General features: G+C 39.6%; 3 protein-coding genes and 1 pseudogene across 4 annotated transcripts; 3 read left to right on the plus strand and 1 right to left on the minus strand.

Moving 5' to 3' along the window:
- Positions 1 to 13,881: 13,881 nt before the first annotated feature.
- On the plus strand, positions 13,882 to 25,305 carry MYL4 (myosin light chain 4). The gene is made up of 7 exons (XM_055332414.1): positions 13,882 to 13,998; positions 16,817 to 16,844; positions 21,912 to 22,061; positions 23,392 to 23,565; positions 24,051 to 24,128; positions 24,671 to 24,715; positions 25,172 to 25,305. The coding sequence occupies exons 1-6, from the start codon at positions 13,882 to 13,884 to the stop codon at positions 24,697 to 24,699; spliced, it is 576 nt and encodes a 191-aa protein (XP_055188389.1). The 3' UTR covers positions 24,700 to 24,715; positions 25,172 to 25,305.
- A 20,167-nt stretch (positions 25,306 to 45,472) lies between these two features.
- On the plus strand, positions 45,473 to 96,986 carry ITGB3 (integrin subunit beta 3). Of its 2 annotated transcripts, XM_055334666.1 has the most exons (16): positions 45,511 to 45,563; positions 52,341 to 52,545; positions 61,812 to 61,897; positions 69,560 to 69,755; positions 71,106 to 71,358; positions 72,675 to 72,837; positions 73,468 to 73,629; positions 75,507 to 75,602; positions 76,020 to 76,109; positions 76,820 to 76,954; positions 78,315 to 78,744; positions 83,308 to 83,530; positions 84,645 to 84,745; positions 86,843 to 86,962; positions 92,188 to 92,354; positions 94,044 to 96,986. In XM_055334666.1, the coding sequence occupies exons 2-16, from the start codon at positions 52,491 to 52,493 to the stop codon at positions 94,107 to 94,109; spliced, it is 2,343 nt and encodes a 780-aa protein (XP_055190641.1). In that variant the 5' UTR covers positions 45,511 to 45,563; positions 52,341 to 52,490; the 3' UTR covers positions 94,110 to 96,986. The 2 variants fall into 2 exon arrangements, with proteins under 2 accessions (XP_055190634.1, XP_055190641.1); XM_055334659.1 differs by lacking the exon at positions 52,341 to 52,545 and having other exon boundaries at positions 45,473 to 45,563.
- A 17,337-nt stretch (positions 96,987 to 114,323) lies between these two features.
- On the plus strand, positions 114,324 to 189,694 carry EFCAB13 (EF-hand calcium binding domain 13). The gene is given in 25 exon segments (XM_055311552.1): positions 114,324 to 114,473; positions 120,352 to 120,396; positions 120,398 to 120,466; positions 122,606 to 122,733; positions 123,504 to 123,586; positions 125,583 to 125,726; positions 137,956 to 138,116; positions 142,078 to 142,573; positions 144,834 to 144,899; positions 144,902 to 144,970; positions 146,330 to 146,401; positions 152,335 to 152,418; positions 152,682 to 152,744; positions 156,641 to 156,715; positions 158,917 to 159,066; positions 161,461 to 161,532; positions 165,015 to 165,158; positions 171,526 to 171,567; positions 171,570 to 171,596; positions 176,868 to 176,918; positions 180,388 to 180,531; positions 182,839 to 182,916; positions 185,659 to 185,802; positions 189,412 to 189,555; positions 189,558 to 189,694. Coding segments are annotated over 25 exon segments (2,838 nt in total).
- A 70,420-nt stretch (positions 189,695 to 260,114) lies between these two features.
- On the minus strand, positions 260,115 to 261,170 carry LOC129500815 (cell division control protein 42 homolog; annotated as a pseudogene).
- Positions 261,171 to 288,358: the final 27,188 nt, after the last annotated feature.

Genomic DNA, 288,358 nt, shown 5'->3' on the forward strand with positions numbered 1-288,358 from the left:
TCTAGAAGGGAGGAGTAGCAAAGTGACACTGCAGAAGGCTTGTGCCACCTGAGGAATTGATTCCTGGACCTCTTCGGAAACAATCTACCAGATATGAGATGAGAGAAGCTAGGTAGTGATGGAAAGAAAGAGATGGATAAGAGAGATCACCCTTAAAATTTGATGCTTTGAACTGAACACAGAACTCTACATTTATTCTAATTAATGAAGGGAATGCTGAGACTGTTGCTTTATCTGGATGACTTCTATTAAAGTAGACTAAAGTTGTATTTGCATTTTAAACTGTCACATGACATTGTTCATGCTAAGCTTGTGGTCATTTTACACACACAGCTCTTTGTCACACAACATGCTGCTAACCCAAGTCTTATGCAATGAATTCTTGTAAACTTGAATGTAGGAACTTACAATACAGCATACATAATGATGATATTTTTTGTTTGAAAATGTGTATCATTTTCAGCATTTAAAGAGTCCGTGATGCTTGGCATTCTGATGCTGAAGCTTAGAATTTCCTTAGGGTACCCCTCTTTTTTCTCCCCCCAAAAGGCATCTCTTTTCTAACTGTTCTTCACTGGTCTAATACATCTGTTGTGGTTTTCTGCTTATCCACATTGTTTGAAGTTGTGCTTTGATGGGATCTTTTAAAGCATTTTTCTTCCTTCTGTGTTCCTGATTGACCTACTTAAACTTGACATCCAGCAACCACTTGAGCATCCTGCTGTCATCCATTATCCACATATGTTTAGCTGGTGAGCAGATCTGGGTTACAATAAGCATTATTTCAAACATGGTGAATTTCCTCTTCTCCTTTAGCCTGCCTCTTGGTCTGTTTCATGTTCAATCAGATTCGGAGGCCGGCTTTCAGGGAACTATTGAAGAACGAGATTTGGCATTATTGCCAAGATGCAGGTCCTACTAAGACATAGCCCCCGGCAAGTTTTCTCTTCTGAAATCCTTCAGTCCCTTTTGTCTGTACCCTTCCTTTGTCCCTGTTGCTGCTGCTTCTCTTATCCTCCTTCTATTACTTGACCTTGAGGCTTTTACTCCCATGTTTCCTCCTCCCTCTTGGTCAAATTATCCCCTTCCTTTGGCATCTCTGATCACACAGTCTTGTGGTTTTCCTCATACTGCTCTATTTTTATCAGTTTCCTTTGTACCCCCCTAACATTAGAATGCTTCAGGGGCCTATTCTAGGCCTTCTTTTCACCCTGTGCTTTCTCCCTTTGAAAACCCATCCATCCTCTTGGTCTCCACTATCATCTAAAATTGTTCCAGGGGGGTGTGCGTGGCTCAGTCGGTTAAGCATCCAACTCTTGATTTCAGCTCAGGTCATGATCTCAGGGTTGTGAGATCCAGTCCTGCACTGGGCTCTGAACTGGACTTGAAGCCTGCTTAAGATTCTCTCTCTCCTTCTCCCTCAGCTCCTATTCCATCTCCCTCTCTCTCTCTCTCTAAAATAAAATAAAATAAAATAAAATAAAATAAAATAAAATAAAATAAAAATAATAAATAAAATAAACCTCCCAAAATGTAAAATTGTTCCAAAATCTCTATCTCTAGCCATACTGCTTCTTAGAACTCCAGACCTGAATGCCTAGCTGTCAACTGGACATCTCACAGATGCTTGTTCAGAATGGCATCCTCAGTCCTCATACTTGAAGTATTTCCTACCCCAGTTTATGGTACTGCCATGCACCCTCTTCATTGCCCAGACCTGAAACCACTCTCTCTTTGACCCTAATATCTATTTGCAAAAGCCCTACTAATTTTACCCTGGATATACCTTTCATGTCTCTTCCTGTGCTAGACTTACATACCCTTAAAACCAAGTCTGATTATGTCCCTCCCAAACCTTCCCACCCAACTCAAGATTTCCCATTGCTCTAGGGTATCACTCAAACCTGTTCACTTCTCTCTCTCTCTTTTTTTTTTTTTTAGAGAGGATGAGTGAACATACAGGAGGTAGGAGCAGAGGAAGGAGAGAGAATCTTAAGCAAGCTACAATCTAGCACGGAGTCCCAAGCCAGTGAAAGTATAACCCGAGCTGAAATCAAGAGACACTTAACTGACTGAGCCACCCAGGCGCCCCTAACTTCTCTTATAGGGCCCTCCAAGGTCTAGTCCCTGCCTCCTTATTCAGCCTTGTCTCACCTCCCTGTTAGACTCTACATTCCCGAGAAGGGACCAGAATATGTCACTTTGGCATGAGGATTATTTTGATCTGAAAGCAATTGGAAGCAGCAAACACAGAAAGAGCTCTTTGCTTTTCCACTATCTGCCTGAAAGCAGGACATAAATTTCCCTCTGTGATGGTGCTTTCTCTTCTTTCTCCTGTACCAGGAGGAAGAAAACAACCATTATCACTAGAGACAAGGAGTTGACACTGATTTGGGTCTGCACAAACAGACCTCACTGAAATAACCGTTGCCTTCCATTAGTTTCCCTAGATGTTTACCTTTCCGCAGCTTACCACCCCAGAAGCCCAAACCTTTTCCCCACTCTGTTTTGCCACTTCTCCACAAATTTATTGCTGTTTGCTAAAATGGTAGGTAAGCCCCAAATTCTAACCACATTTTGTTGTTAAAATTCTGTTAATCTGTCTTTTGTCAGTGTAATTTGCAAGGCCCATGATATAAACCTAAGAGAGTAGCGGGCAGGTCACAAGAGGCATATAGCAAGAAAATGGCCATCTGCAAGCCAGTAAGACAATAATCACCAGAAACCAAATTTCTAGCATCTTGATCATGGACTTCTACCTTCCAACTGTGAGAAAATACATTTCTGTTGTTTAATACATCCAGTCTGGGGTAATTTTGTTTTAGCTTCCTGAGCAGACTAATAAAATCAAGATTATTTATGTGGTATTCTTCCTAAGGGAAGATATAAGATATCTTATATATAGATATCTTATATTTCTCTATATTGTTCTTTGAAGATTTTTTCTTTTTTCATGATAGACATAGAGAGAGAGAGAGGCAGAGACACAGGCAGAGGGAGAAGCAGGCTGACATGGGAGCGTGACGTGGGACTTGATCCCAGGTCTCTAGGATCAGGCCCTGGGCTGAAGGCAGCACTAAACTGCTGAGCCACCCGGGCTGCCCCCATATTTAGTATATTCGTTAAAAATATTGACTGATTAAAGTGGAAACCTTTACACGTATTACTTCTTCCTGAAATACTTAATCTTACTTACTTATTCTTTAGCTAAATTCAACTCATCCTTCAGGCCTCAGCCTTGGTATTATGTCCTCAGAATATTCCCTGTCCCCTAACCAAAATTGTTAGCTCCACCCAGGATTCTCTCACATCTTTGTTTTCTTTTCCTTCATAGTATGTATGTTAATTTTAATTGTATTTGTTTATAATATAAATTCCACGAAGGCAGGGACTTTGGCTCACCCTGATGTCCCCATTATCTGGTATTGTGCCCTATACAAATATAAAGTTATTAAAATATTATATCTGATGATTAAAAGAAATGACCACTCAGTATTATTTCTTATTGGTCATAACTTGACACTCTTTTGACTCTCTCTTTCTGGACTCAGAGAACATGCTGGTTTTGTACATAAATCCCTAACAGATTTCATATCAAAGCAGTCTGAAGTGTTGAGGCTAATCAGAAATACATCCTGGTTGAGGTAAACTCTGAGATGGGCTACGTGGTCTATGGCAGGGAGGGGTAGGGAGACTTGAAAAGCACAGGGAAGAAGAGAAACTGTAAACAAATTATCTTGCCTGGAGTGGAGCCTGTGTATGCTTGGTTGAAATGGCGATGTACCGGACAGTTGATAAGCTTTGGGTTCCAAACTGATGACTTTAGGTTGATAAAATAGACCTAGGGAGCTGCTGGTGGTGATTGAGCAGGGGGAGTGACTTCATAAGAACGGAATTTGAGAAAGATTATGCTAACAGCTGAGGATTATGTGAATTGGTGGAGAGAGAGAGAGAGCGAGAGTGAGTGAGTAGGAGCCAGGAGTGCAGCAAAGAGGCTGCTTAGGGAGTCAGGGCAACTCTAAATTTCCATTATTCCTGGAGCCTAGCTGGTTGTGATGTGGGATCGTTGAGCCCAATGGTCAAGACAGAATTCTTGAGACTTTTTATGGTGCAAAAAGGTGTTTTACTATGGCACAGGGACGGGACCTATGTGCAGAAAGAGCTGCTTCGTGATTGTGAGGAGTGACTGATCATGTAGGGTTTTCTATCCTATGGCAGTGAAGATGATGCTAGGGCTCCAGGAAATTGAGTCTACAGGTTCCTGAAGGTCTGTTATTAAGATTGTTTTTTTCTTAAAATCATGAAGACACTTAAAAACTATAGTGGAGTTTCATGTTCTACATGACTGTGATCTTTATCAACTGACCATTTCTTTTTCCCCTGTCTTTGTTCTTAGGCAGTCACTACTGCCTGAGGAATGTTATATATATATCCCACTTTGGGATGGGGGGTTGCAGTGTGTCAGCTTGTGTTTTGCCCTCACCTTGCTCTCTCATCAGTTGAGTCTGAAAAAGAGGTGCAAAATGAAAATCTTTCCAAGTTTCTCATTTACAGTGAGAGATATTCTCCAATTCCTTCTCTTTTGGGCATTCAGATTCCAACCAGAGGCTGCTTATTGAATGCAGACAGACCAAAAGAGTCAATTGAATGATCTTATAGGCTATTACCTCCTTTTCCTCAGAAAGGACCTATATGCCTGGCTGCTAGATAAGAAATATTATTATGTGGAGAGGACATTCACCAAATAGTAGGTTCTCTGCTATTTCTCTCCCTTTTAGGTTCTAGGCAAACTTTCATTTTTCTCTGAATAAATTGCACAGCAATGAATTAAATACAAACTTGGTTATGTTCCCAATTCTTGGGACGCCTGGGTGACTCAGTCGGTTAAGCATCTGCTTTCAGCTCAGGTCATAGTCTTGGAGTTCTGAGATTGAGCCCCATGTGGGGGCTCTCTGCTCAGTGGGGGGCCTGCTTCTTCCTCTCCTCCCTGCTTGTGCTCTCTGTTGCTATCTTGGTCTCTCTCTCTCTCAAATCAATAAATAAAATCTTTAAAAAAAAGATTTTTCAGGTAGAACTAAATGCATTCTATTTTAGAATACCTTATAAAACTTTTGTGAGTGTACTTATCATTACATTAAAATTGTTTATATACCTGTGTCCTCCATACCAGATAGGAAGCTCCTTGGATGGCCTTTATTGATTTTAGTAAAAGTATGTGCATACTGTAGGTATAATAAATATTAGTTGAATGGATGAATCAATGAATGAATGAGAGTCATCTGGATAAAGGAGCAGGGTGAGTCACAGAACTTTGGTATGATAAGTACAGCAGAGGGACGCCTGAGTGGCTCAGTCTGTTAAGTCTGTACCTTCAGCTCAGGTCCCTATCCCAGGGTTCTGGGATGGAGCCCTGTATCAGGTTCCCTGCTCAGCGAAGAATCTAGTTGTCCCTCTCCCTCTGCTCCTTCCCCCTTGCTTCTTTCTCTCTCTCACTTGTACTGTCTCTCTCTTGAATAAATAAATAAAATCTTAAAAAAAAAAAAAGTATAGCAGAGAAGGCCCAGAGACAAGAGCACTAGATCTAGCCACAGAGAAGTCACTGGTGGAGTGCTAGGAAGGAAGTCAGAATTTGAGAAGTAAAAGAAGAAGTTGGTGGAAATGGAAACCAAGAAAAGAGAATCATTTTTAGCATTAAAAGCATGTCCTCAAATGCTGAAAAAAAGTGCTTGCTAAGGGGTTAAGTCTCTTTTTCCTTAGTGAGAGCCACCCGTGGTGTGGGTGACAGGGCCAGCTGTCATTGATGCTTTCTTATTTCCTTGCCCCCTTGGGGTCCAGGACTCTCCATGAGGGAATCCCATCAGCTCCACCAGCTCCTATTATTGCCTTAGAGTGGCATCTTGGGTTCTAGTCTCAGGTCTGCCATGACTCATATTGTGTGACCTTGGGCAAGTCACCCCCTTCTGTCTGTGCCTCTAAAGTCCCTTGCAGCTGACAGGATGTCTGGTGGAATGCAGTTTGGATGACTGGTGAGGATTCTGACTTGCTCTCTGTTGCTTTTCAACTATAAATCACTTTGCCAGACACCAGCTGTCCTGCCCTCTGCTTTAGATTCTTAGGCGGGCTCCAACCCACCTGTTGTTGGGGCCCTCCCTATGTCTTCTTCCCACGGTTCAGCTCACAGATACATCACTAGGCTGCACTGCCTTGATCGCAGCACAGAAATGAGCTTCAACCATTTAGACAGACTGTTGAGTGATTGCACCAAACGTGTAGCGTGCTCTACCTATGTTAAATAGCTGAGGAAATGAAGTTGGATGGGATGATTTAAAGTGCTCTGAGGACCTGTGCTATCATGGCCCATAAATTTTTATTTTAAACCCTTCCATTCCTTCTTGGCCTTTACCTTTGGTGCTCTGGGTTTTCAGGCTCACTAAGACTTCAGGTTTTCATTGCTTTTTTCCTTCTTCCTTGGTCATAAAGAATCTTAGCTACAGGGGATTGGGTTAATCATTCTCCTTGAGTTATATAGCCTTCTTTCATCACTAGTCCATACAAGGCCACTCGTTTAATTAGTTATTTATTCCTTTTTTATCTCATTGCTCCATCCCATCCAAACAATAGTCATAATAAGCAACCCTCAGAAATTTTTAATGTGTATTTTTTGTTTGTATGTGTTCTTGAATAATGGGTAATGCTTCTAGTACGTGGGTACTTAATACAATTTAATAATGTCTTATTCTCTCGGTATAGCCAAAATGTTATTTCAACATGTAAACAATATAATAATTATTGATGAGATAATATATTACATTTTTTGTACTAAGTTTTCAAAACCTTTCATTGTGTATTTTATCTCAGTTTGGATGCTAAATTTTCATCACAAATACTTGATCTGTATTTAGATTTTATAATTGCACGGTTGAAAAAGTAGATTTACTACCTAAGTTGTTCCAAGTATACTTTAAAATTTTCCAGTAACTGAACCAAGTACCAAATAAATCATTTTCCTTTAATATTTGCACCCAAATAGTCAAAATTGCTCTATTTTAAAGGAACTATATCAGTATCAAAATTATGTCTAAGTCAAGTAAATTCACTAACTCTTGTGTCAACTCAGTATTACTAACGTGAAATTCAAGGAGTTACTGCATAAATTGAAAAGCAACTCTAAATTCATTAATATCAACAAAACATTTAAACTGTTCTTGTCATTTTTGCAGCCAGTTTATATAATGCTGTTGATTAAAATCTGCATATTTATGTTAGAGAAATGTGTATTAATTTGTATTGTGAGAGGCTTCAATTTTAGCATAAGTTCTTGTACCTACATTGCTAAGTTGCAAATAAGTGTTTTCTTGGAGCTTCAGTTTTAGCTCATTCATGTGCAGTATGCTATCAGTGAGATTATATGCAGGTATTTTAAATTTATAGAAATGTATTTGTGGTTTGTATTTTATTCAGCTTCTTACTCATCACTATCTTCTTCTGGGTGTATATCTAATATTTTCCTTCTAACTGGTATGTACTCTTTCATGGCATTGTTTCAGTACTGGAGACTCGCACTGTTTCCACCTCCTGCCACCACATGTCATGCTGCAGCAGAGAACCACCTTCCTCATGTCTTTTCTGAACTTGAGCGAGATTTCTTTTAGATGTATACTCAGCTTGATTGCCCATCTAAACCACAAAGCACTTCTACTTCTATCTCCCATATTTCTTAGCTTTTCTATTTATTTGCATTTTTTTCTTTCCTTCTTTCTTTTTTAAAGATTTTATTAATTTATTTGACAGAGAGAGAGACAGCACAAGCAGGGGGAGCAGCAGAGGCAGAGAGAGAATCAGGTTCCCTGCTGAGCAAGGAACTCAATGTGGGTCTCAATCCCAGGACCCTGGGATCATGACCTGAGCCTAAAACAGATGCTTAGCCAACTAAGCCACCAGGCATCCCGCGATATTCTTTCTTTTGCCTTTCAATACCCTAATATGTTTCCTAACTGTGTCCATCATGCTACTTTTCAAATCTGTTATAATTATTCTATTTTAATTATTTTTTATACCTATATACCTATATTGCTTGTTTTATGAAAGTTTTTTTTTCTTATTTCAACGATTATACTTTTCATATCTGAAATTTGTTTGGTTTTTCTTTATGTCTTCTTGTTCTGCATCATATCGGTCATATTTCCTTTTATCTCTTTTAGCATGTTTACTAAATTCCTTTTAAAATCTTGGCCTGTTATCATTTTTCTACTTAAAGTGCCATCTTTAATCAAGTGGGCTGTGTCCTTTTGGATTAGGTGCTCCTCATCTGTCTTGTTATTTTGCCTAAAGGCACATAGGTTGCTGATCCAACAGTGCATGCCAGCACCACTGAGCTCAAGGGGTAAGGGTTGGAGGTGAATGAGCCCTAGTACTGAGAATAGTTCTACCACCCGCCAGAACGAAGCAGCCTTGGTAGGGGGAGATACTTTTAAATTGAAATTTACCTGCCCTGAGAGTTTAGGGAACTCTCAGGGCAGGTAAGAGAGAAGAGAGAACACAACTGTCCACAGTTCAGTTGTCCCCTACCTGTTCTTTACTAGCTCTTCACAAGCATGGTGCATCTTCAGTGCCCCGATGTTACCCTAGCCATCACAGGTTTGAGTCACACAGTTGATGGGGGCATTGCTATATGTTTGAAGCTAGTAGTGGAGGAAAAGAGAGATCAGAACCCTAGAGCTCCTTTTTTTTTTTTTTGGTCATTCCACAGCCATGCCTGGCCACATCTCTCCCCAAACCAAAGCCACCCTTCTAACACACACATGCACAGACACACATGGATACCCACCCACACATACACACCCCAGTTCTAAACAGGGATCCCCTTCATCCAAGGGATTTCTCACAGTGAGAAATTTATCTTTATTTCTTGTATTTCCTCTATATAATTCTTCCACTGTTGATCTTGGGAGAGGGAGCAGCAGCCACACTATTTCAATCAGGACCCAGGCTTGGGTATTTTGATTACTTGCTCTGTCCTGGACACTGTGTGAACACCATATTAACTCATATAATCCTCGTGACCAATCTATAAAGTTGTATTAGCAGCTCCATATTACAGATAGGAAAACTGAGACATAAAGAGGTTAACTTGTGGGATAACTGGGTGGTTCAGTTGTTTAAGTTGCAGACTTGATTTCATCTCAGGTCAAGATCTCAGGGTCATGAGATGGAGGCTCTGAGCTCAGTGAGGAGTCTGCTTCAGATTCTTTCCCTCTACACCACCCAATCCCAGCTCGCGTTGCATGCATACTCATGCTCTTTTTCTCTCTCAAATCAATAAAATCTTTTTTTTTTAATTTTAAAAATATTTTATTTATTCATAGAGACACAGAGAGAGAGAGGCAGAGACACAGACAGAGGGAGAAGCAGGCTCCATGCAGGGAGCCCGACATGGGACTTGATCCTGGGTCTCTAGGATCACATCCTGGGCTGCAGGCAGCGCTAAACCGCTGTGCAACCGGGGCTGCCCAAATCAATAAAATCTTAAAAAAGAAAAAAGTTAACGAGTTTGCCTAACCCCCTGAGTCAAGACTCTAACCCGGGCAGTCCGGCTCCTGAGTGGGCTTTCTTACCCCTGCCTTGCAGCAGAGCCCAATTTACCCAGTGCCCTCTATGGGGACAGATTAGTGTTGGCCAGGGCATTGCTGCATGATGTCTAGCTTGTGAGATGTTGGCCAGAAGAGAGGAGGGAGGGTGACAAGGACAAGGCATTAAGAGCCAGGCCTCCTGTCAGCAGCATTTGATCCCAGGCAGGAGACTCTGATGGATCTCTTTCAGGGACACAGGGTGTGTGTGGTTAGAGAGGAAGGGGGAAGAACAAGTGAGTGTATGTAGTAAGCTCAGCCCAGTTGAGGGCTGATGTCAGTTCTCTAAGCTAAGTGTCTGTCTCCGAGTTTGACATGGGGTGTAAATGGGTTGGTGTGAAATTCTGTCCGGAGTTTTCCATCTACCAAGTTTGAAGTCCTTCCAGTGGGAGCATCTGAGTGGGCATTAGAGGCCTCTCAGGGGCACTTGGCAGGCTGCCAATACCTACTTCTAATTTGCCTCTACAGTCTCTGCTTTCTTTCTCTTTCTTTCCTTTGCTCTACTTGGTCAGCATGTATTGGAGGGGGAAGCTATGCTGTAGGCCTGGTGCAGGATACTCTAGACAGACAAGAAGGGAAAAGCCAGTGACCATGAAGTAGAATGAGGGCCGCAAAAGTGACACCTCTGGCTCCAGTTATTGAGCTCTTCTGAACTGTGGGCATCATGAGTTATGGTAATAATAACAAGGCCAGGGGCGGGTATCTTGACTCTTGATGCATAGCTCTTTCTGGAAAACCACACTCTCCTCCAGTTGCTTCTGAAGTGCCAGACACTCTTTTAGCTGGTGTTGCTTAAAGAGCATCAGAAACTGATTTGAGGAGTGTCTCCTCCCACGCTGGGGCGCCTGTGGCCTAAAGTTTCAGGCAGGCTGGCTCCTCATCTGAGTGTGGCTGACAGGCAGGCTGCTTGGCCCCAGGGACCTGCAACATGCTTTCTGAGCCACAAATATGTCACACCATGGGTACCAGTGACCGCCCTCCTCGAACCCCCATTTCTCTCCACCTCTTCCTCATTCCTAAACCCCCACCTCATAATCCCAGTAGCCACTGCCACCTTACCTGTGCTGCTCCTCCCCCACATGCCCCTCTTTCCTAGAGTTCCTTCCAAGGAGTCTGAGAAACCCAGACGCACGTCTAGCTTCATCTAGGAAAACAAATGAACAGCTGTGAGTGTTTCCAATGTGCCAGGGGTGGCTTGTGGTGCTTTGCTCATGTTGTTTCATACAGATCTCACAACAACTTGAGAAGGAAATGTTTACTGCTGAAGGTCCTTAGGGTACTGGACCGGAGATTAGGAAATGGCAAATCTAGCATTCAGCCTTATGTTCGTCTATCTCTAAGGCCCACATCCTTTCATGTCTGTAGTTGCTCAGCTAGCCTCATTCAGTCTTCCCAGCTCTCTAACCTCATAGCTCTGTCTCCAAGCAGACTGGATATTTTGCTCATTACAAAAAGAAAGAAAGAAAAAGGAAAAAAGAAAAAGATAAATGAAATGAAAGGAAACCCCTTTCTGTCTTTTGAGGATCAAGCTTCTTACTAGAATGGTTCGAATAACTTGTTTCTTGACTGGAAAGGATATATGAAAGCATCTCACTCAGTGGTTATTTTTACTTTTAAACCATGGAATCATTTCTTTGACAATGATCGTGGGACCCCCATGTAGAAAACACGCAGGAGTGGTGCTGACTGAAATGGCAGGGGAAGCTCCAAACCTGGCCTCTCTGCATCCCTTACAGCCGGAAGCAATTTAAGGGAGGCTTGGGTCTTGGGTGTCTGTTGAACACTGTTTGAAAGCTCCTGATTATCTCTCATTTTAGAGATAAGCAAGCTCAGGCCCAGAGAAGGGGAGTGGCTGGCAAAGTCAGGTCTAGTGCCTGGATCTTCCAGCTTCTGGCTTGCAGCTTTTCCACCAAACTCCACAGCACACCTAGTCTGGGAAGAGGTTGCAGTGGGAGGAGAGAAGGGGAGAGGCTGGGCTTTTGTTTCCTCCCTTCTCACCTCCCACAACCTGAGCTCCCAACGTCTGGGGAGTGAGGAAGTCAGGGAAGGGTCAGACAGGGAGAGTGCAAGAGTGCAAGCAGAGGCCCCTGGAAGCAGATGACAGGAACTCAGAAGGAAGACAGAAGGTGAGGCCCAGGAGGGGTGAGGTGAGGTGAAAGAGTGAACAGCTGCTATCCCAGCCAGGACCAGTACTGACCTGGGTTTGGGTCTTGTTCTTGTATCACCTTGGGCAAGTCCTGGCTCCTTTTCCTGCCTCAGTTTCCTCTGAAGGCTTCTCCGCTTACCAGTGGTGAGGGCACATCTAGGTTTGTAAGAGCAGCAGGGTGGGGTCAGAGCTCCACACACCACATGGGGAGCCAGAATTAGCTGGCTCGGCTCTATGAGTGGCTGAATGTCTCTGGGCAGCTTAAAAGACTGGCGTTAGGCATTAGGTTCCTCACAAAAGCAGGTAGGATGAGACCAACTCCAAGGGCCCTTGGGCTGGGAAAGATCTGGGAAATGGAGCCTAGGGAATGAGTGGGTGTGAGCCCCCAGGCACCTGGAACTGCACGCAGACTTAGGAGCTAGCAGGGACCAGGTGGTATGTAGTCTAGTAATCCTGTTTATAGGTAAGAAGTCCAGGCCTAGAGAGGCAGAGGTAACTTTTTGGCTTTTCTTGACTTGAGTTTTCATCCTCTCAACTGGAGAGTCTTAAAGTTCAGCTCAAAGCAATTCTGTGTGGTGGGTAAGCTTTTTGGTTGTTGTTTTCTGAACATTGTATAGCCTTTAAGTGTTTTTTTTTTTTTAAACAGTACATGCTAGTTCTAAAAATTTCCATTAATGCAGGAAGTGAAAAAAGTACAAAATTCTGAACTGCTGTCATCTCCCTTCCTCACTGCCCCCAGGTCCCAGGGGTGTGTCTCCCTAACACTTTAGTGTGTATACGTCCTGGCCTTTCAGATGAACACACAGACATATGTGCACACCCCCCACCATAAATCCCATAAATGGGATTATTATTATTTTTTAAGACTATTTATTTATTCATGAAAGACACAGAGGCAGAGGGAGAAGCAGGCACCCTGCAGGGGGCCTGATGCGGGACTCAATCCTAGGACCCCCGGATCAAGCCCTGAGCCAAAGGCAGATGCTCAACCACTGAGCCACCCAGGTGTCCCCATAAATGGGATTATGATCTCAATGATATAAGCATACACTTTAGAATCAGATACACCTGGGTCCTGATCCAGCTCATAGCTAATTAGCTGAGTGACCTTGTTACCTGACCACTTTTAGTTTCAATCTCCCTAAGTGTAAAATGGGAATAATATCTAGTTTGTAGGATTGGGGTGAAGAGGTAATGAGATTTTATACAATAGCATTGAACAGTGCCTGGTACACGGTAAGCACTTCACAGACACACACACACACAGACACGCACACCTGCACATGCACACCTAGCGTCCAGAGTTAAAGGTATAGTGACAAGGAGACCCAAGTTGTCTGACCTCCAGTCACCTTGACTTTTAGCCACACCCCTCTGCCTCTCAGGACTCCCTGAATGAATGATGGAGGTGGCTGGTGGTGAGGGTAAGCCGGGGGATTTGAGGTCTGTGGAGTTCCTGGGATGCCTGCTCTGGAGGATGGAGGGCTTTTAGCCTGTGAATAGGGAGGGTGAGGGGCGGGGGGGGGGGGGGGGGGGGGTTGGCCAGACCAGCTGTTGCTTCAGGGCTCCAGGCCTAGAGCTGAGCCTCAGGGCAGAGCTGAGGCCCCAGAGTGGCTCTCAGCTTAAAGGAGCCGGCTTAAAAGGAATGTGCAGTGGGCTGCCTCTGCTCTGGAGGGGCTAAAAAAAGCCTTACCCTCCCCTGGGCTTTGTGTGAGGGTTATCAACTGCTCCAGTCAGCTCATCTCTCTGGCTGGACTCTGGCGTTTTTGGAGGGTCTGTCTTCCTGGCCCCTCTGGGCTTCCACCAATTGGCAGGAAGGGTCAGCCTGTCCCAGAGGTGGAGGCCGGGAGGAGTGTGAGGTGTGGAGGGAGGGGAGGCTCGTGGCCCCAAACCTGGTGACAATACACAGTTGTCAGCTGTACCCTGCTGGTGTTTCTTCCTTTTATAGTCAGGGCGGTTGCTCTTGCTCTCACCCAGCCCCTCTGTGGGGGCTCCTGCCCAGGATAAAAGGGGAGGGAGGCAGCCCAGTCTCCTGTCTCCTCTCCTAGGCGCCACATCTCTTGATTCTGTCCTAGCTCCCACCTCCACCGGAGATCCCAGCAAGACAACATGCCTCCCAAGAAGCCCGAGCCTAAGAAGGAAGCAGCCAAGGCTGCCCCAGCCCCTGCCCCTGCCCCAGCTCCTGAACCCCCCAAGGAACCTGCCTTTGATCCCAAGAGTGTAAAGGTGAGTGAGCCTTAACCACTGGAATGGAGGTGGGGATGACCTTCAGGATCCTGTCTGTCTTGGACCTTAGAGATCTATTTCCTGGAGGCTGGACCGGGATGGGAACTGTGGTGCCTATGCCCCGCATCATGGGGCACGGGATGGTGGAGCTGGCACTGGGGCTGGTGAGGGGGATTTGGGGTCGTAGGCCTTGCCCCTCAGGAATGGGTTTCTGCTCTGAGGAAGCCCTGCTCTGTCAGAGTCAGGAATGGCAGGGAGGCATTACCAACCAACTATTCAGCCTTAAATTTTAATGCACTGTGGGAGCCATAATAGTAAAGAAAAAGAGACTGACCCTTCCCTCAGAGGTGGTACCTTATCTTTCTGGAGAAAAGACACGTACCAATAATGGCCAACGTACCTTGGAATGAGTTATATAAATGGCAAGGGAGGAGGGAGTCTGGGAAAGGCTTTGTTCACCAAGACCCTTGCAGTAGGAGGGTGGTGGGGACAGAGAGGAGCCTGCTTCCCTCTCTCCTCCCCTGCCGAGGTGGTTCCCTCCTCCTTCTGTGGCCTCAGCCTAGGCTCCTGTCTGGAGTCTGCAGGGGACTGGCCCATCTTAGGACGAGGCCCACCCTCTAACCCGGTGAGGGAGGGGGGCCTGCTTCCCTCTCTGCCCACCCTGCTCCCCTCACCCTGGAAGGTTCCTCTCCCTGCGGCTGGCCTGGGCCCTGCCTGCTGACTCAGTCACTTCAGGCCTCCCAGCTATCTGGCCCAGCTGCTGAAGGAATGGAACTGGGAGGGGCCGGGCTGGGGAAGGAGGGGTCAGAGACCTCTGGAGAGTGAAGCAGTTCTAAGCCTTGGCACCAGAATGTGAGAGGTCAAGTGCTTCTGGTATGAAGAGCTATTAATAACAGGTTGGGAGTGGTGGGCCCCTGGGGATACCCATGAGGGCAGGGCCAGGGGTGGTGAGGAATCAGATCAAAATAAGGGCTCAGGACCCGGTGCTGCAACAAGAAGATAGGGAAACTGACCCTCCCTAGTCTCTCAGGATTCCTCCTGGTGCCCACAGCCCCCCTGCAGCTGTGCCAAGGGCCCTGGGGTTGATCTGTGGTAATTCCTACAAGGGTGAGGGGTCAAGCACAACTGGTTTGGCCAAGAGATGGAAGTAGTTGCATGTCCCTGGGTTTGGTTGTGGTACACATGGAGGTGATAGTGTAAGACCTTGAAAGTACGTGGGTCATACATTAATTACTCCCACTATGGGCAGAACCTAGTGAGAAAAGCTGACTCTCCCCATACCCCTCAGGATGATTTTATTTCTGATTTGTTCTGATAATGGGCTACTCCTATGGGATAGCCTGGCCCCCGGCATCCGGGTGACAGCTACCTCGTGGTATCAGATCAGAGCCTTCTCTTTGACCCATTGCCTCTCCATCCACCCCCCACTCATTCCGCCCCCCCACTGCAGTCCTCTTTCCCATGCCTGGATCTTCCAAACCTGACCATAGTTGAAATTGCTTTAAAGTGAAAAAAAAAAATGTAATGTAACCCCTTCATTATTGTGGTTATTTGGTTCCTTTGCTTTGAAGTCTGTGCTCAAAGACTAGAACAAAAGTAAACTTAACCCCAATATGTATGGTTATGACCATAGATTCTGATTTTATGTTTTTACATTAATTTCTCTTACACATTTACTCCTGGGACTTAGCACGTTACAAAGCAAAGCAACTGCACCTTTTCCTCAGAGTTCATGCAAAGCATCCTTTACCCTAGTTCAGGGGTATTTATACCTTGCTGACCAACCCCTCCTGCGGCCATTCCATTCCTGGTCACAGCTAGTTTCCTACCCAACCCAGTGTAACCCCTCCTCCCCTCTCCTAGCTTATTCCAGCCACCCCCAGAGGTCCTCATTAACAGGGGTCTGCCTGGGAGGCACAGCACAAGCAGCAGAGTTAGGACTAGAAATGGTGGTCCATGAAGGAGATGTGCCTGCAGTGGTTACCACCACCCCTGGAAAGGGGATTAGGTGGGGAGGGTGGTGGCAGATAAGGCTGGTGAAGTAACGCCAAAATCCCAAATGACGATGATGACTCATGCTTGTTCCTTGTCATTCATTTTCAGAGCCTCCCACCTGACTCTTTATTCACCATTGAATTATTATGCATTGTGGGAGTGTATCCAAATTTATTCCTTTGCTCAACAAATATTTTTTGAGTGTCTACCCTGTGCCAGGCATTTCTGTGAACAGTAACAAAAATCCCTGACCCAGGAGAGCCCTGGCATCAGGGGGCCTGGGCACACCTGGAGGCAGGACTGTAGAATAGTTCAGGAATGCTAGGCTTGCTGTCCCAGTGCCTAAGAGGAGGGGTGGGGGTGGAAGGGGCAGGGAAGGGAAGGTGGGATTGCAGGAGGTGGATGGTCATCATCAAGTAGGACAGAGAGATCGAAGGTGAGGAATGGTGGCTGCCCAAAGGGAGAGGATGTATGATTGTGGGTGGATTATGGAGTAGGGTGGAAATTGAGGGCAGTTTATGGTCAGCTAGGATTGGCAATTTATATTTGACCTGAAGAAATCACCACAGAGAGCATATCTTCTAGAGTTATCTGGAACATTTCTTTCTCTCTTTCATTTTGAGCCATCACTTCATTTGCAGTATTGAGGGAGCACTTGTGGCTGCATTATTTGATATTGTAGTTCATTCATCTGGGGCTCTGCCCTGAGTCTCTGCCCCTCACTGGTGGCCTGTGGGAGTTGCCCCCTGACTGTGGTGGAAGCCACTTCTGCTTCCCTCCGGGAGCCTTCGGCAGTCTCATTCCTGTGTTTCCCTCCCCACAGATAGACTTCACTGCTGACCAGATCGAAGGTGAGTACTGACAACCCCACCTTCCCTAGCACGCCTGCTGTTGTACTTTCCAGGAGGAGGAGGACTGAGAGGAGTGGTTGCTATCTCCAGGTTAATAGTAATCACCGTTCTCATCATTACTAACTTGTGTTTGCCAAAGGTTTTCTGTTTGCTTCTTTTCACCTAACATATGTTATCACATAAGCGCTTTATGTGGATTAACTCAATTCTCACCACACCCCCAGGAGGTAGGGACTATTACCACCCCCATTGACTGATAAAACTGAGGCACAGGTTCAGTAGTTTGCCCAGTCTCACGCAGGCAGTTAGTAGAGCAGAACTCTAACTCAGGAAATCTGATTGCAGACATGAATTCTCAACTATCCTGTCAGACTGCCTGAGACATAATAGATGCACAACAAAAATTTCTTTTCCCCCCCTCTACCCACAAAATCTACTATTCAAGATATCTAGAACACTCATTTCTGTTCCTGTTATTGGAAAGCCCTCCTTAAGTCACTGGCATCCTCTCCTCTCATCCTATAGCTCACTGAGATGCTCACCTGCTAATGACGACAGGGCCAGTGACTTGGGGGTGCCTAGTCCATCTGTGATCCCCATCACCAACCCTTCTCCATCTTGGATGAAGACAGTTTGTTTTCTCAGTGTTCTAGGAAGTGCTCTTAAGTGCGGCTTCAAGACAAGCCTCCAATCTCCAACTCCCCAACCTGATTGTTACCCTCCTCCTGTGGGAGTCTGCTGTTTTGAGGATGGAATGTTTCATCATGTGCTATCTGCTTTATAGCTGGGGCTTATTGCCACTGCAACTTATCCCTCTGTTTTCCTCACTAAATGCTTCTAGGACATGAAGTCATTGGAGTTAGAAGGGACCTTGAAAGGTCATCTGATCCACCCCCTTGATTTTAAGCACATAGTATATTTTAAAAAGTAAACTAATACCCGCACGTGGTAAAACAAAAACAAAAATTCATATACTACTTAAAGGTAAATAATGAAAAATAAAAATAGTTTCCTCTTGCTTTCCTGTCATGTTGATTCCTGTCCCAAAGGTAACTACTGTTAATAAGCCTCTGTGTCCTTCAAGAAAAATTTATAGTGACTTACCGATATGTATGTATAAAATTTACACAAATTGAGTCGTGTGATATATACTATCCTGCATCTTTTATTTAATACATATTTGGCTTTACTAATGTATATTATTTAATAATAAACCTATTATACCTTGGTATCTTTTTATAGTTAACAGTTCTGCTTCATTTTTTTCAAGCATTACAGAGTCTCATACACAGATGTACCTTTTAATTGAATCAGGCTAATTGGGATGGAGCTTTAGATTGTTGCCGGTGGGGAGTTATCAGCATGCTTCCCCCAGGGGAACTTCCTAGGAGTGGGTCAAAGGATACATACAGGGGATCCCTGGGTGGCTCAGTGGTTTAGTGCTTGCCTTTGGCCCAGGGTGTGATCCTGGAGACCTGGGATCAAGTCCCGCATCAGGCTCCCTGCATGGAGCCTGCTTCTCCCTCTCTTTCTCTCTCCCTCTCTCTCTGTGTCTCATGAATAAATAAGTAAAATCTTAAAAAAAAAAAAGGATACATACATTTTAAACTATAAGAGTTATTGTGAAATTGCCTTCCCAAAAAGTGATGCCAATTTACCCACAAATAGGGCATTAGAACCAGCAGATGTATTTTGAAACTAGTAAATTGAATCTGACTCACTTTTGCAATACCCCATGGACATTCACTTTTAGTCAATAGTTTGGTGTGCTACAAAATACTTAAAATTAATTTAAATGCATCTTAGTTAAATATATACTTGTGCATAGATATAAGCATGGGGGTACCCATGAGGATTTGAGAGAATCAACTAACAATAAAAATTTTTCATTTCCCAAATGAGAGTCCCCATCAAAGCTAACTGGGACAGCTGGTTGCCTCTTTGGTCCAGGAAGATTTTCAGGGCTATGATCTAACTCCTTTCAGTCTGTCATCCCTCCGACCTTGAAGACATTGTCCCTTACTTTGGATCGGAATTGTTTCTGTTTGAATTTTACTCCTGCTGTCTCTTCATTTGCTCTTTGATGAAGCTGAAGATGGCTTTCTTGTATTATGCTAGAAAGAGTATTTGGACTCAGGAGATATTCATTCATTCATTCATTTATGAGAGAGACAGAGAGGCAGAGACACAGGCAGAGGGAGAAGCAGGCTCCCTGTGGGGTAGCCCAACATGGGATTCAATCCCAGGATCCTGGGATCATGACCTGAGCCAAAGGCAGACGTTCAACCACTGAGCCACCGAGGCAACCCTGGAATTAGATTTTAGTGTTGGCCCTAATTCTGCCACTATAGCCATGAGACTTTGGGCAAGGTCACTTTTTTGAACCTTAATTTTCTTATCTGCAAAGTAAGAATATTTGGTTCTTTTCAACTCAGAAAGTCTGTGACTCTATTCAGCATCCTTCAGATATCCTCCATTCATTTGAAGATAGTTATCAAATCCTGTCTTAGCTTTATATTCTCCTGGTGGTATGGCCCCATTTAATTATAATGCTTTTTTTTTTCTTGTAGAAAACTAACTTCTAACTCTTGGTCCCTTTCCAGATTTCCATATTCTTTTTCTTTTTTTAAAGATTATTTATTTGAGAGAGGGCATGTGAGGTGGATGGCAAAAGGAAAAGGGAGAAAAGCAGACTCCCCAGTGAGCACAGAGCCATGAGGCAGGGCTTGATCTCATGACATTGAGATCATGACATAAATGGACATCAAGAATTGGATGCTCAACCAACTGAGCGATCCAGGCGCCCAGATTTCCATATTCTTATAGGAAGGGATTACCACCTTTGCTCATTGCTCTAGCAAGCACCCAACTCCTACAGACTATCAAGAAAAGGTTTCTTCTGGGCCCATGAACATCACCTCATCACCTCTCATACACCCCAAGATCATACTGGCTTTGTCTTCTATGTAGTAGCAGCCCTAAACTTCAGTGTTTTGGCTTATGTGTATTACCACGGTTTGCAGCGGGCTGGGGTGTTAACAGGTACAGCAGGTCCTTTCCTTCTCCTCCTTCTTCCTCACTATTTTCTTGGTGTCCTGAATAATTGGTCAGAAGTCACATGTGCATTGGGCTACAAATGAAGACAATAATACCCATAGCATAGAGTTTTTGAAAGATTAATTAGCTTAGAACTTGGTCCATTGTCAGTGATCATATCATAAGTCATTGTTCTTTTACTCCCCCATCCTGTCGCGTTCCACCTCATTTTTTAAAATTTATTTATTTTTGTTCCACCTCCTTATTAAGTATCATTATATTCTTTTTTTCATGAGGACTTTTATTAAATCTGACTTCAGTCTTCTGAATGAACTGGGAGATCCAAAACTCTGAGTTCAGGTTCAACTAACATATTTATTGAGTACTGAATTTGTGCCAGAAGCCATGCTAATCGCTTTAAAAGTTTAAAAAAACAATTTAGATCCTTCTAACAAAACGGTGAGGTAGGCGTTATTTCCTTTTGACAGAGGAGGAAACTAAGGTCAGTGAGGTTAAGTGACCTGGCCAGAATCACATAGTTAAGTGGTAAAATTAAGATTAAACCATTAAGAAAAGACTAGCAGCATTGTTTGAGCATTTACTATATGCAGGACATTTTATTAAGATTTGTAACCTACGTTATTGTATATAACATAAGTGTAATTTAAGAATACTCTGAGGTAGGTGCCATTTATAAAGGAGAAGAGGTTTATAGAGGTTAAATATTTATTTGCTCAACGTCACGCAGCTAATAAGCAATGGCAATGGAATTTGAACTTAATTATTCAGTAATTGAAAGACATGTGGTTTTGTATCTTTTAAATTCTTACAAAGCCTAATAAAGACTTGCAAATAAATGTCTTTGGGGGAGGGACTGCTTTGATATGTGGAATGGTTTATAAATAATCCGTGGGTAACCTCTAAGGAATAAACGTTTCTAGAGTATTTGATGAGGATTAAAAGGAGCTTTTTTCCTAAGTGGTTCATACATATTGTTAATCTGCCCAGTAAACCATTTCTTTGCCATTCCCAGTCCAAATTATCCACAGTAATGAACTGGTTGTATCCAAATTAATGAGGAATTGAGGTTCTTTGCAAAGGGCCAGGAGTGCCTTAATTTGGTCTTGCTCCTTGGACAGCACCCTGGTACCTTCAGGAGTCTAGTCCCTAGAGCTCTGGGCTGGCTCCAGAGCCAGGGAATACAGTAATAACCACCCTTTGTTGTTTCCCATACCATGTGCTAGACAGCAGGCTTGGCACTCTTGATAATCCAGCCTTCTCCCCTCCGGTAACCCACTCAGGTGGACATTGCATCCCTGCTTAGAGCTAAAAAAAAAAAAAAAAAAAAAAAGGAGGGTCCACGAGGTTGAATAGTTTGCTCAAGGCCACATGCAGGTCAGCGGTGAAGCTGGGGCGGTCTTCATCATGTCAGTTGGCCTGGCCTGGAACAGGCAGCCCTGTTAGCCAACTTTTGAACAGGTCTTATCACTTTGCAAAGTGCCCCCACATGCTACCATCTCCTTTGATTCTCACGGTAACTGGGAAGGGAGGCGAGGGTGAAGCCTTATTCCTTGGTTTGCACAAGGAAACTGAGTCCTAGCTGGTCTTATTCTAAGCTACTCAGCAGAGCCAAGATGAGAACCCAGGAATCCTGACTACTGAGCCAGCGCTAGTTTCACTTCCCTCCCAGTTTTGATAGTCAGGCACCACCCCTATAGGAGGGCAGGGTGGGGGGATTGGAGGGGGTAGCAGGGGAGATATTCAGATTATACGACAATAACTGGTAGAAGAGCTCCCAGGCCCAGCGCCGGAGCAGGTCATGGAGGCTCCAGGATGCTCTTTGGTTGTCAGAAGACGGCATGGGCATGGGGGGCTTCCAGGGAGGGGCTGCTGGTCTGATGGCCAAGGGCAAATACCAAAATGTTTTATTGACCACATTGACCTGCTCTTCAGGCAGGGTGGAGGCTGATCAGCTCCCAGTCACTGTCTTTGCTTGGCCCAGGGGGCTGCAGTCAGGTCTTCTCTCTGCAGAGTTCAAAGAGGCTTTCTCGTTGTTTGACCGGACACCGACTGGAGAGATGAAGATCACCTATGGGCAGTGTGGAGACGTACTGCGGGCACTGGGCCAGAACCCCACCAATGCCGAGGTGCTGCGCGTCCTGGGCAAGCCCAAGCCTGAAGGTCAGCATGGGTCTTGTGGCTCGGCCTCCTGGTGTCTGCCCTGAGGCCCCTGGGGCTCTTCCTCTTCCCCTGCTTTAGCCCTTCAAGACCAGACCCCATCCCCAGCTTACCCCTTCTCTCCTTGCTAGAATTATTTGGAAGTCTCTGACAGTTGGCTCTTGAAGAACGTGGTCAGGCCTTGCTCTTGTTTTCCCTGTGAGGTTGAAGCCCCAGTTGAGCAGGAGCGACATTCTGTTGCTTCAGTGTCTTCCTCTGACATCCTGGGTTGTAGGGATGTGAGGTGGGGATCTGCCCGCACCCCCACGCCCAGTATCTCAGTTGATGTGTTAGCACACTGAAGTGCCCTGTGACCACTGTGACTTGTATCATGAATACTTTCTTTCTAAGGATGGTTAGAGCACTGAAGATCACAAATTATTTGTTCAAGTTTAAAGCAAATTCAAGATGAGCTCTGTAATGGTGCCTCTTTCATTCATCTGCATTTGGCAGGTTTTGGTAAGTTTCAAAAGTGGTGCAAGGGAACGTGTCCCATTTGTGAATGTCATCTGTCACATGTGGTAGTACAGTTAACAGCTGCTCTAACACACATGTCCTTCTGAGAGGTGTAGGCAGGGATAGGCAGACAGGGCAGGAGCCCCCTGGCCAGGGGAGGCCATCTCTTGAGGCTTCCTGGGCCCCCATATTGATCCCCTGCCCTTTCCTTGGTTCTGGCCCCTTCTCCTCCTCCTCTTGCTGGTGAAGACACCAGTGTGGGGTGAAGGACGTGGGCAGGAGAGGGCCCGAGGACCAGCAGGCCTTCTTAGAGGTAAAGGATGTCCGAGCACTTCCATTTTTGGAGATTCTTGTGTTGTTATATAAGAAAGAATTTCCAACATTTGTGGTTTTTAAAAATTAAACCTTTTTTAACATACTATAATATGGGAAAAGTGGGCTTGTCCCAAAAGAATTGCAAATTTATAACAATTATTGATTCATTGTTGCTCCAAGCAATGTGGTCTAGTCCTGAGACCCAGAAGAGGAATTATGCCAAATTCTCTTTTTGTAGTCCTATCAGTTTACCTCTGTGACATGTGTGTCACATGTCAGAAGTCTAAATGGTGCATGTGGGGCCCGATTCTGTGATCCTTTGGGCCCCTCCAGGCCTGCTGCTGCCACCCCAGCTCCCCCACCTCACCCACCACCTGGAGCTTAGGGGTCCAGGTGGAGTCCTGATGGTTTTTCCCCTCTGCCCTGGTCCTGGCCTGGCAGAGCTCGGGTGAGGCCTCTTGCTGACGCCCTGTTCCCCTTGAGCTTCTGCTCATATCACATTTTCTTTCCTTCCTACCTAAAGAGATGAATGCCAAGATGCTGGACTTTGAGACGTTCCTGCCAATCTTGCAGCACATCTCCCGCAACAAGGAGCAGGGCACCTATGAGGACTTTGTGGAGGGGCTGCGTGTGTTTGACAAGGAGAGCAATGGGACAGTCATGGGTGCTGAGCTTCGCCATGTCCTTGCCACCCTGGGTATGCAGGCTGGTGGTGCCCAGGGGGGAGGAATGGAGGGGTAGGAATTGCCCGGGCGGCATATGTAGGGGGTAGATGGGAGTCTCTGCATCCTGAGGATCACATCCTGATCCAGGCTATGTCTCTCCAGGCTCTGCAGGAACAACCTTCCCTAACTGGGTTTGCTCAGTTGGGCTTGGATAGAGATGAGAGCAGGTTGGCAGAGCAAGGCTAAGGCCTGAGATGTGGGACCCAGAGCTTCCATCTTTGTCATTGCCTCAATCACTGGGGCCCTGGTCTGTCTGCTTGCCTAGTGCTGGCTGTAGGGTGGAGGGAGAGGCCTTGGGGAGTAGGAAAGATCTAAGACCCTTAGCTCCCTCTTTAAAACTTGGATGTCCACTTCTCAGATTTGGGGAGCCTTGGGCCCTGAGACTCAAGGGGGTGCTTGGTTTGGGCCTGTGTCTCCTTTGCCACCTATAATTCAGAGCCTACTGTTCCCACCCCAGGAGAGAAGATGACTGAGGCCGAAGTGGAGCAGCTGTTGGCTGGGCAAGAGGATGCCAATGGCTGTATCAATTACGAAGGTATCGGGTCATGCCTCACTTCCTGGAACACCCAGGGATGTGGGAACAGTTTGGGCTGGGCGGGTCTGCAGAACAGAACAGAACAGAAATATCCAGGAGCTAGAGGCTGTGTGCACCAGATGGGCGGTGGTGAGCTCCCGATGGATGTTCTTTTCCATCCCTGGAGTGGACAGGATAGTGTAATAGAAGGAGCATGGGTTTTGGAGATAGCTCTCTGATAGACCGGCTGTGTCACCTGAATCGAGTCACTGACCTTCTCTAAGCCTCAGTTTTCTCATCTGAGCAATGGGGCAATGCTGGCACCTTTCTCAAGGTTGAGGGGATTAGCAGAGACAACGTAGCTTCTTTCGTCTATGTCCGAGGGTCAGCTGAGAAGACACAGAGCAGAGGTTAGGAGAGTCCTCCAGCTTTTCCAAATAAGAGAATCCTAGTCTGGAGAAAGGGTGGTGGGAAGGTTGGAAGTCAGGCAGCATGAGGGAGGGGAAGAGGTCTCAGGGGCCGAGAGGAGTCAAGTACAATGACTGATTTGTCTCCCTTCCCAGCCTTTGTCAAACACATCATGTCTGGGTGAAGCAGACTCGTCCAGGGTGAGTGCAGCCTCTCCCTCCTGCTCCCTTCTGGGGTCTGCCAGGGGCTCCCAAACCCTACCACCTGCCCTAGAGCTTTTCTGTCCCAACCTGACCCTGTTAGGGGGCTATCAGAGGAGGTCATGGTGGAAGAGCAGCCTGGCCTGCCTACCATTCTCTGCACCCTCTGTGCTCCTGCCTCCTGGCCTCGGTCCCTTCCAGCCCAGCCTGGTGCTCGCCGGCTCTTTGAACCCTGCCTTGACCTCCTCAGTTCCCCCTGACAGCCTCTCCAGTAGGTCTCTCAGCCTGGGGTCTCCTGTTCAGGCCCTTGCCTGTGCGAAAGCCAGGTCCTGGGTGGAAGAATGGCCTGTGTCCTTGACTCTTCCCATTTACTCCCTTCTATGAGCTTAGGGCCATCCTGATTGGGGTGTGTGGTTTGTGATAAGGGGCTGGGATCCATCTAGCACTTTCTTTCAGGTGCCTGGCCCTTGGCCTCAGCCTTTCTGGGGCAAGTGAAGCAAGAAGCCCAGAGTAACTGAGCTGGAGCTAAGGTTCTGGACTCATCATTGCATGCAGCCCTGAGGGCATCCCAGGCCCATAGCCCTCCCTGTAAATAAACAGTCCTGGCAAGGTTCTGGGCCAAATTCTGAGTCCAGCCTGTCTTTGAATTGTTTTTTAAATCTAATTAATTGAGGTGTGCGTGCATGCATGTGTGTGTGTGTGTGTGTGTGTGTGTGTGTGTGTGTGTTTGAGATATGAGGCTTCACACATATTCCTTGGAGAAATGAGTAGTATCTGGGAGCTAGGTGACAAGGCTGAAGCCCAGGGATCCAGAAATATTAAGGTTGGATGAGCAGAAAGCTCTAGGGGGTGGGGTGGGTGGGGCTGCATGTTTAAGGAGCTGAAATCCAGAGTTTAGTTTCCTTCCAAGGCTCACTCCCCACCTGATCTCACCTCCAGGTGGTGAACAGGAAGAGAGGTGTAGGAGTCCTGGGGCTGCCAAGGATGCTTCAAATGATCCTTCATTTTTATAAAAACTGTAGCAAAATACATATAAAATGTCCATCTTAACAATTTTTAGTGTACAGTCTATAGCATTGAGTACATTGACATTGTTGTAAAAGCCAACCTCCAGAACCTTTCATCTTACAAAACTAAATTCTATATCCATTAGATACTAACTCCCCACTACCTCTCCCCCCAGCCCCTGGCAACCATCATTCTCCTTCTGTCTTTATGAATCCAACTCTTGTAGGTATCTCATAAAAGTGGAACCATGTAATATTTGGTTTTTTGCATCTGGCTTATTCCACTTAGCATAACGTCCTCCAGGTTCACCCATGTTGTAGCCTGTGTCAAAATTTCCTTGTTTTCTTAATGATGGATAGTATTCCGCTGTCTGTATGTACTACATTTTGTTTATGGTCCTTGTTGCTTGCCGTGAGCCCTTCAGGTGCCTCTTTCCCTGGGTATAAAACCCTTGGTTTCTGATTCAGCTGCTCAAACCCTGGGCTCCATACTCAGGACTCCAAATCAGCGCCCTAGAAAGTGTCAGGGTCAGGGAGCACAGACCTCGGATGGCAGGGGAGCAGGGAGAGGCAAGCAGGAAAAGGAGAGAGATGAGAAAACCAGGATTGGGAAGAAGGTGATAGAAATGTGGTGGAGTTAAAGACACCCATGAGTATGAGTAGAAACACTTACATCGGAGTTCAGGGGCCCAGTTACCACTATATTGGGATCCCGAGATCCCTGAGAGCTCTCCAGGGTGGATTGGATTCTCCGTCTCATAGCTTTCCTGCTGCCCCATTGGGGCAACCAGCCGCAGAATTTTGTGGAACATCTATAAATCCAGCCATTGTTGAGATTCCATGAGCCCAAGTAGGAAGCTTGTTGCGGGAAGCTGAGAACCACCAACCTAAATTCACCCTTCTCAGAATTTAGTCTGGCTGCGAAGATGAGACCAAGGTCCATGGGTAGCCTTTCTTCTTTGAAGAGAGCTCCAACTTTGCGAGTAAGCTGGTTGAATCATAAAACCAGAGATCTTTATGTAGTTATGAAAGGGGTCATTGACTCTAGTGGTTTTTAAATTGTTTTAGCTCCAAAGACTTTTGCTCAACCTAAATTCTATGGGGGAAGCCAATATGCAAAGTTGAAGGGAATAGAGCTCTGGCTGAGGCGGTGGGCTGGATTCCAGCTTCTTGAGAGTCTCTAACTTGTGCTTCTTGGAGCACAACCAGAAGACCACTGCTGGAGCCAGACCTAATTGTAAAAATAAAGAGACAGATTCTTAGAAGTGAAGTGACCTATCCAAGGTCACAGCTAATGGAACCCCAGAATCCCATCTTTTCCCCATGGTCAACATACCAATGTGCCGTTCAAATTTTTTCCAAGTTAGGCTCTTGGGAGTCTGACTGCTCTTTTTTGGCCTTCCTTATTTCCCCTTCTCGAAATCATTCTTTCCAACTTTAAATCCAATATTCTTCTTCAGTGTCGGGGCCTCATCAAGCTTCCCTCTTCCCTGCCTTTCTTCACAAAGTATTTGCTGTCCGCTCTACACATTTGTGAGGAATTGGGGTTAAGGCCTCCAACAATCAAAACACTGCAAGTGTGGGACACCTGAGTGGCTCAGTGGTTGAGCATCTGTCTTTGGCTCAGGGTGTGATCTTGGGGTGCTGGGATCAAGTCCCTACCAGGCTCCCCACAGGGAGCCTCTTTCTCCTTCAGCCTATGTATCTGCCTCTCTCTGTGTCTCTCATGAATAAATAAGTAAAATCTCTAAAAACAAAAAACCCCAAAGAACCAAAAAACTGTGAGTGTTTTCCCTACCAAAGTAGCTTACGGTCCAGTTAAGCAAGGACGTAAGCCTCCAAGGACTAACCAGAGAATGATTGCCAAGTAGCCTCACAGCAGCAGCACTGCTTTATCTTTGTAACTCACAAAGTATGAGCTCCCAGGGACCTGCAAGAAGAGGAACTAGGAGATGAGGTGTGACAGGGAAGATTTTCCCTGGGAGATGGGCTTTAAGTGAGACGTCACAGGGAAAGATCCCCCAAGGCTGGTGCTCAGGCCAAAAGAAAGGACTGTCATGCATGGAGATGACCACCTCATTCAATAGACACTTACCCAGTGCCTGCTGTGTGTGAGGCCCCGGCTTGGCCCTTGGGGACAGCCACGGTCCCTGTCCTCATGAAACTTACAATCTAGTGGGCAGATAGGCATTACATAGTTGTAATCATGTGACAGATAACAGCCAGCTTTTTTTGAAACCAGTATCAGTTATGGTCCTATGTGGCTGTGACTTATGAAGACCAAAAACAGCGGCTCAAAAGAAACACAAGTGCATTTTTCTCCTCCTGTTGAAGTTCAGAGGTTGGCAGTGTCATTCTGCACAAAGTGCTCAGGCCCCCAGGCTCCTTTTATCTGGTGGCATTGTGGTGTATGACCTCTGTTCATGGTCTAAGATGGTGGCGCAGGCTCAATCACCACTTCTATTGAAGGAATGGTTCTGGAAGTGTCTCCTACTTGGTAAGCCTCCTCAGGAAGCAACAGGACCTCTGTGGTATTGGGCTTGTTCATCTGAAGACAGAAGAAAAAGAAACTCTGATCCTCTTAACTTCTTCAGCCTCCTCAACCTCCCTCCTGCCTGGTCCCTCAGTCAGGCCCAGTACTTGCCCCACCTAGGAAGAAGTATGGGTAAAAGGTAACCTATTTCCGAGTTTTTCTTTGACTGGACTGACTTCCAGTATTTCAAACCATGACTCAAGCCATCTGTCCGTCTGTTCTAGTTGATAGGACAAAATGTCATAGACTGGGTGGCCTAAACAATTGACATTTATTTCTCACGGTTCTGGAGACTGGAAGTCTGAGATCAGGGTGCCAGCATGATTGGGTTCTGATGAGAGCTCCCTTCCTATCTTCCTGCTGTGCCCTCACAGAGGAGAAAAAGTGGGAAGAGAAGGAGAGGGAGAGAGAGGCTGATCCCATTACGAGGGCTCCACAAACATGACTTTGCCAAAACATAATTGTCAAGGGCCCCTCCTCCAAATGCCTTTACATGTTAGGGGTGGGAGGCTGAGGCTTCAACATATGAATCTGGGGGTGGGAGTGGGGGGACACAATTCAGTCTCTTAGCAGACTGTATAATTTATAGGAATAGGGTTGAGCCCACTGAGGACCCTTCCACCACCCTGAGGGGTAGCTGACTGTGGACCTGAGAGGGTGGCACCTCAGTAGGTCAAATGAGGGTTGGGAGGAAGGGGTACCCCAGATCCTGAGCAAATGGAAAGAGGATTCCAATCTGAAGCTGGCAATGGTACCGTCCTGATGGGGTGATGGCAAGTGAAGGACATGGGACAGCTGTCTTGCATAAGGAAGGTGCCTGAATATGCCCACCAGCCAGGCTTCCTATCTCCCAGAGATTGGAACAGCAAATACAGATCCTGGTGCAGCTTCCGCACCACCCCAAGACCTGTGGCCAGCTGCTGCAGAGGAAGCTTCCTGCTCCAGGTCAGAGAGGATGAGGAGCCTCACTGAAAACTTCCACCATTAGGATGCCTGGGTGACTCAATGGTTGAGCAGCTGCCTTCAGCTGAAGGCATGGTCCTGGGATCAAGTCTCTCTGTCTATGTCCCTGCCTCTCTCTCTCTGTGACTCTCATGATTACATAAATAAAACATCTTTAAAAAGAAAGAAGTTCCCACCATCAGAGAAGATGAACCAAGGCCAGGAACAGGGAGGAGATTTGGGGAAAGTTCCTGCTTGCACTCTCCTGGCTCTGCCCATTCCCCGCCTCCCATCTAATGGTCAGTGTGTGTGTCCTGGCTCCTGATTACCTGAGCAAGCTGGGAGAGGAAATGGGTAAGGCAGTCACTAGAGCTAAGGTGACTATGACATGGGGTCTGCTGACATCACAGGCAAATTTCAGAGAGATGATAATAACGAGCATTACCAACTTAGTGAACACCTACTATGGGCCAGGCGCCGTGCTAAGCACTTCACGTCACATTTTCTCATAGCAGCCAGGAGATGAGAGTTGACATCCCCATTTAAGGTTTTTAAAACATGACATAGAAACAATAACAACAACAAACTTGATTCTTACTTCTTTTAGTTTCCCCCACCTCCAGCAGAAGGCTGTAGCCTGGTACGATATTAATATTCCTGGGACGCCGTTTTCATCAAATTGCTTCCTCAATTAGAACTTTAAAAGCCTCCCTAAATGCTACTGGCCATTTCCAAACCTTTCTGTGGGTTTCTAAGGCCTTCCTTTATCTGGCCCTACTGTCCTAGGACTCACAGTAGCCGGCTGCCCTCTTTCCCCTCTGTTAGCTCCCTTACTCTTCCTCCTCCTCCTCCTTTTCTGCCCGCCCCCCACCCCCGTGACCTCTGATCCACCTTATTCCTCCCTCCTGATGTGTGTTCTTTCTGCCCAAATGGTTCCCCTGCTTCAAGACTCAAGTCAGGTTGCCTTCTCCCCCCGCCCCCCAGCTTTCTCCTCGGCCAGAGGTCTCTGTGCTAGTTACCGATGGCCACAGTTTAGTGTCCTTAAATAGTTGCCAAATTGGAACCTAAGATATCAGAGCTAGAGGAGAGCCTGGAGACTTCTAGTGGAGTGTAGTCACCTGGGAGCAGCACTGGGGCACAGGGCTGTCACGCGTTCGGTTGGCATCCTCTAAAACCTCTTGGTGGGGCTATAAGCGAGACCGCGCGGCCGAGGTCGCTGGCGGTGCAATGTCCGCCTGCTACCGCTAGATGGCAGGATTGCAGCGGCCTGCCCCCGCCGCACGGCCGGGCGTGGGACCGCACCGCGGGACCCCAGAGGAAGAGGGATGCCCAGCGCGGGCTGGAAGGACCCTTCAGAAGGCACTTAGTCCCTCTCTATGCCAGCAGGAAAGCGGAGGTTTTAGTCACTTTCAAAGACTCGCAACTCGTAGCGTGCTTCAGTAAGCCCACAAGGTTTTGCAACTGAGGGGTCAAGGAGAGGACACTGTTCTGGCCCCGTGCGGTCAGCTCCTAAGTCACATCTGCGCTCAGCTTCAGCCCCACAGGTTGCAAAATGAAGAGGATGATTAGCTCATTCTTAATCCCCTCTGGCTCTCTGCTACTGCTCATCTAGAGCTCGAAGAATCTCTTGCTATATTCAGCTTTTGTCCATTTGCTCTTTGTTCACCGCTATTGTGCATAAACATTTAGAATCCTTGGTGGTAGAAAGCATTCGGTCAATGGAGTGCACGGTAGCAGGTGCTTTGGGAGATTAAACAAAAATCAAAATTGCTATAGTCTCCCACTCCGTGAGTTTACACTCTACTGGAGGACAAATGATCTACATGCGAAAAAGGTAAACCACATCAAAAAACAAGATGGGGGGGCACTTGGGTGGCTCTGTGGATGAGCATCCACTTTTGGTTCAGGTGGTGATCCTGGGGTCCTGGGATCGAGTCCTGCATCAGGCTCCCTGCATGGAGCCTGCTTCTCCCTCTGCCTATGTCTCTGCCTCTCTGTGTCTCTCATGAATTAAAAAAAAAAAATTAAAAATAAAAAAGACAAGATAGAAGAAAAGACACCAGGCAATGTAAGTCTGCATCAAGGGAGAGGCCTGGGACCAGAGTGCTAGGAGCTCTGAAAAGTGGTCAGGGAAGGTTTCATAGAAGAGATGTGGCAAAGTTGGATGGGCTATAAATAGATAAGCACCCAGAGAGAGGATTCCAGACAAGAGGTGCAAGGTGTCCTCTTCATCGACTAGAGCCACAGTCTCTGTCTTTTAGGGCTTGGTAAAAAGAAATAAAGAAGAATAAAAGGAGAGAGAGAGTTTCGCAGGGGCGGAGGCTGGGTGACTCGGTTCCATGTCTGTTTTCAGCTCAGGTCATAGTCTCCGGGTCCTGGAGTCCTGCATTGTGCTTTTTGCTTGGCAGAGAGTCTGCTTCTCCCTCTCCCTCTGTACTTGCTCTCTTTCTCTCTCTCTCTCTCTCGAATAAATAAAAATATAAAAAATATTTGTAAAAAAATAAAAGGAGAGTGAGATAAAAGAACTGGAGAGAATGGCATGAGAGGCCAGGAGAAGGTAGAGAGATAGAGGATGGAAGGGTGAGCAGGGACCACACTCTGGAGTGATATGCACCAATTTAGAGGTGAAGAAGAGGGACATCCTTAGGGATGTCTGGTGGCTCAGTGGTTGAGCATCTGCCTTTGGCTCAGGGCGTGATCTTGGGGTCCTGGGATCAAGTCCTGCTTCGGGCTCCCTGTAGGGAACTGCTTCTCCCTCTGTCTATGCTCCTGCATCTCTCTCTGTGTCTTTCATGAATAAATAAATAAAATCTTAAAAAAAAAAAAGGAGAGACCTTAAAACAATCTAAGGGTAAGCTGGGAAAGTACTTTCTTTTTTCCCCTAATCTTGTAGAACCACAGAATTATAGACTTTTTGGGTGAAAAGAGACCTCTAGTTCAAACTCTTCCATAAAACCCTTATAAAATGATCACTCGGGCTGCCTGGTTGGCTCAGTTGGTTAAGTGTTGGACTTTTGATTTTGGCTCAGGTCATGATCTCAGGATTGTGAGATTGAGCCCTGAGTTGGGCTCTGTGCTGGGCTTAAGATTCTCTTTCTCCCTCTCCCTGTGCCCCACTGCCCCCCAAAAATGAAAATGAAAATGAAAAGAATAAAAAAAATAAAATGACTGCCGATTGTTGACTTGAATACCTACCATGACAGGGGACTCACTATCTTCCAAAGTAATCCACTCCATTTAAGAAAAACTCTAGCTGATATTCTTCATAGTAGGAATCTGATATTTACATTCCTGATTTCCATTGAATGGTCTTGGATTTGTCTTCCAAAGTAACCCAGGAAAGTTGTAAGAAATTCCCTATAATAGAAGTTGGCATTTCTTCTTTCCTCAGCGGAATACCTGCCAGCAGGTGCTCGTTCCAGCCCAAGATTCTTATATCCATTTAACATGACCAGTTGCTATCTAACTTGTTCTACCTGGGGCTCAGTTCTCTCATAGCAATGTACTTTCACACTTTAGAGTCTGGAAGTTAATCTTTTTTGTTGTTGTTGTTAAAGATTTTATTTATTTATTTGACAGAGAGAGAGTGCACAAGCAGAAAAAGCAGCAGAGGCAGAGGGAGAAGCAGACTCCTCGCTGAGCAGGGAGCCTGATTTGGGGTTCCATCCAGGACACTGGAATCACCTGATCCAAAGGCAGATGCTTAACTGACTGAGCCACCCAGTTGCCCCAGGAAGTTAATCTTCATAGGAAAGATGGAACTAAGGTCAAAATTGCCAGCACAAAGGACTGTGCCTTTTTTGTTCTTCTTGCTCAGAACATAAACAGCATATTTTCATTAATCCTAACATTAAAAAATTTCACTTCCTTCCAGACTTACGTCTTCTTGGCCTTTGTCTCACAGCCCCATGCCACAACTTTGCGTTGTTCCCAATCAGCCCTCTGCTCCTTCTACTTTATGGATAAGAACCCCACAGAGGACTTGCTTTCCTCAGCTCCCTCAGCCTCTTTGGAGCCCCTTCCCCCTGTTTCCTTAGTTGTTTGCAATTTGCTGTTGAACACCATCCCTTCCTCTGGCAATAGGAACAGAGATTCTGATCCATAAAGACTCCTGTGGGCACATTCATGCTCTTTTTCCCAGAAGAAGATTTGTACTTTTCATCCTATTGTCAAAGGGGTCAGAGACCCAAAAAAGGTTAAGAACCGCTGTTTCAGAGCCTTTGTGGGATTCTGTTTATCTTTCTCCTGAATGTTTTGACATTGCATCTGGTGTGGCCACAGTTCCTTCCGGGCTTCCATGACCTCTAAGATAGCTCATCCTCTCTTTTCTTAGGACTCTCTTCACTTCTGCCTCTCTCCCAGACATCCCTGAATCACACTTAGGTTTAGAGAGGCAATACCATCTATTCTTTCTCTGCGGCCCCAGTGAGCTGAATAAATGTTCCTACCAAGTGAGAGCTGCATAGGCATGCCACCCACCCCACCCCCTAGCTGGAGCTCATTGAATTTCTGCAGTCATTTCTCCCTTCCTTTATCACAGGGTCCATTGTCAAATGAAGATGAATCCCAGCTCATAAATTGTTGGTAATCCCCAAGAGAGTGTGTGCATTTTCTACAAAAACTTAGTCATTTTGCATTTATGTAAATCTTCCTTGGTGCATCTGGCAACCAAGGGTAACAGTCTGTATAGGGACAGGGAGTTGGGGGTGTCGTGTCTCCGTTTTCTCTGTGGCGCAGGAGACTCTGATCCCAGCCCATGAGGACTGCAACAATGCATCTGGCTGTGCTGGTTTCAGAGCTCCCTCAGTCTGCCAGCACAATGACCACCTGGGCCCTCCCCCTTCTCCCATTCCTTCTCCACCCATGCTCAGCTCTTCACTCAGCTCTTCTATACCCAACATGTTGTGGAGAAGCCAGGGTCAAACATCCAGTGTTAAAAGCATGGTTACCAGTTGGAATGTGAAGAGTTTCACAAACATTTACTTAAAGCATTTTATTGCTGGTACTGCAACTTTCCATTTGACTTAGAATTTCTTCTTCACTTTAGTTTGCCAGTGCCTCGTTTCTTATAATGGCAGCTGGCATTTGGCCAGGCCTTTGGGGTTTCTGAAATGGAAGAGAAACTGGTCTTTGCCCTTGAGGAATATCAAGCCTGATAGGTAAGCTAAGACGTCTGTTGTGCACAAATACAAAAATATCAAGCAGAAGACAAAGGCTTATAAGATAGATACTAGCAAGGAAGTGAGGGAATTGTTTTTTTGTTTTAATTTAATTTAATTTTTAAAAATTTTTATTTAAATTCAATTAACTACCATATAATGTATTATAGATTTCAGAGGTAGAGGTCAGTTATTCATCAGTCTTATACCCAGTGCTTATATTCAGTCTTATATCATGTGCCCTCCTTAATTTCCATCACCCAGTTACCCCATCCCCACACCTCCCTCCCCTCCAGCAACCCTCAGTTTGTTTCCTATGATTAAGAGTCTCCTATGGTTTGTCTATCTGATTTTGTCTTGTTTTACATTTTCCTCTCATCCCCTATGACCCTTCGTTTTGTTTCTTAAATTCCACATGAGTGAGATCATATGATAACTGTCTTTCCTTGACTTATTTCACTTAGCACAATACCATCTAGTTCCATCATTACAAATGGCAAGATTTCGTATTTTTGATGGCTGACTAGTATTCCATTGTGCATGTATACATATATACATGGTATACATATATACCATACCTTCTTTATCCATTCATCTGCTGTTGGACATCTGGGCTCTTTCCATAGTTTGGATATTTTCAACACTGCAGCTATGAACATTGGGGTGCAGGTGCCCTTTTGGATCACATCATTTGTATCTTTGAGGGTAAATACCCAGTAGTGTAATTGCTAGGTCTTAGGATAGCTCTATTTTCAACTTCTTGACCTCCATACTGTTTTCCAGAGTGGCTGCACCAGCTTGAATTCCCATCAGTAGTGTAAGATGGTTCTCCTTCTCTGCATCCTCATCAACATCTGTTGTTTCCTGACTTATTAATTATTGGTGTGAGGTAATATCTCATCGTGGTTTTGATTTATATTTCCCTGATGCTGAGGGATGTTGAACATTTTTTTGTGTGTCTGTAGGCCATTTGTATGTCTTCTTTGGAGAAATGTCTGTCCATGCAGAAGTGAGGGAACTTGAAAAGGAGAAGCAGGCTGATTTCTACTTCAGAGGTCAGAGAAGTCTCTTTGGAGGAGGAGGAGCTGTCATGGAAACCGTAGCGGCTGGGGGTGATTTTGATCTACACTCACAGCAGTGGTAGAGCAGTGGTTAGAATACTGTTTCAGGGTCACAGTGGGTCTACGCTCTGGAGCTGTGTGGCCTCTGGCAAGTTTCTCAACCTCTCTGAGCCTCAATTTCTCAATCTACAAAATGGAGATAATAGTAGTAATGATAATAGTATTACTGTTTGATTATTAGATGAATTAATGAATACATGTAAAGCACTTAAAACAGTGTCTGTCACATAGTAAGGACTCAATAACTATTAGCTTTGTAGGGGAGAAGGATAATCTCAGCAGAAGGAAGAGCTCTAGCAAAAGAAGGAAAATGAAAGAACTTTTTAAAAATTTTAATTCCAGTATAGTTAATATACGGTGTTATATTAGTTTCAGATGTACAATAGAGTGATGCAACACTTCCATACATCAACCAGTGTTCATCACAGCAAATTCACTCAAGAACTCTTATTCTTTTGGGAAACCATCAAATAATAGAAATACCTGACAAACAAATGGAGAGAGAAATACTGTTTATTGTAAAAGCAACTGCCTTTACTACATATCCTAATGCTCTTCTGTGCTTCACATGTAATGTTCATTTACTCTTTCTAGCACTTTTCCTGGGACAGTTGTGATTATTCTCACTCTATAAACAAGGAAACTGAGGCTGACAGAGACTAAGTCTCATGAGGGCACTTAGTGAGCAAACAGAAGCTTCAGGAATCAGACCCATATCCACTTGCTGCCTAAGCCTGGGTTGAGTTTCCAGCTATAGCACCCTTGCCTTCCTTGAATGCCTCCTCCCCCACTCCTGAGTCTCACACCCCATGGCATATATACAAACCTGCCAGCGGGTTAAAACAAACAAACCAGCATGCAACAAAATCCAACATACCAAGGTGATTTGTAGTAAAGAAGGGACCAGAGACCCATCCCAGGGAGCAGACCTTGGGGGGAGTAGGGTATGTTACTGGAGGGTCCAACTGGGAAAGTGGAATGAGGAGATGCCTTCCTGGTGACCCTGTCCTTCTGGTCCTTTCTTTGTGGCATCTGGGGCATCTGCTTGAGATGAGTCTTGAGGGTTACTGGGGGAGATATGGAACACAAGGAGAGAATTCCAGGGTTGGTGGGGTACGGGGAGGCAGTGAGTCACTTGTGTGATAAGATTTGCTGCTTCAGTGGATAGGTTACTAAATGTCTTTTTTTTCCTGCACATTTGGACTTAGACTTTTTGGGAGTGGTCTTAATACATAATCACTGTGACATTTTTAAAAAAGATTTTATTTATTTATTCATGACAGACACACACAGAGAGAGAGAGAGAGAGAGGCAGAGATACAGGCAGAGGGAGATGTAGGCTCCAGGCAGGGAGTTCTACGTGGGACTCGATCCCGGTTCCCCAGGATCACACCTCAGGCTGAAGGCGGCAGTAAACCTCTGGGCCACCGGGGCTGCCCATCACTCTGACATTTTTAAATTACTTTTTATCCTATCTTAATAATAAATACAATTAAAAGTTGCACAGTTAAATTAAGACTGGGACTTATGTCTTATAACCCATGTGGCTTATTTCATGTACCTTTGGCAATTTTATTGTGTGCTCCTCTTCCATTTTCTGCATTGCTACAATTAGTTTTTGAGGGACTTTGAGAATTCTGTCCCCTTGCCTCAAAGGGCACCCATGGTCCCCTACCAGAGTGTCCCAATGTCTATCAATTACCTTTTTAGGGGGCAGGCATTGAAGGCTCCTGGGTATGGCTTGTTAATTGAATATTTGGGCTCCGAAAGTCAGAATGGCAGCTCTTGGAGCTGAGGACTATGGTTTGTTGATGAGTAACCTTAGGCAAATGACTGTCCCTTTCCATACCTCAGTATCCTCATCTGAAAAATGAGGATTAGAAGAGATACCCATCTCATTAAGGGGTTCTGTGAGGAGTTTACAAGGTCATATGTATGAAGCACTTAGTATAATGGCTGTCACATAATAAGCCCCTCAATGGGTGTTAGCTATGAGGTTGTCACCACTCTGTCATCTTCACTTATCCAATGGATTACCCAGTAAGAACTCTGAGGCAATAGGAAACATATTTCATTTTGTGATCTGGGCAAAGGAAAGCTACAGAAAAACAGGGCATTCATTCAGTAGGATGGTCCCAGGTGAAGGTTTTACCACATACAAAATCCTCTGCACATTTAGAGGATGGGGCTGAGGGTGCAAAGTTCTCAGGGAAGGACCAATGAAACAGGATCGGGAGGACAGGTGATGGCAGTTGGGAGAAACTAGCTAAGGATGGGGAGATTCAGCCAGTGGAGTGCTCACAGGTGTGAGCCCCTGAGCGGAGGAAAATGTGGCGAGGAGGGTGGGGGGAAAGGGGGTCATAGAGGTCATGGAGTTCTCCTGCCAGGGGTCCTTGTGTGAGTGAAGGAGAAATGGGCTCTCCTCTTCTACACCTTCCTTAGGCCTCCTGGCTTCCAGGACAGGGCTGAGGACTGCAGGTTTTCCTGGACTGGAAACAGCCAGAGCCACAGGGAAGTGAGCCATACTGCTGATCACACTCCCAGCTCACAGTCATCCCACTCTTTGTCATCCTTTCAGGGAAAAGCTGAATCCCAGGGGCCCTCTGGCCCAGACCTTGGTCTAGTGCCCAGGTTTTTCCGGTGTGGCTGCCATATCTCAGAAGTCAGCTGGGCATGGCTGAGAACTTCTTATAATCTTATAATAGTCAAGACAGGAAGTGGTCAGGACCTGGAAATAGAGCAGCCCAAGGGGGTGGGAGGGTAGGGGAAAGGCTTTTTTTTTCGGGGGAAGGTGGGAGTCGGGGTGCGGGAAAGGCCTTGTGTGCCTTCTGGGACCATAATTCCCTTGCATAGACTTCCTGAATGTGATCTGGACTGCAGGGACCCCATGGATAACTTTATCTTTGTGGACTTCCCAATTTTATTTCAGAAATGGGCAATTTGAGAATGATTTATTCCAATAGGAGTCTCTCCTGTTAACATTATCAATGCCCACTTGAAACATTTGGGGGTGACTGACTTCCTATATCCACACTTATAGTAAGGGAGACAATGGGTTGTAGAATAAGATCAACCTGTTTTTCCTTCTAGCTTTCCCACGCACTACCTGGGTGCTCTTGAGCTAATTCCTCCATCTCTCTGAGCCTCCATTTTTATCACTGGTAAAATCAGGTTTTCCATGCCTATCTCGTGCTGACTAAAGTATGAAAAATTCTTAGCACAATATTTTACATAGAATAACCACAAAATAAATGGCAGCTAAAATAATAACAATAATAATACCTGCTTCTTTATCTAAGTCTTAGTTTCTGCCTCTGATAAAGGAGTTATTACGAGGATTAAGGAAAATGATCCATATTTGTAAAGAAGGAGGTATATAGAAGGGAAGGGTATATATGTTATATACCACACATTATATATATATTGCAAAGGTCCACCATGGATGGAAACATGGTAGGGGACCTACCCCAGGAGCTGTCAGGGGATGGTTAGTTTGACCAGCAAGGGCCCTGCTCAAACCCTATAATGTCCTCTCATCTCACTTTGGCCAGCATTGCTCAGGGGTCTAGTGATAGGCAGCAATAAAGGAGCCATGGGTATCTTGACTTGTAGGCAGAATCTGGGGATTGACTGGGGATTCAACAGAGGTGAGTTGATTCTAAGGTAGAAAAACAAGCTCACATCTACTGGATACTTACTACATGCTAGTGACTGCTAAATGACTTACATTAATATTTTCCCATCTAACCCTCATTTTACAGATGGAGAAATTGAGGCTTAGGGAAGTTAAGTAAGTTGCCCAAGGTTACCAACAAATAATGAAGCCAGGATTCTAATCCTGACTGCTCTACTGTTGAGAGTTTGATCCTTACATGACTCTGTCTCTCAAGAAGGTGAGCAAGGAGAGCATTGAGAGGGCTAAGAAATGTGTCTGGAGCCCAGCCACGAGCTTGCACCCACTGTAGCAGAGCCCCAGTGAGGCTGACTGGGGATTTAGAAAGATACCAAAACAGGAATTTGGTATCCTGAAGCTAAGCAGCAGCTCTGTTACTGGATTAAGGCATTACCCTGGCTTCAGGGGTGGATAGGGAAAGGGCCTGGACTGGTCTGAGATGGAGCGTAAGCAGCTATATCATGCCTTCTGTGGGCATAGAGCTTGAATCCAGGCTTGGTTAAGGTGGCACCTGGTGTGCTGAGCTGGGACGGAAAGTCCTTGAGCTCTCACTTTTTTTTTTTTCTCAGCAGAGACAGTTCTGGATCTTGTGAGGATGCACTCCAATTGATCTTCTTGGCCCAGCTGGCCTTGAGCCCTGGGAGGCAAGGCCTGGTGTTCTTTGCCACTGCATCATGAGAAGCACCTGGAACATAGTATGCAATTGACTTGTGCTAGTGAATGAATATAAAATACCAAGGCTGAGCTCCTCTCTCCCCAATTTACCTTGATAAAAGCTAGGAGTACTTTCTCAGATAGCTCCCCCAGAGCCTAGAAATTGCAATCTATACCATTTTTAGACACTGTGGACTCTGAAAAGCCCATTTTTCCTCAAGTCAAAGGAACAGCTGGGTCATCCCTTTCTCAACGGACAGAAGATCCTCTGCCAGATGTGTAGGAGGAGAAGATTCTGAGCCAATATGCTACTCCACACTTAGTCTCCTTAACTAGAAGAATGGATTTGCATCAAGGGATCTACAGTCTCTCCACAAATAGTAACAATAACAACAATATATTTTTCCTCTGTGCTTTTCAGATTCCAAAGGTCTTTCATATCCATGGTCTCATAGAACCTCATAACCAGGCATGTTTTGGGAGAGGGTAGAGTGGGATTGGCAGTGAAGCAAAGGGCAGGGAACAGATAGTTATTTTTTGCAGATACGGGAAATGAGTACAGAGAGGATTTGGAGTTTTTCAAAATCAAGTAATTAGAAACATATAGGACAAAGACCTGAATCCAAAGACCTTCTGATCCTTAGCACAAAGGAGAATTAAGCATGACTCTTACAGCATGAGGTACAGGAAATGGCCACAAACTTGGTTCCTCCAATTTATAGTGGTGACAATGAGGAACAGAACAGGAGTAGGGCTTCCCCAGGGGAGCAGATAATGGAAGAGAGCATGGGGAAATGATCCCTATTTTGGTGTCAGCCTGGCCATGGTCAGACAAGAGGCCAGATAGCATGATTTTTGCCTCTTCAATGGGTCTTGGAGAAAATCTACATGTTATGCATTGAATAGCCCTCCCCTCTATCCTGAGGAGCATGGCACTTGGGAAAATTACAGAATAGACACTCTGTTCACGTTTGCTTGGTTACTATTTTATAAAATTTATTTAAGAAATTTGTGGAAATTCATTAGTAGTTAAAATTAGTTGCTAAGCAAGTAAAAGAAAAAAACAGAAGAGATTCTTTTATTTACTGAGGGCCTATGGGGGATGCAAAGATAACAGAGTACAGTCCCTGCTTTCAAGGATCTCATTGTTCAGTAGTGGTGGAAAAGATGATAAAGAAATTCATAATTCAGAAGTTCTGCTTCTTACTAAGACAGAGTGGTATGGGATTTCCTCTCCCACATTAAACAATAAATGTAGACAAAATATTTGAGGAGCTGCTTTTAGGACCTGAACATAGTAGGCAACAGAACCAAAATCATTGAGGGAAGGGAAATACATGAGGTGAGCCTTATGTCTGCCCTGATTTCTGCTTGGGGGGATTTTCTGGATTGCACTGCAAAGAAGTGGAGTCTAAGAAATACATGGTGATCTCAGCAAGCCCAAGAGCATGGCTTGAAGTTGAAGGCTGCTGAGGGAGCTGTAATTTTGTGGGGAAGGCTGTTAAAGCAGAAGGAGCTGCCCAGAGAGGTGCCCCTAGAAGTCTGCATGGGGGTTCCCTGGGTCTTTGGATGAGGGATGAGTTGCACAGGCACATGGTAAGAGTCCATAAGCCTTAGTGGAGAGCAGCTGGGAGCCAAGCAGAACACTACAAGTTGCACATGCTTAGAGATGTTAGAGTTTGAGTTCAACTGGAATGCAGAACCTCACTGAACAACTTGGGTACTTAGATGATCCAGGAAGTCCACATACTCTAGGAGTAAGGACCATGTTCTAGAGGTGCCTGGGTAGCTCAGTTGGTTAAGCATCTGACTTCTGCTCAGATCATGATCTCAGGGCCCTGGGATCAAGCCCTGTGAGGGGCTCTGTGCTCAGTGGGGAGTCTGCTTGACCCTCTCCCTTTGCCCCTCCTCCTATTCATTCTCTCTCTTTCCTTCTCTCTCAAATAAATAAATAAAATCTTTTTTTTTTGAAAGATGGGAGACACAGAGAAAGAAGCAGAGATGTAGGCAGAGGGAGAAGCAGACTCCCTATGGGGAGCCTGATGTGGAACTTGATCCCAGGACTCCGGGATCATGACCTGAGCCAAAGGCAAGACGGTCAACCACTGAGCCACCAAGGTGTCCCAATAAATAAAGTCTTAAAAAACTAGTGCCTCAGTGGTCTATGGGATAATATCTAAATACTTATAATAGTAACTTATATAATACTTAAAAAATATATAAATGTATATATACTATATATACTTACGTATACACTATATATTCTTATATGTACTATATATACTTATATAATACTTATAGTAACCTGTATAATTATAGGTATTTAGATAATATCTAAAATATGTGTGATTGGAGTTTCAGAAGGTAAAGTGAAAGAGAATGGGCAGAAAAATATTTGAAGAAATAATGGCTTAAAAATCCCTATATTTTGTGAAAAATAGGCCCCTTATATATTCAAGACACTCATCAAACCTAGGCGGGATAAATACCAAGAGAACAACACCTCTTTACCTTACAGTCAAGCTGGTAAAAAAAACAAAAAACAAAAAACAAAGATAAAGGGAAAACTTCAAAGCAGGTAGAGACAAATCTGAGACAGTTTGAGCAACTGAAAATGGTTGCATTATAATTGATGGAATAAAATAAATATCCATGAATACTGCTATAAATAGATAATTGAAGTTTTAAAATGAGAGAGAAAGGGCAGCTTTTCTTTATTGTGGAACACCAACTAGTAGTGGCAGAAGAAAGAAAGGAAGGTAGAAATCACTATTGATCAAACACCATGTAACTGACTGCAGTTAAGAACCATTAATAGGTGCTAAAATTAGTGAAAGTCTGAAGAAAAACAGGATTTTTGTATAGAAGTGAAGTGTCTTCCATAAAATATTTATTAATTACAAAGAGAAAAATAGTAACTTTATAGTGAAGAAGTCTAATTGACACCACCTTTCCATGTGACCAAGGTCCTGGGATGGAGTCCCATATTGGGCTCCCTGCAGGGAGTCTCCCTCTCCTCTTGCTCCTGCCCCCCTGCTCATGTCTTCTCTCTCTCTTTCAAATAAATAAATAAAACCTTAAAAAAATAGAATCGTTCAATATGATCATGAGAAAACCTCAGGCAAACCCAAACTGGGGGACATACAAAATAACTGGCCTAATAATTGACACAAAAGTGTCAAGGTGAGGAGAAAAATAGACTGAGAAAGTGTCACAGATTGAAGATGACTAACGAGACATGATGACAACACAATATGGCATCCTCGGAGGAACCACTCAATTCTATGCCAGAAACCAGTTTTACCCTATATGCTAACTAGAATTTAAATAAAAAATTGAAATAATAAAACCAAACAAAAAGCCAACTAGAATTTAAATAAAAACTTGAAATTAAAAAAAAGTAAAAGAAAATCACTTGCCAAAAAAAAAAAAAAGACAGTACAAGATCCTTGATTGGCTCCTGGACTGGTAAGAGGACACTAGTAGGAAGATTGGCAAAAATCCAAATATTGTATCTAGATTAGTTAATAATACTGTATCAATATTAGTTTCCTGTGTCTGATAATTATGATTTGGTAATATAAGATGTTAACATTAGGGGAAACTGGGTGAAGGATAAAAGAGAAGTCTTTAAAAGAATATTCTGCAACTTCTCTGTAAGTATAAACGATTTTTTTATTTATACATATAAAGCAAACATACAGGGCAGCCCCGGTGGCGCAGCGCTTTAGTTCCGCCTTCAGCCTAACGCGTGATCCTGGAGACCTGGGATCGAGTCCCACGTTGGGCTCCCTGCATGGAGCCTGCTTTCCCCCCTGCCTATGTCTCTGCCTGCCTCTCTCTCTGTGTCTCTCATTAATAAATAAATAAAATCTTAAAAAAAAAAAACATACAAGCAAACAACAAAACCAGAGGGAAAAGCCAAGGGAACAAGAGTGTAAACAATGGCTGACTTCTCATCAGAAACAGTGGAGGCCAGAAAGTTGGAATGACATCTTTCAAGTCCAAGAAGAGGCACCTCCCACCTCCCAGAAATCTATATCTAAGGAATATTACAAACAAGGGGGAAACGAAAGTTGCGCATATTTGTCGTCAGGGGACCTTCGCTGCAGGGTTTATTAATGGAAGCTCTTTAAGGTGAAAGGGCTGGGGACGTGGACAGCAGGTTTATTGAGTCAGTACTGGTGTCAGTAGAGCGAGGCTGAGGAAACACCTAGGTGACCAGGAGCTGGGTTATTAATTGTGAGAATTAAGCAAATACGTAAATATCTAGGCAGAGATGTGACCATGCTGTGTGATCTGGATTTTGTGCCAGGGCAACGACAATACTGTTGACATGGCTTCTGATCCACCCTTCCCCAGCCAGGGGAGGTATGTGGAGCTGGAGTCTCAAAACTGGGGACAGGAAGCCAATCTACCCTTTGTGCGTTGGCTCCTCCTCTGTCCCCTTGCAACTTGCTAGCAACACTTCTGCTTCTGGGTGCTGCTCTTTTGGTGTATCTAGTGTTAGGTGGGTTTGAGGAAGAAGTGCCCACCTCTGCAGAGGGTGGGTCTGGAGGAATGGGCTGCCAGACAAGATTACACGGAATAGATTCCATCTGGGGTGTTTTGAAAGATATGTGTAATTTTCCAGGTGGAAAATTCAGGAAAATCAGTCAGACAGAAAACATGGAGTGTTTGGGAATGTGAAGCATCTCCCTGGGCAAGGGTGGGAGATGCAAAAGCGAGTGAGGGCCAGTTTTCAGGGATCCTGGGCGTCTCAAGAGAAGGCTCAGGGAAGCCCAAGGGCAGCTTTAAAGCTGTTGGGGAAGCCCAGGAGCTGGAGAGACTTCCATGCGCCTTGATGCATCAGGTCTTGTTTTTAGGGTTATTTGAGCCACCCATCGCTTCAAGGGTACCAGCCCCAACCACTGGCGGTCTCCCGCTCACAGCGCTGGTTTTTGCCTCTTGGAGCCGCCTGAGGTTTCTGGTCTGGAGAAGACCCAGAGACCCAGAGGAAGGACGGGACGATCGGCGGAGTGGGAAGGAGACCTCTGAGGAAGACAGGATAAAGCTGCAAAGCCAGTGACTTCGCGTTTGGAGGCAGCACACTGGAACTACTGTCAACTACTAGGTGCGAGCATTTGCAGACAGAGGCCCTTTACGGACATCACCGCTTGCACAAGCTTCAGAGGTCTCAAGAGGCTTTCCGGAAAACCAAACTATCCCAAGGGGGGAAATAATCAGGAATAATAAAGGACTGAACCAGTGCTCGGCACCAGAGTAAGCAATCACACGGTTTGTCAAACAAACAAATCAAATGTGCATGAATCAGACTCAAGGTCCAGAGGGAAAGTGCCGAGAAGTTCAGGTGCAAGAGAAAGCCGCGCGGGTGTCTCGGGGAAGCGGGACTGGCTCAGGAGAGGGGCCGCAGGCTCCCCGCTTTCCTAAGCGCACCCCGGGGGACCCCGGGGGACCCCGGGGGCAGGATGCCGGCGACCCCGGCGGGCGGAGGCGAGGCGGGGAAAGGGGCTGCGCTTGCCCACCGCCCGGTGCCGGCGCAGGGTCGGGGAAGCGGCGGGGGGAGGAAGCGCGAGTCGGGGCCCGCCCCGTGACGTCCCGCCCACCGCGTCCCCTCCCCCCTCCCGCTGCGGGAAAAGTGGCCGCGGGCGCCGCCGCTCCCTGTGGCCGGTCGGGCGCGGCGGCGGGCGAGATGCGGGCGCGGCAGCTCTGGGCCGCGGTGCTGCTGCTGGGGGCGCTGGCGGGCACCGGCGTCGGAGGTGAGTGGGGCTCCCGCACGGCGGGGACGCGGCTCCCCGAAGCTCCCGCGCCGCGCATCCTGCGGCCGCCGAGGTGGCGGCCTGGGAGCCTGGCGTCGGGGGCGGCGCCGAGTGCGCGGGGCCAGGCCGGCGTCGCCGGGGCCCGCAGCCGGGACCTCCCCGCCCCGCGGTGCCGGCTGGAAGGCCGCCTCGGGCGGGTGCTCCGGGACCCCGGAGCCCTTGGCCGAGCCAGGCGCCTGCCCGGGCGTGGGGGCGCCGGTCCGGGGCCGCGCGCCCCGCAGGGGGTCTGGGGCTTGCGGAGGCGGGCGGGCACCGCGGGCACCGTGGGCACCGCGAGCCGCGGCTCCCGGGCTGTTCCCGCGCGCGGCCGGGGGGATGGGCCGCAGCTGCTCGCATGCGGGCGTGCGCGCGCGCGGGGTGCCAGCTCCTCGACGTTACTCGCCCTTTGCGTTGCACTTTCTCCCAAGTTTTTCTCTTCTTAGTCTTTTTCCTTGGTGGCTCCCCTGGGGAGCGGTTCGCAGGAGGGTGAGGGCTCTGACTCCTACAGTGTCCCCCGGTGGCAGCGGTGCCCTTACATCTGAAAAACCTCCCGTGTGTGCGAGGAGCCACACGAAGGGTCCCAGGAACTGGCTTGGATCCCTGGCTTTGTCTCTCCTGCTGCTGCACACACTATGCCGAGGCAGTTGGCATTCAGCCCCATTGGTGCCGGGGAGGGGCAGAGGAGATTACAGCCCCGGGACGCTGCCCCTGGTCCTTCCGGAGCCCCGGTGACCTTCCCAGAGAGAGCTCTGGCTCCCGTTCCTCGGGGGCGTTCCTCTGCAGATGGTGCACAACTCTACATATATACACTTCTTTTTTTAATTTTTATTTTATTTTATTTATTTTTTGATAGAGAGAGAGAGAGAGAGAGAGAGAGAGAGAGGCAGAGACACAGGCAGAGGAGGAAGCAGGATCCATGCACCGGGAGCCCGATGTGGGATTCGATCCGGGGTCTCCAGGATCGCGCCCTGGGCCAAAGGCAGGCGCCAAACCGCTGCGCCACCCACGGATCCCCATATATACACTTCCAATGAAAAAGAGTAGTACTCATTGTAAGGCAATTTAAATCCTGCAGGAGGTATTAAAAAATTAAGATTTACTGATAAATCCATATCAAAGGTAGCTATTAAGAAATACTTTGACGACGGCCTTCAAGATCTTGTGTGTATGTGTGTAAGACATTATACAGGACAAGGCAACAATATCTTTTAAAAATCGCTTTATTCAGTATGACTGACATACAAAAAGCTGTGTGTATTTAATGTATGTGATTTGATGAGTTTGGATTCATATATACCCATGAAGCCATCACCACAATCTATGAATGATGTCTTGGTGGAGGAGTTACGGGTAATATATGGGGGGCTAAGTTGTTTTTGCTGAAGCTTCCCATGTGATAGATGCTCAATCAGGTCAGCGATGTCTTCATCCTATAGTCAGCAGCTTGATGACACAGTACTGAAATACAAATCTCCAGCATTGTGCCCTAAGGAGGTGTTAGAGACTCAGTTCAGATGCTATCTGATGTGGATGGGGCAGTGGAGCCGTCTCCTCCAAATGCCTGCTTCTGTGAACTCAAAACAATTGTTGCTTTAAAGAAAGCACATCTACAGCTTTCTGAGTCCAATCATTGTATTTTCTTATAGACTTAGAAGAAAGTAAAGTAACATAAGATAGAGCCTTGCATTATGGATTTCAATATTAGTGAGGATGAAGAATGTACTTGTTATTTTGGTGTATCTCTCCCCCACCTCTCACTTGTAGTATTTTTGCTGCTCTGGATACAGAGTTGTGATGATCCATATAGGGTTCCACTGCATTAAAAAAAAAAAAAAGGATTCCACTGCATTGACATACCTTAGTTTGCAGTATCCTTTGGGAGATCTGTTCACAGATTCATCATTATGATTGGGATGATTCCAGCTGTCGTGATGGGTTATACTGAGCTAGCCCTGGATGAGAAGTAGGTTGGAATAGTATTTAAGAGCATGAGCTTTAGAGTTAGACCTCCAGAGTAAGAAAGAGCGGTTTTGATTATATTTGGATCCTACTTGGGGTTGGGGGCTGGGTTGCAGATGTCAGATTCCTGGGGGAGCAGGTGGTAGGATGAGAGTAGAAGAGGGGTGTTGGTACACAGAGTGTTGAAGGGACACAGAAGGAGCTGGGTGGTGGCACAGAGAGGCTGTCCCAGAATAGGAGAGTCTGGTATGGGTGGAAGAGAGGTTGTTTGAGAGTAGAGTTTTGGAATTTGTATACAAAGACGATCTTTTGGCTTCACCCAAGAGGTATTGGGTTTTGTGGCTTTCACGTATATAAGCCTGTATTCTAACTTGATACCTAAGGGGTAACAAGTTTTATTTGCTGTCACCATCTAAACTGATTAGTTCTGAGCTGAAGTGCTAATTTCTTCTCCTGAGTTTATATCCTGGAAACTCTCTGAATGAAGCCCTCTGCCTGGAGAGACATGGCAGGAAGGCTTGTTGGCTGGGGAAGGGGACAGTTATGGTTTAAGCCAGCCAGATGTGGGTTTAATTCTTGATTTTGTCTCTAATTGGTTGTGTGACCTTAGGCAAGTTACTTAATCTCTTGAAACCTCAGTTTCCTCATCTGTAAAGTATTCAATGATTGTGCTACTTAAATGAGATAAAGGCACAAAAAAGCATTCGATAAATGGCATTTATTTTTGCCATTATTCTTGGTATCTACATATAGTGGAGATGAGCTATTACTGCTTAGTGCATGAGTGCAACTCAGGCTCCCAGAATGAGACCGATGGGGTCCCTTTTCCCACACCTATATGGCATTCCCCCATTGGTGTTTTGGTATACCTCAGCCACTCTGACCCAACAAGAACCCACAGAAGAGACCAAGGATGAAGAGGCTCATACATTTGCTTTATCCACTAGAAAATCTGAAGTTCTGTCTCTGAGGAAAGAGGAAAGTAAAAGACGTTCACAAGATTTCAGGTTCTATGAGGAGAAGAACATGTCTATTTTGTTTGGTGTGCTAGGCCCAGTGCCTTGCTACACTGACAGCCAATGGGAACGCTTTGAGAGGGCATCTAGAGGTGATGTGCCTCATTGTAAGAAACTCAATATTTGAATATCTGCATTCATTCGCAGAGGATCCTCAAGGGTTTCATCTGAGCATTCTGGGGGAATTTTAGAATATAGCTGAGACCATGAATTCTTTGGGTATTTGGATCTCTGTGCTATGGTGCCTTAGACCTCTGTTCTCAGGGGACCCTCTATGGACTGTCTGCTTTTTTCTTCCTTTCCTGGGAGAAGACATACAGGGGAGAAGCATTCTCCTTTAACCTGCCTCTAAACTGTGCGTGGTAGAGGTCTCCTGGGGACAGCAGCATCAGATGGGGCCAGGAGGCAATAGTGAGGAGGGGGAGAATGCATATGACTCTGGAGTTTCCTAATAGAAACTCCCCACCCCACTCAGGATCTCTGGTTATCATCTCCTTCCAGCCCTACCAATCCTTCTTGCCTCTGTTGGCAGAAATAGCCAGGAAGCATGCCCACAGGAACCACAACTCATGAATCAGCAGACAGATAATTAACTGGGGGAGTGACAGAGCAGCTTCAGGGATAAACCACTTAGCCTGCCCCAGCCCCCTCTGCTGCCCACGGAGCTGGCCTGCTGCTTCACCCCATTGCCTTCCTTCCTTCCCTGAGCCCTGACCCTTCTGGAATGGAGCGATCATTGTGCCTGAAGGAACTCAGGTCCTGAGTGGCATCGCAGATAGGAGCAGGAAAGTCACACTGCCTGTCTCCCTGTGTAGACTGCAGACATTTATTTAAATGTGAAACTAACAACAACAAAAAAATCTGCCTTTTTCCCCCATGTGCACAGTATCTCCAGGAACACTCTTTAAAATAAGGTTTATTGAGGCGTAATTAGCATGGAATAAAATCCATCCTTATTAGGTGTACAGTTTTTTGAATTTTGACACATTTAGTCAAGTAGCCATCACCACAATCAAGATACAGAATATTTCCATCATCTCAAAAGTTTCCCTTAAGCTCCTCTGCTATCAGTATCCTATCCCCACCTTGAGTTCCCGGCAGCCTCTGATCTGTTTCCTGTCCCTACAATTCTACCTTTTGTGGAATGTCATATAAAAGAAGTCATAGGACATGTAGTCTTTTAAGTCTGGCTTCTTTCACATAGCATGACACATTTGAGATTCACCCCTGTTGTGTGTGTATCTGGTAGCTAAGGCTACTCCATCTTCCTCGGGTGCTGAGACAGTTACCCTGAAAGCAGGTGGACTATGTCAGTTAAACCCAGATGCAACTTTCAATTTCTAAATTTTCTAATTGGATGAATGCATTTGGGCCATGTTATAAGCCATTAGACTTCCCAAATGCTAAGTAGTGATATCTTCAGGATATTGGGGAGGATTTTGCAGCAACCAGCACTTTTATTATTGGTCTGGAAAGCAGTGCATATTTTGTGGCCAAATACGGTATGTCACAATCCTTAGAGCCAGAAGCTGTTAAGTAAACCTGGGGCTATTCTATCTTTAAAAAAATTTGGTAGCATCTCTGAAAATACAAGTCTTCCTTCTGGTTTTCAGTCATGTTGCCACAAAAAGACTAGTCTCACTCTTGCCAGCATTTCTTAGTTCAGTTGGCGAAGACATTCAACATTCAAGGAGAGATTGAGGTGAACTTTTTTTTTTTTTAAGACGGTCAAAAGCTGGAGAATAAAATGGCTGGTTCCCCCCCTTTTTTTTCTGGTTACCCTTTAATTTTATTCTTCCATAATGTCCATTTTTTTTATCAGATGGTGTGTTCAATTTAGATTTTCCTCCTTGTATATATATAATAATCGTAATGTGTGTCTGTATTCCTTTACCTAAACTTGTTATTGTTTTTGTTTTGTTTTTAACTTACAAAACCTACTTCCTTTCATGCAGAGAAAAAACAGACCTCGGGTGTGAAAGAGCTATGGGTCGGGAACTGAGAAATCTATTTTTGATTCCCACCTGTGCAGCCTTTTTCATCAGCTTGCTGGGTAACTTTGCACAAGCCATCTTCCCATTGGGCCTCAGGCACTAGGTGTCTCAGGGGCTGCAAAGTGGAAGGAGATGGAGGGGGAGTCTTTGGTTTGCACCTGCGCCTCCGTACCTTCAGGTGGAGAAGTTTTTCCTTTAACTAATTCATAACATGGAACTCCATGTAAAGATTTCTTTGGGGGTGGAGGGTGAGGAAAGGGAGGTCTTCAGCTAAAAACAGGCTCAAAAAACTTCTCAACTGAAGAATGCTCCAGAAGTTTAGCAAAAGGCACATCCAGTAGCCACTTTAAAAGTCCCTGTAGCCAACCTTAATCTCTTTGCTAAATAGGATTCTTAGATAGAGAAACCTGGGCCAATGAGATCCACCCATGGCTCCAAACCCTTGTTTTAGTGACAGCACGAGATAAACTCCTCTAGGTTAAACCTCTGCTGCCTTTGCTGGGGGCGGCCAGGCTTGACCACCTCTTCGAGATGGAGGGGAACATGGTGTCTCCGTTCTGGAACTTCTATAGGTTGAGAACAGACTGTCTCTCTCCTGGGAGGTTCCTGAAGGGAGTGGGCCAATGTTTATTCTGGAGTTCCCACCGAACTGCAGAGTCAAAGAGTATCTATAGGGTTTTTTTTTTTTTAATTTTTATTTATTTACGATAGTCACAGAGAGAGAGAGAGAGGCGAGGCACAGGCAGAGGGAGAAGCAGGCTCCATGCCGGGAGCCCGACGTGGGATTCGATCCCGGGTCTCCAGGATCGCACCCTGGGCCAAAGGCAGGCGCCAAACCGCTGCGCCACCCAGGGATCCCTATCTATAGGGTTTTGATGCCACAGGTGCTCCATGTTATAAGAAGCCAGGCATGCTCTGGGGAGTCTGCAGTTATGTATGTATGTATGTATGTATGTATGTATGTATGTATGTTAATTAATTTAAAGGTTTTATTTATTTATTTGAGAGACAGAGAGCACAAGCAGGAGGAGCTGCAGAGGGAAAGGGAGAAAGAGAAGCAGCCTCCCTGCTGAGCACGGAACCTAATGCAGGACTCCATCCCAGCACCCTGGGGTTATGATCTGAGCCAAAGGCAGATGCTTAACTGGCTGAGCCAGCCAGGCACCCCTGGGGAGTCTGCACTTAGATGAATGCCAGTGTAGAAAGTGAGAGAGGACAGAGAACATTTAAAATCAGCTTTAATTTCCTTTTAGCTTATAAATGTAATTCAGCCTGTTGTATTAAAAAAAAAAAAAGCCAAGCAGTGTAGAAACAGAATAATGCAGAAAGCGCCAAGTCCCTTGTAGTTTTGTCCTTAGAGATAACTGCTGTTAAGTTACTCCAGTTTTTTTCCCCTATGTATATGTCACCATAAACAGTTACTTATCCTTACTGTTATTTCTCAAGTAGGATCACCCACAGTAGGATCAATGTTACTCAATAATATATCTTAAGCATATCTTTATGTGAGTTTATATCTTTCCATTATTTATCGTAAGAATTCTAGCCAGCAGGCATACTGTCATATAGATGTAGCAGAATTTACTTAACTGGTTCCCTGTTGGCAGACAGTGGGATCATTCTCAATTATTTGCTACTACAGATAAAGCTGTGGGGGATGGCCTTGCTCATTGTTGGCACCTTTGTTCAAGTGTTTTTACAGGCTCAATTTCTTGAACTAAAGCTTCTAGGTCAAAGGAAGTGAATATTTTACATTTAAATTTTAATAGGTTTTGCCAAATTGTCTTCTGGAATGGTGGGAGCAGTTTGCCTTCCTACTAGGATGGGGACGACAAAGACTTGCAGCAGCACCGTTACCTGCTGTCCATACCCACCAGACATGAACTGGAGGAGGAGAAGTAGCAGAACTAGAGTGCTGGATGCCAAGGAGGTCACCAACAGGGCACTGCTGGGCTGAGCCTCAAACAGAGCTTGGTACGGGCTTGCTTTTTCTCTCTACTGAGTGAGTCAGATGGGAGGTGGGGCCAGTGCTGATAAAATTTTCCAGAGCTTGAGATGCATTTGCATCAAATCTCCACTAAGCTATTGGGAAGAAATGGACATTTGTGCATTGTGTGAGGGGTCTTGGCCTCTGCGATGCTGGACCTCCTAGAGCGTTAGTCACTGGTGATGGTTTCTGGCTGGAATATATACTTCCAGGGCTGGCAGCACTTCTAATCCAACACTACTTTACAGAGAAGCAAAAAGGAGAGGCCCTGAGAGTCAAAATGACTTGCCCAAGATCATACAGCTAGTTTTGGGGCGTTGGTAGAGTCTAGCCCAGGGAGCTCTTATCTCCTGGCCTGTGATTTCTTCAGCATATCCTATTAGAGGCAGGAGGCCCAGTGAATCTGATCCTGAGGCGGGGCTGTGGTGGGGATGTAGATGGGCATTCCTAATGCAGGAAGGAGTTAGAGTGAAGGTACACAGGAAGGAATCTAACACTTACATTTACTGAGCATGCACTGTAGGTAGATAAAATTGTCTCATTTAATCCTAGCACTGCATGAAGTATGTCCATATTTGGGAGCATGGGGAAAAGGAAGCAGTGATTTGGGGTCTCCCATACTTGGCTGATGTGGCTGCATTAGGCCTGTTAAATACTAGGGAGCAATTATGAGTCCTTGAATAAAGAATGAAAGAGTCATTGGACCTTAGAGCCCCAGGGAGATGAAAGGACCTGGCCAAGGTTACACAGCCAGCGGATGGCAAAAGTGCCTTTGGATCTGAAGTCTCTTGCCTATGGCTCTGCATGTCTTCCCCATGTCCACTGTTACACAATAATAATGTTCATTGTTTTACCACTGCTGCCCTATGATGTTGCTCAGGGACTGAATGTTAATTTTATATGACGACCATATGGAAGATAGGACTCTGTCTGAGAATGGGCTTTCTGCAGTGTTCTGCACACGGCTCCCTAATTAACCCAGTTGGAGATGCTAACCAGGCATGATCCTGCTTCACTTACAAGGGCAGGGCCTACTGGCTGAAGAGTCAGTGAAAGGGTATGGCCAGTGGTCAAAACATCTGAGCTTTGTCCAAGGGGATCCACTTGCTAGGGGGCAAAATCCGTCCTGTCTTTCTGCCATGCCCCACATGCCATCCATCAGTAAGGCCCTGGAACATATCTAGGTCTGACCACACTGTAAACCCTGCTACTCTCCCAATCCAAATCCCTGCCATCTGTTATCTGGATTATTGTAATAGCTTCCTAATTGGTCTCTTTCCATCTTGTTTCCCTAATGTCTGCCTTCCTTTGAGTGGCCAGGATATTTTCTATGCTCACCTCTGCTCAGACTCCTCTAGGGGCTTTCCATCACATAGAGAATGAAAGCCACATTCCCTATCGTGGTTATAGCTTCCTAGCATTCTGCTCCCTGACTGCTTCTCTAGCTGCTTCTCTGCCTCTTTCCTCCTCTCTCTCTCTTCCTGCTATTGCTTTAACAGACTGAGGTCCATCTAGAACTTGTCATGGATTCTTTCTAGAATGCTCATCCCCTAGATTTTCCCAAGACACACTCCTTCATATCATTTTGGAATATCAACTCAGAGAGGCCTTTCTTTTTCATTTTTTCCTCTTTTAAAAAAATTTTTTTTTTTAAAAATTGAGTACAGTGATACATGTCATATTAGTTTCATGTGTACTACATAGTGATTCAGCATCTCTATACATTATGCTACGTTTACAAGTGTATCTATGGCCTGTCACCATGCAGCGCTGTTACAATATCATCGACTATACTTCCTATGCTGTACCTTTTATTCCTATGACTTATTCATTGCATAACTGGAAGCCTGTATCTCCCACTCCCCTTCACGCATTTTGCCCATCCACCTACCCCCCTTCCCTCTGACAAACATCAGTTTGTTCTCTGTATTTATAGGTCTGTTTCTGCTTTTTATTTGTTCATTAATTTGTTTTGTTTTTTTAGAGCCCATATATGAATGCAATCATATGGTATTTGTTTTTCTTAGCCTATCTTACTTCACTTAGCATAATACTCTCTGGGTCCGTCCATGTTGTCATAAAAAATGGCAAGATCTCATCCTTTCTTATGGCTGTGCAATATTCCAGTGAGTGTGCGCGTGTGTATTACATCTTTATCCACTGATCTATTGATGGATGCTTAGGATGCTTCCATATCTTGGCTATTGTAAATAACACTGCAATAAGCATACAGGTGCATATATCTTTTTTGAATTAGTGTTTTTGTTTTGTTTGAGTAAATAGTAGTAGAATTATTGGGTCATATGGTGTTTCTATTTTTAATTTTTTTGGGAACCCTCTTATGTTTTCCACAGTGGCTGCACCAGTTAACATCAACACCAACACGCAGGAGGGTTCCTTTTCTTCCACATCCTGTTCAATAACTATTATTCCTTGTCTTTTTAATTTTAGCCATTCTGAAAGGTGTGAGATGATATTTCATTGTGGTTTTGATTTGCATTTCCCTCATAATGAGGGAAATTGTGATGTTGAGTATCTTTTCCTGTGTCTGATGGCCATATGTATGTCTTTTTTGGAAAAATGTCTATTCAGGTCCAGAGAGCCCTTTTTTATATTTTAAAGATTTTATTTATTTATTCATGAGAGACACACACACACACACACAAAGAGAGAGAGAGAGAGAGAGAGAGAGAGAGAGAGACAGGAGAGAAGTGGGCTCCACACAGGGAGCCCGACGTGGGACTCAATCCCAGGTCTCAGGATCGGGCCCTGGGCTGAAGGTGGTGCTAAACCGCTGAGCCACCCGGGCTGCCCCCAGAGAGGCCTTTCTTGACTACTTTCTTTATAAGGGACTACTTCCTCTAATTGATGCTATTCTTTTATGGTTTTCTTTTCTTTTTAATTTGAGAGAGAGAACAGATACAGAGGGAGAGGGAGATGCAGACACCCTGCTGAGTAGAGAGCCCAATGCAGGACTCAATCCCAGGACCCTGCAATCATAACCCCAGCCAAAGGCAGATGCTTAACTGACTTTGACACCCAGACCGCCCACTCTGTTTTTTTTTTTTAAAAACCATTTGCCTGTGTTTGAAATTATACTTTGTTGTGTATGTTTTGTATGTTTTTGTTTCCATTTTCTCACTATAATTTAAGCTCAGTATGAATAGGGGGCTTGTTTTGTTTGACAATGTCTTCAGTGCCTAGGAGAGTGCCAGGCACAGTAGGTGCTCAATGAATATTGGTTGAATAAATGAATGACGGAATGCCAACATCACTGATGTATGTTAGTAGAAAAGTATAAAGCCAAAGTACCCACTTTCCCATTATCTACAGATGGATTAACCATGGCAGTTTTCATTCCAGGATGGCTGTTTCTCTATTATGCAAAGTATTTCAGGGCAGTGTTCCTCAAAATGGTGTCATATATGCTATGGAAATGCAAGTCCATTTTGTATTAGCTTCCTAGGGCTGCAACAACTGTGTGGCTTATGGCAATGGAAATTTATTTTCTCTGAAGGCTAGAAATCTGAAGTCAAGGTGTCAGTAGGACCATGCTTTCTCTGAGGCTCTGTGTAGACTCTTCCTCTGCCACTTCCTATCTCCTAGTGGAGGTCTGGTACTCTGGCATTCTTTGCCTTCCAGTTGGGTTACTCTGATCTCTGCCTTTGTCATCACATGACATTTTCTTTGTGTCTGTTTTCACATGGTATTTTCCCCTTACAAGGACATCAGTCATATTGGATTAGGGCCTCCCCTAATGACTTTATCTTGATTATATATGCAAAGACCTTTATTTCCAAATAAGGTAATAGTCATCAGTACTAAGGGTGAGGACTTTAGTGCATCTTTTTTGGGGGCACAGAATTCAATCCATAATGCATTTTAATATTGGTAGAGGCAAATTATACACAAATGTCTTCTGATGTTACATATCATGCACTTAAAACAACTTAAGAAAATCTTTGAAATTAGGATGCGTTCTACATCCATGATCTTAGATATGGTGAAATGTAGTTTGGATTGCTTGCCATTTTGAGTAATGCTTACTGGAGCTTTATACTTAGAGGTTATGTATTAGCTTGGACACCACTTTTCCTGTCTGTTTCCCCTTCTTTAGATTACTGAGCTGCTCTACATGTGATGAAAGAAGAACAAAAATAAAATAAATTTTCTCAGCAGCTTGCTCTGGAGAAACCAGTTGTGAATCCATATGGCAGTTAGCATGAGATGTTTTGTTCTTGGATGACTCACTCAGCCAGGTGACTGCAATGGAGGCTCAGGCATTGCCTGAGTCACCCAGTATCCCCATGGGCCTAATTGGGAAGTGACCAGCCAAAGTGGCAGGGCTGGGGACCTAGGCCAGAACTCCTCTCTGGCAGATAGTAAGATAGTCCATAGCATATGCAGCATGGATCATCCTTTCTCCCCACTAAACACCTCTCCATTTGACTTAACCCTCTCCTGAAGTTCCCTGGCCTCACTAGGGTGGCCTGTTCCTGCAGTCTAACATCCTGTCTCATTGGACAGCATGTCCTCAAAATAGCTCTCATTGACGCATTGTGACTTCCACTTGTTCCAGCTTTCTTCCTTGTTCCCCTTTTTTTCTCCATTTTTTTCCCTATCCTTTGTCTCTCTTCTGGTTCTGTGAATTAGGCTGATGTGCCAAACCACAGCCTTTCCTTCTACTGCTTTCCAGGCAACTGTGTTGGCGGTCTTGTCTTTTTGAATTGGTCTCCTCTTCTCAGTCAGCCCTCCCAGATTGGATTTTTTTTTCTAAGATTTTATTTATTTTTCATGAGAGAGACAGAGAGAGGCAGAGACATAGGCAGAGGGAGAAGCAGGCTCCCTACTGGGAGCGCAATGTGGGACTCCATCCCAGGACCCTAGGATAATGACCTGAGCCAAAGGGAGACACTCCACCACTGAGTCACCCAGGTGCCCCCAGATTGGATTTTTGAACACTAATATTCCTGGCTCCATTTAGAGAAGTGAGATCTGACAACTGATCATTTTATCCTAGTCTAGCGCTTCCTGGCTTCACTGCCCCATTCAGGGCATGCTCAACTATATGTATTATGTCCTGACAAAGTAGTGAGTTCCGAGAAAAAAGAAGAAAGTAAAACATTCACCTGCCTTAAACAGCTCGGGACTCAGGATAAAAACAGGGAGGACAAAACCAATAGCATCTAGAGCAGCAGCCGCCTACAGTGAGCCCTTCCTGTATACTAGCCTGTGGTGCTCAGAGTTTGACAGGGATTGATTCATTGAATCCTTACAGCCACCCATGAGAACAAGGGACAATCCACCTTGTTTCCTGGCTTTAGCTAAACTGTCAGAGGAAATGGGTGTTGGGGGTTGCTGATTCTTTTCAATGATAAAGTTCTGAAGGGGATCGCCACTTGTCTAGCAGGGCTGAGTCTGGGCCTTTGAGACTAAGCAGGAACGGAGCCTTATAAATGACTGGAAGGGATCCCTGGGTGGCGCAGCGGTTTGGTACCTGCCTTTGGCCCGGGGCGCAATCCTGGAGACCCAGGATCGAATCCCACGTCGGGCTCCCTGCATGGAGCCTGCTTCTCCCTCTGCCTGTGTCTCTGCCTCTCTGTCTCTCTCTGTGTGACTAACATGAATAAATAAATAAAATCTTAAAAAAAAAAAAAAAGACTGGAAAAGGAGGCCCAAACTCCTTCCACATGTTCAGGAGGGAGGGGTGGCCTTAGAGCCGCAGCTCATTGAATCGGTATGGCCCAGGCACAGAGACTTCTGATGAGTCAGTCACTTTTAGCCACTGCAATCCAGGGAACCTGCCCTTGGTGGCAGGTCTTGGTGGGGGGTATATCGTTGGGGGATCATTGGTTCTCACGAAATCAACCTGTGATTCACTGACAGAGGCGGTAAAGGGAACTGGCTGACATGACTCCCCAGGCATGACTTCCTAAAGAACAAATCCCAGCAGCTTGTCTCATCCTCTGGGGTCAGGGGCCGCCCATTCACTGGGAGGGGGCCTGCTGTTATTTATTTCCCATCTGGCAAGGCTTTCTATTGTGGCTACAAGTCAAGGACTCATAGACAAATAAATGCTAATTTGAGAATGAATGGATGGAAAAATGGACAGGCTGGGAAAAAAGTTGGCAAAAATAATTTGATGTGCCCATACCTCCCATGATCCTCTCTTCTCACTCTTCCCCGAGGTTTCCTCATGCTTCTGCTCCCTCCCCACCCTAGTGAAAATCGAACTACCCCCTGGATGCCAATTCCCATGGAAACCTCAAGGAGGGAGGCAGAGACCTAAAATAGTTCAGGCTATGCTCCTCTCAGAGCTCTTCCAGTAAGGCAGTAAGAGGGGCTGTGCTCACATCTGGTTGGGAAAAGAGCCACTGTGTGCTGAGACGTGGCCAGGCAGCCCTTGTGGAGGGAGGCCTCCTGGTTGCATCGTGGGATCTGAACCATGAGGCCTTCTGAAGCCCAGAGCTCTGGGAAGACCAGCTACCTTTCTTCCATTATAGATAGACAGGGCATGGCTGAAGGTTGCCCCAGCTCAGAGGTGGCCTTGGAACCTTAGGGCCAGGCCAGGAACCACTGCCATAATTCCTACTTCACAGACCTTGTGCTTGATGGGTAAGAGGCAGTCACGTCAGAGGCTGGGGCCCAGGGATTATTCTTGGGCTGGTAGCAGCACGCCATTTACAGAATTACAGAACCGTGGAGTTGGGAAGGGCCTTTGAAGTTAGAGTCAAGCTTTGAGGAAGTCTGGGGCTTCCAGGATTCCACAGAAAATTCTCGTGTTTTTAGGAAAACAATGAAAGTTTAAATTGTCAGAGGAACTGTTTCAACCAATTTGCATGTTCTATATCGGAATTCCTTGCATAATTTGGAGCTCAGTTGTTTAAAAAACAAAACAAAACAGACCTAGTCCAATACTTCTCCATTTGCTCCAGTATACGTTTATGGAGCATTTGCTTTGAGCAAGGCCTGGGGCTGGGCTGGGCCGGGCAGACTTGAGGGGCTTAAAATCTATTGGATGGCAGTGTTGTTAAGACAGATGAGTAATTGTAATATGTTAGGGATAGTCTGTGAAGAAACAGGCTGAGAGGAGTTAAATGACTGCCTAAGGCCACCTTAGTAATGGTGACTCAGATCTGCAGTCTATACCCTTCTGATGGATCTCTCTGCCCTCCAGTGAGACCCTAGAGGAGATGGATATCGTTAAAATGTAATGTTTAAAGAGTTTAAAGTATGTTTACCATACAAACATAACATGAATATGTGTCAAAAATTTTGTTCAACTAAATTAATGAGGGAAGCAGTAAGTTATTAAGATTAGTTTCAAAGAAAATTCAGGGAAGGGAGGGGTGCCTGGCTGGTTCAATCAGTAGAGTGTGCGACTCTTGATTTTGGGGTTTGAAGTTCAAACTCCACATTGGGTGGAGAGATTATTTTTAAAAATCTTTAGAAAACTCAGGGAAGGGAAATTTATAGTTGGTCAGTCAGAGGAATGTTTAAATCAATTATCTGACAGTTTTGAAATTAGTTAATGTTCTACAAGGCAATAAACCCTAACCTTCAGAGGGTTACCTTTGATACCAGACAGATTATTTGCAGTGCTGTTGGAGAGGAATCATATATACTGTTCTCATCAAGAATTATTTCCATTGTAACTGGTTTTCTACAAGTTAACCTCTATCCTTATGGAGTTTTAAAATATCCTAATCACTAGAAGTCAAACAAAGGTATATTCCTCAAGAAAATCAGGTAATCCCTAAGTATGGTGGGTCTACTTGTCAACACCCTGCATTGAAAGGACATCCAGTATTTCCTTGCCTATTTCCAAATCTCGGATAATTTTTTTTTGACAATACTGTGTTGTGTGTGTGTGTGTGTGTGTGTGTGTGTGCGCACATTTTCTGGGTATGTTTTGTCTGGATGTTGGAAGGGAGTTTAGTCACACTGTAATAAAATGGACTGAGACATTCAGCTTGATGAGAGGTTTTAGGGGCACTGGAAAAATACCCCACTGATCAGGTTGATTTCCCTAAAAATGGCTTTGCTGGTCTTCCCAGATGCAGGCAAGGGACCACTTTAGAAAATTGGATGGAGGACCTGGGTCACGGAGGGGAATGTATCTTTCTCAGGCTGAGAGACCTTTATATTGGAAAAGACCCTCCTGGGGGCATTGCAGAAAGCAGAGGTTTACCTGGCTAAGCCCAAGAAGGCTGAGCTAGGGGAAGCAGGGAGGGGGAGAACTTCTAAGTAAATGCTTGAAGTTTGCTTCTTGGCTAGGCTTCCCTGGTTTATTTTGGTCCTTCTGCTTGTCTCTGCTTTTCCCTCTAGTTTTTTCTCTGTCTTTTGACAGTGTGAAGACTGTTTACATTTGAATGACATTTTGTAGGGCACCACATGCTTCTCTCTTACCTCACTGAATACTTTGCACAAATCCTGTGAGATAGATATTACCATTTCATAAAGGTTAGCTGAGTTGCTCAAAGTCATGACATGGCTAGTAAAAAAGAGCACTCAGGATTCAAATATCTTCCAGGACTTTCAACTCTGATCCATGTTACACCCTCCAGCTTATCTCACTAAGCCTTTTCTGACATTTCTGGAGCTTTTCCTGGACCAGTCTACACCTTGACCCAAAGCTATACGTATTGGGACGCTTGAGAAGGTTTCGGAAGCTTTGCTTTGTCCTGGCAGGCCAGTGGAACGTTCTCATGGCCATCCGCACTCCCGCCCCCCACCATACATAGGCTATGTGTTAATGTTAGCGCATCAGGGCTTTGGATTCCATAGTAGGGACTGTGAATCGATCACTAGAATAATTGGAGAGAGGGCACATTACATTGCCCTGGGCCTCAGATTTAGCTATGCACCATGTAGGTGTCAAACCAGGTATTAATTAAAGCCTCTCCATCAGTTATGATCTGATAGTTTGGCCCAGGTTTCAGTATTGATCCAGCACTTGTCATCACTGGGGCCTCATCAATGCGGGTGGTGATGTGTTTCCTCTGACCTTTCTCTTTTTTTTTTTTTAAATTTTATTTATTTATTCATGAGAGACACACAGAGAGAACGACCTTTCTCATTCTTCCCTCCTTACTGCACAGCCTGTGGTTGGTGAATGTCTATGGTATGGTCAGACCTGCTGTGTGCATCTGAGAGCTATAAATCTGGGTGACTGGGGAAGTTGGAAAGGTTGTAGGAGGTCAGCTACACTGTCAGGCCAGGTTGGGTGCTAATGCCTTTGTCTCTGTTGCAGTGTCCAACATCTGTACTACACGAGGTGTCCGCTCCTGCCAGCAATGTCTAGCTGTGAGTCCTGTGTGTGCCTGGTGCTCAGATGAGGTAAGGAGAAGACATGTGACCTTAGTTCTTCCCCAGGCTTGGCTGCTTTCATGCAGGAATGGATCCAGAGGGGCATCTCCTCCCTGCTAAATACACAAGCCCCTTGTTCCTCCAGAGCAAAGCCAGGGTGAAGCCTTCCTATTGATGGAAGTCGAAGTGAGCTGTCATGGGGTTGTTGCCTGGAGTGCCACCCGTATTGGGCTCTGTGACACTTACTTAGCGTGAACCAGTTTGGTTAGATCCCTGGTCTCATTGTAGCCACTGTCCCTCTTTACCACACTTTGCTTGCTTGCTTGCTTTTTGTTGGGGGTTGAGCACCCCAGGGTGTCAGGTATCAGAGAGGCAGAAGAAGGTTGTTGGTATAGAAGGGATGCTGGCTTAAAACATCTCAGAGTTTTAAAAAGGCAAATGAAAGAGAAATCTTGTACTTCCATGGGGGATGGGTGCTGTTCTGTCAGAGGATCTTTTCTCTCATGAAGTCCAGACCCCCAAAGCCTTTACCTTTTCCTCTCTCTTTCTCTTATTTTCTTCCTTCCTTCCCTCCCTTAGGTGTCAATGAGACAAGGTGCTGGGCCAATTTGGTGAGGATAGGAGGGTGACAGGAAAGGTTTAGCTGTGTCTAGGCAGAGGGTTTGTTGTGTCTGGGGCCCTAGGGAATGAGTGTGTCTGAGGGAATTGCTGTGTTTGTGGCTGGGACAGGAATTTGGAGCTATGAGGGCTGGGGGTGGTGAGTGTAGCTGGAGTGATTCCAGTGATTACAGAGTCTGAGGCTGAGTCATTGGTCTGCCCTCCCCCCCCCCCCAGGTGGTTACCTGAACTTCCAGCCACCTGAGGCCACCTCTCTGTCATAAAAGCACGTCTCTGCCCTCTGCAGTTTTATGACTGCTCAACTACTCAACTGCTTGAATCAGGCCTCCTCATTCTCTTTGCTTCTCTTCCCAATCTGCTGAGTTTCCTAAAAAGGCAACCTTCCTGGTAGGCTGGTGGGGTGTGAGGAGGGGGGAGGGAGTGGGAGCTGGGAGGCTGTGTTTACCCCTAGACAGGAGGATTGCCAGAGCTGCAGAGGCCAGCCCAACACACTGCTTTGCCTCTGTACAGTTCAGCACGGGAACTCCTTCCAGAGGCAGCTGCCCAACATCTGGGCCACATTGACTTCATTTAGCAAATGAAACATTCCCTGGGGCTGGGAGTGAGGGGTGGGGAGGGGGTGGGTGAATCCATCCCCTCCACCCCCACAGGTTCTCCACCCCTCTGGGCTGAGCTGGCCACTCAAGTGTGATGTGGCCTCCTCCCTTCTCATTTGCCATATCTTCCTTCCCTTGGTTGCCATCATAATATTATTAAGCTGATTTTGTAAGGAAGTTGGCATTCTGCAACTACATCCTGGAAGAAGGGAGAGCTTCTTGGATTCAATGGCCTGAAGCTGGCTAGAGCAGATGGGTTAGCCAGGGGAGAAGCCCTAGGGCCACTCAGAGGATGCTCCCCATTCCTTTTCTCTCCTTTTCCACCCAAAGTGAACAGAAAGTGCAGGCAAATGTGACTAAGAGGAGTCTGGGGAAAAAGAAAACTTATACTTGGAGTGTCTGTCCCCCTTTTTGATCTGTGTAGGGACAAGCCCTGTAGCTGAGGTATGCTGAGGCCTAACCAGACAAAGCCCATAGGTCATGTGACCAGATTTTGGAGAGTCAAGTGCAGAATATTTGTGGATGACTATGGTGAATGGTGTCCCCTGGGGCAGACCAGGGGAGGACATGGGGAGAAGGTGCAGGGTAGGATCAAAGCATAAGTTAGGGATGGTGGTAGTGGTGGGGGAGTCAGAGAGGAAATGAGTGCATCATGAACCAAAAAATACTGATGAGTGGAAGTAGAAGGTCCAATAATATATTCTCTGGAAGAATGGAATATAAACAGGAAAGTGGGTGAAGCCAAGGGTTTAGTGAATGACTACAACTATCTCTGGGAAAGGAGGAGGAGGGGAAGAGAGATAGCAGAGGAGCCCAGTGTGAGGCGAAGTGTGTCAGCCAGCCTCCTCCAGGGAGGAGTGGGAGATGGGAATCCCAGGCTCTAACCTGAACTTGACTGCTGGTGTTTTTTTTTTTTTTTCCCTGAGGGTTTCCCCTGCACAGGCCAAGTTTAACCACTGAAAGTATCTTGGCTATTGACTTAAAAAACCAGAAGTGAACCGTCTGGGCCATTTTGTATATGACTTGTTGAATAATTGACCCTAGAGGGCCCTTTACTTCTGCCTCTCTTACCTTGGCAGTTGCAGGCAGGGTTGGCAGTGCCTGGAAAAACAACTGGTTGGGCTCAGCTTTCCCGTGGTCCTAGAGGACAGCAGCTCTGGGTGTGTATAGCAAGTGCTTGGCCGGGTCATAGGAAAACATAGCCAAAGTGGATGAGTGCAGAGTTTGGGGCCATCTGCATAGGGTGTGTTCTTGGGGGGGTTGCATACTGATATGGGTGGGGGTGGTGTGCTGCCTCTTGGCTGTGAATATCGCCAAGAGGCCAACATCACACAGAGATTCAACTCATGGTCTCAGCTTCACTGGTGCCATGTTGGAATCTAGAACCTTTCAAACTTGCTTGGTTGTAAGAGTCACTTGGGATTGTTTGTTCAATATAAAGGTTCCCAGGTCAGATTCTGGACCTTTTGCATTGGAATGGGTTGTTATGATAGCAGGTTTGGCAAACCTTACTAATCAAAGGGGCTGATCTGGAATCATGGTAGGCAGAGGTGGAGTTAAGGCAGCCAGATAAAATATAGGACGTCCGGTTAAATTTGAATTAAACAACAAATAGTTTTTAATATAAGTATGTCTCAAATATTTGCTAAATTTGGCAATTCTAAGATGGAGGGAAATACTAGGAATTCTTACATAGTCCTGAGTACACATCAGAAGGTGGATCAGCTCACACTCAGCCTGACAGCCAAGGATGAATAAAGAAGAATGAGTTTGGGTCTAGCCAAATAGACTCTAGTAGGAGTACATATTTTCTTCTCTGCATCTGTAGGGGACACGTATGGGGCCATTATTTAATTCCTTTTTAGTCACAGCATAATTTTGTTCTTACTTGTCTGCAGCTTTGTCTTTCTAATTTTTTTCAACATCCAGAGTTTAAATATTCATCTTGAGAGTTTTGCTCAACTTGTTGTAAAAATAAAAGTATAATATTAAAAGTGCTCCCCCCAAACAGTGGGGTATGGATACCAATAGCTAGCTATAAATCAAAGTGCTTTTCTTTTCCTCTGCTTCTCTATATGCTCAAGTGATTTCTTGTTCTCACTGAAACAACCAAGAAAACAACGTTAATTTATTTCAGTTGGAGGCATTTGGTAGTTCTCTGGGAGAAAAAATAAGTAGCAGGGCCTATTGTCCCTTGTCTTCCAAGAAAAGAGTATACAATAATAGTAATTTTAATGGTAATAGTAGAAAAAGCCACTTTCTATCTGTATTTATCATATAAATGCAATGATATGATATATGCCATCATATCATATCATATCAAAAGGATTTGAATATGTTTGACTTATATTGAGATTTTTCATATTTTGAAAGCATTTCATGTTCACAGCCTTATTTGATCCCCTGCCAAAGTCTGTGAGATAGGTAGGTAGGATAATGACAGTTTTTCATGCTTTATTTTCCCAATTTCCAAAATGGGATGAATGGAGAATGGGATTAATAGTGTGCATCACCCTCCCAGGAGAGGGAGAGGGTTCAGCTCACGCCACGCGTGGGCTGGAACCTCCCACCTCTGTGCTCAGGATCCTCCCCTGGGTCTTGGTTATTTCTGCCCTTTGTGTCACATCCGGTTTCACTGGGAACTAGAACTTTAACATTCCTCCTCCCTCCTTCCAGTTATTTCTCTGAGTAACCTAGAGACATACCTTTACTTTCCCAGTCTGGGTTAGTAAGAAAGGGAATGTTGCCCAAGTGTGTTGAGGTCACCACTTTTGTATCCTTCTGGGACAGGAGGCTCTCAGGGAGAGCATGGTGAAGAGCAGGCTGTTGTCTTCCTGACCTCTGATGTCAGCGACCACAGAGGGAGGGAGGGAAACAGTTTTTGTTTCTCAGTGTTTATATTTCTAAGGAAATTCATAACAAACCATAAGGACAGTCAGCAGGGCTTAGCACTTCAGACCTTCTTGTAATAAGCACTGTTGCGTTGGCAAAAACAGGGAGTCAGAAAACCCCCTCCAGAACATTCTCTCCCTTCTTGGATGCAGCTTAAAGATACACAGTGGCCTCCATACTGCTCTCATTTCATTTCCCAGTCTCCCCTTCCCCCAGTCCTTCGGCATCTGCGTGAGTCCTGGAAAGGATCAGCTCCTCCTTGCATCTGAGTCTATACAGTCATTGCCTTTTTGGGAAGATTTTCTCTGTGGGGTTTTGTGGGCAGCTGGAATCAGAGATAAGGTGGGAGTGCTCTGAACAGGAGACTCCTTCCTCAGGGAGAAGAATTGGGAGAGCCTGCAGGGGCAGCAAGAAGAGTTTGGGCACTGGAACTCCAAATGCTCCCAAGTTCTCCCCTCTGCCATCCTGTCCTATGCCAGGCTGGGAGCAGGGAGGGCATTTTTGACTCTTTTGGAGACTTGGAGGATCCATGATGTCCCTGCTGGAATCTTTGGAACCAAGAAGGTTAAGGCTTAGGCACTGTTTCCCATTCCCATTTATCCAAATCACACTTGTGAGGCTGAGTGGGAAAGAAGGAAGCTGCTGGCTTCCATTTTTTTTTTCTACTTCATGCCTGGGCCAAGGTAGTTTATCTTAGTCTATTCAGGCTGCTATAACAAAAATACCATAGCCCTGGTGGCTTGAGAACAAACATATTTTGCACAGTTCTAGAGGCTGAGAAGTCCAAGATGAAGGTCTCACCAAATTTTGTGTTGTAGTGGCTGTCTTTTTGCTGTGACACAGCAGAAGAGGCCAGGGGACTCTCTGAGACCTCTTTTCTAAGGGCACAAATCCCATCATGAGGGCTCTACCTCAAGACCTAATCACCTCCCAATGCTCTATCTCTTAATACTTTGGGGGTTAGGGTTTAACATATGAATCCTGGGGGGATACAGACATTCAGTCTACATCCCTGCTGATGTTCACACTCCCATCCACCTGGGGAGGCCTTTCAGCCTATCAGACAAGAGCTGGGCATGAGAGGGAGAGAGACTTTAAGCATCAGGAGGGGCTTTAGGCTATGGAGTTCTGATTTGTTGAGTATAGATGGTTACTTGTGGCCAAATTCCTCCCCTGGAAATAAGGCTACCAGTCACCTGCAGGGGCCAAGGAGGCAGAATGTTACCTCTCCTTCCCACACCTTCCACATCCCCTTCATACCTTCTGTTCCCTACTAGGGCATTCTCAGGTGTGGTCTTTCTGGGACCATTGCTTGCATACTTCTACTTCTCTGCCTCGATTCTCACTCTATATGGCATTGAACACAAACTCTCCTTTTATGAGGATCATGTCAGTCAGACAATCTAGGAAGCACCTCACTTCTGCCATTCTTAGCTCTGGAACTTTGGGCAGGTGGCTGACTTCTCCAAGCCTTAGATTTCTTTCTTGGAAGATTGGCTTCCTCATTTGTGAATTCCTCAAGCCCCAGGTTTATCACTTGTGAAATAATAATAATAATAATAATAATAATAATAAATTCCAGCCTGAAAGAGCTGTACACAGGAGAGTTGCACATGTGGAGGAATCCACATTAAGTGCATATTGCCATGCCTCACATGTGTTGAGTTCTCAATATGGTAACACCAGTTTTCTGGGATAATGGTATGGGTTGTTTGGCTGACTTCTGGAAACAGTTGTGAGAGGTAGTGATGGAGGTGAGGATTGAGGGCCCAAAGTTCTAAATATTGTGATACAGGCCCAGGGAAGAGTTTTCCAGCTCTCTGGCCAGTCCTCCCCACCCCAGACTTGAAAGGAAGGAGCCCTCATAGACTGGCACCCACACAGTGCTGGCTAACTGTGTTAGCTGGGCACAGAGCAGGAAGGGACCGAAATTGCCATGTCACCTACCCCCTTATCCAGCAGGTGAGAAGACCAGGGCTCAGAGGGGTGCAATGAGTAATCTGAGGGCACAGGGCCAGCTAGTGGTAGAGCCAGGATTGAGCCTGATTCCTGATTTCTTTCCGTTGCAGCACACCCTCCACTCAGTACTCAGGTGTAGACACACAGAGATTCAGAGAGCCAAGGGATACACACCAGGGTGTTTGGAAGGGTACTCAGTTTACTTTTGTCCAGGGTGAGAGAGGAAGTTTAAAGTGAAGTGATAGGATAGGCCCTCGTCAGTGGCTGGCATCATGGGATCTGCCCAAGCTTGTGGAGTTTATTCATAACTCACTTATCCAGGAGCTATTTATAGAGCATCTCATAACAACAGCTAATATTTATTGAGCACTTATTCCATGGCAGGCACTATACTGTGGATTTTATATGCATTGCCTTGGGGTGCCTGGGTGTCCCAGTCAGTCAGGTGAACGGCCAATTCTTGATTTTGGCTCAGGTCATGATCTCAGGATCATGGGATCGAGACCTGCATTAGGCTCTGTGCTGAACTTAGAGTCTGCTTGAGATTCTCTCTCTTGCCATCTCCTTCTGCCCCTTCTCCCTCCCTCTCTCTCTCTCTTTCAAATAATAAATAAATCTTTATAAGCATTGTCTTATTTAGTCCTGCATAACATCTCTGTAAGTGTGGTCTTTTATTATCTTCTTGTTATAGCTGGAGAAGCGAGGCATGGAGAGCTTCAGTGACTTACCCAAGGAACCAGCTAGCAAGAGGCAATGCTGAGATGTAGTCTCTGTCAGTCTACTACAATCTTAGCCCCAGCTCTGCTGCCTCCCCATCCTTGTTCCCCCTACGACCTTTGTGGTGACTCCTGGGTTGGGTGCTGGGAAGAGAGAGGGAATAGCCCCTGCTCTCCGGGATCTCACACCCTAGCCAGTGTCTTGACATAGTGGCTTCCAAACTGTTTGACCCTGACCTAGAGAAAGAAATACATTGCATATTGTCATTTATTTTATCCAACTCCCAATATATAAACATTTCATAAAACAGTATTTAGTTTTACTATGTATGTATATATGTTGATACTTTCTATTCTATTCAGTTGAATTTTATTGAATAAATTGGAAGCTGAGTCGCCTACATTGATTTTTGGGACCCATGTGTGGGTCACATTTCAGTTTGAAAACTGCTGGCCTTTTTTTTTTTAAGATTTTATTTTTATTTATTCATGAGAGACACAGAGAGAGGGGCAGAGCCATAGGCAGAAGGAGAAGCAGGCTCCTTGCAGGGAGCCCGATGCAGGACTCCATCCCAGGATCCTGGGATCATGACCTGAACTGAAGGCAGAGGCTCAACCACTGAGCCACCCAGGTGTCCCTGAAAACCACTGGTCTAACAGGCATTTTACAATACCAGCCTTCTTCCTAGCTACCAATCTGTGAATAGGTACTCACCTAACCTTTCTGGTACCTCAGTTTCCCCCTTCTGTATGATGGGCTTTCTTAGGAGGGACCACCCAAATTCATTTTTGCTGGTTTAGCTCCAGAGGGCTGGGTGAGCTCTAGGCTGTTGGGAGTTGGCCTAGCCTATGGGAGACAGAGAGCCACATAGCTCCAATCACAGGCTTCACCTTGGGCTCCTGTCTTACAGGCCCTGCCTCTGGGCTCTCCCCGCTGTAACCTGAAGGAAAATCTGCTGAAGGATAACTGTGCCCTGGAATCCATTGAGTTCCCCATCAGTGAGGTCCGCATCCTGGAGGCCAGGCCCCTTAGCAACAAGGGCTCTGGAGACAGCTCCCAGATTACTCAAGTCAGCCCTCAGAGGATTGCACTGCGGCTCCGGCCAGGTAGGTTGAGGCCTCTTTTCAGGGAGAGACCCTGGACAGATGGGCACAGGGCATTTCGCAATGGAAATGGGGTGGGAAGAGAAGGATGTTGGGGGCAGTGTTGGGCTGGAAAATGCAGGATAATGGAAGGTATTGGAACCTGTGGTCAGAAGATCTGAGTTTGAATTTTGACTCTCCTGTATATTAGCTCTTTGACCTTGGGCAAGTTACTTAAATCTTCTAACAGAGAAGGAACTTGACAAAATGCTTATTTCTTCTTTTCCCTAATGCCTGTTTTACCTGACAACCTTGTGTTGAGGCTCAAATGAGAAGATGAGAAGGCAATTTATAATTGTTAAGCCCCCTTTCCAGGTGAGATTAGATCAGGGGCACAGGGACAGAGAATATAGGGGCAGGAGACCTACAGGGAAGGAAAGATTAGGCTATGAGACAGGCTTTTCGAAGCATTGATTTAGACTTTCCAATTATATTCAGAAGATTTGGGGGATCCCTGGGTGGCTCAGCAGTTTAGTGCCTGCCTCCAGTCCAGGGCATGATCCTGGAGTCCCAGGATCAAGTCCCGCATCGGGCTCCCTGCATGGAGCCTGCTTCTCCCTCTGCTTGTATCTCTGCCTGTGCCTCTCCCTGTGTCTCTGCCCGTCCCCCTCCCCCTCCTCCTCCCTCTCCCCCCCCCTCTCGTGCGTGTGCTCTCTCTCTCTCTGATGAATAAATAAAATCTTTAAAAAAAAAGATTTAACCAAGTACCTTTTTTTTAAAGATTTTATTTATTTATTTATTTATTTATTTATTTATTTATTTATTTATTTATTTATTTATTTATTTATTCATGAGAGACACACACAGAGAGAAGCAGAGACACAGGCAGAGGGAGAAGCAGGCTCCATGCAGGGAGCCTGATGTGGGACTCGATCCTGGGTCTCCAGGATCAGGCCCTGGGCTGAAGGCAGCACTAAACCACTGAGCCACCCGGGCTGCCCGCCAAGTACCTTCTTTGTGCAAGGCATCTGTTGGGTGCTATGGGATTCAGAGAAGGGCAGGACATAGTTCCTGTCTTTTACAGAGTCTGAAGTGTAGTGACAGCCAAAACCTCTGTGACCCTTGGGACCCAGAGGGTTAGGCAGGGGGGCATTTGGAAAGGGTAGAGAATTTTAGAATGGGGGAAAAAAAGAGGTTAATCATAAGAGGATCAAGAGATTGGAAGAGGAAAAGAATTGCAAGGGAAGAGGAGAAGAAGGGACCAGGGCTTTCAAGTTTGATTTGATCAAGAAGTTACTTAATTTCAAGTGTGTCCAAATCCACTTATGAAATCTTGGAGAAAAGGAGAAAAACTAACATCCTCTTGCCTTTCAGATGATTCAAAGAATTTCTCCATCCAAGTTCGGCAAGTAGAGGATTACCCTGTGGACATCTACTACTTGATGGACCTGTCTTATTCCATGAAGGATGATCTGTCGAGCATCCAGAACCTAGGCACCAAGCTGGCCTCCCAGATGCACAAGCTCACCAGTAACTTGCGGATTGGCTTCGGGGCTTTTGTGGACAAGCCTGTGTCTCCATACATGTACATCTCCCCACCAGAGGCCCTCAAAAACCCCTGCTATGAGTAAGTACCTCCCTGTGGAAGCCAGGGCAGCATTCCTCCCCTTTGTCTCAGGCAGGTCCAAGTCCTGCTTCCTGTTTCTGGCTCTAGGATTGCTTTATTGCTGGCCAGATCATATCTCCTTTCTACCTTGGTCTTCCTGTCTGGCAAGTGAGCTGGCCTGTTAATGTGGAGTGATGTGTCAATAGAATCCAAGGCTGTTTGGAGGGTAGTAACTGCCAAAACCTCTATGACCCTTGGGACCCAGAGGATTAGACAGATGGGCATTTAGAATCCACAGGGTAGACAATTTCCAGAAAGAAAACTAAACACCTTCTTGGTTTTGGTCACAAATAAGTAGGACACCAGAGAGAATGGGAGGAAAATGAGATAAAAAGTTGAGAGAAATTTATGAATAAGTAAATAGAGGAATTATGCTTTCAGAAGAATTGATTCCATTGTCCTCCTCATCATCAGGAGTATTAACTCATAGTCCTACAGAGTTAAAATGCAAGGGATTAGGTCCTAGTGGAGTATAAATAGAGTAGAAATGATATTTATTGAACCTTCTGATAAATCCAAATGTTGATGTGTGCCTCTGTTCACACTTTGGCTTACAGCTGAATGGCTTATTTATTTAATTGGTGGAGAGTTTAAAAATCCATGGAGTGTAATAACTTAAAATGATGGTTACTGAGCCTGACAACATATGAATTTACTTTTTAGTTTTTGAATTTATATGATGTACCCTTTTAGCCTATCTGGGTTGTAAGTTTCACCAGCAAAGATGTCAGCCATCAATTAAACAAGCCACTGGGCTGAGGACAGAAATGTTCTTGTCTAGCACAGATCTGTCAGTGTGTCAATAGTTCATGGACATTAAGTTATTTTGCTTTAAGAACTTTTGCTTTATCGTTGTGTTAATGTTACTTCAGAGAAACGTTAAGCCTAAAGTGATAGCAACAGCCATAGCCTCACTCTAATATAAGTGCTTTACATGAATTAACTCATTTAAGCCTCACAACAACTCTTAGGAGATATAACCTATCATGTCTTCATTTTTATAGAGAAGCTTGTCCCATGAGGAAGTGCTGGGACCTGAACCCAGGCAGTCTGGTTCCACAGCTCACTGTCTTATCTTCCACCCTCGCTAGAAGGGAAGGCCATTGTGATGGCTCGGGCGATGTGAGGGGTTTGGAGTCTGAACGGTCTGAGTAATTGTGGTTGTAGAGAATTGGCCTGGAGATTGTGCTCTCTCTGTCTCCCCCTCTCTCACTCTCACTTCCCATACAGCCTTTCCCATCAGGGTGTCTGCTTAAATTATCCCCCTCCATCCCCAGTATGAAGACCACCTGTTTGCCTATGTTTGGCTACAAACATGTGCTGACGCTAACTGACCAGGTGACCCGCTTCAATGAGGAAGTGAAAAAGCAGAGTGTGTCACGGAACCGAGATGCCCCAGAGGGCGGCTTTGATGCTATCATGCAGGCTACAGTCTGTGATGTGAGTTTGGAGGGCATGGAATGTCTGGTGTGGTTGTCATATATTAAAATGGGGGAAGTAAATGGTTCAGCTGTGGGAATTAGTGTGAAAAAGAGATAGGAAGTAAGCCGAGTTTTGTATGGTGTGAGCAGTAAGTTTCTCCTGAGAGGCAGTCTTTGTGTCACTCCCTGGCCAGAGCTGACATGTTTTGAACCTCATTGACCCCAGATGTTTTCTGGGGAGAGTATCTTCTTGCCTTCTCTGGAAGTGTATCAGAGTCAAGCCTGGTTGACTTAACCTTAGCAAAGTGGGCAGATGTTCAGATGGGATTTCTGTAGCCCAGCCCAGTTCCACCTGTGCAGGTAGGTTTCTAGACAGGCTACATGATTATTGTGGAAAAGCTATATTTAGAGTTGAAGTATGTGTCTTTCAACTGCTTGAACTAATCAGCTGAGGCTCCTTTCCTAAGAGAACAGAAACCCTTGAATTGGAAAAGCTCCAGATTGTGTTCTAAGAACTGGGACTGAAGCCTTTCTTCAAGATGACTTATTCAGCTCTTCAGCGTGGAAGTCCTTGGGTCTTTGTCTTGTACCAATGACATGGCTAAAGCTGCCTTCTCCCTTTTGCTTATTTATTTATTTTTTAAAACAGGAGAAGATTGGCTGGAGGAATGATGCATCCCACTTGCTGGTATTTACCACTGATGCCAAGACCCATATAGCGCTGGATGGAAGGCTGGCAGGCATTGTCCAACCTAACGATGGGCAGTGTCACGTTGGCAGTGACAACCATTATTCTGCCTCCACTACCATGGTGAGATTCTTGGTACCGCCTGTGGTCCCCATTTGCTATGGCCAGGGCTACGCTTACCCAGGCAGAGTTTCTGTGTGAGTATGAAGATGGCAGCTCTTTCCCTGTGCAGGGTGTAGGACTTGTGTCAGCCTTTCCTCTCACTGCTTCCCCCCGCCCCGTACCAACTGGACACTTTCATCCAGGGGACAGACTGCACAGCCATTATAAGTAGTCCTGGCTGTGGTTGCTCCTGCCACCACTGTCTCCACTGCCTCCAGCACCAGCAGCAGTATCATGGCCTCCAGAATGGACCCAAAGGACTTCTGCAGGTCTAGTTGGAAAGCAGGTCTACTGTGTACAGATTAGCCTCTTCTTAGAATGCCATGCTCACTTGTGGTTATTGGAAGAAGATAGGGGATAAAGAGACAAAGATCATCAAAAGAGTGGATATCTGTTCCTGTGGGGAAAGATTGAAGGGGTCCAAGTCACTTAGCTTGAAAGAAAGTTTAACTGATATATGAGAAGACTTCTTATAAGTTGTTTTCTATGGCCTTTGAGTGTCAATTAAGAGGAATGGAGTTATTACTGTAAGCCATAAAGAAATGTAAGACCCTCAGAATACTGATACTCTGGGTATCTGGGGGGTAGGTATGAACTCTTCATCTCTTAAAGACAATACAACAAAACAACTTGTCTAGGTGGCTTAACAGAATACCTGTGTAAAGGCAGGAGTCCGAGCTGGATGATCTCATGAGCTCCCTGCAAGGTCTAGGATCCCAGGGACGTGTTCATAATTCACCAGCATCCCTGTTATGGCTTGAGTTCCTTGGTGTCAGCCATGTCTAAGTTGGGCACTGCAAGGCATTGGGCGAGTCAGTTATCCCTGACACCTAATCTAGTGCCTTGCCTAGTGCCTCCCTCAGGGGCTGAGGGAAATAAAGGGACTATCTAAGATACCTTTTTGGTTTATTTGAGGAGATGGGCTACTAGTAAAGAAGATGATTAGTGCTAAATAGATAGTGCAGTCAATAAAGGCTTTGGGGATCCAAAGGAGGAGAGCTCATCATGAACTGGGATGGTCAAGAAAGGCCTCCTATAGAAGGCAGGACCTAGGCTGGGTCTAAGGAAGGTGGAGGATTACCAAAAAGAAGGCCACTCCATGGGGGAGAAAGAGTATGCTAGCTCAGTGGTAAATGGAAGGGGAAGAGATGTGGATGCTGATTGGAAAGGAAGGCTGAGACCACCACAGGGTGGTGTGCCACTAGGATGCACACACTGGGCCAAGGCATTTATCAGTAGCTACAAAATGAGGAAACTTCAAAATGAGGCCTGACACGTATGGGAGAGCAAAGGATAGGAAGACTCCAAGTTCTGCTTTGCAGCCCCCTCCTTCCTTCCTGCTCCTCACCCACCCCTCTCTCCTCTGAGCCCCAACATCACCTTGTGATGCCACTCTTTGGATCTTCACTTTGTTTTGTAGTTGTATGTACCTGTCTTCAGTACCAGCCTATGAGCTCCTTGGCAGCAGAGACTATGATATATTTGTCATTCAATAAGTGTTTGTTAAATGAGTTAATGGAAAACAAAATGAGGCCTGGCAGTACCTGGCTCATGGAAGCTGCTCCTTGGTATGAATGCATTAAAGTCTAGTGGGAAGAAAGAGATGCTTGGTTTTGATACCACCAACCTCTGCCTCTTCATCTATCCCTGGAGTTCACAATTGGGTTTGTGTTGCTACTTACTCCCTTGCCTCATATTGATCATGGGGTAGAAAGGTTCAAGCACCACGATCGTCTGGGCCACAGCCCAAATCAGCTGAGTCCTAAGGCTTAGAATTCAGGGATGTATGTGAATAGAGGTGAATTCTTAACCGAACTCCATGTTCTCTCTTTTTACAGGATTATCCCTCTCTGGGACTGATGACAGAGAAGCTATCCCAGAAAAACATCAATTTGATCTTTGCAGTAACAGAAAATGTGGTCAATCTCTACCAGGTGACTACATCTTCAGGGCTTCCCGGAGTGGGGCCCGTGATGGGTGGAACTGTGTCAGGAAACCAGCGCACATAAGCATTGGCCAGTGTCCCCAACCAGGAGAGCCCCTCCCCCAACCTCTTCCCAGGAGATAATGAGTTCTTTTTATAGTCTCTCCTCCAGCCTTGAACCTAGCAGGATGGGTGTGTTGGTGTTTGCAGAGCCAGAGGGGAATCATTTAGTGAGGGATGGGAGAGGTTCTTTATAATTTTATACTCAAGGCTGAAAAACTGCTAGATTTATTACTGGCAGTGACAGGTAAAATATCCCATCATTCCCTCCATCTTCGCTTCAAGACCCTTGGTCTGATTTGGGAGGGCTTTTGGAGATGACTGTCTTCATTCAGTCAGCCTTGCCCATCTTTGTCTTCCTTCCTAGAACTACAGTGAGCTCATCCCAGGGACCACAGTGGGGATTCTGTCTACGGATTCCAGCAATGTCCTTCAGCTCATTGTTGATGCTTATGGAGTAAGTGTCCTGCCTGGGGATGGGCCTGCTAAGAATCCACCTCACTTGGCATTACGCAGCAGGGCTAGATTTGGGAGTCCTGGATGTTAATCCACCATGCAGCCTTCACTGCCTTCCTCTTATTCTTCTAGACACTGGCAGATGGCCAGCACCAGGAGGAATGCAGCTTTCAGAGAGAGAAATGGCTCATAAAGGAACGCCAAGGAGTATTAGAAGCAATGGGTGAAGAGCTTAGAGAAGGTGGGAAGGAAAAAGAGGCTGGAGATGGTGATGAGGAAGGAGCAAATTGGAGGAAGGATAGGGTGAGGAATAGGGCTCCAACATGAGAGAGTAGAGGGGGGCTGAACCATGGGGAAGGTGAAGTTGGTTAAAAATTAGAAAAAAATGCTACTCTCCAAGGTGAGCAGGACTAGCATTCCCTTTTTGCACGTCATGAGGCTTGCAGGAGGGTGTAGATGGTTTAGATTCTACTCAGACTCACCCATGCAGTCCCCACTGGAGAGAGAGAGGAGCAGGTCTTGGGCTGGAAATATAGTAAGAAACAGGCTCCTGGGGATGCTCTCCTCTGGCGGCTTCTAGGTGAACCTCAGCATCTGGCCCTGCCAGTGTGAATCCAGGGCCACCTGATAGATTTTGCTTGGAATGGAATTGGTTCCTATCCCCTTCCTCTCAGCTCATCTCCTTACCTTCTTCTGCCTGTTTCTGCTTAGAAAATCCGCTCTAAAGTGGAGCTGGAAGTGCGTGACCTCCCCGAGGAGTTGTCTCTATCGTTCAACGCCACCTGTCTCAACAATGAGGTCATCCCAGGCCTCAAGTCTTGTGTCGGCCTCAAGATTGGAGACACGGTGAGGTGGGCTGAGCTGAGCAGGGGATGAAGCTGCACCACTTGCCCCAGCCTAAACCCCCCCACCCCCAGCATCTGGGATCACCCCTCCCCTTCTTTCCCTACAACTTCTTCCTGAAGGTCATAACAAGTTAGATATAATGGAGCTGCCAACCTTTTCCTCCAAGGCTCCTGTTGTCTAAACTTCTCTGTTATGTAAACTTCACCATCAGGATTTTAAAAAAACTTGCATTTAAGTTACCTCTGTTTGTGTATGCCTAGTTGATTGCAAATGCAGATATCTCTTACCTTAAGCCCCTAACCAAGGTAACACCTTTCTTTCCTCTACAATGTAAAGTGACAGTGTTATCTGTACGTATTTATTGAGCACTGACTTTGTGCCAGGCATCATTCTAGGTGCTGAAGATTCACCAGCAAATGGAACCGTCAAAAATACCAAACACCTACTGTCATTGACTTTCAGAATGCAAATGTTCATTTTGCTCCTCCAGTCCCTCTATGGTCTCTATGGCTTTCTTTCCTTAGTGGTTTCTTCTCCTCTGCTTCTGCCTAAAGGGGAGGGGTTGGTGAAGAGGGAAAGAAGCAGAAGGGGGGTAGCTATATCCATATCATCTGTATATCTGTCTCTATCCATCTGTCTGTATATCTATCTATATTCTAGAACATGTACATATACCCTATCTAAGAAATATTGGCCAGAAAGGTGTACGATTGCTCCAGTGATGAAATAACATATGGAAATTAAACAGATCCTGACCCTCTGGTTGGTGACTGTGTGGTGTTGTGTGGTGCAAAATAGTGCTGTGTATGTCTTGCTACAAAGACATATGACATTGTGTCATCAGTCCAGCTAGCTTAGTTGGCTAGAGCAGAATGTTTATAAGATCACAGGTTCTGTTCTGCTTGAGCTGGCTTATTTTGTGTGTGGAATTAAGAAAACCCTAGCCTCTCTTATGACTGTAAATCATATCTGTGCACCCAGATATAACTGGACAACTGTCCCCAGGCTCTTTTTTTTAAAATTTTTATTTATTTATTCATGAGAGATAGAGAGAGAGGCAGAGACACAGGCAGTGGGAGAGGCAGGCTCCATGCAGGGAGCCTGACGTGGGACTCGATTCTGGGTCTCCAGGATCAGGCCCTGGGCTGAAGGCGGCGCTAAACCACTGAGCCACCCGGACTGCCCTGTCCCCAGGCGCTTCTTTTTGCTTTGCAGACCTGGGTAGTGGGGAAACTGAGGAACTCCAGATTTCTGGGGGTTGGACATTCCCTGGACAGGACAGGGCACAGCTTCTCTCCCCTGGGGCCAGAGTGTAAACAGGGTCCACCCATGTCTGAATGTGATCTTCCTTTCCTCCCAGGTGAGCTTTAGCATTGAGGCCAAGGTGCGAGGCTGCCCCCAGGAGAAGGAGAAGTCCTTCACCATCAAGCCCGTGGGCTTCAAAGACAGCCTCACCGTCCAGGTCACCTTTGACTGTGACTGTGCCTGCCAGGCCCAGGCTGAGCCTTCCAGTCACCGCTGCAACAATGGCAATGGGACCTTTGAGTGTGGGGTGTGCCTCTGTGGGCCTGGCTGGCTGGGGTCCCAGTGTGAATGCTCAGAAGAGGACTATCATCCCTCCCAGCAGGACGAGTGCAGCCCCCGGGAGGGCCAGCCCGCCTGCAGCCAGCGGGGCGAGTGCCTGTGTGGCCAATGTGTCTGCCACAGCAGTGACTTTGGCAAGATCACGGGCAAGTACTGCGAGTGTGATGACTTCTCCTGTGTCCGCTACAAGGGGGAGATGTGCTCAGGTGAGTACAACTGCCTGCCCTCCTATCCCTGGATGCACTCTCGCTCACACATTGGCAGCCTCTGGAAACTTTAGGCCAGGGCTTAGGTAGGCACAGGAAGGCCCGGCAGACAGAGCCGAGTGGATGGTGTTCCACTCCCACAACGGAAAACAGAAGGAGGCTCTCTTTAATTCCTCTCAGCTCCCTGAGTCCTTGTTCCTGGGGCACACACAGAAGTGGAAGTGAACTTCTGCTCCAGGGGACTTCTCTCCTAGAATAGCATGGGGAGGAGTGGGGAAGCTTGAAGGTGAAGACAGCTTTTTTTTTTTTTCTTTTCTTTCGTCTGCCCTTTTGGTAATACTTTAAGTCATTGACTCCTAATCGTTTGAAGGATATGGACCAACCCCCTTTTTTTAGGTAAAAAAAAAAAAAAAAAAATCACTGACTGATAGTAATTGGATTTTTAGTAGTTACAGATTTCGAAATTTCATGCTATCAGAATATATAGTAAAATTAGTAATAATTATTTTACATGAATTTGTCTTTTCATCATAAGACTTGGAAAATAGTAAAAAAGGAAGACAATTGAGCACATTTAGTGAGGCAATATGCTTGGAACAAAGGCTGGAAAATTATATATGTACTATATGTTGGCACTATTTTGTTATCATTATTGGCAGTGCTATTGCTTTTTGGATTCTAGGCCTGTGCTGTCAAATATAGTAGCTACATGTGGCTATTTACACTTAAATTAAGCAAATTGAATTATAACTTAAGTAAAATTTAAACATTTAAATTCAATGAAAAATGAAAAATTCAGTTCCCCTTTTGCTCAGGAACTATTTGTGGCCAGTGGCTGGTGTGCTGGACAACACATAAATTGGAAATCATTGCCATTGAGAGGTCCAGCCTACAGATGGAGGACTATGATTTTGAGTCCTTCTACCTCAGGATACTGAGTTTTTGTCCTTCTCATTACAAAATTAAGTAAGATCTTGAGGACCATGGAAAATCTCAAGCTGGTTTTTTTCTTGCTCCAAAGACCATTTCTAGGATACTTCCCCAGCTAGAAGAAGTCAAACTGATATGAGCGTAGTCTTTATCTGCAGACACGCTGACAGTACTCTCAGAGGCAAATAGGCAGTTCTGAGTAGTTCTTGGGGCACTGGGGATAGGTTTTTGCTGGGTTATGATCACTGAGGCTTGATGCCTCTTGTGACAGAGAGATTGAAGACATTTGCAAATTGGTTGGGATTGGTTTATGGGTATATTTTGTAGCCAATCAACAGAGATTATAATTGGCTTTTATGGTGATCAGATCTATGACTCAGATTGACTTCCTTTGCATTCTGAATGCAAAGGAAGCTTGATTAGAGGGGCATCTGGGTGGCTTGGTTGGTTAAGCGTCTGTCTTCTGCTCAGGTCATGATCCTGGAGTCCTGGGATGGAGCCCCTGCATAGGGTTCCCTGCGCAGTGGGGAGTCTGCTTCTCCCCCTGCCACTCCCTCTCCCCCTCCCTCTGCTATGTGTGCTCTCTCTCTCTCTCTCTCTCAAATAAATAAATAAAATCTTAAAAAAGAAAGCTTTATTTGAAAGGTAAATCTGTCATTCTAAAGCATGGCCAAGTAACATAAGAATGGCTTATTTTTAAAATTTATTAAAAGATTTTATTTATTCATGAGAGACATAGAGAGGGAGGCAGAGACATAGGCAGAGGAAGAAGGCAGCTCCATGCGGGGGTGCCCATTGTGGGACTCATCCGATCCCAGGACCACGGGATAATGACCTGAGCCGAAGGCAGACATTCAACCACAGCCACGCAGGTGCTCTGCTTATTTTTATTATCTGCCACATTATTTCCTTTACTCATGTCAACAAAATTTGAGAGAGAGCTTGCAGAGAAATAACATCAGGGAGATGAGGGGAGAGAGAATGAGAGCAGGTACAGACACGCATACACATACAAACAGCAGTTTGAATTAGGGGCTGAGGCAGGAATTTCAGCTCATTTTAATATTTAATAGTACTTACATCATATTCAAAGCACCAAAGGGAATGAGTAAGTTTGATGTGGGAGACCATGTGGAGAAGCTTGGGACTCAGGGGGAGAGGGTGGTCCTAGGAGAGGCCTACAGACAGCCCCTTGGGGGCACCAGGGACAGAGGGAGGTCTACTATTCCTTTGCCTCATGGTTCCTGGTCTGGTGTGATGCAGGGTGGGAGGGATCCTATCCAGCAGATCCTTCTGCTGCTGGCTGCACTGAAGCCATAAAACAAAGCTGCCTGGGTCAGCAGCCTGCTTCCTGCCTCCTACTGGTGCAAGAACAGCTCGTCCCCAGTGTGCGCTCCAGCTTAACTCATGAGGGAACCCCGGCCAGCCGCAGTCGTCTCTGAGAGGCCTTCCTTACCCTGCTTCCAGACAGAGTGTTATGTGCTTCCTGGTTTCAGGTCTGGATCCTGTGGTGCCACCATCATACTCTCCAGTAACAGATACTCAGGGACACACACTTATTGAGCACCTGTTCTGTGCCAGGCACTTGGTCCCTATGGGTGAACAGGGGTCATGTGTGATTCCTGACCTGTCAGCTTGTAGACTGGTTCACCATTGTCTCTCCCCAGAGCAGCTGGCCTGTGGTCTGTTTTTTGCTGCAAGCTGGCTCAGGAGGGTGGCACGCTATGACTTAGCTATTTCCCCAGCTCTGGCCTTCTCCCTCCCCGCCCCTTCCCCCCCTCCCCACTGGGGCATGGTCTTTGTGGTTACATGTTCTCAGCACTCCTGCCCCAAACATCAGGGAGTGCATCCTTGTCCTTAAGGGACTCTCATTCCTGCCACATCCATGAGCATAGATTGACTAGGTACCCTGAGCCACCCCTGAGTTCTGTGCTGTAGTGTTGTGGGATAGAGAGACACAAATAAGAGTTTTGCCCTTAATTAACTTACCTAAAGATAATTCACAACATGAGGCAGAACCTGCCAAATCTTGGAAGTGAGGTGTCCTTGGGGAATAGTCCTAGGAGTTCTGGGAGTTCTAGGAGTCCACTGGAGAGAGACTCTGTAGACAGAGGAAGCCTGGGTGGCTTCATGGAGGAAGTGGAGGGCTGTCTCATAAAGCTGAAGAGTGGAGCTAAGCGTCAGCCCAGAGGGTCAAGCTGCATAGGGAGAGTAGTTGCATTCCCTGGGACCTGAAATGCCTGCTCCTGCCTTTCCCCTCCCCTTCTCTAAGCTCTACCCCTCCCCTGCTGCCTTCTTTTCTATTTCCTTCCTCTCTCTTACACTTTCTTTTCATTCCTTGCTCCCTGCTCTGACTTTCCTGTGAACCCAGGCTCAGCCACCCTTTTGCTGGAGGGGTGCCAGTCCTGTGGCATTACCACACTGTGGCTTCTTTCAAGGGCTGACCCTCCCAGGGCTTGGGATCCGCCTGCTGAGTCTAGCCTGCCACAGCCTTACCCACTGGCTTGCCTGGCACATCATCTTCTCAAAGATTACTTTGTTTGGTCCCACAGAGGAAACACTATGGGACAGGGGTTTCTGAGGAGGCTGAGGCCTCTCAGTGTTGCCAATGCTCTGTGGGGTTGCCTTTCCCTGTCCAGGACCTATGGTTAAAAGCTGGTTGTAGTGGACACTGGGGCCCCCCGCTCTCCTGGCTATCACTGGGGAGCAGAAGGTGCCAGCTAGTGGCTGATTGAGCCTGCCTATGCACCTCTCTCTCTCCTCCACCATCTTGGGACCCATTGGCTCACACAAGTGGCATGGTTTTCAGACCCAATTGAAGTTACTTCCGCCTTGCTCCCTGCCTTTCCTCTGATTAACAATCAGATTTTTATTATTCATCCACTTCTTCCTGATTCAGAATCCTTGAGAATGAGTCACCTTTTCTTCCAAGTTTGGGAGCCAAGTTTTCAAGCCTTGTTAAATGCTTAGGGGGAATGTAGCACTGGATGTTAACACCTGCATTTAACCAACCTAACCCCCGCCCCAGCCCTCTCTCTCCCATTCCTACACTCATGCAGTAGAGTGAATAGGTCTTCCCTTCTAGGGCTGATGGCTCTTGGCAATGATCATGCAGCTTGGGGTACATGCTGGTGAATGTGTGTATGTTTTCCAGGAACTGGGGAGATTAACTCCATGGAAATAGAGACCTTGTGCGTCTTGTTCACTGCCGAATCTCCAGTGCCCCAGCATGAACTCAATAAATATTTGTTGAGTAAAGGAATATATAAGTAAACAAACATTGACTGCATGCCTACTCTGTTTCAGATGTTATGCTAATCACTACTGATGACAAATTGATATGGGTCCTCTCCCGTTGGGGAGGTCATGATCTAGAAAGAGAAACAGATAGGGAAACAAATGGGCTGACTGTAAGGGTTAAAATAAAGGTATACGCAAGTGCCAGGAGAACACATGACAGTTGATTTGCCCTGGGGAGGATGGAAGGAAAGTGTGGAAGGTGGTGAACCACTTGGTGTGGTGCTAATGAGTGGTGGCAGGAGGACAGTAGAGGAAGGTAGAGCAGGGAGCAGGCTGAGCCACGGGGTGGGGACCCTCACCTGCCACCTGCCCCCTTGGGCTGTGTGCTTCCAGGCCATGGCCAGTGCAGCTGTGGGGACTGCCTGTGTGACTCCGACTGGACCGGCTACTACTGCAACTGTACCACGCGCACTGACACGTGCATGTCCAGCAACGGGCTGCTTTGCGGCGGTCGGGGCAAGTGTGAGTGTGGCAGCTGCGTGTGCATCCAACCTGGCTCCTACGGGGACACCTGCGAGAAGTGCCCCACCTGCCCTGACGCCTGCACCTTTAAGAAGTGAGTAGGCAGAGAAGTGAATAGGAGAGAGCTGGGTGCTGGAAAGATGGAGAGGGTACCTCAGACTGGAATCTAGCCCCCACCCCCCATCCCTCCAGGGCCTGTCTCTTACTCACCAAAGCTTTAGGAAGAGGAATCTGCTGGGGAGGAGTCTACTTTCCTCTTTCCACTGAAAAGTTTGGGCAAAGTTGGAGGGAGAGCCAACCCTGCAGGGTCCAGGGTAGTTCCCATGGGACTCTAGTTGGAGAAACAGTTCCCTGGGCTGCCATTCCTGAATCCCTGAGTTGGGAGGAAGGCTAAACCAGGGAGCTTCTGGAGAATGTTCCACTGCTAATGTACTGATTCTGGGGGAGATGTGGGCTGGAGTTATGAAGGACGCTGTGAGATGGGAGAAGGTCACCAGCACAAACTGCACTCATCTGGGGGTCAAGGATGCCCTGCCATTTCTTTTGCTACTTTATTTATTTTTTTTAATTTTTATTTATTTATGATAGTCACACAGACAGAGAGAGAGAGAGAGGCAGAGACATAGGCAGAGGGAGAAGCAGGCCCCATGCACTGGGAGCCCAACGTGGGATTCGATCCCGGGTCTCCAGGATTGCGCCCTGGGCCAAAGGCAGGCGCTAACTGCTGTGCCACCCAGGGATCCCTCTCTTGCTACTTTAAACAGGGCTAGACTCATGGGTGCACAGTCTGTGCATTTGTACAGTGCTCTGTGCTTAGAAGGGGCCTACACTTGGTATACCACTCTGCTAGCACTGTCTTATAATTCTTAGTAATTTTTGAACAAGGGACCTGACATTTCCTTTTGCACTGGGCCCCCAGACTATGTGACTGGGTCTACCTTTAAGGCTTCCCAAACTGGCGTAGGCTTCATTTCCTTTCATACTCTCTCAAATGGGACATGAAGAAGTTTAATGAGAGTGCTGAGGTCCTCTGTCTGCCAGGCCTCTCACTCTGAAATCCAGAGTTGACCCTCTGGGCTCCCAGGATTGTTTTACAGGTGTTTATTTTCTGCGGCGGAGCAGCTTTTTGGTGTGTGGGGGTCAGAGCCAGACAGACTGTGTAGGCTTGCTTCTCCCTTGTCTTACTCTTGGTGTCCTCTCTCTTTTAGGGAGTGTGTGGAGTGTAAGAAATTTGACCGAGGAGCTCTCCATGATGATAATACCTGCAACCGTTACTGTCGTGATGAGATTGAGTCTGTGAAGGAGCTTAGTAAGTTCAACATGTCTTAGAGTTGCGTGCATGCACACACACACACACACACACACACACACAGCTTCTAGAGTTTTTCAGTTAATCCCAGCATCTGTCCAACACTCATCAGTAACATGGAAGAGTAATTCCCACCTCAGAGGCATGTTGTGCAGACCTGATGCACAGTAGGCACTTCATAAAAGCTGGCTTCCCTGAATCCTCTTGCACCTCTACTAATTTATTTGTTTCATGGTCCCTCCCCATTCTGCTTCCCAGCACCCACAGATGCAGCAAGATCCTACAAATAGCTTTTTTTTCCCCTACAAATAACTTTTAAATAACTGATTTCAGGCAACCCTAACTTTACCTCCCCAAGAAAGAGAAGACAGTGCATTCTATTTGACAGATGGAGAAACTGAGGCACAGAGTGACAGTCATCCTTTTAGTAAGCTAGTAAGCATTTACCAAGTTTAATTAACTAAGAGTGTTAAATGATATCCAGGTATGCAGCTTTGCTGGTTTGGAGGGAAACCTTCACCCTTATGGATTTATAGCTAAAATAATTATGCTGGGGCCCTTCTTGGAATAAGACAGATAAAAATACAGTGAGGAGGAAGACTCTTGCTTGCAGTTATTCTGATTTGCACTTTACCTTGACTTAAAAGGAGATAATCTTTCCTGCTGTCAGCAAATCTGGTAAGATTTCTGGGTCAGCTAGGCATTGGCTGGTTCCAGGGAGATAGATGGTAATCTCTCCTGAGATAGCCATCTCCTATGAAGGCAGAAAACATGTTTTTTAGTGACAGCCACAGTAAGACACAGCCAGCTTCTGGCTGTGGCTGTTACAGAAAATGGTCAGATCTCTGAACCCTTTGGCTAATATCATAAGTGGGGCTGGGAGTGGGGGTAGGGATTTGGGGATTGAATTTGAAGAGACAGCCTTTTCTCTGGAGGAGATAGGGTATATGCTATGATTAGTTTAGGGGGCAGAGACTGCTGAGAGAGATGTGAGATGTTTTTATTACCTAGACTAGTTGTATATCACGGGTTAGCTTTTACCCCCTCCCCCATGCCATGATAATAATCAAAATGAATGCTTGTTTATGGATTGTATAACTTATACAAGTTATGAAGGTGTCCTTTCATAATACAGTCTTACCCTTTCCTCAACCACCTAGTAAAGTAGAACTGTAGTATTGTTGTTACCTTCATTTTGCAGATGAGGAAATGGAATCTCAGGAAAGTTACACAACTTGCCCGAACAAGTTAAGCTTAGAACTAAATCTGGAAATCCTTACCCTTTCTGTTGTTTTCTTATACCACTGGTTTTCTGAAGGCTTGTGGAGTTCAAGTCTGTAGTATGTGCTCTGAGACTCATGTTTGCATTCTGCTCTGTCAGGTACTTGTGATGTGACCTTGGGACATTTGCTTAACCTCATCTTGTGTCAGTTTTACTCATCTGGCTTCATCACTGTAGGGCATAGTGCAGCTGATGGAGGGGTACATATAGTTTCCCTGTCAGGATAAGAGGTTTTAGAATCAGAAGGGGTGAAGCCTACAAAATGTGATGGGAGGCAGAGAAGAGGGGGTGGCTCTAGAGGGGAATGTTGGATCAGAAGTAACAATGGAAGAAATATAAATGCTGAGTCAACAAACTATTAAGAATTGTTGGACAAGCAGAGAAAGGAAAGAGAGGGAAGAGATCACCCACTGTGTGTTAGGTACTGTTTACTTTAAGCCACTTAGTTCTCTACCAACCTTTTGAGGTAGAGTATCATTTTCTTTTTTTAGATCAAGGAGATAGCTGATGAGGTCAAGTTACTTTTCCAGCATTACACAGCCAGCAGGTGGTAGAGCTTTGAATCAGACCATGTAACATGTTATGTCCTTTTTGAAGGAAGGAATAAGAACCTAAAAGCGTCAGGGAGGAACAAAATACAGAAGTGAGAGTCATCTAGAGGCAATTTCCAGGCCATCTCAAATCTAGGCATCTTGCCTAATGTTAGACATAGTGTTTATATACTTTCTCAGAAGTTTCATGACTGGGGTTTGGGAATGATTCCATCTTCCAGGAATTGACTCGCTTTTCATTCTCCCATCTTTTCCCTTCCTTAGAGGATACTGGCAAGGACGCAGTGAATTGTACATACAAGAATGAGGATGACTGTGTCGTCAGATTTCAGTACTATGAAGACTCCAGTGGAAAGTCCATTCTCTATGTGGTAGAAGAGCCAGGTAAGTGAACCCTGAGGGCCATGTTAGGCAGTAGTTTCCCCCTATTCCTCTACTTATACAACAGCTAGGTTAAAACTGACCTTACAAGTGATAAGTTAGGGCCTGTCATTTGGGTATGGATAATATTTAAATACAAATGTTAGTGACAAAGTGACTTTGCTAATTGAGATAGAAAAATAAGAAGGTGGGTAAGGAAAAGAAGAAGGTAGAGGGGCACCTGGGTCATTCAGTTGTTTAAGTGTCCGACTTGATTTTGGCTCAGGTCATGATCTCAGGGTTGTGGGATTGAGCCCCACATCAGACTATGCACTTAGCATGGAGTCTGTTTGAAATTCTCTCCCTCTGCCCCTCCACCCGTTCATGCTCTCTAAATAAATAAATAAATAAATAAATAAATAAAATTTTTTTTTAAAGGAAGGTAGATATAGATCCCATGAAGGGACAAAATGTATCATGGCATTTTTTGAGGTGGCAGTGTTAAGAAGTAAGGAATTTAAAGTCTAGTGCTTTTCAGCATCTGCTCTATTAAAAGTTAGGTGGTTGCCAAGAGCAACCAGCCTGCAGCTTCAGAGGAAGGCCTCATGTTGACCTTACCAGGTTGACCATGAGACATGGTACTGGATTTGAGGCACCAAGCTAAGGTGCCCTGAACACTGAAAAGATAGGCCTCTGGAAGCAGGAGGAGCTCATCTATCATACACAGACCAACTGCAGGTTTGTCACCATCTAATACAATAAATTTGCTTGCTTCCCCTTACTACCTCTGTCTCCTTCCTTTCTCTTAAACCACAGACTAAACTATGAATCATTAGAAAATATATTCGAGTACTTATTATATATCAGGCAGTGGACTAGGTTCTGGGAATGTAACAATAAATAAAGCAGATGTGGCACTCACAGGTCAGGGGAAAGGAGCACATAAATTGATTATGACACCTGCTGAGGGGCAAGGGCTATGGTATGGCAGAGGGTAGATAAGAATTTATGGAAGTGAAGGATCAGTGTCTGAAGGCAGAGACTAAATCTCAGTTGATTGCTTGACATTCTTAACAGCTGTAGGAATTTCTTCAAATCTTCCTTCAGACCAGTGTCCAGCAAACTCTTTCTGCCAAGGACCATGTAAGTATATTAGGCTTTGTGGTCTCTGCCATGACTACTCTGCCATTGTACCTGGAAAGCAGCAATACGTTTAATGCATGAGCCTAAGTATATTTACAAAAACAGGTAGTAAGCCACATTTGGCTCCCAGACCATAGTTGGCTGGCCCCTGCCTTAGAAAAATGGGTCTCAAACTTTTGTATTGTTGTTAAAATCCAAAGTCCTGGGACACCTGGGTGGCCTAGTGGTTGAGCACCTGCCTTTTTAGCTCAGATCGTGATCTTGGAGTCCTAGGATCAAGTCCCACATCTGGTTCCCTGTGGGGGTTCCCTGCTTCTCCCTCTGCCTATGTCTCTGCCTCTCTTTCTGTGTCTCTCATAAATAAATAAATAAAATCTTAAAAAAAAAATCCAGAGTCCTGAGCCCTGTCCTACTTCCATGAGCTTCTGTGTTCTTGGTTAGTGCTCCTGGCAGATGTGATACACCCAATATTTGAGTGCTTCTGTTTTGGACACATCACTTCCCCTAGTGAGCCTTTTCAGACTGCCTCCAGCATCCATTTTGCTGATTTGGTTGGGTGCTCCTATTTGCTTCTCAAAGCAGCTATGCTTCCCTTAGAAGGGCCTTCATCAGACCATTAAATTGCATCTTTAGTCACCCATCTCCCTCAGTAAATCACAAGTTCCTGGAACACAGGAACTGTCTTTCTTATCTATTGTTATATCCATATTTGGCTCAGTCATCTACAGAGAAGATATTTAACGGTTTTTGAATGAATTAATAGGACTTACTATTTCTAGGAGACAGGCAGACTTGTATACATCTTGATATCTGCTGGGAGAATTTTCGCTGCTTGGAGAAGGAAAGGGGTGAGAGTGGGAAGAAACTCTGCCTCATCTGTGTCAGCCAGGGTGTTGCTGGCCCCATGGGTAGAGAAGAGCATGGTGCCCCCCTCTGTGATATTGTTCACCAGCCTTTCCCAGGGCTCTCACCCTTTAGAAGGGAGAAGGAAGGTAAAGAAAGGGAATGGCCTTAGCTTTATTTACTGATGCAAGGTGAAGCTGACATGGGAAGGGGAGAGGGAAGAGTCTGGATATGTATCTGTGGGGGAGCAGATGTGGATTACTTGGTCATGACTCCTCACACTTTCCCATCCACCTCTGTTAACATATTTCATGGATTTTTCCATACCCACCCTATCTGCACCTTTGTCCTTTCTCATTTCAGAAGAGTGGTAGGTTCTTGTTTTGGGGTTTAACATCACTTTATCTCTTTCCTTTATGTTTTATTTTTATTTTTTTTAAAGATTCTATTTATTTATTGACAAGAAACACACACACACACACACACACACAGAATGGCAGAGATGCAGGCAGAGAGATAAGCAGGTTCCATGCAGGGAGCCTGATGTGGGACTCAATCCTGCATCTCCAGGATCACGCCCTGGGCCAAAGGCAGATGCTCAACCACTGAGCCACACAGGAATCCCACTTTATCTCTTTTCTACAATAATCCTTGCTGGTACTTCTGCTATATCACTTACCAAAATCTTTTGACCTGATGTTCTTAGACTGGAGCCCATTACTGGGAGTTGTGGGAAACAAAGATAGTGATAACCTGAGCTGGTACAAGTAACCCTTGGTGGGGTGGTAACTTTTCTGATATAGTTCCTTTTCTCCACATTAGGAGATGGGATCCCAGACCTACATTTCCTTTCTTGTTGCCCTGGAATTCCAAGTTCTGCCTCCCCTCTCACCTACTACCTCCTACCATTTTCAGGGGTTCTGGCTTCAAGCAGAATGTAGTACTTCATATCCTGGAGTATAGAAGGAGATTATTCTCATTCTCTTCCATAACTCATGATCATGCCCATGCAGATGCTCTCCCTGAAGGGCTGGGCCACTTCAGGGCAATAGAGCACTGGCAGAGGGCTTGGCATTGGCTGGGTGGTGTTCGACCTCCATGGAGTGGGATCCCCTGAGGTGAGCCCTCTCACTTCCAGATAGGGTTGCCTGGTAAATACAGTATATCATATGCAATATTTAGTACATATTTAGGCTAAAAAGTCATTCATTGCTTATCTGAAGTTCACATTTAACTGGATTCCTTATACTTTTGTCAAATCTGCTCGTTCTACCCAGCCTTTCTTGACCTCAGGTCCCTCACCATGGGTCCTCATCACTGTGGCTAGGAGAGCTCTCTAAAGACCACCTGATCTTGTCTTCTGCTTCCAGGAAGCCTGCCATCCACCCCTTTCAGGACAGATGCTTAAAAGATGTTTTTCCCCCGAAGACCTCTTGACATTCTACCTGTCCTGCCCATACTGATATGCAGAATTAAAGAGATTTCACTTTGAGGTTTGAGGGTCAGCCCTATCTTCTAGAGAATTCTTAATTATTTTTCACAGAACTGAGGCCCTTCACTCTTGGGAACTCAGACACTGAGACCTCAGCCTCTCTCCAGATGCCCCTTTAATTATAGACAGGTTATAATTTGGTGGCTTGGGAAATAGCCAGCTTGGGTTTGTGTTGGTGGTTGTTTTTGGATTGTTTGTGGTGAGCACAGTATACATGTTTAGAGAAGAAGGTGGGAGACAGTGTGGAAAGTGGGTGTGACCACCTCTCCAGACCCATCCATATTCACATATCCAAACACCTAATTACATAACACCTGAGAAGTCACTGAAGTGAGGTCACCCATCACACACCCGTGGTTAATGGGAAACAGAGCTCTGTGTAGCACACTCAGCTTGGCCCTCAGAGGGGTGACGCACCTCTGTCTGTTTTGGTTGTTGGCTGGGGTTGAAAAGGAAGTCAGCTCTCAATAGGGTTAGGATTTTAGATGATGAAATATTTTGGAAAGGAGCCCAAAATATTGTCTTGGTTGGCAGGCCTCCTGATCTCTAAGTGTGCTAATAAGGTCAATAGGTTCCCCGCCCTCAGGGATGTGCATATCTGAGTCAAGGTAACAAACACAAATACCTCCAGGAACTAGGCAAATAAATTAGTGAAAACTGTCGGATTTAGCAAGAACAGTAATAACAGTACAGTAATAACAGTAATAACAGTAGCTGAAATTTATTGAGCACTGAGTCTCTGTCAGCAGTGTTCTAAATTCTTTAAATATATTTAACTTAATTATTTTTCTAAGTTTTGGAGATCAGTGCTATTAATTTCTATATTTTAAACATGGAGAAATAGGAAACAGACACCCAGAAAGGTTAAATAACAAAGCAAAGGAAGTGGTAAGCCAAGATTCAAACCCAGGCAGTCTATCTCCAGAGCCCAAGGTAGCATGGCCTCAATGACAAGTTACATGTTGCTTCTGTTTAGTGGAGAAAGAGAATGATGAGCTCTGGCCAACCAGAAAATGTATCCCATTTACATTTACATGTATCTAAAGGGGACAGCTGCTCCTCACATCCAATCAGGGCTGCCCTGTGGGTTCCATGTTTCCAGACCTTTTGCTTTATTTTTTATACTTTGATTGATTATTGTTTTTTAAAGCAAAGAAGAAGAATCTGAAATTTTAGGGGGAGAATCTCCTGATTATTCAATGTTGCCAACAAAATCAAATTTTTTATTTTTTAATTTTCTTTGATATTTTATTTATTTATTTATTTATTTATTTATTTATTTATTTATGAGAGAAAGAGAGAGAGAGAGAGAGAGAGAGAGTCAGAGACACAGGCAGAGGGAGAAGCAGGGTCCATGCAGGGAGCCTGATGCGGGACTTGATCCCGGGTCTCCAGGATCACGCCCTGGGCTGAAGGCGGCGCTAAACCGCTGAGCCATCCGGGCTGCCCAAAATCAAATTTTTTAAATTAAGTTTTCATGTTAATTCCAGTGTAGTTAACATAAAATCAGATTTTTAATAAACACTTGCATAGGTTGGGTTCTGCCATGGGTGACCTGCTTATGACCTCTGATGTAAACCACTCAGGAGAGACTATTGCTGTCTTAAAGATTGACACTCCTTCCTTTAAAAAATTAGTTGATGCATTTTATAAGTCTTGTTTCCTTCAGAGAATCTTCTAATAATTTCTTAGTTTGTCAAGAAATTCACAGCCAGTTCAAGTGACTTCTGCTGCATTCATAACATCTCTGCTCTATGCTTTCCTCTCACAGAGTGTCCCAAGGGTCCTGACATCCTGGTGGTCCTGCTTTCAGTGATGGGGGCCATTTTGCTCATTGGCCTTGCTACTCTGCTCATCTGGAAGCTCCTCATCACCATCCATGATCGGAAGGAGTTTGCTAAATTTGAGGAAGAGCGAGCCAGAGCAAAATGGGACACAGTAAGAGGCTGGGCTGGGCATTTTCTTCAGTCATTGGTTTGAGAGCCTCAAGTAGAAACAGTAGATGTGTAGGGTGGCCAGGCTCAGCTAGCCCATAATTTTCCAGTTAGCCTCTGTTCTGGAAATTGGGAGATGGTCCCATTGTCCTTATTATTCCTGGAAACCACCCAATTCCCTCTCTACCCCATAGTGACCACGGGCCACATCGGTGAGTACTGACGGAACATACATAGGGCCCAGCTCTGCTCTGGACACTGATGCAATGAAATGCAGTGACTTATTCTCCAATTGAGGAAGACAGGACAAACTTGTGAATCCTACACTGAGAACATATAATGCATTATATACCGATGAAGTCCAAAGCATTAAATACAAACAGGAAAAAAAAAAGCTAGCTAACTTTTGCTGAGGATTCACTTCTTCCATCCCTATAACAGCCCAGGATAGGAAGCAGTGTTATTATTCCCATTTTATAGATAAGGAAATTGAGCACAGAAAGTTTAAACACCTTGCCCTATTGTGGGAGGGAATTAAGTTATGATAGGAATTACTTTTTGGGCCAGCCTCTTAATAAATATTCTCCCTGCAGTTTATTCTGATAGAATTAAATGAAAGAAGCATCTACTGAGAACTTTCTGTATACTTAATTTTTCTCTGTTCTCCTTTGGCTCATCTTCCACATTTTAACTTTTTCCTGGGCCTTCCAAATGGCTTTTGACTCCATCAATGTCCAGGGGGAGGCTGAAAGTTTGTTCCCATTTGATAGTGACTTCAGGCCTTTGTACCCAAGAGCCTCAAGAAACTTGAGATGCTTCTGTTAGTGCAGTGTAGAAATCTGGAACCTCTGAGGAATATGAGAATATGTTGTATTTCTTGAAATGACTCCTAAAGGCTACCAGATCCTATGGGATTTGTCACTTTTTGTTAGAAAATAATTTGGGTCGTGGTGCCTTAGTGGTGCCGTTGGTTTGACATGTGACTCTTGGTTTCAACTCAGGTCATGATCTCAGGGTTGTAAGACAGCCCTTGTGTCAGGCTCTGTGCTTAACACAGAGTCTGCTTTAGAGTCTCTCCCTCTTCCCTCCCCCCAAATAAATGAATAAATATTAAAAGAAAAGAATTTGGGAAACCCAGTGAGGGTTTATTTTTAACTGCCAACATGACAATATGTGGACAGTGCATGGAGGGATGAGATGAGAAAATTTAATTTTAAATTCAAATTAAATTAAAATTGTAACAAATTATATTATTCTGGGCAAATGCTGTCTTCTCGATTTCAAATATCAGCTATCAGCTGCTACATTTCCGATCTCTGCCCACATCCCCAGCACTGTCAAACCAAAAAATGGGGAGAAGAGCAAAAGAGAGAGTTCAGGAGAGAGGCAAGAGATCAATACTGGTGAAAAGAGATCCTGAAATGTTTGGTGATCATCAAAAAGTAATGGGCTGGATTCAACCTCTTAGACATAGCCCCAGAATGGCATTCCCCCTTCTCTCTGCTCTTCTTTTCTATCCCCTCCCATCTTCAGAGTGAATATGGGGGTACAATGAACATTAAGTGGTTCGTCAGTGGTATATCCCACTCAGAGAAGGGTGTCTTGGGTAAACTTTTCACATGAAATGTAACCCTTGGAGGGTAGGGAAGAGTCAAGGAATTTGCTGTAAGACACTTCTCTGTTCTTTCCACAGGCCAACAACCCATTGTATAAAGAGGCCACATCCACTTTTACCAACATCACCTACCGGGGCACTTAACACCAAGGAGCCATCCTCAGATCACTATCAGTCTGTCCCAGAATTGTGGACATCTCTGCTGTCATGTTTACAGGGAACAGTATCTGTGGGGCGGGATTGGGGGCTGGTTGTGGGGTGGGTTGGAGGAACGGCAGCATGTGGAGGTATGGCTCTCTGTGTGTGTGTGTGTTTGTGTGAGTGTGCTGTGTGTGGGGGAATGTGTAATTTAAAGCTTGTGGTGTGTCCCAGGTCAGCGGAACTCCTCAGCCTTTATCCACAGAATGCCTCCTTCAGGGATCTTTCCTGCTTAACCTGAGGGTGACATAGCTGAGCAGGTGTTCATTACCTCAGTGAGAAGCCAGCTTTCCTTTCCAGGCCATTTTTTCTGAAGAGAAGGGCAGGGCTGAGTCTCTCATTCCAGAGGAAGCGGCCTTGATTCTACTTTGAGTTTATGGTTCTCAGGCCTGACTCTCAGTGGCTCTGATAGCAACTGCTGCTGGGCTTGGCAGTCTTGTGTCAGCTGGGCCTTTATCTCCTTTCCCTTCCCTCAGGCTGAAGAAGAAATCAGAGGCAAGCTGAACCATCAGAGTTGCCTGTGCCTTTTGCCATCACCTCAATCCAGTATGGTTCCCTCATAAAGGGAGTCCTTGCTAGCAATTGTGTTGGGAGTGAGGATGGTAGGGCTACTCAGGGGTCGTGCATGGCCTGGATGAATGTGCCAGGGTCCCCAGTTCATAATCATAACTCTTAATATTTGTCTCATTGGCAGCTCCACCCTAGAAGTTCGTTTAGAAGAAGTGCGTCACCCTTAGACCAGCATCACTTCTTTACCTTCCACTTCCACACTCTCACTACTGTAAACATACTGGGAATTTCTTTCATGACCAAATGCTTTTCCTCCCAGGGTGAGTGCTACGATTAGAGCCTGAGGTCTGGCCCCACTCTTCAGGCCCTCCCCGCCTTGTCCAAGGCACCTCCACGCCTTGTCCAAGGCACCTCCACACACCCAACCTGGTGCTAACGTGCGCTACATTCATCCATGCGGCTGATTACACTTATCTACCTCTTGGCTGTCTTGTGAATGAATAGTTCCCATGGGTCTCTGAGTCTGCTGGGCATAAGTGCCACATTTGGAATGATGGGCCAGTTGTATCAGCATGTGTGGCCTATTCTCCTATGGGCTGGGCAACCTCATTTTAACTCAGTCTTTAATTTGGGAAGCTGTGAGTGCAATTTTATTTTATTTTTTCATTGGGTCACCTGAAACCATGATGAGGCTTGTTTAATCTAAAGGAATATGTATATAAACACACTTGCATATACTTGTAATTTTATTTGATGGTGAGGAGGGAGAATGTTAAAAAAAAAAAAACCTACACAGACTTGGACTGGATTCAAACCCTCCCACTTGGCATCATTCATAGCAAGTTGCTGCCCAGTTGCTAGGTCTGTAAGGGCCCTCTCATTCTGGAAGCCTTTGGGGATGGACCCATGGGCATGTTGGGCTCTTTCTAAGGAGATGGAATACAGGCTGTTCTTTTTTCCTAGCCATACAGTAGCTCCATTGGTGTTTACCTTAGTCTAACATTAACAACTATCTTCACTGCCATTCATCAAGAAAAAGGGAAGGACCTATACACAGTGGTCTGATGATCCAAGAAATCTAAGCCCTAGCCTCAGTATTGCAGCTAAGGAATTTTTAACTTCGATTAAGGCAAGTCTCCCTGGGGCTCAATTTTCTATTTTGAAAAATGGTAGGCTTGGACCAGCCACTCTAGAAGGTCTCTTACAGTATTGATATTCTAAGATGCTGGGACTTCCTGAGACATCAAATGTACAGTCAAGATTCTGTGAGATGTTGTTACTATTTGTTGTTATAGTTGGGAGATCTGAGAGACCTGGCTTTGGCAAGCTCAGATATCATTCCATATCACCTTACCCAATGAAAGAGCCTCATTTTTTTAATAATAAATTTATTTTTTATTGGTGTTCAATTTGCCAACATACAGAAAAACACCCAGTGCCCTTCCTCAACATTTGTTAGCAGTTACTCTCCTGATGTAGCACTCAAGCTCCACTTAGTTTATTATTTCCTAGTTCACTTCGCACACATTTGCATCCATGCATATGGAAGAGGCATCCGTAAGAAGTAGCTGAAATATATATTCTGTATTCGTGTGTTAACATTGAGAATAAGCCTTGGAATTAGAAATGGGGCAAATGACTGAGCCTTGTCTCACCCATGGATTACCCTTTAGTGAAGGGGATGGAAGTGCAGTAGAGGGATGGTAGTACAATAGAGGGTTGAGTCCAAGAAGTTTCAAACCTAACTATACCCTTTGGCTACTGAGACAAGAGTCTATTAGAGTAGTAGTTGGACATTTTATTTAGATAAGATGGTTTATATAAAGAAACTATATCAAAAGAGGAAGAACATATATTTATAAGATTAAAAAAATCAGTAGGACTCTTGTCTGAGCTTCTGGAACGAGGCTTCTAGGTTTTAAAAGACCAATACTCTTTGTATATGGGGAGAACCTGTTCACGAGATAGCAAAGAAAAGTCAGTTTTGGCATCACATGGGGTGAACATCTAAATAGTATTTTGGCATCAGCACAGCCCCAAAAGGTTATTATTCATGCTCAGCTCCTCTGGAAATAATTTATGTTCAATCTCAGGGTCTGTGGACAGTAATGGGAAGCTCTGAACGTTCCTGACAAGTTGTCCCATAAGGAGTCAGTTCTTTACCTCTCAGATATTCTTAGACCATCCATGACTTCAAGATACTTTTCTTTGTTAAGTATTCCTGGTTGAAATGACTTAAGTGCCTTCCTGACTTCCCAGCCACCCCCCTGTTTGAGTTGTGCAACAGTGAATTAAATGTGTTTTCCAAATTGACCTAAGCTTGCCCAGTTCTTCCTGTGTTGTTCTTTCTGTTTTCTTTGGGTGAAAAGAGTAAGTGTAGTTGCCTCAAAAATGATTATTTTAGAACAAGCATGTTTCCAAATGTAACCAAATGATGACTGCTACAGGAACTGAAGTTTGCTCAGAGCCCAGAGTTTTTCTTAGACTTTAAAACATTTTCAAAATAAATACGTTATTACAGTTCTAAGAGTTAGAGTTGTTTTGCTTTTTAATTGGGGATATTTTTTGGAACTTGTGCGATCTCAATAGAACAGACTGTCAATTCAGCCTAGGTTTTGTTTGCAGGAGGCATACATTGGTACAGTAAAGGCTTAAGGGCAGATGATTTACACTCAACTTTTATATAAGGAATTGGGTCTCAGACCGTCGGTCTCAAGGACCAGCAGCCTCTGTATCATCTGGGAAGTTGTTAGTAATATAAATGCACAGGCCACACCCCAGAACTACTAACCCAGAAAATCTGGGAGTGGGGCTCAGTGTTCTCTCTCAGTAAGCCCTTCCAGTGATTCTGTTGCATACATAAGGAGTCACATACCCATACTTCTGGCTTAATAAGTTTTCAGTAAGTCAGTTCAGTTATTAAAAGATCATGAACATAGCTTGACTGATAGATTAAGAAAACCAAGTATCTACCCGCATAACATGAAGATTTACTTTTGACCCATTTTCCAGGTTAAGTGATCAAAGGCTCCTTGGGTTCACGCACAGCCACAAATTCCCATGAAAAACTAAAAGAAGTAATAGATCAAAATCAGAGGAATAAAAAAAAAAAAAAAACAACCAACAGGATCCTTGGCAGGCATCTAAGAAGACTTTTATTCACAGGGGATGGGATCAATACCTTCATTTTTAGTGTTATCATTCTATAGGATAAGACTTTAGAATTTGTAACTTTGGGCCACCTGGGTGGCTCAGTGGTTGAGTGGCTGTCTTTGGCTCAGGTTGTGATCCCAGGGTCCTGGGATCAAGTCCCGCATAAGGCTTCTTGCAGGAAGCCTGTTTCTCCCTTTGCCTGTGTTTCTGCCCCTCTTTGCCTCTCTCTGTGTCTCTCATGAATAAACAGGTAAAATCTTAAAAAAAAAAAAGAATTTTTAACTTGACTTTGCTATTTAAAATGTATTGAGCATCAACAGTACAGGATTGAAGTACACTCAAAATCTTTGCCTTTGAATCTTGCATTCCTTATGTAACATACATTTTAAAAAACACATTACATGACATCATAAAAAAGATTATGTGAACATACACTGAGTCCTTTTATGGTGAAATTTTGTAAGACTCACTATATTTACATTATGGTAACTGATGACTAAATGTCTGGATGAAAATGGAGGACTTTCTGTGAAAATGAAATGAAAAGCTACATGTCAAATCACATTGGTAATCCCCCAACTCTTGACCTCTGCAGTCTGAACTACTACTACTATAGTAGTAGCCATCTAATGACCACTGGGACAAATTATAAGCAGATTGTCTTGGAATTATACGGCACTCATTTTTCACATTGATGTAAAGAAACAATAATATGCACTTTTCAAGGAAGCCATTTAATACTTATTGAAAAATAATTTCTATTTGGTTTTGTAATTTATTTCTGGAAATGCATTTCTAATTTTTTGTAGTTTGATTAAATTATACAAGGAGGTAGTCTTAAATGCTTGTGGTTGGGGTTAACTATATTGTTAAATAAAATTTTAAAAGTCCACTTACCATTACTCCTAACATTTACTTAGCATGTGAGAAGAAAATTGTCTGTCAGGAACATGATTGTGTTCCTTACAACTGCTGTCATAGTGAGGTCTCTCCAGTATCTTGCAGAGAGGAAACATTTTCCATCAGCTGTGTATCTTCTGACAATACATCAAAGAATGCTCACAGAATATAAGTATCTAGAAATTAACATATAGGAAGTTTAAGAGTCTTTAAGCAAAAATCTCCATAGTAAATTATTCTTCATCAGTACCCCTGAAACGAACTTTGTAAGAAAAAAAAATTCACCATTCATTGTGTTTTATATAACGTATTAGTTGGGTTTTCCTATGACTCATACACAATTGGCATGATTCTTTGGAGAGATCAGAGTGCTGGGTGTGTAAACATCATTCGGTGGCCAATGAAAATACCTCATTAAGAAAAAGGACGTTGATGGACATATGCTAGACTTTGCTTTTCCCGACCTTTATAATCACCCATTGTGACAGAGGTTGCTAATTGTGCCCCCATATCTGTTTTCACTTCTCACATATTATTAGAACTTCTAATTTTCAGTTAGACATATGGCTGCCCAGAATAAATACTGTTTCTCAGCTTCTCTTGCAGCTAGGTGTGCCATGTCTATCTCATAGACAGTGAGATGTAAATGGAAGAGGTGCATACAACTTCCAGTAAGTGCCACTTAAGGGAAGGAGCATGCCTTTCTCCTCCCTTTCCTTTTTCAGGAAGGCTGGAATGTAGAGATAATAGCTAGAATTTAAGCAGACATTATGGATCAAGATGTGACCTAAGGAATTGTAGTAGTTTTTTTTTTTTTTTTTTTTTTTTTTGCTACATAACAAATTACCCGACAGTTTAGCAGCTTAAAACAATAAACACCATCTCACAGTTTCTGTGGCATGTCATCTGGCTTCTCCCCAAGTGAGTAATCCAACAGACAGCAAGGAGGAAGCTGTAATGTCTTTTATGACTTAATTTTAAGTTTAATAAATTATAATAATTATTTATTTATTATTTTTAAAGATTTTATTTATTCAGGGAGAGAGAGAGAGAGGCAGAGTCACAGGCAGAGGGAGAAGCAGGCTCCATGCAGGGAGCCCGATGTGGGACTTAATCCCGGGTCTCCAGGATCACACCCTGGGCTGCAGGCCGCTCTAAACTGCTGTGCCACCGGGGCTTCCCTATAACTTAATTTTTAAAAAAGATATATTTGTTTGAGAGAGATCAGGGGAGAGGGGCAGGAGAAAGGGGTAAAGAGAGTCTTAAGCAGACTCCAGGCAGAGGGCAGAACCCAATATGGAGCTTGATCTCATGACCCTGAGATCATAACCTAAGCTGAAACCAAGAGGCGGGCATTTAACCAACTACACCACCCAGGCACCCCTATGACTTAATTTTTGTTTTGTTTTAAAGATTTATTTATTTGAGAGAGAGAAAGAGTATGAGCAGAGGGAAGAGCAGAAGGAGACAGAGAATCTCAAACAGACTTCCCACTGAGCATGGGAGCCAGATACAGGGCTTGGTCTCAGAACTCTGAGATCATGACCTGATCTGAAATTGACAGTTGGACACCCAGCCGGCTGAGCCACCCAGGTGCCCCATGACTTAGTTTTGTAAATTATCACAATCCTGAAGTGTCATATCATCACTTGTGCCATACTCTATTCATTATAAGTAGCTCACTACATCTAGCCCATATTCCACATTCAAGAAGAGTGGACTAGATGCCACTTCTTGAAGAGATGAGCATTGTGGTAGATAGAATCATTGCCCAAGGTATCCATGTTCTGGTCCCTAGAACCAGTGAATATGTTACCTTGCATGGAATAAAGGATTTTGTTGATATAATTAAGAATAGAAACAGGGGAATTTCATAGATTATTTGGGTAGTCTTAATATCATAAGAGTTTTTATAAGAGGAAGGTAAGAGGGTCAGAGTGAGAGTAGGAAATGTAATGATGGGAACAGGTCGGAGTGAGGTGGCCATGAGTAAAGGAATGCAGATAGCCCCTAGAAGCTGGGAAAAGTAAGAATACGTTTTCCTTTAGAGTCTTCAGGAATGCAGCCTTTATTTTTAGCTCTGCAAGACCAATTTTGGACTTCAGACCTCCAGAAATGTAAGATAGTAAATTTTTTAAGCCACTAAGCTTGTGATAATTTGTTATAGTGACAGGAATAAACTAATACATGAAAGAATTTGCGGACATATTTTAAAACTGCCACAGTCCACCCTCTGGTCACAAATTATAGTCCTCCCACATGCAAAATGCACTTATCTCTCCCAAGGCCCCAGAGTCGTATGCCATTCTAGCATTCATTCAAAGTTCAGTCTTGTCCACTACATTAGGTCCTGGGGCAGATGAAACTTCTTGGATATAGATCCTTTTTTTTTTTTTTTAGTTCCTTATATTCATCCATGTGAATATGTACCTCTCTATTTGAAGCCCTACAGAAAAAAAAGCTATATGCTTCCTTCCTACAACAACCAATGTAAAAGATAAGGTAACTGCTACAGACACTCCCATTCTAACAGGCAGAAAACAGGAGGTTCGCAGAAGCCCCCAGACCATAGCAATTCTTAAATTCACTGGGTATAGATTCACAGTTCCATATTCAAGGCCTGGGAATAATTCTCCACGGATTTTCGTTCTACTCTCTAGGCTCTTGGTTTTACCCTGTAAGTCATCTTTTTCCCATTAAAGGTAGCATATGTTTACATGTAAATGGTTTTCTCAACCTGCTGCCTGCTAATAGAATTGAGGGTCCAAAGGAAAACTTTTTGTACTCTGACTCAGCCCAAGCTGGCAGTGTTTCTTTTTTTTTTTTTTTTAAGATTTATTTATTTATTTATGATAGACATAGAGAGAAAAAGAGAGGCAGAGACACAGGAGGAGGGAGAAGCAGGCTCCATGCCAGGAGCCCGACACGGAACTCGATCCCTGGACTCCAGGATCACGCCCTGGGCCAAAGGCAGGCGCTAAACCCCTGAGCCACCCAGGGATCCCTGCTGGCAGTGTTTCTGATAATACAGTAGTCTTTAAAAAAAAATTGTGAATCTCCTGTGAATCTTTTTGAGTTTCAGACCATGAGATAAAAGCCCTATTGATAAATATCTGTGAGCTAAATCTTTTTGTACCTTCTGCAAAAGCCTTAAGATTCTTAGAGGTCATATTATTTGAATGAGACTATCCAAGACTCATAACCTTTTCTTTTTTTAAGATTTATTTATTTATTCATGAGAGAGAGGCAGAGACATAGGCTGAGGGAGAGCAGGCTCCCCACAGGGAGCCCAAGGGGGGACTTGATCTGGATTCTGGGATCACACCCTGAGCTGAAGGCAGATGCTCAACCTCTGAGCCACCCAGGCGTCCCCCAAGAGTCGTAACCTTAAAATCTTTACAGAGGCTGTTGCCTGATTAAAGGGTACTTGCACTACCCCGCTTAAGCCGTCGCTGCAATGAAAGGCAGTGGAGCAATAAGATAGAAGACGGTGCCTACAACTATGGTAAACAATTATCTGCTCCCCTGAGTGACTATCTCTGAACCTCCGGAATGTGAGAAATAAAATTCTATCTTGCTTAGGCCACCATGTTTAGGAATTTTCTGTTACTGGTAAAAGAATCTAATCCTAATTAATACACTCTTGGTGCTATTTTAGTGGGGAGGTGGTCTGTGAAACTAATACAGAAACTAACTCAGCAGATTCAGTACTAAAAACTACAAATGTTCAAGATTTGTGAAGCATTCACAACCTTTTGATCAACACACAGACTGAAACCATTTATAATCCTTACACATTAGAAGTTCATGCTTTATGAATAGGTGGAAAATGGGCTGAGTTCATCAATAGAGGTGACTAAACAGTGGAAGGGGGGAAAGTGAGGAAGTAGGGAGTGGTGGGTGGGGTGTTGACAGAAAAGACATGGTCTCAGAACTCAGATTCTTTATAGACTGTTTAGGGAGATAAATCAGATACATGTTAAAAGTACTAAAGAATACCTACAGAGCAAGATTTAAGATGCAAACAGGCATAGTATATATACAAACAGGCACAGTAGATCTCTGGAGGAATTAACTATTTTAGCATTTATTGAGCACACTACCTATACATTTTTGAATTATCACAATCCTGAATGAGAAAATTGATGCTTAAAGAGCCTAAGTAGTTTGCTCCACCGCATACAGTAAGTAGGATAATTGACTGAATAATTGAATTCGAATAGATCTCTTTTTTTAAACGATTTTATTTATTTATTCATGAAAGACAGAGAGGCAGAGACATAGGCTCCCTATGGGGAGCCTGATGTGGGGCTTGCTCCCAGCTCCCTGGGATCATGACCTGAGCCTGAAGGCAGACGCTCAAACACTGAGCCACCCAGGTGCCCTGAATATATCTGTCTCTGAAGCCCACGCTGTTCACCAAGATGTTACCAACATAGGGCTCAGGCTGGATCAATTAATGTTAATAAATTTATCTATACATAAAGAAAACATACCTCAAATCGTGGGCTTTTGGGGGAAAATATTTGCAAAATGCTCCTTGCTTGATAGAACATTTACAACTTTAGGAAACCTTAAAAATGATTAATTTCACTGAATTGGATTCATAACTTTTAGTGACATCATAATCAGGGCAATTCATGAAAAATCGCTGAGTCTATTACCAATATCATCTGGTCTCTAGGATGCAAGAGACCACACACAAGAAGTTGATTTTCAAAGAAAAACAAAGTCAAAAAACAAGTCTCTTCCCAAAGGAAGCGTTTTGCCTCCGAAAGGCAGCCTGGAACTCACTTCAGCCAGGTAGTGGAACAAGTGGCTTTCTGCTGCTGTGCGTTATGCAGGAGCAGAGACCGCGAAGGATGGAATGTTTTAGAAGGGAGGGCGGGAAGTACTCCGAGGATGGATAGAAGATGACACTGAGAAGTAGTGAGACTGGGTTCAGACGGCTCACCACAGAACGAGGAGAGCCTTAGGAAGCACAGGGAGTGCAGGATGGAGGGCGAAATCCAGGTGCGGTGGCGGTGGGGGGAGGGGGGAGGAAAGCCCGCAGGGAACAGCCCCTCCACTCGCGCCATTCGCGTCTGGGCCGCCGAGCCCGGCTGGGGGAGGTCACAGGCCCTTGTGAGGTGGGGTAGAGCGGCGGGGCCGCAGCGCAGTCCAGTCGGCGCGGAGGCGGCGGCGAGTTGAGCCGCTCCCCGCGGCCCCGGAGCCCCTGCGCCCCTGCGAGGCGGCTGGAGGGCCAGCCAGGGTCCCGCACGCCTCCAGCTCCCGGAGCTCGATGGGCGGAGCGTCAGCCTCAGTCAGGTGACCTGGGGGCGGGGCCTCGCCGCGCGGGAACTCGGGAAGGCGGCAGAGCCGGGGCGCCGTGCTGCGCGAGGGGCTGTGGGGCTTGAGGCGACGACCTACCTATCCGGGAGGTTTAGGGCACCCGGCCGTGAGGCGCGAGGCGGGGACACCCCCGGGAGCCCAGGAGGTCCACGGTGTGAGCCTCAGGGGACAGAGGTGGGGAGGCAAAGACTTGCTGAGAGAGAAGAGGAGGCTGAGGGAAGAGTGCAGCACGGTGCGAGAGAGCACGTGGAACCGTCACGGAGATGGAGGAAGGTTCCAGAAGGGGCAGTGAGGTGATTGGGCCCAACAGTAAAGGGGCGGAGGGGTGACGGGGTTGGGTCGGACAGTGCCTCGGGAATGGCGTTGGGTCTAGAAGGGTGGAGGGCATCCCTGCGCCTTCAGCATCCGCTTAAACCTGTGTTAGAGCAGTTGTCGTCTGGTGGGTAGTTTCCCTTGTTTACATGTCCGCTGACTTTCTCCCGGAGAAGTCGAAACAAGCAGGGCCTCTTGGAATGCTGCACAGCACAGGTCCTTGCGTGAAGTGGAAGTTCACTCAGTATTTGTTAAAGGTGGTAATTAGGGGTGATGCAGGTGCTTTCACAGCCGTTTGCAGTCAGCGCAGCAAGGGAAGGGTGAGTGAGTGAGGGGGGTGGGGTTGTGAGGGAAGCCGGATGGAAGACTGGGAAGAGCAGAAAGTACTGTGGTGGAGGGATGTCACCCTTCCCCCCTGGGAAGGAAGCAGCTGGGTATGTGGAGGTGGTGGTAACTCCCCAAGTGAGAATCTGCAGGGGTGAAAGCACAAGATCAACCACAGCGCACTAAAAACAAAATAAAGCTAGATTCTCCGTTTTTCTGCCTAGTGGTGCCTCTTGGTTTACTAAGAAGCCATGAATTTAGTGAAAGCTATCCCTGGAATTGGGAGTCAGGGACCAGAATTTTGCTATTTCGTGTATGCTGTGTGGGCAAATCACAATCTTTCTCTGTGTAAGTTTCCTTATATATAATTAAAGGATTAGACCAGAAAGATTTCTAAAATCATTCTAGTTCTGTTACGGCTCCTGTGATTTCTTGTAACAATAGACAAGGAATCTCCCCAACTTTATTTATTTTAAAATTTATATATTTAAGTTCCAATATAGTTAACATATAGTGTTAGTTACAGGTGTACAATATAGTGATTCAACAGTTCTATACATTACTCAGTGCTCATTACTATAATCCCCATCTTACGTCACCATTTGCCCCAGCCATCCTCCCCCTGGTAACCATTATTTTGTTCTCTATAGTTAAGAGTCTCTTTTTTGTTACATCTCTCTCTCTCTCTTTTTTTTTTTTTTTTTTTTTTTGCTGTGGTTCTTTGCTTTCTTTCTTTAATTCCACAGATGTGTGACATCATGTGGTATTTGTCTTTCTCTGAGTGACTTATTTACTTAGCATTATACTCTAGATCTGTCCATTTTGCAAATGCCAAGATTTCATTCTTTTTTTTATTTTTTTAAATTTTTTTAAATTTTTATTTATTTTATGATAGTCACACACACACACAGAGAGAGAGAGAGAGAGAAAGAGAGAAAGAGAGAAAGAGGCAGAGACATAGGCAGAGGGAGAAGCAGGCACCATGCACCGGGAGCCCGACGTGGGATTCGATCCGGGGTCTCCAGAATCGCACCCTGGGCCAAAGGCAGGCGCCAAACCGCTGCACCACCCAGGGATCCCTCATTCTTTTTTTTTAATGACTGAGTAATATTCAATTGTATATGCATATACCTTTTTATCCATTTACCTATTGATGGACACTTGGGCCACTTCCATAATTTGCTATTGTAAATAATGCTACATAGGGGTGCATGTATCTTTTTCAATTAGTGTTTTTGTGTTCTTTGGCTAAATATCCAGTAGTGCAATACTGGATCATAGGGTACTTCTACTTTTAACTTTTTAAGGAATCTGCATACTGTAGCTGCACCATATATGTCCACACCAACAGTGCACAAGGATTCCTTTTTGTCCATATCCTTGCCAACACTTGTTTCTTGTGTTTTGAATTTAGCCATTCTGACAGATGTAAGCTATCTCATTGTGATTTTGATTTGCATTTCCCTTATGATTAGTGATGTTGAGCATCTTTTCATGTGTCTTTTGGCCATCTGTATGTCTTCCTCCCCTATATATATCTTATAATATGTCTATTAAGTTATAAAATATATACTTAAATTATAAAATACCGAAAATTTTATACTCTGCCAAGGATTGGAAAACCCTCCAGTAATAATGATAGCTTTATCTATATAAAGACTGAATCAGTTTGATACTTTAAAAAATACTTGTGATGTGTCAGAGGGTTTTGAATTTCTTTACTTCTTTTTGATAGTTTTTGATAAATCAGAGAGTGACGACCAAGATGTAAGGGAAAATGAGAAAGGACAGTGTGTATTTGGGAGTGTGTGTGTGGGGGGCAGAACACAAGTATAGATGGTGGTGGATGTCTTCTCTCTCACTCTCCTAGTACCACTGGGACAAGAGCAGGGAGGAGATGACTCCTTGATTCTCATATGTGCTTCCAGACTTTTTTTCATCCCATTTGCAAAATGCTCAGTTTTGCATCTCACATTATCGGATTATCCTACCCACTATCATTCCCTATTACTTCAGTCAAATTTCAGCCCCTGGCTTTCTGCTGCTCTAACTCTACCTCTGTTGTAATGCTTGTGACTTTAGCATTCATACAGATGATCCTTCCTGTGCTCTGTTCACTCAGTTCCTGTCCTCCTACAATCATTTAATCTGTCCTCAGTCACTTGTTCCCTATTTCTTATTCTCAATCTTGTATTACCAATAATTCCAACTCTGTTATCTTAATACAGTAGTCCTTTACCTCTTATTCTCGTTAGCACCCCCTTATTTCAATTTCCATGGTTTCACTTACCTGTGGTCAACTATGGTTCAGGAGATGATCTTCCTGACCTATATCAGAAGGTCAGTAGTAGCATAACGCTATGTTACAGTGCTCACATCATTCACCTCACTTCATCTCATCACATAGGCCTTTAATCATCTCACATTATCACAAGAAGGATAAGTACAGTACAATAAGATATTTTAGAGAGATAGACCACATTCACATAACTTTTTTACAATATATTGTAATCTATTTTATTATTACTTATTGTCAATCTCTTACTGTGCCTAATTTATAAACTAAACTTTATCATAGGGATGTGTGTAGAGGTAAAACAATATATACTGGATTTGCCACTCTGTAGTTTCAGGCTTCCACTGGTGGGGGGGGGGGTCTCAGGGTGGATCCCCCAAGGATAGGGGAGGGGAGAGTACTGTATGTTCCACTCTCCCTCCATCACAGTCCTATCTTCAGGCTCACTCTGGGCTCTAATCCTTGGATCCCACCAGGATCTTCAGTCTATCTTTTTGGGTTTTTATTTTGAATGTCATTCACCCTCTCTTGTACTTATTTCCCACCCACCTACTCAGTTTGTTTCATGGTCAATAATTAAAACCACTCCTTTGGGGGTGCCTGGGTGGCTCAGTCGGTTAAGCATTGGCTTTTGGCTCAGGTCATGATCTCAGGGTCCTGGGATCGAGCCCTGAGTCAGGCTCTTTGCTCAGTGGGGAGTCTGCTTCTCCCTCTGCTTGTGCTCTCTTTCTCCCAAATAAATAAAATCTTTTAAAAAAAATTCACTCCTTTGTATTCCCCGGTTCCCTTTCACATTTTCCGTTCATTTTACTTTCTTGGCTAAATTGTAATCCTAGATTAAATCTAGATCTCTGCTTCAGTGCCAGAATTTCTGAATTGAACATAGCTAGAGAAAAAAAACCACAACTATACTTATTGGTTTTACTTTAAATTCATGATCACTTCCTCAAGGGACCCTGATGCTGCTCAGCAACTATATCAGGTACCCATGGGCTATTAGTTTTTCCATTTTCCTAGAGGACTGTTTTGTAACAATATCTCTGTCCTCAAACCTCCAGTATCTCTTCTCATATCCTTATTCTTAGTTGATTATGTTGCTTCCTTTTCTACTAAGAAAACTAAAGCACTCAGGGATGCCTTGCTGGCTCAGTTGATATAACATGTGACTCTTGATTGCAGGGTCTTGAGTACAAACCCCATGTTGGGTGTAGAGCCTACTTAAAATAAAAAAAATTTAAAAAATATATATGTATTAGAAAACTAATCAGAGGATTTCCACAAGCCTCCACAACCACATCTACTCTTTATGTAATTAAGAAATTAGTATGCTACCCGAATGGCTTCTCTTAGGATTATTGGTGTCCTCCATGTTGGAAAGCCTAATCAGTCATTTAGTACTCATTTTACTTGACCTAATGGCAGCACTTGTCTCAGTCGATTACTCATTCTTCTTTTTTTTTTTAATAAAGATTTTATTCATTTATTCATGAGACACACACACACACACACACACAGAGGGAGAGAGAGAGAGGCAGAGACACAGCCAGAAGGAGAAGCAGGCTCCATGCAGGGAGCCTGATGCAGGACTCGATCCCAGGACTCCAGGATCAGGCCTTGGGCTGAAGGCGGCGCTAAACCGCTGAGCCACCCGGGCTGCCCTCATTCTTCTTTTGAAGTACTTTTTCTCACTTGGGTTTTAGGAATCTAGACTCACCTGATTTTCCTCCTTTTACAACTAGAGTGATTGTTTCAGAAAGGACTTTACATCATGTTATCTCTAAGCTCAAAACACTCCAGTGGGTTCCCATCTCAGCACACAAGCTAGGGGCCCTCTATATCTGCCTGCCTCCCTTGACTCCTCTGCTCCCCTTGTCTCCTTTCCCTTTGCCTTCTTTGGTTTAGCTTTTTGGGCCTTCCCACTCTTGCTTGAACAATGAAGCTCCTTCTTACTTCTGAGCCTTTGTACTTGGTTTTCTCTGGCTGACATGCTTTCTCCTAAGATATTCATTGGCTTTCCACTTTAATTCCTTTAGGTCTGTACTCAAAAGTCTCTCTCTCAGTAGAATCTTCCTTGGCTCCCCTATCTATTCCCTGCATCTTTTTCCCAACACCATACTTCATATTCTTCTCCCCTACTTTACATTTTTTTTAGTATTTATTACAGAAAACATACTACATGTTTTACCTAATTATCTAGGTCTACATCTTTCTTCTGAGATGGATTCATTTTATTTTTGATGTGTTTTGAATTCCAAGAATGTTGGACATACCCCATTCAACAGTAATTAGTATAACATTTCAGAAATAAATGATTTTAAAGTACTATCTCTAATAGAATATTCATATTTGCAGTTAAACTTGACGGTATGAAAATGACACTGATAATTATAACTAACAATATGCTATAACTAGCAATGTAATAAATAGCACATCCAATGTGACTCAGATATGAGTACAAAAACATTGTGAAAATGTGGGGAATTTCTAAAATTGGTTGGTGTGTGATGTGGAAGTCTGGTTTAAAACAGGCTTTTTTTTTGCAGTAGTATTTTTTTTTTTTTGACAGGCAGTATTATAGGGTGCTGAAGACCATGAGCGCTTGAGTTAGGCTGCCGAAGTTCAAATTCTGAGTCCACTATTTGTTGGCTATGTAATCTTGTGGAACTTGATCTAAATCTTTATTTTCCTCATCTGTAAAATAAAGGTAATGATAATTCTTTAAAAGATGTTTGTGAGGAATAAATGAAATAATTTATGTCAAAGTGTTTATCATAACGTCTGGTACACGGTAAGCATTTAATAACATCAATGATTGCTGCCATGTTAGTAGTTCTGCTTCTCTGGGTTTATTTGAATAAATAAATATAACTGGATTTTTCTGCTTTTTATGTCATTTGAGTTTGGATTTCTCTACTTCTTATACTACAAAAGGTAGGGTTAAGGGACTAGATGATCTCCTGTGAATTACAATCTACTAACTGCTTTTTTTACCCCTATCTTTCACACACATATCTGGGTTGGGGAATACCTATTTGGTTTATGCTGTGTTACAAGGATAACCTTAGGTAGGTAAATACAAGTAAGTCTCTTAAACAGGCATATGATTTTTTTCTTTTTTCTTTTTTTTGGACAGGAAATCCTTTTGTGCTATTGCTCATTCATACTTGTTCATCAAGGCTTTTGAGTCCCAAAGGGCAAAATTTACCTCTAAACTGAAAAATGGAAGCTAAGGTACTTTTATTCTGATATAAGGTACTTTTTATTCAGATATTTCCTCAAAGCAGTTTCTAAAGACTCCTTCCTCTTCTTTTTTTGAAAAAATTAGTTTACACTAAGAATTAGTTTACATTAGCTCATATCCATAATCAGTAAGCAGATTCATAGAGCAATATAGTTACAAGATCTTGCTTAACAACTAAGGTGACTTTTGAGGTCTTTTCATGGGTATATACTGAAATATCTCATCCCAGCAACCTGTGTAGTATCAAGAGATCTGTGGTATATGATGAAATTTATTTTGGGGGGGATACGAACTGGGATAATTTTTCAGGAGAATAAAGGATTTAAACCTACATGAGAGATTGTAGATTTCATAGTTGATGATGTGGAAATCTAGCTAGAAAGTAATATGGAAGATTCAGGGAATGTTCTTATCCATTGGCTAGTATTGTGTCAAACAAAAACAAACCTGGACTTAGTAAGGAGAGACTTTATTAAAAAAGATTATTGCGAGGGAGGAAATGGACTATTTATTGAAATAGCAGGACAGGGGGCTATTGTAATAGGGAGAAGGCTGTGACCAGAAGATCTGCAAGCATCTCAAGGGCTAGGCAGAAGGGCTATCTATCTATCTATCTATCTATTTATTTTATACAGAAATCAACAATGGCATGAGCAGATAAATAGATCAGAGAGTGTTTTAGGGTCCTGGAAGAAGGAGAGAAGCTTAACCAAAGCTTGGTGAATAAGCATTTTGTTATGATTAATCAGTGAGGTTAAAACAGTTTGGCTAATCATTCATGAAACAAAGAAAGGGAATTTTGATCTTGTTATAAGTAAACAAGGAGGGCATCTGTGAGTTTTATCTAAAGTATATGGGGGGTGGTTCTTTGCAGCAAGCCCTGTTCCAGAACACAAAAGGGTGAGGGGATTCCTTTAATCTTTACTGTTTTCTGGAAGCACGGGGCTCAGGTAAAACTCAATATTGTCAACTGAGAGTTCTAACCCTTCAAATTTATGCTTTTAATGGATTTGGTGCCACCAGGTAAGATGTATCTATAGTATAATCCAAAAAAACCACACCAATTTCAAGGCTTTTTGCTAAGTGCTTTGATGTGTGATATATATATTAACCTGTTCCATATTCTTATACTTAATACTTTGTTGATTGTGCCCTCATAAACTGATGTTGAAGGTGAATTCTTAAAAATTAAAATAAATTAATGATATTAATATAGCATACCACTTAATGCTATATTAATATAGCATACCACTTATTAAAGTGGTAATATAGCATACCACTTTAGCTATATAGTTTATACTTCATACATCTCTAACCATGGAGTTTCAGAGATTGTTTCCTGTTCTGGATCATTAAAGTGTCCGCTGTTTAACTGCTTCTGTTCATCTGGTATTTGATAACAGGTTTTTGTGCCTCTCTATCTTTTTAGATCTTCCTCTTATCTTCCTAGTTTCTATTTTGAGTCATTTTTCTCAATGCCTCTAAGAAATTTTTCATCATTCCTAATAAATATCTCATTAAGGCAGCAAATCAGATCGCTTTTTTGAAGCAAGTTGTTAAAGATGTGCCTCTGTTGTAAGACAAATGTATGCAGACCCTAAAAGTCCTTAAATTAGTTCCCTTAATTTCCATTGTATGCAGATATAGAGGTTCTCTAAACTCCCTTAGTGATCTGCTTTATAAATTGCCTGTGTAATTTGTTCAGGGATTAAAAATTAATATACCTTTGATCAACTAGATGCATTCCAGTTGCTTTAAGCAAACAGCCAAATTTCGAAAGAATATATTTCTAACTTCATTCCTCTTTTTCTAAACATGTTCATTGCTCCTAGGCTTTAGTTCCTTTTTGTTGTGTGTGTGTGTGTGTGTGTGTGTGTGTCTATTTAGAAGTAATATAGCTGCTGCTTTTTTTCTTTCAAAGAGAGACTTTATATTTTAGAGCAGTTTTAGAGTCACAGCAAAATTACATTCCCTGCCCCTATACCTGTGTAGCCTCCTTCACTATCAACACCCTGCACCACAGTGGTACATATGTTACTATCAATGAACCTACACTGGCATATCACTGTAACCCAAAGTCCATAGTTTACATTGGGATTGACTCAGTATTGTACATACTATGAATTTGGACAAATGCATAGTGACATGTTGCCCTTATTATATAGAATAGTTGCACTGCCCTGCATATCTTCTGTGCTCTGCTTATTCATCTCACCCCTCTCCCCTGCCCAATCACCACAGTCAACCACTGATCTTTTTAGTCTCCGTGGTTTTGCCTTTTCAGAATGTCATATAGTTGGAATCATATGACAGCTTTTGCAAAAGGGCTTCTTTCACTTAGTAATGCATTTAAGACTCCTCCACGTCTTTTCATGTCTCAATACCTCATGTCTTTTAAAAAATATTTTATTTATTCATGAGGGAGAGAGAGAGAGAGAGAGAGAGAGAGAGAGAGAGAGAGAGAGAGGCAGGCAGAGATAATAGGCAGAGGGAGAAGCAGGCTCCCCTGGGGACCCCAGTGAGAGAGAGAGAGAGAGAGAGAGAGAGAGAGAGAGAGAGAGGCAGAGATATAGGCAAAGGGAGAAGCAGGCTCCCCTGGGGACCCCAGTGTGGGACTCAACCCCAGGACCCCCGGATCATGACCTGAGTCGAAGGCAGATGCTCAACCCCTATCCACCCAGGCATCCCTCAATAGCTCATTTCTTTTTAGTGCCAAGTAGTGTTCCATTTTCTGGATATACCACACTTCATTTATCCATTCATCTACCGAAGGACATTTTCTTCCAAGCTTTGGCAATTATTAATAAAGCTGCTGTTAACATCAATGTGCAGGTTTTTGTGTGCATATAGGTTTTCAACTCCTTTAGGTAAATACCAATAAGTGCAATTGTTGCAACATATGGTAAGAGTATGTTTAGTTTTGTGAGAGACTACCAAACTGTCTAAGTGGCCATGCCATTTTGCACTTCCACCAGCAATGGATGAGAGTTCCTCTTGCTCCACATCCTTGCCAGCATTTGGTTTTGTCAGTATTTTGGATTTGGGCTATTCTAATAGATGTGTAGCGGTATCTTGATGTTTTAATTTGCAATTTCCTAATGACCTGATGTTGAGCATCTTCTCATGTGCTTCTTTGCTGTCTGTACATCTTCTTTGGAAAGGTGTCTATTAAGATATTTTGCCCAATGAGGGGGGCACTTGGCGGGATGAGCACTGGGTGTTATATGTTGGCAAATTGAACTCCAATAAAAAAAAGATCTTTTGCCTATTTTTCTTTTTTTGAGAGAGAACATGCACAAGTGGGGGAGGGGCAGAGGGAGACAGAGAGAGAATCTCAAGCTGGCTCCATGCTGGGCACAGAGCCCTTTGTGGGGCTCAACCTCACAACCCCAAGGTCATGACCTGAGCTGAAACCAAGAGTCGGGCACTTAACTGATTGAACCACCCAGGCACCTTGATCTTTTGCCGTTTTTTAAAAAAGATTTTATTTATTCCTGAGAGATGCAGAGAGAGACATAGGTAGAGGGAGAATCAGACTCCTCGCAGGGAGCCTGATGTGGGACTCGATCCCGGGACCTGGGATCACGCCCACTGAGCCCACCCAGGTGTCCCTCTTTTGCCCATTTTTAAGTTGGGTTGTGTTTTTTCTTATTATTAAGAATTGTATATTTTTGAATATACAAAAAAATTCAGCCCCTTATCAGATATGACTTTTGTAAATATTTACTCTCTGTCTGTGGCTCATCCTCTCATCCTCTTGAGAGTGTCTTTTACAGAACAGTTTTTAATGAAATAAGCTTAAGATGCCTTAAGAACCAGATTCAACAGCTGTTAGATACATTCATGAATATTGGGCATTTTATAGTTGCATAATGCACTGAAGATAGTTGGTGGTGTTTAGAATATGTACCTAATCTGTACCAATGCACTAATAATTAAATCCTTCGATAAAATTCTGTTTGGTAGCATCATTTTAGAGAAAATGCTGATCAACAATGAATGATTTGACCTAGAATGTCAAAATTTAATTTATATGTGCAAAGAGAACATAGTTGACTCTGCCTCTTGGTTGCTCCACAGGCAGAAAAACAATATGAATTTATCAGATCATGGCTGTAATTCTTTTGTAACCAACTTGACATCAAGACATATGGACAACAAGAAAGACATCAAGTTTTCTAAAACAACACAGAAGATAATTTCACATGAAAATAGGGGTTTGAGACTAGAATCCAAAAAAATACAAACTTTGAACTTACTTAGTTGAATTATACTTCCGCAAGTTTGAGAAAACAAAAAATGTAGCTCATAAGTTCTCATAATGTACTAAATATAGACATCATGCTTTTTTGTGGCCATTTCTTCGGAGTGTAGTTTTGATTTCTAGATAGCCATTCTTTTCATTTTTTTCTCACTTCTCTCACAACCAAATAGAAGCCTATAAACCATCATAGACGTCCAGTTATAGGAGGGCAATTATCCATATGTCAGTAAGCTTGTCTTTTTTTGACAAAATAATAAATTTAAGTGTACAATGTGATTACAAATATATGTTTACATAGTGAAATGATTACCATCTTTTACTCATTTCACATATTTATCTTATTTACTTTTGGTGAGAACACTGAAGTTTTACTCTCTTAGTAAATTTCAATTTTACAATACAGTATTATCAACTATAGTCATCATGTTCCATATTAGACTCACAGACCTTATTATTTATCTTTTAACTGAAGGTCTGTACCCTTTTATTAGCCTCTCCCTATTCTTATTTCCCCTGCCTGCAGCCCCTGGAAATCACCATTCTATTCTCTGTTTCTATGAATTTGGCTTTCTTTAGATTCCACATATAAGTGAGATCATCCAGTATTTGCCTTTGTCTATTTGACTTATTTTATTTCACATAGTGCTCTCACGGTACATCCATGTTGTCAAAAATGGCAGGATTTCATTCTTTCTTGTGACTAAATAGTATTCCTGTGTGTGTGTGTGTGTGTGTGTGTGAGAGAGAGAGAGAGAGAGAGAGAGAGAGAGAGAAAGAGAGAGATTGAGATCACATCCTTAACCATTTATCTGTTGATAGACATTTAGATTGTTTCCATATCTTGGCTATTATAATGCTGCAGTGAACACAGAAGTGAAGATATTTCTTTGAGATCCTGTTTTCATTGCCTTTGAATATATATACCCAGAAGTGGAATTGCTGGATCATATGGTAGTTACATTTTAATTTTTTTTAAACTTTTTTTTTAAATTTTTATTTGTTTATGATAGTCACACACACAGAGAGAGAGGCAGAGACACAGGCAGAGCGAGAAGCAGGCTCCATGCACTGGGAGCCCGACGTGGGATTCGATCCCGGGTCTCCAGGATCGCGCCCCGGGCCAAAGGCAGGCGCCAAACCCCTGCGCCACCCAGGGATCCCACATTTTAATTTTTTGAGGAAACTCCAAAGTTTTCCATAGTTGCCACACCAATTTATGTTCCCACCAGCAGTGCACAAGAAACATTCTTGCCAATACTCATTTCTTCTTGAAAATAGCCATTCTAACAGCTGTGAGGTGATATCTCATTGTGGTTTTGATTTGCATTTCCTTGATGATGAGGGATGTTGAGCACCTTTTTCATGTATCTGTTGGCCATTTGTATATCTTTTTTGGAAAAGTGTCTATTCAAGTCCTTTTTAAATTGGATTATGTTTTTTTTAATAAAGATTTTATTTATTCATGAGAGACACAGAGACAGAGGCAGAGACATAGGCAGAAGGAGAAACAGGCACCCTGCAAGGAGCCTGATGTGGGACTCGATCCCAGGACTCTTGGATCACACCCTGAGCCAAAAAGCAGACTCTCAACCATGGAGCCAGTGCCCCAGTTGGATGATTTGTTTATTTCCTATTAAGTTGCAGGAGTTCCTTGTATATTTTGACTATCAAATTGTCAGATATTTGGTTTTGCAAATATTTTCTCCCATCCCGTAGTTTGTGTTTTCATTTTGCTGATGGTTTCCTTTGCTGTGCAGAAACTTTTCAGTTTGATGTAGTCCCACTTGTTCATTTTTGCTTTTGTTGACTTTGCTTTTGGTATCAAATCTGAAAAGTTACTGTCAACACCAATGTCAAAGAGCTTATTGCTTATGTTCTAGAAGTGTTACTCTTTTTCTCAAGATTGCTTTGGCTCTTTGAGGTCTTCTGTGGTTCTATACAAAGTTTAGGAATATTTTTTCTATTTCTGTGAAAAATGCCACTGGAATTTGGATAGGAATTGCATTGTATCCATAGATCACTTTGGATAGTATGGTATTTTAACAATATTAATTCTTCTAATCCACAAATAAAGAATGTCTGGCCATTTATCTTCAGTTTTTTTTTTTTAATTTCTATTTATTTATGAGAGAGAGAGAGAGGGGCAGAGACATAGGCAGAGGGAGAAGCAGGCTCCATGCACCGGGAGCCCGACGTGGGATTCGATCCCGGGTCTCCAGGATCGCGCCCTGGGCCAAAGGCAGGCGCCAAACCGCTGCGCCACCCAGGGATCCCCCCAAATTTACATATTTTTATATTGTGTATCCATTGACAGATTATTGTGGCTATGGTTATTTTTAATACCTTGGCCTTTTAACCTTTATATGAGAGTTACATGTCTTTTACCTACCACCATTACAATGTTAGAATATTCTGAAGTATATATTTACATCTACCAGTAAGATTTGTTTTCATGTTACTAATTAGTATTCTTTCATTTTGCTTGAAGAACTCCCTTTAACACTTCTTATAAGGCCAATCTAATGTGATGAACTCCTTTCACCTTTTTTTTTGTCTGTAAAACTCTTTGTCCTTCCATTCTGAAGGACAGCTTTACAGGATAGGGTATTTTGGTTGGCAGTTCCCCCCCCCCCCCCCCCCCCCCGCCAGCACTGTGAATTTATCATACCACTTTCTTCTGGCCTGCAGGTTTCTGCTGACAAATCTGCTGATAGTGTCATGGGGGTACTCACTATTCCTTTGTGTTAGATGATGAAAGGCAAGATAGTTATTTCTAGAACACCACAATAAAACTTATCACTCAGAGAAGAATGGGAGGTGGTAGAAGTGTTCCTTTATTTTCTTTTATTAGCATTGTATATAATAGGTTAACACCTGAGGGCACAATGCCCTAGAGGAATAGGATACAGAATAAATGTTTTTACTTATTCATTATAGTAAGTCATCCAAATTCTATAAAATATTTGAAGCAACTCATAACTAAAATACACTTATACTTTAGGAAAATGAGAAAAGATTTTAAAAATCATGTAGTGTTGTGGAAGTCATAATTATTTCAGAAATATGAAGATCCTTTCAATGGAGATATATGGAGAGAGGATGGGGGATGTAAAGTAGCAGTAGACCGTAGATTATGACTCATCTGTGTGTTATGAAATCAACTTAGGAGGTCACTACGGGTATTTTGTTTAAAAAGAAATTAGAATAATGTTGAAAACCTTAGTCTTTTTTTCACATAATAAGTATTGTGAAATTATTTCAGTTCTTTGTCTCTTTGTATATGTGTACTACATCTTGTAGAAATGTATTTTGTATTCTGGGTCATAATCAAAATAGTTAAAGTCATTACCTTTGTGAGTGGAAAACTACAGAGGAGATGAATCATAGGGCAAATTCATGGGGGTGGGATAGTGGCGAAGGGCAATGTAAGGTCATTCTCAGGGTAGGAATTCAGGGGATTGAATATAAAGGGATAGAGAGTCAAAAGGGCAAGCTACCTGTAAAGGAAGGGGAGTGGTGTGTATGATAAAAATTACCTTTATATCACAATTTTGTTTAGAGCCAAGTTTATCTAAAGCTGTTATATATTCAATCCATTCATTGTCCTATGTATGACCTAAATAGCCCTTGGATAGCAAGGCTGCTAAAGAGTTTTTAGTTTTGCTTTTTGGTCCTTTGTAAGGAATAATAAATTATTTCTTGTAAAAGACTGAGTTATAGACCAATTGATGTGGGTTCTGGGTAGGAATGAGACTGTGGTTGTTTGCATAGTAATTCTCAAATTTGCACATTAAGACTCTACCCCATCACTTTTTTTTTTTTAAACCCATCCACCTATCCACCTCCTTTCTGGTAGCCATCAGTTTGTTCTCTGTAGTTAGGAGTCTGTTTCTAGGTTTTGTTCTTTTTTCCCCACTATAATTTTTTGTTTCACATATGAGTGTGAAATCATATGGTATTTGCCTTTTCTGACTGGTTTCACTGGCATAATACTCTATAACCACATTCGTGTTGTTGCAAATGGCAAGATTTCATTATTTTTTATGGCTGAGTAATATTCTATTGCATATATATATATATATATATATTTATATATTTGTAACACATCTCCTTTACCCATTCATCAGTCAGTGGACATCTGGGCTCTTTCCATAATTTGGCTATTGTAGATAATGCCACTATAAACACCTGGCTATTTTTAAAAAATTACAAGTATCAGCCCGTTCCCCAAAATAACTAAGTCATACATTTGGGAATGGGACACAGGTGTTAGTATTTTCAAAGCTCCCAGGTGACTCCAAAGGGCAGACAAGTTTGAGTCTTGCCTAGCTCAGAATTATTCCTAGTCTACAGAGTCCCAGAAGCACAAAGTAATTTTAAGGTTGTCCTTGAGTTTTAGGTCTACCTTTGATTACTTGAAGCAAAGTGTTCAATTTCTAAGGGATTTTCTCTTTCAAATTTAATTCAGGCTTATTGTACTCATTTCATTGTTGTATAGTTTAATGGGATGTTTGCATGACATAAGTTCTTGACAGTCCAATAAGAAGAAGGAAAAGAAGCAGAAACAAGAAAAAAAATCAAGTAATAAGGAAGCAGGATAATTACCGAAAAGCATTCCAGCTTCTAGTGCCCAGATTTTAGTCTGAATGATCATTTCTTATTAAAGGGAACCATTTCTTTGGAAAAATAACTGATTGCAGGTCTGGGAAAGGAAATGTACAGATGAGCTTGGAGCATCTGGTGCTACAGAAATAAGGAAACTAACAAAGACTCCTACCAGGGATGCATCAACAGGACTCAAGAGCCTACTTGAAGAGGCTCCCATCATACATGAAATAATTAGGACATCAATAAGGATAATAATTACAAGGAAGTAAGATGAATTTAATGTGTGTAAATCCAGGTGTAAAAAATGATATAAAATTATTTTGTCAAGTGAGCCAAATCATTGTTATGAAAAGTGGTAAATAAAGGGAAAGAATAAAGTAATTATCCTGCCTTTCTGTATGAACTATACCACTGGGTAATCAAATAGTACCCAAGAGGAAGTTTCTCTTTATAGAAATATTCTAGTAATGAGTGAAGAAGGAATGATAGATTTATATATAAAGAGTTTATAGTCCCTGATGATTTGCTGAGTCTAGTTATTATGTATAAGTATAGCAGGTAATAACACAATTAGAGAACTACTTATGCATAACATGCCTCCCAATGGAAAGTACTAACCTCAATATAGTGGTTTTGCCAAAAAACAAAAAAACGTTAATCCAATCAAGTCTTTACAATTCTACAACCATGGTGATATAATTAGCAAAATCCAGAGTGGAAAATATCTAAGACAAATCACCTGGGGATGATGATGATGATGATTATTATAAAAGACGTGGAAGGAGAACCTATAGATAAAAGATAATCTAAAAGACACATCAACAAACTGTAATGGGGACCCTACTGATTCCTGATGCAAAGTGTTAAAAAATTTTGACATTTATGAAACATTGGAAATTTGAACACTGATAATATTAAGAAATTATTGTTAATTTTCTGAGAGTCATAATCATGTTTTAAATGTTTTTAAAAAGAAAAAACATCTTGTAGAAATTCATGTTTAAATCTTTACACATGAAATAATCCGATCTTGGAATTTGCTTCAAAGTAATAAGAAATGGGAGTAAGGATAGGGATATGGATGAAATAGGATTGCCCATTATTGAAGCTGGGTGATGGGTACATGGGAAAACCATCACATTACTCTGTTTACTTTTGTTTATGTTTGAAAATTTCTACAAATAAAAGATTTAAACAAGTAAGAAAAAAAGCAATTCAGGTATTATTTCAATTTTCTGTGCAATTTAGGTATGAAACGTCAATATTCCTCTGTGGTGAAGAAAAATCCTCTGATTTTTTCAGGAGAAAAAGAGGTCAGGAGAAAGAAAAGTTTACAAGTACAATTGCATACTAAAAGAACTGAGGTAAATAATGATCTGGAAATATATATTTTACTTTTTAATGTTGTTTTTAGCTTTCAAACATTCCATCACAATTTAGTTCAAGTATTGAAATGTCACAATCTTTTATTTCTTTTTAAAAATTTTATTTAAATTCAATTAATTATCATATAGTACTATTAGTTTCAGAGGTGGAGTTCAGTGCGTGATTCATCAGTCTTAACACCCAGTGCTCATTACATCGAGTGCCCTCCTTAATGCCCATCACCCAGTTACCCCATCCCTTCACCCTTCTCCCCTCCAGCAGCCCTCAGTTTGTTTCCTATGATTTAGAGTTTCCCCCTTCTTTCTCTATTACACCTTTATTTGTATTACTGTGCCCTCTGTTAATACTTCTCCTGTTGTAACAATGGCTCTAGGGGTTCCTTGGCTGTGGCAACATAACTTCATTCTTGGCCACCATCTTGCTCCGTTTATGGTCTTCTCCCCTGTGTTTGTATCTCAGGTCTCCTTCTACTTCTATAAGCTGTCATTGAGATCTCATCTTGAGATCCTTGACTTTGTTCCATCTGCAAAGATCTTTTATCCAAATAAAGTCGTATTTACAGGTTCTGAGGATTAGGATATGGGCATATCTTTTGTGGGGCTGCCATTCAACCTACTGTATTCAATATATGATGTATTTAGATACACTCTCTATTTTGTGTGGGCAATTTCTCCCAACTGTTTTCTAGATTTTCTTTTTCCGGCTGAATCTAATCTGCAGTTTAATCTATCGAGTTTTAATTTTAGTGCTTACTTACAGAAATTTTATTTGGTTCTTCTCATAATATCCCTCCTTTTGTGTTCTTTGCTCACGTTCCATAGTTGTTTCTAGATATCCGATAAACCTAATATAAAATCCTTGAGGGATCCAAATCTTCTGTTTATTGCTTTGTCTGATTCTCACTCATTAAGTTATATCTAAATCTGTGGGAATCTCATGATGAGTCTAGATTTAGAGTATCCTTTTACAAGAGAACTTGAATTCGCTTCTGCCCTGCACTTCAGAGGTGTTACAAACATGGGACCACTTTTTTTTAAAAAGATTTTATTTATTCATGAGAGACACACAGAGAGAGGCAGAGAGATAGGCAGAGGGAGAAGCAGGCTGGAAGCAGGGAGCCTGTTGTGGGACTTGATCCCAAGACTTGGGATCACGCCCTCAGCCAAAGGCAGACATTCAACCACTGATCCACCCAGGCATCCCAAACATGGGATCACTTTAAATGAATTTTTTGGTTTCTCTTTTCCTATCCCATATATTTAGTGTAGATTTGAATTCTATGCTCATATGTGGCTAGAGCTATAGTTAAAACTAATCAAGAGAAGTATTCTTTCTTCTCCTTTTTTTTTCCAGCCTAGAGCTGAGACAAAGATAAATTTTACTTTGCATACTTCTTTTGGGAGATAAATTGTTTTGATTTGTTGTTGTATTTTTTTCCCCAGGCTACTTTTGGTGGTAACATTGCCTTTTTAAACTTTTGCTCTATGTGAGATCTCAGGACCAATTCTTACTGATCTTCTATGGTCTTTTTGTAGGGTCTTCTTTCTACATCCTACATGGTCTTTAAAAGATAAGGCTCTAGATTCCATGTAAAATTGAAGATACCTAATATTACAGTTCTCATTTTCTAAAGTGATGCTTTCTGTCTATCTACTTGCCACTTTTGAATCATGTTTATACATACATGTTAAGTGGATCATTTTCTCAATCATAAGAATAAAGCATAGCTACCTGTGTTATTTGAATAACATTTTTGGTTCTTTACATTATTTTGCTATATAGCCAAAGCCTATATATTATAGCCTAGAATCTGGTGGTCTTGTCTTCACTATACCATAGATTTTCCCTGCTTTGTAAAATCCATTATTATAAATTGACACAATATTAATTAGAAGATGATTTAGTTGCATACTTAGAAAAATGTGGCTTTGCAAAAAAATTATTTAGTTTCTTTCAAATTTTAGTATATATAAACTAATTTCATTACAAAAAGCAATTTTGTATCAGTAAGGAACCTAGATATGATATGATGAGCCTATCTTTTGAGAGGTTTATTGTCCAATAATGCTGGTTTATTAATGTGATCTCAGCTACCACATTCTTGTATTTGGCTCTAGTTTGCTTCTTCCTCAGTGAAGATGTCAAAGAAGATGACTAGGAAAGAAAACTGTTTATTCAAGTTGCCGAATCAGTACAGCATTCACAAGACTTTATCACCCCTTTGTACATCTTCCTCAGTTATTGGGTATTTAAATAATTGTATTTTTTCCCTAATTGTTGCATTCAGATTTGAGGTTTTTCTTTTTGGAATCATCTATCCTTTCCACATAAAGTGTGCAAAATAGTTTGTGCAAACTAAAAGTATGCTCTTAGGAAGGTGGTGTAGAGCTGAGCCCAGTGTATACGGAAATGAAAGACTTAGAATTGAGTCCTAATTAACCTCATATGCTATCTTAGGCTCTTGTACAATTCACTTTATATCCCTGGGCCTGTCTCCACATCTGTACAAGAATCTTATACTAGATGGACTCTTGAGATTTCTTTTAACCCTAACCCTAAATCTATGATTTCAGTTATTTATATGTTATAGGATTAGATAAATCATCTTTTCAAAATGTTTTTACTGGCAGATTGTGGAATCTGGGATATTTGTTATTCAAAGATATTCTTGTTTTTCCTTATTATAATAACTTTCTGAAAATTTGCTGTGACTTGAATTAAGAGTAGTAAAAATTGGACCACAACCAAAGGATGGTGGGTCATGGGCACGACTTACTGACTAGGGTAAATTCTGCTCCCTAGAACACCTAAAAGAAGCAAGGTGGGAATTCTGGGATGAAGAATGTGTGATTCACTATCACTTGGACAGTTCTTTAAGAAAGGTTTTTACGGAGTAAGAGACTGGAGAATCTCAAGCCATTACTAGGTTTGCTAATACTTTAATGGAAAAATGGCATTGTGTATGGTTTTGATTTGTCTTTGTGCTGCTTTCTAATGTGGCTATTTCTTTGACAGGAAAAGGGAAATGATTTCTAGCCTCTACAAGACATTATATAATGAAGTACCTCAAGGACACTTATACTCACAAGAACTAAGTGGTAATAATAGGTTCTAGGATTTCTTGAATAAGTTTCCTGATTGTGTGCTTTTTTAGGAATTGTTTCAGTGGTTAGTGTCTCTTTACTCCTAATGGCATATGATATCAACTAATATTACATGATATGACAAATGCTATAGCCTGTGAGCAAGCATAAGTAAACTAAGTATTCATGAATATCTTCTGTTGTATTGATGAGATAGGCAAAATATAACATATGTGCTTATTCTAGTTCAATTTTTTTGGAAAAGTGTCTGATATTATATCTAATGAATACATTAGTAAGCACTGGAGTCACTCATTTTACTGGGATTTAGTTCTTGGTATCTTAATATTAAGAATCATAGTACTCTTCACTTCTTGACACTGAGCTCTCCCATATCTTGGGCTTCTCCTCTATATTTAAGGGAATCATTTGGCATAGTTTTCCTCGTATCTTAACTCTGGTCATCATATTAGGCATTTTTAAAAAGTAATCTGTAGGGGAGCTTGTGTGGCTCAGTAGGTTAAGTGTCTGCTTTTGGTTCAGGCCATGATGGCATCAAGCCCCGCAATGAGCCCTGCATCGGGCTCCCTGCTCCACAGGGAACCTGCTTCTCCCTCTTCCTCTCCCTGCCACTCCTCCTGCTTGTTCTCTCTCTCAAATAAATAAATAAATAAATAAATATTTTAAAAAATAAAAATAATCTCTATGCCCAACATGGGGCTCAAAATCATAACCCCAAGATCAGTAGTTGCATGCTCTACTAACGAGCTAGCCAGATGCCCTATATTAGGTATCTTTTATACCCCAGTTTTTTGGGATATAATTAAGATGTAGCACTATATAAGTTTAAGATGTGCAGCATAATGACTTGACTTGCATATACTATGAAGTGATTTCCACAATAAGCTTAGTTAATATCCATCATTTCATGTAAATACAGGAAAAAAAGGAAAACATTTTTCCTTGTGAGGAGAACTCTTAGGATTGTATACAATATCTATGGCCTTCTGTATTGTCTCATTGGTGAAGATGCCCTTCTTGAGACTAATACCTTCACTCTCAGTTTTCTTTCCTTCAGTTTTCTTCTACTTCTTCAGGGACTATGTCAATTTAAAAGATATATTTATTTTAGAGGGGGGAGCAGTGTGAACAGGAGGAGGGAGGAGTAAAGAGAGAAGAGAGAGGCAGAGAGAGAATCTCAAGCAGACACCCTGCTGAGTGTGGAGCCAATGAGGGGCTTGATCTCACAATCCTGAGATCATTACTTGAGCCAAAACCAAGAGTTTGACTCTTAACTTACTGGGCCACCCAGGGGCCCCAGGCCTATGTCAGTTTTATACTCCGTTTTTCAAAGAAGCTTCTTGAAAGAGTTGTTTTCCTTAATTATTTATTTACTTTCCATCTCACTGAAACCTTATTTCCATTTCCAATATTCTATTAAAACTCCTATTATTAAAGTCATTATTATCAATATTTTAGTCTTTCTCTGGATTTACTACTGTCATCTAGCACCTTTGTTTTTGAAAACTAAGTGTAGTATCCACTGGACTAAATTCAGTTCAGACATTTTTTGAGGATCTATCCTGAATTAGACATTGACACTAAAGAACAAAATATCTTGCCCTCTAGAAATTGACAGTTTAGTGAGGGATATTAACATGCAAACAGTCACAATATACCAAGAGCTTTGACTGAGATACATACCAAGTGATAGGTGAGCACAGAAGGATTCAACATTCCCAGGGAAAGTTATGGAAGCCTTTACCATGTGAATTTTGCATGATTTTTTTCACGGTTCGAGAGTTCTTTAGGAAACTTAAAGACTTGGAGGCCATTCACTTTAGACATACCTACATAAGTCATGAGATTGATTTTAAAGCAGAGAATTAGAATAGAAAGATTTACTCCTCTTTCTTCTTTTAGTGATTATTGTTTTTCCTTGAGAGAGGGTGTAGGGGAAATAAGATAATTATTATTTGCATTAACTAACTGCTTAGGTGTGTGTGTTTAGCACTTGAGAAGGCCCGTAAAATTTTCAGTAAAATTCAGAGTGGTAAGATTTATGTGAATGATCTACCAACAATCCATCACACCTTCAAGATTTTTATAAGTGATTTGGAAATGCAAAAGGCACTAAAGACTATTGATATTGATGGTAAGTTTTATGTTTGCATTATTAGTTTAAGGTCTGAAAATATAGATGTAAGTTATATTTTGGTCAGGTTAATTACAAATCATAGGAAAGCTAAGCTTTATAATGCACTATAAAACTTTTTTTGTACATTTATGATAATGATAATAAAAAATTGGGCTCAGGTACCTAATAGGATTGTTAATTAATAGATTGGATTATGACATACTTTCATCAGCATTTGGCATTTTTAGACTTTTAATTTTTGCTAATTGTATGGTATAGGGATGACATAGGGAAAATTTCTTAAGGCAAAAATGTTAAGTATTAAAGAACAGATTAATATATTTAATTATATTAAAATTAAGACTTTAATTTATCAAAAGACACCTTAAAGTAAAAAGATAAGTTACTAACTTGAAAATATCTGCAATTCACAGAACTGGCTAAGGATTAGTTTATAGAATGTGTAAAGAACTCATACAAATCAGTAAAAGAATGGACTAGAAAAGTGGGTAAGACACATGGACAAGTGTTTCACATAGAAGACAATGTGTATAGCCAATAATCATGTAAAAATATATTCTGTCATCATTAGTCAAGGAAATGCAAATCAAAATCCTAATAACTTCAATTAAAAACATCTAGAAAAGGACTTATTCGTTTGTAGTCAGTGTTCAGTACTTTAATCAAAGAAGTAGATAATAGAGAACTAATTACATTTACAGACCATTCCAAGCTTGTTAGGAGGAGAGACAAGTTTAGAATAAAAATGGTAGAGATAAGTTGAAGGGGTGGTCAGAAATAAAATAAATTCAGTACACATAAATGCAAACTAGTACTTCAAGGTTGAAAGTATCAAGCTGCTCAAATATAAGATGTGGATTTATTATTATAAAAGATTTGTAGGTGGAAAATCCTAGGAGAGGATGTTACCACCAATAGAATGTTACTAAGCAATCTAATAGTATTGAATTTGATGAAGTTTTGGAATATAGGTGAGGTTTGGTGGGGTGAGGTCCAGAGCTAACTACCAAGAAAGAATTCTTGAGATGTCTTTGGTGCAAAATGGTGGTTTTATTAAAGCACGGGGACAGGACCCATGGGCAGGAAGAGCTGCTGCCCCCCGCCTGTGAGGCATGGCTGATTATATACCTGGAAGTTGAGAGAGGTACTCTCTAAGGAATTTTGGAAGCAAGGTTTCCAGGACCTTGAGGGGACTAGCTTATTGTTGGGAAAAGGTCACTTATTATTGTCTAATAAAATCTTAGTTATGAGACCCTTCAGATGTATATCGGTGGGCCATGTACTTGGGGAGTAAAAGCCAACACGTACCTTGGGGGGTTTTGAGAGAAAGGAAATTTCTAAAGGAAATTTTATATGTTAAAGTGGACTTACAGGATCCTGGGGGTCGGACTAAGACTGCCTTTTGCCCTTAGCAAAGTATTAACATCGAGGCAGTTGAGTCTGTAGGGGAATGTCCCTTTGCCTGTTTCAAGGACTTGTCAATGTGCTGCCTTGGGCTCATGCCTTGTCCTTAGCTAGCCCTGTGTTCCTGCATCAAATTGACAAGTTGCAATAGTGTGCATGTATCCATCTGTCCATCTGTCCAAGTCACTACCACATTTTTTGAGTGCCTACTGTAGTCAGCTTTCAGAAGGTATAAAAATAAAATAATGAATATAAACCAAACTTTTAGAAAGGTTAAGAATCAGCTCTATTTTTTCTGACATGTTTATCTATGTTAATTGTCTTGACTTAATTTTTTGGAGATTTATATTAAGATAATTATTCAAAGTGGAAATAATTTATTCTCTGAAAGTACAGGAGAAAATAAAAATACAGAAGAAACTAAAAATTATGTGTATTCTCTCTACTTAGAGCTGAGTTTTGGCCTTTTTATATATATTTATCTAGGATTTTTCTAGGGTGTGTGTGTGTGTGTGTGTGTGTGTGTGGTATATACACATGCCAGGAACACATTTTAAAAAATATACATGGACTCACATGCATACAGTTTTGTTACCTTTTCCTATTAACATTATATGTTAGTCAACTTTCCATATAATAAATAAGCATAGATCCATTTAAATGGCTGTGATTTTTTCTGTGGGACAGATCAAAAAACAAAAAAATTATTTTGAAAAATAACCTATATAACAAATAATCTATATAAATATGAGTTCTTTCTAATATATTTGCACTTATAAGTAATGTTTTCTCTTTAGCTCATCAGACAAGAGATAGCTAAAATTGAAATTGCTAGGTGAAAGAATGAAATTTTTAAGGTTTTTAAGTAATATTATTATTAGAAATTCAAAGCAATAAAACGGTAGAACTTTAGATATTCAAGACTTTATTTTTTAAAGATTTTATTTATTTATTCATGAGAGACACAGAGTCAGAGAGAGAGGCAGAGACACAGGCAGAGGGAGAAGCAGGCTCCATGTAGGGAGCCCGATATGGGACTTGATTCCGGGTCTCCAGGATTGCATCCCGGGCTGAAGGTGGCGCTAAAACCACTGAGCCACCTGGGCTGCCCTATTCAAGTCTTTAGATGCAGTTTCTTCCAATTACGTGGACTTACCATTGGAGAAACTGAAGGATAGAAAGATGAAAGTCTACTCCAACCTATTTTATCATATTTGTTTTTATTTTATTTTAATTCCAGTGTAGTTAACATGCAACGCTATATTAGTTTCAGGTGTACAATATAGTGATTCAACAATTCCGTATATTACTCAGTGCTCATCCAGATAAGTGTATTCTTAATCCTCTTCATCTATTTCACCTATCCCCCATCCACCTTCCTCCTGCTAACTACCAGTTTGTTCTCTATAGTTAAGGGTGTTTCTTGGTTTGTCCTTTTTTTAAAAGATTTTATTTATTTATTCATGAGATACACACACACACACACACACACACACACAGAGGCAGAGACAGACAGAGGGAGAAGCAGGCTCCACGCAGGGAGGCCCGATGTGGAACTCGATCCTGGGACCCCAGGATCACGCCCTGAGCCGAAGGCAGACGCTTTAACCACTAAGCCACCCAGGAATCCCTTAGTTTATCCTTTTTTTCCTCCCTTTGTTCATTTGTTTTGTTTCTTAAATTTTGCATATGAGTGAAATCATATGGTATTTGTGTTTTTCTGACTGGCTTATTTTACTTATTTTATTACTCTTTAGCTCCATTCATGGTTTTGCAAGTGCCAAGGTTTCCTTCTTTTTATGGCTGAATAATATTCCATTGTATATACATACTACATCTTTTTCATCCATTCATCTGTTCACAGACACTTGAGTTGCACCTGTAATTTAGGGATGCACATACACCTTTGAATTAATGTTTTCATATTCTTTGGGTAAATACCCAGTAATGTGATTACTGGATCATATGGTAATTCTATTTTTAATTTTTTGAGGAACCTCCATACTGTCTTCCACAGTGGCTGCACCAGTTTGCATTCCCAAAAACAGTGCATGAAGTTTCCTTTTTCCCCACATCATTACCAATGGTATTTGTTTCTTGAGTTTTTTAATTTAGCGATCCTGACAGGTGTTAGGTGATATCTCATTGTGGTTTTGATTTGCATTTCCCTGATGATTGATGAGCATCTTTTCATATGTCTATTGGCCATCTGTATGTCTTCTTTGGAGAAATGTTTGTTCATGTCTTCTGCCCATTTTTAAATCGGATTATTTGTCTTTCTGGTGTTGAGTTATATAAGTTTTTAAAAATATATTTTAGATACTAACCCTTTATTAGATATGTCATTTGCAAATATCTTCTCCCACTTTTAGTTTTGTTGAGTCTTTCCTTCACTGTGCCAGCCATCTTTTTATGTTGATATAGTCCCAATAGTTTATTTTTGCTTCTGGTTTCCCTTACCTGAGGAGACATATCCAGAAAAATGTTGCTATGGCTAATGTCAGAGAAATTACTGCCTGTGGTATTAGGATTCTTATGGTTTCAGGTCTCTCATATAAGTTCTTTTTTTTTTTTTAAGATTTTGTTTATTTATTCATGAGACACACACAGAGAGAAAGAGAAGCAGAGACACAGGCAGAGGGAGAAGCAGGCTCCATGCAGGGAGCCCGATGTGGGACTCGATCCCAGGTCTCCAGGATCAGGGCCCTGGGATGAAGGGAGCGCTAAACCACTGAGCCACCCAGGCTGCCCTTGTTTATCAATTCTTGCACATTTGTGTAAATATTTTTATAGAATAGATTTCTAGAAATGAAGCAGCTGTGTCATAGGATATGTGTATATCCATAGGAAAATGGTTTATGTCAAATTATGTCATTGTTCAGCTCTACTGGATATAATTGACAAAATTGTGTATTTTTAAGGTGTACAACATGATGATTTGATATACATGTTAATTGTGAAATGAATACCACGATCAAATAAATAACACACCCATCACCTCACATAGTTACTTGTGTGTGTGATGAGAACACTAGTCTCTTAAGATCTTTCTTAGCAAATTTCAAATATACAATATAGTATATTATTAACTATAGTCACCATGGTGTATATTAGATTCCCAGAACTTGTTCATCTTATACCTAAAGTTTGTATCCTTTGACAAACATCTGCCCATTTCTTCTGTCTCCCAAAATATACTATATAGGTGTGTGTGTGTGTATACATAGACACATAGTTATATAGATATCACATTTTCTCTATCTGTTCATATGTTGGTGAGCACTTATGCTGTTTCTATTTCATGGCTATTGTGAATAATGCTGCAATGAATATGAAGTGCACATATCTCTTTGAGATAGTGCTTCTGTTTCCTTGGAGATATATATAGAAGTGGGCTTGCTGGATAATATGGTAGCTCTGTTTTAAAATTTTTTATAAAACTTTGTAGTTTTCTTAATTGACTATACCAATAAATTTTTAAATTATCTACATATTTTGGGATCCCTGGGTGGTGCAGCGGTTTGGTGCCTGCCTTTGGCCCAGGGCGCGATCCTGGAGACCCGGGATCGAATCCCACGTCAGGCTCCCGGTGCATGGAGCCTGCTTCTCCCTCTGCCTGTGTCTCTGCCTCTCTCTCTCTCTCTCTCTCTCTCTCTCTGTGTGTGTGTGTGACTATCATAAATAAATAAAAAAAATTAAAAAAAATTATCTACATATTTTATAGTTTTATTGAGGTATAATTGACATATAAAGTATATAATTTGAATATTTTGACATATGTATATACTTGTGAAAATTCAGTACTTCTTATACCCACCACTTTGCAAATCCTCATTCTCTCTCCACAAGCCCCCTCAGCACTCCTTAAGCAAATACTAATCTGCTTTCTGTCATTACAGACTAGTTTTCATTTCCTAGAATTTTATGTAAATGGAATCATGTAGTAAGTACTCATTTTTTTAGTCTGATTTCTTTCATTCAGCTTAATTGTATTGATATTAATCTATGCTTTTGTGCATATGACTTTATTTCTTTTTTTGCTAAGTGGCATTTTCTTATGGTTATAACCATAATTTGTTTAGCCATTCACTAATAATGGACATTTGTATTGTTTCCAGTTTTTGGCTATTACTAATAAAGCTGCTGTAATCATTCATTTGTATGTCTTTGTGTGATGATATGCTTTCATTTATCTTGGGTAAATGCCTGGTGGTAGAATGATTGGGTCATATGGTAGATATATATTTAAACTTTTTAGAAACTGCTAAACTGCTTGCAAAGCAGCTAAATAATTTTACATTGCCTTGAGCAATATATGAGAGTTCCAGCTGCTTGTCATTCTTGCCAATCCTGGAATGAGTGAGCCTTTAAAAATTGTAGTCATTCTAATAGGTGTATTATCTCACTGTGGTTTTAATTTGCATTTCCTGAATGATCAAATGATTTTGAATATATTTTCTTATGCTTATTTGTTATCTCTATATCTTCTGGCCATTAAAATGTGTTTGCATTATTATTATTGCATTTTGAAAGTATATAGTCTGAATACAAGTCCTTTACTGGATATGTGATTAGTGACTATTTTCTTCTAGTGTTTGGCTTGTCTTTCAAAAAGCATAAAGTCATACTTCTATAGAAGTCTAACCTACCATTATTTCTTATATGGATTGTGCTTTTGATGTTTTGTCTAAAAACCTTTTGTTTAACCCTAGATCACATAGAAGTCAGAAAACAAATCAAAGTAGTTAATTGAAATTTGTACTGATGTTTCATTGTCTTTTGAAGGAAAGGAGAAACCACTCTCAAGTTATTATACTGAAAAAGAAGTTTTGAGGCAGACAACTTGACAAACTTTCCAATATTAGAGAAAGTATTTCTGTGGCTTAGAAATGAGAACAACTAAGCCTTGTCAAATTCTCTGAAGGTAGAAGCCTGCAGACCACTGGAAGCCCTGAAATGTTCTTTTATAGGTTATTTAATTCAGATGACATTTGAAATGTGTGTTTATAATAATTTTCTTCTGAACATAGATAAACCCTTTCAAAGTTAGCCAAATTTACTAAATGATGAGGGAAATGACTTCATAGTTAATTTAACTTGAAAAATCTTGAAAAATTCAGATGTTCCTTGACACAGATCTATGCTTATCTAGAAAATAGGATTTAAGAACCTGATTCTGTGTTTTGTCACACTTTGTAAATCTGGATTTTTAGCTCTAGTTGCTATTAGAGATGACTTATGCATTATCATGCAAAAAAGTCATAATTTTAACTTCTCATTCAAGCCAATCAAAAATTTCTTACTGAAAATTTCATTAGTACTATTTAGATTTCTTGTTTTTCTTCTTTTAAGAAATAGGCATTACTTTTTACCTGAGAAATGAGATGGTTTTGGGGGGATAAGGATTGGTTTAATATTGTGCAATATTTTGTGCATTCGATTTAATGCATTTTGTTTATATGTGTATGTAATTTGAGCGAGAGAGAAGAGAGAGGAAAGGAAAGGAGGAGAAAGGGAGGTAGAACAATGTGAGGCAAAACTTTCATTAGAATCTCAATTGGATCCATAATCTCCCCTAAAACCCTTGGTATAGAGGGCTTTTCCCTAAAACCCTTGGTATAGAGGGCTTTTCTAGAACTCAATGAAATCAATCCTATTCTTTTAAGATAAAACCATTGTGTATGTAAAATTGACATGTTACAAGATTTTTTTGGAATCTAATTACAAATATAAAAATTAGAGCTTTGAGCAAAGAGCACTGCACTAACTTTAATTTTATATCATTATTATTAATGAAAACTAGTATATAATTACAATATGTAAATTTTTTCTGCTGAGTTTTCTTTTACATTCTATAATGTTAAATGTATTTTTTTTAATTTTTATTTATTTATGATAGTCACAGAGAGAGAGAGAGAGAGAGAGGCAGAGACACAGACAGAGGGAGAAGCAGGCTCCATGCACCGGGAGCCCGACGTGGGATTCGATCCCGGGTCTCCAGGATCGCGCCCTGGGCCAAAGGCAGGCGCCAAACCGCTGCGCCACCCAGGGATCCCCTCTATAATGTTAATGCTGACTACCCTTATGTATGTATCAACTATGTTATTCCAGTATCAGTTAACTCTATTCACATTTTTAGTTAGCATTTTTTTTTATTTTTTATTTTTATTTTAATTTATGATAGTCACAGAGACAGAGAGGCAGAGACACAGGCAGAGGGAGAAGCAGGCTCCATGCATCGGGAGCCCGACGTGGGATTCGATCCCGGGTCTCCAGGATTGCGCCCTGGGCCAAAGGCAGGCGCCAAACCGCTGCGCCACCCAGGGATCCCCTTTAGTTAGCATTTTTATCCTAGTTCTTAGTGAGTTTGCTGATGGAGTTTTTTTCCCTTCTGTTCCTCAACCATTATTATAGTTAATGGAATGCTGGACTTTTCAGATTTCCTTAAGGCTGTGAATGATGTTTGTTACTTGGTCTCTCAGGATCCAGGTTAAAAAAATGATTCTTCAAAATTATAGAGAAGAATGATTTTGATTGTAACTGATTTTAAGGTGGGGTGGTTATATTTTTCCTGAATCTCTTAAGTACTTTCCCCCCAGTAGTCTAGGTTGAGAAAGTTTACACGAGTTATTTCATAAAAGGTACTAAAAACCTGGATCACTTCCATGATATCCTAATTTTCTTTCTCTAATCTCAACCTTTTTCTGCACACAACTGCTAAATTAATTTTCTTAATGTAATTTTTATCATGTCATTCTCCTCAAAAATTTAGATGCTCTTCCTTTGATCAAACAAATGTACTCCAAAGTCTTATGCTTGTCATAATTTTGCTTGCCATTCCTCCTTTCTCCATAGAATCCTTTCCAAGCAAAAACCCGTGCTCCAGTTAATCAAAAATCCCTATATGTGTCAACTTCATTCTTTTTCCATACCTTTTTGTTCATGTATTTTTCTTTTTTTTTCCCTTTGAGGTCTCCTGTTTTCTTCTATATGTTAACAGTACTCTCCTTACTGCTTCTGTTTCTCCCTAAAATTTCAAATACTGATGGATCACCTAACAACTTTTAGTTTACACTAGATATAAATTGCAAAGAAAGTGATTGGAAGAATTATTCATCTTAATGATAGAAACAGTGCTTCTAAAAGTCTGAGATCTCTAGTGTGCATGACCTAATTTGAATAGTTTCTTGGTTTAAAACAAAACAAAAACCAATTCCCTGGTTTTTCCATTAGGCAAGATCAAGTTCCTATAATCAGTCCTTGGGATTATATATTTTTGTAGTCAACCAGACTGTATTTTCTTAGAATCAATGGTATATGAATATGCTAGTCTTCATATACCTGGATAAGCAAACAAGAGACAAGAAAAACTCTTTAATGTGTATATATTCATTAATGTAATAAATGTTATTAAATGACCTACCATATACAGCACTTTACAATATAGATATGATGCTTGGCTTGTTTTTCCTTTGTTAACTCCTTATTTCCTACTTAGCATTTTTATTAACTCCTATAGCATTAGGTTTCTCCTGGTTCTCCTTTGTCTACTTGGTTTTCACCTTACAGCCTTTTCTTGACCATAGATTTATATGTGTGTTTGGGTTCCTAAGTGCTGCCTACTTTTCGTGCCACAATTTAGCTTCCATGTATTCCTTTGTTTTTCAAGTCCCAATTTCCTATTTTAAACTTATTTTTGTTTATTTAAAGGTTCTGATGCCAACCAAGAAGTCCCAAGTTTCTTCTTTACTTCCTAAAACGGTATGCCTAATTCTTGAATATGTTATTTTTATAAAATATCCAAGCAATATATGAGTATAAAAATGTAAAAGACCCTCTTTAATCCTTCCTAGGTTATTAGTTCAATGTTGACTTTAGAATCTTTTTTATATGCAATTATGAACATATATATGTATGTATACATACATATATATTTTGTAAGACAAAATGAGTTATCAATTACTTGGCAGAGGAGAATAAGAGGGCCTAAATCTTATAGAGGCAAGTAAAAAGATCAAGCATACATTTAGGAATCAAGACACTAAGAAAATTTTTAAAAATAGAACTATCTTCTACTTTAAGAGAAAGGGATCATGCTATATATATATATATATATATATATATATATATACATTATATATATTGTCTAGCATGATTTTTTTTAAACTGAATATTATGTCTTGGAAGGTTTTTCATGCCAGTAGATATGAGTCAATGTATTACTTTTTAATAGTTGCATGGTATCTGAAAAATGTATATACACTATAATGTGTTTAATAAATCCTTTATTATTGAATATTTAATTGGTTCTAATTATCTTAGCATTATAAACAATTTCACAGTAAATATAACATATATTTTATATATATGCATACATACTTTTGTGTTATATGTATGCCTGTATCTTTATGATGCCTTTGTAAGGTAAAATTAGTTGTCAAATATTAGGTAGAAGAGAACCAGAGAGATTCTATGTATGCATTGGGGCATGCTTTCAAAACTCAAATAGTTTTCAACTCTTCCTTAGCTTTCACTTCCTGCTCATGTGTATCTGCAGGGTAAACCAGAGGTGAGAGTTCAGGACCTGCTGAGGCTTTCCTGGGTATGGCCTTATCTATGTGTGTGGCCATCTAGATGCTCAAGAATATGTTAGAATTCAAAGCCCTCTATGGACATCTCATTTCTCAGATTTTCCTTTTAAGCTTGTTTGCTAGCCTATTGTTTGCTGTTTTTATTGATTTGGAAATAGACCCATGACATCTTTTTGAGTGGAAAGACAGTGGACTTAATATGTACTGTTTCATTTGGGTGAAATATTAACAATCTTTGATGTGCATAAAGAGACATAGAAAGATACATGAGTAGGATGTTAATCAAAATGCATCATTTTTTTCATACTCTTAGATGGGAAATTTGTTGTTGCTTTTATCTTTATTCTCTATGAACAGTTGTGGGTTTGACTTTTTAAAATTAGCAGGTCATTGGAGAAACAGCAATAGCATTGAAGGGCAAGGACTTCAGAATATGACTTTTTTGTTGTTTTTTGTTTCAAGTTTTACTTAAATTCTAGTTAGTTAACATACAGTATAATATTGGTTTTAGGAGTAGAATTTAGTGATTCATCATTTACATATAACACTCAGTGCTTGCTTCAGTTGTTACCCACCACTTCAAGCAGTCATAATGTTAACTAATTGCCTCTGATTGTTTTTGATGAGTACTCCTGGGGAAAAGATTCTGCATTGGGCAAGCTTTGAGTCAAGTCAAATAAGGACAGCTTTACAAGTAGGGTCTTCCAGGGAACCACCAGTTCTTAAGGCATGGGACCTTGAAGAAGTTCCAACCTCATTCTTCTGCATTGGCTGTCAGGCTGCTGTTTTTCATAATTGTAGGCTCTTAGTTTTCAGTTTCTGGGAAGCTGGGATGGTGAGATGGGAATATGGCAAGTTAAAATGCCACAAAGTTTACTATTACTGAGATTCCAGCATTTTTCTTGAAAAAACACTCCTTGAATTGTTGTAAGCCTTTGATTTATATCCAGAGTTTTGAAAACAATTGATTCTGACAATTTTTGCCAGTGTTCTCATTGCTTTTATGGAGGCAAGGATTCTCAGAGGTACTTCCTCTGCCACTTTTGCCCACTTGATCAATAATTACTAATTGAATGAATGAATAATGAATGCCCAGTTCTTCCTCCCTGACTGTACAAATCAATACCTTTTGGATCATTATGCTTCTTATATCCTGCATTCCAAGAAAATGTGGTATAAAATGATTTGCTTTCTAGAATTGCTTGTGGGAATTATGTTTCCTTATCAAATTAAGAGATGCGGTGGTCTGAGGAGCACTTAAATTTAGCACTAGGACCAGATATCAATCTGTTTAGATTTTAAGAAAGAGATTTATTTAGGGAAAATTCTCTCATTAATATGAATATTTTCTTCTAACTATGTTCTTTCCAATTCATTTTTGATACTAAGGACTGTTAGCATAAGAAAATGAAGTTTAAAAAAAAAAGAAAATGAAGTTTCTATGGAGAAATAGAAGACCTTTTATAGTGGTTAACCTGTTGTTAAACTTTTTGTAATATGGTAAAAAACCTAAAGAGAAATTTTGCATCTACTCCATTCTTCTCTCTTTTATACTATTTTTTCTAAATTACATTTTTAAGCAATTAATGATACCCTCAAATTTTGTATTAAGCAGCCTTGCTCTTACGGATTATACCACTGGTAAGAAATTATTTTAGTTAAGTTTTAACTAAGAGATTAATATAGTATAATGAGAGAACCCATACCTTTTATTTATTTTTTAAAAGATTATTTATTTATTTATTTGTTCATGAGACACACACACACAGAGAGAGAGAGAGAGAGAGAGAGAGAGAGAGAGAGAGGCAGAGACATAGGCAGAGGGAGAAGCAGGCTTCACACAGGGAGCCTGATGTGGCACTCAGTCCTGGGACTCCAGGATCATCTGGGCCGAAGGCAGGCGCTAAACCACTGAGCCACCCAGGCATCCCAAACCCATACCTTTTAGTACAATGCCCATAGCTTTTAGCATAATGCGTGGCATATGAATAGCATTCAATAAACACCAGTTATTGCTAATATTATATCAGTAGGGATAATAGAAAAAATTACATTTTATACTAGGAATGTGGTGAGAATTGGGCAAATGCCTATTTATAGGTAAATTTTTAGAAAATTCTATGCCTTTGTAAAGTTATTTTCCGTTGGTGGCTTATTGACACAAAATCAGCTCCTCCAAGAAAAGCTATTCATTCTCATGGTAAAATAACTTCTTTGTTGTATTTTTGCAGCATTCCAGAATGCCCTGAAGATTTTCTGTAGGATAAAAAGTGGTCGAGTTGCAACTGATGAACTGGCTGCTGTTTTGAATAGCATGGATATCCCTGTAATCCCTGAAACTTTTCAGGAAGTGATAAAACATGCTAGTATAGACAGTGAGTTATTTGAATTCGTGTGTGTGTGTGTGTGTGTGTATAGTGTGTGTGTATCTGTATATCTATATCTATATCTTGGATATCAGTTTCTGATTGATCCTTTATTTCTCCTCCTTTTTCTTCTTGATACTTGCCTTTTGCCATCATCACTGCTTACTGATGTCTGTGGTGAGAGATAGTCTAGGGAAATTAGATGAGAAATTTCTAAAATTGTTATATTTGGTATGTTTGGTAAAAATCTAAGAGAAAAATGGATTTATTTTCTTTTCAAACTTACCTCTTTTCCATAATCATTTTCTTATCTGTGTAGAGATGGTTTCTGTAGTGTCAAGGGCATTGGCTTTACAAGTTAGGAGACCTATATTTTTTGAATTTAAAATTTTATCAGATAGCTTTGATTACACAGTGCTTCTTATACTTTTCAGTTATTCTCCGCAAAATGTAGATTTCGTTTAAACATTATAAATATATTTAGCAGATGTTTTGTATTACATGTTTACATGTCACCAGAGGGTGTCTGATAATAATAGACTGATAAATGATTGATTCATTGGTTATCCATTCATTTAATGAGTCAGATAGTCATTTAATATCTATTGTGCTTGGAACTCTGCTAAGTAATACACAGATGAATAGAACACACTTGTTTTTCCAAAGGAGCTCACATTCTAGTGTGGAAAGAATTAAGTAAAATGAAAATTATAATGTGTAGCAAATACTATTATAGAATGTAGATAGGCTGCAAATGTATCCTGGAAGCACCATGGAAAGATTACTAGAGGTTGTGAGTCTGAGCTAAATCTTGAAGGATCAGTAGGGGTTAGTTGGTTGAAGGTGTTAGTGAAGAGTAAAAATATTTGAGACTGACGGAGTAGTTTGTATAAATATGGCAGAAAAATAATCAGACATGACATACTTTTCATTGGGCTTCCACTGGTTTTTGTCATTTGTTAGTGGTAGCTTTTTAGTGGGCCTTTGGTTGCTAAAATGTGCTGTGAATATAGAACCAAACTGCATGGATTTTTTTTTTTTTTTTTTTTGAGAGTGAGAGGAGAGAGAAGGGCAGAGAGAGAGAATCTTATACTGGCTCCACAACCAGCACAGAGCCCAGTGCCGGGGGTCAGTCTCACAACCCTGAAATCAAGACCTGAGCTGAAATCAAGAGTTGATTGCTTTACCAACTGAGCTACCCAGGTATCCCAGGCTGTATTGTTTTACTAGGTAGTCATTTATGGTTCTGTGTGAGTAGACAGAAGTGGGGGAATGTTCTGAGACATGAGATGTCCATAAAACAGGGACTTTAAAGATTAATCTAAGCTATATTATTAAATAGCCTTTACGGCATGTTCTACCAGAAGTAGAGAAATCATATATGAGATCACTGTAGCACCTTTTTTTTTTTTTTTTTTTTTTTGACAGGGAATTCCAGTCTGGACTTCTAGGCCTTCTACTTTATTTGGGGAGCTAAACTGAAGGGTTATGCTAATTTCATAGGATTGCTGTAGGAATTAAATATAAACATTTATTATTGTGTTTAGCACCTAGAATAGTCTCAAGAAATGTGAAGCAGAAACCTGAGAATTATCCTTGACAACTCTGTTGTCATAATGCAATCATTATGAATTGCTATTATTTAAAATTCCTAGATGTCTCTTAAATTTATTTTCCAATATTCCTACTTTAGTCCAAGTTACCATAATCTTTCCTTAGGACCATCAATGTTCCTCCTAACAAGTCCACCCATATCCGGTCTTTCCTCCTTACACTGTAGCCAGAATAATCTTTTGAAAACACACATCTCATCATGTTACCTCTGTGCATAAAATCTAATACTTCTTGGGATAAAGAACCCTTTAACATTACATTCAGGGCTTTGCAATAGCTGTCCTTTACCATAGGTCTCCAGGTTTTTTGCAGACCACATTTTATTTTGGTTACTGTGCCTTCATGGATATTCAGTAGTATACCAATGCCTCCTCTTGCCATAGCCTTTGCATATGTTCTTTTCTTTCCCTGGAACATTCTGCTCCTACTAGTTAGTTCCTACTTATACTTTAGATTTAAACTCAACTCTATAGGGAAGTTTCTATGACATCTCTTAACTAGGTCAAATTCTCGTATTATATACTCTCACAGCACTAACTATAGTTGCAATTTTTATTTCTTACTGTTTTGTTTTTTCCTCTTATTGTTTTATTAAGATTTGTATCTCAAATAAAACTAAGCAGATATCATGTCTACTTTTGCTCATATTGTATCCTTAGTACCTACTAGTGCTTATGGTACATATTAACTACTCAACAAATATATGTTGAATGAGTTAATAACTCTCACCCTTTACTCCATTCCCTCTAACCAGGGAGAACAAGATATCTTCATTTTGTCATTTTTATAAGCTGGTTGTGACTTAAGGTAAAATTCCTCATAGGGAACGTCCTTGTTCTTTTGGCTAGGAAAATCATTTTAATGAGTTTACTGGATGCCCCATGTATTATGAGATCTTTCTGCTCTGGCTAATGGGATCACAAATCATTCTCAATTATCAGTGAGCTATAGGAATTGTTCTACCTACAATTTCCTGGTAATTCTTTCCATGTCCTTGAGTAGTATCTTCTCATATATGTGCAAATTAATACTCAAAGAGTTAATGGTAATCTCCAGAACTCAGCAGTTCTCTCTTTTTGGCACTCTACTCCCACATTTTAGACTCTGGCCTTATTGGTCTCTTATCTCTGTTTCCTCTACTCATTCAAACCAGCGGGCTCTATTCAGGTTTTACTTTTCCTACGCTACAGTTAGAAACTCCTTCTAAAAAAAAAGAAAAAGAAAAAGAAACTCCTTCTAGACAGTAAGCTGGTACAGCTGTAGGATTCCCAGCTGGTTTGTTTCTCTTCTTTAAAGGATTACTTAGTCCTGTGCTGCTTATTGTCCAATGCCTGAAAATGATTTTTTTCACATAACTTATCCAATTTTTTAGTTATTTAAGGTTTGAGGATAAAGTTGTTCCCTATCACATTGTCTTAGTCCAAAGCAGAAGTGTCAAAGATTTTATCTTATTTTTTTACCCATTCACTCGCCTGTTTCTTTTTGATAGATCTTAGAGATGATTTCTAAACTTTTTACACTTAAAACTATTACAATGTTATATGTCAACTTAAAAAAAAGAATTTCAAAAAAGCATTTCCAGACATTTAGAATCCAAATATTTTCCTTTACTTGTTCATTCTAACACAAACTAAACTAAGAAACTTTCTATTTTCTCTAAGTGAAATGACTTCATAGTCAAGATTTTACTGCTACTCTATTGAAGTTTCTTGTTTTTCTTTGATTTTATAACATCTTGATCTCATAGGGTTGTTTTGAGGATCAAGTATTATAACACTTGAAATACTTTTTAAATGTGTTATTCAAATATAACGTACTATTCGGAGCCATCAAGCGGACTTTATAATTGAATCTCCAGTGGGACATCGTATTAATATTTTTCTAAAGATTTTATTTTATATATAAAGCTATTTTTCCCTCACAACTACTAAGTATCTTTAGAAGAGTAAATATTTGTACTCTGATTTATAAATAAAAATTTCCCCACTACAACTTCCTTGTAGTTTGGTACGCTCATGACTAAGGGATTTGTAGCTATATTGACATATCAGCGTATTATCTTTCAAAATTGGCAAAGAGTGGGGAATGAGAACTATGTGCTTTAGGAACCTATCGCTTTGATTTAGTGTAATTTTAGGATGGAAGAATTTAAATATATCAAACCAGAAGTTTATATTTAACCTAGTCAATATATTATTGTTCATTTTTGGTTTTCACTTCTGTTTTTTTTTTTTACATGTTAACTTTGTTTTATTTATTTAAGCAATTGATAATTTCTTGAATAGTTTTCATGAGAACTTAGTTAATATTTTTAAAAAACTATTTCAAATTGTACAGGTAAATTAAACAATTAAATATGTTTCTCTTGCTTAGCAGTTACAGAATGGTCAAGCCCTGGACAAATCTACTTCTAACAGAAAGTTATCAAATATATCAGAATGCTATCTACAATATAGGAAGAAAAATATTTTATCTTCCAGACCATTTGAACCATCATTATTCCCAAAGTTAAGTAGAAAACACCTCCAATACCATAAAATTATAGAGGATAATGATTACCTTGAATTTAGAAGATCAAAAAATCCTTTGCAAATAAAAAAATTCCTAAGTGAGGTTGATAGCAGCAATATAGGATTCCAGGAACTATATTCAAAGGATGGCATAAGCTTTAAGAAAAGTTCAGAGAAGATTGAAATTCATGACTCAAAGTCTATACCACATAACTTGAAGAGTATTACAAGCCTCAAAAAGTCTCTGGATAAAAGTGATACTTTTAGTATCCCCAAACTTCAGAAGCCAACTGTGAGAAGGCATTCCAGCCCCCTAAAACAGGTTTCATCAAAGGAAAAAACTGCAGTGAATGCTCTGGGTTAGTATCATGTATGTAAGTCAAAATCTAGGTCCTTGAGTTCTTGAATCATCAGAGAAACATACTGAATCAATCAGTTATTAGATAATTGTATGCATTTCAATTGTCAGTACTTTTGAGTAACCATGACTTCTGGTCTGTAGGCCAATGCATATAAACTGTGGTTTTGGTGATTGTGCCTTTCCAGATGCTCCCTTTTTCAGATGCCTAACTTTGACCAAGAAGCTGATTCAGTGATTAATTGGACTCACTCAAGTTCAAGAAAAGAGAGGACCTGTAGTCTTTTGGAAATGCTTATTTTACAGTTTATTTAACCAAGTATGTAAGAAGTCTATGTGAAATTTTTGCTCAGATTCCATAACTTAAATATATGCTATCCATATCCAGTATAATATAATAATACTTCAGATATTATCTCTTATGGATATGGGAATATCAAGAGAAAATTAATATTATATATCTCAGCTCATCAGGGCTTTATGGTCTTCTTCAAAGATGAGCAATAGTTCCCAATCAATATGTGTTTTCTTCCTTCTGTGGTACCTCTATTACAGAAATAGTACATATGGAACTTCAATTCTCCTTCCTTTAGTCTTGACTGAAGTTAAGTTTATTTTCTTTAAAGAAACTAGTGACCTTTTTATTGCATTTCATATTACATGTGATTGTTAAATTAGTGCTTAGCGAAATATTAGTGATTCTTATACAGTAATGCATATTACAATAACTCATTTGAAAAGGGAGTGTGTTCTATTAAGGAGGCACAATCAGATTTTCATTCTGATTCCTTTACTAATGCACTACTATTACTCTGTGCCTTATTCCTATTTCTGAGTTTTTTATATTCCAGGAAGAATTAGAACCCTGGTTAAAGGAATAATGGAAGAATAGGCATTTAGCCAGTGAGTAGAAGATTGTGGAATAAAGTGGTTATCTATCTTCCTGGTGTCACTAAAATCAAATCACCTACCATTGCCATACTTAATGTTCCATATGTAGAGAAGTATGAAATAGTTTATCTGGTATAAGTTCTCAAAATAAATTGATGGTAATTGAGCATCTATGAAATATGACTGTCACTTGATTTACATTTTTAAAACATTTTTAGCTTTTCATTTTAAAATAGCTTTAAAGTCATAATAATTATACAAAGGTAAAGACATCCCTATATATTTTTCATCTAGTTTTCCCAGGTGTTAAGATCTGATATAACCACAGTAAATGTACAAAACCAATAAATTAATGGTGATACAATATTTACTATTCTGAAACCATATTCAATTTTTTTCATTTGGTCCATAAATGTCCTTTTTCTGGTTCAAGGTTTCATCCAGGATCATACATTACATTGAGTTGTCATGTGTCCTTAATGTCCTCCAATCTGGGATGATTTCATGACCATGACACTTTTGAAGAGTATTGACTAGTTATTTTGTATAATGTCCCTCATTTGTAGTTTTCCTTGTATTTCTTCATGAATAAGTTCAGGTTATGCATTTTTGGCTGGAATACCACTGAAGTGATATTATGTCCATCTTAGTGTGTGATATTACAGGGCTCATCATAGCCATGTGTATCTACTTCTAAAATTTTATGATTTGGGGACACCTGGGTGGCTCAGTGGTTGAATATCTGCCTTCGGCTCAGAGCGTGATCCTAGAGTTTCAGGATCGAGTCCCTTATTGGGCTACTGCATGGAGCCAGCTTCTCCTCCCTCTGCCTATGTCTCTGCCTCACTCTCTGTCTTTCATGAATAAATATATAGAATCTTTAAATAAATAAAATCTTATGATTTTTGAAGATTGTGAACTGAAAGCATGATAGAGTAAAGTGATAAGAAGGGGAAGAACTCTCATTTTTTATTTAGAATTGTAGAATTTGAACACCTTGATATTTTGATGTCTTGAGCCCATTCATTATATTCTAATCAGAACCAAGCAGTATTGGCTGGGCCACTTGAACAGGCTGTTCCTCCAAACAAGTAGTTTATAAATGTTTATAGAATGTTGGCTAATTCAATTTAAATTTTAAAAAATTTAAAAAAAAGAATTTTCAAGATTGTTTTCTGTTTGAGAGCTATAAGGGAAGTATTTAGGTATAATGTAAGCTACAACAGAAATATGAAAAAACAGTCCTATGAGATGATAATAAGTAGATAAAACTTTCTTTCTGATTACTACATAAAGATTTTGTATACTAATCATTGCTTAAGACACATAAATTCTGTTTCTGAGTAGTCCTCTACATTTTGTATATTTAGAAAACATCTACAAAGCTATCAATAAACTCCAACAAAATTACATTGCTGCAGAAGAACTTCAATCCATTTTCCTTCGATAGGAATTACTTTATCAGACAAAGAGTTCAAGAAGATTGTGACAGACACTACTCAAAATGGTGAGACTGATAATGCCAAACTTTTTGAGAAAATTAGATACTTTTATGGGATAGTATTAAATGAGTAAGTTCTCTCAACTAGGAATAGAACAGAATGGGCTATATTAAAGAAGATTCTAAAAGAACAGATATAAAGATAGAAAGTAGTAGTAGTAGTAGTAGTAGAAGAAGAAGAGGTTGGAGGAAGAGGAGGAGAAGAAGAAAGGAGGAGAAGAAGGAGAAGAAAAAAGAAAGAAGAGGAGGAGGAAGAGGAAAGTAGTTTCTGGAAAGTCTGATCTAATGTGTTGGTTTGGAGGAGCTAGGCCTTTTGTACCTCAGAATTGTTTATGTAAGACTCCATGATTATCCCTAGCTAAGGGAAGCCTGATCCAATTATAGGGAGGTTCAGGCAGTAAGACCACAATATTCAAGGGATCTCTAAGCAATTAGCCTAAGGACCCAAGAAGAAAGAATTGGAGATTCCAAAATGGAAGAGTGCTACAGCTAGGAATTTAGGGCTAGGGATACTTAAACAAAAGGCAAGCAGTTAGTATCTAGATGTTAAATGGCATATCTCAGTTACCAGCCTAAATTTAAGGTAGAGTTTAAGTTTTTACACTTGATCTTAGCCAAAAGGCTGAGAAGCGATTGAGAGTTAAGTTTTTAGGAAAGGCTTTGTATTAGAGAAGTTGTTTTTATCATTTAGTAAGAATTGTCTACAGCAGAAGTTCAGTTGAGGAGAGGTCAGAGGCAACATTTTAGGAAGAGACAGACTTGGGAATATGTTAGAAATGAATTTTTAGAACCTGGGCAAAATGTCCTAGCTAAGGCAAATAGAAAAGATTTGATTTTTTTAAAAATCTAAGGAATAGGTGCTGTTACAATTATTGAGCCCTTTCTGTCACTAATGGACTAGCATGATCACTGATGGAGTGTTTGTATCTAAAAATAGGTAGTTATTTGGATCAGCTGGATACTAGGGGTAGAGAGAGGGACACTTGGGTCTCTAAAGGGCTGGTTAGTATTGTCAAGGGACCTTGATGCACCTTGTGCATATTGACTGAATTTTCATGATGGTGTAAAATAGACTCAAATTTCTCATGGTCCGTCTATATGGGCACTTTTCTTTTTTTTCTATATCTATCAAGTACCTAACGCAGTCCATTGCACTTTATAATAGATATTTAAAAGTTGTTGAGTAATTGTTGAAATGAGCTGACCTAATTTAGAAAGACTCATCTAGGGAGACAAGATATGAAGTTTCAATAGGATGATGATGAAATAAAAGAGAAGTAATTCTTTCCTAGTTGTATTAAAATATGAATTTACCTTTTATGCCAAAATACAACAGAATGCATAATCCAGCTCTTTTTTTTACAGAAAGTGGAATGGTGAAGTTAGATGACTTTATGAGTGCTCTCTCTGTGGAGCAAAGTCTTCCTGAATGTGATGGTAGGTAGGAAGTTTATTTTTAAATGATTTGGAGGAAAGAAGCAGTTAGGTTGAAAAGAGGTTCAACTGAACTAAGCTTGCTTTTCAGATAGATACTTAATAGTCCTGAAATCTTCAGGCAAGCCATTTGCCAGTTTTTTAAAAACTTACTCTATCAAGGTAATAATAGCTAACTTGTTTACATCACAGAGTTGTTATGTGGATTTTAAACATTGTAATGTACTACATAAATGTACAGTAATAGTAAGATTACGAGGAGATCAAATAGGTAATGGCTCCATCATAGCAATTTATTGGGGATTTGATTTAATTTTTATAAGGAACATGTTTGAATGAAACACTGTTTTGATTTACCTTTGTTTTAGAGCGTTTCTAAAAACGATTCTATTGAGGTGTAATTATACACATATAATTCACGCATGCAATTTTTATGAAATTTATAGTCATGCAACCATCACCACAATTAAGTCTTTAAAAATTTTTGCTTGCAATGACTTTATTTTTTTATACAAATAATTAAATATTTTTCAGCAAGATTAAAAGAAATGAAAGATAATAAGGCTTGTTGTTTTTATTTCCTTTTATTTATTCCTATGCTAAAAAGAAAGATAAGCTTTTTGTCTCTTCCCAAAAGATTTCTCAGATAAGGAAAAATTAATCCAAAGGAAGAGATTTTCTCTTATACCTAGATGAAGAGTCTCATTTTTTTTTAAAGATTTTATTTATTCATGAGAGACAGAGAGAGAGGCAGAGACATAGGCAGAGGGAGAAGCAGGCTCTCTGTGGGGAGCCTGATGTGGGACTCATCCCAGGATCCCTGGATCATGACCTGAGCGGAAGGCAGATGCTCAACCACTGAACCACCTAGGTGTCCCAAGAGTCTCATATTTAAAGCTAAATTATCATTTGTCATTTCTGATGAATGCAAGTGCTTAAGTGTCTGGATTTCTTAAAGGCACTATTATCAAATCAATTTCTTGAATGCTTCACCATACAATAATTTATTCACCAACTTAGTCATTGTTTCATTGCTGTTTTGTGAGTTAATATCTTGGTCACAGCTAATTTCCTCCAACCATTTCCCCATTATATCATTTTTAAAATTTATTTTTAATCGTGGTATTTAACACAGAACATAAAAATTGCCATCTTAACCATTTGTAAGTTACAGTTCAATAATGTTAAGTTTAAGTATATTCACTTTGTTGTACAGCCAACCTCCAGAACTACTTCATCTTGCAAAACTGAAACTATACCCATTAAACTACACCTACCCATCTTTGCTCCTCTAGCTTCTGGCAGCCATCATTCTACTTTCTGTGAATTTTGCCCACTCCAGATATTTAAGTGGAATCACACAGTATTTGTCTTTTCATGAATGGCTTATTTCATTTATCATAATACCCTCAAGATTCATCTGTGTTGTAGTATATGTCAGAATTTCTTTCCCTTTTCATGCTAATATTCCATTGCATGCATATACCATATTTTATTTGTTCATTCATTCATTAATATACACTTATGTTACTTCAACCTCTTGGCAGTTGTGATTAGTGCTACTGTGAATGTGGGTATGCAAATATCTCTTTGAGCTGCTGCCTTCAGTTCTCTGGAAATTGGACCAGAAGTGGACATAGTTCATTTTTTATATTTCCACCATTCCTAAAATTATCTCATGGCCATTTGCAGTTAAATCTTTACCTACATCCCAGACAACCACTTATTGACTTTTTTTTAAAAGATTTTATTTATTTATTTGAGAGAGAGAGAGAGTATGGGTATGGGTGAACAGTAGGGGAGAGGCAAAGGGGCAGGGAGAAGCAGACTCCCTGACTCAGGGCTCGAATCCAGAACCCTGAGATCATGACCTGAGCCAAAGGCAGATGCTTAACCAACTGAGCCATGTAGGTGCCTTACTTGTCTCCTTTCTATCTGTATAAATTTGCCTCTCTTTTTAATACATTTAATATAAACAAAATCATATAACATGTGGTCTTTTGTGCCTGATTTCCTTCACTTTTTTTTTTTGAGGCTAATTCAGTGGTTCATTCCTTTTTATTACTAAGTGAATCCAAATTATATTTTATGGATATGCTTTATTGATGGTTCACCAGTTCGTGGACATTTCTTATTTGCCATTTGGGACTAGTATGAATATTGCTGAAATTAAACATACCAGAAATATGTTTGTATTTCTCTTGGATAGATTCCTAGGAGAATAATTGCTAGTATGTGTGGTAAATTCATGTTTTGCTTTTAATAAAATTGGCAAACTGTTTTCCAGAGTTTATGATCAGCAATGTATGAGGATTCTAGTTTCTTCATATCCTTATCAACACTTGGTATTATCTTTTTGTGTATAGCCATTATAATAAATACATAGTGAAATTTCACTATGGTTTTATTTTACATTGCCCTAATGACTAATAATGTCAAGTATATTTGTACATGCTTACTAGCCATTCATATATCTTTGGTGAAATATATATTCAACTCTTTTGCCCATTTTTAGAATTCCATTTTGATTTATTTGTAGTGTTTCAGAGTATATCTTCAAGTGTACACTTAAAAACTGTAGCTTTTTAAGTCGTTGCTCCAGGTATTACATTATATAAGCATAATTTACCACAGTCTACTGATGCCATCATTTTACCAGTTCAAGTGAAATACAGAAGCCTTATTTCCTTTTACATTCCTCCCCCATTTGTGATATAACTGTCTTAAATATTTTCTCTACATATATTTAAAACCACATTGGGCAGTATTATAATTTTTGTTTCTACCATTTAACTTGATTAAAAAATTCAAGAGAACAAAACACACTATATTTACACCCATATTTTGGCTTACCATTTTTTTTCTTCCTTCCTAACATTCAAGAGTTCTTTCTTTTATCCTTTCCTTTCTGTTAGAACTTTAGCCATTCATAGGTCTACTGGCAACAAATTCTCTTAGTTTTCTTTCATCTGAGAACATCCTGATTTCCTTTTCATTCCTGAAGAATATTTTTTCTGAGTATGGGATCTTAGGTTGGTAGTACTTTCCTTTCAGTACTTGTAAAGTATTGTGCCACTTTATTACGGCTTCTATGGTTTCTGATATAAATCTTTTAATTCAAATTGATTTTCTTTCTCTACAGTGTTTTTCCTTGGACCCTTTCAAGATTTTTTCTTTGTTTTTAGAAGTTTAACTTTAATTATGATGTGTCTTGATATGGATTTCTTTAGATTTTAGTCACGTGTTTAAGGTTTACTTTTTTTTTCTTTTGGATTTGTATGTTAGTCTCTTGCTAAAAATCTAAAAATTTGGGAAATGTTTAAACATTATTTCTTTGAGCACCTTTTTAACCATGGTTTCTTTCTCTTCTTCTGGAACACAAATGTTAGGGGTTTTTTTTGTTTTTTTGTTTTTTTTTTTTGTTTTTTAAGATTTTTAAACATTTATTTGACAGAGAGCAAACAGGAGCAAGGGGGGGTAGATAGGGACAGAGGGAGAAAGACAAGCAGACTCCCCACTGAGTAGGGAGCCCCATGTGAGGGTCCCAGGACCCTCAGATCACAACCTGAGCCAAAGTCAGATGCTTAGCTAACTGAGCCACCCAGGTGCCCCATTAGATTGTTCTTATATGCCTACAGGTCCCTGAAACTGTTCATTTTATTATCAGTTTTCTCAGTGTTGTTCGCTGGGTGATTTCTATTGCTGTCTTTCAGTTCATTGATTCTTTCTCTTTTCCCTTCAGCTGGTGAGTCCAACCACTAAGCTTTTCATTTCAGTTACTGTATTTTTTAATTGTGAAATTTCCATTTGGACTTTCTGTGTTGGTGTCTGTGCAATAGACAAAGCAGGCTGCTCTCCTGGTCTTCACATACTGTCCTTGTACACCAATCAGCCCAGCCAGATATTCTCTGGGCCTTTACCAACTTTTTCCTTCCCCAGAGGCCAGGAGTGGCAAGACAGATGCTGGTTCTTGAAAAGCTGATGTGCTAGATGCATGGATAAACTCATTCCCTCTCCAGGGGGAAACTAAAAGCTAGGATTTTTGTCTACTCTGTGCTGAGCGGACGGGAGGATCACTTGCATCTACCAGCTCAACACACCACCTTTTTTCTACCTAATCAGCTAGCTGTGCTAGACCCATCAGGGTTCCGAGATTGGCAAGATAGAAGCCAGTCTTCTGGGGAGGCCTTTTGGAAAAGTTGTATTGCTGGATGTATGAACCATTGCTGGATGGATGAAGCTGGGAGATTTTTGGATCATACGGTGCTGCGCTGGGGGCAGGCTCTCCAGCTTTTGCGGGAGGTTGTTCCAAATCTTCCTACCAGCTTCAGTGCATCTGGTTTTGCCTTCTCCTGGGGTCTAAGAGCCTTTTAGTTAAGTTTCTGATTTCTCACAAAGGGAATTTATTTATTTTTATTAAAAAATATTTACATTCAGTTTGCCAACATATAGTATAACCCCCTCAAGTGCCCTCTTTAGTGACAAAGGGAATTTATTTTTGATTTTCTACTAAATCAGTGTATTTGAGAGAAGAAGGGTCCGAGGCTTCTTGTTCAACGATCTTGCTGATGTCACTCATCATCTGTTTACTTTTAAATGAGAATTTCTTTCACCTAAAAATTCATTTCACAAGATAGGAACATGTATCTTGTATGTATTTATATATAAGAATCATCTTTTAAATAATCATCTAATTCAGACATCATTTTGATCGTTATTTCTTTGTTTAGCAATCCATAATGATTTTCAGTGACTCCTAATGTTAACTCCTGATAATGGCTTTAATGCCTTCCACTGCCCAGGTTCCTCATTTTACCTGTCCTAATCACTTATTAGAAAACGTCTACTTAAGTTTAATTTGTTCCAAAGTTTATCACACATGCACACATATCTATCAACCTCCTTAATAATTCTATATATTTGCATGTTATTTTAAGAAAGCTTTGACTGCAGTAAAAAATCATCTGTTTAAATTCAATGGATGGAATACTGCCCAGATTTGTGAAACACATAGTCCAAGATATTTTTTTTAATTTTTTTTTAGTTTATTTATGATAGTCACAGAGAGAGAGAGAGAGAGAGAGAGAGAGAGAGAGAGAGAGAGGCAGAGACACAGGCAGAGGGAGAAGCAGGCTCCATGTACCGGGAACCCGACGTGGGATTCGATCCCGGGTCTCCAGGATCGTGCCCTGGGCCAAAGGCAGGCGCTAAACCACTGCGCCACCCAGGGATCCCTATAGTCCAAGATATTAAAAAGACATGTAGGATAGTTATTTCCAAGTAATTATATATACAGAAGATAAACTAGGATAAATTTACCAAAGACTGAGCCATGTATTGCTACAAAAACTTTCCCCCTTATGTCATATGAGATTGAAGGTTTTCTACTTCTGTCTCTGCTACTGAGAAACAGATTACTGGGAAATTTTAAGTTATTAGAGAATTAAATGGGGAAATTGTATAATGTTTTTATTCCTATGCATTTAAATTGTAATTAAATTGGCACTTCCTTAGATACAGAGACTGTAGTAAAGGAGAATATATTTTTGGCTCTGATTTTATACCTTATTAGTTTTTAGTATTATTAAAGATCCTGGTAATTCTTTTTATGCATAACATTCCTGAAGCTCTTTTATATGTTAACTTAGTGTTAGAACTAAAATTCATCTTACTATTGGTGTTTTCTTTTTTGACTGATATTTATTTTTTTAAAGATTTTATTTATTCATGAGAGACAGAGAGAGAGAGGTAGAGACACAGGCAGAGGAATTATTATATATATTATCCCTCCCTCCATGCAGGGAGCCCGATTCGGGACTCGATCCCGGGACTCCAGAATCACGCCCTGGGCCAAAGGCAAGCGCTAAACTGCTGAGCCACCCGGGATCCCTCTTGACTGATATTTAATACTTATTAGCATACTGCTTTATTTTTAGTGTTCATTGATGTCATTAAAGCCATTGATGAAAGTAAAGATGAAAATATGAATTATGAGGATCTGAATACTTCAGCATTTTGGAGTTTACCTTTCTTTTTTTTAATAATTTATTTTTTATTGGTGTTCAATTTGCCAACATACAGAATAACACCCAGTGCTCATCCCATCAAGTGTCCCCCTCAGTGCCCGTCACCCATTCACCCCCACCCTCCACCCTCCTCCCCTTCCACCACCCCTAGTTTGTTTCCCAGAGTTAGGAGTCTTCATGTTCTGTCTCCCTTTCTGATATTTCCTACCCATTTCTTCTCCCTTCCCTTCTATTCCCTTTCACTATTATTTATATTCTCCAAATGAATGACCTTTCTAAGCCAGAATTTAAGAAGATTTTAGAATTGACTGAAGCTAATGGTAAGTGATACGTTTTCAGGAAAACTGGGTTGACACATATGAAAGAGGATCACTTTGCTATTTTTTTCTCCTCAAGATAATAACTTCATTATTTTTATTAGAAAAAAGTCCATTAAAATTAAATCAATATGGAAAAATACTCAAAAGTACAACAAAACCCACAAAATCCCATTATCCAGAAATAACCAGTATTAACTGCCTTTTCAGACATTTTTTTCCTATAGGCAAAAATGCAAACAAAAAGAAAGTTCCGTGATTTTGCTTTCTGACAAGATAGAAGTCAGGACAAAAGGCATTAAATGAGACAAAGTACTGTTTATTATTTCAAAGCCCACAATTCATAATGAAGGTACTAGTTTTGAGTATCTACACTCTTGTAACTTAGCAACAACTTTTCTAAAGGGAATGGGTGGTAGTGATGTAGACAAGTGGGTGGGATTATAGGTAAACTAAGAATGGCCATGAATTGATAATATTTGCAGCTACAAGGAGAGTACGTGAGCTTTTATTACAAAAGCTTTTTGTGTATACTTTTTATTTTGTGTATATTTGGTTTTCCATAATAAGTAAAAAAAAAAGGAAAAAAGAAATAGAAACAAATATAAGACATGTAAGACCTATGTAGAGGAAATGATAAGACTGTGTTAAGACAGTATAGAATACCTACTTGGGAATATATCCCATATTCATGAATTCAGAGACCCAAGACTGTCAATTCTCCTAATTAATTTATCCAAAGCAATTCTATTAAAACCTTAACTTTTTTGATGAGTTAATTCTAATATTTGTATGTATGAACAAAGGCCAAGAATAGTTAAAACACTCTTGAGGAAGAAAAACATGTGGTATTGGAGGGAACTTGCTCTCCTGGATGTGAAGACTCATTATAAAACTATAGTAAATAAAACAGTGTAAGGATGGCACAGGTTATAGAGAAATTGACTGATAGGACAGGATCAGAAACTTCCAAATATATCCACACACAAAAATGGAAACATATGTAATGAGATGGCAGATCGCAGAGGGGAGAAAACACCATTTAATAAATGGTGCTGGAATAATAAATTACTCAAACTCAAAAAATGGAATCAGATCCCTATCTATTAAAAAAAGATCCCTATCTATTTATCATATTCAGTAATAATTTCTAGATGTGAACCGTAAAAGTTTTACAAGAAAAGAGATGAAAAATTTTCTAAGGAAGGATTATTATTTTTATGTGTTATTTATTTAAATTCAATTAGTCAACATATAGAACATCATTAGTTTCAGATGTTGAGTTCAGTGATTCATCAGTTGTGTATAACTCCCATTGCTCATCACATCACATGCCCTCCTTAATGCCCATCACCCAGTTACCCCTGCCCACTACCTCCCCTCCAGCAACCCTCAGTTTCTTTCTCATAGTTAAGAGTCTCTCATGGTTTGTCTCCTTCTGATTTCTTCCCATTCTGTTTTTCCCTCCCTGCCCCTAGGATCCTCTGCACTGTTTCTTATATTCCTCATATGAGTGAAACCATATGATAATTGTCTTTCTCTGATTGACTTATTTTGCTCAGTATAATACTCTCCAGTTCCATCCATGCCAATGTAAATGGTAAGATTTCATCTTTTCTGATGGCTGAGTAATATTCCATTGTGTGTGTGTATGTATGTATGTGTGTGTCTATACACACCATATCTTTATCCACTCATCCATCAATAGACAGCTCTTTCCATAGTTTGGCTGTTGTCAACATTGCTGCTATAAACATTGGGGTGTACGTGCCCCTTTGGATCACTACATTTGTATCTTTGGGGTTAATACCTAGTAGTGTAATTGCTGAGTCATATAGGGTAACTCTACTTTTAGCTTCTTGAAGAGAAACCTCCATACTGTTTTCCAGAGTGGCTGTACCACCTTGCATTCCCACTCACAATGTAAGAGGGTTCCCCTTTCTTCACACCCTTGCCAACATTTGTTGTTTCCTGACTTGTTAATTTTAGAGGAAGGTTTATTTTTAAGATACGAAATCAACCAGAAAAGTTGATAAATTTGACTACAATTAAATTAAAAACTTTTCTTTATTAAAAGATAATATAAAAAGAATGAAAATACAAGTCACAAATGGAGTGAAGATTATTTGGAACACTCATAATAGCAAAATATTGTGGAGAATATATAGGGAACCCCTAAAGTTAACAACCCAATACAAAAATGGCTAAATTACAAGAATAGCCTTTGCTAGATGAAGGAACATAAGTTACTAATAATCATATGAAAAGACTCTCAACATCATTAATAATCAGGGAAAAGCAAAATTTAGGTCACAATGAAATATCTTTTTATACCCAGTAGATTGGCAAAAGTTAAATCTATTAATTTATTTTTTTAATTATTTATTTATTTATTTATTTTTTAAATCTATTAATTTAATTGTTGGTAAATACAGCAAAAATGGTAAAGGAACTTTGAAAAACATTATGTAGTATTTTGTAAGGTTTTCATACATTGTGACTTAGAAAATTCATGTTTAGCTATAGATCTCAAAAAATCTCTTGCACACAGGTACAAGAGACATGTTTAAAAATGTTCATGGCAGCACTGATCTCAATAGCTAAAAAAAAAAAGAAACAAGAAAAAAACATAATTGGTGATAGAATGTATAAAGAGGTTGTGATATATACCTTTGGTGCATAATGAAATACTAATAGTGTATATGTTAATGAAAACAAACTATAGTAATATACTATATGGATCATTCTTGGAAATATAATATTGAATGAAAAAAGCAAGTCTCAGATTGTTATAAAGGAATATTTTGTTTATCCTGTTTAAAATGATATGTAGAAAAGCAAGAGATTTTAAAAGTTTAACCATGTTTCTCTGTAGAGAAACAGGAGAATGGAATGTTTTAGAAAAGCACAGAAGCAGATACAGTGGTATTAATAATGTTCTTGGATGGTGGGTTCAGTGGTGAGCTGAAATGTATGTGTATCAAATAGATATTATCAAAAATTAGGGAATCTATTGCTTTAGAAAGTTGTATGTTCCTGTTAGTGAATATAAATCTTCATTAACTCTAATATTCGCCCAGAATTTTTTAAAATCTCATTTTTTAAAGTCTCCAAATATTTGGTTAAGAGTACAAAATGAAAAAAAAAAGAATACAAAATGATTTGGTAGTCCTTAAAGTAAACTTTTCAAAGATATTTAATCTTGGGAATAGGACAATAGGCTTTTATAGATTAGAATTAGAATTTTGTGTGTGTGTGTGTGATAAGCAAAGGAGTAGAGTTCTCAAAACCTTGTTATATTTATATAAAACCTTTATGTGTGGCCCTGGAAAATTCTTAAAAATTTTTTATCCATCCTAATATTGGGATATTATATATAATTAAGGAAAGACATTTTCTAAGTAAAAATGACTATTAAAGTGTTTACTAGTTTCAGTAGTATACTGGAATAGAGATAGCAATATGAATGGTAGCCTGATGTAAAAGAAATCAGAAGTCAAGACGGCTCACTTCTAATCTCTGATCTCATATTTCCTTTTATGACCTTGGGAAAAAAATCATGATGTCATATATAAGTATTTTTTTTAAATATGGAAAATAACATGCTAATTTTTGACCTACATACCTTAGTGAGTTGTTGCAAGGCCAAGATAAGGTAATGTAAGTTAAAATTAGAAATGTTGTACACTTGTGACTAGAAGTATTTTGATTAATTTTCCTGGCAATTTTCAGTGTGTTTTTTCTCCCTGTAAGGTGAATTGCTTTTTCCTCATATAATTGTATATTTTTAGTGGTATTAGTTAATCTCCCTAAATAGAGAATTTATTTTACAAAATTCAGTATTTGTCTTAATAATTTAATACTTGAAGATACTGAAGAAAATGTTCTTTTCTCTTTAGAAACAAAAAAAGTGAATTTTAAAGAATTCATTGATACAGTGATGACCAATACAGAATGCTTCTCTGAAAAACTATGTAAGAACATTATATTTTGTGCATTTAATATATCAAATAGTATGACAGATTTTAGAAGACTATAATATACCAAAAGAGGTAGTCATTCTACAGGTCATCAGGCAAATAAATGCCTGGCTTACTGCTGATATGGTTGGCCTTAATTTTCTCCATTAATGATCCCTATATCTATAACACCTTCCACGTGCAAATGAATTGAAAACTATCATATTGTTACTGTTTATCCTCACGCTAGAGAGAGTTAGAACCATGTATATAAAATGCATTTTGGGACGATTTAAAATGTCTTCCCAATTTGGGGAAGTGATGCCATCTAGTGACTATAGCTGAGTGCTAATATGCAGATTTTCTACTTTCAGCTGTTTGTAATCTTCCAATTCAGTAACTTTATTGAGCCATTGTTACGTACCAGGCTTAATGTTAAGCTGTGAGTGTGTTAAACTGAGAAAGACACTCTTGCCACTCATTAGCATTTTAAATGGAGTAAAGTTAATACTTTAAAAATTGGGGTTAGTGGCACCTGGGTGTGTGGCACGCTCTCCCCTGGGGTGCACTTCCTTTGTTAGTGATGTCGGGAACCTGCCCCTCCTGAGTTCCCAGCAAGCGCCTTTCCATCCGTGAAGATTGTTAAAGTTCCTGCTTCTCCGGGACTGGGCTTTCCTGTCCTGGAGGCTCTCCCCACCCGGCCTTAGCCCGGCTCCTTATGGGGGGGGGGGCTGAGGGGGGCAGAGGGCCCTCCCCCACTGGATGCTTATTTATTTATTTATATTTATTTATTTCCGTCTTCCTACCTTGATAGAAGTACGAATTCTTCTCACTGTAGCATTCCAGCTGTTCTCTCTTTAAATCTCAGGGCGAATTCGTAGGTTTTCAGAATGATTTGAAAGTTATCTAGGTAAGTTGGTGGGGACAGGTGACTTGGGGGTCTGACTCTTCCTCCATCTTACCCCCTCCCTCTTCTCTTAGTTTTTAATACCGCTATCCACCCAATTGCTCAGTTCTCAAACGCAGGAGTTCTTGATGGCTCCAGCCTCTCATTTAATTCATCACTAAATACTCTGAGACTTGGGGCATCTGGCTAGTTCAGTTGGTATAGCATGTGATTCGATCTCTGGGTTATAAGTTTGAGCCCCACCTTGGATGTGGAGATTACTTAAAAATAAAATCTTAAAAAAGTTAATATATTCTCAGGTTCATTCTCAAAACACATCCTTTATTTGTCCACTTCTCATTAGCTTCGTCACTATTACCCTTGTTGAAGCTACTGTCCTCTTTTTCTCTGAACTGCTACAGTAACTTCCTAGATGCCTGATCTTCCAGAGAATCCATTCTCAATACAGCAGCAGAGTGATCTTTTACACATTTGTAATGAGATAATTTCACCCCACACACACATTAAATCTTCCATTAAAGTCTGCTGGAATTTAAAAAAAAAAAACCAAAAACTTCATCCCATGGTCTGCAGTGATAGATTGAAGAGAAAATAAGATCCAGGGAAGAATTTTGGGGGAAGATATAGAACAAAAGCTATTTTTTTAAACCTTTATTTATTTTTTTAAGACTTTATTTATTCATGACACACACACACACACACACACACACACACACAGGCAGAGACACAGGCAGAGGGAGAAGCAGGCTCCATGCAGGGAGCCCAACGTGGGATTGATCCCCCAGGTCCCCAGGATCAGGCCCTGGGTTGAAGGTGGCGCTAAATCGCTGAGCCACCCAGGCTGCCCAAACAAAAACTATTTAATTCATGGTTTTATCAATTGGGTTTATTTATGAATTCAGACATGTTTAAATTATAATGCAATGCAAATTACTCTTTATATGGTTATTCAGGGGTGGGATCACTATAAATTCTTAGAATATCTCAGAATCCTCAGACACACTAATTTTGATATTAAATATTTTATTGTGTTTTGATACATGAAAATTGGCAAGGATGCCTGGGTGGCTCAGTCAGTAGAGCATGGGACTCCTGATCTTGGGATTGTTGGTTTGAGCCCCACATTAGGCATAGGAATTATATAAAAATAAAAGCTTAAAAAAAAGAAAATTGGCAATTATTTATGCTGTATTTTTTATTATTCTTAACCATAAAAACCTTGATTCCTGACTAGTCGAGATAATAAGCCTACTATATTAACTTCTTGGACAAGCATGTTGTTAAAACTTGTGTGTTATCTACCCTTTAGTATTGCCTGCTATTATTGAAAACCTCCACAAGCTCAGCAAAGAGAAAATGAATGCTTCTCACCTGTGGAACACTCTGTCTAGGATGAATAGTAACTTGAAAAAAAAAAAAAAAGAATTCATAGATGCACTGAAATTAGCAATAATTGATGGTTAAGTATTCCAAATACTAAAATTAAAAGATATACAAGAATATGTTCTGTCTTCTATCAATCTTTATTTTTCCTTGTATCTCCTATTTGGTGATATGCCAATATACACATTTAGGAAAAATAAAGCTCAGATTGTCCTATAGAAAAAATGTTAATATCTAATTTATTATTACTCTAAATTAATCAAATATGCATTCACTACTTTCAAGTTGTGTAACATGTTACTGGAAAATGAGCACAGTGAACACAGAAGGGATTGTTAGGAAATGTTAAGCGATCTATTACATTTTTTTTATTAACACTACTTAATTAGGATATCCATATGGTTTTGTTGAAATAAGCTTTTACTTAATTTGCAAGAAAAACACATCTGATGGTGGCTACCACTTCTACTTAGTTAGCAAGTAAAAAAAAGAATCAAAACAAAAAATAAGTTCACAAAAGTACTGTAAAACAAAGATCATAGACTAGAATTTTAAAAATAAGATTATCATTTACTGCTAATGTTCTGCAGGCCGGATAAAGGGTAGTAGTATACAAGCACAGGTGAACATTTCTACTCCCTCATGAAGTTACAAATGTATTACTATAACTCTTTTATGTATAATGTTTATGCCAAACTAGGCTAGTAACACAAGCATGTGTCTGGGGTCTTAGTCAAAGAACTGTCTTTCCCTCTGAGGATTACTTACCCCTTTTTCTCCATTAAGCTGCTGCTTAAATGCTGCTGGTAATTTTGGACTTTAAATGTGTTGATTGTTTTGTTTATTGAGATATTTGAGATGAAGAGCGATGGTCAAAATAGAGGAGTACTTACTACTCGATAATAGAGATTTAACCCCCCCCTTTTATTGCAAAACTTCCGTTTCTTTTGATAGAGTGAGTGGAACTTGAAGGCAATACGTAGCCAGAAAAAGTATTAGATAGCATTTATTTTAATCAGACCAATAAGGTATTATTTTATGAGTTATTAAAGTAACTTGGCTATATGTAAAATTACTTATTTTGATAATAAAAACCCCATATACTGTATCCTATTCATTATTATATACTTATAAAGGAAAAACACAGTGTATAAAATGTAGATTTTTCTACCATTTAAATCCAGATATACGCATGATTTTGAAAACTTTGTAAACCCCATCTGTCATATCATTTCTTCTTTTAACATTGGACCTTCAGTACAAAGTAATTTAATTCTTATTTTAATGCAGTGGTTTGCAAAGTTTTGAACCTTGTTATATTTGGTTTTGTATTTAAGTTGGTGCTGTTAAAGCAGTAGAATCCTTTTCTTCTAAATGAAATCTTACAGAGTACCTCAATATATAAATCATAAAGGTTGAGTTTCACTGACTAATCTATAAAAGTTGAGTAAGTGAACTGCTTACATGGCTCAGCAGAGACTTAGAAACAAAGAAAAACTTAAAAATGACTGACCTAGGATATTCTTTTTTGATCATGGTGTGTTAAAAAGGAAAAAAAAAGCTGATTTAGATTCCCTCTACTTAGTGAGATTGAAAAATTATTTCTTGGTTATTGATGGTATTACATATCGACTCATTAATATTTTAAAGTATATTTAAACTTTTTAAAAAGTATTTTTATGATGGTTACAAAAAGGCATTGAAAACTAGAAATGGTATTTATCATTGGGCAAATTTAGAAATGCTTCCCAAATACCTCACTTAATAGTGCCGTGTTCTATCCTATGATCATAAAACTACAGTGATTCTAAATCCTTGGTCTGAGGTTCCCTGTCTCTGACTTGGAAAACAAAGTTACTTCTGTCTTCTGTGTTTGTCACTTCGACTTTGTAATCTAGTATCTGCATGTTCTTGTGTAAGAAATGGGTATAAACATGTGTTAGAAATTATAGGGCCATCTGGCATTGGAAAAATCTTTAAAGTTAATCTGGTACAGTATTTTTATCTTCAAACATTTAAAAGGTTAAACTAAAACTGAAGTTTGTTAGTGTTATCTCTAGGAAAATGGATTATGAATTGTACAGTCTCTTGATTGTTGGAGATTGAAAACTCAGCCTTTCTCCTGTAATCTGAAGGTTTATTCTTTCTATAAAATTAATCTTTTGGCTAGTCAACAATATGAAAAAGAAATATGATTCTTATGAGTACATCAAATGACTTACATTTTTATAGATTGCTTCATTGGATCCTGACTTTTGCTTAGTGAGACTGATCTATTAAAAATATTTTTCTTGGGGCAGCCCCGGTGGCTCAGCGGTTTAGCGCCACCTGCAGCCCGGGGCGTGATCCTGGATACCCTGGATGGAGTCCCACATCGGGCACTCTGCATGAAGCCTGCTTCTCCCTCTGCCTGTGTCTCTGCCTCTCTCTCTTTCTCTGTCTCTTTAAAAAGAAAATATTTTTCTTGCAGAGAATGATGAAATACAAGTAGAAGAATTTGGAAAAGTAGTAAAGGAAATGTGTGATGCCTCCAGGTTAAAAGGTAAATACTAGATTACTTGTGACTGTTAAATTTACTTTTATTGAATGGGTGTCTTTTGCTTTGTTTTTTAGTGTTTCTAGTTCTGCTAATTTATGGTTAAAGTGTTGACATTGATCTGTTTTAATTTTTTTTTTTTTAGATTTTATTTATTTATTCATGAGAGACAGAGAGAGAGAGAGGCAGAGATGCAGGCAGAGGGAGAAGCAGGCTCCATGCAGGGAGCCCGATGCGGGACTCGATCCTGGGTCTCCAGGATCACACCCCAGGCTGCAGGCGGCGCTAAACCGCTGCACCACCGGGGCTGCCCGACATTGATCTGTTTTAAAGCAAAATTTGGTTTTGATTAAAAGTTGGCATCTTCCATGATGAAAGAAAAAGGCTTTTTTCTGGAATGGGGTTTGTGTAAAGCTATTTTAAATCCCTTTTTTTGTTTCCTGACTTTGTGTAAAGTCAGCTACTGGCTTTAAAATTTTTCAGATATGAATATTTCCTATATCATTTTAAGTCTCAGACTTAGGATTCTACCCAGTATATAGGCTTCTGTATTATAAAGTTTCTCAGAAATCTTCTACTACTTCCTTTAGTAGACATTCCTCATGTTTCTTTCTTTGGTTTTTGTTAAAATACAAGAGTGGTCATGTACATTTTGGTAGCATAGGTATTTTCTACTCCTTGACTTCCATTTTTGCTTAAAAGTTAAAAACAGAACTAAAACCAATGAAGATCATGTTCATGGAGTCTGTGTACCTTTTTGTATGGAAAATAAGTTTAAAACCACTGCTAATTTATTTGAATAACCCACTTATTTTCCATTTTGTATGGAAAATAAGTTTAAAACCACTGCTAATTTATTTGAATAACCCACTCAAATGATTATTCAATCAATAAGCATTTACCAAGAAAAGAATAACAACATAGGTATATTTTTAGGGAAGCAGATGCTGAATCATTTCTGGGTATGAAGAAATAGGTAAATACTTTTCGGATTTTCAATAACTACTCTGCCCTGGCATATGAAGTTTCTGACATTATTGTTTCTGTTTTAGGTTAGGAAAAGTATTTAATAATTCCCTGTTGACATATAAATGTGTTACTTGGGTCACATAATATAGTTAGCACCAACATAGTATAGTTAATTAGGTTAGCTGTGCTCTAGGAAACAATGCATAGAGGTAGAAAAGAACACGGGCTATGGAGTATGATATATGGTGGTTTGTAGTTTGTTGACTTACCACAACAAGAGAGAGATGGTAATCTCTCTAGGCCATCCTGGCTTCCTCATCTTTAAAACAAGGAAGCTGATAAAATCATATTTCTGATAGAGTTGTCAGACTCAGCTACAAAAACACATGTAAAGCACACAACCTAATTATTAGGCACATATTATATACTTGGTAAATAGTAGTTAATTTTGAGATCAGAGAGGAGAGCTCAGAAAGAGACTGGTATTTAGGACAGGTAACTTTTTATGAGGATGAAGAAAAAAAATTTTGAAATGAAGCTTGAAATGAATTGAGAAAAGAGAACAGATAGAGATTAGGTACCTGAATCTGGGAGATGGTCACAATGATTAGGGGGATGGCACCTGTCAGCTAGTACACTATAAGGCCAATAACTACAGGGAAGACTTAGGAAGTGCCACAGTAGAAGAAAAGTATTAATGCAGCAGGCCTTAAGCTTCTCTCTTTAGAAAAGCCTGCTTGCAGGGCACCTGTGTGGCTCAGTGGTTGAGCATCTGCCTTTGGCCCAGGTTGCGATCTCAGGGTCCTGGAATTGAGTCCTATGTCGCGCTCTCTGCATGGAACCTGCTTTTCCCTGTGCCTATGTCTCTGGCTCTCTCTGTGTTTTGTGAGTAAAGAAATAAAATATTTAGAAAGAAAAGAAAAAAAAGAAAAGCCTGCTTGCGAGGTTGTCTGGCATACTAGAATTTGGCTTTCAAAATGTTCCCTTCATTACTAATGGAGAAGGCTAGTCTACTGTGCCTTGACTGTTGGTGAACTTGGAGGGTCCTAGAAAGTAGACATACTGTGAATAAAGTTCTAAGCTTTCCTTCAACATACACACATAATTTTAAGGGATTATGGTCAGGTATATGATCTTGTAGTTTAAGATTTGGGGGGGGGGCAGGAAATTTTAGGTAATAAGAATCAAGGATGACCAATGGTATGGATGAATTTGGAAAGGAAGTAGAAGCTTTTTGGAGTTAAGAGGTCAAGGTCATCCTTATCATCATTAAATGATAATGGGAAATGGGGTTGAGGGAGGATTATGAACAAGATACCAAGATCCTCAGAGACGGTGAAAATGTGATCAGAAAGTAATAGATGATGGCGTCAGGAGGGTGGTGTAGGTGAATGACAGTCCTGAACTGCAGAGGGGAGGGATAAGGTTTGATTGAAGTTGAAATTAAAATAGCCTGACAGCAGCAGCAGAAATTTAGAAGTGTTTCTCTACTTCTTAGTCTTATGTGGAGCATAAGAGGATGAGCAGTCTCTACTCAAGATGGTTATGCAAGGAAACTGTATTTTAAAGGAAACCAAGTTGTAGTTAAAACAAAGAAGCAGAGCTGATACAGGTTTTTAGGTGCTAGCAAAGCTCAAATTGCCATTTGCAGTTGCCTCCCTATGATGTTAGGAGGATAGAAAGCAAGGCAGGATCAAAGGTACTAAAAAGCTGTGATTTCTATAGCTTTTATAGCTATATTTATATAGCTAATTCCTGATGGTTTTAGTAATAATAATAGTAGTAGTAACTTTATTGCTATTAATATGACATTTATTAAGTGCTTGCCATATATCTAATATTGTTTTAAATGCTTTTCATACATCATCACATTTAATCTCCACATCAACCTTGTGAGGGTAGATAGTATTATCTCATTTTAGATATATGACTTCTGAATTTTATAAAGGAGGTAAGTAATAATTTGCTCAAGGTCACACAGTTCCAGGTGACAAATCCTGGAGCCAGTTTATGAATGCAAGTCTGTCTGACTTAACACTGCCTCCTTTGTAAGAGCTGGTAATAAAGCAAAATTCCAGATGCCAGGGTACAACTGGATCTTGGTAGAATTGAAAAAAAAAAGATTAAGGAGTCCTTGTGATATTCATGTTTCATATTTTACATTTCTCATGATTCTGAAATTTATTTCACTTTGATACAGATAATTTTGTTTGCTGCCATTAGAGCTTCATGGTCAAATAGCTACTTTGTGTAATTGCAGTGAAAAATTCAGTATATGGATCATTTTGGTTGTGCCAATTTTACACTGGCCACCAAAGAAACATGACAGACTAAGGGTATTATGTTGCTGGACTAGAATTCCCTGAGAGCTGGGTTCTTCCCTGGTATTTCTTATTCTTCAATTCAGGATGCGATAAGAACTCTCAGACTGCCACTGACAAAAGTCTTTAGTGATAGCTACTGTTGTTTTTTAAATCAGAGGTTAGTTCAATTACCAAATAACTTTTTTCTATTTCTAGAGTTACAGGACATTACCTTAGCTCTTGATTTGCTTGAAGGTGACATGATACCTAGGAAGAACTTAGAGAGCTTTCTAGGAAATAGTGGGATTAAGTCACCTGAAAAGGAGGTAGAGAAAATTCTTCAATCAAATTTTGTTTCTGGTAAGCATTTAAATATTACTATCAGTTTTTTTGTTGTGGGTAGGAGTACCTATAAAGAAAGTGTGCAAGGTCTTTGTTCAAATAAATGTGCTTTCTACTTTGAGCAAATATCTACAGATATTTGCTTGTATTACTGTAAACATCTTGAAAAGGAGCCTTTCCTCCTTTTTATCCTCTTTTGCAGTTATGAGAATGCTTTTAATAAGAAGGTTGAAATTTTGCGGGGAGTGGGTTTGTGGGTACACTTCCTGAGATATGTCTTGATTTAGTGACTAATGAATAATTTGGAAATTCCAGTTCTGTGAATAGTAAACCGAGCTTTGCCACTTTGTGCCAAGTGGTTATTGGACTTATAATCTTCTTGATATTTTAGCTCCCTTACAGATAGAATCAGAACTAGTATATCGAGGGGCAAGATGGCGGAAGAGTAGGGTCCCCAAATCACCTGTCCCCACCAAATTACCTAGATAACCTTCAAATCATCCTGAAAATCTACGAATTCGGCCTGAGATTTAAAGAGAGACCAGCTGGAATGCTACAGTGAGAAGAGTTCGTGCTTCTATCAAGTACAACTTGTTTTTGGCCACTCTGCACTGAGCAAAATGACTAGAAGGAAAACCTCACCTCCAAAGAAAGAATCAGAAACAGTCCTCTCTCCCACAGAGTTACAAAATCTGGATTACAATTCAATGTCAGAAAGCCAATTCAGAAGCACTATTATACAGCTACTGGTGGCTCTAGAAAAAAGCATTAAGGACTCACGAGACTTCATGACTGCAGAATTTAGATCCAATCAGGCAGAAATTAAAAATCAATTGAATGAGATGCAATCCAAACTAGAAGTCCTAACGACGAGGGTTAACGAGGTGGAAGAACAAGTGAGTGACATAGAACACAAGTTAATGGAAAAGAGGGAAACTGAGGAAAAAAGAGACAGACAATTAAAAGACCATGAAGACAGATTAAGGGAAATAAACGACAGCTGAGGAAGAAAAACCTACATTTAATTGGGGTTCCCGAGGGCGCCGAAAGGGCCAGAGGGCCAGAATATCTATTTGAACAAATCCTAGCTGAAAACTTTCCCAATCTGGGAAGGGAAACAGGCATTCAGATCCAGGAAATAGAGAGATCCCCCCCTAAAATCAATAAAAACCGTTCAACACCTCAACATTTAATAGTGAAGCTTGCAAATTCCAAAGATAAAGAGAAGATCCTTAAAGCAGCAAGAGACAAGAAGTCCCTGACTTTCATGGGGAGGAATATTAGGGTAACAGCAGACCTCTCCACAGAGACCTGGCAGGCCAGAAAGGGCTGGCAGGATATATTCAGGGTCCTAAATGAGAAGAACATGCAACCAAGAATACTTTATCCAGCAAGGCTCTCATTCAAAATGGAAGGAGAGATAAAGAGCTTCCAAGACAGGCAGGAACTGAAAGAATATGTGACCTCCAAACCAGCTCTGCAAGAAATTTTAAGGGGGACTCTTAAAATTCCCCTTTAAGAAGAAGTTCAGTGGAACAATCCACAAAAACAAGGACTAAATAGATATCATGATGACACTAAACTCATATTTGTCAATAGTAACTCTGAATGTGAACGGGCTTAATGGCCCCATCAAAAGGCGCAGGGTGTCAGACTGGATAAAAAAGCAGGACCCATCTATTTGCTGTCTACAAGAGACTCATTTTAGACAGAAGGACACCTACAACCTGAAAATAAAAGGTTGGAGAACCATTTACCATTCAAATGGTTCTCAAAAGAAAGCAGGGGTAGCCATCCTTATATCAGATAAACTAAAATTTACCCCAAAGACTGTAGTGAGAGATGAAGAGGGACACTATATCATACTTAAAGGATCTATCCAACAAGAGGACTTAACAATCCTCAATATATATGCCCCGAATGTGGGAGCTGCCAAATACTTAAACGAATTATTAACCAAAGTGAAGAAATACTTAGATAATAATACACTTATACTTGGTGACTTCAATCTAGCTCTTTCTACCCTCGATAGGTCTTCTAAGCACAACATTTCCAAAGAAACGAGAGCTTTAAATGATACACTGGACCAGATAGATTTCACAGATATCTACCGAACTTTACATCCACACTCAACTGAATACACATTCTTCTCAAGTGCACATGGAACTTTCTCCAGAATAGACCACATACTGGGTCACAAATCGGGTCTGAACCGATACCAAAAGATTGGGATCGTCCCCTGCATATTCTCAGACCATGACGCCTTGAAATTAGAACTAAATCACAACAAGAAGTTTGGAACGACATCAAACACGTGGAGGTTAAGGACCATCCTGCTAAAAGATAAAAGGGTCAACCAGGAAATTAAGGAAGAATTAAAAAGATTCATGGAAACTAATGAGAATGAAGATACAACTGTTCAAAATCTTCGGGATGCAGCAAAAGCAGTTCTGAGGGGGAAATACATCGCAATACAAGCATCCATTCAAAAACTGGAAAGAACTCAAATACAAAAGCTAACCTTACACATAAAGGAGCTAGAGAAAAAACAGCAAATAGACCCGACGCCCAGCAGAAGAAGAGAGTTAATTAAAATTCGAGCAGAACTCAACGAAATTGAGATCAGAAGAACTGTGGAACAGATCAATAGAACCAGGAGTTGGTTCTTCAAAAGAATTAATTAGATAAACCATTAGCCAACCTTATTAAAAAGAGAGAGAAGACTCAAATTAATAAAATCATGAATGAGAAAGGAGAGATCACTACCAACACCAAGGAAATACAAACGATTTTAAAAACATATTATGAGTAAATTAGGCAATCTAGAAGAAATGGACGCATTCCTGGAAAGCCACAAACTACCAAAACTGGAACAGGAAGAAATAGAAAACCTGAACAGGCCAATAACCAGGGAGGAAATTGAAGCAGTCATCAAAAACCTCCCAAGACAATAGAGTCCAGGGCCAGATGGCTTCCCAGGGGAATTCTATCAAACGTTTAAAGAAGAAACCATAGCTATTCTACTAAAGCTGTTTGGAAAGATAGAAAGAGATGGAGTACTTCCAAATTCATTCTGTGAGACCAGCATCACCTTAATTCCAAAACCAGACAAAGACCCCACCAAAAAGGAGAATTACAGACCAATATCCCTGATGAACATGGATGCAAAAATTCTCAACAAGATACTAGCCAATAGGATCCAACAACACATTAAGAAAATTATTCACTATGACCAAGTAGGATTTATCCCCGGGACACAAGGCTGGTTCAACACTCGTAAAACACTCAATGTGATTCATCATATCAGCAAGAAAAAAACCAAGAACGCTATGATCCTCTCATTAGATGCAGAGAAAGCATTTGACAAAATACAGCATCCATTCCTGATCAAAACTCTTCAGAGTGTAGGGATAGAGGGAACTTTCCTCGACATCTTAAAAGCCATCTACAAAAAGCCGACAGCAAATATCATTCTCAATGGGGAAGCACTGGGAGCCTTTCCCCTAAGATCAGGAACAAGACAGGGATGTCCATTCTCACCACTGCTATTCAACATAGTATTGGAAGTCCTAGCCTCAGCAATCAGACAACAAAAATACATTAAAGGCATTCGAATTGGCAAAGAAGAAGTCAAACTCTCCCTCTTTGCCGATGACATGATACTGTACATAGAAAACCCAAAAGCCTCCACCCCAAGATTGCTAGAACTCATACAGCAATTTTTGGTAGCGTGGCAGGATACAAAATCAATGCCCAGAAATCAATGGCATTTCTATACACTAACAATGAAACTGAAGAAAGAGAAATTAAGGAGTCAATCCCATTTACAATTGCACCCAAAAGCATAAGATACCTAGGAATAAACCTAACCAAAGAGGTAAAGGATCTATACCCTAAAAACTATAGAACACTTGTGAAAGAAATTGAGGAAGACACAAAGAGATGGGAAAATATTCCATGCTCATGGATTGGCAGAATTAATATTGTGAAAATGTCAATGTTACCCAGGGCAATTTACACGTTTAATGCAATCCCTATCAAAATACCATGGACTTTCTTCAGAGAGTTAGAACAAATTATTTTAAGGTTTGTGTGGAATCAGAAAAGACCCTGAATAGCCAGGGGAATTTTAAAAAAGAAAACCATATCTGGGGGCATCACAATGCCAGATTTCAGGTTGTACTACAAAGCTGTGGTCATCAAGACAGTGTGGTACTGGCACAAAAACCGACTCATAGATCAATGGAACAGAATAGAGAACCCAGAAGTGGACCCTGAACTTTATGGTCAACTAATATTCGATAAATGAGGAAAGACTATCCATTGGAAGAAAGACAGTCTCTTCAATAAATGGTGCTGGGAAAATTGGACATCCACATGCAGAAGAATGAAACTAGACCACTCTCTTGCACCATACACAAAGATAAACTCAAAATGGATGAAAGATCTAAATGTGAGACAAGATTCCATCAAAATCCTAGAGGAGAACACAGGCAACACCCTTTTTGAACTTGGCCACAGTAACTTCTTGCAAGATACATCCACGAAAGCAAAAGAAACAAAAGCAAAAATGAACTATTGGGGCTTCATCAAGATAAGAAGCTTTTGCACAGCAAAGGATACAGTCCACAAAACTAAAAGACAACCTCCAGAATGGGAGAAGATATTTGCAAATGACGTATCAGATAAAGGGCTAGTTTCCAAAATCTATAAAGAACTTATTAAACTCGGGATCCCTGGGTGGCGCAGCGGTTTGGCGCCTGCCTTTGGCCCAGGGCGCGATCCTGGAGACCCGGGATCGAATCCCACATCGGGCTCCCGGTGCATGGAGCCTGCTTCTCCCTCTGCCTGTGTCTCTGCCTCTCTCTCTCTCTCTGTGTGTGACTATCATAAATAAATAAAAATTAAAAAAAAAGAACTTTAAAAAAAAAAAGAACTTATTAAACTCAACAGCAAAGAAACAAACAATCCAATCATGAAATGGGCAAAAGACATGAAGAGAAATCTCACAGAGGAAGACATAGACATGGCCAACAAGCACATGAGAAAATGCTCTGCATCACTTGCCATCAGGGAAATACAAATCAAAACCACAATGAGATACCACCTCACACCAGTGAGAATGGGGAAAATTAACAAGGCAGGAAACAACAAATGTTGGAGAGGATGCGGAGAAAAGGGAACCCTCTTACACTGTTGGTGGGAATGTGAACTGGTGCAGCCACTCTGGAAAACTGTGTGTGGAGGTTCCTCAGAAAGTTAAAAATAGACCTGCCCTACGACCCAGCAATTGCACTGTTAGGGATTTACCCCAAAGATTCAGATGCAATGAAATGCCGGGACACCTGCACCCCGATGTTTCTAGCAGCAATGTCCACAGTAGCCAAACTGTGGAAGGAGCCTCGGTGTCCATCGAAAGATGAATGGATAAAGAAGATGTGGTTTATGTATACAATGGAATATTACTCATCCATTAGAAACGACAAATACCCATCATTTGCTTCAACGTGGATGGAACTGGAGGGTATTATGCTGAGTGAAGTAAGTCAATCGGAGAAGGACAAACAGTGTATGTTCTCATTCATTTGGGGAATATGAATAATAGTGAAAGAGAATAAGAGAAGGGAGAAGAAATGTGTGGGAAATATCAGAAAGGGAGACAGAACATAAAGACTCCTAACTCTGGGAAATGAACTAGGGGTGGTAGAAGGGGAGGAGGGCGGGGGGTGGGGGTGAATGGGTGACGGGCACTGTGGGGGACACTTGACGGGATGAGCACTGGGTGTTATTCTGTATGTTGGTAAATTGAACACCAATAAAAATTAATTTATTAAAAAAAAAAAGCAAATACTGTCGGGTAACTGTGTGGCTCAGTGGTTGAGCATCTGCCTTTGGCTCAGGTCCCGATCCTGGTGTCCTGGGATTGAGTCCCACATCAGGCTCTCCATGGGGAGCCTGCTTCTCCCTCTACCTCTATGTTTCTCATGAATATATAAATTAAAAAAATTTAAAAACAAAAAAAAAGAACTAGTATATCTACAATCTTGTAAGGTGAATTGCAAGGCATAATGGGTGAAAATGAATCCAAAGTATCTTGCACATAAAGTATTTAAGAAATTATATTCTGGGGATGCCCGGGTGGTGCAGCGGTTGAGTGTCTGCCTTTGCCTCAGGGCATGATCCCAGAGTCCCGGGATCGAGTTCCACATCAGGCTTCCTGCATGGTGCCTGCTTCTGCCTCTGCCTCTCTCTCTCTATCTCTCTCATTAATAAATAAATAACATCTTAAAAAAAATAAATTGTATTCTGATTTTTATTTTCATACTAGCTTTGTAATATGACCTTGTCCATGGATTCTTGTCTATCACTTTTCTCTTTCTTCCAGATGACAACATGGTAAATGTTAAAGACTGTATGAAGGCTTTGAGAACACCCAGGAATTTTCCAACTTTATTGGTAAGAGTTTTATGGTAAAACTTTTGAACTGCCACAGCACATTCAGATCTCATTCGGAGGTCACCTAGTCAAACACTTGGTACTTAAATCTTTGTAATAATTGTGTCAAATGTTTGTTTCATCTATATTTGAACATTTTGACTTGTTGGTTCAGTGTTCAGCACCAAGTTTGCTTTAGATTCTTTTCCTCTCCCTGGCCTTCTCTGGGCCTCTACAGAGTGCACATGTGTACTCTCCAAATAAATAAATAAAATATTTTTTAAAATGTTTACTTCAATGGAAAAAATTGGGAAAATCACAAAATTGTAATGTTTTCCAAAAGCTAAATAAGAAAACTTTATTTTGTAATAATGGCAATTTTTAAACTTTTATAAAAAAAAAATTAGTGACCATGGACACCTGGGTAGCTCAGCGGTTGAGCTTCTGCCTTTGGCTCAGGGCATGGGGATTGAGTCCCACATCGGGCTCCCTGCAAGGAGCCTACTTTTCTCTCTGCCTGTGTCTCTGTCTCTGTCTCTGTCTCTCTCTCTCTCTCTCTCATGAATGAATAAATAAATCTTTTAAAAAAATTTAGTGACCAGATATGTAAGAAATATAAAGCGTAAGGCTCTTATAATGTTACCCTCTGGAAATACCCCTCTTAAAGTTTGGTAAGTAACTTTATAGGCTTTTTAATTTGTATTTATGAATATTTGTATATTCTGAAATTATTAAAAAGTAAACTACTATGTCCATAATATTCACAACTGCTTTTTTAAAAATTTTTATTTATTTACGATAGTCACAGAGAGAGAGAGAGAGAGAGAGAGAGAGAGAGGCAGAGACACAGGCAGAGGGAGAAGCAGGCCCCATGCACCGGGAGCCCGATGTGGGATTCGATCCCGGGTCTCCAGGATCGCGCCCTGGGCCAAAGGCAGGCGCCAAACCGCTGCGCCACCTAGGGATCCCCACAACTTGCTTTTTTTTGAAGAAATAAACAGTGTATCTTAGATACTGTTCCATGTCCCATTATGTCATATAAACTACCTCATTCTTTTTAAAGACTGCATAATATTCCATTGTGGGGGTGTACTATAATTTTATCCACAACAGTTTTGATAATATTTAGGTTATTGTCAATTTTTCATCATTCAAACATTTTGATGAGCATCCTTGTATGTATATATGTGCACAAAATTTTCCTGGAGAATAAATTCCTCAGAAGTCACAGTGCTAGACCAAAATATATGCAGATATAAGATGTTAACAACTACTGCTTAATTATCCTCTGAAAGGGTTGCAAAAACTTTTATCAATAATGGATATTAATTCTTAAAAATTCTTCTGTAAAAAATTATTTTAATATGTACTTTTTCTATGCTTACTAATATAATATTTTAATCATCTCTTTTTAAAGCACTACCTCTTAGATTTATATTTAGTGTTTCTATTTATAATTTAAGAATTAAGTATTTTCAGGCGTATTTTGATTTTCTCCTAATGTAAGAATTGTTTAAGAGAAAACTTTAAATTTTAAAGCAGTTTTTTAGGCACCTAGGTGGCTCAGTGGTTGAGCATCTGCCTTTGGCTCAGGTCATGATGCTGGGGTCTTGGGATTGAGTCCTGCATCAGGCTCCCCTCAGGAAGCCTACTTCTCCATCTACCTATGTTTCTGCCTTTCTCTGTGTCTCTCATGAATCAATAAACAAATCTTTAAAAATAAATAAATACATAAAAATTATTTATTTTTAAAGATTTTATTTATTGATTCATGAGAGACACAGAGAGAGAGAGAGGGGGGCACAGACACAGGCAGAGGGAGAAACAGGCTCCATGCAGGGAGCCTGACATGGGACTCGATCCCGGGTCTCCAGGATCACGCCCTGGACTGAAGGTGGTGCTAAACCGCTGAGCCACTGGGGCTGCCCTAAAAATTTTTTTAAATCAATTTTAATTTCATTATTGCCCTATCTTTATTGTTTATTTTTAGTTTTATTTTATTGTGACCAGAGAATGAGGTCTGTAGTAGAGGATTTGATAGTTTCCATGCTCATTAGATATGGAATTTCTTCATTATTATATGTTTATTTAAAAGCCACATTAGTGGCTTTCAGGGACAGGCTAATGGTAGTACACACTTATCCTGGTATTTATCATGGAAATCCTTGTGACTTTTTGAAGCAGCCCATTTTATAATTTTGGACAGTTGTAGAACTAGTCAGTTATTCCAATTATTTGGTGGAAGTCCTGCATTATAATTCAATTCTTAAACCATACTTAACATTTGGACTCTTCCTCCTGTCAGTAGCCTTCCAGGGATATGAGGAGAACTCTTAGATTTTCTCTTTCACATTGAATCATCTTTTCTCTAGATTCACATTTCCTTTCAGCCCTTCCTCACATAGCCTGTTTTTGAAATTCCTTACCGATAACTAATGACTAAATCATGGAACACCATAATGTATTAAAATATACTTTTACATAAATTAGCTAATTTTAAAGTAATTTATTATACATTTCTCTGTCATCTGACAGATGATTTTTTAGATATGTACTTTAGAAATGTAAATGATTTTTTAAAAAGATTTCATTTATTCATTCATTTATTTACTTGAGAGAGGGTACCAGTGAGAGGAGGAGCAGAGGGAGAGGAAGAGAGAATCCCAAGCAGACTCCATGCTGAGTGTAGAACCCAATGTATGTGGGGCTCAGTCCCAAGATCCTGAGATCATGACCTGAGCCAAAATCAAGAGTCAGATGCCCAACTGACTGAGTCATCCATGTGCCCCTGAAGTTTTTTTTTTTTTTAATTAAGGGAGATCAGTCATGGATTTCCTAGTCTAGATGTTTGATGTTATTGTGCTAAACATAATAGGCTTTGCTGATTCTCTAAATTGGGTGAAGTGAGCTGACAAAAGCAAGGGATATAGGGAAAGAAAGTGGAAAGGGAAGGATAGGGATTTGAGAACAGTTGTGAAGAATGGAGGATTTTTTTTTTTTTTACTGAAATGGTGAACTCATCAATAGATAACTAGAGAAACTTTAGCATACTTTTTTGTTCATACAGGAATAGCCCACCCAGAACCCAGAATTTTAACAAAATAGTTTTAAGAATAAAGATAAGGGGCTATAGAAAACTATAGTGGAGAATGGATTGCTCTATTTATTTCAATAGCCACATATGGGTAGTGACTGCCATTTTGGATAGGCAAATGTAGAAGAGTCCATCAGTTTTATTGTTATGTTCTAAAGATTTAGATCCATGGGCTGAATTACATGTTGTATGTATATTCTCTGTATTTGTAGCATTGAATAACATCATGAATACATTGGATTCTATGGAAGAAAGTGATCAGTCTTATAAGGACAAATATGCAGATACACTTGGAAACACCAATAGAATTTATTTCACTGATGAAATTCTTCAAGAAATACTGGATGATTCCTTTGTTGAGGGTGAATTGATTGAGCAGATAACCAGTGACTTGTAATAAGTATTTCTTCTAAAATTTTATCTAAGAGTTTAAAAATATTTTACTAAAATACTAATTAAATCTTAACACATAGTTTCTAACTAAATAATATTTAATTAATATTCAGTTCCTAAATAATACTATAAATGTATTGAAATGTGATTTACTACAGATCAAATTTAGGAATATACTTTATATTCTATATCCAAAGTTATTGCATTTAGTTATTATAGGATCAGATTCCTGGATGATCTCCTGGACTGTATTGTAAAGTTGGTCTCCAAGTATTTATATATGTTGTTGTATGGCTTTGAAATGTTTCTTTCTATAGTAGTTTCATTTCAAAGTTAATCCCTTTCATTTTATGAATTTTAGAGAGGTCTTAATAGTTTTCTAGCTTTCTTTTTTTTTTAGGCAAAAGACCCTTTGAAAAGTACAAGTTACTAACTCTATTTATTTTTAAATAAATAAACAATAGAAACAATGAAATGAAACAAAAAAAAAAAACAATGAACAATAAAAACATTGTCGGGATCCCTGGCTGGCGCAGCGATTTGGCGCCTGCCTTTGGCCCAGGGTGCGATCCTGGAGACCTGGGATCGAGTCCCACATCGGGCTTCCGGTGCATGGAGCCTGCTTCTCCCTCTGCCTATGTCTCTGCCTCTCTCTCTCTCTCTGTGACTATCATAAATAAATAAATAAATAAATAAATAAATAAATAAATAAATAAATAAATAAATAAATAAATAAAAAAACAAACAAAAATATTGTCTATATAACACTCTATATAAGTGTTGAGCTGTTATTTGCAAAGGAATTATCTGACCCATCTAGATTCTCAGTTGGGATATACCCAGATGGATTTTATCTATATTTGGAAAGCCATTTCCTGTCTTTAAATTTAGCTTCAGCTAGAAAATAAGATCAGATTTACCTCTCAGGGAAAAATTGTCAATGTGCGAAAACAGTTTAGATTGTCAAAACTGATGGGTGAGGACTGCTGGTGTCTAGTGAGTAGAAGCAAGGGATGCTGCTAACCATCCTATAGTGTATAGGACAGTTCTCCCCCACATAATTATCTGGATCCAAATGTAATTTTTCTGAGGTTGAGAAATCCTGTTTTAGAGTTATCTTATAAAATTGCCAAACCTACTATTTTGAAAGTACTTTTTTAATAGGTTAGTTTTTTTATCTTGCTTAGAACAAGTAGAAAAAATTAAGATAAATATAATGCATCTTTATTCTAACCTTTTGTTTCAAGGTAATACCTGGACTCGTTGTGAGTTATTCTAAACTGCTCTCTAACTGTAATATGGTCCATCTATGCAAATGGACATATTTTATTTCTATCACTTGTTCCTTAAATAGATCTCTCTAGCAATTTGCATTTTTTGTAGAAAGTGTATAGAATGAAGGGTATAACTGCAACTTGTCCTTATGAAAAGCTTCAGAATTAGGTAGATAGGTAGGCAAGCAGAACTATGGAAGGATGATTCAAACTAATAATTAAACATTTTGTTGAATATATGGGCCTGGGGATTAACCTGCCCTCTTAGGAAGAAAGGAAACATTTGTGACATTAAACTCTCAGCCACGTTTAAGGAGCTTTGGAGGTTGACAAATCCATGGAATTTAAGAAATAAGAGGAAGAGTAGAGAATAATATTTGGAAAGCCAGTGGAAGATTTTGAGAAGGGAATGGTCAATGATAAATGTTACTGAGAAATGAAGTATTTAATCTATCAGTTGGCTTTTTTTTGAAACTGGATGAAATCAGTATGCTATTCCTTATGGCATAATTTCTTTCTCTAAATTTGGAGATTTTAGGAAAGAGACTTTGTCTTCAAATCTGAAACTACCAAAAGCAGATGGTAAGAACTTTATATGTGTATATAAGAAAGCATTCTCTATAAAAGAGTTATTTTTTAGGATCATTGCCAGGTGCCAATGGGTTCCTAGTCCATTTTTCCTACTTTAGCCAAAGTGATATTGTTTTTTTAAAAAAAGTAATCTGATCATGTTATGTCACATTATTTATAACTCTAAACATTTCCATTGCTGTTAGATAAAGACCAAAATCCTACATGTCCTAGTTCTCTAGCATAATTTTCTATCATTACCCTTGCTTTCTGTACTTTCAGATATATTGGCTTTTTCATTTCCTTAGATAATCTCTTTTTCTCTTGCCACAAAGCTTTTGCATATTTTATTCCCTGACCCTCTTTGCCTGGTTAATGTTTACTCATCTTTCAGGTATGCATCAGTTTCCTCTAGGGAGCCCACCTGCTAGTCTAGGTCAGCTTCCTTTGTTATATGCTTTCATTAAACCATGTCTCATTCATAGCATTTATTTCATATTATAAATACTCATTTTTTAAACAATACTAGAAATGCTCAGTATATTTTATCTTGTAAAAACAAAAATGGGGCACCTGGCTGGCTCAGTCGGTAGAGCCTGTGACTCTTGATCTTGGGGTCAGGAATTTAAGTCTCACGTTGGGTATAGAGCTTACTTAGAAAAAAATAAAGTAACACAAATATTAGCTTAAATCATCTTAATTCATTAAGACCAAAATAAAATGATTTCATTAAAAATTTTTTATTTGAGTATGGGAGGCATACAATGTTTTATTCGTTTCAGGTGTACAGCAGAGTGATTCAACTTCTCTATACATTATGTTATGCTCACCACATTAGTTACACCAAATGTAACTACCATCTGTCACCATACAATGTTATTACAATAGCACGAACTATATTCCCTACATTGTGCCATGACATATTCATTGCATAACTGGAAGTCTGTATCACCCACTCCCCTTCGCCCATTTTGCCCATCCTCCTACTGTCCTTCTCTCTGGCCAAAATTAGTTTGTTCTGTATTTATAAATCTGATTCTGCTTTTTGTTTGTTTTGCTTTTTAGATTTGACTTACAAGTACAATCATATTTGTTTTTCTCAGTCTGACCTATTTCACTTAGCATAATACCCTTTAGGTCCACCCATGTTGGCAAAATGGCAAAAATCTCAGCCTTTTTCACAGCAGTGTCATATTTCATAATATATCACATCTTTTTTCATTCACCTAGTGATGGATGCTTGAGATACTTCCATATTTTGGCTTTTGTAAATAATACTGCAATACACATAGGAGTGCATGTATCTTTTTGAATTAGTGTTTTTGTTGTCTTTGTGTAAATACCCAGTAGTGGAATTAAATGGGTCATATGGTATTTCTATTTTTAATTTTTTGAGGAAACTCCATATTGTTTCCCACAGTGGCTGTACCAAATTACATTCCACCAACAGTGCCCAGAGGTTCCTTTTTCTACACATCCTCGCCAACATTCATTATTTCTTATGTTTTTTATTTTAGCCATTCTGACAGGCGTAGGGTGATATTTTATTGTGATTTTGGTTTGCATTTCCCTGAGATTAATGATGTTGAATATCTTTTCATGTGTCTGTTGGCCATCTGTAATGTCTTCTTCAGAAAGATGTCTATTTAGGTCCTCTGCCCATGTTAAAATCTGTTTATTTTCCAGTCATATTTTTGATTTTTTGATTAATAATTCTTCTCTTACATGCCTGGAAGGGTCATTGGGCCAAGGACCATGTCTTCACTTTGCTCCAGATCCTAGCATAATCCTGGCTTTTAGCAGGCTCTTAGTAGTAGCTAATATTATAGTATTATATAATATTTACTTTATTTATTTATTTATTTATTTATTTATTTATTTATTTATTGTTCCAAATCTTTTATGTTATTAACTCATATAAATGTAAATATTTTGGAATGACAATAAATGTTTTATCTCATTAGTCTCATCTCTCATCACTTTTACACTTGTATTTATTCTGTAGCCATACTACTTGTTAGAATTTATTTATTTTTTAGATTTTATTAATTTATGACAGCAAGCGAGAGGATCCTGGGATCATGACCTGAGCTGAAGGCAGATGCTTAACCAACTGAGCCACCCAGGTGTCCTAACTTATTATAATTTAAATTGGCTTTATTTGCTTTTGGTTCCATATCTTTGCATGTGCTGTTTCCTTTCGATACATTTCCTATCTGACAAACTCACATTTTCCCCCCTAAACTCAGCTCAAATGTCACTTCTCATCCCATAAGATTTTTCAGAGTTGTAGGTTAGATGAACTGTCTCAGTGCTTTCATACTAACTTGTGTGTGTTTTTCTCATAGTACCAACTATATAATGTATTATAATTTTTTTTTGCAGACATGACAGATTCAGTCTCTGTTTTCAGGGTTTTATAGAAAAACTTTTTTATAGGAAACTCTGATGAGAGTGCTAAAATTTTCATTGTTGGTCTTAGTAGCTATAAAATAAATATTAATAGAATGAATAAAAGTCTAAAATGGTATTATGGTGTTCTTTCCAAGTGAAGTTTGAGATCTGTTGGTATAATGCAACAATTTTTCAGACTGTGGAAACACATGACTTCATTTTGAGGTTGAGAGGGAAACAGAATGGGAAATGATATTGATGAAAAATTAAAACACCCAATAATGATCACATTTTATATTTTAAACTGGTGGGGTATCAACAGGACTACCCCATTTGGTTGTATAGGTTGTGCCTTGCACAAAGATGCCTGGTTGAGAGGGTACAAGTAGAGACTGAAATGCACTCCCTATTTCACTGTGCTCTTCAGGCTTGGACCACAGTGCTAGACTGCAGCTGCCCAGAGGCAGGTGTGCCTCTTTGTAATTGAAACATACAGAGGGGTGCCCTTTGACAATCACACAAAAGCTCAATATGGACTGGTAGTGGCCCTCAGGATCAAGAGCTCTCCTCTCAAATTTTAGCCATTTTTTGTTTATTAGTTGATAGAAATCTTTAGACCTACATGTAGAAGACTTAACTATTTTTTTTTAAATTTTTTTATTGGAGTTCAATTTGCCAACATTTAGCATAACACCCAGTGCTCATCCCGCCAAGTGCTTCCCTCAGTGCCCATCACCCAGTCACCCCAACTCCCCCACCCACCTCCCCTTCCACTACCCCTTGTTCATTTCCCAGAGTTAGGTGAAGACTTAACTATTATTTAAGAAAGGCTTACAGCTTATTCAGTATTTAATGGATTGATGGATTCAGATAACTCATCATACTCTCTTTGGCACATAATTTTTTGGTTTTAAATGCAGCTTGAAATAAGTGGGTTGTTATAAATAGAAAATATTTTCCTTTTTTTACAGAGATTTTAGTTAAATTATATATACTTAATTTGAGAATTCACCTATAATGGAGTTTGAACAAACGATTTTGAACTTTTAAAAACAATAGTATTTTATATATATATTTATTTTTGTAGAGATTAAAGAAGCTGCTCATATCTTGTCAAGTGTTGATAATGGCAAAATTTGTATACCTGACTTGGAGCATGCCCTGAAAAGTTTGAATGTTAATATAACTGAGGAGGCTATCAGTGAAGCCCTTAAATTTTGTGATATCAGTGGTGAGCAGTTTTTTTGGCTTGAGATTCTTTCCATTTTTCCCTGTTGATGAGAAACAGTCTTAAAGCATATATGTGTGGATAAAATAGTAGTCACACTGGACTTAGGCTGATACAAATTAGAGCCAGAATAGTCTGTTAATTTAAATATTTATTGATCATATCTATCTGGTCATACTCATCTGGATATATATATATGCTTATTTAGATAACTACTATTCATTTCTTATAAGCATGGGTGGAAAATACTATTATGTAATAAAACAAAGACATGACACCAGTAGCTTAATTTTGACATGCAGTCTTTCTTCAGAGGAGATCCACCTTCAACTGTCCTTTTATAGTACTTGTCCTGTTCTGTTTTTTAACCAAAGAATATACCCAAAGCGTCTCTACATTTCAAAACAATTATTTAGTTTTGGTTGTTTCCAGGTGGGCATATATTTACCTTTGTTTTACATTTTTAAGTTCATGTAATATGTACTTGATCTCTTCCTTTATATAGCCATGCTTAGGCATCAAATCAGGTGGGAATACTTCTAGAAGCTGATGAGTTTCACTGGTTTTAGGGCTTTTTATTTGGGGCTTATCTTAACCATCTAGTTGTTTTTTCCATGGGAATCCCATGAGTTTTAGGATTAAGAGTACCTCCCCATCACATTTTGGTTATTTATTGCATTTGCCAGGAAACAGATTATTATTGACCTCAGTCAATTTTTATGTTTTGATCTGGGGTTTCTCATATCATGGTATATTCTTTAGTGGTTTAGAGTAGTGTAAATTTAGACTCCCAACCCACAGGAGATGCTGGAGATTTTTTACAGGAGATTTTCTTTTCCTCACTGCCTCTTATGAATATTTAGGTCTCCTTGTTGTTTATCTGGGCCAGTGAATACAATATTTTAATCTCCCTTTCACAGGATTGAACTTCTTTAAACATCCCAGTTGTATTTGGTATCTAAATTCAAACTCTTGGTATGCCTAGGTGGCTCAGCGGTTTAGCACCTGCCTTCGGCCCAGGGCGTGATCCTGGAGTACTGGGATTGAGTCCCACATCAGGCTCCCTGCATGGAGCCTGTTTCTCCTCTGCCTGCATCTCTGCCTCTCTGTATGTGTCTCTCATGAATAAATAAATAAAATCTTTAAAAAAATAAATTCAAACTCTTCATGTATTATGGACCCAAGTTTTCTTTTGTGAATATGCATGAGCGTTTAGGTAAAGCACCTTGCCACTATGGGATCTGATACATATCCCTAAATAGTTGTAGGCTTAGTACTCGCTATTTCCTACTCTGGATCTCTGTGCTCACCTAACTTATCATTTCCTTTTCATATAACTTAGTCATGTATTTGTAGAATATTGTAGTTCATACAGCATCTCTAGGGACTTGCAGTGTGATAGTTTCTGTGCTACCCAACTTTCCATTGTGTTGTAAGTTAAAGTCTTCTTTTTTTTTAAGATTTTTTATTTATTTATTCATAGAGACACAGAGAGAATGAGAGGCAGAGACACAGGCAGAGGTAGAAGCAGGCTCCATGCAGAGAGCCCAACGTGGGACTCGATCCAGGATCTCCAGGATCATGCCCTGGGCTGCAGGCGGCACTAAACCGCTGCGCCACCGGGGCTGCCCTAAGAAGTTAAAGTCTTCTTAATGTAGTTGATAGTCCTATATTTTCTGCTGTGGTTACACTATCGCATCAGTTCAAATACTATAGCTTTCAATACTTTCGGCTTTTGTGACCTGGACAAGTTATTTAATTTCTCTTTGCTTTCATCTTTTAAAGATAGGCAGATCAAGCATACACATGTTATGGAATTATTTTTTTACGGATTTTATTTATTTATTCATGAGAGACACACACACAGAGAGAGAGGCAGAGACACAAGCAGGGGGAGAAGCAGGCTCCATGCAGGGAGCCCAACACGGGACTCAATTCCGGGTCTCCAGGATCAGGCCCTGGACTGAAGGCGGCGCTAAACCAATGAGCCACTGGGGCTGCCCTTGTATGGAATTATTGTGAAGATTTTGGTTAATAAATGTAAAGCATTATAAAAGGATACTTATATATAAGGAACTGAAAAGTTATGTAAGTTATTTTGAGTAAGAACTCAAAAAAAGTTAGCTATTAATATCATCAGCTGTTCAATGAATGGTTCTTAAAGTTTGAAAAATTATGTTGAAATAGTTTCAATCATTTGAGATAGAAAATAAGGTAGAATGGAATTTTAGATATCATAAATCAGTCTTTATTTTATGTACCAATTCGTGCCAAGCATATCAATCAGCATACTTGATTTTGACTTTTCAGATAATAAGGAGGTGAATTTGAAAGATTTCTTTACAAGAATTAAAGAAAGTCCACATTTCAAAGAGTCAACTCCATTGTGTTGTAAGTTAAAGTCTTCTTAATGTAGTTGATAGTCCTATATTTTCTGCTGTGGTTACACTATTGCATCTTACTTCGAGTGTGTGTATATGTCCTAATAGTTAACATTGTCATGTTTGTCCCCGAAGTTCCTCTCATCATCTTTGAAATTAGGGAGACCATTTCAATACAGGCATCTTTTCCTAACCCCCATGTCTACAGAGAACACCTACCAAAGAACTCTCCTCAGATGCAGACACCTCTGTTAATAATGTATTTCTAAATGCTTTTCACATTTTTTCTTTTTTGCATTTTAATCTCTCTAAAATTAGTACATCTTTGTAACTGGTAGCATTATTTATCAGATGTACATTTTATACTTGATCTTAGCCCAAAGGCTGAGATGCAATTCAGATGTACATTTGTATTGAGATGTAATTCACATACCATAAAAGCATCCCTTTAAAGTATACAGTTCAGTATTTTTAGGTGTGTGGATGATGATGTGCAACCATCACACTCTAGTTCTGGGACATTTTCATTGCCTCAAAAAGAAACCCTGTACCCTTTGGTAGTTATATCCACCTCTCCCCAGCCATTGACAACCACTAATCCACTTTCTGTTTGTGTTGATTTACCTATTATGAGTGTTTCATATAATTGGGATCATAGAATATGTGACTTTCATGGCAGATTTCTTTCATTTAGCATATTGTTTTCAAGATTCATCTGTATTAGAGCATAAATGAGTGTTTCATTCCTTTTTGTGGTGGGATAGTCTATTATATGGTTATACCACATTTTCTTTGGCCATTTATCAGTTCATAGATATTTGGGTTGTTTCCATTTTTTGGCTATTATGGATAATGCTATGCTGCTATGAACATTGGTGTATATTTTTTGAGTACAAGTTTTTGTATAGATGTATATTTTCATTTCTCTTCATCCCCATTCCTGGGGATGGAATTAATGGTCACATGATAACTTTATATTCAGCCTGAGGAACTGCTGGAGTGTTTTCAAAGCAGCTGCCTCATTTTACATTCTCACCAGCAATGTACATTTTTTACATCCTTGTCAACACTTGTTACTGTCTAAGGATAGTCTTGTCTAACAAGGATCTCACCAGGGTTTGGTTTTACATTTTCCTGATGGTTAATGATGTTGGACATCTTTTCATGTGTTTATTGGCCATTTGTATATCTTCTTTGAAGACATGTATCCTTTGCTTATTTTGAAATTGAGTTGTCAAGTTGTAGTTTATACATTCTGGATACTACAGCTTTATCAGACACATGATTTGCAAATCTTTTCTTCCATTTTGTGGGCCTTTTTTTCTTTCTTGGTGGCGGTGTCTTTGAAGTACAAAAGTCTTTAAATTGGGTGGAATTAAATTAATATTTTATTTTGTTACTTCTTTTGAAGTCACGCCTAAAGATAATCCAAGATCATAAAAATTTATATTAATGTTTTCTTCTAAGAGTTTTATAGTTTAAGCCTTTTAATTTCAATCTTTGACTCATTTTGAGTTAATATTTGTATATGGTGTGAGATGGGAATCCATTGTAATTCTTTGGATGCAGATATCCAGTTATCCCAGCATCATTTGTTAACAAGATTATTCTTTCCCCATTAAATGGTTTTGGCATCCTTGTCAAAAATCAATTGATCATAAGGGTATGGATTTATTTCTAGACTCTCAATTCCATTCCATTGATTTTTATTTATTCTTATTCCAGTACCACATGGTTTTGATTACTATAGCTTTGTGGTAAAGTAATAACCTAAGCAGTAATCTTTAACCCGAGCAGGGCATCAGGATTACCTGTAAGCTTGATCCACCTGGTTCTACTTTGGGTATGATGGAGTAGCTTATCAAACCAACTCTCCTGCTGAGAATAACTAGTAAAATCTGGACTAAATTAAACAGCGTCAAGAACCACAACTGTTTGAAGGCATTGGAAAGGAACCAAAGCTGTCAGGATTTATGGGGCTATAAGTTAAATACAAAGAGCATGACTTGTAGCAGCAACAGCAGCTGCTGCTGCTTCTTATCTATTTTGTCTCTGTAACATAACTTTAAGTTAAATAATGCAAATTTTGATATAAATTTATTTGTAATGCTTCACAGTTATTTCAGGGGCCATATATGGAGTATTATGTAGCCAAAGGTATAAAGTTGATCACTTACAGATGTCAACTTAAAAGGCATATTAGTTAAGAGCATGGGCTTTGGAACTATAGTGCCTGGACTTGAATTCTGGCCCTGCCACTCACTACCGATATATTCTTTAGTAAATCACTTAATCTCACGAATCTCAATTTCTTCATCTCAAAAATAGGGATAATAATGCCTGTCTTGGAATTATTATAAGGCTTAAATAGATGAAGCAGAAGTATTTGAAACAGTCTCTAGCACTTAGTAGGTTTTCACTTAACTGCTGGCTATTATAATACACAATGGCTTTTAAAACTATACGAGTAGTTTCATGTAAAATTCTTTTATGCTGGGGTGCCTGGTGGCTTAGTTGGTTGGGCATCTGTGTTTGGCTTCAGTCATGATCCTGGGCTGCTCAAGGGGGATCCTGCTTCTTCCCCTCCCTTTGCGCCTCCCAGCTCGGGTTGTCTCTTATGAGCATGCACTCTCTCTCTCTCAAATAAAATCTTTAAAAAAATATTTTATGCAGTCTAAGCTTATTAAGTGAAAGTGAATAATCTTATTTCTGCTGTTGAAATATTTGTCTTTGCTCTTTTTTTTTTCAGCTACACAGCTACTCTTAGCTATCACCCAAATTCTCCAGAATGATCTAATTGATGTCTCTGACCTCAAGGCATTATTGATGAACAATGACTTTTGTGCAGCTAATGTTTTACTTAATGAAATATTAAGAAATGTACCTGAACGTGGTTAGTAGTTTAAATGCATTTATATTATAAAGGCCATCATCTATCTACCAGTGGGGGTGGGAGATGTATGGATGGGATACACAGCAAATGGAAGGCAGCCTGTGGCAGTGACAGGGGGATGACTGGGGAATACCAGTGCTGCTCTGGTGTGCCAAGCCTGAGCCATATGAAACCAAACAGAGGCATAAGTCAGGGCCTAGTTTATCCCTGTAGGTGGTGGTGCTTGGGAGATGAGGTTACTTTGCGAACTGACTGGCATGGACAGTATTCAATCAGAATGCATGGAGTACAACAGTCTTTGAGGTCCTTTGCTGGGTGTTAACCCTTTGGAAGGTAAACTATGCTGATATCCAGGAATACCAGAGGCTGTTACACATGGTGTTGGCTCAGGGAAGCAGATATTGATAAATGTACAAAATAATTTAATTATTTTAATGACTAGTATTGTTGAATATTATCTTTGCTGCATTTTCAAAACAGTTGGGAAGTAGTCTTTATTTTTCTATTCTCTGTAAGTGACTTTTTCTTCCTCAGATGTTAAGTAGAACTCTCACAGGTGAAGACTTAATGGGCCTAGAGTTTTATTTATGGGAAAGTTCTGGATTATTGATTTAATTTCTTAAATTGTATGGGATTACAAAAAAATACTATATTTTCTTATTAATTTTGGCAGGCTGTGTTTTTACAGGAATTTGTCCATTTCATGTGAATTTTCAAATTTATTGGATAAAGTTGTCGTTGACATCTACTTTTTAATCTTTTTTGGTATCTCCCTGATCTGCAATAAATATCTTCATTTCCATTCTCAATATTAGTGATTTGGAGGTATTTTTTTTCACTCAGTCTCCATAGAATTTTTCTTTTCCTTTTTGCAAAATTGAGATGGACATATAACATTGTGTAACTTTAAGGGTTATAATGCTTTGATACATATATATTGCAGTATGATTATCACCATAGTGTTAGCTAACACCTCTATCACATCACATAATTATAATTTATTTTTTCTAGTAAGAACATTTAAGGTCTAGTCTCTTAGCAACTTTTAAGTATATAATATCATATTAGGTTGGCATAGCATCACATTTCCAGAACTTACTCGTCTTCTAACTGCAAATTTGTACCTTTTAACATCTTCACAACTAACCACACCTCCTAAGTTGCTAGTAACTACCAACTACCAATGGTCACTACCATGACTTTTTTAGATTTCACAAATTAGTAATAAATACAGTATTTGTCCTTGTCTGGTTTATTTCCTTTAAGCAAGCATAATGCTCTCAAGATCCATATATATATATATATATATATATATATATATATATATATATATATATATATATATATGCTACATCTGTTTATTCACCTTTTCATGGGTATTTAGGTTGTTTCCATATCTTGGCTTTTGTGAATAATGATACAAAATACATGGGAGTGTAGATCTCTGTTAAATATCCTGTTTTCATTTCCTTTAAATATATACCCATTAGGGGGATTGATGGATCATACGGTAGTTCTATTTTTAATTTTGGGGCAAACCTCCAACTGTTGTCCATAGTGGCTACATCAATTTCCATTGCCACCAACAGTATACAAGGAATCCCTTTCTCTATATCCATGCAAACCTTTATCTCTTGTCTTCTTGATGATAGCCACTCTAACAGGTTTGAATGATATCTCATTGTGGTTTTGATTTGCATTTCCCTGATGATTAGTGATGTTGAACACCTTTTCATGTCCTGTTGGCCATTTGGATGTCTTTGGAAAAATGTCTATACAGTTACTCTGCCCATTTTTTCCATTTTTTTTCATCATTTTGTTTGTTATTGAGCTGTGTGAATTATATATTCTGTATATTAACCCTTTATCAGATATATGGTTGGCAAATATTTTCTCTCATTCTGTAGGTTGCCTGTTCATTTTGCTGATTGTTTCTTTTGCTATACAAAAGCTTTTAAGTTGGAGCTTACTTAAGGCCTACTTCTTGATTTTTGCTTTTGTTGTTTGTGCTTTTGGTGTCACATCCAAAAAAATCATTGCCAAGACCATTGTCTGAAAGCTGCTTCCTTGTTTTCTTCTAGGATTTTTTCAATATCAGATCTTACATTTAAGTCTTTAACTCATTTCGAGGTAACTTTTGTGTAAGATGGAGGCCTAATTTCATTTTTCTGGATATAATTATCCAGTTTCCCAACACCATTTATTGAAGAGACTGTCCTTTCTCCATTGGATGTTCTTGGATCCCTTGTCAAATATTAGCTGAATACATATGGAGGTTTATTTCTGGACTCTGGACATTTTTGTTCTTTTTCACCGCCCCATAGCCCATGAACATTTAATACCACAGATAAATATTTGCTGATGTACTGTGGCCACAAACCATAGTAACAGCTAAGAGTTTTTCTCTTTCTCTAAGAACTAGTTTTCCTCCTTGAAAGCCTAATTGCCCTCCATGAGAATGTATGTCTTTTTTTAAAAAAAAAAAGATTTATTTATTTTTTTTTAATTTATGATAGAAAGAGAGAGAGAGACAGGCAGAGGGAGAAGCAGGCTCCACGCCAAGAGCCCGTCCCGGGACTCGATCCCGGGACTTGACCCCGGGACTCCAGGATCGTGCCCTGGGCCAAAGGCAGGCGCGAAACCGCTGAGCCACCCAGGGATCCCCTGTATGTCTTAAAGGTATCTAGAACTTTAATTTCTGATTATACTGCTAAATCCTGTTTTCTAGTATTTTACTTAGACTTTAACACATTTGTAAGGAGTATTGGTCTATAGCCTCTTACCCTACCCACAATGTGGTTTTTTTGTTTGTTTTTGTTTTTTGTAGTTTTGGGGCAAGTAGAAGCTACTGAAGGGTTTTATTTATTTTATTTTTTTATTATAAATTTATTTTTTATTGGTGTTCAATTTGCCAACATATAGAATAACACCCAGTGCTCATCCCGTCAAGTGCCCACATCAGTGCCTGTCACCCAGTCACCCCCACCCCCCACCCACGTCCCCTTCCACCACCCCTAGTTCATTTCTCAGAGTTAGGAGTCTTTCATGTTCTGTCTCCTGAAGGGTTTTATTCAGAGGCATAACTAGATTTTTTTTAAAGAGAAAGACCTCTCTTGCTGCATTGTGGAAAATAAATGTAGAGAAATGAGTCTAATGACATAGATTTTTAATGATGTTGTAAAAACGTAGGTGTTAACTAGCCTTGTGATACATTCAAGAAGTATCTGGAAATAACTGAATGGAAATTGATAATCATATGCATGCAGAAGTTTAAATTTTTAAAAAATTTTTAATTTTATTTTATTTATGATAGTCAGAGAGAGAGAGAGAGAGAGGCAGAGACATAGGCAGAGGGAGAAGCAGGCTCCATGCACCAGGAGCCCAACGTGGGATTCGATCTCGGGTCTCCAGGATCACACCCTGGGCCAAAGGCAGGCACCAAACCGCTGCGCCACCCAAGGTTCCCATATGCATGCAGAAGTTAAGGAAGAAAGAATAGTACAGGCTGACTCCCAGGCTTTTCACCTTTATTATAACTTGACTATTACCTTCTGACATATTAATTCAGAAGCAGTAATTCTTTCAGCCAAATTTGACTTTGCGTTACAGAAAATGGCAAGATTACCATTCAAGGATTTTTAACTGAGTTCTGCAATACAGAATTCCTAGAATTGAGAATTCCTAAAGTCACAGGTGAGTTTTACTTAATATGTATCTATTGCCTACGTCTAGAATGACAAGCAGTGGTTTTCATGTTAAAACAACACAGGATTAGACAGTTACCGTACGGATTAGAAAAAATAGGATAAAACAACACAATACTGGGTTATATAATTTTTGTTCAAATTGTATGGCAAAGATTGCTAAGCTTACCCCAAATTCAAAATTGTAGGTAGTTTTGCTCTAGTAGTACTAGAAAATTACTAGATTATATTTATTCTCTGAGATTATTCACTAGGTATATCTGACCTGAATTTATTGGAATCATTTATTTATAAATGATTAGAAAATAATTTTGAAAACTTTTGACAAAGCTACCAAAGTATACTTTATGCCTATCTTTTTTTTTAATGTATCCTTAGCCACTCTACTACATTGATTTAGAGCAAATTTATGTTTATTGTAATGTAAACTTACATATGGTAAAATATGTATTTGAAAATAATGTCATGTAACTGTTATTAAACAGCACATAGAATATATCACCCAGGGCAGCCCGGGTGGCTCAGCAGTTTAGCGCTGCCTGCAGCCCAGGGCCTGATCCTGGAGACCTGGGATCGAGTCCCACGTCGGGCTTCCTGCGTGGAGCCTGCTTCTCCCTCTGCCTGTGTCTCTGCCTCTCTCTCTCTCTGTCTTTCATGAATAAATAAATAAAATCTTTAAAAAAAAACAAAAAGAATATATCACCCAGATGTTCCCTTGTTTCCATGTGTACCCCATTCTCTCCTTGAACCCTCATTCCTGGTAACTACGGATCTATTCTTTGACTCTAAAGTTTTGCCTTTTTTAGAATGTCACATGAATGAAATCACAACATATGAAGCTCATTTGAGTCTGGCTTTGTTCACAATGTATATTATACTTTATATTCATCAGCCATTTGTATATAGCTTGTTTCATTTTATTGATAAGTATTATTTCGTTATATGAATGTACAATTTATACATTTACCAATTGATAAGCTATTGAATTGTTTCTGGGTTTTGGTAATTATGTATATGTACTGCTGAAGTGAGAACTGGGTTTTGGTAATTATGAGTGAAACTTTTATAAACATATTTTTGTGTTGACATATCTTTTCATTTTTCTTAGCTGAATACCTAGAAGTGGGATTGCTGGGATATATTGTAAGTGTATATTTAAATTAATAGAAACTGCCAAATATGAATTTATGATAGATAACATCCATTTATGATAAAAAATCTCAACAAAGTGGGTTTAGAGAGAATATACCTCAACATAATGAAGCCATATGTGACAAGGCCACAACCAACATATTCATTGGTGAAAAACTGAAAGGTTTTCTTCTAAGATCAGGAACAAGACAAGGAGCACATTCTTGTTAACATTTTTGTTTTGTTTTGTTTATTGAAATATAGTTGCATGCAAAGTTATATTAGTTTCAGGTGTACAACATAGTGATTCAACAATTCTGTTTTATTCAATTTTCCCCATGATAAATGTGGTGACAGTGACCATCTGTCATCACAAAATATTATTATAGTATTATTGACTATATTCCCTATACTGTAATTTTTCTCTCCACTTTTGCTCAGCTTTTATTCATAGTATTGGAAGTCCTACTGAGGACAATTAGGCAAGAAAGAGAAATATAAGGCATCCAAATTGGAAAGAAAGAAGTAAAACTGTTACTATTTGCAGATACAATGATATTATATGTAGAAAACCCTAAAGGCCCTACCAATTCTGTTAGAACTAATAAACTCAGTAAAGTTATGGAATATGAAATCAATATAGAAAAACCAGTTGCATTTCTATTCACTAATAAACTATCAGAAGAAGAAATTAAGAAAACTATCCCATTATAATTACATCAAAAAGAATTAAAAATTTAACCAAGGAGGTGAAAGGATCTGTACATTGAAAAGTATAAGACACTGAAGAAAGAAATTGAAGATGACACAAGCAAATAGAAAGATACTCCATACTCAGGGATTGGTAAGACAAATATTGTAAAATGTCCGTACTACCCAAAGCAATCTACTCAATAACAATCCCTGTCAAAATTCCAATAGCATTTTTCATAGTCAGAGAACAAACAATCTTAAAATTTGTATGGAACCACAGAAGACCCTGTTAGCCAAAGCAGTCTTGAGAAAGAACAAGCTAGAGCCATCCTACTTTCTGATTTCAAACTTTATTACAAAGCTATAATAATAAAAACTGTATGATATTGGCATAAAAACATAGATCAATGGAACAGAACAGAAAGTGCAGAAATAAGCCCTTGCATATGTCAATTCATTCATGACAAAGCAGGCAAAAATATATAATATACAAAGGCAGACTCTTTGATAAGTAGTGTTTGGCAGCTGCATGCAGAAGACTGAAACTGGACTGCTGTCTTAGACTCTGCACAAAAATTAGCTCAAAATAGATTAAAGACTTGCTGGTAAGACCTGAAACCACAAAACACCTAGAAGAAAGCATAGATAGCTCTTTGGCAACAGTTTTGGAAAAAATTTTAAAAACCCTAAATTTTGTCTATTAATACGATACCATAGGTAAAGTCAAAGAACAAATAAAATGGGAGAAACTATTTGCAGTGTATATCATGGAAGAAATATAGAAAATTGGGCAAAAGCCATGGATGTACAAATCATAAAAATATATAAAAAGACCCATGAACATATTAGATGTTTGATTTTACTTATAACAAGAAATATGGAAGCTAAAATGGAGATATAATTTCTCACCCATTAGATTGACAAAAATTGAAAACCTTGACACCATATCCTGTTTGTCAAGTTGTAGAGAAAAAGGCATTTCTCTATAGGTTGTGAGCATGTAAAATACGCATTTATCTTTTGACTAGCAATCCTACTTCTAGGAATTTTCCCTGAAGATACCTTCCACCAATGCGAAAATATAGATGCATAAAGTTATTCATTATAGAATTATTTGAAATTGCAAAATAAGTGTAAAAATTGAAGATTAGTTAAATAAAGTATAGCATCTATATTATACAACTATAAACAAGAATTTTTTAAAAAAGAATTACATGCCTGTACTTTTTATACTACTGATTTTATACTTTCCAACATTTAAATCTACAGATTTCCCTCTGAGCCCTTTCACTGCATCTCACAAAATTTTGTATTTTATGCTTTGATAATATCTTAAATATTTTCTAATTTACCTTTTAATAATTTTTTTGAAATATGAGTTTTTTTTAGAAATGTACTATTTCATTTCCAAGTATTTGGACATTTTCTTTTTTTTTTTGTTTTTTTTTTATAAATTAATTTTTATTGGTGTTCAATTTACCAACATACAGAATAACACCCAGTGCTCATCCCGTCAAGTGGTATTTGGACATTTTCTAGGTATCTTCTTGTTACCAATTTCTAATTTAATACGCCTTGGTCAGAGAATTTATTTTGCACAATTTAAATTCTTTTAAATTAACTAAGATTTGTTTTAAAGACTAGTATGTGGCCTATCTAGGTGAATATTCCATGTGCACTTGAAAGAATATATATATATATTTATTCTATATATATATTATATATATATATTCTGTAGTTGTTGGGTAGTGTTCTATAATATACATCAGGTTAGATTGTTTGTTAGTTTGGTTGATATTCTAATTCTTAGTTATGTTTATTCTACTTGTTCTATTAATTACTAAGTGCAAGGCATTCAAATCTGCAGCTCTGATTGTGAGTTCATGTATTCCTCCCTTTAATTCTGTAAGTTTTGGCTGTATTTTGAAGGCTCTTGTACACATCTGGTATTGCAGAATTTATGTAGATGACATTATGTAATGTACTTTGTCTTTTGCTCTCTTTTGCCTTTTGTCTTTTGTTGTTCCTCTGTTCCTTTCCCCCAATTTACACATTTATGTGTACTTACTGTCACCTATTTTTATTTTTAAAACATAAAGGAAAAACATGAAAATTCCTCTCTAACTGGAGGTGATTATCTCTCTCCAGGAGATAAAGATCAGTTTTACATCAACATTCACAAAAATGAACTTAAAGTTATTCCGGACCTTCAGCAAAATTTAAATGCCATTGGAATCTATTTAACAGATGATAAAGGAGGCTTTGGATAATACTAATCCTAATGGTGAGTAATTATTTCAATTTAAAATAACAAAGCTTGAGAATTTCAGAAGTTTCACCCTAAATGCCCAAGAAGATATACTTCTTTATATTTTTTAAAAGAAAAATCTAAAATGTATTTTCTTTTCTTTCAATTGATGGGTTTTTATTGAAGGAATTGATTTTCAAAGTACATCTCCTACAGCTTTATTTTAGGTCTAATCTGCATATCCCATACATCACAGTAGGACTGCCAGTCTTTCTCATTATTTTTGTTTATAGCTCTGGTTTTATAACATCAAATGGTCTTTTTTACAAGAATATCTAAATTCTTTCTTTTTTTCTTTTTTAAAAAAGGCTGATGTGAATTTTAAGGATTTTATCAAAGCATTGAGCAACAGTGATGAATTTATTGAGTGCCAAAGTAAGTATGAAATTTGAAATATATGAACAGAAACTTCATTTTTTGAGGGTTGGTGTATGTATAGGTATGTATATATTTTTTAAACTCTGGGTTGAAAACCATGAACACATAATTTTCATACTACAATATTCTTGCATTACTTTTTTTTAAAGATTTATTTATTTTGAGAGAGAGAAAGAGAGAGTCGGGGGAGGAGCAGAGGGAGTGAATCTTTCAAGCAGACTCCCTATTGTAGTCCTTAGACTGGGGTTTTATTTTTATTTTTTTAAGACTTTATTTATTCATGAGAGACACACATACACAGAAAGAGAGAGAGAGAGAGAGAGAGAGAGAAAGAGAGAGGCAGAGACAGAAGCAGGCTCCATGCAGGGAGCCCGATGCAGGACTCAATCCCGGGACTCTAGGATCATGCCCTGAGCCAAAGGCAAGACACTCAACCACTGAGCCACCTAGGCGTCCCATAGACTGGGGTTTTAAAATGAGAATTAAAATAGTGACTTCTCTCTAAATTAATATGTACTTTGAATACAATTCCACCCACTATCTCAGAATAGTTTTAGCGGGAAACTTGACAAAATAATTCTATATTTTTTGGAAGATTATAGATCTATGAATAGCTAAGACCCTTTTGAAAAAATAATGAGGAGGAGTTTGCTTTATCAGATATTAGTGCATATTATAATGCTCTTTTAATATAGTGTTACAAATAGACAAATATATTGTGATGTAGAACCCAGCAGACTCCTATTAATGGGAACTTGGAATGTGATTGAAATGACATCATCTGTCAGTGGATGAAAAGATATATTATTTAGTATATGATTTGAGAAAATTGGCTTAGTATGTGGGAGAAAACAGAGTAGAATCCCTATTTCATACCATATACAAAAATAACCTTCAAAGAATCAAATAGATGTGACAATGGATCTCAAAGGTAAAACTATACAGCTGATGGAAGAAAATTAAGAAAAAACATTGTGCCTTATGATTGTGGATGCCTTCTTAAAAATACTACTCCACAAAAGCACAACCATAGAGAGAAAAAGGATTTAATTAAATCAAATTAAGGATTTCTGGTAAATGAAGGACTCTAAAATAAGTAACAGACTGGAGGAAGATAATTATAAGATAATTACCAAAAGATTAATATCTCAAATATAAGGAAATTCTTCAAGTCAGCAGTAGAAAGAAAAAAAAATCAATTGGAAAAATAAGTAAGGATCTAAAAAGTCAGTACAGGAGGTGAAACCCAAAACTAAATATGTGTTGGAAATGTGTTGGAAAGAGAGTTGGAAATACTCATGGATTTCTGGTGAGTAGATAAAATGATACACCATTTGGATTACAATCTAGCAGTACTTGTCAAATTAAGTATGCATATTTCTTATGGCCCAATAATTCTATTTTTAGATAAATAGCCCAGAGAAGTTTCTTGTAGAGAGACATGTACAAGGGTGCTCCCTGCAATATTATGGGAGGAAAGAAATGAAAGCAACATAGGCATTCATCATCAGGGAAATGGTTGAATAAAATATGGCCCATACATATAACACATCATAGCAATAACTAGATTTACATTTGCAGCAGAGAGAGACCTCAGTATGGTTCTATGAAGAAAGGAAGAAATAGAATAAATGAATAGTGCTCAATGCTTTATGTTAATTAGATTCCTACTAATGCCTGTAACAACATGATATTTATATATTTTTTCAGGTGAACACATAATTCTAAATCATCTAAAGATGAGAGATTGATTGAAAGCAATTGAGAAAGAGGTTGAGATTAAAGTGACAATATTAATAAACTTGACTTAAGAAACAGATTATAGGGATCCCTGGGTGGCGCAGCGGTTTAGCGCCTGCCTTTGGCCGAGGGCGCGATCCTGGAAACCCGGGATTGAATCCCATGTCAGGCTCCCGGTGCATGGAGCCTGCTTCTCCCTCTGCCTATGTCTCTGCCTCTCTCTCTCTCTCTCTCTCTCTTTCTCTCTCTCTCTCTCTGTGACTACATAAATAAATAAAAATTTAAAAAATTCTAAAAAAAAAAAAGAAACAGATTATAGTACTTTGTATCCTAAAAACTTAGAATACATGTATTTTTCAAATACCTATAGAATGGTCACAAAAATAGATGATGTATTTAAGTTACAAAGAAAAATTTCAATGAATTCTAAAAATCAGAAGTTGTTCAGACCACAGTCTGACTATCACATAGTAACATTATTATTACTTTTAATTTGGAAATTAAAAGAATTTGCAATGTTACTTTTAATTTGGAAATTAAAAGAATTTGGAATGAGAATATGGAAAAATGTTGCTTTTAAGACTAAAAACAAATGGTCGTCTAAGTAATTCTTAAAAAATAAATGAAACCTGAAAGTAAGAGTTTTTAGAAATGATAATAATGAAAGCACTATATATCAAAACATGCGGTGTGACCAGAACAATCTTACAAGATATTTTATAATATTAAGTGCTTTTATTAGTAAACAAGAAACATTGAAAATAATTTTCTTAAATGTTCAACTCATGAAGCTAACCAGCAACATAAACAACACAGCAAAACAATCCCCCCAAAAGAGTACTAGTCAGGAGCTAACAAAGTTGAAAGTAGAAGCGAGTGAAATAGAACAGACACACACAAAAGAAATTATCATATAACCAAAACTTTGTTCTTTCAAAAAAATTAATGGAAAATGCTTTAGGAAGTGTGATAAAGAGGAAAACCAAAGGGAGGACATAAAAAAGAAGACCATATAACTTGGTTACAAAGGAGATTAAAATATATAAATGAATAATACTTAAAGCTAAGTTAGTAAAAGACCAAATTAATGGCATCTCATCAACAACATTATCATTCCAAAACATTTGGATAAAGACAGAAATGGCTGCCTACCCCCCATACCCCCACCCCAATTACTCCACTATTTTCTTTAGGATCATTTTGGTATTTTGTTGCTTTTGTTTAGCTTCATAAGTTGAACTAATAAAGTAAAACATTTCAGTGTTTCTTGTTTTCTTTTTTTCCCCCAAGATTTTATTTATTTCAGAGAGAGAGAGAGAGAGAGAGAGAGAGAGAGACTGCAAGCAGGGGGAGCAGCAGAGGCAGAGGGAGAAGCAGGCTTCCTGCTGAGCAGGGAGCTCTGTGCAGGACAGTGTTTTTTGCTTTTGAATATAAGCATTTAAACCTATAAATTTTGTGGAGCTTTCATTTTGGAGAATATTTCAGAGAGGCAAAACCCTCTACACTGGGTTTTCGAGAAAATGAATACATTTTACCCAAATCAAGTTGTGATGAGCTTATCTGAAGATTGACCAACTAAATATTTTTGTTTTGTCATCTTTCTATAGAAATAGAAGATGCATGTAACATTGTTAATAGTGTCTTTGATGGGAATGTTGAAGTTAAAGACCTTTTATCTGCCTTAGAGAGCCTGGAGAAACCTTTAAGTAAAGAAAAACCTGAGGCGTTACTGAATTGTGCAACAGCTGGTAAGTACTTGAGTTATCTCACAGGTTTCCTGTTTAGAGTATACATGTTCACACAGGATAATTTTAAAAAAAGAATAATAATACTGTATGTTAAGGAAGGTTGTTGTATAACTGATGTTTATGTATTGGTCACTGTGAACTGTTAGAACCCTTTGGAAAGCGAATGGATATTCTTCTTTATTTGGAGAAGACAAATAGAAGCAAGTACTCTTGTTACTCATGTTTCAAAACCAGATACTCCTTTATTAGATTGCTACGGTAACAATAATAAATATGAGAGAGCCCTGCTCTTCCATTTCCCTAACCCTGGATTCCAGAGATAGGGTACTTCTTAAAAACAGAACTCCACCAATAAATGTGATATTTACTGTGGCATTTTCATAAATACTGTTCACCAGACTGAGAAATTGCCTTCTATTCCTTGTTTGCTAAATGATTGAATTTATATTTGTTTGGTTTATTATGAATTTCCCAAACAATTCGTATGCATCTGTTAAGATAGGCCATTACAGTTTTGCTTTTAATCTGAGTGTGGTAAATTATATTGACTTTTTAAGTATTAAATGAGACCTGAAATTTTGGAAAAATCTGTTTTGGTTGTTGTATATTATACTTTTTACATATTGCTGGGTTCATTTTTCTAATACTTTATGATTTCTACTTTTCTATGAATAAGACTAACTTGATATTTTCTCATACTACCATTGTCAGGCTTTGATGTCAAATTACCCTAATTTGAAAAGTTTTTTTTTTTTTTATTTTGGAATAGTTTGGGTAACACTAGAATTGTATATTCCTTTCATGTCTCGTGGTATTCACCAACATAGCCTTTTGAGCTTTGGTATTTGAGTAGATTTTTGATTACTCATTCATTTTCTTTCATGTCATAGGATTACTTAGGTTTTCTGCTTATTCTTGAGTCAAATTTTGCTAAGTTTGTCTTTTCAAAGAGGTCCTTTTTTTTAAAAAAAATATTTTATTTATTTATGAGAAACAAACAGAGAGAGAAAGAGGCAGAGACACAGGCAGAAGGAGAAGCAGGCTCCACGCAGGGAGCCTGACATGGGACTCGATCCCGGGTCTCCAGGATCGGGCCCTGGGCTGAAGGCCATGCTAAACCGCTGAGCCACCTGGGCTGCCCCAGGTTGTCCTTTTCATATGACAAAATTATTGCTATAGTGCTATTTTTTAACAATAAGCACTTAGTAGTTTTATAATATTTGCAGCATCTATGGTAATGTTCCCATCTCATTCATCATATTGGTTTCTTTTACCTTTTTTCTTTTTAGATCATCTAGGCTAGTGATTTGTCAGGTTTTTTTTTAAAGATTTATTTATTTATTTATTTATTCATGAGAGAGAGAGAGAGAGAGGAAGAGACACAGGCAGAGGGAGAAACAGGCTCCCTACTGGGAACCCCACGTGGGACTCGATCCCGGGACTCCAGGACCACGCCCTGGGCCAAAGGCAGGTGCTAAACCGCTGAGCCACCCAGGGATCCCCTGGTTTGTCAGTTTTAATAACTCTTAATTATTCTCAGTTTTCTGTGTTTGTTGGCTATTGTGTTTGTTGACAATTTCCTCAATTTTTGTTTTATCTTTATCATTTTCTTCTCCACAATTTGTTTAAGCTTAATTTAAACAATATTTTAATGTATACTTTGTATATATTTTGAAATGACCACAATAATAAGTCTAGTTGACATCTGGTGCCATTCATAGTTATAAAAATTATTTTTCTTGTGATGAGAAATTTTAAGATTTGCTCTCTGAACAGCCTTCAAATATGCAATATGGTATTATTAACTATATTTTTTAGATATATATTTTTCCATTATTTTATTTTCACTCTTCTTGTATTCTTTGTTCTTCTAAACAAAAAAAGATAAGTTTGGAACCATGTGAGGGAAACTAAAGTTTAAAAAAAAGAAATAGAACTTCTAGAAATTAAAAATGTAATAATTAAAATTAATTATCAACATTAGCAGATTAAACACAGGTGAAGGATATGCAAACTGCAAAAAGGTTTGAAGAAATTATACAAAATGCAGGATAGTAAGACAGAGTTACAATACAAGAGGCTAAAAAGAAGGCAAAATGAAAAGGCTACTTATTGTAGTAATTGGTTTGAAATTATATGCATATCAGATTACAACATATATACTTTACACTTACATTATAACTAAAACAATGTTATATGTCAATTATATCTTAGTAAAGCTAGAAAAAGAAAAAAATGAAAAGATATGTTATATTTCCATTCAGGAGAGAAGAGATAAAATGGTTGCAGAGAAAATATTTGGAGAACTATAGCTGAGAATTTTCCAGAATGAGAAACACCTAAACCTACCAATTCAAGAAGTCCAATGAATACTGCATAGGATGAAAGGAAATCAATACATATATATATAGGCTTATCATGATGAAACTGCAACATACCAGAGAGAAAGAAAATCTTGAAAGTAGCTAGAGAGAAAAGTTAAATTATCTATAAAGAAGGAACTTTTTCTCATTCTTGGTATTTTCTCTGGGTATTGAAATCTAGAGAAACATTTTTGTAAGTTGAGGATAAACCCCACAATTTGGGAGAAACCTAGGCTTTGTCTGACCTTTGAAAATACAAACTAAAGTTTGTCCAATTTTGTTTCATTTTTGTTTTGTCTTTGGTAAATACTCTTTGGGTGAAAAACAGTTGCCTATTCCTGGATTACACCCTTCCATCAGTTGTTTGGTCTGGAAATTTCTTATTTTTTTGGCAGCAAACTGATGGATTTAAGATCATTTTAAAGGAATAATTTTATTTAGAATTTTTAGTTGTTTTTGGTAGGAAGATTGATCCAGATATCTGGCTGGTTCACTACTGGCTGTTTCATTGTGTTTCTGCTGACATCTAGTGGTTGGAGCCTATGTGATCCTGCATCTGTGGGGAAGGGGTATATGAATGGGATGCTCCCACATGGCTTTTCTCATTCTTCCTCATCAGATTTCTAGTCTCTCCCTCCTTCCTTCTCTTTCTTTCTCTTTGTCTCAGGAGAAATGCTTCCTCTCTTATTAGGCATTTGTCATATTTTCTTAACTCTAGGTTTTTCTAAAAGCAGTCTCTACAAATCTTTTAGCCTACAAAAATCTCAGGAGTGGGGAAATACTGAAGGCCAAGCTAACTGCTTAGAACAGGAAAGATGTGTCAAATTATCCACCACATCAAGAGGTACAGTACGACAGCTCCAATATTTACTCTTTAAAGAAATTACAGTAGACTTCCAGAGAAGGGGAATTTTTGAAGCAACCCAGAGTTAGCTAACTCAAATGTCTGCCAGGCACATAATGCAAATTAAGAAAATGAATTGGGTATAAGACAAAAGGAAGGGATGGGATTATAGGATGGTTTGAGAGCACATATTCTATATTAAGATAGTTAAATTCAAATGAAAGAGGGGGGCGGGGCAAGATGGCAGAGGAGTAGGGTCCCCAAGTCACCTGTCCCCACCAGCTTACCTAGATAACTTTCAAATCATCCTGAAAACCTACGAATTCGACCTGAGATTTAAAGAGAGAACAGCTGGAAGAGTTTGCGCTTCTAACAAGGTAGGAAGGTGGAAAAAAATAAAATAAAAAAGAATCAAGTAGGGGAGGGGGTCCCCGCGAGGACCCAGGCTAAGGCTGAGCAGCAAAAGCTCCAGGACAGGAAAGCCCAGTCCCAAAGAAGCAGGAACTTTAAAAATCCGCACCTGATTCTTGACAGAAAGTTGCTTAGCAGGAAAACCGGGCACAACCGCAGGAGGGGCAGTGTTGCCTCCAGGTTCCCGGGTCACTAACAGAGGAAGTGCACCTGGGGGAGAGTGTGCCACAGACTGTGGGCCGTGCTCCTTAAAGGGCTGGAGCGGGGCCTCGGGAGAAGCTCAGGCGGCAGAGGGGGTTGCGCCCCGCTCCCTTTGGGAGCCGCGCCCCGGGAGCGCAATTCCAGCCGCACAGGCCCCAGATCCCAGGGCACCGAGCAGACACAGCTCATCATCCTTCACTTCCCCCCGGGACAGGCAGAGGCAGGGAGGGCACAGGACAGTGAGGATTCTCCTGCCACCGAGCGCCCCCTGCCCCGGGAAGCATCCAGACCAGTGTGGACTGGGAGACTGTGGTAGTTACTGTGGGAGCTGACTCCAGAGCTGGAGAGCTGGCCGCCGCCAGTGTTGTTGTTCTTTCTGGTGTCACCCTGTGCCTGGGATGGAGCAGGGCCACCAGGGAACAGGGGCCTCAGAGGATGAACAGCTCCAACTGAGCCCTGCACCTGGCAGGGGGCAGGTCAGTTCCCACTGAGTCATGCCCACACCTGAGAATCAGCACAGCAGGCCCCTCCCCCAGAAGACCAGCTGGAAGGATAGGGGAAAAGCAAGTTCTTGACTAAGCAGCACTGGAAAGCTCCAGAGGAAGTCGAGGGATTTACAGTATATAGAACCAGAGGATAGCCCTCCTTGGTTTTTTTTTTTTTTCTTCCTTTTTCCAGTACAACTCGTTTTTAGCCACTATGCACTGAGAAAAATGACTAGAAAGAAGAACTCACCACAAAAGAATCAGAAACAGTACTCTCTGCTACAGAGCTACAGAATTTGGATTACAATTTGATGTCAGAAAGCCAATTCAGAAGCACAATTATAAAGCTACTGGTGGCTCTGGAAAAAAAGGCATAAAGGATTCAAGAGACTTCCTGAGTGCAGAATTTAGATCTAATCAGGCCGAAATTAAAAATCAATTAAATGAGATGCAATCCAAACTGGAGGTCCTAACGATGAGGGTTAATGAAGTAGAAGAGAGAGTGAGTGACATAGAAGACAAGTTGATGGCAAGGAAGGAAGCTGAAGAAAAAAGAGAAAACAATTAAGACCACGCAGAAAGGTTAAGGGAAATAAATGATAGCCTCAGAAGGAAAAATCTACATTTAATTGGGGTTTCAGAGGGTGCCAAAAGGGACAGAGGACCAGAAAGCATATTTGAACAAATCATAGCTGAGAACTTCCCTAATTTGGGGAAGGAAACAGGAATTCCAATCCAGGAGATAGAGAGATTCCCCCCTAAAATAAATAAAAACTGTTCAACGCCTCGACATTTAATAGTGAAACTTGCAAATTCCAAAGATAAAGAGCAAATCCTTAAAGCAGCAAGAGACAAGAGATCCCTAACTTATATGGGGAGAAATATCAGATTAACAGCAGACCTCTCCACAGAGACCTGGAGGGCAGAAAGGGCTGGCAGGATATATTCAGGGTCCTAAATGAGAAGAACATAGAGCCAGGAATACATGATCCAACAAGGCTCTCATTCAGAATAGGAGGAGAGTTAAAGAGCTTCCAATATAGGCAGAAACTGAAAGAATATGTGACCACCAAACCAGCACTGCAAGAAATATTAAGGGGGACTCTGTAAAAGAAAGAGGATGCCCAAAGAAATAATCCGCAAAAACAGGGACTGAACAGATACTATGATGACACTAAATTCATATCTTTCAATAGTAACTCTGAACATGAATGGGCTTAATGATCCCATCAAAAGACGCAGGGTTTCAGACTGGAAAAAAATGCAAGATCCATCCATTTGCTGTCTACAAGAGACTCATTTGAGACGTAAGGACACCTACGGCCTGAAAATGAAAGTTTGGAGAACCATTTACCATTCAAATGGTCCTCAAAAGAAAGCAGGGGTAGCCATCCTCATATCAGATAAATTAAAGTTTATCCCAAAGATTGTAGTAAGAGATGAAGAGGGACACTATATCATACTTAAAGGATCTATCTAACAAGAGGCCCTAACGATCATGAATATTTATGCCCCGAATGTGGGAGCTGCCAAGTATACCAATTAATAACCAAAGTTAAGACATACTTAGATAATAATACACTAATACTGGGAGACTTCAACATGGCACTTTCTGCAAATGACAGATTTTCTAAGCACAACATCTCCAAAGAAACCAGAGCTTTAAATGATAATCTGGACCAGATGGATTTCACAGATATTTACAGAACTTTACATCCAAATGCAGCTGAATATACATTCTTCTCTAGTGCGCATGGAACTTTCTCCAGAATAGACCACCTACTGGGTCACATATCAGGTCTAACTGATACCTAAAGATTGGGATTGTCCCCTGCATATTTTCATACCATAATGCTTTGAAACTTGAACTCAATCACAAGAAGAAATTTGGAAGAAATTCAAACACGTGGAGGTTAAAGAACATCCTGCTAAAAGATGAAAAGGTCAACCAGTAAATTAGAGAATTAAAAAGATTCATGGAAACTAATGAGAATGAAGATACAACCATTCAAAATCTTTGGGATACAGCAAAAGCAGTCCTGAGAGGGAAATACATCGCAATACAAGCATCCCTCAGTGCTAACCTAGCACCTAAAGGAACGGGAGAAAGAACAGCAAGTAAATACTACACCAGACATAGGAAGAGATTATAAAGATTCGAGCAGAACTCAATGAAATAGGAACCAGAAGAACTATAGAACAGATCAACAAAACCAGGAGTTCTTTGGTTCTTATGGTTCTTTGAAAGAATTCATAAGATAGATAAGCCATTAGCCAGCCTTATTAAAAACAAAAGAGAGAAGACTCAAATTAATAAAATCATGCATAAAAAAGGAGAGATCACAACCAATACCAAAGAAATACAAACAGTTTTAAAAGCTTATTATGAGCAGATATACGCCAATAAATTAGGCAATCTAGAAGAAATGGATGCATTTCTGGAACTATCAAACTGGAACAGGAACAAATAGAAACTACCAAACTACCAAAACTGGAACAGAAAGAAAACCTGAACAGGCCGATAACCAGGAAGGAAATTGAAGCAGTCATCAAAAACCTCCCAAGACACAAAAGTCTAGGGCCAAATGGCTTCCCAGGGGAATTCTATCAAATGTTTAAAGAAGAAACAATACCTATTCTACTAAAGCTGTTCCAAAAGATAGGAAGGGAGGGAATACTTCCAAATTCGTTCTATGAGGCCAGCATCACCTTAATTCCAAAACCAGACAAAGACCCCACCAAAAAGGAGAATTACAGACCAGTATCCCTGATGAACACAGATGCAAAATTCTCAACAAGCTACTAGCCAATAGGATCCAACAGTACATTAAGGTTATTCACCATGAGAAGTGGGATTTATCCCCGGGATGCAAGGCTGGTTCAATACTCGTAAAGCAATCAATGTGATATATCAACAAGAGGAAAAACAAGAAACATAATGATCCTCTCAATAGATGCAGAGAAAGTATTTGACAAAATATAGCATCCATTCCTGATCCAAACTCTTCAGAGTGTAGGGATAGAGAAAACATTCCTCAGCATCTTAAAGCCATCTACAAAAAGCCCACAGAAAATATCATTCTCAATGGGGAAGCACTGGGAGCTTTTCCCTTAAGATCAGGAACACCACAGGGATGTCCGCTCTCACCACTGCTATTCAATATAGTGCTAGAAGTCCTAGCCTCAGCAATCAGGCAACAAAAAGAAATAAAGGCATTCAAATTGGCAAAGAAGAAGTCAAACTCTCCCTCTTCTCAGATGACATGATACTGTCATAGAAAACCCAAAAGACTCCACCACAACATTGCTAGAACTCATACAGCAATTAAGCAGTGTGGCAGGATACAAAATCAATGCCCAGAAATCAGTGACATTTCTATACACTAACAATGAGACTGAAGAAAGAGAAATTAAGGAGTCAATTCCATTTACAATTGCACCCAAAAGCATAAGGTACCTGAGAATAAACATAACCAAAGAGGTAAAGGATCTATACCCTAAAAACTACAGAACACTTTTGAAAGAAACTGAGGAAGACACAAAGAGATAGAAAAAGATTCCATGCTCATGGTTGGAAGAATTAATATTGTGAAAATGTCAATGCTTCCAGGACAATTTACACATTTAATGCAATCCCTATCAAAATACCATGGACTTTCTTCAGAGAGTTGGAACAAATAATCTTAAAATTTGTGTGGAATCAGAAAAGACCCCGAGTAGCCAGGGGAATATTGAAAAAGAAAACCAGAGTCAGGGCATCACAATGTCGGATTTCAAGCCTTATTATAAAGCTGTGATCATCAAGACAGTGTGGTACTGGCACAAAAACAGACACATAGATCAATGGAGCAGAATAGAGAATCCAGAAATGTACCCTCAACTCTATGGTCAACTAATATTCGACAAAGGAGAAAAGACTATCCACTGGAAAAAGGACAGTCTCTTCAATATATGGTGCTGGGAAAATTGGACAACCCGTACAGAAGAATGAAACTAGACCATTCTCTTACACTATACACAAAGATAAACTCAGAATGGATGAAAGATCTAAATGTGAGACCAGAATCCATCAAAGTCCTAGAGAAGAACACAGGCAACACCTTTTTGAACTTGGCCACAGCAACTTCTTGCAAGATATATCTATGAAAGCAAGGGAAACAAAAGCAAAAATGAATTATTGGGACTTCATCAAGATAAAAAGCTTCTGCACAGCAAAAGAAACAGTTAACAAAACTAAAAGACAACCTACAGAATGGGAGAAGATATTTGCAAATGACCTATCAGATAAAGGGCTAGTATCCAAGATCTATAAAGAACTTCTTAAACTCAACACCCAAAAATAAACAATCCAATCATGAAATGGGCAAAAGACATGAAGAGAAATCTCACAGAGGAAGACATAGACATGGCCAACAAGCACATGAGAAAATGCTGCACATCACTTGCCATCGGGGAAATAGAAATCAAAACCACAATGAGATACCACCTCACACCAGTGAGAATGGCAAATATTAACAAGACAGGAGACAACAAATATTGGAGAGGATGTGGAGAAAGGGGCACCCTCTTGTACTGTTGGTGGGAATGTGAACTGGTACAGCCACTCTGGAAAACTATGTGGAGGTTCCTCAAAGAGGTAAAAATAGAGCTATCCTATGACCCAGCAATTGCATTGCTGGGGATTTACCCCAAAGATACAGATGCAGTGAAATGGCAGGACCCTTGTAACCCAATTTTTATAGCAGCAATGTCCACAATAGCCAAACTGTGGAAGGAGCCTCGGTGTCCATCAAAAGGTGAATGGATAAAGAAGATGTGGTGTATGTATACAATGGAATATTACTCAGCCTTTAGAAATGACAAATACCCACCATTTGCTTCAACGTGGATGGTCTGGAGGGTATTATGCTGAGTGAAGTAAGTCAATCAGAGAAGGACAAACATTATATGGTCTTATTCATTTGGGGAATGTAAAAAAATTAGTGGGAAATATCAGTGAGGGTGACAGAACATGAGAGACCCCTAACTCTGGGAAAGGTGGGTGGGGATTTGGGGTGAATGGGTGATGGGCACTAAGGGGGGCACTTTACAGGATGAGCATTTGGTGTCATGCTATATGTTGGCATATCGAATTCCAATTTATATATATATATATATATATATATATATATATATATATATATATGTCATGTTCATTGCCTAGGGATTGTTAGGGTTTTCTTTTCATTTGAAATATATATATATATATATATATATATATATATATATATATATATAACAAAAGACAGGTTAAGAAGAGAAAAGCATACACATTTAATAAGAGTATGCTTTTCTCTTCTTAACCTTTAAGAAGAAGTTCAGTGGAACAATCCACAAAAACAAGGACTAAATAGATATCATGATGACACTAAACTCATATCTGTCAATAGTAACTCTGAACGTGAATGGGCTTAATGACCCCATCAAAAGGCGCAGGGTTTCAGACTGGATAAAAAAACAGGACCCATCTATTTGCTGTCTACAAGAGACTCATTTTAGACAGAAAGACACCTACAACCTGAAAATAAAAGGTTGGAGAACCATTTACCATTCAAATGGTTCTCAAAATATATCCTAAAAACTATAGAACACTTCTGAAAGAAATTGAGGAAGACACAAAGAGATGGAAAAATATTCCACGCTCATGGATTGGCAGAATTAATATTGTGAAAATGTCAATTTTACCCAGGGCAATTTACACGTATAATGCAATCCCTATCAAAATACCATGGACTTTCTTCAGAGACTTAGAACAAGTTATTTTAAGATTTGTGTGGAATCAGAAAAGACCCCGAACAGCCAGGGGAATTTTAAAAAAGAAAACCATATCTGGGGGCATCACAATGCCAGATTTCAGGTTGTACTACAAAGCTGTGTTCATCAAGACAGTGTGGTACTGGCACAAAAACAGACATATAGATCAATGGAACAGAATAGAGAACCCAGAAGTGGACCCTGAACTTTATGGTCAACTAATATACGATAAAGGAGAAAAGACTATCCACTGGAAGAAAGACAGTCTCTTCAATAAATGGTGCTGGGAAAATTGGACATCCACATGCAGAAGAATGAAACTGGACCACTCTCTTGCACCATACACAAAGATAAACTCAAAATAGATGAAAGATCTAAATGTGAGACAAGATTCCATCAAAATCCCAGAGGAGAACTCAGGCAACACCCTTTTTGAACTTGGCCACAGTAACCGGAGAAGGACAAACAGTGTATGTTCTCATTCATTTGGGGAATATGAATAATAGTGAAAGGGAATATAAGGGAAAGGAGAAGAAATGTGTGAGAAATATCAGAAAGGGAGACAAAACATAAAGACTTCTAACTCTGGGAAATGAACTAGGGGTGGTGGAGGGGGAGGAGGGCGGGGGTGGGGGTGAATGGGTGACGGGCACTGAGGGGGACACTTGACGGGATGAGCACTGGGTGTTATTCTGTATGTTGGTAAATTGAACACCAATAAAAATTAATTTATATATATATATAAAAAAAGAAAAAGAAAAAAAAATAAATTTTAGATGAAATGGGAGTCTTCATAAGCAAATGAAGACCCAAAAAGTTATTAAACCTGGCCATTTCAATGTTAGGTTTAATGAAGGATGGAAAGTGGTGGAAAATTGTGATAGAGCAAAATGATATGAGCAAAGGGTGGTAAACTGGGAGAAATTTAACAAGGCCTCTTCATTCAGATTCCTCTGAGTGTCCCTCCAACCCTTCGGATATAAGGATGCTCCTTTCTTCTGGGTATAGCAAGAGCATCTCTCACATGAGGGTCTTATGACCTGGGGAAGTCTGAATCCTAACTGCACTTTTTATTTCTCAAATTTCTTCAGCTTAAGATATTCAGTATGCTAGGGTGCTATATTTTGGGAGTGTTGTATCCTGAACCCTGTCATCCAAGGAATAAGAAATACTTTTGTGTGATGTTATGGATAATTCAGAAGAAATTGAAATTTGACTATTAAGTTTTGTAAGAGTTTTTATTTATTTGGAAAGATTTTTAGTTTTATATATTTTATGAATAGTTTTTGCTTGTTTGATTCAGGGTTTAATAAGGTGTGGTGTCAGTGGAAACAAATTGAATTTATCTTTTCTCATCAAACAGAACTTTCTTTCAAAGGAATTTTTAAAAATTCTTTCTCTTCCATATATTATCTTTGATGTATAAATTATCTCTGCAGGGAGTGGCCCTATGCATTCTCTCATACTCTCTTTAGGTGTGTATATATTTTTATACTATATAACCTATATAGTATATATACACAGTATATAACTATATAGTATATATACACAGTATATATACACAGTATATAACTATACTGTGTATAGTATATTTTATATACTATATAACTATATACTATATATACTGTGTTTAATTTTTTAAACTGTGGGTCGCAATACTGGGTTGTGAAATAAATTTACTAAGTCCAAATAACATTTTAAAATGAAATGGAATAATGTGGAATTTGTTAGAAGATATCAGCATGCATCATATATGGTAAGGTTAAGTATTATTTTATAAAACTTTTATTTCTGTGTGTGTGTATGTGTGTGAGCTTACCATGTATTATGGTCATAGAAGTTTGAAAGCCGAATGAAATTATATTAAAGCAATACCAGATCCCTGCCTTAATGAGTTTGAAATCTATTTAAACTATATTATTTTATAAAACTTTTATTTCTGTGTGTGTGTATATATATGTGTGAGCATACATGCTCACAATCTAAATGTATTTCTTACCATGTGTATGGTCATAGAAGTTTGAAAGCCAAATGAAATTATATTAAAGCAATACCAGATCCCTGCCTTAATGAGTTTGAAATCTATTTAAACTATATTTTATTTCTTAACTTTACAGAAAGTAACAAGATCTTAAAAGATATAATTGATGTTTTCACTAATTCACCTAAATCATCAACACCATTCAACAGTAAGTATAGTAAAAGAATGAAAATTAAAAATAAATTTCTAAGATCATTCTGTGGTATTCTATTTTTTCTAAAGTATAGTTTGATTTGCCCTATGTTTTTAAGTCCTAAGGTTTTCTTTGCTTTATCAAGATGTTATAATTTGCTTTCTTATTCCTTATCATATTCAATCTATGCTTTGACTATAATGAATTATTTAGAATCATATTCCTAGAATATGCTTTCTTAAAGCAAATAGTTTGTCTCAGTATATGCTTCAGTGTAAGGTACACATTTTCTCTCCCCTCATGAATCTAATACAACTTTCTCTTACCTCTAATAATTTCTACATGTTTTCTCTCATCTATAGTGAAACATCGTAAAAGAAAGTACAAGAAAAAGAGATCTAGCACATCTAAAACTAGTAGGTAGCTGGTAAGAAAGAGAAGCTCTCAAGTGCTAGGTTAGGGTGTGACTAGGTGTTTTTCAGGCCATAGCAGATTTATATTTTTCATTTTTATTCCTCCAACTACCTGGGTTCTGCTAACTGACCTCATTCTAAGAGCTATTACCTAGCTGTTCTTGAAATGCTTTACAGTCTCTGAAAGACTGGAACACATAGTAATTTTTACTTTTTAGGGGAAATAATAAATAAAAGCAAACTGTTACAAAAATTTTGCAGAAGTTCAACTTTTAGCTGGCTAGGGATATGTTAAATTTTGTTTATTGTTTAAGTGACTTCTTAAAACAAAGCCCATTGATATGTTTTAAAAGCCCTTTAACTTAGAATTGCTTTCGTAATATACCTACTCTCTGCAGGTCAGGGTATTAAGTCTAAAACAGGGCTTTCATGATATCTATTTAGTCCTTGTTTTTGTGGATTGTTCCACTGAACTTCTTCTTAAAGGGGAGTTTTAAGAGTCCCCCTTAAAATTTCTTGCAGAGCTGGTTTGGAGGTCACATATTCTTTCAGTTCCTGCCTGTCTTGGAAGCTCTTTATCTCTCCTTCCATTTTGAATGAGAGCCTTGCTGGATAAAGTATTCTTGGTTGCATGTTCTTCTCATTTAGGACCCTGAATATATCCTGCCAGCCCTTTCTGGCCTGCCACGTCTCTGTGGAGAGGTCTGCTGTTACCCTAATATTCCTCCCCATGAAAGTCAGGGACTTCTTGTCTCTTGCTGCTTTAAGGATCTTCTCTTTATCTTTGGAATTTGCAAGCTTCACTATTAGATGTCGAGGTGTTGAACGGTTTTTATTGATTTTAGGGGGGGATCTCTCTATTTCCTGGATCTGAATGCCTGTTTCCCTTCCCAGATTGGGAAAGTTTTCAGCTAGGATTTGTTCAAATACATATTCTGGCCCTCTGTCCCTTTTGGGGAATATGAATGATAGTGAAGGGGAATATAAGGGAAGGGAGAAGAAGTGTGTGGGAGATATCAGAAAGGGACACAGAACATGGGGACTTCTAACTCTGGGAAATGAACTAGGGGTGGTGGAAGGGGAGGAGGGCGGGGGGTGGGGGTGAATGGGTGATGGGCACGGAGGGGGACACTTGACGGGATGAGCACTGGGTGTTATTCTGTATGTTGGTAAATTGAACACCAATAAAAATTAATTTATAAAAAAATAAAAATAAAAAAAAATAAAACAGGGCTTTCCCCAGCTTCCTCATCTGCTCTCTATAATTCATGTATTTACAGATTTATTTAAAGAGATTACAGCTCTTAATAAGATCAGAAATGATAAGATGCCTGCAAATGAACTGAGCTCCCAACTCTTGAATGCTGGAATTCCATTAAGCAACAAGACATTCCAGGAGATTTTGGATCAAGCATCTGTTGATGGTGAGTCCTTTTTGAAAGCATTATCTATATTGACCTTAATGAAGTCCTAGTTTTACTGTGAGCCTGGGATATTGCTTTATATATGTATATTTTAGATAAATTGGGTCTTAGAAACATAATGAGAACATAGGCATACTGAGAACTAATTAAAATTAATATTTTTTTTCTCTTAGAAATTTCTTTCCTTCCTTCCTTCCCTCCTTCCCTCCTTCCTTCCTTCCTTCCATCCATCCATCCGTCCTTCTTTTCTTCATTTATTTTTAGGTAGGCTCCACACCCAGTATGGAACCCAATGCAGAGTTTGAACTCTGAGATTGAACCCTGAGATCAACACCTGAGCTGAGATCAAGAGTCTGACACTTAACAGACTGAGCCATATTTCTCTTGGAAATATTTTTAAGAGGCACCTTCTGTTTATCTGTATACATCAAAATTTAATCAAGACAAAGAGTATAATTACAATTTTTTTCTTGTTTTAAGGGAACAGATTCTTAGTAAAATTATTTTAAATTGGTTAGTTTTTATCCAGCTAATTTTCAGAAATTAACAAAATTTAGCCATCCTCAATTTCCTGTTATGGTTATTTTAATGGTTTTTAATGTTGACACTTTGCCATTTTATAATCCTTATACTTTACTTTTTAGAAAATAGTGAAGTAAGTCTCAAACAAATTTTGGAGTCTTTGAACACAAATAAGCCAGTTCCTGAATTTGAAGGTGGGTCAATCAATATTTCATTTTAGATATTTGTCATAGTTCTATTGCCTTTTGTCATTATTATTTTTAAACAGTGTTGTGAGGTATAAATGTATTTTTTTATAATTAAACTGCATAGTTTGGTAAGTTTTGACATATACACACACCTATAAAACTATCGTCATGATGAAGGTAATAAATATATCCTTCACCTCCCAAAATTCCTCATGCTTCTTTGTAATCTCTCCTGCCATTTCCCATCCTCTTCATCATCCTAAAGCAACCACTGGTCTGCTTTTTTGTCAGCATAGATTCATTTGCATTTATCAGATGGTATAAAATGGATATATTCTTTTTTGTTGGGGGCTTTCATTCAGCATAATTATTTTGAAATTCATCCATGTAGCATGTATCAGTAAGCCATTCTTATTTATTATTGGATAGTACTCCATTTTATTGATATACTACAGTTTGCCTACTTACCTGATGATACACATTAGGCTATTTCCATTTTGGAGCTATTACAAATAAAGCTGCTACGAACAATTATATACAAGTCATTGTATGAACATATGCTTTCATTTCTCTTGAGTAGTTACCAAAGATTGGCTGGTTCATATGGTAAGTGTATGTTTAACTTTTTAAGAAACTGCAGGGATCCCTGGGTGGCTTCAGCAGTTTAATGCCTGCCTTCGGCCCAGGGTGTGATCCTGGAGTCCTGGGATCCAGTCCTACATCAGACTCGCTGCATGGAGTCTGCTTCTTCCTCTGCCCGTGTCTCTGCCTCTCTCTCTCTGTGTGTCTCTCATGAATAAATAAATAAAATCTTAAAAAAAAAACTTTTTAAGAAACTGCAAATTGGTTTCCATAGTGGCCACACTATTTTACATTTCCACCAGCAGTATATGAGAGTTCCAATTCCTCCAAATCATTGCCAGTACTTGCTATAGTCATCATTCTAGTAAGTGTGGAATAGTATCTCATTGTGGTTTTAATTTGCATTTCCTTAATGACTAATGACATTGAACATTTTCTCATGTGTTTATTTGCCATCTGTATATCTTCTTTGTAAAGTGTCTGTTCAGGTCTTTTGCCCATTTTTAAAGTTGGGTTGTTTGTTTTTGTATTTATGTATATATTCTGGGTACATGTCCTTCATCAGATACATACTAAGCAAACTATTTTCTCTGAATCTTATACTGAGCAAATTTTCCTCTGAGTCTCTTCATTTTCTTCAGTGTCTTTAAAAGAGCATTAATTTTAATTTTGATGAAGTCTAGCAATTTTTTTAATTGTATGGATTGTGCTTTTGGTGTCACACATATGAAATCTTTGCCTCACCCAAGATTACAAAGATTTTACTGTATGTTTTCTTCTAGAGGTTTTATGGGTTTGGGGTTTGCATTTTAAGTGTATGATCTATTTTGAGTTAATCTTTACATTAGGATAAAGTAGGGATCAAAGTTCCTTTTTTTTGGTTTTGTTTTGTTTTGCATATGGACATTCATTTGTTCCAGCACAATTGTTGAAAAGATTATCCTTTTTCTATATTTTCTATGCTGGATTTCCTTTGTACTTTTGTAGAAAGTCATGCACACACACACATATTTCCTGGATTCTCTATTTTGTTCCATTCATCTTGGTCAATCTTTACACTGATACTACATTGTCTAATTACTGTAGCTTTATAATAAACATTGGAAGCACTCAGGTAGTATTGGTCCTCCAACTTTGTTCTACTTCTAAAAAGTTGTTTTGTCTATTCTAGGTCTTTTCCATTGCCATGTGAATTTTAGAATCAGTCTGTAATTTCTACAAAAAAGCTTGCTGGAATTTATTGGAGAAATTAAAGGTACTCATGAATTAAGATCTGCTGGAAAATTTCTTATCTAAAAATATCTTATTAAATAGTACAACTCTTCTGTGCAATTCTTTTGTGTACCTATACTTTGCCTCCTTTTAAATGTTCTCCTAGATAAACTAGAGATTGCAATCCAAACAGTGACCTTGAGCATTACACAAAATGATTTGTGTAATTCAAGGATAAAGCAGATAGAGGCATGGTTCTACTCCTAAGGACCTCATTTAGAGGGAAAACTCCTAGAGGTTTAGATAAGACCTGGGAAGAATACAGAGTGCTTCAGCCTGAAAGAACATCCAATATTTTTGTTTTTTCAAAGAAAAACCCTACATCTATTCCCTGTAATCTTTTTTTTAATTTTTTTAATTTTTATTTATTTATGATAGAGAGAGAGAGAGAGAGAGAGGCGCAGAGACATAGGCAGAGGGAGAAGCAGGCTCCATGCACCGGGAGCCCGATGTGGGATTCGATCCCGGGTCTCCAGGATCGCGCCCTGGGCCAAAGGCAGGTGCCAAACCGCTGCGCCACCCAGGGATCCCTATTCCCTGTAATCTTGAAACTCTTCAAATCATATTTTATTTACTGATTTTGTGGCATTTGATTCTTGTTAGGTTGAAAAGTAAGGGTCGTATCCACTTTCAGGTACAATATATTCCTGAAAACTTTAATGTTCTCATACTTCTGGGGGGACTTCTAATAACAGAGTAGCAGTAATGAGGAATAAGAAAAATATGAAAGGAGCAGCAAAATATGTAAGTAGAAAAAAATTCAGGACTAATATTCTTATACTCTACAGTTTGGGCTATTTCGCATACACAGAGGTAAACCCCAATTTCTCTCTCACTGATACAAAATTAAACATTTTTCTAGGAGATATAATAATGACCTATTTTAACTTAAAAAAAACGGATAGTTTTATTCAGTTAAATTGAAAAAAACCTCAGTCATATTATTTTTTTATATTAAGGCAAAAATAACACTTAGAATGAAGGAATATTTGGCTTATTAATTTTGTAATTATAGAGATAATATTAATTGAAATCTATGACTTAAGAATCCCCTTATGTTTTCAGGTTTATCTACTGCCCTCCAGGCTGTCAATTTGATGAACTGTAACAAAATTCAAATTAACAACTTGCAAGATGCTTTTGATGACCTCAATGTTTCCATAAAGCCTGAAGAACACCATATGTTGGAGAAAACACTTGCTGTTGATGGTATATATAATAACTAAGTTGGCTTTCCAAATTAAGTGATTGTAAATTTTCCATTCCCCTTCCCTGTCCTTCATTCATCACTCTCCAACAATTTTTTCTTTATTATACTAATGGTAAAACACTCTAACAGAGCAAGTGTATTGAGATCATAAAATTATCTTGATAAAAAAATCTTTGAATAAGATTAATAAGATTTTTAAAGCTCTATCAAGTAACCTGTGTTGATTCCGTCAGAGTGTATATATGGGTATGTTTTTAGCGTCTACTATGTAAATCAGGGAAAGTGAAGGAATTCTCTGTGAAGATTGTGCTGAAGTAAAACTGCTTTTCACCAGGAATAGAATAGGGGAGAACTTTCTCCCCTCTGCATGAGAGATTTATGGCAGGAGATTGAATGTGAAGCCTAAGAGCTTTCAGTGAAAACAATATATAATTTTGCCAATTATTGTGTGGTTTTTAAATTAATTTAAAATCAATTCCTAAAAGTATATTTTTAAATTTTATTAGATAGGCGTAAGCATTGTTTCATCAATCATTTTTTTCATCTTTGCCAATAATTTATTAACACAGGTTCACTGTGGAAATTATAATTTCTTTTTCTTTTATTGGAGTTCAATTTGCCAACATATAGAATAACACCCAGTGCTCATCCCATCAAGTGCCCCCCTCAGTGCCCGTCACCCAGTCACCCCAAACCCCCGCCCACCTCCCTTTCCACCACCCCTTGTTCGTTTCCCAGAGTTAGATCATCAATCATATTGACTGGGGCCACTGCATGTTGGGGGCATGTTGTCATTGTGTAAATAGCACCCTCTGGGGTTAGGCAGGGCATGGCCTGCATAGCTATGCAACAGACTTGATTCCGAGTGCCTGTTATATGTTAAGTGTCATGTAATATGTAATGTAATCAAATAAATATAAAGTATTCATAGTTAGGAAACTTTTGGTCTAGTTGGCGAGGCAAGCTGTAAACAACAAAGGGAATATAACAACATAGGAGATAAGAGTTTAGTGAATTTGCAATGTTATATGGCAGTGCTTGAATAATAGCCAGGAAAATAGTGATGTGATACTGTGATTTGTAATAAGAAATATATATTTGGTCTTTGACCCCATTCCTGGCAGAGAGCTCTTAAAACACTTGTAAATTCCTGTTATGAGAGCACTAGAGGCATCTTTTGTTCTAATAGGAATTCTGGTGGGCATCTGGTTTCTAGGTGGGAACTGGTCACCAAAAAGATAAGCCATGATTAGAACTTTGGAATTTTTAGCTCTATCTTCTGTTCACCAGAGAGGGGAGAGGGGCTGGAAATGGAATGAATCATTGATTATGCCTATGTGAGGAAGCTGCCATAATATCCCAATAGTATGGGATTCAGAGAGCTTCCAGATTGGTGAACACATACATCCACATACCAGGAAAATAACTCACTCAACTCCACAGGACAGAGCTGCTATGCTTGGGACCCTCCCAGATTTCCTAGACCCTATGTATCTCTTCATCTGGCTGTTATATGTATATTTTATCATATCCTTTAATAAACTAGTAGACATTAAATGTTTTCCTGAGTTCTATGAACTAATCTAGCAAATATTTGAATCCAAGGGAGGCGGAAGTTACAGGAACCTCCAATGTGTAGCCAAGTTGGACAGAAGTTGTGGGTTACTTGGGGACCTACTACATGTGATTGGCATCTGAAGAGAAAGGAGTGGGGCAGTCTCATGGGATTAAGCCCTTAAATTGTGGGATCTGATGCCATCTTCAGGTTGATAGTGTCAGAATTGGGTTAAATTATAGGATGCTCAGCTGGTGTTAGAGAGAATTGCTTGGTGTGGGGGAAAACACCCCCCACCCCCATTGAGTGTCAGAGTGTTGTGAATGTGGTAGTAGTATGAGAGTAAAGAAGACACATAGGAGGACTGAGTTTTTTCCTATACAAGTGATGACACTGAGTTGTATAAGAGTTCAGAGGAGAGCTGTTTCAATGAGAGCTACTCAATGAAAGTTTATTAAACGCTTATTGCTTGTTAGGCACTAAATATATAAACATAAAAGAGCTTACAGTCTATCGAGATGACAATGAGAATATCAATTGTTAAATACTATGACAGAGGCAAACATAGAGTGTTATGGGAACGTATACAATAGATATCTAACCCATACAGAGTTAGATAGGGTAGTCAGAAAAGGCTTCCTAGAGGAGATCCTGTTGGAGTTGAGGGTTTTTTTTTTTTTAAGATTTTATTTATTTATTTGAGAGAAAGAGATATAACAAGAAAGAACATGAGCGGGGAGAAGAGAGAGAAGCAGGCTCCCCACTGAGCAGAGACCCCAATGTGAGGCTCAATCCCAGAACCTGGGACCATAACATGAGCTGAAGGCAGATTCCTAACTGACTGAACCACCCAGGCGTCCCTGGAGTTGAGTTTTAAAATATGAGTAAGAGCTAACCAAGAATTTGGAGTACAGGGAAGGAGACTGGAAGGAATTAGGAAGGAATGTTCAGTATGTACAAAGTATAGAAGAACAAAGCTTGTGGAGAAGTCAAGGAACTCTTAAATAGTCTGGTAGGACATACACTAGTGGATCTCAGACTGATTCACATCTGAACTAGGGAATTTGTTAAAAATACAGATGCGTACATCTCTTGATTCATAATATCTGCATCATGGCCAAAATATATGTGTGTGTGTACCTGTGTGTATTTAGCAAATTTTACAGTTCATGTTGATGTGAACCGAAGTTTGATCATCTACTTAGTGGTGCATAGTGGCAAAAGGAGTGGGTAAGAAAGAATTGAAGTGATCATATAGTCAAGAGCAAATCCAGAAGGATTTTGTTTTTATCTTTTTTCTCTGGGCAGCAGAGTTTGAATTTTACTCTAAAGGCTCTAGAAGATCATCGAAGAATTTAAAGTTGCAAAGTGACAACACTAATTCTGCATTTTATAATGGGCATTCTGATAGCAGTGTTAAGAAAGGGCAGAGGAGGGCAAGACTGGAAGCAAAGAGACATTTTAGAAGGCATGCAGTAATTCAGGTTGAAAATAATGTGTTGAGTAGGGCATTGACTGTAGGGTCAATGAAGGAGACAGAACTTCATCATTGTTTGGTTAAGTTAGGAAAAGGAAAAGGAGAGGAATGGAGAATGACTAACAGATTTTTGGCTGGGAGACATTTCCTGGTGATACTTTTTAATAAGCTGGGGAATACAGGAGGAGGATCAGGATTTAGTGCAAGGATGAGTTCAGCTTAGGATATATTGTGTTTGATGAAGGGCATGATGGAGGGAAGAGATTGAAATGAGAATAGATAAATCTAAATTCCTTCACAAATTACAGAGGCCTTTAAAAAAAGAAACCACCTAGTTTCCTGTTACCTGATCTGTTTAGGTTAATCTTTGCCCACAAACTTTCTTACACGTTTTTAATAAGGTTTGAAGACACTTAATAAACACAATTGAGTAATTTAAACTAATCCAAATTTAAAAACTACTTATAGTTCCCAGAACACATCATACTTACTTATATTTCTATATATTTCCCTCATGAGTCTGTCTGTTAACCTTCAGATATACTGCCAAATCAGTAAAAATGCCACCTTCTTTTTTTTTTTAAGATTTTATTTATTTATTCATGAGAGACAGAGAGAAAGAGAGAGAGAGAGAGAGAGAGAGAGAGAGAGAGAGAGAGGCAGAGACACAGGCAGAATGAGAAGCTGGCTCCATGCAGGGAGCCCAATGTGGGACTGGATCCCAGGTCTCCAGGATCACACCCTGGGCTGAAGGCGGCGCTAAACTGCTGAGCTGCCCAAAATGCCACTTTCTTGAAGCTTTTCTTAATGAATTCAGCTAGATGTGTGGCAGCTTTTCCTTACATTTCAGTAACATGCCGTATTTTCGATCAAGATAATTTTGCTTTATAACTGAGAAAAATAATATTGCTTTGGAGAAATTTCCATGAGAATTATGAAGAAATTTCCATGAGAATTATGAAGAAAGAATTATGAAGAAAATTATGAATTACATTTTAAAAATCTGTAAATATAGGCATTTGGTTACTGATGAAAAATGAGTGTTTAAACTGTAAGCAAATTTAAAGTTTTCTGTTGAGAGAACAGGTTAAATAAATAAAGCCGCGATACCATATGAGGTAAGTGGGAAGATCAAACAAGAAACCTATGTTCTTGTTGGATTTCCATTTCTTACTTTAATCTAAATCATATTATCTCACTTATTTTTCAGGTTCTTCCATCTAACAGGAAAAATATAGGCATTTGTATATTTCTGAATATACAATATGTGCATTTGTGCTTTGAAAAACTTAGTAGGAACTACATTTACTGGATAGGGTGGTCATTTATAAAGTTTGTCACCTAGTTGCAACTTCAGGTTTCTTTTTTTTTTTAAGCATTTAAAAAATAAGATATTATTAGACAAATATTCATCATCTTACATTAAAACTGATTTCTCTAGCAGCCTGGGTGGCTCAGTGGTTTAGCACGGCCTTCAGCCCAGGGCCTGATCCTGGAGACCTGGGATTGAGTCCCACTTTGGGCTCCCTGCATGGAGCCTGCTCCTCACTCTGCTTGTGTTTCTGCCTCTCTTTGTCTCTCTGTCTCTCATGAATAAATAAATTCAAAATCTTTAAAAAAATTAAATCTGATTTCTCAGAAATACTCAGATATTCTTTTAATTAATGTGATTATTAATTCCTTCCAGATATATTATATAAAAACCCAGAATAACAGTTGAAATTGAGATTTATTGGGGTTTGATTTATAATAAGTTAGATTTTGTTTTAAGAGGATGTAAGTTAATCTAATTATTGCTTGCTTTAGTTTTATCTCATCTTAAATTTTTATTTATTTAAATTTTTGTTTTATTACTTTGTTTGACTCTTCTGTCTTCAACATAAAGTAACAAATCAGTAAAGAAAATTGTGAAAATAAAGAGAATGTCATAAAATTGTAATACCATTAGTCTAATGCATCCAATCATTCCTAGTTCTTGTCTCTACATACCCATTGTGCAAGTTGACACTAGAGACTTCAAACTAGGCTCATACTTAGAGTCCATGAAAACTTGGAACAGTATTCATTAGAGAATGATATAAACACAGCTGTTAAAACCATAGAAAATTGTCCTCTTTTCTTATAATATTTTAAATTAAGGTAAAAGAAAATGCAATTAGAATAATCCACTAAGAGCTTTATTTGCCACCTGCCATTCTCTGAATGTTTACTGATGAAAGTGAGTTTTTAACTTGCAGATTTTCCTTGATAGACTGGAATTAGGAAAGGTTTCCTCTAAAGTGAGTTCTCCATTTGCCACATGGGGATAAATATAGAACCAGTCAAATCAAAGTTTGGCAATATGGAAGTAAAAAGTGCATTTGATCTGTCCCAAAGATTTGTTATTTGCATAGAAATAAAATCATTAACTCAATTTGTGTTTTAAACCCCCCACACACACAAAGGATATATTATGTTCAAGGGGCTTGTGGACATAACAGTTGAAAATGTGCAGTAGACAATGGTCTAGCCTAAAAATAGAAACTTGAGAGTCATCAACATAGAGTTTGTAACTACAGGAGAATTCAAGAATAGTTTTTCCAGAGTATAATGAGAAGAAACCAAGGACAAAGCACTGGGCCATGCTAACATTTAAGTAATAGTGGAGAAAGAATAGTTTATAAAGGACAGTAAGAAAAAGTAGCTAGAATGGTGAGAGGGAAACTAAAAGAAACCTATATCAACAAAACAGAGGAAAAAAAAGAGTTTGAAGGAAGAAAGTATTAAATAATACAAAAAAATTTAAAAAGTGTTCATTAGGTTGGCAATAAGTAGTTAATGGATGAACTTGGTAAAGTTTCAGGGAGGTGGAAGCAGTTTGAGGTGTGAATGAGGATGTGATGAATAAAAACATTTCTTTCCAGAAAATAGATTATGAAGGAAAGGAAAAGGAAAGAGTAGCATTTAGTGGGGTATCATTTAGACTCAAGGGAAGGCTTTTTAGAAAACTAGACTTGTTAGCTGGTTTTGATATGAATAGGATTTATGTAAGTAGAGTGTAGATTGCATTCAGGACAAAAGTTTACACAGCTAGAAAATCATAAGATGTTTTAAGGGTCAGTAAATGATCCAACTTAGTTCGCTGTGGAAGTGCTTTATGTTGCAGAGATAAATTTACTCTTTTTTGTCTTTACAGAAAAGGGAGATGTTTCCCTCAAGACTCCCTTTTTAGCACTGAAGAGCAATAAGTGTTTTCAAGATTTTAGAGGTAAGAATAATTAGGAAGTTTTATACATTTTTAGAATATAGGAAATTCTAATCTAATTGTCAAAAAGTAATAGACCACCTACATAAAAATATAACTCATAAATAAAATATTTAAAGATACACAGTAAAAATCTCTCTCCTATCTGGCCTCTCCCTTCAGTTCCTATTCCTTTTCTCCAGTAACTATAATAAGTAACTAGTTTCTTATGTAGGTAGTATTCAGACCATTCAAGAAAATATGAATGTATTTGTGTATATATATATATATATATATATATATATATATATACTTATTCTCCCTCTACCCACTTTTTGCATAATTGGAAGTATAATGTGTACATTGTTCTATATCCTTGATTTTTTTAATATAACAATATATTTTGGATATTGGTTCATATCAGAATATAAAGAGCTTTCTCATTCCTTTTTGTAGTTGCATGGAGAATTTGTGAATTTTCATTCTGATGGAGATAGTTACGTTTAACTTATTGGGATCAGTGATTCATCCAACTTGAATATTTGTCTTTTCAATTATGGCACCCAGAAATGTTTTGTGGCATCACCTGATGGATATCTTCTGTGAAATATCTAACTTTTGAGTATAATTTTGAAAAACTCTAACTCCCTTTAGAAATGAGTTAATAGCCTAATGTTTTATGAACTTACCCAAACTCTTCAACTCTTATTTTCAATATAAAAAGTATCTTAGTGACAAAAGTGCATAGTTTTATTTCATAGTCTCTAAAGATATATTTTGTTTGGTTTAGTTTCAAATAATGTCATAATAGTTGGTTGCTAATAATAATACATTTGTATAGTATTTGATGTTGTACTAAGTAAGCACTTTCACATAATTTATGTCCTATCAACTATTCTTTATGACTCTCCTGTTAAGTAGGAGTCTTAGAAAGAATGAGAAAAGTGAAGTTCAAAGAAGTTGTGCCTTACCTAGAACCCCACAACAAGCAAATATTGTACTCCACGTGCAGATATATTTTTATGTATTATAGCTTAACAGTTTAGTTTACAAATTAATTTTATTTTATAATTTACAGATTAAAATCATGACCAGCACACATACATTGAACACAAAAAATGCATGAGGTAGGTTGTGAGAATCTTAAAATTTAGATGAAAAACTAGGCCATTTATATAAAAACTAATATTCTATAAGATCAAATTAATGATGCATATTTATTATTTTAGGAGTTCAGATGAAGATTAGATTCCTATGAAACAAAATGGAGGAAGTCTTTGAAGGAAGGGTAACGTCTTGGTAGGTAGAGGGAAATCAAGAAAACTCTAAGACCTAGAGATTAGAAGGGAAGAAAAGAATGGGGACATGAGAAAGATTTGAAAGATGAGGAATGAGTGATAGTTGGTAGGTCTACATTGAAGGGAGTATCAAATGTTAGCTCAAATAGGTCTTAATATATTCTTTGGGTAAGAGAGTGTCAGGTGCTGAGCTGTCTCTAAAAATTGACTTTAACAGTGTATTGGATTAAGGAGCCACTAGAAGTGGGAAGACAATTTATTCAGTCCATTCTTTTAACAAACAAGGGGCACTGTGCTGGTGCAAGATAGGTAAATACTGATCTCTGACCTCAGAGAACTCACTGAAGAAAGATTAACAGATAAATAACTACAAATTGTGCTAAATGTTAAGGAGAAAATGTGCGAGGAGGAGGTACAGCATTAAGGTGTAGTAGCTTAATTTAAATAGGATAGCCAGGGAAGCATGTTCTGAGATGTGACATTTAGGCTAAAACTACAGGATGAGAAGGATTCCACTACTCGAAGAGTTGAGAGAAGAGTTTTCCAGATTGAAGGAAGAAGCTGTGAATGGTCCTAGGGTAGGAAGTAACATATATGTTATTATCTATATTAGGCCACTAGTGTTATTAAATAAGAAGACTGACATATGGGGGGAGGCACAAAAATCTTATATTAACCTCAGTTTCCAATTATTTTAAAAAATAACCGTTCTGTTAACAAATTTATTAGCTATATACCAAGCTATAAATTTTATTAGCTATATACCAAGGGTATATATACCCTATATACCAAGGTTCTCAACTCTAAGTGAAAGAGAGTCAGTATAAGACAAATTAAGTTTAATAAAGAAATGGGGGAAAGGCAGATTAAGGTGTTAGTGACTGGGAGCAGCAGAGAGATCACTGGACACATACAGAAAGGACATAGGAAACATGAGAAGTAAAGATAGATGGACAGAAGGAGACACATATCAAGGTTTAATTCCTACTATGAGTCTGCTTTATAACTGATCTGTTTTATATGTATGAAATGAGAATTAGATACATATGAACATTGAGAGAGTATTTAAGGTGAGTGCTATATCATCTTTTAAAATTGCTAGATATCTATACTAATATTTTGAATTATGATTTAAACTAATTATTTAGCATTTGTATCTAAACTGAAAATATTTTCTTCTGATAGAGGTTAATGAACTTGCAGATAGATGCCTTAAACAAAGTCACCAATGAGAAAGTTGATGTTGATGATGTAAAATCTATGCTGAAAGGCCTGGGAATATATTTCCCAAAGGAAGAATTACAGGAGGTGCTTACATCCATTCCTCTGGACAGTAAGTATTCCTTTTCTGAGTCATTTATTACATACCAAACTTGTATTTACTTTCACTAATAAATCCACAGAGCTGATCAATTACGAATCAAATGTAATGAATTCAGTAACATTAGGTATTTTCTATTAGGCTTGGATGAGAATTTGTTTGGGGTTATTCTCATATTGAATTATCCTAGGGAAGTTTTGTATTCCTCTCTTTTTCCCATTCTTTGCCTCTTGAGGCTTGAATTATATGTTCTTATTGGACAGGAGCTATGAAATTCTCTCATGTCTATGAAGCACAGGGCCCCCAAGCCTTGGTGTGGTGATAACACACTACCAGTTTTGTTTCCCCATGGTGCTAAAAGGGCTACACTGGTATTTTTGGAATCTTGCCAGTGAGATATTTAGCCTACATGCAAGGCCTTATGGTATTATTCTCTTAAGTTCCAAGTATATGACTAATAAAAAGCAAAAGACTGCACACTTTCTTTATTAATATATCTTTGTTTCTTCATTAGGTATTACCTTGAGTTTGGTTTATGATACTAATAGTGAATATCTTCTGGTCTTTCCTCAAAACATAAATGATTATGGTACGACTCATAATGCTGAAAAATTAAGGGAATGTCATATCAGAGAGGAAATATTTTTTAAAAGGTCCCAACTGGTTGAAATATGTATAAAATTCACAAAATGATCATTGACTCTACAAAAAAAATAAGACCACAGGAGTCATCATAATCATATTCTTTCTCATAGTTAGTCTGAGATGTATTTAGCAGGATCAGAGTTAGAAAACAGGACTAACTTGGTTCTGAAGGTTTAGTAAGCATGCATATCTTGTGACCTCATTCTTTGATATCTCTGGATCAAACATCATTCATTTCTTTATGTTTCATTTTCAGATGAGGGGAAAGTAGACTTAAAAGATTGTCTGACTCAGTTAATGAAAATATATTTTATAAAAGTTTCAAGTAAGTGAGAATTTTTTAAGGAGAATTTTGGGTGGAATTTTTAAATTTTGATTATATGCATTTGTTCAGTTTTCTAATGCTAAAGCACATCATGTATATAACAAATGTACTTTGGATGACAAATCAATAAGGGATCCTAGTCCTGACCTTTGCTCAAAATTAGAGTATTTTTCCATTAATCAAAAAGGGTAAATATACAAAATTTATCTGGATGATTCGTTCTAGTAATCAAGCTTGTTATCTAAGATGGCTACCATTATTTGCCAGTGTCTTGGACATTTTGAAATTCTTTGGGAATAAGATTGGTGTTCTCTTCTAATTCAGAGATACATGCACTCTGATGTTTATTAAAACATAATTTATAATAGCCAAGACATAGAAGCAAAGTAAGTGTTAATAGATGAACGAAAAAGGAAGATGTGGTATATTTATACAATAGAGTGTTATACAGCCATAAAAAGAATAAAATTGTGCCATTCGAGACAACATAGATAGGCCTAGAGGGTATTATGCTAAGTAAGTCAGACAGAGAAAGACCAATACTACATGATTCCATTCATAAGTAGAATCTAAAAAAGCCAAACAGTGGTACCTGGCTGGCTCAGTCTATAGAGCATGCAGTTCTTGATCTTGGGGTTGGAAGTTTGAACCCCACATTGGATGTAGAGATTACTTGAAAATAAAAATAAAGAAAGCAACAAATAAACAAAAAGCAGAATCAGACCAATAAATACAGAGAACAAATTTATCTTTGCCGAAAGGAAGGTTTGAGGGTTGAACAAAATGGATGAAAGAAAGAGGGAGATAGAGGCCTCTAGTTACAGAATGAATAAATCACAGTAATAAAAGGCACAGCCTAAGGTATGTACTTAATTATATTTTATTTTATTTATTTTTTTTCAATGATATTTTAATAGTGATATAATGGGCCAGATGGTAGCTACACTTGTGGTGAACATAGCATAATATATAAACTTGCCAAATCCTAAACTGTACACCTGGAACTAATGTAACATTGTATGGTCAGCTATACTAAAATTTTTTTTAAAAAGAATCTGTATCTTGTTTTCTTAATAAGTTTATGAATAAAACCATGTAGTGTATTCTAGGTTGATTTTAGATATAATAAAATAAATTCAAATACAAAGATCAGTGTTTCCTTTTCTTTTTTTATCCTATTATCCTTTTGTTAAAATGGGGTTTTATCATAAGAAGATTAACTATTAAAACTTATAGGAAAATATTGAAGCATACAGGCTTCTTCCATATTTTGTAATAGGTATTCCCATTACTCTACTATCTTACCCATGAGACATTGAATGTTTTGATGTGAAGTTAACTGACTTCTCCAAATGTGAGATATCTGTGATATCTGTGGAACTTCTGGGTCTCCTTGAAGTTTAGGCTAAATGAACCTTGGTTAGTAAATTTACAACTGTTTTGGATCCCCTGGGTCTCCTTGGAGTCACCCATGTTCTTGGGATTAATTTCCTCTAAGTTTTAGGCTGAATTTAGGTAGCTACAAAAATTAAATTATTGCCAGAGCCAAGATGTTTAGGATGTAACAAAAATGCTATGTTTTCCAATTGACAAAATATTTTGTCCGTAAACTTTGGTTTTTTAAATGGGCCTATAAAACTTTCCTAGATATGTGGTTTATTATTTTTTTTAGATATGTGGTTTATAAACAAATCTCTTGCAGGGTTAATATTAATGATATGATAGGGTTTATCATAGTACAACATTTAGAATTTCTTTCTTACTTGAACAATTCATGCATGATGCTTTCTGAAATCAATGTTACCTTTCTTTGGTATTGATATAGCAGTGCCAGTCTTTCGAATATTTGGGGGACATTTTTGTGTATATATGTTGGATACATCCAACTATCCAATGAATAAAAAAATTAAGAGTAGCAACATCAAACAATGGCTTGTTATCTATTTTTTTGGCAAGAGAATTACTTGTATGATTAGTTATCATAGCTTTGATGGAATTTCCAGCCTCAGATATGCCAGAGATGAAGATAAGCAGATGTCCTGAGATTTCCTTTTATGTAATCATTCTTCAGTCTTTAATTAAATATTTGCAATGATTTGTGTAGCCTAGTGGCTACATTCTGCCTATAAAATCAGATAGCCTAGACTTCTGGCTTCATGTTTAGTAACTGTATGCTTAGACTGACTAGACTCTCTAAGGCTGGGTTTCCTCATCTGTTAAATAGGGGAAATATTAGTAACAACCTCACAGAATTTTTGTTGTATTAAATGAAATGGTATATATAGAACACTTACCATAGTGCCCAGGAAGCTCAGACTGAATACTTAATAAGTGGTAGAAGTAGCAGTAGTATTACAGCTAGTAGTTATTATTATTACTATTATTATCCAGGACCCATTATTGATATTTGAGTGGCTTTAAAAAAAACTTCATACATTGTATATTTTTTTAAATATAGAAGAAGAAGGCCCCCTGAAAGCTCTGGCTGCCATTAGAAAAAATGTGGTCACTCCTGATGATCTAGGCTCCATCCTGAAAAATATAGGAGTTCCATTACCTCAAGATGCACTTCAAAGATCAGTGCAGAGTGTGGCTCTCACGGGTGAGTAATGTTTCTAGATATCCTTTATCTTAGCTGACATTCATCTGTTTGAACTTTTCAAGAATCCTTAAGAGGTCTATCTGCTTCATGGATTATCCAAGCCTCTTTTCTACCTACTACCCAGTTGAATCCTACTCATTTTCAGTAGCATCATACAAAGGAAGATCTATAGGAGATTAGTGTATGTGTTCTGAAAGATATGCATGAGTCTGTCTTTCTGATTAAATATGTATGTCTATATTTCAAGGCCAAATCTATAAACTGTTTTTCAGTATGGCAATTATGCTATGGTTGCCCATCTCTGATCATATTCCCTGTTCATTGACATGCATTTTTTTCTTTCAGAGGATGGAAAAGTAAATTTAGAAGAATTTATTGGCAATTTAATCAATTCAGGATCTTCACCTCTACCTGAAAGTAAGAATTTTCAGTTGAATATAGATAGATAATAAGTGGGTTGTGGATCTCTTGGGAAAATCCCAGCTAGGGTTTTGAGGTGTTCTTTTAAAAGAAATTTTTTTTATTGGAGTTCAATTTGCCAACATATAATACCCCATGCTCATCCTGCCAAGTGCCCCCCCATTGCCCCCCTCAGTGCCCATCACCCCACCCACCTCCCTTTCTTGAGGTGTTCTTAAACTGATTTAACACTGGCTTAATTTTCTAATGTCTTTATTCTATACATGTCAAATGTGTAGGACAACTAAAAGAGAACATACTCTTTAGAGAGTACTAGTTACCTCTTTTGCCTAGTCTGAGACCAGAGTCTTGACTGCAGTTATCTTTTCAGTAAGGGCCTTATGAAGAAAAGAATATTATTAGTTAAAATGACTAAAACAGCACTTGGCAGTAGGTTGTTTACAAGTTACTCTTCTTTAACTTAAATGTAATTGCATGAGACATTTTAACATGATAATTAGTGGTTCCTGGTACTGATTTATAATAATTCTTTATCAAGAAACTAGTGAAAACCTTTGTTACTATTAGGATAATTTTTGTTGAGGTTTGTTATTTTTCTTTTATTTAAATATTGTTTTCTTTGGCTATTTCTTTGTATTAGCTCTGTGGGTTTTTAAAAAATTTCTCTTTATATACACTAATTCAAAGTTTAAATTTAGCACAATGTTTGTTAATTATAATGTTAAGAACCCTTTCCCTCTTTTGGTTTGCCTGGTGTTTCCATAATCTTAGGCCTCTGAGTTCCCTGGTAGGCTGCCTTTTCTTGCCCCTCTGGTGCTGAAAAAGGAAGGAACGATTTATAGTTTGCACATTTAAGTGAGAAGAATACTTCTGACACCAAGCCAAAATTATACACACATTCAAATCACTTTATACTGTCCATTGTTAAGCATGCTTATGGTTGCAGAAGCTCAAGGTTTACTTCTTCGACCGTCTCCACCTACTTTTGGATAGGCACACACGTGTAGCTTTGACAAGCCAAAAATATTTATGAAGAGATGTTTTGTAGAAATGCCTTTTTTGAGGCAACTTTCTAATATATCTCAGCTATTTTTGAGAACTGGTGCCAAAAACAGCCATAATAAAAGTGTCACTGTATCTCCTGAAAGCATTGCCCATTATGCTATTTAGTGATGAATATGAAAAATGCCTTGAAATTTAATATATAAAAAAATCTTTCTGTCTCCCAAAGACCAGTGTGCTTCTTTGTGTAGACAGTAACCTGAGTTCCCCATTATGCCTTAGCTTCCAAAAAGTTCAGATCTAAATTTAATATTTAATCATTATAACTATTGGCTTTGTTTGTTATTTACTACCTTTTTCTTGTGTGTTTTAAATTTTTTTCTATTTCTATTTTAGTGTATTAATTTTCATTGAATAATTCTTTAAACTATTTTGGGAAGTCATTCTTTATGAAGCAGTGTATCAAAAACTGGTATCCGTGAATGCTGGCCCGTGGGATATCTATGAATATGTCATAAAAAAGAGTCCTGTGACTAAATATGAAAAACACTAGAGTAGAAAACAAATTTCCCTGCAACCAGACTATTAAGAGACTTTATACATTTAAGAGTTTCATAGAGGGATCCCTGGGTGGCTCAGTAGTTTAGCACCTGCCTTTGGCCTAGGGTGTGATCCTGGAGTCCTGGGATCGAGTCCCACGTCAGGCTCCCTGCATGGAGCCTGCTTCTCCCTCTGCCTGTGTCTCTGCCTCTCTCTCTCTCTCTTTCTCTCTGTGTCTCATGAATAAATACATAAAATCTTAAAAAAAAGAGTTTGATAAGAGTTGATATACAGCAGACCCTGAATCTACCAGATCACAGAATTCTTTCATTGTTGTTATTTTGTTTTGATAATTTTAGAAATGATACCCAACAATCCAGAATTACACTAATAGGTATTTACCCAAAGGCTACAAAAGTACTAGTTTGAAGGGGTACTTGTGCCCCAATGTTTATAGGAGCATTATTAACAATAGCCAAACAATAGAAAGAGCCCAAATGTCCATTGACTGATAAAGAAGATGTGGTATATACATATAAAATGGACTATTACTCAGCCATCAAAAAGAATGAAATCTTGCCATTTGCAGTGATATGGATGGAGCTAGAGTATATTGTGCTAAGCAAAATAAGTCAGTCAGAGAAAGACAAATACCATATGATTTCACTTATATGTAGAAGTTAAGAAACAAAATAGATGAACATAGTGGGAGATTAAGAGGGGGAGGCAAACCATAAAACAGACTCTTCATGATAGAGAACAAACTGAGGGTTGATGGAAAGAGGTGAGTAAAATGGGTAAAATGGGTATTTTTACCCATTTACCATGGGTAAAATGATAATACAGATTAAAAAGGGTACTTGTAATGAGCACTGGGTGTTGTATATAAGTGATGAATCTCTATATTCCATACCTGAAACCAATATTATATGTTAACTAACTAGAATTTAAGTAAAAACTTGAAAAAATTATGGAATATTTCAAACACACAGAAATTATAGGAAATAATAGATTTAACAATGTTTAATAGTTTCCTATATTTGCTTTGGACCTTTAACTTTTTGATTTTTAAAGAAATAAAAATATTCAGTTATAGTGGAAGCCCCCATTACTATTCTCAATTCTGTTACCTTTACTTCCTCATTCATTTCCCAAGGCTAACCTCAAGTTGTACATAACCCTTTGTAGTTCACATACTAGTTTTTCCTGTGTTCTTCAGAGGACAGTTTGGAAGCATGGTTTTGAAGAATAAAATGGAACAATTGTTTGATGCCAATATGATAAAATTGAATCTATTTATTTGAATTACCCTTGTACTCTGTGGCTCTGCTAAATTTTCTTATTAGCCCTGGTATTTTGGTAGATTCCTTAAGATTTTCATGTAAATAATTATGTAATCTGCAGATAGACATGATTTTACTTCTTTCTTCCCATTCTCTATGCCTTTTATTTCTTTCTCTTGTTCTTGATTTATTTTATTGGCTAGCACCTCCAGTATAGTGTTGACTAGAAGTGTTGAGAATGGGCATCTTGCCTTATGATGACAATAAGGGGTGTGAGGAAAGAGTGATGGGAACCACAGCTAGGACCAGACAATGTTCCCTAGGCAAGGGGAGGTTGGGAGAGGAGGCCTGACACTGACAGGGAAATGGATGTGAAGGAAACAGCACTGAATGAATCCTTGACAATAGAATTATACAGGAAAGCTGGCTGCTCTTGTACCTGACTCCCTAGTTTGCGGAAGAGTGGGAAGAGAGGTTAAGTAGTCCTCACCTGGACTTTATAGATTAGGACGGGTGGTTCAGGCATTCCAAATAGAAATACTAGTGTGTCCGGGTATGGAAATGGTGTTGTAGGGCTCAGAAAAGAAAATGAAGGAGCAGCTTCAGCCAGGTAGGTTACTATATAGTTAAGGAGACAAACCAGAGGTTACCATCATTATGATAATGTGTCTGCTCCTATCCTCATTTATTTTTAAATCTTCATGCTGGCATTCACTCAATGACCTCCCTTTTCACTTGGCATTTTATCTTGCCTTCTGTACTGGCTGTGAAACCTCAGCTTGACTTCCAGGCATTTTGGGGGTTTTGGCTTCTGTCTAACCTCTGTTCCTTTCACTGGGTCACGGGAGATCTTTTGCTATTTGATCTATTTTGTAGCTGTGAAAAATATGGTGGCTGTCACACACTCTTCTGCTGAAGATGGCAGTGCTCCCATTTCTTTATTTTTATTTTTTTTTATTGGAGCTCAATTTGACAAAATATAGCATAACACCCAGTGTTATGCTCATCCCATCAAGTGCCTCCCTCAGTGCCCATCACCCAGTCACCCCCACCCCCTGCCCACCTCCCTTTCCACCACCCCTTGTTCTTTTCCCAGAGTTAGGAGTCTCTCATGTTCTGTCCCCTCTCTGATATTTTCCACTTATTTTCTCTCCTTTCCCCTTTATTCCCTTTCACTATTTTTTATATTCCCCAAATGAATGAGACCATATAATGTTTGTCCTTCTCCGATTGACTTATTTCACTCAGCATAATACCCTCCATGTCCATCCACATTGAAGGAAATGGTGGGTATTTGTCATCTCTAATGGCTGAGTAATATTCCATTGTATACATAAACCACATCTTCTTTATCCATTCATCTTTTGATGGACACTGAGGCTCCTTCCACAGTTTGGCAGTTGTGGACATTGCTGCTATAAAAATTGGGGTGCAGGTGTCCCGGCATTTCACTGACTCTGTATCTTTGGGGTAAATCCCCAGCAGTGCAATTGCTGGGTCATAGGGCAGATCTATATTTAACTCTTTGAGGAACCTCCACACAGTTTTCCAGAGTGGCTGTACCAGTTCACATTCCCACCAACAGTGCAAGAGGGTTCCCCTTTCTCCACATTACTCAAACATTTGTTGTTTCCTGTCGTGTTAATTTTCCCCATTCTCACTGGTGTGAGGTGGTATCTCATTGTGGTTTTGATTTCGCTGATGGCAAGTGATGCGGAGCATTTCCTCATGTGCTTGTTGGCCATATCCATGTCTTCCTCTGTGAGATTTCTGTTCATGTCTTTTGTCCATTTCATGATTGGATTGTTGGTTTCTTTGCTGTTGAGTATATAAGTTCTTTATAGATCTTGGAAACTAGCCCTTTATCTGATAGGTCATTTTCAAATATCTTCTCACATTCTGTAGGTTGTCTTTTAGTTTTGTGGACTGTATCCTTTGCTGTGCAAAAGCTTCTTATCTTGATGAAGTCCCAATAGTTCATTTTTGCTTTTGTTTCTCTTGTCTTCATGGATGCATCTTACAAAAAGTTGCTGTGGGCAAGTTCAAAAAGGGTGTTGCCTATGTTCTCCTCTAGGATTTTAATGGATTCTGGTCTCACATTTAGATCTTTCATCCATTCTGAGTTTATCTTTGTGTATGGTGTAAGAGAATGATCTAGTTTCATTCTTCTGCATGTGGCTGTCCAATTTTTCCCAGCACCATATATTGAAGAGACTGTCCTTTTTCCAGTGGAAACTCTTTCCTTCTTTGTCGAATATTAGTTGACCATAAAGTTGAGGGCCCATTTCTAAATTCTCTATTCTGTTCCATTGATCTATGAGTCTGTTTTTTGTGCCAGTACCGCACTGTCTTGATGACCACAACTTGTAGTACAACCTGAAATCTGGCATTGTGATGCCCCTAGCTCTGGTTTTCTTTTTTAATATTCCCCTGGCTATTTGGGGTCTTTTCTGATTCCACACAAATCTTAAGATGATTTGTTACAACTCTCTGAAGAAAGCCCATGGTATTTTGATAGGGACTGCATTAAATGTGTAAATTGCCCTGGGAAGCATTGACGTTTTCACAATATTAATTCTTCCAATCCATGAGCATGGAATATTTTTCCATCTCTTTGTGTCTTCCTCAGTTTCTTTCAGAAGTGTTCTGTAGTTTTTAGGGTATAGATCCTTTACCTCTTTGGTTAGGTTTATTCTCAGGTACCTTATGCATTTGGGTGCAATTGTAAATGGAATTGACTCCTTAATTTCTCTTTCTTCAGTTTCATTTTTAGTGTATAGAAATGCCACTGACTTCTGAGCATTGATTTTGTATCCTGCCACACTGCCAAGTTGCTGTATGAGTTCTAGCAATGTTGGGGTGGAGTCTTTGGGTTTTCTATGTAGAGTATCATGTCATCTGTGAAGAGGGAGAGTGACTTCTTCTTTGCCAATTTGAATGCCTTTTATTTCTTTTTGTTGCCTGATTGCTGAGGCTAGGACTTTTAGTACTATGTTGAATAGCAGTGGTGAGAGTGAAATCCCTGTCGTGTTCCTGATCTTAGGGGAAAGGCTCCCAGTGTTTCCCCATTGAGAATGATATTTGCTGTGGGCTTTTCGTAGATGGCTTTTAAGATGCTGAGGAATGTTTTCTCTATCCCTACACTCTGAAGAGTTTTGATCAGGAATGGATGCTGTATTTGTCAAATGCTTTCTCTGCATCTATTGAGAGGATTATATAGTTCTTGTTTTTTCTCTTGCTGATATGATGAATCACATTGATTGCTTTACGGGTGTTGAACCAGCCTTGCATCACGGGGATAAATCCCACTTGGTCATGGTGAATAATCTTCTTTAAGTATTGTTGGATCCTATTGGCTAGTATCTTGTGGAGAATTTTTACATCCATGTTCATCAGGGATATTGGTCTATAATTCTCCTTTTTGGTGGGGTCTTTGTCTGGTTTTGGAATTAAGGTGAAGCTGGCCTCACAGAACAAGTTTGGAAGTATTCCATCTCTTTCTATCTTTCTGAACAGCTTTAGTAGAATAGGTATGGTTTCTTCTTTAAACGTTTGATAGAATTCCCCCGGGAAGCCATCTGACCCTGGACTTTTGTGTCTTGGGAGGTTTTTGATGACTGCTTCAATTTCCTCCCTGGTTATTGGCCTGTTCAGGTCATTTCTATTTCTTCCTGTTCCAGTTTTGGTAGTTTGTGCATCCAGAAATGCATTCATTTCTTCTATAGATTGCCTGATTTATTGGCGTACAGCTGCTCATAATAAGTTTTTAAGATCGTTTGTATTTCCTTGGTATTGGTGGTGATCTCTCCTTTCTCATTCATGATTTTATTAATTTGAGTCTTTTCTCTCCTTTTTAATAAGGCTGGCTAATGGTTTATCTATCTTATTAATTCTTTCAAAGAACCAACTCCTGGTTTTGTTCATCTGTTCCACAGTTCTTCTGGTCTCTATTTCATTGAGTTCTGCTTGAATCTTTATTAACTCTCTTCTTCTGCTGGATGTAGGATCTATTTGCTGTTTTTTCTCCAGCTCCTTTAAATGCAAGGTTAGCTTTTATATTTGCATTCTTTCCAGCTTTTGGATGTATGCTTGTATTGCAGTGTATTTCCCCCTCAGAACTGCTTTTGCTGTATCCCAAAGATTTTGCCTTTGTATTAAGTTTAATAAACTTATCCCAAGATGTTACATATTCTATGACATTTGTTTTAGGTTTCTTTTTTTTTTGTATTGGTGTTTAATTTGCCAACATATAGAATAACACCCAGTGCTCATCCCATCAAGTGCCCCACTCAGTGCCCGTCACCCAGTCACCCCCACCCCCGCCTACCTCCCTTTCCACCACCCCTTGTTCTTTTCCCAGAGTTAGGAGTCTCTCATGTTCTGTGAGAGTACTCCAAAGATTTTGAATGGTTGTATCTTCATTCTTATTAGTTTCCATGAATCTTTTTAATTCTTCCCTAATTTCCTGGTTGACCTTTTCATCTTTTAGCAGGATGGTCCTTAGCCTCCACGTGTTTGAAATCCTTCCAAACTTCTTCTTGTTATTTAGTTTTAATTTCAAAGCATTATGGTCTAAAAATATGCAGGAGATGATCCCAATCTTTTAGTATCGGTTCAGACCTGATTTGTGACCCAGTGTGTGGTCTATTCTGGAGAAAGTTCCATGTGCACTTGAGAAGAATGTGTATTCAGCTGCGTTTGGATGTAAAGTTCTGTAAATATCTGTGAAATCCATCTGGTCCAGTGTATCGTTTAAAGCTCTTGTTTCTTTGGAGATGTGCTTAGAAGATCTGTTGATTATAGAAAGTGCTACATTCAAGTCACCAAGTATATGTGTATTATTATCTAAGTATGTCTTAACTTTGGTTATTAATTGATTGATATACTTGGCAGCTCCCACATTCGGGGCATAAATATTTATGATTGTTAGGTCCTCTTGTTGGATAAATCCTTTAAGTATGATATAGTGTCCCTCTTCATCTCTTACTACTACAGTCTTTGGGATAAACTTTAGTTTATCTTATATGAGGATGGCTACCCCTGCTTTATTTTGAGGACCATTTGAATGACAAATGGTCCTCCAACCTTTCATTTTCAGGCTGTGGGTATCCTTATGTCTAAAATGAGTCTCTTGTAGACAGCAAATAGATGGGTCCTGCTTTTTTATCCAATCTGAAACCCTGCGCCTTTTGATGGGGTCATTAAGCCCATTCACATTCAGAGTTACTATTGAAAGATATGAATTTAGTGTCATCATGATACCTATTCAGTCCCTGTTTTTGTGGATTGTTCCCTTGGACCTCCTCTTTCTATTACAGAGTCCCCCCCTTAGTATTTCTTGCAGAGCTGGCTTGGTGGTCACATATTCTTTCAGTTCCTGCCTATCTTGGAGCTCTTTATCTCTCCTTCTATTCTGAATGAGAGGCTTGCCGGATAAAGTATTCTTGGCTGCAGGTTCTTCTCATTTAGGACCCTGAATATATCCTGCCAGCCCTTTCTGGCCTTCCAGTTCTCTGTGGAGAGGTCTGCTGTTAATCTAATATTTCTCCCCATAAAAGTTAGAGATTTCTTGTCTCTTGCTGCTTTACGGATCTTCTCTTTATCTTTGGAATTCGCAAGTTTCACTATTAAATGTTGAGGTGTTGAGCAGTTTTTATTGATTTTAGGGGGGATCTCTCTATCTCCTGGATCTGAATGCCTATTTCCCTTCCCAGGTTAGAAAAATTCTCAGCTATGATTTGTTCAAATACACATTCTGGACCTCTGTCCCTTTTGGCACCCTCGGGAACCCCAATTAAATGTAGATTTTTCCTTCTGAGGCTGTCATTTATTTCCCTTAACCTATCCTCATGATCTTTTGTTTTTCTCTTTTTCCCTCAGTTTCCCTCCTTGCCATCAACTTGTCTTCTACGTCATTCACTCATTCTTCTACCTCGTCAACTCTTGTCATTAGGACCTCTAGTTTGAATTGCATCTCATTTAATTTTTTAAAAAGATTATTTTATTTATTTATTCAGAGAGAGGGAGAGAGAGGCAGAGACACAGGCAGAGGGAAAAGCAGGCTCCATGCTGAGAGCCTGACATGGGACTCGATCCCCGGTCTCCAGGATCACACCCTGGGCTGCAGGCAGCTCTAAACCGCTGCACCACTGGGGCTGCCCTCATTTAATTGATTTTTAATTTCTGCCTGATTAGATCTAAATTCTGCAGTCAGGAAGTCTCTTGAATCCTTTACACTTTTTTCTAGAGTGACCAGTAGCTTTATAATTGTGCTTCTGAATTGGCTTTCTGACATTGAATTGTAATCCAAATTTTGTAACTCTATGGGAGAGAGGACTGTTTCTGATTCCTTCTTTTGAGGTGAGTTTCTCCTTCTAGTCATTTTTCTCAGTGCAGTGGCCAAAAACAAGTTGTACTTGATAGAAGCGTGATCTCTTCTCACTGTAGCATTCCAGGCTGTTCTCTCTTTAAATCTCAGACCGAATTCATAGGTTTTCAGGGTGATTTGAAAGTTATCTGGGTGATTTGGTGGGGACAGGTGACTTGGGGATACTACTCTTCCGCCATCTTGCCCCGCCCTCTTCAGTGCTCCCATTTCTTCTCTACTTTCCCCTGACTGTATTTTCTCAGCACAGGCTGCATGTCATGCTGCCTTCCAGGGCTCCTAAAATACTATCAAGCACAGACCCTGTTTTTCTTGGTTGGTTTGCACAATTTTAAGAGGCAGCTCATTAAAATGGATTGCTTAAAAGTTTTGTTAGGTCACAAGGAAAGAAAAGATGCCATATCACCATCTCCTTACATGAGCAGAACGAATTTTTTTTTTTTAAGATTTTATTTTTAAGCAATCTCTCTGCCCAGTGCGGAGCTCAAACCTGCAACACCAAGATCCAGAATCACATGTTCTACCAACCCAGCCCCCCAGGCACCCTGAATGTGTCTTCTTTTCATCACCTTCTAAAGGGGAACTCATTGTGAGTTTTGAAAGATACTAAAAACTTGAATTCTGATTTTTTTTTGTTCATTATTTATTTCAAACTGCCTTATTTTGTAACTGATTCATTATCTCTCTGAAACAGGAATCTTCATGGACTACTAATAGCTTTCTTTTTTCCTATTCCTTATATTTATTTGGAATTAAGTTGGATCATATTTAGATCAATACATACAACTTCCTTAAATTGCTATATTTACATTAATAGTTTTATAAAATTCACTATAAGTATTTAGCTTTGTGACCTAGTTTCTTATTTTACAGCTGATAAAGACATGAATGAGAAGAATGGGATAAAAGATGGGAGGTCATCTGCTGGTGAGTGAAAAATTTGTTAATGAACTAATTCATTCATTTATTTAACAGATATTTACTGAATAAGTGATACTATGTTAAGTGCTAGAGATTTAATTAAGTATATAAACTTTTTAAACTTGCAGCAGTGGGATGCCTGGGTGGCTCAACAGTTGAGTGTCTGCCTTTGGATCGGGGTATAATCCTGGGGTTTGGGATTGAGTCTCGCATTGGGCTCCCTGTGGGGAGCCTGCTTATTTCTTTGCCTATGTCTCTGCCTCTCTCTTTCTGTCTCTCATGAATAAGTAAAATCTTTAAAATAATAAAATAAACTTTCAGTAGTATCTGTGGCAAATTCTGTTTTGTATATTTTGCATATTTTGCCACTTTTTGAAAAGTAATGTACATTAGATTGTTTCCAATGAATTTAGTTAATAAAAACTAAACCCAAAATTCAATTTTCATTTATTAGTTAAAGACACCTATTTATATATCTGCCCTAAGGAGAACTTCTTGAAGAAAACATAGGTAAATAATATTGTGATCTTAGGGTAGAAAAGGATTTCTTAGGTGACCAAGAGTTCTAAGCATGAACTTTTAAAAATGATTAACAACTTCTTTTTCTGAAACAGTTAAAAAATAAAAGACAAGACACACACTGGGAGAATATATTTGCAAAACCAATGTGACTAAGGACTGATATCCAGAATATCAAGAACAACTCAACCATAAGACAAAGCAGTGAAAGTGGGCAAAAGATTTGAGTGAACATTTCACAAAGGAAGAAATATACCTGGCCAATGACCACACAAAAGAAGGCTGAACATTATTAGTTATAAGAGAAATGCAATTTAAATCATTAGGAGACACTGCTATCCATCCCTTAGAATAGCAAAAATTAAGAAGTTCGACAAGACCAAGCTTTAGCAAAATATGGAGCAATTATACCTCATACAATTGCTAGAGGGTATTCTAACCACCATGGAGATCAGTATGGCCATTTAATTAAAAGTTGAATGTAAATTTACTATAAGACCCAGCAATCCCCCTGATGGGTGTTTTTCCAGGATAAATGAATATATATGTTCACAAAAATATTTGTGAATGAACATTCATAGCAGCTTTATTACTAATAACTACAAGTTGGAAACAATCCTAATATCCATCAACCCATGCAGGGATAAGTTGTAGTGATTGTTCTTTTTTTAAAATATTTATTTATTTATTTACTTATTTATGATAGACATAGAGAGAGCGAGAGGCAGAAACACAGGAGGAGGGAGAAGCAGGCTCCATGCCAGGAGCCCGACATGGGACTCGATCCTGGGTCTCCAGGATCGCGCCCTGGGCCAAAGGCAGGCGCCAAACCGCTGAGCCACCCAGAGATCCCCCATAGTGATTGTTCTTAAGGTTGCATTTGATTAAAGTGGGAAAAGAAATATGTAGGCAAAAAACAGAAGTGAAAATTTGATTTGGGAGTTAGGAGTATCATATTAGGGAAGGTGCTTTCTGAAGTGTAAGGATGCTTATGGTCAGTTTTAAGAATATTAATGCAAGTGATTGGCTGCTTTTAAATTCTACACCAGCAGCATGGTTGATTTGGTAGAATGGAGCAAGTGTTGATTTAGGAATCTGACAACTACAGTTTTCTCTCCTACTAGCTTTGTGACTTTAGGCACATATCTTTACTTTTCTGAGGCTGTTTCTTTGTTTTTCTTTAAAAAATGATAATAACAAAAGTTTGAGTTATGGTATGAAAGCACCCATCACACTACATGATTTAGTAGACAATCATTAAATTCAGTTTTCTTTCTTTCCCTGACTGAAACAGAACAGGTTAGAGAGGTCAGGAGATCAAATCAAAATGATGGGTTTGGAGGAGAAAACTTTTAAATCTTTAAGTTTCCGTTCTAATGCTGTAAGTAGAGTTTAACATCTTAGTACTTTAAAAGAGCATTGTACCATTTGCAGAGTACTCATTTTTAATTTTTTTATGATGTGGAGATGGAGGAGAGAAGAAATACAGTTATAGTAACAATCATGGGAAGTTGTTTATTTCTGATGCTCTATTTCACAATGAGTAAGTTCTTATTCTGTTTGTGAATCTCATTGTGATCTCTGTAATTTGTATCCCATTTTACAGCTGATGGGAAAGTTCAATCTAATAAACTAATGAATAAAGCAAAAGCTATCATAAGTGAGAAGTTAATATAAAACTGAGATATTCATGTTTTCAAAACATATTTATGCAACTGTTAAAGTTTTTTTATTATTGAAGTTTGTTTGACATAATGTTATATTAGTTTTCAGGCATACAACAGTGTTTCAAAAATTATATACATTACAAAATGCTCACCACAATAAATGTAGTTACCCTCTGTCACCATACAATGTTATTATAATATTATTGGCTATATTGCCTATGCTGTACTTTTCATCTCTGTGACTTATTGTTTTAGAACTAGAAGTTTGTCCCTCTTAATCCCATTCACCTGTTTCATGCATCCTCCCACTCTTCTTTCCTTTGGCAACCAACCGTTTCCTTTTTGTATTTATGAGTTTGTTTCTGTTTTCTGTATGTTTGTTCATTTGTTTTTTAGATTCCACATAAAAGTGAAATCATCTGGTATTTATTTCTCTGTCTCACTTGTTTCACTTAGCATGATACCCGAAATATCCATCCATGTTGTAGCAAATGGCAAGATTTCATTCTTTTTTGTAGCTGAATAATATTCCAGTGTGTGTGCATGTGTGTGTCTATCTGTCTTCTGTGCATCTATCTTCATTCGTTTATCATAGACACTTAGTTTTCTTCTATGTCTAAGCTATTGTAAATACTGCTGCAATAAACATAGAGGTTTGCAATAGTATTTTGAATTATGTAATCATTGCCTTGTAACTCCTGCCAATTTAACTACTAAAAAAAAACTTTTCTAATGAACAACTTTGACTTTGAATTTCAGTATCTTTGAAATAACACTATACTGCTATTTCTTGACAGAAGTGTTCCTTTCTGTAGAGGTTTTAGCAATGATGTGCTCATCTTTGCCACACTTCAGAAATCTGAAACCTGAATTTCATAATAAAAATAGTAATAACTACTATTTAATGGGGACTTTCTCTGTACCAGGCATTGTGTTAAGCACTTTATGTAATTTATTAATATTGTATCTATGATATAGGTACTATTATAGTCATCATTTTGTAGATGGGGAACCAGAGGCCAGAGGGTAAATACTAGGATAAAATGTATGTATTCCTCAGATTTCACTTATATTGATAGACAACTAGTCTAATAATTCTTTTTTTTTTCCAAATACACGAGGGTTTATTTACAAGCTCGAGCTTGGGTCCAAGTATACCCGACACAGCGGAGCAGGGACTTGGACCCCGAGGTGGGTTCCAGCTTAGTTTTATGGGCTGGTCTAGAGGACCTCCAGAAGGGGTGGAGGAATTTCTCAAGTTCTGTTTACATTCTGATATGGGGCTTTCAAGAGCATTGAGCTTTGTTCTCATTCTAATATGGGGCTTTCCAGGGTTAAGCTGTAAGCTGTTTTTTTTTTTTTTCCTGTAACTGAGGTAATGTAAATTTCAGCTCTTATCCACAAGGGCCTGAGATGGCTGTACTTGTGCTAACGCTGAACTTAAGGTGGAATGGCCTTAATTTTCTTGGCCTTGACATTTCCCCCTCTCAGAGGAACCTAAGGAAGGACCCTATCATGGGTCCAGGTTGCTCTCAGAGTGAGCCAGGGGGAATGATTAAACCAGGATTCGAACCAGCCTTGTTGCTGTTCTCGCTCCTGTTTACATCCCAGTGAAGAAGCAACATCCTATGTGTAAGGCAGCACATAACCCATCCCACCCCACCCCCCTGCCTTTGTTGTAAGAAGACTGAGTCTAATCCCCTTCTATTTTGAAGGACAACCTCAGACTAGGGAGTCTTGGAGGTGGGAAATAAGTGAGAACGGCACTTATTGTGGGATTGTCCTTTAGCTTTAGGGGATTGTCCTTGTCTGGTTGGCTTTTCCATTCTGGAACAAAGCCCTTGAGAATGGCATGTGGAGTGTGGATCAGCTGGCCGGACGTGGGTAATCCCGTTGACTTTGAGAGCAGTGGGAGTGGTCAGGATCATGATGTAGGGTCCCCTCCAGCGAGGTTGAAGTGTCTGGTGTTGGTATCTCCAGATATACACCCAGTCACCCGGCCGGTATCGATGGGGGCCAGGGGTGGCCCAGTCTCGTAGAGGGCCCTCAGCTTAGGCCACACCTGTTCATGGGTTCATTGTAACACTGGGAGGGAGAAAAGGAGTTGGTGATCATCAAACTCAGTAAGCACCTCAGGTTTTAAATTGGGGATAATAGGTGGAGGAATACCGAACATGATTTCGTAGGGGGTAAGTCCCATCTTATAGGTGAGTTCCTCACCCTATACAGGGCAAAGGGGAGGAGAGTCACCCAGTCCTCGCCAGTCTCCAGGGCTGCTAATTTAGTTAAGGTCTCCTTTAATGTTCTGGTCATCCTCTCTACCTGTCCTGAGCTTTGAGGTCTATATGCACAATGTAATTTCCAATCTACCCCAAGTACTAGTGCCACTCCCCGTGTTACCTTAGAGATGAATCCTGGGCTGTTGTCTGATCCAATCTTAACAGGATTTCTTGGTCACGGTCTGTGCTGTTTCACGTTTGGTGGGAAAAGCCTCTGTCCATCCTGAAAAAGTTATCTACAAATACTAGTAAATAGTAAATACCTGTATCCGTATTTTCCAGGTTTTACCTCAGTGAAGTCCACTTCCCAGTAGGCTCCTGGGTAGTTCCCTCAGAGCCGGGTGCCCGGGTTAGATCCATGGGCGGTGGCATTAGTTAACTGGCATGTGTGGCAGCTTGCTACAATCTGCTCGATTTTTGCTCAAGAGTCTTTAATAGTGATCTTTGTGTGTCATATGAGGTCTTCCATCTTCCTTGTTCCCATATGAATACTCCAGTGCATTTTGGATAGGACTCGCCGTCCTAGTTCCTCTGGCAGGATGATGCTGGAGTCTGCAGCCCTCCACCAGCCACGCAAGCACTGGGTCATAGGCAAGTGTTTGATCCGGTGTAAATCAGCATCAGTATAGTTGGGGGTGTCCGGCAGGGTCGGTGCCCCCGGATCGGGTAGCGTGGTTGCTAAGACCTGGGTCACCGAAAGGGCTGCCTCCTTTGCTTTCAAATCGGCTAGCCGGTTTCTCCTGGCTACTGGCATGTCTGCCTTTTGGTGTCCCGGACAATGGATGATAGCTAATGCCTTGGGCAGCCAGAGGGCCCTCAGGAGTTCAAGGATCCCTGTTTTGTTTTTAATAGTCTTTCCCTCTGCTGTCAGAAGCTCTCTCTCTCTGTAAAGGGCTCTGTAAAGAGCGGTGGCAAAGGCGTACCTGCTGTCGGTGTAAATGTTTATTCATTTACCTTCTCCCATGATCGCCTTGGCCAGTGCGATCAATTCTGCCCATTGAGCTGACATTCGGGCTGCCAATGGCTCTGCCCAGATTGTCTCCGTTTCCTTGGTTACAGCAGCCCCCACATATCTGACTCCTTCTCGGACAAAACTGATGCCGTCCGTGTACCAGGTGGCGTCTGCGTTTGGCATGGCTAGTCCTGGAGATCAGCTCTGATTCTGTGCACCTGTGCCAAAATTTCTCGACAGTCATGCAGAGGGGGGTCCCAGTCTGGATTAGGGAGTAGCATTGCCGGATTCAGGGTTGTTGGTGGCTTAAATAAAATTCTGAAGGGGTTTAGCAGTAGGTTCTGATAATGGGTCAGATGGGCATTGTTGATCCAGTGGTCTGGGGGCGTTTGAGTACCCCTTCAATAGCACGTGGGGTGGTAACATGCAGTTCTTGCCCCATGGCCAGCTTGCCTGTGTCCTTGACCATAGTGGCCACCGCGGCAATAATTTTTAAGTATGGGTGCCATCCAGCAGCCACCATGTCCAGCTTTTTGGAGATATAGGCTATGGGTCTCTTCCTGGGACCTATGTACTGGACAAGGACCCCTTTCGCCACCCTTTCTCATCCACATACAGGTAGAAGGGCTTGGCTAGGTCAGGCAACCCGAGAGCCGGGGCAGACAGCAAGGCCTGTTTAAGGTCATTAAAAGCTTTGTTCATGGCCCCTGTCCATTCAGAATTTTGCTGGTGCCTGGTGGCCTCATAGAGGGGTCTGGCCATCTCGGCAAAACCCAGAATCCATAATCAACAGTACCCTGCTGACCCCAGGAATTCACGTACCTGGCGGATGGTTTGCGGCTGTGGGATCTTTAAGATGGTTTCCTTCTGTGCATCCGTTAACCATCTTTGTCCATCCTTTAATTTGTACCCAAGGTAGCTCACCTGTGCTCTGCAGATCTGGGATTTTTTAGCTGAGCCCGGTATCCTAGAGCCGCTATTGTCTGGAGCAAGTCCCTGGTGCCTTGCAGGCATGTGTCCTGGTCCTCCGCCGCCAACAGGATATCATCTACATATTGTAATAAGGTCAAATGAGGGTGCTCGGAATGGAACTCACCGGTCTTCGTGTAAGGCCTCATTGAAGATGGTCAGTGAATTTTTGAATCCTTGTGGTAGTTGAGTCCATTGATGCCTTTCTCAGGGCCCGTCCATTCAAAGGAGAAGAGGTCTTGACTCTTGAGTGCTAAAGGCAGGCTGAAAAAGACGCCTTTTAAATCTAATACCGTATACCAAGTTTTGTCTGGAGGCAGAGTGGAGAGGAGGGTGTATGGGTTTGGGACTGTAGGGTGCATATCCTCTACTCGCTGCTGGTTGACTTCCCTTAAGTCCTGGACTGGCCTGTAATCGTTAGAGTGCAGTTTCTGAACCAGCAGCAAGGGAGTGTGTTCCATGCCGATTGGCAAGGCCTTAATATGCCCGAGTCCAGTAGTTGCTGTATGTGGGGTGTGATTCCCATACATGCTACAAGAGGCATGGGGTATTGACAGACCCTGACAGGGTCTGCCCCTGGCTTTAGTTCTATGTATATGGCCGATCAGTGCCAGGCCAGCCCAATTCCCCCAGTTTCTGCCCATACTTGGAGAAATTCCCACAGCCAACGGTCAATGTCAGTCATTGGGGCTGATGGTGGAGATGATATTTGTCTTCTAAACTCAGGACAAGCACTTGAATAGGGTGCCCCTCCTTGTTTAGGATTTTTGCTCCTTCGGGGTGGAAGCAAATTTGTGTCCCCATCTTGGTGAGCAAATCCCAACCTAACAATGGGTAGGAACACTCAGGGATGACCATGAAGGAATGGGATACCCGGCCCATGCCGAGATCCTCAGTTCTTCAGATAGTCCATGAGTACAGTTTGGTGCCCGTGGCCCCTTGTACCCATGAAGTCTTGTTTGCCAATTTCCCTTGGGGTTGTAACAAAACCAAATGTTGTGCCCTAGTGTCCACTAGGAATTCAACAGGTTGCCCCTCCACTCTAAGAGTTACCCTGGGCTCGGAGAGGGGTGCCGAGCCCCAACTCCCCTAATTGTCCAGGGCCTCCATTTCTAAGATCTTGGCAGGGGCCTAAGATCTTTTCTTAGGGCAGTCTTTCACCCAGTGGCCCTTTTCTTTGCAAAAAGCACATTGGTTTTTGTTCAGCTTAGGGCACTCCCGACGGGGACCAGGGCCATCCTCCTTACCTGTCCCTGAAGCCAGCTTCTTGAGGTGTCTCCGTCTTTCCTGTGGGTCATCCATGGTTGTAGCTAGCAGGATCTTGGCCAGGTTTCGGGTCTGCTGCTCACTTAGTTTGGTTTATTGTTCTTCCAGACTTCCTCTATTATTATAGGTTCTTTGTGCTACTATTACTGAGTCCTGCAAGCTCTTCTCTCCTAGTCTCTCTACTCTTTGCAATTTCTTTTTAATGTCCGGAGCGGCCTGGTTAACAAAAGCCATGATAATTGCGGCCTTTGTTTACAGGGCTTCTGGGTTCATAGGGGTGCACTGCCTAAAAGCCTCCACGATTCTAAGAAGGCTGCTGGACTCTCATCCTTACCCTGTCTTATATCATAGACCTTGGCCAGATTGGTAGGCTTGCGCGGCAGCCTTGAGACCTGCCATTAGAGTCTGGTGGTAGACCCGGAGTCTCTCCTTACCTTCAGCCAAGTTGTAGTCCCAGGTGGGGCAGGATAAGGGAAAGGCAGCATTTATGAGGTCTGGGTTTTGAGTCAGCTGTCTTCTCCCAGGACAGACTTCCAGGCTTCCACCTGAATTCGTTCTCTCTCTTCGGTGGTGAGGAGAACCTGCAAGAGCTGTTGGCAGTCATCCCAAGTAGGCTGGTGGGTAAAGAGAGCAGTATCTAAAAGCCCCATTAGATCTCTCGCATTATCAGAGAACTTTGCAATATAACATTAGCTGTCCGCCATTCTTGTCTTGGGGGGGGGCATGGCGGGGAGAGGAAGGGTGGTGGAGTCAGCCGGCCCCACATTTGGAGGTGGGGCCGCCCGGTGGGTCCCTACGCGTGTCCCTGCTGCTGACCCGTGCACAGGACTCCCTCATCAGGGAGCAGTGGCGCCCCTTCTGCAGCCCCCAGTGCCTCCAATGGAGGGGTGGAAGGGGGAGGGGGTGCCCAGTAGGTCAGCAGGAGGATCTGGTCCTCTGGGGAGGAATCCTGGAAGACCGGATAAAGGGGTTGGGTCGTAGAGTCAGTCTCCTTCTCGGCTTTCCGCAGGGCTAGAATCTTGGTAGGTCCTGCTTTGGGGGGTAAAAATGGTTTTATCCAAGGAGGGGGATTCTCGATCATGTCCTGCCAGATCAGGATGTAGGGCACCTGGTCAGAGTGGCCGTCCAGTTTGTCCCCGAAGATCACGGCCTTAACCACTTCTCCATCTTCAGGAAGAGCATGGAAGTCAATTTCGCCTCCTTTCTAGTGGTTTCTGGCACCGCCTCGCTTCTGGAACAAGAAATCTATCGTTGCTGTAAGTTCCAGATCGAAAGTATCATCTGTGAACCTCAACAGCAGGCTGGACTTGCCCCTGCCGCTCTCACGGATGATGAGGATCTTCAGGGTAGTCAGCACGTCCTCATCCATCCTGACCCTCCTCCACTCTGAGCCCCGCTAGCCACACAGTTGGGTTCTCTTTTTTTTATTTTTTTATTTTTTTATTTTTTATTTTTATTTAGTTATTATAGTCAGAGAGAGAGAGAGAGAGAGAGAGAGAGGCAGAGACACAGGCAGAGGTAGAAGCAGGCTCCATGCACCGGAAGCCGGACGTGGGATTCGATCCCGGGTCTCCAGGATCGTGCCCTGGGCCAAAGGCAGGCGCCAAACCGCTGTGCCACCGAGGGATCCCCCACAGTTGGGTTCTCAACCGTCCCCCAGGGAGCGGTGCCCGCGCATGTGCAGCGCTGCGCATCGGCCACCTTCCTTGCTCCCGGCACTGTTTAGGTTGCGCAAGCCCGGGTCTCCCCAGTTCTGCCTTCTAGTCTTATAATTCAAGAGAAAATAACAATGCTGTTAGTGGAATCATTAGTGCTACTGATACATAATATAATTTCAAAGAACAGTTACAAAACTACAAACTTTGTTGATTTAACCTGGATTTCTAAGAGCATTGCCAGAACGTGACTCCATTTTAGTCTGTGTAACTAATTGGAGATGTCTCATATCTTTGTTCTCATCTGCAGTTGAATTAAAATGATAATATATAAGCATGAGTGGCATTTTTCTTATGTTGAAGCTGGTGATGTCTTAAACATATTTCTGGGTTCTTTTCCCAACTTCAGAAGAAAGAAAATTATCAATTTTCAAAATATTTGGGGGGAGTATGGCAATTAAACACACAGATAAGTAAAATGTTTACTGACAACTTTGCCAGTGGATCAAAAGCATTTCCTTTCAAAGTTTTGTCTTGAGACTTTTGTGTCATAATTTCAATATCTATACATATCTGGTAAAATATGTTGAGAAAAATGTTAGCTTAGATATGACTATCTTGGAAGAGGAAACTATTTTGTGATTTAGTTTTTAGAATGTGGATACTAGAGAATCATTCATTTGGGTTTTGCCATCAGGACTAAGCAGTATCTAAAGGTATTCTGGAATCACTGACAGACCTGAAGTCTAAATATAGAAAAGACAAATGATGTGAGAGGAACAGAAACAGAAAGTAGGAAAGTTGTCAGAAAGAAAAAAAAATTAAATAGGTGTATGTATGTAGCAGAATCAAATTTGGTATTATTTATTTCTTTCTAACTAATTTCCCTCTCAATCACCATCCTATTCTGGCTGTGAGTGGGATATAATATGTTGAAAAGTGAGAGGACAGGACTTAAGTTGGCCAATTAAATTTCATCTAATTTCAGAGACCTCTCTCCAGGGTTAGGTTTATGGTAACTCTGGGATTGGCCTATAAACTGCAGGATACCAAGCACATCCCCTTCACTGTCCCTAACCCTAACTCTAGATTTGAGAAAGAAAAAAAAGGATGATGTGTATATATGCATGCATATGCAGTGGACTATTATTCAGCCGTAAAGAAGAGTAGAATCGCCATTTGCAATGACATGGATGGAGTTAGAGAGTACTAAGCGAAATAAGCCAGTCAAAGAAAGAAAAATACCACAAGATTTCTCTCATGTGGAATTTAAGAAACAAAATGAGCAAAGACAGGAAAAGAAAGAAGCAAACTGGGAAAGGGACCCTTTTTTTTTCAATTTTTTTTTATTGGAGTTCATTTTGCCAACATTTAGCATAACACCCAGTGCTCATCCTGCCAAGTGCCCCCCTCAGTGTCCATCACCCAGTCATCCTAACCCCCCGCCCACCTCCCTTTCCACTGCCCCTTGTTGTTTTCCCACAGTTAGGTGTCTCTCATGTTTTGTCATCCTCACTGATATTTTCACTCCTTTTTTCTCGGGAAACTGACTCTTAATTACAGAGAACCAATGATTACCAGAGGGAAGGTGCATGGGGGGATGGGTAAAACAGGTGATGGGGATTAAGGAGTACACCTGTTGTGATAAGCACCAGGTGTTGTATGGAAGTGTTGAACCACTATCTTGTAGACCTGAAACTAATATTACACTATATGTTAACTGAAATTTAAGTAAAAACTTAAAAAAATAAAGTTAACCTAGTTTATTCTGGTTTAAAATTAAAAGTTTCTTTTTGGTTGATCCAGTTTATTTTGGGAACTTATCAGTTTTTCATGCCTTTCCCCTATTTTCCCTGAGAAAAGTATCCCAGTGTCAGGGAAAGCTTGGTGTCCTGCTGATAGAGAAGGGTGGCCAGACCTTATGTTGTTCTCTGGATTCTTGGTAGCCTCTTTACCAGTGTCTCACATGTCAAGAGTCCTGAGCATGCTGGTGACCTCTCTTGCTGAAGTTCACTACTTGAATAATTTGTGGTCTGCTGTTGTTTATTTTTTATTTTTATTTTTTAACAAAGTCAAGGATCTATGGTCCTTCCCTCACTAATTTGGCTGGGTAAGCCTTAGCACTCACTGCTGGTGAGGTCCGTTGAGTCTCAGTCAAGTATTCTACTAGTCCCTAGACTGTACTTTCTACCCCGTAGCCTCTGCTAGAGATCACCTTTCCCTTTGACTTGGTGTCCCATGGCAGATCCATTGACTCCATCTCTGAAAAACCTTCCACATTTCTTACCGGGAGTACATGAGAATAACTGAATATCTTTCGTATCATACCAAGCCAAAGGGGCAACAGGGTAGCCTGTTGCCAGCCCTTCCTCTACCTATAGACACCATACCACAATATCTATTCTGGTGACAATGCCATGTTGTCTGGAAACTCTGTGAGGTGCTAACATGTCAGAGATCCAAATAGGAAACATGACAAACGGTCTCCTTGGTTACCAGCCTTACCTGCTTACCACCAAAATATCTAGAATTTTTCTTCTATCCTGCCTTATCTCAGAGTTTGACTTAGAAAGGGCAACTGAGAGTAGAGATGAGTGCAGTTGCAGTAGGCAGCAGGAACACTTAAACAGAGAGAGACAGAGACACAGAGATCTTTATTTCTATTTCTCTTTCTGGTTGCATTTTCTTAGAACATAAAGTAGAATTTTCCCCTCTTCTATCCAAACAGGATGTGGGAAGGAGAAGGAAAGGAGAAAAAAAGAGAGAAGGAAAGGAGTAGGAAAGGAACAACCCTATGTCATTTTTTTGGCCCCTCAACCATCTGGTTCACAGTAAAATGAAATGTTAAATGTTCAGATTTGTTTTGTAAAAAGAGTTTTAGAAAATTAAAAAAATATATCCCTCTGATTATTTATCTATGGCTGAATAGGAAAAGATTTATGGAAGAAAGGAAATATGAAAAAGAAAAATACATTAATACAATTTAAAATGTCATAGCTCCAGTCTCTTCAGTAAATGGTTCTGGGAAAATTGGACAGCCACATGCAGAAGAATGAAATTAGATCATTCTCTTACACCATACACAAAGATAAACTCAAAATGGATGAAAGATCTAAATGTGAGACAAGAATCCATCAAAATCCTAGAGGAGAACACAGGCAACACCCTTTTTGAACTCGGCCACAGTAACTTCTTGCAAGATACATCCACGAAGGCAAAAGAAACAAAAGCAAACATGAATTATTGGGACTTCATCAAGATAAAAAGCTAATGCACAGCAAAAGAAACAGTCAACAAAGCTAAAAGACAACCTACAGAATGGGAGAATATATTTGCAAATGACCTATCAGATAAAGGGCTAGTATCCAAGATCTATAAAGAACTTATTAAACTCAACAGCAAATAAACAATCCAATCATGAACAGAAATTTCACAGCGGAAGACATAGACATGGCCAACAAACACATGAGAAAATGCTGCACATCACTTGCCATCAGGGAAATACAAATCAAAACCACAATGAGATACCACCTCACTCCAGTGAGAATGGGGAAAATTAACAAGATAGGAAACAAAAAATGTTGGAGAGAATGTGGAGAAAGGGGAACCCTCTTGCACTGTTGGCGGGAAATATCAAAAATGATTAATTGGACCTCATCAAGTTTAATAACTTCTTTTTATGAAAGACAGTTAAGAAAATAAAAGACAAGACACACATTGGGAGAATATATTGGCATAATGTATGTGACTAAGGACTGATATCCAGAATACAAGAACAACTCAATCATAAGAAGATACCCAGTGAAAGGGGCAAAAGATTTGAGTGGACATTTCACAAAAGAAGAAATATACCTGGCCAATGACCACACAAAAGGAGGCTGAACATTATTAGTTATAAGATAAATGCAATTTAAATCATTAGGAGACACTGCTATCCATCCCTTAGAGTAGCAAAAATTAAAAAGATCGACAAGACCAAGTTTTAGCAAAATATGGAGCAATTATACCTCATACAATTGCTAGAGGGTATTCTAACCACCATGGAGATCAGTATGGCCATTTCTTGAAAAGCTGAACATAAATTTACCATAAGACCCAGCAATTCCCCTGATGGGTATTTTTCCAAGGTCAATAAATATATATGTTCACAAAAATATTTGTGAATGAATATTCATAGCAGCTACAAATTGGAAACAATCCTAATGTCCATCAACCCATGCAGGGATAAACAAAGCATGGTTATTGTTCTTAAGGTTGCATTTGATTTAAGTGGGAAAAGAAATATGTAGGCAAAAAACAGAAGTGAAGATTTGATTAAGAGGTTAGGAGTATCATACTAGGGAAGGTGCTTTCTGAGGTGTAAGGATGCTCATGGTCGGTTTTAAAAATATTAATACAAATGATTGTGCTGCTTTTAATTCTACAGCAGCCTGGTTGATTTGGTGGAATGGAGCAAGTGTTGATTTAGGAATCTGACAGCTACAGTTTTCTATCCTACTAGCTTTGTGACTTTAGACAAGAATCTTTACTTTTCTGAGGCTGTTTCTTTGTTTTTCTTTAAAAAGTGAAAATAGTAACAGAAGTTTGAGATATAGTATATGGAAGTACCCATCACACTATATGCTTAGTAGACACTTATTAAATTCAGTTTTCTTTCCTTCCCTGACTGAAAGAGAGCAGGTTAGAGAGGTCAGGAGGTCAAATCAAAATGATGGTTTGGAGGAGAAAACTTTTAAATCTTTAGGTTTCTGTTCTAATGCTGTGAAGTATAGTTTAACATATTAATACCTTATTTTTTATATGTATTTTTTGTATATTTTTATTGGAGTTCGATTTGCCAACATAGCATAACACCCAGTGCTCATCCCATCAAGTGCCACCCTCAGTGCCTGACACCCGGTTACCCCATCCACCTCCCCTTCCACTACCTATTGTTCATTTCCTAGAGTTAGGAGTCTCTCATGTTCTGTCTCCCTCTCTGATATTTCCCACTCATTTTCTCTCCTTTTCCCTATAAACCCCTTCATTATTTTTTATATTCCCCGAATGAATGAGACCATATAATGTTTGTCCTTCTCCGATTGACTTATTTCATTCAACATAATACCCTCCAGTTCTATCCATGTCGAAGCAAATGGTGGGTATTTGTCGTTTCTAATGGCTGAGTAATATTCCATTGTATATATAGACCACATATTCTTTATCCATTCACCTTTTGATGGACACCAAGGCTCTTTTCATAGTTTGGCTATTGTGGACATTGCTGCTATAAACATTGGGGTGCAGGGGTCCTGCCATTTCACTGTATCTGTATCTTTGGGGTAAATCCCCAGCAGTGCAATTGCTGGGTCATAGGGTAAGCTCTATTTTTAACTCTTTGAGGAACCTCCACACAGTTTTCCAGAGTGGCTGCACCAGTTCACATTCCCACCAACAGTGCAAGGAGGTTCCCCTTTCTCCACATCCTCTCCAACATTTGTTGTTTCCTATCTTGTTACTTTTCCCCCTTCTCACTGGTGTGAGGTGGTATCTCATTGTAGTTTTGACTTGTATCTCCCTGATGGCAAGTGATGTGCAGCATTTTCTCATGTGCTTGTTGGCCATGTCTATGTCTTCTTTGGGGAAATTTCTGTTCATGTCTTCTGCCCATTTCATGATTGGATAATTTGTTTTTTGGGTGTTGAGTTTAAGAAGTTCTTTATAGATCTTGGATACTAGCCCTTTATCTGATAGGTCATTTGCAAATATCTTCTCCCATTCTGTAGGTTGTCTTTTAGTTTTGTTGACTGTTTCTTTTGCTGTGCATTAGCTTTTTATCTTGATGAAGTCCCAATAGTTCATTTTTGCTTTTGTTTCCTTTGCCTTCATAGATGTATCTTGCAAGAAGTTGCTGTGGCCAAGTTCAAAAAGGGTGTTGCCTGTGTTCTCCTCTAGGATTTTGATGGATTCTTGTCTTACATTTAGATCTTTCATCCATTCTGAGTAGTATCTTTGTGTATGGTGTAAGAGAATGGTCTAATTTCATTCTTCTGCATGTGACTGTCCAATTTTCCCAGAACCATTTATTGAAGAGACTGTCCTTTTTCCAGTGGATGGTCTTTCCTGCTTTGTTGAATATTAGTTGCCCACAGAATTGAGGGCCCATTTCTGGATTCTCTATTTTGTTCTATTTATCTATATGTCAGTTTTTTTGCCAGTACCACACTGTCTTGATGATCACAGCTTTGTAATATAGCTTGAAATCTGGCATTGTGATGCCCCTGGCTCTGATTTTCTTCTTCAGTATTCCCCTGGCTATTTGGGGTCTTTTCTGATTCCACACAAATTTTAAGATTATTTGTTCCAACTCTCTGAAGAAAGTCCATGGTATTTTGATAGGGATTGCATTAAATGTGTAAATTGCCTGGGTAGCATTGACATTTTCACAATGTTAATTCTTCCAATCCATGAGTGTGGAATATTTTTCCATCTCTTTGTGTCTTCCTCAGTTTCTTTCAGAAGTGTTCTGTAGTTTTTAGGGTATAGATCTTTACCTCTTTGGTTAGGTTTATTCTCAGGTACCTTATGCATTTGGGTGCAATTGTAAATGGGATTGACTCCTTAATTTCTCTTTCTTCAGTCTCATTGTTAGTGTATAGAAATGCCACTGATTTCTGGGCATTGATTTTGTATCCTGCCACACTGCCGAATTGCTGTATGAGTTCTAGCAATCTTGGGGTGGAGTCTTGGGTTTTCTATGTACAGTATCATGTCATCTGCGAAGAGGGAGAGTTTGACTTCTTCTTTGCCAATTTGACATCTTAATACTTTAAAAGAGCATTGTACCATTTGTATTGTACTCATTTTTTCATGTTTTATGATGTGGAGAGGGAGGATAGAAAGAATACAGTTGTAGTAACAATCATGGGAGACTGTTGATTTTTATGCTCTGGTTCACAACAAATACATTCATACTGTTCGTGAACCTCATTGTGATCTCTATAATTTGTACCTCGTTTTACAGCTGAAGGAAAAGTTGAACCTCATAAACTAATGAATAAAGCGAAACCTGTCGTACTGAGATACAGGGAAGCCCCAGTGGCTCAGTGGCTTAGCGCCGCCTTTAGCCCAGGGCGTGAAACTGAAGACCCGGAATCAAGTCCCTCATCGGTCTCCCTGCATGGAGCTTGCTTCTCCCTCTGTCTGTCTCTGCCTCTTTCTCTGTCTCTCGTGAATAAATAAATAAATTTTTTTTAAAAAAACAAAGATTTAAAAAAGACTGAGATACACATGATCTCAAAACATTTGCTTACAACTGTGTTCTTCGTGATTTTTTTATATTGAAGAATGGTTGACATAAATATTTTATTAGTTTCAGGCATTCTGCAGTGACCCAGTAATTATATACATTACAAAATGCTCACCACCATAGTAAGTGTAGGTACCACCTGTCACCATACAACATTATTATAATATTATTGACTATATTCACTATCCTGTAATTGTCATTTGTGACTTGTTTTAGAACTATAAGTTCGTACCTCTTAATCCCATTCACCTATTTCATGCATCCTCCCACTCCTCTTACCTCTGGCAGCCGTTTGCTTTCTGTATTTATGAGTCTGTTTCTATTTTTTGTATGATTATTCATTTGTTTTTTTTAGATTCCACATATAGGTGAAATCATATGGTACTTGCTTCTCTAACTTATTTCACTTAGCATAATACCCTCTAGATCTATGTTGTCACAAATGGCAAGATCTCATTCTTTTTTTGTGTCTAGCTATAGTTCAGTGTGCGTGTGTGTGTGTCTTCATTTATTTATCAATAGACAGTTTTCTTCTGTATTTTGGCTTTTGTAAATAATACTGCAGTAAACATAGAGGTTTGCAATACTATTTTGAATTATGTAAGCATTGCCTTGTGACTCCTGCCACCTTAACAACTAATAGAAATATCTTTTCTAATGAACAATTTTGACTTTGAATTCCGCCAGTATTTTTGAAAAAAAAAACTATACTATTTCTTGACAGAAGTGTTCCCGTTTAAAATATATTTTTATTGTAGTTTGATTTGCCAACATATAGTATAACACCCAGTGCTCATCCTGTCAAGTGCCCCTCTCAGTGCCCATCACCCAGTCACCACATCCCCTCCCACATCTCCCCTTCCACTACCCCTTGTTCGTTTCTCAGAGTTAGGAGTCTCTCATGTTTTGTCACCCTCTCTGATTTTTCCCACTCATTTTCTCTCCTTTCCCCTATAATCCCTTTAACTATTTTTTATATTTCCCATATGAGTAAAACCATATAATGTTTGTCCTTCTTCGATTGACTTACTTCACTCAGCATAATACCTTCCAGTTCCTTTCTGCAGAGGTTTTACCAATGGTGTGCTTCTCTTTGCCACACTTCAGAAAAAAGAAGTCTGAATTTCATAATAAAAATAAGAATAACTACCATTTAGTGGGCTCTTTCTCTGTACCCAGCACTGAGTTAAGTGCTTTACATAATTTATTAACAGTATATTTATGGTACTATTACAGTCCTCATTTTATAGATGAGGAACCAGAGGCTTAGAGGGTAAATATTAGGATAGAATATATGTATTTTTTCTTCAGATTTCACTTTTATATTTATAGACAATTAGTCTTATAATTCAAGAGAAAATAACAATGCTGTTAATGGAATCATTAGTGCTACTAATACATAATGTAATTTCAAAGAATAGTTACAAAACTACAAGCTTTGTTGATCTGGCCTAGACTTGTAAGCCAGAACATGACTCCATTTTAGTCTGTGTAATTAACTGGAGATGTCTCAAATCTTTGTTCTCGTATTAGAATGATAATATATAAGCATGGGTGGTATTTTTCTTATGTTGAAACTGCTAAATGTCTTAAATGTCTTTCTGAGTTCTTTTCCTAACTTTTAAGGAGAAAGAAAACCTATTCCAGCAACTGTCCAATATAGTTATTTCTATCTTATCTTTTCTTTTTTCACTTCCATTTGCATGATAAATATTTTTCTATCCCTTCACTTTCAATCTGCATGTGTTTTTAGATCTGAAATGAGTTTCTTGTACATAGCATATATGTGGTTCTTGCTTTCTTATTCATTTCATCACCCGATGTCTTTTGATTAGAGCCTTTTGTCCATTTACATTCTATGTAATTATGGATAGGTATGCACTTATGACCATTTATGGTGCTTGTTTTATGATAGATTTTTGTAGTTCTTTGTTCCTTTCTTCACTTGCTCTCTTCCCTGGTGGTTTGATGGCTTTCCTGAGTGATATGCTTGAACATCTTTCTCTTTGTTTTTTGCATTTCTATTACAGGTTTTGGATTTGTGGTTACCGTTACATTTATATATAACATCTTTTGCATATAGCAGTCTATACTAGGTTGCTGGTTGCTTAAGTTTGAACCCATTCTAAAGTGCTATATTTTTACATTCCCACATTATATATATATATATATACATATATATATTTATATATATGTATATATATAAAGATATATATATCTTTTGTATATCTGTATATATACAGATATATAAAGTATCTTTCTATACATTCTTTTATTTTGTGAATCCCTTGACTGATTGTACTGACTTTGTACTTTAACCTCCATACTGGCTTTATAAGTGATTAATCCGCTACTTTTGTTATGTGTGTATGCACCTGTGAATTTTTGTATGCATCTGTGAAATGTTTTCCTTTCCTAATATTTTTACTCTTGATTATGGGCTTTCCTTTCCAAGTAATTCCTTTAACAGTTCTTGTAAGGCTTGTTTAGTGGTGAGGAACCTCTTTAACATTTGACTAGGAAACTATGTCTTTCTTTTTATTTCTGAATGATATTTGCTGGATAGAGTAGTCTTTGTTGCAGGGTTTTTGTTTTTGTTTTTTCCTTTCAGCACTCTGAATATATCATACCACTTTCTTCTGGCCTGTAAAGTTTCTGCTGAAAAATCAGTTGTTAGCCTTATGGAGTTTCCCTTACATATAACTGTTTTCTCTTGCTTCTTTCGAAGTTCTCTCCTTAGGGAAGCCTGGGTGGCTCAGTGATTTAGTGCCCCCATCAGCCCAGAGCATGATCCTGGAGACCTAGGATCAAGTCCCACGCCGGGCTCTCTTCATGGAGCCTGCTTCTCCCTCTGCCTATGTCTCTGCTTCTCTCTCTCTCTCCCTCTCTGTGTCTCTCATTAATAAATAAATAAAATATTTAAAAATAAATAAATAAATAAAGTTCTCTCCTTACTACTATATTTGGCCATTTTTATTATATATCTTGGTGCACACTTCCTTGAGTTGATTTTGTTGAGAACACACTGTGTCTTCTGAAACTGGATTTGTTTCCTTCCCCAAATTAGGAATTTTCAACTATTATATCTTCTAATAAATTTTCTGTACACTTTTCTCCTTCTGTGATCCCTGTAATGATAGTGTTATTATGCTTGATGTGTCACTGAGTTCCCTTAACCTCTTCTCGCTTTTTGTTTTTATTTTTTCTTTCTCCTGTTCAAATTATTTGCTTTCCATTATTCTCTTTCAGCTTGCTGATCTGTTCTTCTGCTTCTGCTAGTCTACTATTTATTCACTCTAGTGTTTTTAATTTCAATTAATGAGTTCTTCATCTGGTTCTTTTTTATGTTTTCTATATCTATATTCCTGTGAAGTTCTTACTGTGATCCACTGATGGTAAAAATGTCAAAATTAAGACTTCCTGGTTTTCAAAGCCAAATGTTATGGGGATTTGTCTCCACAGTGCAGGTCCTCCATATCTTGCGTGCCTGGCATGAGGTCTGTTGCTCTCCTTTCTCTGTGCTTGGGGTGTCCCTCTCATTTGTGGTTAGTCTTTCTGGGAGTTGGTTCCAAATACATCCCCACCTTTCTTTTTTTTTAAGATTTTTTATTCATTTATTCATGAGAGACAGAGAGAGGGAGAGAGGCAGAGATACAGATGGAGGGAGAAGCAGGCTCCATGCAGGCAGCCCAATGCAGGACTCTCCCAAGACCCCAGGACCACGCCCCAGGCCGAAGGCTGGCGTAAACTGCTGAGCCACCCAGGGGACCCCCATACATCCCTACCTTTCTAAAAAATTTTTTTTCAATATAGCCTCTTCTCTTCAATTAACTGTGAAGGGTCTGTGTGGCCAGTCTTCAGGTCATTTTCTGGATTAGTTACACTAATGTTTATGTATATAGGTGTATCTGTGGGACAAAGTGAGCTTAGGATCCTCCTACTTCACCACCTACCCTGAAAATTCATATTGAATTTTTTATTTATTGTCTTTTATCTATAGTTTTTTATGTATTCTGGATAGAAGTCCATTGCAGGTTTTATAAATTGTAAATATCTCACTGTATATTTTGCCTTTTCAGTTGTATTTTATCTTCTTTTTTGATAGGGAAAAGCATTTTTATTTTTATTTTTTAAAGATTTTATTTATTTATTCATGAGAGACACACACAGAGAGAGGCAGAGACACAGGCAGAGGGAGAAGCAGGCTCCATGCAGGGAGCCTGATGTGGGACTTGATCCCAGGACTCCAGGATCATGTCCTGGGCTGAAAGCAGGCACTAAACCACTGAGCCACCCAGGAATCCCCCAGGAAAAACATTTTTAAGTTACATACTCAATCCATTTGGTGTATTTCAAAAGGTACAGTACTTTTCTTCATTTATCAGTGAAAGAAGTTAGGAATTAACTTCAAAAAAAATCAGCAAATGGCAAACAAATTTCCTTGAAAGTCACAGTCTAGTCACATATATAGTGCATTCTAGAAAAGAGGAGGGGCAAAACAGGTTTCACCCACTTTCATGAGATTCATCAAGTACTGGACCAACTCAAGAATGGAGAGAAAGGCAACTTTCAACATATGTTATTGAGGCATTTACTATATTCCTTCCTAAGAGCGGCAGGTGGGGAACAAGCATTCTAAAATAGATCTAGGAAATGGAATGTGGAATCAATACACCCTTCTCCCATAAGGGCTATCCAATGAACTTTAAAAACATGATTAAGTAAAAACAACCTCCCACACACTCTCCCTTTCCTCCACAAAAGAAAAAAAAAACCTAGATGTTCCAGCTTATTCTCCAGTGTAGATGGAGCCTGGGGGTAGCTTCAACAACCCAATTAGTCTGTTACAGAGTCATCACAAGCTTGCCTTGCTGTTAAACAAAATTTTTTGAAATGACAAAACAGAAACTAGTACTAATCACTTTTCTGACAATACACAATTATTCAGATTAACTAGTATCAAGAGGGGGAAGGGGACCATACTCATGGACCTTATCTCAAACAAGTGCATGTGGGTAGGTGCAGGGCATTTGTCATTATTGTAAAAGCATTTTAATTTTTCACCTTTAGTTTGATTTAACATTGCTTTTAGTATGATGCTGATACCAGCTGTGCAGAAGGGCTCTGGAGAGACAGTCATAGCAGCGTACATCTGTAGTTCCTTGGTTCTGGAGGCTCCAGGCAGTCAGTGTAGCCTTGTAAATACACTCTTTAGGCCTTTCTCTGTGAGAGCAGAACACTGCACAAACCTGACCACCTTCAGGTCATGGGCCAGCTTTTCAACAGTCTTTGTAGTAACAGACTTGTTTGTTCTTGGCACGTTTTTCAGTCATAGAGGAGTCGTCTCTGAGATCAATTTGAATTCCAACCAGCACAAAAAGAGTCTTTGGACAGTAGTGAGTTATCTCAGGTACCCATTTTTCCTTCATGTTTTTCAAATGAGGATGGTGAGACCACTGAAAAACAGACTAGAAATACATCTGGTTTTGGAAGCTCAGTGGTCATACTTTGTCATAATCTTCTTGCCTGCAGTATCAGAAAGTCCAAGAGTATGGCTCTTCACCAGTCAGAACTGTGACTGCATAGTTGTCAAAAACAGTCAGCACAGGGGTGCCTGGGTGACTCAGTCAAACATTTGCCTTTGGCTCAGATCATGATCTCAGGGTCCTGGGATTGAGCACCTCTTTGGGCTCCCTGCTCAGTGGAAAGTCTGCTTCTCCCTTTCCCTCTGTCCCTCCCCTATACTTATGTATGTGCGTGTTCTTTCCCATGAATTCTCTTGGATAAATAAATAAAATCTTAAAAAAAAGTTGGTACCTACTCAGATGGAAATTTGTTTATTGTGTAGAATATCAGAAGACTCATTTTACCAATGGCACCATCACCCACAACACCACACTTTATCTGTATTGCTGAAAGAATTTTATTTCTACTTTAAATATTTCAAACTTGATGATGACCTCAGCTTCTCTGCCAGGGTGTTGGTGCAGGGTCTCATATTGTGTTTTATCTTCTGATGAACAAAGTTTCTCTTTCACATGTAGTGGAATTAGTCAATCTTTTCTTTTATAATTAGAGTGTTTGGGGGCCTGTTTAAGAAATACCGGCATATATTAAGGTCATGAAAACATCTCTTATTTTATCTTCTGGGAGTTTTATTATTTTCCTTTTACATTTAGATCTATAATCCATTCAGATGGGGAATATGAATAATAGTGAAGGGGAATATAAGGGAAGGGAGAAGAAATGTGTGGGAGATATCAGAAAGGGACACAGAACATAAAGACTTCTAACTCTGGGAAATGAACTAGGGGTGGTGGAAGGGGAGGAGGGCGGGGGGTGGGGGTGAATGGGTGACGGGCACGGAGGGGGACACTTGACGGGATGAGCACTGGGTGTTATTCTGTATGTTGGTAAATTGAACACCAATAAAAATTAATTTATAAAAAATAAATAAATAAATAAATATAATCCATTCAGAATTGACTTTTCTATATGATATGGGATAAGGTTCACTATTTTTTTTCTAAATGGATATTCAGCACCATTTATTAACAAGATGATCCTTTCCCTCCTTTAATGTAAGGCTAACTTTTTAATAAATCAAAGACCATAAATGTGTTGCTATATCTGAACTTTTTATTCTTTTTGGTTTTTTTCTTTTTTGGTCTATTTAGTGGTCCTTGCATCAGTACACTTCTGTCTTAACATAGCTTTAATGTCTTGATATTGGGGCCCCTGGGTGGCTCATTTGATTAAGCAATTAAGTGTCTGCCTTTGGCTCAGGTCATGATCCCAGGGTCCTGGGCTGGAGCTCCACATCAGGCTTCCTGCTCAGCAGGGAGTCTACTTCTCCCTCTACCTCTGCCCCTCCCCCTGCTCATGCTCACTGGAGCGCGCGCTCTCTCTCTCTCAAATAAATAAGTAAAAATCTTTAAAAATATATGTCTTGGTATCTAGGGTATAAATCCTCCAAATTTGTTTTACTTCCTTAAACCTATCTCAGCTATTCTTCGTGATGTCCTTTTTGTCATGAGAAATATCTGTCATTTGTACTTTCTCTCTTTTTTCCTTTGTCAGTCTTAGTGCAGGCATTTAGCACTTTCGTTAATTTTATTTGAAGTCTGTTTTTCATTTCAGTAAATTCTGCTTTTGTCTTTATTTTTTTTCTTCTCCTCTTGGGGGATTTAATTTACTGTTCTTTTCTAACTTCTTGTGATAGAACTTTGGGTTATTGATCTTTTCATTTTTTCTACTATATGTGTTTAAGAGTGTAAATTTCCCTCTGGGCACATCTTTACAAGTTTTAATATGTAATATTGTTACTCAATTCAAAATGTATTCTAACTTCCAGTGTAGTTTATTCTGACACATAATTTTTATTTAGAGAGGGATTCTTTAATTTCCACACTTATGGGATTTTCCTAGTATCTCTTGCTATTGATTTCTAGCTTAATTTCATATCCTATATTTAAGTTATTTGTGAAATATTACTTTATAACCATCATTATGGGAGCATCTCTTTTACCAATGTTTAAGAAATACTATTGTCTGTATCTGCAATTGACTGCTTGTTGTTTAGCAGATGTTATTATGCCTTACTTTTCTTTAATAATTTGAAATTATGGTATTTTAAAAAATATATTTCTCTACTTCTTTTATTTTGAAGGGGGAGAAGGTGACCTCAGTGAGCTGGATATTGTCCTGTAAAAAATGGGGATAGAGGCCTCCCCTACAGACCACTTGGAGCTAGAGAAGTTACATCCAATTAATGGTGGGCATTTCAAATATCAGAATAGTCTTCAAGAGAGTTATTCAGCATTGTAAGTGTGATATATAGGTAGAATATAGGTAGAATCTTCAGGGATTTAGGATTATATCCTTAGATTTTTTTATTATTCAATACTCCAAGTTTATTATATATCAGTTTTAAGTTAGAATTTTAAAAGAACCGTAACTTTAAAGATGATTATTTTTAATATATAGGAATGCATAAATTGCCATTTAAAAACATGTAAATCAAGAGGCTCATAAATCATAATTCTTGTCATCTGGAATAAGAAATATTAATAGTTATTTTTCATTTGTTGAAAGGCCTTTGGTTAGGCCTTCTAGGAAACAGGAGGAGGATAAGGAGAGATGCAGATCTACACTAGTAGAGGGAAAAAAATGGTGGACTTAAAAAATACAACATATAGAAGTGTTTTGCTTTGGCATGGTAGATGCTAAATTGATTGATTTACCATATCTATTATGGTAGATATGGTCTATTATGGTTGATAGATTTACCATATCTATTAAGAATTTTGTTTATATTTTTTGTTTTATTATTTCTAGAAGTTATTAGGTAAATTTTTGGAGAAAATTATTATATGCCCTATATTTCTGAACTTGGATATTTGCTATTGTTTTAGCATGTCTATTTGCTTTGTCTATGACCTAAATTATGTGTTTCTTCCAGCTACAGCTAGTCGAAAATATATAAGAATAGATTGCTGACTTGTGCAGAAGATATAAAAGGTGAGTGAGATGCAAATTGAGAAGTCAGATTGAGACTCTTGGGTTTTGCTTTTTTTTGCTTATTAAATATTGCTTCCTGCCATTCTCATATATATTTCCATAATTAGTTTTAATGCATATGTATGTTCATATTGATGAAATAAGTTTCTGGTTTATTTTAATTTTTTCTAAAGATGGTATTTATTTGGGGGAGGGAGAGAGAGAGAGAATATGAGCGAGGGTAGGGAGGAAGGGCAGAGGGAGAAGCAGACTCCTTGTTACGCAGGGAGCCTGATGCAAGACTTGATCCCAGGACCCTGAGCCAAAGGGAGATACTTCACTGACTGAGCCACCCCTCTGCTTTATTTTTAAAATATGTTCTAAATATTAAGATTTACCTCAACTTAGGATATGGACATAATAAAATTTAGGCCTAGCTATAAAAATTTAAGATAGTATATCTTGAAATACAGTGAACAAACTGAATTTGACTTGTAAGATATTTATATTAAAAACTGTTTGGGGATCCCTGGGTGGCGCAGCGGTTTAGCGCCTGCCTTTGGCCCAGGGCGCGATCCTGGAGACCCGGGATCGAATCCCACATCAGGCTCCCGGTGCATGGAGCCTGCTTCTCCCTCTGCCTATGTCTCTGCCTCTCTCTCTCTCTGTGTGTGACTATCATAAATAAATTTAAAAAAAAATTTAAAAATTAAATAAAATGTCTTTAAAAAAAAATAAATAAATAAATAATAAAAAAAAATAAAAACTGTTTGGTCTGCTGTTTTGCTGCTAAAATTGACTTGAGTGGTTTCTCAGCACTATTTGATGTATTGTGTTATGCAAGCTTATCTTCACAATTGGATCTGTTTACTATAAATGAATAGATTAATTTTAGTCCATTAATGACTCTCTTTAAAACTTAAATGTCCTTGGCCTCTTCTTATGATGAAATTAATAACCAGCATATACAGGAATTAATATTATATTTTAACATTTATTTTAATTTTTTCATGTCTTCCTTTTTTGTAGGGTTGCAGGTTGATGACCATGACCTTCACTCTATTCTTGAAAACATGGCAATCAAACCTACAGTTGAGGAGATTAATGATCTTACTCCCAATCTACCAGTTGATGGTAAGTGATTTAGATATGTGCCTTCGTGAAAATTTGTGTTTTGAGGCTGATATATTTTATAGGATTTATGTATCTTGAAATAAGAATGATTTTTTTTCTCAATAGATTAATCTACAGTTGGTACTTTTTCACTATGCAGCAAATATTTAATGAGCACTATATATCAAGTGTTGTGCTAAGTGCTACAGATACAATGGTGAATAAAAATAAGCATAGTCCTTGACCTAAGGAGCTTAATGTCTAGTATATCACAATTCTTAGTATTCTAGTTAAAGCTGAGAATGTTGGTTTCATAGGAATGAGTTACAGGGTTTCAGCCAATATGTATGACATTTTTCCTAGTTATATATATGCACAGATTACCATATCCTTGGGCCAGATTTCATGATTCAAGGTCAGAATTATAGGTATTAAAGAAAATATTCATTAGGATTGAAGTCGATGGGAGCCTGGGTGGCTCAGTGGTTTAGCGCCGCCTTCAGCCCAGGGTGTGATCCTGGAGACCCGGGATCGAGTCCCATGTCGGGCTCCCTGCATGGAGCCTGCTTCTCCCTCTGCCTGTGTCTCTGCTTCTCTCTCTCTGTGTGTGTCTCATGAATAAATAAACAAAATCTTAAAAAAAAAAGGATTGAAGTTGATGAATCACAAAATGATCCCTACTTTAAATAAACTAAAATAGAATATATTTAGCTAGACACAATCCAGTGAGATCAAGCAATATCACCTAGAAACATTTTACTGAATACTGCTTCTTACATGTAAATTTTTTTCTTTTTTTTAAATTTATTTATTCATGAGAGACACACACAGAGAGGCAAAGACATAAGCAGAGGGAGAAGCAGGGTCCCTGTGGAAGCCTGATGTGGGATTCCATCCAGGACTCTGGGATCACGACCTGAGCCAAAGGCAGACTCTCAACCACTGAGCCACCAGACATCCCTAAATATGTTTTTTCCTATGATTCAAATGCTAGTTAGTTACATCTTTGCCATGAGTTTCATGCCCTTCTAATAGAGTGAGGGTTTTTTCCAAAAGGCATTTTTTATTAAATAATTCCTTAATTTTCCAGTACTATTGTGTACCAATGAAAAACGTAGTTAGTTTTTTATTTGCTTATTTTCTTTATGCTTTTAAGATTCACTGGGATATCAGGAAAAGACAGTTAGGTGGAGCTATCGATAATTGCCAGACAAAGTAATTTTTAGCTTCAGAAACTCACTTGGGGATGTCAGATAAAAGGCAGAGTAAGACCCACCAAAAAAATCCTCTCCTCCATAAAAAGCAATTAGAAAATTGGCAAGTTATCAAAATTAACATTTTCAGACCTGAAAATTAACCAAAGTTTTGCTGCAATCTGGGGACCATTTATTTTAAAAAGACTGAATCTCTGTGAGAATAGTGAGCTTTGTGACATTTTAATTTGCCCTATTCCCATCCTCTGACAGCTCCATAATAGTTTTGAAAAATAACATTATTTATTTGCAGGGAGAACGAGTAGCCTGGAAGCCACTGAAGGGAACAGTGGGGGACTGGAGGGGTTTCAAAGTCTTAATTCCTAAGAACTGGCATTAATTGGTCTGTTTGGTGGTTCCTTGGAGTGAGATTTTCTCTCTGTCTCCTTTTATTATGAATTAATGAATGAATAGAGAATGAATGAGTCTGGGAAGATGAATCAAGAGATAAACTGAAATAAGAAGAAAAGAATAAGAAAAAAAATCACATGGAGTAACAAAGAACTAGTAGCCATTGATGCAATGGTAAAGTAATAATTAGTCATCAGCCATTCTGAAATGGACACAGTGATTAAAAAGAACAGAAAAGGGATCCCTGGGGGGTGCAGCGGTTTGGCGCCTGCCTTTGGCCCAGGGCGCGATCCTGGAGACCCGGGATCGAATCCCACGTCAGGCTCCCGGTGCATGGAGCCTGCTTCTCCCTCTGTCTGTGTCTCTGCCTCTCTCTCTCTCTCTCTCTGACTATCATAAATAAATAAAAATTAAAAAAAAATAAAAATAAAATAGAAAAATAAAAAATAAAAAGAACAGAAAGTACATTATTAGTAAAAGACATGAGATCAGAATTATGGTCTTGTCTTTTTTTACCCTTGGTACTTTCATGAGTTTTGTATCCCTGCCAGAACAGAGTTTCCAGAGAAAATATGGACAGCATGAATTGTCCTATAGAGTTTATGAACTAGTGTGGCACCACAAAATGTTTTTCCTAGACTCTCAGAGTCCATTTTGCTAATTCAGACTGAATCCTAGTACGCTTGAAATTAAGAATTGAAAATGTACTCAAATTAAATAGTGGGAATACTAGATTCTCCCTGGAGTTTTTTCACAGCATAGGAACTTTATGTTTTTACTCTAAAGTTCTGTCTTTTTCTGGATTCCAACTAAGTCTTTTTTTTTTTTTTTTTTTTTTTACAGCTAATGGGAAGTTTGATGTCAGTATCTTAACAGTTGGAATGGATGGAGTAAAAGCTATCACAGGTAACATCTTAGAGTCATTATTGACTATATTCCCTATACTATGCTCTTTATCCCTGTGACTTATTTTCTTTATAAATGGAAGCTTGTGTCTCTTAATCTTCTTCACCTCTTTCATCTATCCTCCACCCACCTCTACTCAGGCAACCACCAGTTCTCTATATTTATGAGTTTGTTATTTGGTTTGCTTTTTTACATTCCATATGTAAGCAAAATATAGCATTTGTATTTCTCTGTCTCACTTTTCCCCTTAGCATAATACCATCTGTGTTGTCATTAATGACAAGATTTTGTTAATTTTTATGGCTGAGTAGTATTCCAGTGTGTGTGTGTGTGTGTGTGTGTGTGTGTGTGTGTGTGTGTATTCATTCATTATCTTCTTTATCCATTCATCTACCAATGGACATTTAGGTGCTTCCATTTCTTGGCTATTATAAGTAATGCTACAATAATCATAGTGGCACTTATATCTTTTGAAGTTAGTGTTTTCTTATTTTTTCTCATAAATACCCAGAAGTGGAATTACTAGATCAAATGGTACTTCTATTTTTAGTTTTTGGAGGAACTTCCCTACATTTCCCAGAGTGGCTGCATCAATTTACATTTCCACCAGTAGTACACAAGAGCTCCCTTTTCTCCTCATCTACACCAACACTTACTATTTCTTATCTTTTTTTAATCTAGCCATTCTGATTGGCATGAAGTGATAACTCATTTTGGCTTTGATTTGCATTTCCCTGATAATGAGAGACGCTGAGCATCTTTTCATGTGTCCGTTGGCCATCTGTATGTCTTTTTTTTTTTTTTTTTTGAAAAGTATCTATTCAAGTCCTCTGCCCATTTTTAAATCAGATTATTTGTTTGGCCTGTTTTTTGTTTGTATATTTGTTTTGGTGTTCAGTTGAATGAGTTCTTTATATATTTTGGATTTTAACCCCTTATTAGATACATCATCTACAAGTATCTTCTCCCATTCATTAGGTTGTTTTCACGTTTTGTTGATGGCTTCCTTTGCTGTGCAATGAAGGTCTTTAAAGATGAAAAAAGACATAAAATATTAAATTTTGATACTTGCCACCTTTCAAATATTTTGATAGCACATTTGTGCTTCTTTTAATCCATCTCCACTTTTGCAGACAGTCTACATTATATCTTGGAGGACAGAGTTCCATAATTTATTGAAATTTTATAATTTAAGGCAAAGAAGAAAATAAGGCTAGCCTGAAGAGTGATTAATAAACAAAAAATTAATAATGCTTAAGGAAATTTACTCAGAAAAAGAAAACTTTCTCTGGGTATCGTCAACAAAAACACACTTATTAAGGAAGGGGGGGAAACTGAGTGGTGAAAAATTAAAGAGAGGAAGACAAACCTTAGAGACTCCTAACTCTGGGAAACAAACAAAGGGTTGCAGAAGGGGAGGTAGGTGAGGGGATGGGGTAACTGGGTGATGATAATTAAGGAGTTCACATGATGAGATGAGCACTGAGTGTTATACTACATATAATAAATTCAACTGGCAAATTGAATTTAAATAAAAAATTTTAAAAATCACACTTATTGGGTGAAAGTATGAAATTTGTTATTCCCACTACTATATTTCACTGAGGAGTTCATCGATTTCCTTTAAAGTTTTCTGCTATATGGACTGATCAAGGAAAGAGATTTTATTCTAACTCTGTTATTGAATATCTTTTAAATATTCACAGAATTTATTTAGCTGTAGTCTTTGTACTAAAACTTATAATTGTATTATATAGGAATTAATAGTTTAGGTCACATTTAAGAGTCACTAAATTTTGGTCTTCTTCCCCTCGATTTCCTAAGGAGGTAGGGATGATTAATAATAAAAAAATTGTACAATCTTCTGGAAAACAGATTGAATTTCACAGAAAAGGAATTTAAAAATCAGAGACTGAACATGCAAATTAACACTGAGCATTTAACACAGCTTTGAGCCACTTGGGAAGTCTTGGGTTTATGAAGTGATGGAAAGAATCTCTAAAGCTACTAATTTGGCACAAAGAAGACATTTTAAAAACTCACAGAAGAACACATCTCTAAATAGAAATAAATGCCATCCTAAAACCTTATGTTAAATTTATTATGTCAGCAACTGCTTTCACTGTGAATCATAAGCAATGCTGAGGTTTCTAAAGTCCACAAAAAGTCAGAGAAGAGTCAGGAAAAAGAAAATGGAGGACAGGGAGAGTGGAAATAAAATGAGAAAATCTTAAATTAAGAAATCAAATAAAGGTCTACACAGCAAACATTGAAGTGAAGGATTAGCAATTGCTCAGCAGAAATGATCTGGAAGTTTAGACAAATGAGAATGACTACTTGTTCTTGTTTGGAACAATGTGATCTGTGGTCCAACAGCTCTGGGTGCTAAATTATACCTTAGGCACATTTTGCTCTCAGGTTGTCATAAGATAAGGTAAAAGGAAATAGGTTCCAGTTTATCCATCCTATTAAACTTTTCTGAATAATTAGAAAAGTCAAATGAGTCTTGATAGTCCTTTTTTAAATGTTATATGATATATGTTGACAAATTGAATTTAAATTTTTAAAAATGTTAAATGATAATACAAAGATATGAGTTATATTTTCTCTATTTTTATATTATTAGCACAGGCTAATTAATAATACACAGGCAAATGCATTTTTAATATTTTGGAAACATTCAATTTTTCTCATTTTCTATCCCTATTGCTTTCCTAAGGAGGAAAGGTTAATGTGAGTAATTCGGACAGCATTCTGGGAGAAATGAGAATTAAGCTCCCAGAAAAGGAACAGGAAAAACTAACAGAAAACCTGCTACTTAATGGTGAGTATTTGAGAAATGACTGTACCTTCAAAGGGAGTTTGTGCTTGTGAACTTGCATCTGAGAATTTCTAAAACTAGTGACATTGGTACTCAGAAAATATTTTGTAGATCTTCAGGAAGAATTAATTTCTAATGTAAAAATAAGTCCTATTTTTTCATTTTTATAAATCCCAGGGAGCAGAATGAAGCTCTGTCTTCAATTCATTGTTTCATTTAACACTCTCTCTAGAAAAACTTCTTTTCCTCCCATGTCCCTATATTCTAAGAATGTACAGATTTATATCTTCAGATCAGTTTTCTCATTCAAATATTGAATTTTGTATTTGAATTTCTATAGGACATTTCTATGACCATCCCTCAGACATCATAGATTTTGTCTGAAACTGAGTTCATAGTTTTCATTGTGGCATTTGACTGAAGTAGCCACATGGGGCTTTTAGAAATAGGTTGAGGGCATATTTGGTTGTCACAATTGGCTGTCACCAAGTGATTGTAAGGGTGGGCATTGTTAGCATTAAATTCCTTGAGTGTCAGGGATATTAAGTGCCTTGCAATTCATATGACTTTTCAACATGATGAAGAATTTTTCCTGAAGAAGGTGCCAATGGCATTTCCAGTAGTTGAGAAATTCTGGCTCCTGTTTTCATATTCTTTCACCATTTTGGTAGCATCATTATTATCCTAGTAACATAAGCTAAAATCCTGAGAGGTAACATTTTGCTCACCTTGCACTGACTTAACTAGTTGTATTACGAATGAGTACCACTCTTCCCTTCTTAAAAATGAGAGCTTCTTTTGGCAGAGACCATGCCTGATCCTTCAGTGTGCATCTTTATCCCTCCCCAACAGAGTATCTTTTACATATTAAGCACATAATAAATAATTAATGAATAGAATAAATGAAAGGAGTTTCTATACCAAATGAGAAGTAAACTGGTAATTTAGGGTAGACTATTGATAGATGTCTTGAATATTTGCTGACTTTTGTACTTAATCAAAAGCTTTATAATAATCTTTTACCAATTGTTAGTACCAGATGCTCTCATAGTTATCCCACACACAATCATCTTCTGACATTATAGGAAGTACTATTACCTTGTTTGCATTTAGGAACCCATGTTCTCAGGCAAGTTTGTAATCCACTGCCATCTATTCAATTCTCAGTGACATGGTAGGAAGACAGTTTCATATACAATGCAGAGATACAGACCAAAACTTGTTTTCTTACTTGCTTCTAATTTCCTCTTTGCCATCTCCCCATTTTATTCCCATGTCCTTCTAGTCTGAGTCATTGGATCTGCCTTTTTGGGTTATAATTTACTTTTTGGGGACTAATCACAATATCATTATGGTTAATAGAGTTGTCAAAGGACTTGATGAGTGTCCAAATCACCACAGAAAGAAACCCCATACCCTATAACTCCCACCCTTTTATTCTTCCCACCACGCTGTAAGTCCCAGGCAGCCACTAATCTATTTTCTGTCTCTATAGATTTGGCGGTTTTGGACATTTCATATAAATGGGATAGTATGTGGTCTTTGTGACTAGCTTATTTCACTTAGTATATAGTTTTCAGGTTTATCCATATTGTAGCATGTATCAGTATTCCATTCTTTTTATTTTTAATTTATTTATTGTTGTAAAATATACATAACATAAAATGTACTGTCTTAACCATTTTTAAGTGTATGGTTCAGTGGTATTAAATACATTCACATTTTTGTGCAACCATGCCACCCCTACCACCACCCACCTCCAGAATTCTTTTCTTTAAAAAAAAGGTTTTTATTTATTTATTCATGAGAGACCCACAGAGAAAGACAGACATAAGCAGAGGAAAAGGCAAGCTCCCCATAGGAAGCCTGATATGAAACTCCATCCCAGGACTCTGGGATCATGCCCCGAGCCAAAGGCAGACGCTTAACCACTGAGCCACCTGGGCGTCCTCAGAATTCTTTTCATTCTGTAAAATTACAACTTTATATCCATTAAAAAAAAAAACTCCCCATTCTCCTCTACCTCAAGTCCCTGGCAACCATTCTACTTTCTGTCTGGATGATTTTGACTATTCTAAGTACCTTATATAAGTGGAATCATGTAGTATCTATTTTTTTGTGACTAGTTTATTTCGCATAGTGTAATGTCCCCAGGTTTCATCCATGTTGTAGCGTATGTCAAAATTTCCTTCTTTTTAAAGGCTGAATAATAATATTCTACTGTATGTATATCCATTCACTTACCCATCAGTGGATACTTGAGTTGCTTCCACATTTTAGTTATTAGAAATAATGCTGCTATGAACATGGATGTGCAACTTCATTCTGTTTTTGTTGCCAAATAATATATTCTGTTGTATGTGTATGTTGTGTTTATCTACTTATCAGTTGATGGGCATTTGGTTCTTTTATGTTTGGCTATAATGAACATTTCCAAGTATACACAAAATTACAAAGAGGAATATAATGAACTCACATATACCTATTACCTAGATTCAACAATTGTGAAGATTTGTTACATTTGAATCTTTTTTTTCTAACTGAAATAGTTTAAAGCAATCCCATTTCATTTTGTCCCTACATACTTCATTATCCATCTCTTAAAAATATGGACCATTTTTTACATCACTTAAGTACCATTATATAGTTTAATTTTAAATTTCCCTTCTTATCTCTAAAATATTTTTTAATATTTTTATAGTGAGTTTGTTCAAATAAAAAACCAAACAGGCTTTACACACTGCATCTGTTATGACACTTGAATCTCATGTAATCTACAACTGTTCCTCCACCCTCTCTTTTTCTCTAGGCACTAATTTTTTTAATTTTTTTTAATTTTTATTTATTTATGATAGTCACAGAGAGAGAGAGAGAGAGAGAGAGAGAGGCAGAGACACAGGCAGAGGGAGAAGCAGGCTCCATGCACCGGTAGCCTGATGTGGGATTCGATCCTGGGTCTCCAGGATCGTGCCCTGGGCCAAAGGCAGGCGCCAAACCGCTGCGCCACCCAGGGATCCCCGGCACTAATTTTTTTTAAAGAAACTGTTGTCCAATGTGTTATAGAGTTTCCCATATACTGAATTTGTCTGTTTTCTCATCTATCTTCTTCCTCTATTGTCTGTATTCCTTATAAACTAGGAGTCAGCTCAAATGGCTTAATTATTTTCAGTTTCAACATTTTTAAACTTTATATATTATGTTTTAGTTTCAACATTTTTTCACAAGAATACTTCATAAGTAATACTATGTACTTCACATTCCATTCCATCAGGAAATACAGATCTCGTTTACCTTTTTGAAAATGGCTCTATAGTTGTCCAAAATCGTTTACTTAAAAGTTTGTCACCACTCCCTTCATTTTGAGATGCCATCCTAATTATATACTTGATTTCTATATGCATTTGTCTATTTTGGGAATTTATATTCTGTTCTGTTGGTTTGCTTTTTCATGTTCCAAATTGCTTTGAATATATTAATAGCTTTATAATCTTTTAATATTGATAGATCTAACACCTCATTCCCCAGCCCTCATACACACACACACACACACGGCCCCTCATGCCCACCCCCCTACCTTGGCTCTGGCTATTCTTTATGGAAACATATTTTTTGTATGATTTTTAATAGTAAGGTATTTGGTTTTTCTTTTTTCCCCCCATCTTCCATTTGCTGTGTTAAGTATTTCCTAATGAGAAGAAGTTTGATTTTTTAGGGTTTAGAAACCATTTAGGATATCAGAGGACTTATCACATGTACATGTTTATTATCTTGCCAAGTTAAAAATCCCAATATAATGAAGAAATATGAAGGCATATAGTACACTATTATTTCTTGTTTTCTTTGGTACAGAAATATTGACCATCCTTTCCAATTTAAATTTAACATCAAAATATTCCACATTCACTATAGATTTGCATTATTCTGAGTCAAGATTAGACCATGTGGTGATGTATTCATTTGGCTCTAGCTTGGGCCTCCAGGGGTGCAGATGATGTCATACGTGCCATAGGTGTGCGTAACAAGAGTGCCCCCATAGACATCCTGAGTCACCCACTAAGAAGCTCAGGAAAGAAAGACAGCACCTCTCTTTGGCACTAAGTCAATGGTTGCCCCAAGGACTTGCCTGTAACCGTAGATTCACTAGTGGGTGGAAGATGAATTCCATATGGCTCAGGGTCCCCTTCATGTTCCTGTACAGATGACCATTTCCTTCCTCCCTCCTTCCTCATCATTCCCTCTTCTTTTCATTTGTATTTTTTTTCTTTTTCAGCTAAAGTAGGTCATTTTGTATTGTTTCCTGTTTCTTGCAGATATTTTGTAGCTTGTTTTCCATTGCTTTAAACATAGTAACCATTATAGTTTTATGATTTGTGCCTGATAATTTCTAAATCTGAAGTTTTTGTAAGCATGTTGCTACTGCCTATTATTTATGCTTATTCTCTCTTAGGTAACTTGTTTCATTCTGCATTTGATTCTTTTGACTGTGAGAGATTTTCCTTGGATAATTATTGAAAGAACCCTTTGAGGCTAAGGATGGAAGTACATTCCTAGGGAATACTTGCTTCTACTGGGCATTTGGACAGAATCACCCACACTCTATGAGGCAAACCATTACAGTTCGAATCCAGATGGAGCAAATATCATTTGAGCAAAAACAGTAACAATGTTCTGCTCACTTCTCTAGGTTCTTGCTTTCCATTAGATTTTGCAGTAGTAATTCCTTACTCTTACCAACTTTTCAATACTTTTGAGGACATGCTTTGTTTTTAAAGATTTTATTTATTATTTGAGAGAGACAGAGATAGTACCAGAGAGTACAAGCAGGGAGGAGAAGCAGCAGCAGGCTCCCCACTGAGTAGAGAGTCCAATGTGGGGTTTGATCCCAGAACCCTGGCATCATGACCCGAGCCAAAGGCAGATACTTTGACTGAGCCACTCAGATGCCCCAATGCTTTTTACATTTTATCAAAGATTTCAGTTTTTAGCAGAAAGATTGGTCTGAATAACATAGGCCTCCACATAAATGGAAACAGAATGTGAGTACAGATTTTTGTCTGAAGTTAAGGTGTCGGGCAGCTCCAATGGCCCAGTTGGTTTAGTGCTGCCTTTGGCCTGGGGTGTGATCCTGGAGACCCGGGGTCGAGTCCCGCGTTGGGCTCCCTGCATAGAGCCTGCTTCTCTCTCTCTCTCTCTGCCTGTGTCTCTACCTCTCTCTCTCTCTCTCTCTCTCTCTCTCTGTCTCTCATGAATAAATAAATAAAATCTTTTTTGAAAAAAAATTAAAAATAAAGTTAAGGTGTCTAAAAGTTCAGAAAAAAAAAACCCTAATTGTTAACCATATTTTGATTTTACCTTTGGTGTAAATGATTTAAAAATTTCCCAATCACCTAGAAGATTTCTATTCTAATTCTAACATTCTTATTGACCCATTTAATATTTATGAATGGACTTTATTGAATCTTGGTGTTTCTCATGAGGCAAATAATCATAATGCACCATAAATAATATCAATGGTCACATTTTGGAATTAATAAGTTTTTCCTATATTTTTTTCCCACAGAAGAGATTATTGATGTCAATAAAGTGGTACTCCTTTGCAAAATATGGGGATGAACCTTTCAGAAAAGGAAATTAATGATCTGATACATGATCTACCAGTTGATGGTGAGTATTTTAAGATATATTTGAATTTGTTAGTATGGGCTTCTATAAAAGAATCTCTGAAAACTCTGGCATTAAGAAGATGGAAATATTAAAGGTGACTCAGACTATATGTAATGTAAACATGTTTTGCTCCTTGATATTTTCAGCAACTTTATTTCTGCCTGGAATATGGCCAGTGCCACTATTAGACCTGGACAGAATTAGAGGAAGACAGTGCTGTGGGGGGAAGAGAATGAGATGCATAAAATAGAAGAAACTTTAACGCAGGAAAAATTTTTTAAAGATTATAGAACATAGCCCAAAGTGGGAAATTATTTTATTTTATTTTTTTACTAAGCTCTAGGCCTTGAGCCCACCACCCCAAGATCAGGAGTCACATCCTCTATCAATTGCATCAGCTCTTAGTGGGAAGTTATTAAAATAGCATTTCTGTCCCTACCACCTTCAAGAACATTTAAAAAGACAGAATAAAGGAGGAATGTGAAGTGTAGGACTTATTTCCTACAGCAAATGAACAAGACAAAGTCTTCCAGATATCCTAGAAGGGAAAAGGATCACTCAGGCCTGAATGTGTGGAATGCCTGAAGGCCCAGGAGCACCACTTGAGCTTCTGCTTACATCCACACATTCCTGAGCCTGACTCCATGATCGAAGGACTGTCCCAAAGTTCTAATATCCTTTGATGGGCTAAAGATAGTCTAACATTGAATAAATTTTAGTAAATTCTGAATGGGGGCTAAAAGAATTCTCAAAGTAAATAAGCAGAAGTTCAATATTAGTCTGAGAACATTATAGTAGAGCTATACTCTATAGTATACTCTATAGTATGTTCCAGTCTGGAACATTACTGGAACATTACTTAACCATCTTATAACCTTAGAGGAATCAATACTTGCTTATCCAATTGAGGCACATTTAATTCCATCATTATGTAAGGTAGACACTATTCCCTCAAATACATTTTTGTTAATTTATTTAATTTACTCTAATTTTTACTACTTAGTGTACCAGAAAGAATATGTAAGTGGTCTTCATTGTCTTATTTTCTTTACTTGCAATGAAATAAGAAAAACAGGAAAAGTGAGATTAAATGTGTAACCCCCAGGTTTCATAACAGAATACTATTCTTTGTCTTTCTGAGGTTATGGAATTTTAAAAATATTGCTAAAATAAGTAGAATGATGGGGGAAATATAGCCATTATTTGGGACTATCTTCTAGTATTGCCATTGATTTCTGTTTCTCATTTTTAAATAATAATTTAAAATCAAGACAATGACAAACACTGTTAGATTAAAAAAAGTATACATGAAATACCATGGACATGTTGAATGATTCATCCTTCTTTTTAAAAATCAGAGTTAGAATTTTTAAATAACTGCTTATTGGTGATCTGGTCATCTGGGGAGTTACCATCAGGATTGAGCTTAAAATGTTTTCTGAAAGATTAAGTCTCAAGCATAGATCCCCAGTTATAATCCTGAGGACAAATAGACCTTGAACTTCCCATTTAGGTAAAAGCTTTCCTCATAATATATCTGTCAGGATGGAGATGTGAATTTACTGGAGAAGGCAAGGTTAGTTGAAATGTGACCCAAGGAAGCATATACTCAAATAATGAGTTTTACACCCACTAGGTGTTATCATCTTTGTTTCTGAAAATTTCCAGCAGCCCCATAAAACTGATGGATATTTTCATGCTTTGCTAACTTAGCTAGCTGATTTTCTAGTTAGTTAGAAATAACTTTTGGGAGCACCTGGGTGGCTCAGTGGTTGAGCATCTGCCTTTGGCTCAGGTCATGATCCCAGGGTCCTGGAATTGAGTCCCACATAAAGCTTCTTGCAGGGAGCCTGCTTCTCCCTCTGCCCATGTCTCTGCTGCTCTCTGTGTCTCTCATGAATAAATAAATAAAATCTTAGAAAAAAAGAAAAGAAAAGAAACAATTTTTGGAATGTCCTGCCTCGACAGATCCAGAAGAAAAAGAACAAAGATTCTATCTGGCCTAGATTTAACAATCATATGAATAATATATATATTTTTTCCCGTTCTCTGTTCTAATACTTGTTATATGTGTACCTATAAGTGTTACATGACTTCGTTAAGTCACTACATACTTCTAATTCTTCAGTAAGTATTTGTTATCTAGACCTTCATTTGTAAATTTTTCATGATATAGGGGTTTTTGTATATTACATTCTGTATTTTATCACTTAAAATTTGACAAAAAATCAGGTATTTTTCAACTTACCAAGAGTGACAATTTTTTAGGTTGTTTCTCTTTCTTCACAAAATTTGTATCCCCAAAATCATCTATTTGTGACATAATTTTTGTATTTTAATATGTTTCTATGTTAAGTCTCTTTAAATATTAATTTTTATAAAATTCAGTTGAATATAATACAAATTATGTAAATAATTAGAGTTGGGAAGTTAACCTCAAAATGAATATTTTGTTCAAGTAAATCAAAATCATGTAACTCAAGAGTGAACTGATCTGTCTAGGTTAGTGAACATGAAAGCAAAATAGTAATTAGGACCTCAGTAGAGAAAAATATGCTTTCAAAAAATCCAATTAAAACAGTGGTGAATAGGGATGCCTGGGGGCCTCAGTCAGTTAAACATCTGCCTTCAGCTCAGGTCATGATCTCAGGGTCCTGGGAACCAGCTCCGTATTGGGCTCCTTGCTCAGTACAGAGTCTGTCTCTGCTGCTCCCTCTCCACTTGCCCCTCCCCCTCACTCATGCTCTTTCTCTCAAATAAATAAATTCTTAAAAATAAAATAATAGAGGGAGCGGTAAGGCGGTGGAAGAATTGTAGGGGTCCTCAACTCACCTGGTCCCACAGACTTACCTAGATAACATTAAAAACATCTTGAACACCTACGAATCTGACCTGAGATTTAAAGAGAGGACATCTGGAAAGCTACCGAGAGTAAAGTTTTGGTTCTAACAAGGTAGGAAGGCCAAATTAATTAATTAATTAATTAATTAATTAAAAAGTGGGGGAGGTGAATCGCAAGTAGCTGGGCTAAAGCGCAGCCATGAAAGCCTCCAGGACAGAGAAGCCCAGACCTCGAGAAGCGGAAACTTTAAAATCTGCGTGGTTGTTTTCTCTAATGGAAAAAGTGCTCAGCAGGGAAATGGGGCAGAATCACAGGGGGGGGGGGGGAGTGAAGCCTCAAGATTCCTGTAGTCACTATAAAAGGAGGGACGCCTGGGGAAAAGCTCACTGCAAACCGCAGTCTGATATAGGTAAAGGGCTGGAGCGCGGCAGCCCTCCGGAGTATTTGGGAGAAGCCTGGGGGTTAGGCGGGCCATCTCCAGACGGAGGTGGCTGTGCTTCATTCACCGGAACAGCCAGGAGCCTGGATCCAGCATCACAGGGCCCCGGATCCCAGGCCACCCAAGTGGATGCTGGAGATTCTGCATTCCCCCTGGGACTGGCAGAAGCAGGGAGGGCACAGGACAGCAAGAACTCTCCTGTTGCTGGGCACCCACAAGCTGTGCAGATTAGTGCACCCACGCCAGCCCCAAGGAGCATCTAGGCCAGTGCAGACTGGGAGACTGCAGTTAGTTACTCACGGGGCTACACTCCAGAGCTGGAAATCTGGCCACCACCATTGTTGTTTTCCCTCTTTCTTTCACCTTGTGCCTGGGAGAGGCAGGGCTGCCAGAGAACAAAGGCCTCACAGGATAAACAGGTCACAGTGAGCCTGACACCTGGGCAGGGCATCTCCACCCAGGCACAGACACCTTGAGAATCAGCTTAGCAGGAGGAGGGGCAAGATGGCGGAAGAGTAGGGTCCCCAAATCACCTGTCCCCACCAAATTACCTAGATAACCTTCAAATCATCCTGAAAATCTACGAATTCGGCCTGAGTTTTAAAGAGAGACCAGCTGGAATGCTACAGTGAGAAGAGTTTGCGCTTCTATCAAGGTAGGAAGAGGGGGAAAAAAGAAATAAAAGGCATTCAAGGGGGATGGGCCCCGCGAGGAGCCGGGCTGAGGCCGGGGCGAGTGTCCCCAGGACAGGAGAGCCCCGTCCCGTCCCGGAGAAGCAGGAGCTGCACCAACCTTCCCGAGCGGAAAGGCGCTCGCAGGGAGTTAGAGCAGGACCCAGGAGGGCGGGGATGCCCTCGGGCTCCCTGGGACATTAACAGACACCTGCTCGCCCAGGAGAGTGCGCCCAGGAGAGAGCTCCCTGAAGGGCTGCAGCGCGCACACATTGACCCGGGAGCAGCTCGGAGGGGCTCGGGCGGCGGCTCCGCGGAGGGGGCTGCGCGGCCGGGAGCGCGAATCCAACAGTGCAGGCTGGGAGCACAGGGCGCCGGGACACAGCCCAGAATCCGGCCTCCCTCGGAGACAGGCAGAGGCCGGGAGGGCCCAGGACAGCAAGGACGCTCCTGCCGCGAGCTGAACAGATCAGCGGGCCCGCCCCCGGAGCCTCCATGCCCCTGCAGACGGAGAGCTCCAGATTTACTGCAGGGGCTGAATCCAGGTTTCCAGAGCTGCCGCAGCCACTGGGGTTGTACCTCCTGGGGCCTCACGGGGTAAACAACCCCCGCTGAGCCCTGCACCAGGCAGGGGGCAGAGCAGCTCCCCCAAGTGCTAACACCTGAAAATCAGCACCACAGGCCCCTCCCCCAGAAGACCAACTAGACGGACAAGTTCCAGGGGAAGTCAAGGGACTTAAAGTCTACAGAAAGAGAAGACACTCCCCCGTGTTTTTTTTTTCTTTTTCTCTTTCCTTCTTTCTCTCCTCTCTTTTGCTCCTTTTCCCAATACAACTTGTTTTTGGCCACTCTGCACTAAGCAAAATGACTAGAAGGAAAACCTCACCTCAAAAGGAAGAATCAGAAACAGTCCTCTCTCCCACAGAGTTACAAAATCTGGATTACAATTCAGTGTCAGAAAGCCAATTCAGAAGCACTATTATACAGCTACTGGTGGCTCTAGAAAAAGGGCATAAAGGACTCAAGAGACTTCATGACTGCAGAATTTAGATCCAATCAGGCAGAAATTAAAAATCAATTGAATGAGATGCAATCAAAACTAGAAGTCCTAACGATGAGGGTTAACGAGGTAGAAGAACGAGTGAGTGACATAGAAGACAAGTTGATGGCAAAGAGGGAAACTGAGGAAAAAAGCGACAATTAAAAGACCATGAAGACAGATTAAGGGAAATAAACGGCAGCCTGAGGAAGAAAAACCTACGTTTAATTGGGGTTCCCGAGGGCACCGAAAGGGACAGAGGGCCAGAATATGTATTTGAACAAATCCTAGCTGAAAACTTTCCCAATCTGGGAAGGGAAACAGGCATTCAGATCCAGGAAATAGATCCCCCCCCCCAAATCAATAAAAACGGTTCAACACCTCGACACTTAATAGTGAAGCTTGCAAATTCCAAAGATAAAGAGAAGATCCTTAAAGCAGCAAGAGACAAGAAATCCCTGACTTTTATGGGGAGGAATATTAGGGTAACAGCAGACCTCTCCACAGAGACCTGGCAGGCCAGAAAGGGCTGGCAGGATATAGTCAGGGTCCTAAATGAGAAGAACATGCAACCAAGAATACTCTATCCAGCAAGGCTCTCATTCAAAATGGAAGGAGAGATAAAGAGCTTCCAAGACAGGCAGGAACTGAAAGAATATGTGACCTCCAAACCAGCTCTGCAAGAAATTTTAAGGGGGACTCTTAAAACTCCCCTTTAAGAAGAAGTTCAATGGAACAATCCACAAAAACAAGGACTGAATAGATATCATGATGACACTAAACTCATATCTGTCAATAGTAACTCTGAATGTGAACAGGCTTAATGACCCCATCCAAAGGCACAGGGTTTCAGACTGGATAAAAAAACAGGACCCATCAATTTGGTGTCTACAAGAGACTCATTTTTTTTTATTTTTATAAATTAATTTTATTGGTGTTCAATTTACCAACATACAGAATAACACCCAGTGCTCATCCCGTCAAGTGTCCCCCTCCGTGCCCGTCACCCATTCACCCCCACCCCCCGCCCTCCTCCCCTTCCACCACCCCTAGTTCATTTCCCAGAGTTAGAAGTCTTTATGTTCTGTGTCCCTTTCTGATATCTCCCACACATTTCTTCTCCCTTCCCTTATATTCCCCTTCACTATTATTCATATTCCCCAAATGAGTGCCCATCGAAAGATGAATGGATAAAGAAGATGTGGTTTATGTATACAATGGAATATTACTCAGCCATTAGAAACGACAAATACCCACCATTTGCTTCAACGTGGATGGAACTGGAGGGTATTATGCTGAGTGAAGTAAGTCAATCGGAGAAGGACAAACAGTGTATGTTCTCACTCATTTGGGGAATAAGAGACTCATTTTAGACAGAAGGACACCTACAGCCTGAAAATAAAAGGTTGGAGAACCATTTACCATTCAAATGGTCCTCAAAAGAAAGCAGGGGTGGCCATCCTTATACCAGATAAACTAAAATTTACCCCGAAGACTGTAGTGAGAGACGAAGAGGGATACTATCTCATACTTAAAGGATCTATCCAACAAGAGGACTTAACAATCCTCAATATATATGCCCCGAATGTGGGAGCTGCCAAATACTTAAACGAATTATTAACCAAAGTGAAGAAATACTTAGATAATAATACACTTATACTTGGTGACTTCAATCTAGCTCTTTCTACCCTCGATAGGACTTCTAAGCACAACATCTCCAAAGAAACGAGAGCTTTAAATGATACACTGGACCAGAAGGATTTCACAGATACCTACAGAACTTTACATCCACACTCAACTGAATACACATTCTTCTCAAGTGCACATGGAACTTTCTCCAGAATAGACCACATACTGGGTCACAAATCGGGTCTGAACCGATACCAAAAGATTGGGATCGTCCCCTGCATATTCTCAGACCATAATGCCTTGAAATTAGAACTAAATCACAAGAAGAAGTTTGGAAGGACATGAAACACGTGGAGGTTAAGGACCATCCTGCTAAAAGAAGAAAGGGTCAACCAGGAAATTAAGGAAGAATTAAAAAGATTCATGGAAACTAATGAGAATGAAGATACAACCGTTCAAAACCTTTGGGATGCAGCAAAAGCAGTCCTAAGGGGGAAATACATCGCAATACAAGCATCCATCCAAAAACTGGAAAGAGGGATCCCTGGGTGGCGCAGCGGTTTGGCGTCTGCCTTTGGCCCAGGGCGCGATCCTGGAGGCCCGGGATCGAGTCCCACGTCGGGCTCCCGATGCATGGAGCCTGCTCTCCCTCTGCCTGTGTCTTTGCCTCTCTCTCTCACTGTGTGCCTATCATAAATAAATAAAAATTAAAAAAAACTGGAAAGAACTCAAATACAAAAGCTAACCTTACACATAAAGGAGCTAGAGAAAAAACAGCAGATAGATCCTACACCCAGCAGAATAGAGGTAATTAAAATTCGAGCAGAACTCAACGAAATCGAGACCAGAACAACTGTGGAACGATCAACAGAACCAGGAGTTGGTTCTTTGAAAGAATTAATAAGATAGATAAACCATTAGCCAACCTTATTAAAAAGAAGAGAGAGAAGACTCAAATTAATAAAATCATGAATGAGAAAGGAGAGATCACTACCAACACCAAGGAAATACAAACGATTTTAAAAACATATGAACAGCTCTACGCCAATAAATTAGGCAATCTAGAAGAAATGGACACATTCCTGGAAAGCCACAAACTACCAAAACTGGAACAGGATGAAATAGAAAACCTGAACATGCCAATAACCAGGGAGGAAATTGAAGCAGTCATCAAAAACCTCCCAAGACACAAGAGTCCAGGGTCAGATGGCTTCCCGGGGGAATTCTATCAAACGTTTAAAGAAGAAACCATACCTATTCTACTAAAGCTGTTTGGAAAGATAGAAAGAGATGGAGTACTTCCAAATTCGTTCTATGAGGCCAGCATCACCTTAATTCCAAAACCAGACAAAGACCCCACCAAAAAGGAGAATTACAGACGGATATCCCTGATGAACATGGATGCAAAAATTCTCAACAAGATACTAGCCAATAGGATCCAACAACACATTAAGAAAATTATTCACCATGACCAAGTAGGATTTATCCCCGGGACGCAAGGCTGGTTCAACACTCGTAAAACAATCGATGTGATTCATCATATCAGCAAGAGAAAAACCAAGAATCATATGATCCTCTCAATAGATGCAGAGAAAGCATTTGACAAAATACAGCATCCGTTCCTGATCAAAACTCTTCAGAGTGTAGGGATAGAGGGAACATTCCTCAACATCCTAAAAGCCATCTACAAAAAGCCCACAGCAAATATCATTCTCAATGGGGAAGTACTGGGAGCCTTTCCCTTAAGATCAGGAACAAGACAGGGATGTCCACTCTCACCACTGCTATTCAACATAGTATTGGAAGTCCTAGCCTCAGCAATCAGACAACAAAAAGACATTAAAGGCATTCAAATAGGCAAAGAAGAAGTCAAACTCTCCTTCTTCGCTGATGACATGATACTGTACATAGAAAACCCAAAAGACTCCACCCCAATATTGCTAGAACTCATACAGCAATTTGGTAGCGTGGCAGGATACAAAATCAATGCCCAGAAATCAATGGCATTTCTATACACTAACAATGAGACTGAAGAAAGAGAAATTAAGGAGTCAATCCCATTTACAATTGCACCCAAAAGCATAAGATACCTAGGAATAAACCTAACCAAAGAGGTAAAGGATCTATACCCTAAAAACTATAGAACACTTGTGAAAGAAATTGAGGAAGACACAAAGAGATAGGAAAATATTCCATGCTCATGGATTGGCAGAATTAATATTGTGAAAATGTCAATGTTACCCAGGGCAATTTACACGTTTAATGCAATCCCTATCAAAATACCATGGACTTTCTTCAGAGAGTTAGAACAAATTATTTTAAGGTTTGTGTGGAATCAGAAAAGACCCCGAATAGCCAGGGGAATTTTAAAAAAGAAAACCATATCTGGGGGCATCACAATGCCAGATTTCAGGTTGTACTACAAAGCTGTGGTCATCAAGACAGTGTGGTGCTGGCACAAAAACAGACTCATAGATCAATGGAACAGAATAGAGAACCCAGAAGTGGACCCTCAACTTTATGGTCAACTAATATTTGATAAAGGAGGAAAGACTATCCATTGGAAGAAAGACAGTCTCTTCAATAAATGGTGCTGGGAAAATTGGACATCCACATGCAGAAGAATGAAACTAGACCACTCTCTTTCACCATACACAAAGATAAACTCAAAATGGATGAAAGATCTAAATGTGAGACAAGATTCCATTAAAATCCTAGAGGAGAACACAGGCAACACCCTTTTTGAACTCGGCCACAGTAACTTCTTGCAAGATACATCCACGAAGGCAAAAGAAACAAAAGCAAAAATGAACTATTGGGACTTCATCAAGATAAGAAGCTTTTGCACAGCAAAGGATACAGTCCACAAAACTAAAAGACAACCTACAGAATGGGAGAAGATATTTGCAAATGACCTATCAGATAAAGGGCTAGTTTCCCAAATCTATAAAGAACTTATTAAACTCAACACCAAAGAAACAAACAATCCAATCATGAAATGGGCAAAAGACATGAAGAGAAATCTCACAGAGGAAGACATAGACATGGCCAACATGCACATGAGAAAATGCTCTGCATCACTTGCCATCAGGGAAATACAAATCAAAACCACAATGAGATACCACCTCACACCAGTGAGAATGGGGAAAATTAACAAGGCAGGAAACAACAAATGTTGGAGAGGATGCGGAGAAAAGGGAACCCTCTTACACTGTTGGTGGGAATGTGAACTGGTGCAGCCACTCTGGAAAACTGTGTGGAGGTTCCTCAGAAAGTTAAAAATAGACCTGCCCTACGACCCAGCAATTGCACTGTTGGGGATTTACCCCAAAGATACAGATGCAATGAAACACCGGGACACCTGCACCCCGATGTTTCTAGCAGCCATGTCCACAATAGCCAAACTCTGGAAGGAGCTTCGGTGTCCATCGAAAGACGAATGGATAAAGAAGATGTGGTTTATGTATACAATAGAATATTACTCAGCCTTTAGAAATGACAAATACCCACCATTTACTTCGACGTGGATGGAACTGGAGTGTATTAATCTGAGAAGGACAAACAGTGTATGTTCTCATTCATTTGGGGAATATAAAGAATAGTGAAAGGGAATATAAGGGAAGGGAGAAGAAAAAGACTCCTAATCGGGGAAATGAACTAGGGGTGGTGGAAGGGGAGGAGGGCGGGGGGTGGGGGTGAATGGGTGACGGGCACTGAGTGGGGCACTTGACGGGATGAGCACTGGGTGTTATTCTGTATGTTGGTAAATTGAACACCAATAAAAAATTAATTCATTAAAAAAATAAAATAAAATAAAATAAAATAAAATAAAAAATGAAAGAAAAAAAAAGAGAGAATCAGCTTAGCAGACCCCTCCCCCAGAAGACCAGCTGGAAAAACAAGGGAAGAGCAAGTTTACTAATCAAGCAGTGCTGGAAAGCTCCAAGTCCGAGAGAAAATCGAGGGAAAATAGTACATAGAAATAGAGGGTCCCCCCTTTTTTTTCTTTTTCCATTACAACTCATTTTTATATCATACTAAATATATTAGTCTTATATTTTTTCCCACCTTAACTACAATATTTTACAGTTCTCATTTTTAAGTTGTTTCCTTTTTGACTTTCATATTTCTACAATTACGTCTTAAATATATTTTTCACTTCTGGATTCCCTTCAACATGTTCAGTTTAATTTTGGTAGATATATGAGATATGGGTTTTTGTTTTTTGTTTTTTCTGCCTTGTTTTGTTTTACAATGGTAAAAGTTAATACTTTCTAAAACACGACCAACATACACCCAGAACCAAGTGGAATACCATGCTGGTTTATTCTGTGAGATTATATTCTCTCTTCCTTCCCATTCTGCTCCCATCTTTTATCTTGTTTATGTTTTGGTGGTCAATGTTGGGGCTTTATAAAAGTATTGCTGGTTTATATAAATTTGGGATTGTGCATCTTCTAACAGACAGAACAAAATACACTCAGAACCAAGAGGATCACCATCTAGGACCCCTCAGGTAGACTACATTCTCTCCCACTACCACTTCTTCACCACCATCCCTCAGCCCTCCCCTTCTTTTCTCTTTTTCCTCTTTACTTTTTTTCTTTTTCTTTTTTCTTCTTCTTTGTAGTTTTTGGCCTTTTTACTACTTTGTTTTAAAATTTGTTTTTCACTTTAGTGGTCCTTTTATTTTATTTTGTTCTTCTTCTTTTATTTTCTGGTCTCTGACCTCTTCAGAATCAGTAAAATAGGGTGTATTTTACTTAGATCATGGTTGATATGTTTGACTCAGCCCATCCATACAGCCACTCTGCACTGGACAAAGTGACTAGAAGGAAGAATCCACCACAAAAGAAAAAAATGGAAACAGTACCCTCTGCCGTAGAGTTACAGAATTTGGACTTCAATACAATGTCAGAAAGTCAATTCAGAAGCACAAGCTACTTATGGCACTGGAAACAAGTATAAAGGACTCTAGAGACTTTGTCACTGCAGAATTGAGATCTAATCAGGCCAAAATTAAAAATAGATTACATGAGATGCAATCCAAACTGGTTGTACTAATTGCTAGGATTAATGAGGTGGAAGAGAGAGTGAGTGACAAGACAAGTTGATGGTAAGGAAGAAAACTGAGGAAAAAAGAGAAAACCAATTAAGAAGCCATAAAAAAAAGGCTTAGGGAAATAAATGATAGCCTGAGAAGGAAGAATTTATGTATGATTGGGATTCCAGAAGAGGCTGAGAGGGAGAGAGGATCACAAAGTATATTTGAACAAATCATAGCTGAGAACTTCCCTAATCTGGAGAAGGAAACAGGCATTCAGATCCAAGGATAGAGAAGACCCCACCAAAAAAAAAAATCAATAAAAACTGCTCAACACTTTGACTTTTAATAGTGAAACTTGCAAATTCCATGGACAAATAGAAAAGTCTTAAAGCAGTGCAAGACAAGAGATTCTTAACTTATATGGGGAGAAATATCATATTAGCAGCACACCTCTCCACAGAGACCTGGCAGGCCAGAAAGGGCTGGCATGAAATATTCAGGGTACTAAATGAGAAGAACATGCAGCCAAGGATACCTTACCCAGCAAGGCTCTCATTCAGAATAGAAGGAGAGATAAAGAGTTTCCAAAATAGGCAGAAACTGAAAGAATATGTGACCACCAAACCAGCTCTGTGAGAAATATTAATGGGGACCCTGTAAAAGAAAGATGAAGCCCAAAGAAACAATCCACAAATACAGGGACTGAATAGGTATTACAATGACACTAAATTCATATCTTTCAATAGTTACTCTGAATGTGAATGGGCTAAATGATCCCATCAAAAGAGTACATTAATCATGATGAGCAATGAGTAATGTATAAAACTGTTGGATCATTATATTGTACATTGTACAATTATCTACAATTGTATTATAAAACTGATATCTAATTATTGTCATCATGAAGAGAAAATCATGTTATTCAAACCACAAGGTAACAAATATAATAAATGACAGCTGAATATATAAAATGTCCATCTGTTATCATAATTTGCAATTGTAAAACAAATCTGTTCTCTACAGGACAGACTTGTTCCCAGAAATAAGAGACATTTCTTTTGTAAATATTAAGGGATTGTGTTCTATTTTGTGAGTTCCTCACAATT

The sequence above is a fragment of the Nyctereutes procyonoides genome, unplaced genomic scaffold (assembly GCF_905146905.1).
Source record: "Nyctereutes procyonoides isolate TBG_1078 unplaced genomic scaffold, NYPRO_anot_genome, whole genome shotgun sequence".
Taxonomy (NCBI): domain Eukaryota; kingdom Metazoa; phylum Chordata; class Mammalia; order Carnivora; family Canidae; genus Nyctereutes; species Nyctereutes procyonoides.

Excerpts from the sequence above, each read along its gene's own strand:
- MYL4 (XM_055332414.1), top strand. The coding sequence starts at position 13,882 with ATGCCTCCCAAGAAGCCCGAGCCTAAGAAGGAAGCAGCCAAGGCTGCC. Across the intron at positions 13,999-16,816 it reads TTGATCCCAAGAGTGTAAAG|ATAGACTTCACTGCTGACCA; the intron begins GTGAGTGAGCCT and ends CCCTCCCCACAG. Across the intron at positions 16,845-21,911 it reads CACTGCTGACCAGATCGAAG|AGTTCAAAGAGGCTTTCTCG; the intron begins GTGAGTACTGAC and ends TTCTCTCTGCAG.
- ITGB3 (XM_055334659.1), top strand. The coding sequence starts at position 45,497 with ATGCGGGCGCGGCAGCTCTGGGCCGCGGTGCTGCTGCTGGGGGCGCTG. Across the intron at positions 76,110-76,819 it reads TCATTGTTGATGCTTATGGA|AAAATCCGCTCTAAAGTGGA; the intron begins GTAAGTGTCCTG and ends GTTTCTGCTTAG. Across the intron at positions 83,531-84,644 it reads GACGCCTGCACCTTTAAGAA|GGAGTGTGTGGAGTGTAAGA; the intron begins GTGAGTAGGCAG and ends TCTCTCTTTTAG.